At 39.8% G+C, this 268,332-nt stretch overlaps 8 protein-coding genes, 1 long non-coding RNA gene and 2 pseudogenes across 13 annotated transcripts; 3 read left to right on the forward strand and 8 right to left on the reverse strand.

The window, feature by feature from the left end:
- Nucleotides 1-4,590: 4,590 nt before the first annotated feature.
- LOC124267074 lies at nt 4,591-6,681 on the reverse strand. Its single transcript, XR_006895946.1, has 2 exons — nt 6,298-6,681; nt 4,591-6,185 (listed from the first exon to the last, which is right to left on the reverse strand). It is a non-coding gene; the product is annotated as an uncharacterized LOC124267074 (long non-coding RNA).
- Nucleotides 6,682-8,186: 1,505 nt separating this feature from the next.
- Nucleotides 8,187-26,176, reverse strand: LOC124267212 (retinol dehydrogenase 12-like). The gene is given in 9 exon segments (XM_046702128.1): nt 8,187-9,035; nt 16,899-17,121; nt 18,481-18,599; nt 19,001-19,094; nt 19,097-19,163; nt 22,550-22,737; nt 23,724-23,864; nt 24,635-24,735; nt 25,776-26,176. Coding segments are annotated over 8 exon segments (1,023 nt in total). The 5' UTR covers nt 24,720-24,735; nt 25,776-26,176; the 3' UTR covers nt 8,187-8,929.
- A 4,601-nt stretch (nt 26,177-30,777) lies between these two features.
- LOC124267075 (retinol dehydrogenase 14-like) lies at nt 30,778-40,336 on the reverse strand. Its single transcript, XM_046701905.1, has 7 exons — nt 40,060-40,336; nt 35,540-35,680; nt 34,388-34,576; nt 33,620-33,778; nt 32,736-32,855; nt 32,258-32,477; nt 30,778-31,251 (listed from the first exon to the last, which is right to left on the reverse strand). The coding sequence occupies exons 1-7, from the start codon at nt 40,151-40,153 to the stop codon at nt 30,921-30,923; spliced, it is 1,254 nt and encodes a 417-aa protein (XP_046557861.1). The 5' UTR covers nt 40,154-40,336; the 3' UTR covers nt 30,778-30,920.
- Nucleotides 40,337-44,972: 4,636 nt separating this feature from the next.
- LOC124267076 lies at nt 44,973-68,711 on the reverse strand (annotated as a pseudogene).
- A 6,385-nt stretch (nt 68,712-75,096) lies between these two features.
- Nucleotides 75,097-92,436, forward strand: LOC124267078 (N-acetylated-alpha-linked acidic dipeptidase 2-like). 2 transcript variants are annotated; one of them, XM_046701906.1, is made up of 19 exons: nt 75,097-75,343; nt 78,734-79,043; nt 79,585-79,870; nt 80,574-80,699; nt 80,972-81,155; nt 81,394-81,490; nt 81,949-82,038; nt 82,764-82,849; nt 83,573-83,692; nt 84,071-84,156; nt 85,353-85,416; nt 85,598-85,665; nt 87,298-87,407; nt 88,027-88,117; nt 88,621-88,710; nt 90,132-90,297; nt 90,799-90,880; nt 91,450-91,542; nt 91,680-92,436. In XM_046701906.1, exons 2-19 carry the CDS (start codon nt 78,745-78,747, stop codon nt 91,885-91,887), a joined length of 2,346 nt encoding a protein of 781 aa, XP_046557862.1. In that variant the 5' UTR covers nt 75,097-75,343; nt 78,734-78,744; the 3' UTR covers nt 91,888-92,436. The 2 variants fall into 2 exon arrangements, with proteins under 2 accessions (XP_046557862.1, XP_046557863.1); XM_046701907.1 differs by lacking the exon at nt 75,097-75,343 and adding an exon at nt 78,256-78,507.
- Nucleotides 92,437-96,281: 3,845 nt separating this feature from the next.
- LOC124267079 (putative N-acetylated-alpha-linked acidic dipeptidase) lies at nt 96,282-112,678 on the reverse strand. The gene is made up of 19 exons (XM_046701908.1): nt 112,629-112,678; nt 111,558-111,844; nt 110,814-111,099; nt 108,751-108,876; nt 108,318-108,498; nt 106,410-106,506; nt 105,778-105,867; nt 104,824-104,909; nt 104,025-104,144; nt 102,985-103,070; nt 102,581-102,644; nt 102,066-102,133; nt 101,497-101,603; nt 100,358-100,448; nt 99,924-100,013; nt 98,502-98,667; nt 98,116-98,197; nt 97,768-97,860; nt 96,282-97,216 (listed from the first exon to the last, which is right to left on the reverse strand). The coding sequence occupies exons 2-19, from the start codon at nt 111,839-111,841 to the stop codon at nt 97,006-97,008; spliced, it is 2,328 nt and encodes a 775-aa protein (XP_046557864.1). The 5' UTR covers nt 111,842-111,844; nt 112,629-112,678; the 3' UTR covers nt 96,282-97,005.
- A 5,782-nt stretch (nt 112,679-118,460) lies between these two features.
- On the reverse strand, nt 118,461-145,184 carry LOC124267235 (annotated as a pseudogene).
- A 12,454-nt stretch (nt 145,185-157,638) lies between these two features.
- LOC124267213 lies at nt 157,639-158,443 on the reverse strand. Its single transcript, XM_046702129.1, is given in 2 exon segments — nt 157,639-158,235; nt 158,237-158,443. Coding segments are annotated over 2 exon segments (804 nt in total).
- A 15,923-nt stretch (nt 158,444-174,366) lies between these two features.
- LOC124267236 lies at nt 174,367-176,963 on the forward strand. Its single transcript, XM_046702150.1, has 3 exons — nt 174,367-174,540; nt 175,125-175,445; nt 176,181-176,963. The coding sequence occupies exons 2-3, from the start codon at nt 175,125-175,127 to the stop codon at nt 176,448-176,450; spliced, it is 591 nt and encodes a 196-aa protein (XP_046558106.1). The 5' UTR covers nt 174,367-174,540; the 3' UTR covers nt 176,451-176,963.
- Nucleotides 176,964-192,218: 15,255 nt separating this feature from the next.
- Nucleotides 192,219-199,712, forward strand: LOC124267237. The gene is made up of 3 exons (XM_046702152.1): nt 192,219-192,311; nt 196,713-197,036; nt 198,889-199,712. Exons 2-3 carry the CDS (start codon nt 196,713-196,715, stop codon nt 199,282-199,284), a joined length of 720 nt encoding a protein of 239 aa, XP_046558108.1. The 5' UTR covers nt 192,219-192,311; the 3' UTR covers nt 199,285-199,712.
- Nucleotides 199,713-229,147: 29,435 nt separating this feature from the next.
- LOC124267080 lies at nt 229,148-260,946 on the reverse strand. 4 transcript variants are annotated; one of them, XM_046701910.1, is made up of 9 exons: nt 260,858-260,946; nt 252,092-252,305; nt 237,295-237,412; nt 236,596-236,730; nt 236,156-236,343; nt 235,519-235,592; nt 234,463-234,537; nt 233,866-234,027; nt 229,148-229,927 (listed from the first exon to the last, which is right to left on the reverse strand). In XM_046701910.1, exons 2-9 carry the CDS (start codon nt 252,225-252,227, stop codon nt 229,754-229,756), a joined length of 1,062 nt encoding a protein of 353 aa, XP_046557866.1. In that variant the 5' UTR covers nt 252,228-252,305; nt 260,858-260,946; the 3' UTR covers nt 229,148-229,753. The 4 variants fall into 4 exon arrangements, with proteins under 4 accessions (XP_046557866.1, XP_046557865.1, XP_046557868.1 ...); XM_046701909.1 differs by lacking the exon at nt 260,858-260,946 and adding an exon at nt 260,506-260,602; XM_046701912.1 differs by lacking the exon at nt 260,858-260,946 and adding an exon at nt 250,754-250,760 and having other exon boundaries at nt 252,092-252,175.
- Between the last annotated feature and the right edge of the window lie 7,386 nt (nt 260,947-268,332).

Here is a 268,332-nt window from a genome sequence, read left to right on the forward strand (position 1 = left end):
AAACGACAAAATAATCCGCAGCTGGGTTTGTACCACCGGACTGTATACTGCGTGTGGACTTTGCACTGATGGAGGCCATTATCACATCTCTGATCTGGAGGAAATGTTTTATTGGGCATGGGCAACTGGCGGTTTGGGATCATGCTGTCCTCTCACTAATCTGTCTCACAGTCCCTTAACCAACATATTTTCCATTCCGAACAGCCCTTTCTGCAATGTAAAAGCCCTAAATGAAGTCAGCCTATAGATTATTTGAACGGCATTTAGATACGTGAATTTATGGATGCCAACTTCTTTATTTTAAGGAAGACGCTTTTTCAGCCTATAGATTTTCCCGTGAATCGCTCACTCGGTCTCGATTTAAATCAAAATGAAGCACTTTGTCTTTATCAAAATTATATACTTTCAGAGACAAGCGTTAGTCAACCCAGTCACAGATTTCTCAGTAGTCAATGAACCGTGCTTATACATTGACAGACACCGCATGAAACTGATTAAAATTGCTGGGCTATCAGAGTTCACTGGGGTTGTAAATGTACATATTCAAGCCTCATAGAGTAATGGAAACGGATCTAATTGTTCCATTATACAAATAGTGTATATAGCTAATGCAGTATTATATTTTTCGTTACCTTCCGAATGGGACATACCGGAAATTAAAAAAGTTTGCACCGGTAACGAGAAGTGACCTACATGTTCAGCATATGCAAGACTTAATGGTGCATAGTGTATGTACGCATCGATACTGAAAACGTACCTATTATAACTACAACTATGTATTCAAGCGGTACAGTACTAATTACTACATATAACAGATGTGTGACCTCTTCCGTGGTGTAGTGGTTAGAGCGTCCGCCCGGAGTGCGGAAGGTCGCGGGTTCGATCCCCGACCGCGTCATACCAAAAGACGTTAAAATATGGTACTTGTTGGTCCCTGCCTGGCGCTCGGCATTAATGGGTACAACAAGGACTGGTCGGCTCGGAGTCAGTGTAATGTGTCTGAGTGGGGTATTCATGCTTCACTGCGGCATGGTATCTCAGTGGGCTAGCACTATAAAACCAGCTTCAGTCTGGGCTAGTACAAGCAGCCGCACATACACATACACACGCATGCACGTCGTCATATGAGCGAAATATTCTCAAGCACGACGTTAAACCCACAGATGTGCGCAAGATCACACAATACAGTTATGTAAAGTGTTGGAGTTATAACAAACAATATCAGAAATATATAACATTTCGTTTCGTGAAAAATCTAGTTTGATATGTGAGGAGAGTGACTGAGTGAGTGAGAAAGACATGCTAAAAGTAAGCTGTGAATAACCGAATTAGTAGCCTATAGCCTCCTTATTTAACTACTGACAGAAATATTAGAACGGAGGGTTCGTTTATTTGACTTATATAGTATTCCAAGAAATTATTGAGAAAGTTGTTTCGGCAAATATCTAATACATGTATATAAACTATAGAAGTATTACTTAGGGACCGTTCATAATTTATGGCTTGGTGTGTGTGGGTGTGTGTGTGTGTGTGTGTGTGTGTGTTAAGATGATTTTAATGGGGGTCACCCATTTTGTTCTGGTATGAGGTGGGGGTCATCAATTTTGTACACATGGTACTAGGGGGTCATCAATTTTGTACACAACATTATTAAAAAATTATGCTTAAAAAATATGGGAAAGGGAGGGGGGATTTTGTACATGACATGCAGGGGGTCACTTAATTTGTACATAGATTTTAGGGGGGGTCACTCACATTGTTCATGCTTCTCCATAAAAATCATCATCACCCCCCCTAGCAATAAATTATGAACGGTCCCTTATAGTCTGTTTGCAGTGAAAACGTACCGATGAATTTCACTTTAAACAAAAATGTAAATCAAATAAAGCGAAATTAAGATTGCGAATCCTCTTAATTTTTCTTTTCAATAGGACTTCCTCTATTAATCATCTCATTTTTGATATTCTCAACGCTTTTCAGATTTCCCCTACTCACAATCTGACCAACTCGCCGGCGATTACTTACTGAACATCCTTGGCCTCCCACTCAATATGGAAAGCAACTCTTACAGGCTTAAGAATGAACCTTAATATCAAGAGTTATCTCCCCTGGTATAGCAGACGGCTTCCTTTGTTGACACGGCAGATTTGACAGCAGAAGAGAAAAGGAAGCTGGTAAAAATGTTAAAGTACCGCTAACTGTATATTTTCGTACTTAACAGTGAAAAGGTAAAAATCTGACAGGAAATTTGAGAAATTGATATCCTGTATATTATATAACTTGTAACCATGACTGCCGTTTTGAACTGTTTTCTTTGCATCATAGCGGCGGTGGGGGTAGCCTAGTGGTTAAAACGTTCGCTCGTCACGTCGAAGACTCGGGATCGAATCCCCCCCGCATGGGCACAATGTGTGAAGCCCATTTCCGGTGTCCCCAGTCGTGATATTGCTGGAATATTGTTAAAAGCGGCGTAAAGCAAAAGTCACTCACTCTTTGCATTATATGACGCAGTACTGTAGAAACATTCTCTGTAAGTATTGAGAGTGCCTGGGATAGCTCCTGAGATAACTATCAAAATAGAAAACGCAATGTGTAGGTAGGGCCTTTATATAAAAGATGGATAAAAGTCTGGAAATGTGAAAATGAAGAAGGGATGGTGTACGTTACAATACAGGTACAATGTGTTGAAACAGACATAACGTATTCACATGCCCACATTAATAGTTCGATCACGTTTCTGACGCTTTGAAGTGTTGGACACCCAAGTCAACCCAGTCACGCGGACCGGTGATACCGTTGTTGTTGTTGTTGGCGTTGCTATCTGGACCAGATGTAATCACTCCGAGGTGAATACCCCTTATATGGAGACATGTGCTCAAAGGTGTGTGTGATTCCTGTCCCCAGTCGTGCTCCATGCGACATGGTAATGTGTCGATCTTAACTTCTTTCAGGACAGGTATATTTTCCAGCCTGTCTCGCAGTCCCAAAATCACACTATTTTCCCTTCCACCCTCCCTGCAGTGTAAGAAGCACTGAATTCAGCAAGTCTAGATTTTCCTAGGTTCTGGAAAGTTCTAAAGGGAGACTGGAGACATGTTACACAAAGCTATTGTGGTGCTAAGTTGATCATAACCCTGATACTTAATTACGACAGCCTACAATCAATGACTCTGTAGAACTGGTAGGGACAACTGGAGCTCTCTGTCTAAACCTGTTTTGGAATATTTATACTATTACCCAAAAACTAATTCAAAGTACATTTTGAAAGTCATATGGTGGTGTGAGGAACGTTACTTAACTTCACCTGATTTGTGACACAACGTTCCTCACAGAGAGTCCTTGGATTGGTGACCTGCTTGGCATCTTGACTCCTGTGTGTTTCTGGGACTTCTGTCCTGCCCCACAACAAGCAAATTATGTGACACATTTGGTTTCACATTGGGCAAGTGAGTTTGTTCAAAGTTGCCTCTGTTCAGTCAGCAGTGAATTGGTACCAGGTAGCACTGGCTAAAATTTGCAGGCTATCCATGTAACTGTACATTTACTTGTGTTAAAAGGGCTAAATTTGAGGTATCAATTGAAAATTTGATATTTCATTCTGACCATTTAGAATCAAGAATTATTCAGTATCACTGCAAATACAACATTGGCCTGTATAATTGAATCTGCATCAACCACTAGCTGAATCATGAGCAATGTTTCAAGAATGCTGACATCAGTAAGCCAGGGTTTACTTGCAGAAAGTGATCATGGTGCACCTCCTTTCTTGAGTTTATGCTAAGTGTAGGATTTACTTGGAAGCAAGAGCTACGTTTTTGTGCAAGAGGGTCTATGGTCATACAGCCTGATGCCTTGATCCATAATTTCTTTTGTGAGTGAGTTGAGTTTTGCGCCACTTTTAGAAATATTCCAGCAATATCACAGCATGGGACACCAGAAGTGGGCTTCACCCATTGTACCCATGTGTGGAATCGAACCCAGCTCTTCTGCATGACAAGCAAACACTTTAACCACTAGGCTACTCCACTGCCCCTTAATTTCTATAGTTTCACATGGTCAGTCATATAACTGTAACATAAGCAGTTACATTCATTGACATGAAAGGAACCTAGCAGGAACCTAGCAGGAACTTAGCCTTCAGAGTGAGTTAGTTTAACACTTTGAAGGGTATTCACATCATATCACTGCCTGGAACCTGGGTTAGAATTGTTCTTGAGAAACCCATGCTTGTTCAAAGAAGAGACCACAGGATTGGTTGGTCATGCTCTCTGATTTGGTTGATGTCATGGTATCCCAATTGTGTAGATCATTGTTCATGTCAATTACTATGTTGTCTGATTAAGATGCGAGTACTTACAGATGACATTCATACAGCTGGAACATGGATGATCGTGGCGTTAAACAACAAACAAAATGTATGTAACATGGGAGAATAGCCCACAACAATCCATGTTGGACTCCATCAGCTCGACAGCAATTCTCCAGGAACATGGAAACATCATAGTTGATGTCATTTGTCCGATGCATTTCCTGATTTTAGTACAAAATAAGTCAATGAGACTTCTAATTATCAATGAAAACAAAAAGGACAATATTTCTGCATGTTTAATACAAAATTATTAGAAGCAAAATAAATTCACACAGAGCATTAAATTTAAATAGAAATGTTAAAACTGAAACTAATGACCTGGATGAGAAAACACAATCAGCCTGAGACGCCATTATGGTCACCACAACCTGAATGAAACTGACATGTCACGCCTATCACTAGCACTGCAGGCAATCTGATTATAAATGGTAATTTTTTCCATGTCAATAACCTTTAATGCACACTTAATAAATAAAGCATAGTTAAATGTTCTTGTGTAAAGAAAGCATGTCATTTGATCACATCAAAATTCTATATCTTGATAAACATACAAAAGGTTTTCAAATGCATTCAAATGCAAATTATGTAAAAGTGACATAAATATATACATGAGTGGTACAAACAAATGAAATACGAAGTATTGCTCAGCTTTGAAATTGGTTTGCAGCAGTACACATTCCTTATCTGTTAAACAACAAATGTTCAAAATCAACATATGTACATGAAATATATCCATGTGTCAACATCATTATTGATATAGGGTTGGTAGGTGAGACCAGGTTTCAGAATATATTGATTGATATAGTTATTTTTCCCTTACTCTTCTTCCTTGCAAAGTAACCAAGCACACAGCTATATTCCTTATTTAAAGATAATTCGTACCCAAAATGTAGCAAAACTAGAAGCAAATAAAGAATGATTTGAGCTTTTTTTGTTTGAAATATTTATGAACTGAGCCTCAAATCAAAGAGGACATTTTCAAAAAATTTTAGATTGAGGCCAAATAAAAAAATGTTGTGGTTCCGATTACACCTCTTTAAAATTACGGGTAGGCAGGTAATTTTTAGAAGTACAAACTAATAACACTTTTATCAATGTGTATGTGTTTATTCAATCGAGCTTGAGGCCATCATGTTGACTTTCTCTGACAGAATGACCAATGTCCGTCAGTGCTGGGAAAAAATAATGGAAACTGGACGCTTCTTTTATTCATACCCCTTAAAAAAATAATAGGGTCAGTCGGGTAATCGGAACCACAACCTTTTTTTTTAGGCCTGAACTCCTACCATTTGACATTTGACCAATTAGCAATGATCAGTACATGACCAGTACACTGGTCTGGGCATATAGTTTTTTTGACAGCAGACTGTAAATATTCGACTATGGAACTTTTATCTTTTGAAATACTTGATTGGACTGAAGATGTTTCTTGTAAATAATGCAAAAGTTGCAATTTAAATGTCATGTTAAAAGTTTATCTGTAGCTTTGTTCTGTGGATAATGTCCACAGTATTTATGGCTGTGAAGATAGTCCTGCAAATATTAAGCGTAAGTATCTCTGCCATCAGTGCTGGAAGACAGATCTGTGTACAGTATAGAGTAACAAGGTAGTGTTGATTAAGTCTACATAAACTTATACACTGTTACCACCCGGATGACACTGTATATCGCTAACTCTGCACAACCTTCATGCATGATATACACCTGGCTGACAAACTGTATATCTGTAACTCTGCACAACCTACATGCATGATATACACCTGGCTGACAAACTGTATATCTTTAATTCTGCACAACCTACATGCATGATATACACCTGGCTGACAAACTGTATATCGTTAATTCTGCACAACCTACATACATGATATACACCTGGCTGACAAACTGTATATCGTTAATTCTGCACAACCTTCATACATGATATACACCTGGCTGACAAACTGTATATCTGTAACTCTGCACAACCTTCATGCATGATATACACATGGAAAACACACTGTATATCTGTAACCCTAACACAACCTACAAGCATGATATACACATGGATAACACACTGTATATTGGTACCCCCGACACAACTTACAAGCATGATATACACATGGATAACACACTGTATATTGGTACCCCCGACACAACTTACAAGCATGATATACACATGGATAACACACTGTATATCGGTACCCCTGACACAACCTACAAACAGGAGCTAAAATTTCACAACACATCAACATTGTTTCAACAACCCAACATGGACTTAATAGACCAGGGCTGATACTGGATGAAGCAACACGACTGTACACAGCTCAAGTGCGCAGAAGTAAAATTTCTAAAATATCCTGTGTAAACATATCTGAAAAATATGACGTTTGCTAGAAGATACACACGAACCCAAACACAATCATTATTTCTCAAAAAGCTTCTGCATTACAGGATGATATCCAGGGTTCTATCTCAATTGTCCTGGATGTGAATAGACATGGCCATTTATCGTCCTTAGCTTGAAGAAAACGTAGGTTGCCTGCACGGACCATGTTTTGTAACTAACAGAAATCTGTCAACATTTAAAACAGTTGGCACCCTTTTTGTGTTCCGAAACATTCTAGCCACAATCAATATATGATTTTAGTAAAATATATTTTATAAGACTATACTATAAAAGCAATATGCAAGACCTTTGTTCAAAATTTTGATGACCCAAAATTACTAATGTCAATTGAAAAAGTGAAAAAATACATTAAGAAAATCATCTTTTTCCAGAATTATCATGGTATCACCTGCACATATATCGATGTCAGCATCTACATTTTCAAAAAGAAAACTAAATCATGTACATCATATTGTATTCAATTGAAGAGGCACAGATTACATTATATGGCTGAAAAATGGGTATTATTGTAAAATAAAACAATGTTAAAAACCACATTTCGAGGTAGTTATACTGTAAATAGAAGATCCTGTAGTTGGTGTATCACATGATCAAAATCATGATCAGACAATATTTACGATATATGTACAAATATGGACAACTGATTCTATGACAGTGTTCAGTTGATAAATGTCATTGGTTATTTAAATAATTTAACAAATCAATTTCAAAATGCTTGTGGAGGCTGCTTGCCCTATTCACATACAGATTTGGTCTGCTGATTTACCCTCTCAATAGACAGACAGTGCTTAAAAATGTACAGAAAAACACCACAGCTGTAGCGACATTTAGCATTAAAAAAGGGAGATTACTCAAGATTATCAGTGTGTGTAAAAATGGCTGCCTTTACTTCAAGCTGAACCTAAAGATGCAATGGACCTGAGTCATATTGTAAGAGAATCTTGGAACTGATCGGGAGTGGACAGCAACAGAATACCCTGAAGAAATAGAGGATGCTCCCAATTATAGTTTTCCAAACTTGTAAATGACCAATAATGACAGTCCATTGTAATTTCAAATAAAGTACGAATCGATGCAGATTCCTAGCTAGTTCTTCCAATTTGGAAGTACATGTACATTCAAAATCAGCATAGTATATAAATATAGCTGCAAAGAAAAAGTAATTGACTAAACATATTTTGCAGCCATCATCAAACACTGTAAAGACGTATAAAATCATTAGTGAACACTGGAGGTGAAGATAGTAAAGGGGTCAGTATATTCATTGCTGAGATTGTGGAGGACAGAGGTCTAGCACATCCACTAAACCTCATAAAGTGGAGAAAAGAAAGAATGGGAATGGCTACAATTGTCTCTGAATATGTGCTGAAATAATTCTACATACACTTACTTAAACCTTCATTTCACTGTAAGTTTTAGAATTGTTATTCTAAAAGGTGCAATATTAACTTTGCAAATTGATAAATTTCTTGTTAAGTTCTATTTGGTATTAGGAAAGAAACAAATATATGTGAAATATTACTCCCACTTCAAAGGGAGAAAGCAAAATTAAAACATCCTTGTTCTTTTAATATGGACTTGACAGAATGGATGAGTCCCAGAGTCTAAACATCAAGCTACAATTCAAAACCAGCCAATAAATATATACTCTATCCAAAACTCCAATGCCTGACATATTGTCACAAAACATTATGAAGCTAGGATAGCACGCTTTGGTATCTGACATCAAACACACAGCACTAAACGAGAAACCAACTTAACCATATTAATAAATCTTTAAAAATTCTGTCTGTAGACAACTACTTATTACTAAATATACAAAAACACATATACTGTAGAAAAATATTTGCAAATTCAATCTAGTACCTTTAGGCAAAAATATGTGAATGCACCATGTAGACTGTGGGCTACAGAATGACAATACAATTACTGGAAGTCACCTATCCCACTTAGATATTTAAAGATATTTTTCCAATCAAAACTATTGCCACCTGACTTAAGTCATGTACAGTAAATAACATTGTTATCATCTGTGAAATGAAGTTCATCCAGCTCAATATGAAGCATAGATCACCCACTTGGAAGGAAGACCCTGAAAGAGACACATATACAATCTGACTGTCCAGAATTGTAGTTGTGGTCTACGTAGAAAACTGCTGCAGTTTCCATGACGATTATTCCTGTTTCTTGAGTTTGACCATCTCCTCACTGATGTGCCACAGTCTCTCAGCATCATCAGCATCCATAGCATGGGGCAGCAGGTCACAGATCCGACTGTCACTGCAACATGTGGATAAAAGTGAGTGAATGGGTTGAGTTTTACACTGCTTTAAGCAATATTATGGCAATATCATGACGGGGACACCAGAAACGGGCTTCACAAATGTGGGGAATCAAACCTATTTCGAAAGCAAATGCCTTAATCACTAGGCTACCCCACTGCCCCAATGGGATATGGACCTTTCAGTGATAATCAGGCCCTGCTTGTTTGGTATTTAGTGATAATTTTACTTAAATCAGGCCCTGCTTGTACCAGACCTACATTGTTTAAAGGTCACATGCAACGTAAAACACAACTTTGCAGATTCTGATACCTTTCAGTATGGACTTACCGAAACAAATCATCAAAAATGCAAATTCAACTTATAAAGTTGAAAAATAATGAGATGAAAAAAAATGTGCGAAACTGGTTTCAACAGCTGGGCTGCGCTCATAGCACGTGCGCAGTGAAATAGGTTCGCGCAACTTGGAAGTGGGCTGTCCTGTGAATACTCGGTGAAGGCTTTGGTGTGAGCTATTTTCCTAATGTTTTGTTGATATCTCACAGGCGCGAGCTTTTTATATGTTATGACAGTAAATAAACTGTTTATATAATTTCATTTGTCTATTTCACCACACGTTCTTCTTACCGAGTCACTTTCTCAGTTCGATACTTAAAAGCAATGTCATTATTTAGCGTTGACAGAATTTCTAACTGTGATATAGATATGTCGTTGTCACAGACAAAACTCAATGTCTTGTTTTATTGACACCTGTGTGTCTGCCTGCCTGTCTGCTAATGACAATATTCAATACACAACTTCGATCACTGACCACATGCAATTTGAACTTAACACCAATCAGGCTATACACCATAAACAAAACGCATTGATTTATGGCCGAGTTCGGTCTCTGTCACATTATGTAATTACACAGACAGGCAGGTGTGATACTTGAACACATGACATGTTATGATGTCTGTTGATTTCAAAATGTTATACACAAAAAATGAGCATGTATTTACAAAACCCAACATCTCTATATATACACACACAATGAGCCGTGAGGGCATCTGCAAATGAACCAGCCGTTACACTTGAGTGCACACCAACCCGCTCTGACTGGGTTCGGTATCCCGGCTGCTTCGTTTCTTGGGAAGTAAACCCAAAGTACACAATATTGCACTTTTGATTTGTGATTATGCGGCTTATAATTTTGTTTATATGTTTTTTCATAACCAGCAATGTATATTATATGTCATGAATAAGTGATAATTGTGTTTTAATTATGTTTGATATTTTGGTTGCATGTGACCTTTAACGACTCTATATATTACTTATGTTTCTTTAGTCAATGGCAGCAATAACATAGGTTGTTGAAACCTATCATTAACTAAAGATGCTTTATGAGTAAGAATCTCAATAGTGTGTACATAAATTAGGGGATTCCCCATCATTTTTCATAAATTTCTGTTTGAGGAAAATGTAATTTTGTGACTAAAATTGATATTTTATACTTATCCTGACTCATGCTAATTATGCTTGTCTCCTTCCTCTTGCGAATGATAGTGGAACACTTGAAATCCCTTGAAGTTCCCTTTAAAAAAGCGGACGTAAAATCACTCACCCAAGAGTAGCGTCCCTTTCCTCCCTTTGGCGCCCAAATGGTCACATGATCGGCAATATTTGTCACTCTCTCCGTATGTAAGCCCGACACCCGGATTTACAGGGAAATCCAGAGTGCCATAAGAGGGGAGGTTGGGAGGGCTAACCTCATGAGTCAGGATAAGTATAAAATATCAATTTTAGTCACAAAATTACATTGTCCTTATCCTGACTCATGCTAATTATGCTTGCAGAATCCGTTGGAAACGGTGGTGGGTCAAGCCACGTTCTGGATTCCCTGGTTGTAGATTTACGTCTTGTATTACCCCCCTTGGGAACTTATGACGGCACTGTTGAAGATTCTTTCAACTTCTCTCTGATGAGTCTGGGGGGACCACAACTTGTCAGATTTCTGTTATAGGGACTAATTCAGGACAGCCATCGTCCAAATATTTATAAAGTAAAAAAACTACGTAGTCAAGACATGTGAGACTTTATGGTAATTATTTATATGACGCTAATCTGTATTCTATGTAATCCTTATCACTTCCGCATTGTACATTGACTTGTGAAGCAATTAATTACTGTATATGACATTTATAACCTTTATTGGTCATCCCCCTTGGCCGTACGAGTGTCTGCCATCATATCAACTAGTCAAGGAAGTGCTATTGTCTTTCTATCTGTCAATTGTTGAGTCATCGCCTGTCCATTGTTGTCAAAAACTGTATATATACTTAGTATGCTCACATCTAGACTGGGAAGGAGTACAAGTCTTAATTCCAACTCTCTGTGTAGGGATGTCCACGAGCGGGATAATGCTGCTCGTCGAGGAAGCTTCCCTGGGGTTGAGCAGGTACTCCGCTCACCTCGTTTTATGTCTTGTGTATTTGTTTGTCATGTAACTAAAGAAGCTTGAACTCAACTATGCCTTCATCTTTGTCAACGTATTGTACATACACTTCATCTTAAACATGAGCTAATTCCCCAGTCGACGCATATAACCATAGCGTTGACATTTCTTCGAAACTTCTCCTGACATTTTAGGTGGGGATTTAGATATACTAATATTCCATTAGTTATCTATTGTAACTCCATCTCTTGATGCAGCATCAAGTGGAGATCACGACCCTTCTTCATGTATGATGCGTCCTATACAAATTACAGGGTCTATCACTCATGCTAGTCTGTCCTAGGCGTGTGCATGGACTTTAACCATTGCTCTCCAGGCGTTGGTTTTCACAGAGTCGCGTGATAAAAGGGTGAGATTTTCTCAAGCCTTTGTGGAACCGTTAGTTGTTGTGCTACAACAAGTGGTCCAAACTGGTGAATGCCTGAGACCTCTTCAGTGGTAATGTCTCTGAGATAGTGGTTAAGCAAACACCGTGTTCGATCTCAAAAAGCAGCCCTCCATTATAGTTGTAATCGAGCAGTTTCCATGCAGAGCAAGTGTTGACGCCAGGGCTCTGACTTCATGTGGATTGTGAGATTAGAGTGGAGGCTCAAGTCCTGCTGCTTTATAGGCCCTTAGTATAGCGGCTCTCATCCAGATCGATATTGTTGTCCTAGAGACTTCCGTGGGCATCTCAGTGGAGAAAGGGGATGAACAGAGGCTTGAATTTACCCGTCTCCTTGTTTTAGTTCTTTGTAAGTAGACTTTAAGTGCTCTGACTGGGCATAAGGATAGATCCTGCGTATCCTGTGGCCCAAGGACTGTAGATAGTGCTGGGATGTGGAACTGTCTGTCAGGCTGACCAGGCAGTTGGGTTTTGATGATAAAATCCATCTCAGTCCCAGATGTGCGATGTCACAATGTCACCGATTCAAATCGTGTTCGTTTAAAGTCCAGAGCATGTATTCTGACATCCTTACAGCTGTTGCTAGGGCGATCAGGAACAGCGTTTTCTGAGTTAGTAGTTCAAAGGATGTCCGTTCTAGAGGCTCGTAGGCATCACTGGTGAGATGTTGTAAAACCATGTTGAGATCCCAGGCAGGAGCCTTAAATTTCTTTTGTTGGTCTTCCAACTTGAGAGCGTAGTAGTGCCAGAATCTCTGGTACTTTGGTAAGCTTGATACCCGTTTTCATGGTGATAACTGCACTGAGGGCAGGTAAAGAATGCGTTGAGTGTTGAACCTTTTAAGTGTCTGCGTCTGTCGTAGATGACATAAGTATTCCACCACTTGAGGGATGTGTTGCTTTGATGCAGCTATAAAGCCTTTCCTCTCTGCATATTGTTCAAACCTCTGCCACTTGTGGAGTGAGTACAGGTTGCGAGTTGATCTCGCGTGAGAGCTAGTGTTACTGCTTTAAGCTGCTCTGGCGAGTACCCTCTAGACTTCAGGCAAGCTTTAATCACGGCTCCACAGCGTGTAGCTGGAAAAAGTGTCGGGTTTCCGTGAGCTTGCTGGGTGTGGGGATGGGCCAGTAGGTTCGACCACTCTGGTAGTTTCAGGTTGGACGTCCGAGTTCTTGTATGAGGGGACGGAAACCATACCCTCGCTTCAGCCAGTCGTCTACTTGATTTTCTGTAGTACTTGTGGTAGTAGTGCAGGGGCGGAAGCAGCGTTTAGTCCTTCCCATGAGATGCTTAGAGCATCTGTTGCTTATGACTGAGGATCTGGAATCGGTGAGGCGAATGTTGGTAGCTGTTTGTTGAACTTTGTTGCAAACAGGTCTATTAGTAAAGGGATCCTAAAAGTCTGTCTGAGGAACTGGAATGCTTCTGGATGCAACATTCATTCCGTTGCGGATGGTTGTAGTGAACTGACATGGAAGCGTCTGCTATGACATTCTTTGCTCCTGGAATGTGGCATGCCTTCATGTAGATGTTCAGCTGCGTCGACTATGCTGAACAGGAGAAAGCTGAGTTGTAGCAGACTTCTTGATCTTGACCCTTGTTTGTTGATGGAAAGCGCCACTGTGGAGTTGTCCGTGTGTACCATGAGTCGATGCGTTCTTTGAATGCAGCTGGACCAATGTTGTAAAAGCGTTGATTACTGCTTTCATCTCCAACAGATTGATGTGTGACTTCTGATCCTGACTTCGACCACTTCCCTGCTGCCACTTTTGTTGTTGAAGTGCGCACCCCATCCTGTAGGGAGGCATCCATGTAGAGATGAGTGTTGCAAACCGGCTCTGACAAAAAGTCCCACATAAGCGTTAGACTTCGAGTCCACCATAGGAGATATGGTTTCAGGCTGTCGGTAGTATTAGCGGATCAAGGCTGTCTAGGTGAAGCGTTCACAAATACTTGTAGTAGAGCAACTGTAATCTCCATCTGCGAGTCATGTCTTGAGCTGAGGGTGAGTAGACCGAGCATGCTTTGCCAAACACATAGTGTCAATGGAGAGAGCAATGCTTGAGATATCATCTGTTGTATTTTGACCAGCGATCCTCTGGAGCGACTATCACGATTCACTGGTGTGATGAGCGAATTCCCTAGGAATTGCAGATCTTGTTTGGCTCCAGTTCCGACTTGAGGAGATTCACTAGCCATCCTAGTTGGTGAGCAGCCTGATGGTGAAGTCTAGATGCAGTCTGAGTAGACTGGGATCTTGATGAGCTTGAATCACGTCGTCCAGGTAGAAAGCACTCGTGAGACCTCAATGATGTAGATGTGTGGCGATGGGCTTGGTCACTTTCGAGTAAACAACCAGGGGGCGGCGATATTCTAAGCGGTAGAACCTTGTAGATCTATGCTGGCGAGTTAGTCTGCAGGACAAGCGAGATGTCGGAACTGAGGAAGATGTATCATCTTGAATTTTGCTGGTCTGCATAGATACTCGGTTGAACTTCCTCATGTTGTAGATGAGCGAAATTTCTCCTTGGAATTCTTCTAACCGGTACCAGGAAAATTAGGGAGTAGAACCCAGGCGTGATGAGATCTTGATCTATCTCTTCTACTGCCTCTTTGTCAGTAGGGTCTTGATAGCATCGTCCAGTTTCTCTATCTGGTGGAAACTGCGTAGTTGAAGGCCATCGGGTTGCTTGTGGCGGAGTGGCTTCCAATTGTATCTTGTACCCGCTGCGCAGTATCTGGGATACATAGTCGTCCTGCAGTATCCCCAATTCTCCCAGTACCGTTGAAGGCGTCCACCCACTGTCGAAGGTTGTACAGGAAAGGCTGGGGTGGAAGACTCCAGTCGTTCGAACCTGGCCTTCAATGCTTGCTTCCTCTTGCACCCCTGGGTGCTTCGGATTCTTCGGGGTTACCTCTAGGAACTCGGTTAGGCGTGAAAGGAGCCTCTTCCTCCTTTCATACTAGAAACTTCTTTTCTCTGGCTCTCTCGACTCCTGCAAACTTAGATTTATTGGAGTAGCGTTGGGGCGTCTGACGAATCACATTAGCCAAGGTGTGGATGGATTTAATCATCATAACTTCCCTAGAGTCATGAGAGACTTCTCTGCGACTTCTTCAATTCCTCCTCGAAGATGTATGATGACCATGGGGCTCTGTATAGAGACTTGGTGAAGCGTTCACTCAAGTGCATGCTGACAATAACCCTTGTCTTCTCAGGAGAGTCAAGCAAGCCAGCTTTGAAGTGGATGCTAGGTGCTCCGACATAAATTGATGGTCTCTCTTCTGCATAAGTGGGCCGGAGTATATCATCCGGTCTTCTTAGGCCGAGAAATCTTGAACCGAGATGAGTGTTACCGTTGATAGCCCTCGATCTGGCTAATCGAAGAAATGCGTCTGGTGGTTGTATCCAGCAGTGCTAACTTCTTATCCTCAATCTTGTAAGTTCTTTGGCGGGAGTTGGTGATAATCTTATAGCCATCATCAACCTCTGGAGCCTTCAGGAAGGGTTCCATCCTATGTAGAGAATTTCCTGGCATTGAATGTTGGGATGTGCTGACTCTGGGACTTGGTGGCTTTATCAAAAGCTGCATTGAGGTTGTCTGGTACTTGAGAGATTGGGTTGTTGGTGGAAAGGTGAGTGTGTCGAGAAATCATCTTTGGACATCTTCTGTGTCCTTAGAAAGGTGATGATAAGTCCAAGCCATTGGCGATCAGGAGTTAATTTCGTGTCGGAGAAGACCCCTTCACCTTCATCCTCTGATTTAGAGCATCTCTAAAGCTCTAAGGATGCCACGGCGACTTGAGTCTCAATACGATCTATAAGATGAGCTTAAGCTCTGGCGATCAATTCGATGTGATCTTGAATCCTTCCTGGAGGTTTGAGATTTTTTCTCTAGACCTAGCGTGAAGGTGGATTCCTGGACATCACTTTTGAATACCTACGTACCCAGTCCTTATTGCGTCTATGGATAGAAAAAAAAGGTAATTATTTAATTCAACGCATTTAATTTTACACAATACCTGGCGAGGGCTAAAAGAACATGAAACAGTGCAATTAGGACATAATAAATAGGGTCGGCCCATGACGCACTCGCTTCTGGTTCAGCGAATACAAGTTTTCATCAATTGTATGGCCTCGGCGTTCCTAGTACATCGAAACATGAAAAAACCACATGTCAAACAACGGAAAATTTAGAACAAGTTTCAAACCGTAATGTAGAATATAATCCTAAAAACCAGGTATCACGGCAATAATTTTGATGTAAAGGTCTGAAAATATATAAGGATATGTGCCATTATAGGGACAGAGTGCTCTCACAACTGTCCTCAAGAGCTGAAGAAGGAGAGTGACAAATATGGCCGATCATGTATGACCATTTGGTAAGCCAAAGGGAGGAAAGGGATGCTACTCTTGGGTGAGTGATTTTACGTCCAGCTTTTTAAAGGGAACTTCAAAGGGAATTCAAAGTTTTCCACTATCATTAGCAAAGAGGAAGGAGACAAGCATAATTAGCATGAGTCAGGATAAGGAAAAATAACTCACTTTCCTCTTCTTGTCATGCACCAAATGAAACTACATGCTCATGCATCACTCAACTCGTATGGAAAGTCTCAATTGCTAGTTGCCATCTCCTGACTCTCTCTGTATATATACTAACAAAATACACTTACCCGGTATGCAGTATTACCCACCTGGAAACAATGTGTGAATCCTATATCTAGTCACCTCTTCCAGGATATTGCTGGACTATTGCTAAAAACAGCATAAAACTATCTTCACCCACTATTCATTATTCACAGGGGTGAAGTTGCCAGTCAGTTAAAGCATTTGCTTGTCACTCCGGAAGTTTCAATTCCCTACCTGAGTACAATGTAGTGTCTTCTGCCATAACATGATACATAAAACCATACTTACTCACTCATTGAATTAATATTCAGCAATAAATAGGCGTTATCATTAAAATGTTTTATCTTCTTACGAGAGAAACTTTCCCGAGACATTCTCCATCTCTGGGGCCACAGCACAGTACACAGTTGTGCGAGCTCCTTGTAGGGGTGTGTTGGCAAAGAGGTAGTACAGAGCTTGACCAACGGTGCCTAAGAGGAACTTGACAAGCCAGTTGAAGTCAATCTGGGTGACGTTGCGTCCGATCTCTGTGTACACCACCCCTGGATGCAGACAGTTGACTGTCACGCCACTACCTGAAAGGAAACACGGGACAAGGGTAACTTGACAAATATGCTGCAAATTTCACAGCAGCATGTTTGATTTCCTTTTAAATTGAAAAGGAGCACCAGCGAGATGAGAGATTCAGAACCTGAGGAAAATCTAGATTTGCTTCATTTAGGGTTTAAGCACTGCAGAAAGGGCTAGGCAGAAAGGAAATAATAATGCGGTTCAGGGACCGTGAGAGAACTACATGTTTGGAGTTTTCTTCTCTTAGTACTTGAATGAAAACTACTTCACTGCGTGGTAAGAAATATTTGACAACCATTATTCCATACAATATAAGGATAAAATATACTTTCTAAACAAACAAGTACCAGTATTTGTCTATAACACTCTAAATCTGATGTACAGTCAGCAGGATTCACATGTGAAATAGGAAACAGTCTAATTTTAGGGACTTAAATATATTTCTAAAAAAGAAATTTTATTTAAAACAACATACTGATAAACAATGATGGAAGGGTATTTAATGCATTTAATGTATTAAAATCTTATGAATACAAATCACTACAGCTGTACAGAATAGGAATGCTTTATTACTTGAACTGAAATCAGAGCAGCCACCAGCTTAGACTAACAGCTAGTCTCTCTGAAATGAACACATTTTACTGAAAAAAGTTCATAGTAAAAATAATAATAATAATAATGAAAGGAGCCCTGAGGACTTTCTTCATTGTCAGAAGCTGAAATCTAGACTTGCCACATTTTTCTAGACTTTGCGTGGGCTTTCTTGGATATATTTACTTCAGACTACTACCAGCTGATTACTAGCTTGTATAGAAGGATAATTACAGATCAGAAAGTGGTCAGAGAGTGTCCAGGAACAATCCCACATGGCAGACAAATAGTGCTTTGTGTGAAGGGGTTTCTTGGTGGCTTGATGGCAGACCTGCCTAGTGGATCGCAAGCCTTGAACTCACACCAGTGACTAAATCAAGTACTCTCAGGTTACAGGTTACAGACTACAAACCCAGCTCTAACAGTTTGATATCTCCATTATAATTGGTCTTCAGCAACCAATGCTTGTCATAAGAGGTGACTAAAGGGGATCACACACATGGTTGAGGCATATCATTGTTCGATGTTCATGATGTCAATCACTGGGCTATCTGGTCCAAACTCGATTATTGACAGGTTGCTGTCATAAAGCCGGAAAATCGCTGAGTGTGGCATATATAAAAGAAAAAAAATCACCTCATACAACTGGCATTGGTTGCTGTGGACCAATAATCACTTTAACATGAAATCCCTACAGGCTTGGTAGACTTATAAGTATGAAGTACATATATATGATCACAAGCACCCTACCATGATCAGCTGGGACAGCTTACCTCGAAGTCTGTTGCTCAGTTCCCTGGTAAACAACACATTGGCCAGCTTGGTTTTGGCATACACATCAAATGCTTTGTATTCCTTCTTACTGTTGATGTCATCAAAATTTATTCTTCCACTGTAAATACAAATGAGTGTTGTTGTTTTATGTTCCATATTTTAAGATAGCATGTGTCATGAGGCTACAATGACCTAGTAATGCCATGACTCACTATCTCATTTATGTAGATTGATGCTCATGATGTTGATCACTGGATTGTCTGGTCCAGACACGATTATTGACAGTTGGAATATTGCTGAGTGCAACCAGCCCAACCATGACTCATTATCTGGATACATAGTCAAGGGGAGATAATCTGAAATACTAAGTGACAATGAAAGGTAGGGTTTAACAGTACAATCTGTAGTACATCACATGCAGTTATGCCAATTTAATAACATTAAGATGACGATGTGCCAGATACAAATAGTGATCAAACTTTGTCTCTTTTCTAGAAATTTTCTCCCCGCCCTACTGACTTACTTTCATAGCCTTTAGATGATACATTGATGATCCTACTGGGTGCTGACTTCTTCATCACATCCAACAGCAGGTTTGTGAGGAGGAAGTGGCGAGATAGTTCACTGCAAACTGCATCTCATAGCCATCCCTGGACTCCAGTCTTGGGCCTATTGCCACCCGCTAGACAACAGGAAAACAGATATGTTCATATCGCAACAAATATCTGTTTCAAAGAATTTTCTTGATCAAAGATGAGTTCAACCTTCTCTAGAGGCAGTGGGGGTAAAAGAGGACCCTGGTTCCAATCCCCACATTTCTGGTATCCCCCGGCCCGCTCCGCCTTGATATTGCTGGAATATTACTAAAAGCGGCATAAAATTAAATTCACTCACTCACTCAACCTTCTTTACAAATTAATGGTATAATCATGATGATTATATTAAAGATCACATATACTCTCAGGGGGTACAAATACATAAATCACTAACTGGCATCGCTATAAATGAAACCCCGTCATTAAAACTACTCACTTCGATCTTTAATTAACTTAAATCGACCTTTTTGACAACAGTGCACAATTCTCACCCATGAGCGAAATTTCAACCAATCAGGCATCTCTGTGGCGTCATATGAGGAATAGATATGAGGGCCGATGCAGAATTCATCTACATTTCAGTGGGTAAATTATCTTGTTTACAGGTTTGTATAAACCTGAAATCGTGACAATTGTTGTGGAAAATGAAAGCTATATGTTTTCACAATCTACTGTCATATAATTTTGTCTCCTGCTTTGCCTAGTTTCCGAGTTACAACTTGTTTTCATGGACGATTCTGTCAAAATCGCTTGGTGTCGTTAGGCCTTATTTGTATAATGACTGATCCAAACTGATCCCATTTCTTTTACCTCGATATTTAATCATGTCATGTAAAAAATATGGCGTCTATGCATTATGATATTAAAAATTGACATTTGATTTATTTGAATCGGCAAACTAAACAACCCTACTTTGCCATTGCTAGAAGAATCTGAAAATTTACTTAGGTAAATAGGTACATACAATTTTAGCACACAGCAAATGCTTATATGTATTTCTTATGCAACAATGAAGTTCTGTTTGTATTCTCAAAACAGTGTCGGCCCATACGGTTTCACATGCAATACAGCAATTAATATTCCCTTGTTGTAACCCGTGTTAGGTGGTATAAACCTACATGTTATTTGTCATCATTCACTTGATGGTCAGTTAATGAATTTATAACAGGTATAATTAGTGGTAACACACTTAGATTACCGACAAAGGTTCCCATTTGGCATTTCTTGTGTCTGGAGTAAATATTCAACATTATAAACATCGATCAAAGGATTAACCGATAACACACTGATTGATTAATTACTTTTATCTTACACAGCGGATTTGTCAGAAGGTAGTGTTTATGTATGTAGATTTACTAATCTATACTGAATACACTCTGTCGTGTCGGTGTCTGCACAAAAACAACGTCCTTCTTTCAAAGGATTAACCCGCAATACATTGATTAATTGCCCATTATTGGCTTACTAAATTACTGTTTTTTAAAGAAAGGCGGACATTATGCAATTAGTTGCCAGGTGTGCTATCTTGGGTGACCAATGAGACTATACACCAATGTGAAATACCTGAAAAGATTTATCACTTTTTCGTATATTAAACTGTTAAAAGACACATCGCTGGGAACAGCTGCAGATGAATGACATATCACTCGTTTTTGTGGATATTGATGGATACATTCCTCGAACAAGGTAATACCCTGACATTGTTCCTATAACTTTAATCTGTTTTAATTTTAATATTTGCATTTTGTTTTTATTCATTTTGTCGCGTCGTAGCATTGTTTTCGCCGTGAAGTGTAATGAGACAGACAACATACACTAGGGTGTGTGTGCGAGTTATGATTCACATTGGCAAACTATAAAATGTCTAGATATTACAGTTCTGTTATAAATTCACTATAAGTATCAGCAGATCGTCTGCTTTTTATTTAGTTTCAAAATGCATACAAGTATGATAATAAACTAATTAGGATTATAAGACCAAATATAAAGACGCACATTGACTAGTATCTACATACTGGTGAGTGGACGTTAACCATGTGAATGTAGTAAGAAATTTATCGCACAGTATTGTCACTTCAACTCCACCTTGCTTCCGTGGAAGAAATCGTTATGTTATAAGTTGTGTCATGCAAAATCCTTTTGGTTATGATTCCAATACATATTTAACTTCTGAGTAGAAAGTAGTTTTGATTTTTCTAACTTGATGAAAACAAACCATAATCTCATTAATTCTAACAGACTTTAGCCCGTCCTTTACGATTATAAAAAATGGCGGCGCCCTGTCGCGAACATCCGCCAGTCTGAGGATAAATGCTACTTAGGTTTGTTTTCACCGAGTTAAAAAATCAAAACTACTTTCTACTGGTAGTAAAATATGTATTTGATTGATGGCCAATAGGATTTTGCATGACATAGCTTATAACAAACAATTTCTCTCGTGGAAGCGAGGTTGGTGTCAATATAATACTACTTACAATATTATTGTCACTTCGACCACAACCTCGCTTCCGAGGAAGAAATCGTTATGTTACAAGTTGTGTCATGGAAAATCTTTATGGTCATCAATCATATACATATTTCACTACAACTAGTAAAATTCCGTGAAGCGATCTGAAAACAAATAAGATATCGTTTCAGGTTTCCACAACGCTAGATTCGCACTCACAAACATAACCCATTTAGCACGAACTGCGGAGTCCTGTGGAAATCTGTGCATGGTGACACCATCGCCCGACCCCAGGAGCAATTGACGACAAAGCAACGATTCGGCATGTCAAGAAATCATCAAAATGATGAGCGTGCTACACACTTTCTATACAACTAACTGAAAATCGTTCCTCATATGACGTCACTGCAGTGTTCTGGTGACAGAGTTACGTAACCTGTCTGTGGTTTCGTTGGCGGGCGAGAGTGAAGCAGGTGACTTTTGGCAACTTTTAATGCTTTCGGTATTAGTTAACCACAAGTTTTTAAGAATGAATTTGGTGTTTCGCATAAGTCTAACCACAAATCTTTCATATGTAATAGTTAAAGAGTACAAAAAAAACAAAGTTTATTTGTTCTTTAAGTACACTATTCAGGGGTACACAAAGTATGTGATCTTTATTACCAGTACTCAGATTTCCACTTTGTAAAAGCCATGGTGGGTATGCTTTCGTTGACTTTGTGTGCTGGCAAATAGTGGTGTGGATTCGAATCCTGGATATAAAAGTATCTAACAGTGTCTGAAAATGTCTGAAAACAGTGTCTGCAGTCTAATAGTTACTGAATGGGTTTGGGAAACACAGTGTCTAAAGAGGTCCAGAGTGTCTATGTTTAAAGGGTTTGTCGGCCAAAACAACGATTGGTTTGTATGGTGGAAGTAAGATGCAAGATGGAACTTCTTATTGAGCCAGTTATAGCAGAGTTAACTGAAATGAATGTCAAGTTGTTAGGACACAAGATGTGAGACAGAGTTTTGGGTTGAACCTGCATTGTTTATGAGGACATCCAACTTCTTCTCCTCCTGCAGGAAGCTGTCAACAAATGACCGAATAGACTTGAAGGAAGAGAGGTCCAGCAGTTTACAGGTGCCATTGTTCTGCCGACTCGCCACATGGATGTCCTTCAGAGCTGCAGCTCCCTTGACCACATCACGACATGCAATGATCACTCGGGCCCCTAGACAAGACAGATATTATCAGTAACTGCTTCCTGTATGCTCCCAACAGTGTTCTAAACACAGACAGAATCAAACTTCGATTATGAAAAACATAGACAGAGATATATTGCCATAGTATTTATAGCATTGTTGTTATGACACAAGGTTGGTGGATTACTATTGGGTGTTATGACACAAGGTTGGTGGACTACTATGGGGCATTATGACACAAGGTTGGTGGATTACTATGGAGTGTTATGACACAAGGTTGGTGGATTACTATGGGGCATTATGATACAAGGTTGGTGGATTACTATGGGGATGACACAAGGTTGGTGTTATGACACAAGGTTGGTGGATTACTATGGGGCATTATGACACAAGGTTGGTGGATTACTATGGAGTGTTATGACACAAGGTTGGTGGATTACTATGGGGCATTATGACACAAGGTTGGTGGATTACTATGGAGTGTTATGACACAAGGTTGGTGGATTACTATTGGTGATTACACAAGGTTGGTGTTCTTTTATGACACAAGGTTGGTGGATTACTATGACACAAGGTTGTGGATTTAGGGTGTTATTATATATACAAGGTTGGTGGATTACTATGGGGCATTATGACACAAGGTTGGTGGATTACTATGGGGCATTATGACACAAGGTTGGTGGATTACTATGGGGTGTTATGACACAAGGTTGGTGGATTACTATGGGGTGTTATTACACAAGGTTGGTGGAGTACTATCGGGCATTATGACACAAGGTTGGTGGATTACTATGGGGTGTTATGACACAAGGGATGATGGGACTACTATGGGGCATTGTAACACAATTATGGTTTGATTACTATGGGGTGTTCTGACACAAGGCTGGAAGAATAACAATTGGGTGTTCTGAGACAAGAGGTGGGGGATTAATATGGAGTGTTCTGCCAAGAGCTGGGAGATTACAGTTGGATGTTCTGAGACCAGGCTGACTGGAGTATCATTGTGCTCATCTACCTCTCTTCATCAGCTCCTGGGCTGTAGCTTTCCCAATGCCTGTGTTACCCCCAGTGATCAGCACCGTCTTGCCATCCATTCGTGCTCGGCTCCGCACTGGGCTCCCTGCTAGCCACTGACGCAGCAAGATGTACCCAAACCCTGCAGACAAGAAAACATTGTTTGTATCTCTAAGACTACAGATATAGCACAAACAGAATCTTCATAAACATTGACTTGTGGCTCATATGTGGCAAATATTACCACACATGGAAGTAAAAATGACTTAATCTTAAACAGCACAGCAGCACTTGGTGGCAAAGACATCAGTTGCTGTTATTACTGACTTGTGTGTTGAAAATGCCACAGGAACAGTACAAATTACATATGTAGAAGTTAAAAAAATATATCAACAAATATGTATATGTTTGTCTGTACACATGCCATCACTCTGCTATGCGACATTACTTACAGATAATTGATAAATAACAAAACTCAAGTAAATGGTATGTACTTTTCCAGTATGAATGGCATGACTATCTTTATCACTGGTGGTGGTGGTGTGTGGTCCTGTGTGTAGACCTCAGGTCACAAATCAGTTGAAGTTAAGCAATGTTGGGCACGGAAAGAGTGACCATGTTTGGCAGCTTGAGGGTTTCTAGGACTTCAGTCTTGCCCCACAATGAAGCACATGTGCATCATGTGGTCTCACCTTAGGCAAGTCAGTTTCTTCAAACTTGCCTCTGTTCACTCAACTAGAATATGGATACCCGGTGTGATAAGACATGTGACTATTAACCTTCTAGAGCCTCACAGGCAGCTTGGGTTATCCGCGGTAAGAATAATCAGATTATAGTGCTTTGAGTGTGACCCTCCATGGTGCAGGATTCAGCTCATTACAAAAGCCCTCATTATTATATGGCAGCACTCACCGACTCCAAGCACAGAGGACATCAGGATGTGATGACTGTGTGCCATGTCCAGGAAGGCTCTCCACATCTCCTCCAAAGACTGCATCTTTTTGGATCCTCACCTGTAAATAGCAGTGTCCATCACTTGTAATGAAGAAACATTACAGAATTTGGGCTCAAAGTCATGATTCCTCATGATTGTGTTTTTGTTTTGTTTATTTATTATTCAACTCCACACTCAGCAATATTCCAGCTATATGACGGTGGTCTGTAAATATTTGAGTCTGGATCAGACAATCCAGTGATTGACATCATGAACATCAATCCACACAACTGGGATACAATGACATGTGTCAACAAAGTCAGCAAGCAGGACCACCTGATCCTGTTAGTCGCCTCTTACGACAAACATGGGTTGCTGAAGACCAATTGTAACCCAGACCTCACGATTAGGAACTCTGATTATTAACTTTGCCCTCTGGATTAGATAACAGTATAAAATGTCTAAGTAGAGGCTGAAACAGTTGCCTGCCTGGCCTGTGGCTACTAACGATTGTCCAGGTATACTTGATATTTATTCCTACCTCCCCAGTAGAAATGTGCATTGCTACGATGGCAGTTACACATTTGAATCATTGATTTGTGACTCACTTACCTGTGACCAAGAGGTAGCTTTCTGTTTATGAAGCTGTATGTGTCAAAGGCACAGAGTAAAGTAAATCTTGGAAAAGTGGATAGCCACTTCTGTATGTTGATGTATTCACTAATATGAGTCTGCAAAGGTCAAGATGACCAGCTGTATTATGAGTCACCAAACCGCTTGGCTTGTTACAGTAACAGTTTCTACAGAACCTGCATCAAGGTCTATCATTTTTCAGGCTTTTCTCGCCCAATGCGATTTAACTCCTGACACCTTGTGAAGTGTATGAAACATTGTTAAATGTTTTCTGACCAGCTGTTGGGGATTTTTTCTATTGTTTAATACGACAAAAGTAGTTGTCAGATATGTAATTTGTACACTGCATTAATGCTGGTATACAGTGAATAAAACTGGTACTTGGTGGTGACTTAATAGTCAATAGTAATAATATGTGTGAATAAGTGTTTACTTCAAGGGGAAGTAATTCTTGTAATCATCGCCAACAGGTCCAACGCAACTCACCGTCTGCCGATGCAACAATGTTCAACGTTCTTGATGACTCCAAAGATTACACAGAGAAATAACCAAGTACTCTTCAAACTACGTTTCAAATCGCTGCTGTCGATATTATCCACACTGTGTGTGCTTAACTGTTCAGTGTTTTTATCATCGTGAAATGCAATCGTACCTGGTTGAGCTATCTAATGAATGGCTGGCTGACACAAATGTTCGCGGCTGATCTAACCATGTCCTGACAAACCTAACTTCATCCTATCAATAGTAGGTCTGGGTCAAAGTCCATGAAAAGCAAATGTAGATCAATTTGTTTGAAGGGCCGGTGCCCGTACCTCTATTTATCGCGTTTAAAAGGGAGGTAACTCTTCACTAATGATGACGATTTGGAGATTTTACGTGCGCTTTCTTCATTTATGGGATTTTTTTCTCTCCATACACACTTCAATTATTACCATTATTCGATTTCGACGTGTGAAGATCCGGTTGAGAATTAGTCTTCAGGAACCCATATGCATGCTTGCCGTAAGAGGCAACTGGGTGGATCAGGTGGTCAGGCTCGCTGACTAAGTTCTTGTCAACTAACAATTCCTTTTAATATGAAAAGGAGCCACGGTGATATGGGAGATTCATTACTTGAACCTGAGGAAATCTAGACTTGATTCATTTAGGGCTTAACACTACAGAAAGGGCTGGGCGGAAGGGGAAAATAATGCAGTTCAGGGACCGTGTGACCGTGTTCGACAAACTCGAACATGTAATGACATCGATACTACCCTGAACTTCTTATCAGATTGCAAAAACACTCAGCAATAGTCCAGCTATATGGCGGCGGTCTGTAAATAATCTAGCTCAGATGCATGAACGCTATGTATCTTAGCTATAAATAATCGAGTCGGGACCAGACAATCCAGTCATCAACAGCATGAGCATCGATCTGCGCAGTTGGGAACCGATGACATGTGTCAACCAAGTCAGCGAGCCTGACCACCCGATCCCGTTAATGGCCTCTTACGACAAGCATGGGTTATTTAAGTTCAATATTCTAACCCGGGCCTTCATGGGTATTTTTCCAACCAAGTGTAAACGTGGAGAAAAAACCTAGAGCAAAATATTAGGGTAGTGAGCACCTTGGTTTCAGGTGCAAGTGCGTGTGAACGCTGGGTATCAGGCATAATATAATAATAATAAATGCATATTTATAGTGCGCCTATTCCACATCCTTGGGCATGCTCAAAGCCCTATGTACAGATAATTTACACGAGAGTATTTACAGCCGAGATTATAAGTAATATACTGAGAACAGGTTTTAAGTCTGGACTTCAAAATGTCAATTGTGTCAGAGCTTTTAATATGTGCCTGAACCTTGTCAATCAGAATAAACAAGGCGTGACGAGGCACCCTCTATAACTTATGTAGAATCTGTCAGTGGTTTTGAATAACACGCGGCCTGCCTTTAGAATCCCCCACCAAATAAGCGCACGTGAAATCAAACATATTTGCATCTTTTTGTTTCAGAACATTGTTCACTTCATGGCCCGTCCCTATTCTTAACCATGACGTTGCAATATTGTTGTACAAATGTGTTACACCGACTCGCTCGGTTGTGTTCCCATGACGACAGTGGTCAGACTGGACTGACATTTGTAGGGCTTCAGTGCAGTGTTTGTTTACATCACAGAAATATACAAATTCATTTCATGGGGGATTTTAGGGGACGCTCACGGTGAAATTGCTCGCTCTTATTTTTCACATAGAATAGGAAAGCCACCATTTTGGTTTCTCTACGATTGATTTTAGCTATCCTAAGTTGGTCATGAGCAACTTAGACTTTGAATCTTAACTTTACGATTGACTTAGGTGTGATTGGTTAGTGGAACGGTATGCCGATCGTAACGTCACGCTAAGATTGGGATTTTAGGGGGATTTTACCGATTGGCATAGGAACAGGCTAAGATCGGTTAGTGGACAACAACATCGTCGACAGGGCCTAGATTTTTCAGCTCTCTTAGCGCAGTCGGGCCCTCTAGGTTTCACAAAGCTCTCGTAAGCCTAAGATCTCGTAACTTTTCTCGTAGCACTCGTACGTCCTATACTGTGACAAACCAGGGTGCGGTGGGGTAGCCTAGTGATTAAAGCGTTCACTCGTCATGCCGACGGCCCAGGTTCGATTCCCCTCATGGGGACAGTGTGTGAAGCCCATTTCTTTAGTCCCTGGTGATATTGCTGGAATATTGAAAAGCGGCGTAAAACCCTATTCACTCACTCAGTTACACAAACCTTCCTTTGCCAAGTGCACTATCAGCCAATAGGATGTTACGGGTGCCATTGTGCGGGGCTAATGGCGAAGATACGGTCACGTTAGGCTAACGAGGCTTTGTACACGTAGACCATCGGGGACGACAATCCAACCTGGGAACAGGACAATTCGTACCCATACTTGTTTGCTGGACTCGTACCCAAATATTGGACAGCCCGAGCCCAGTCGTACCTAAACACATGGATGACACAGAAATAGAATCCCTGAAGTTGAAAATATTTGTGTCGTTGTGAATAAGACTTCTTCTGTAGCTTAATACTGGGTATGTGCATTCCGATTTCTGCCATGGGGTTCATGGGTACGGGTCATCTAATTTGGGTTCGAATCATACTAAATCTGGGTACGTGTCGTCCAAATTTGGATAGGGTCATCCAAATTTTGTGACGGGCCCACCAAAGAAGGTCGTCTAAAATGGGCACGACGCTGACGAGAATGTTAGATACGAGTTAGCCATTTCCGTCGGGTACGAATATCCGAGTATCCCCGTAAGTCCAATACTTTAACATAGGCGTATGGTCGTCGTAGTGCTAATATCGCTTTCAGCAAGAAGATCCAGAGATATTTGGTACTTTACCAACAGGTCCCGGACATCGAGGTATTTTTTCGGACAGTTATTCTCCACGAACCATTTTCATTTTGCTTAAAAAAAATGTACAGATCCGAAGTTGCCTCAATATTATACTCGATAGTAATTAATTATTATTATTATTGTCATATTACAGTCGGTCGGGTAATATACATTTATCACTCAAAAATACATAACGGCCATCTTATTCTTCCACCCGTGAAGATCCGGGTTTGAGTAACTGTTGCTTGTCGTAAGAGGCGACTGAGGAGATCGGATGGTCAGGCGCGCTGACTTGGTTGACACATGTCATGTTTCCAAATTGCGTAGATCGATGCCCATGCTGTTGATCACCGAAGCTATTTTGTGTGTTGGTTTCTTTGTTGTTTTACGCCGCACTCAGCAATATTCCTGCTATGTGGCGTAATAATCGAGTCTGGACCAGACAATCAAATGCTCAACAGCATGAGCATCGATATACGCAAATGGGATACGATGATATGTGTCAACCAAGTCGCCTCTTACGACAAGCATTGGTTGCTGAAGACCAATTCCAACCCGTCTCTTCACAGGTGGACTGTTGTAAAGGTGGGTATTGAGCAGAAAAAAGACGGCCATTGAAAATGTGACAAAACATCCAAGAATAAAACTTTTATTTCATAAAAAATACTTTGTTCAAAACATGAATGTTTACACACGTGTCATAGACATCAACAGACAGTGGTCCTTATTATGGTCATGCAATATAAATAACAGCTGCAGGTATATGTTTCTGTGTTGTGGTTGGTGTAGCAGTTGGATGTACCCAGGAACCTACAGTTACACAGGTCGTGGAGAATATCAATAGTGTGTTTCAAGCGCTCCTCTTTAATGCCATGGCCGTTAATATGTAAGCGTGTTTCATACAGTATAATATATAGAGCGTGTGCTTTTTACCGATATTTAATAATAATGAGAATATTTATAACGCGCTCTTTTCAAGGCTGGATATCCTGCTAAAAGAGCACAATCTGATCATTATTACACCGGATAACCCAAGCTGCAACGCTAGAAGGTTAATAGTCTCACGACTTATTTCACCGGGTACCCATTTTCTGCTGGGTGAATAGAGGCAATTTTGAACAAACTCACGTGCCTAAGGTGAAACTACATGTATCACATGTGCTTCGGTGTGGGGCAGGACTAAAGTCCTAGAAACTCTCAGGAGTCAAGCTGTCACACACGGTCACCCATCCAAGGACTCAGCGCTCCCAACTTGCTTAACTTCAACTGATTCGGACCTGAGCTCTATGCACAGGACCACACATCACCACGTAGAACAGTACTTCAGTTACATCACGGGAAGCAGCTTAAAGTAGCATGATATCCACAACTGATGCCAACAAACGTGCAATATTGTACATACTTGCCCGATCAAAATAAAGTTTAATTTCCTCCATATCCGCAGCTATAGGGAGTGAGTATGTATGGGTATAAGCCCTGGGCCTCCTTTCACAAAGCATTAAGGTGATCGTAAGTCACTAAGGTAACCTTAGTGCAATGTTAAAGAATGGGAGTTAATAAGGTTAACCTTAGTAATGGTTGCTTCGTGAAAGGAGGCCCTGTTTAGTAACATTCAAGCAATATTACAGCGGGTGACACCGTACCAGAAATGGGTTTGACACATTTTGCGAACGCTTTAACCACCTGGCTACCCCACCGCCCCTGGACATTGAGCGAGTGCATGGGTGAAATCGGTTTGATCCGTGGTGAGTGTCAGAAGGACGTTGAGGAATGACCACCAGGAAGCAGATACTGAACACTTGTTGAAATCCCCACTCAGCAATATTCCAGCTATATGAAGGTTTTCAGTAAGTCTTAGAGTCTGGACCAGACATACCAAGACTCACGTCAGTTTGGACATGATGACATGCACTAATCACTTCTGACCACCGCTAGTCGCCTCTAACGACAGTCATGGGTCGCTATATAGAACAACTGAAGGCGTTTAGTGAGATCTACCCAGTAGCTATGTGTAAGGTGCTGACAGATCAAGGTTCACAGTCTGGAACTTGAACCAAGACAAACGGACCTTGCTACACAAGGACACAGCTCTACACCACCAGGTCCCATAGACCTTAACATTATGCGTTTCATCAGGTCATATTATTTTCTTCCTTAACCGAGGTATATCATTTAGTAAATAGTCTTCATATCTAACCATATGTTTGATACGTTAATCTCATGCATCCATAATAATATAATAATTGACCGAAAGTCGTTGAAATCATCAAAGTGAGCGAATTGTTTCTGCAATAGAATCCTGATGCATCCACATTTTCACTAAAACATCTCCAGCAGCCGAACATGAACTATTATCAACACACTCAAACAGTCGTCTGTTCGAGCCAGATTTGGTCTCAGTTCCCTGGCTTTCAGTTTCAGTTTCAGTTTTCTTGTCCTCACAACTCGGTTCTGCACAGTTGAACGTTGTTTTGCTACCTTTTTCGGAGTTATCTCCCCCTGTTCCGAGGCCGGTCATTTCCTCACTCAGCCTCCACAATCTCCTGGCAGCATCCTCGTCGGTGGCGTGAGGCAGCAACTTCGTCTCTGTACAGTCGCTGTTAAGGGGAAAATGATACAATAATACAATAATGAATCCGTTTACTGTGAAGTGACGTCTTGTATCATTATGACAGTGTATAGGGCCCGTAAGTAGGTCACGGCACTTCACGAGACCTTACGTTGTTTAGTACTTCCGGTAACTTCCGGTATCAACGTTTCATACGTCAGTTGACAGTAGGGAACGGATAATCCTTGAAGAAATAACAATTTCCAACCTAACATCCCCAAATTAGCCAACTATTACGACTCTCAACAAACGTGACAGCCAAGCATGGTTGTACTCTTGGTCCGTCAAGAAAGTCATATTTGGCGGTCGCGCAATTTGGAACCAGAACTGGTTCTTGAATATACGCTTGTCATCGGAAATCTGGTATCAGAAGTAAGCTGGTCCCCTTCTCGCAAATCGCAAGTTGGCGCGCGCAAAGGGAGCCGTGAACCAGCTTAGTTCTGGAAGTAGGGCGTCGCGAGACTTACAGCCCGAGAGACGACAGCTCATCACTTTCATGATCAGCATAGCGCTAGGCAAGGTAACCACAAGCAACATCTTTTAACCTGCTGTGGCACTGAATCCCTGACAGGCCCAATCTCCTCGACAAAACCATGACTGGGCACTGTTTTGTTTGTTAGTTGTTTAGCGCCAAACTCAGCAGTATACCCAGCTACATGGCGACTGTCTGTAAATAATTGAGTCTAGACCAAAATCCAGCGATCAACAGCATGAGCATCGATCTACGCAAATGGGATACGATGACATGTCAACCAAGTAAGCGAGCCTGACCACACGATCCCGTTAATCGCCTATTACGACAAGCATAGGTTACTGAAGATCAATTTAAAACCGGATCTCAGAACCTGTTGGGTCATTGTTGTACCAGTACCATTTACTAACGCCAGTTCAGTCAGTGAGTCTGGTGTCACGAATGTTCACAGACTCTACCATGCAGCTACGTGTCAATGAGTTCAAACAGTGAACACACATTTCACTGGACTATACGTCCTTACCTGAAGTACTTCCCAGTCACTCCCTCCAGTTCCTGAGCCACAGCGCAGCAGATGGATGTCTGGGCGCCCTGCTGGACTGTCTTGAAGGTGAGTGCCTGCACCAGGAGGTACAGGGGCTTGATGAAGAATTGCAGGATCCTGGGAATCCTGTCTTCGATGTGCCTGGCCAGGTCACTCGCGATCACGCCAGGGTGGAGGGAATTCACCGTTACACCTGTCCCTGGAACACAACAACCCTTAATTATCAGAAAAATGACGTCTTACATAATTAATTTGTCCAAAGATGGGGGTTGTCGTGTTGTGTGTAAATGTAACGCCAACAGTTCAGCTATTCCAGAGGGACCATACAAAGTGTACCTTACATTTCATTTCACCTGAAATGTCAGAACTGGTCTGCTAATGAAATATTTTCGTGTAAGGTAAGATGATGTACAAGGTAGTAACAAAACTGCTTCCGGCAGTAACAAAATAGCGTTACCTTTCAGTTTCTTGGCAAGCTCATTTGCAAAGAGAATATTTGCAACTTTACTTTGAGCGTAGGCACCGTATGGGCTATACTCCTGCTCACTGTTGATGTCGTCAAAGTTGATGTTTCCCTCTGGAAACATATTTGAAGGGTTGTCCAATCATTATACATAATGTCACTAAAATGCATAAATAAAGTTTATCAGATACAAAATCATTGGCGGATCAAAGTCCTTTCTTTTCAGGGGAGGTAGGGTAGCCTAGTGGTCGATTACCACGATACATTATTACTGTACAATGTGTGAAGCCCATTTCTGGTGTCCTCCCGCCGTGTCATTGCTGTTCATCCACTTTTTGTCTCTTTTTTGTAACCCTAAATAAATTTGGAAATTTGATATTTTTGTTTTGGACCTAACTACCAGAATTTAAAGGCCCAAAATCTTCAAACCAAAAGAACATCTCGCCTTTTATTTTATTCACCTCAGCAATCTTCTAAAGAAGAAATATTCACATTTGCAACTTAATATCGTATTCACCATTCTAAAGTATCTCAATGTCGAGACGATCAGACAATCGCTTCTAAATGCCATTCAAATCTATTCTTTCTGGGCATGACAACCATCCCACTGACCGCATCGTCAAGTTCACAGTGAGGCGGTGGGGTAGCTTAGTGGGTAAAGCGTTCGCTCGTAACGCCGAAGACCCGGGTTCGATTCCCAACATGGGCACAATGTGTGAAGGCCATTTCTGGTGTCCCTCGCCGTGATATTGCTGGAATATCGCTAAAAGTGGCGTAAATCCATACTCACCCACTCAAGTTCTCAGGAGACGACTAGTGGCAATACAGAAGTCATGATCAAGAAAGGACTGTAACTTAGGGAAGAGCAAGGTACTCACTTTTATATATACCCGAGGAAACCACGACGATACGACTGGGTGCGGACCTCTGGATGAGCCCCAGGAGGAGGTTTGTGAGAAGGAAGTGACCCAGGTGGTTGGTAGCAAACTGGAGCTCATAGCCCTGCTTGGATAGCATCTTGGGACACATCATCACACCTGTAGGGAGGACAGTATCAAGATCTATACAATGTGTACACGAATACAGGAATGTTCAAGGGGTAGGAGATCCGCCAATGTCTATACACGAAGTGTTGAGATGTGTTAAGTGTCGAGGCCTGTTACTATTCTGTTTTCAGCCATTTAAACGTTGAAAACGCATGCTTAGATGGAACGAAGAGCATCATTGCATACATCATTACATCTTCAGGAGACATTTTACGACCATGGGGGTTGCTCCCAGGAAGGAACAGATACTTTTTAAGATTTGGAATTAAGAAAATAAGTACATGTAGTGCAACTGAAGGATATTTCCTTCGAAAAGACAGAGTGAAAAACCAGTTCTGGAGACCAGCGTATGGTGTCTACCTCGGTAAGTATATAGCGAACATCAGTAAGAAACACTCACTGGTGATGACTAAATTCGTGACAAAGCGAATTAATCTTAGAGCGACTTTGACCAGTATTTAGGTTTTCACAATAATGTAACTTATAACTATTAGTTGGAACCAAAATAGTAGTCGATCATATATGTTAGGATTTGCTTCGCATAACCGTAACCGACATCTCTTTATACGCATCTTGAGTATCGTGTGGGTGTGACGCTACCTGCATTGTTGACGAGTATATCCAGCTGCGGCTCCTCATCGTTGATATCCTTCGCGAACTGTCTGACCGAGTCCAGATCCGAGAGATCCAATGTCTTCACCATCAGCTTCTGTCCTGACGTCTTGAATATATCGTCTGCGGCAGCCATGCCTTTCAATGGATCCCGACACGCCAGCAGCACACGGGCACCTGTCAACAGCCGCTGATGTCGGTAACATGGGCTTGACCCAGACTGGGTTATTATGGATTATGGATTTTCGGATGCTTAAGAATAATTCTTTACTCGGTAATCACTCAGAAAGCTGTAAAACATCACACTAACTTACAAACTTTTATTAAAAGACAACTTTATCTTACAATGTGTTTGTGGCGCAACAAATCTCGCTATAGCGCGAGGAAACACTTGTCTCAAAACGTATATTGTGTGTATCACTTGGCTTAACACAGACAAAGCAAATTTGAATATGAACTTGCGGAGGAAATTGGATCTAACACCGCTTTTGAACATGAATTTAGCTGTATCACTGCGCGTCCCTTCATGTTGACAGAAATCCCTAAGTGACACAGGTCCTGTATGTTTACTACTTAATGAATCGAGTTTTAGTGAGTTTAGTTTTACGCCGCACTCAGCAATATTCCAGCCATATGGCGCTTAATGAATCGAGGCGGTAGGGTGGCCAAGTGGTTAAAGCGTTCGCTTGTCACGCCGAAGATCCGGGTTCGATTCCCCACATGGGTACAATGTGTTAAGCCTATTTCTGGTGTTCCCCGCCGTGACATTGCTGGAATATTGCTAAAATCGGAGTTAAACTAAACCCGTTCACCCCTTAATGAACCCATCAAACACGGCTATTTGGTTGACAAACCAAGAATCATTATCAGGAACAAATACCTATATCCGTGAATCCTGGGATTCTAAGCTGCTTTCTACACGACTATGACCCTCGCGACCACTTTGTCAAACGGAATACCGACACAGATTTTGGACCGTCTAAAAGATCATGTACTGAGCTGTAAGGTTCTTTGTTCAAGGGATTATTAACTTTCTGAGACACCAAAGTGACAACCATCATGATTGCTAACAATCGGCTTCAACCTGCTGAATGAGGTTGAACATATATACGAAACTTGGACTGCCAAAGGGATTCCTACCTCGCAGAGCCAGGTCCATCGCCGTCTCCTTCCCAATGCCGGTGTTGGCGCCGGTGACGATGGCGAACTTCCCGTTGAGGCGGGCCTTGCTGCGACATACTCCCCCACTGACCAGTTGTCGTAGCAACGCAATTCCAATGCCTGAGAGACATGACAGACAAATTGATAGTTGCACGGCAGTGTATCAGCAGCAGTGATTTGTTTTGAAGTTTTAAAGCTTTATTACCGATGTCTGTCTACCATAGGGCACAGGTCAAAATATCACAGGTCATGTGCCTCTACTGTATTCGGTCACTAAATGTGTCCAAGCTGTATTCGGACAAAATATGTGCCCCCCGCTGTGTTCTGTCAAAACGTGTGTCTCTGCTGTATTCGGTCACAAAATACGTCCCAGCTGTATTCGGAAAAAATATGTGCCCCTAATTTATTCGCTCAAAATATATTGCCCTGATGTATTCGGTCAAAAATATGTGCCCCTGATGATGTATTCGGTCAAAATATGTGCAAACCCCTGATGTATTCGGACGTAAACAAAATATGTGCCCCTGGTGTATTCGGTCAAAAAATATGTGCCCCTGATGTATTCGGACAAAATATGTGCCCCCTGATGTATTCAAACAAAATATGTGCCCATGATGTATTCAAACAACAAAATATATGCCCCTGATGTATTCAAACAAAATATATCCCTTGTTTTCGGTTCAAGTTTGTGTCCCCGCTTTACTCGTTAACATTATGCCCACGCTTTTTTCGGCCAAAATATGTGTAATTCCTGTACTCACCCAAAACATCATAGTCGATAATCTCCGGGGTATACGTTCCGATAAATCTCATGTATACCCTGGATGCATCTACGGCTCGAGTCGATGATTTTATTACCTCCCTTTGCTGGCTCCGCATTCTCACAGTAGCCAGTCAGATAAGCCGCCGTTACAACCGAGCTTGACAGTGTCAACAAAGATAGCGGTCGCAGCCGCGAAAGTTTGTTCGCAGTGTGACTCAGATTTGGGGGAAAACATACAGACAAATTGACAGGTCTGAAATCTTAAAAAAATATATGCAAGAACTCCTTTTACCTCTTCCAGAGTACCTCTGCAACAATATATTATTGTGTTGCCAAGTTTAATCGGTTAGATAATTTAAAAAGCGAAAGTGAGTTGTGATTGGTACACTCAACTTCCCATCGTAGACACCTGATTGGATAAAGAGCCAACCAAGGGAGGTAATAAAATCACCGGCTCGAGCCGTAGATGCATCTAGGGTACAGTGGAGATTTATCGGAACCCTCGGGATTATCGAGGATGCCAAAACAGGTGTCCATGCTGTATTCGGTCAAACTTGATGCCCCTGAATTTTATGTGGTTGTAAAAGCCGACCAATATGTCCGGGACAAACAAGTAATGATTATTTCGATAGCTCGTGAATCGACCATTGCTGCCACATACACCACACACTAACAGTCTGGTAACAGTTTGGTTTGGTTGGGATGTAGTTTAACGCCGCACTCAGCAATCTCGTAACAGCCGGGCTATACATACCCAGGAGGCCATTTTAACCACGTGTGCGTGCGTGCGTGCGTGTGAAGACACACGGTTTCGTCATCACTCTTGCCCAGCCGTACAGATTAATCTTATCACTCAAAGATAACTGATGTAAGCACACTTAAAACCAAAGGTGACATATGCAGTGACATGTGCGTGCATGCGTATCTGCGTACGAACTAATGCATTCCCGTTCATGGCTAACCCACTGAGAGATAGTCTACAGACTCCACATCCAACCATTCATATTTTATCCTCTTTAAATGCTGCTCACAAGACGGGGTAACAAGAAGTAACATTACGTAATTTTGTATGATGTCACTCGGGATTGAACCACCGACATAATGCTCTTCGGGCAGACAACCAGGAAATCAGAAGTCTGTAACGAAGGACACGATAATATCCAAACAAAGCACGTGAAATTGCAAACCGAGCTCATGGTCTCATGCAACATCTGGCCATTATGGTAGGCCTATATAACGATTATGAAAGCTGTAGTCTGTGCACCTATACGTTAGTATTGACCGACCTACTGCTGGTGTCAATAAGTGGGACGAGATTTACTAACACCCAGTCTTACTGACTATTGAAGGGGGACTAGGCCACGACCAGTATCAGTCCTTCAAAATAACTGTCCAGTCGCCCAGAGCCCAAGCTGTAAGCAGACTTACTGTGACATGTACATATTATGTAGATCAAGCCAGCGGTTAACAATCAATTAATCCAATTACACACATAGTGTATCAGCTTGACACTGGTGTACTGGCCCGTCCAAAAATTGAAACAATATTTTGAAGATGACTATGACTATGAAAACCTACAAATAATTGAAATATAGAATACAGAAAGGTACAGAGACAATACCTATATAGTACATAGTCATTTGACTTCCATTTTCTGCACAGTTGATACATAACTTATGATATTACTCAGTGTGATCATTTGGAGAAACAGGTAGTGCCCTTGCGTAGGGGTTATCAGTGGTCGCTTAGACATTTGTCAAATTGAGATCAATGTTATCTTTCGAAAGGTACGTGGACGTTCAGGATAGAGACATCTCAACATTTAATAGGGATAATCATTTATATACATATATATACAATCCATGAGGCTGGAAATAATGTAGACTAATGTTTAGTCTCTAAATATATATATATATATATATATATATATATATGTTTGATAGTAACAAACAAGCCCATTTAAATTGAAAAGGAGCCCCAGGGAGACCAGAGATTCAGAGCCTGAATCTAGACTTGCTTTATTTAGGGCTTTCGCACTGCAGAGAGGGCTAGGCAGTAGGGAAAATAATGTGGCTCAGGGACTATGAGACAGACTAGAAATAATGTTCCGATATTTATCATTTATTAGCACATATGCAGTTAAACCAAGTTTAGTGCTTGCTGAGAAAGGGTACAATGTGTGAAGCCCATTTCTGGTTTTCCCCGCCGTGATATTGCTGGAACAATGCTAAAAGCGGCGTAAAACAAAATATTAAGATTATTAACCGAATGTATTTCCGTATCATTAATATCATATTTTAAGAATAAAAATTGTTATTATGCGAGCCTGTGTCATCTATAGTTCATGACGTATAGAATCTATTTAATTGCGTCACATAAACAATAGGTTGCCCTCAGTGAAGTGTATACATTTATATGGCTGACATGTCACACCCGTGGTCCACTTCTCTCTCCAAATACCAATGAACAATATACAGAATAACGTACTCAGAGTTACGGACTATCCGCCTCTGTTGTGTGGCCCTCGTGAAAAGGCTCAGCATAATCCATTTGCTCGTGACAGATAATCCATAATTACTAGTATCTCGATCGTTATGTTCTATATCGTGCGATACAAATATACGCTTGACATATTATGGAAATCAGCTGTGTACATCATGGCGAGACAAAAACGTATACTAACAAACGAGGAGCAGTATATGAAAATAAAGAATAGGCGGCAAAACTTAACCATTTACCGGGTGAATACTAGTCTGTCGTACAGACCCTGAAGCAAATATATCCAAGAAAGCCGACGCAAGTCTAGAAAATGTGGCAAGTCTAGATTTCCTCAGCTTCAGGTTCTGAATATGAAGAAAGTCTCAGGGCTCCTTTTCATTATATTTTTTTATTTTTACTATGAACTTTTTTCAGTAAAATATGTTCATTTCAGAGACTAGTTGTTAGTCTAGGTGAATACATACAGTGCCCCGTTACCTTGGTTTCCATTGTAAATTCATATATTCCATTACTGTTTGGCTTTTCATCATACAGTATTAATGTATTGTGCAGCTCACAGGCTGGTGATGTGAGATTATTAATGTGTCCTGCATACCGCGTGACTGGTAAATTTATACATCAATTCCGACCTGCTTTCCTGAATACGGATTCAAGCTTGGCTGGTCGTTTTGAACGCCACACAACAGACAAGGGTAAAATGTAATTACGTTGCTAGGGATAGAACTGGCTGTATGATAAAATGACACAGGTATGTTTGTGTTTAACAATATATATTAATTTGAAGATTATAGGGACTGGACTTTTCAAATAAAAAATAAAATGTCTCGTCACTATTTTTATAAATCAACAGGTAGAAGAGTATAAGACAAAATATTATGGATGTCAATGTGTTTTCTAGTGACTCAACAACAGGGAAATAAAGCGATACATAGCTGTAACCCAGCCTAATTTTAACTACATCGTCTCTGCTCTTCTTATTTAACACCCACCAAAATAGAATAAACAGACAATTTGCAATGCATACCTATTCCCTTCAGAGCGAAACTTGCCTAACGACAAACCGCAGGTGTTTCACAACGAGTGTATGCGTATATAATGCATACATGGGAAACTTCATTTCGCATGCATTCGTGCAGAGACCATATATCCGATTCGTGTGATGATTTCCCTTCGTATATATGCATACAGATTATGTACTTTCCCCACTCAGTCTCTATCTCGCCTCTCCCACACTCACCCACGCTGACGACCCCGGCTATGGCGATGTAGTTCCCACGGGCGGTGTCCAACACCCTTGTGACGAGGCTCGCACCCCCGTCAGTCGCGGCCATGGCGAGGTCTTCTCACTGATCAATGTCCACAACGCCTGTCGGGTGACAACTCAAGCTACTGCTTGAACACGGGTCACGCGTCACTGACCTCAAGTCGACTGACCCAGTACGAGGAAGAAACTGTGACTGCATATATAAACTCGCCTTGTGTGTTTCCGGAAATAGACAACGAGGAGGTTCACGACGGGTAGTAGTTGTAATGCATTAATGATAGTGGCTGTGGCTAGCCTACACTGATACACACGTGGTTACCACGTGGGTGTGTCTGTCCATAGTTGTACGATACAACGGTTACAAGTGGCGGTATGCGTGTCATATATAGTGAGCGACCTTGCAGGAAGCAGATACGTTTCTTGAGAAATGCTCACGTTTTGCGGTAGACTAACATCTAGTCTCTGAAATGAACATATTTTACAGAAAAAACTGTTCCTAAATTATAATTAAAAAATAATATGTAAAGTAGGCCAGGGACTTTCTTCATTCCTCAACCTGTGAAAATCTAGACTTGCCACACATTTTATACTTGCATGGGGGTTCTTGGAAATATTTGTTAGTTTTGCGGTAAGAGTTAGACTAACGTTTAGTCTGTAAAATGCATATATACACTAATATAAATATATTTGATAGAAACAAGCTAAAGATTTACTGAATTGAAAAGTGGCAGGAGAGAGGTACACTAAACGCTTAGTCTCTGAATACGTGTATATGTAATTTCGATATCAACAAATAAACCCATTTAAATTGAAAAGGAGCCCCAGTGAGATGGGAGATTCCTGAACCTGAGGGAATCTAGACTTGCTTCATTTAGGGCTTTAGCCTTGCAGGGGCTAGGCAGGAGGAAACTAATGTGGTTCAGGGACTGTGAGACAGAGTAGGAGTGAGATGGAAGACAAGAACCTGAACAAAATCTAGACTTGCATTAATACAGTAAAGACTGGGTGGACGGGAAAACGATATGGTTCAGGGATTGTAGTCGACTAACGCTTGGACGCTTGATATAATAATTTGATTAAGTCCATTTAAATTGAAATGGAGCCCCAGTGAGATGGGAGATTCAGATCTGAACCTGAGGAAAATCTAGACTTACTCCAATCAGAGGTGTCGCATTGCAGAAAGGGCTGGGCGGAAGGGAAAATAATGTTAAGGGACTGTGAGATTGACTAATGACAGATCAGCATGATCCCACAACCTCTTTTGCACGATAAAACATTTCCTACAGATCATATATTTTATGATGCCCTTCATTATTGCAAAGTCCACATGCAGTATTCTAGTCTGTCTCACGGCCCCTGATCCACATTACTTTCCCTACTGACCAGCCCTCCCTCCAACGCTTAAGCCCTAAATGAAGAAAGTTTAGATTCTCCCTGAATCTCCCAACTCATTGGGGCTCATTTTCAATTTAAATGGGTTTATTTGTTACTATCACAATTATATATATTTAGGGACTAAGAGTTAGTCTAGCAGTATTCTTTCGTAGGGGAGTTTCACTGTATATAACCATGGTCAAATCACGGGGGTTTGTGAGAGGCGGCTAACTGGCTCAGGTGGTCAGGATGGGTTGATTGTATACCATTGTATCCCAAATGTGTGGATCGATACCCATTTCAGAGAATGATGTGTCTGGTCCATGTTCTGTAACTGTGCTAAACTAGACTTGCCACATTTTCTAGACTCGCATTGTTTGTATTGGCAGAGAGTGCGAGCTCGAGACCCTACACCGATAGGGTCTTTGCCGTATACGATCTCTGGTATTAGGTATGTTTGGTTCGGGTGGTGGGGTACCCTAGTGGTTAAAGCGTTCGCTCGTCACGCCGAAGACCCTGGTTCGAATCCCCATATGAGTACAATGTGTGAAGCTCATTTCTGGTGTGATATTTCTGGAATATTGCACTCACCCACACGGTATTTGTTTCAGGGTCTGCATGTCAAGACTAAGGGTTATGACACAGCTCAAAGGCCAGTCTTATCACACAGTGTCGTAAATGAGAGAAGCGCCCCTTGGACCAGGTGAACAGTTGTTAGAAATGTCCTCCCGTCAATTAACCGATTTTATCTCCATCTAACCGATCTAATCTCTTGTCGTGATTCTTCCGTGCTCCCGAACTAACCAGACAGCTTACAATCACGGTAATTGCCCCCAGTTTCATAACAGATAAGCCATTTGCTGACGCATCTGAAATCACATTGACTTGCCAATGAGGTATAAACAATGATTCTGGCTTTTGTCGATCGTCTCGTGGACTCCCCGGACGTACCTACAGTACGTACATTGCCTGTATACTATTCCAACTTCGAATCTAGATTTTCATCTTGATGTTTGTGCATATACAAGATATTCTGAAAATTATTGAAGAATCGGTCCATCTATCGACTTCAGAGAAAGCTGCATATGTTATTACCAGCTTACACCGTGGAAAGACTGGCTGCCATCCACCTCTATGTGCGCGTTGTTTTTGGGAGTATATTTGTAGGATGTTTAGGACCCACTTTAACCGGGACCCAAATAAATCGTATTTTGTACACATAATTGATAATAAAGAAATCGTAATGGCGTCTGTAAAATATCCTTTATATAGTATATTTATTCGTCATTGCACAGTTATATGACTTCAAATAAGACGCTTTATCTGTGGTTTCCAGATCACATTGACAGGTATTCGGGTTGCAGAGGTTACTAATCTGACTGTGTGAAAAAACTGCATCCAGGACTGAGGGGAAGGGGGCGGAGTGTGGGGCATCGCGTCTATGATGGAATTATCAAAGCGTTAAATTTTGATTGTGTGCATTGTTAGCGTGAGTAGTAAATGGATTAGTGCACTCTTCTCCTATAAATACCACCATGGTGTGAACCTATTGTCGCAAATATGTGCATGACGCTATCTATTGGTCACGTGCTCAATATAAGTGACGTTCATTTATCAATGCGCACTAAGCTGATGTCGCTGATGTTCCAGTTTAAGTGCTGATGTTAAATGGATTGAATTATGGCCAATGCATGATAAAAAGTAAACACCATGAAGGGAAAATAATTGTTTGGGACTGTGAGATTGACTAATGACAGACCAGCTTTATCCCACACACTCTTTTGCTCGATAAAACATTCCTCCTTAAAACAGAGCTTAACACGTGCTTAAATCGCCCCCATGTATTAAGTTTACAGAATTCAAGATATATAGTTGGCTGATAAAAACCCCTGTAGGAAGGTAAGCCTTTTCCCGTTACATGTGATGGTCAGAGTACTAAAAACTAACTGAATCGGACATAAAATATTCCCAAAGCCAATCTTTGAACCACAGTTGGTATACAATGTCTCCATTCTTTCACTCACAGTCTGGTGGCGATGTCAACCCCAGTAAGTTATTTTCAGGAAGGTCAGCTCTGATGTAGGTGAGGTGAAATTGGGTTTAACGTCATGCTTGAGAATATTTCGCTCATATGACGACGTGCATGCGTGTGTATGTGGGTGTGCGGCTGCTTGTACTAGCCCGGACTGAAGCTGGTTTTATAGTGCTAGCCCACTGAGATACCATGCCGCAGTGAAGCATGAATACCCCACTCAGACACATTATACTGTCTCCGAGCCGACCAGTCCTTGTTGTACCCATTAATGCCGAGCGCCAGGCAGGGACCAACAAGTACCATATTTTAACGTATTTTGGTATGACGCGGTCGGGGATGGAACCCTCGACCTTCCGCTCTCCGGGCGGACGCTCTAACCACTACACCACGGAGGCGGTCCTGATGTAGGTAATCGTCCAAAAGGTATACAGACCTTAAAATATCGTGTTTAGACCTACTTCGCCAGTGATTAATAATACGAACACTCACATTACTGACTGAATTCAGTAGATATCTTGCTTCCTAGTTATTCAGTGTACTTCTTCGTGAAAACATTTCAACTATATTTAAGTTTATCACGCGGCACTGATGTCGAGGTCGACTATTATTGTACTCGAATAGTGCTAAAATAGTAATAACACTGAAAATAATATAATTTGAAAATTATTATTCATTTTCTGGAATGAATTTATATTCCTGTATATATGCCATTGTCTATCCTTCCCATTGTGCCAGGACTCATCCTCGATGATACAGTGTAATTTGTTTCAGTTCCAATACACAACATACCCTGGGGGGCGTGGGGTAGCCTAGTGGTTATAGTGCCCTCTCGTCACACTGAAGATCCGGGTGCGATTCCCCACATGGGTACAATGTGTGAAGCCCATTTCTGGAATATTGCTAAAAGCGTCATAAAAATCACTCACTCATTCTCTAGAATACACTGGACTCATTCGCCTACACTGTTTTTGTCTCGGCGAGTTTCTTTGCTAATATTTCCTTGTTTGCTATGAGCAAAGGACTGAAGGCGTTACAATTACTGATGTAAGTTTCTGTTTGAAATGGCGTTGTAAAATTAGGAAACATGCGTCCATCCACCTGAATGGCTGTGCAAATATATACACCTCAGCAACCATGACCTGGGGTATGGCGGCACGACAATGTACACGTGCAGAAAAGTACATGTAAACTGATAAATTCAAACTTTAACACTTGTTTTGAGGTATCTTAAACTGTAAAGTAGGAGAGCTATGAGAATTAGTGCAAACGGAAACTCACATACTGTTTTAGTACAGTATCCACACATCCAACTTTACAACAGGAGATCTTAATCTTACAATACATGCATAATGCAAGGTTTCATACAGCCGTGTATTGTATTGATCGGTGGAACGTTTTCAGACTTTTCTGTCGGGGATTAATGGGAATGTAGAGCATTGAAGAATGATGTATTTGTTTTTCTATAAAAAAAGGAATGAATGTAACAAGAGCCTTTTTATTGGTAACATAACATACCTCAAAATCATATTTCTGCTTTTCAAAGGAATATGCGCACAATTTCTAACAGTTTTGTCTTATGGCAATATAGCCGAGATCGAAATAGTATTTCGAAACGATGAATACAACTGAAAGCTTAATACTTAGAAGATAATTATTAATTTTCTGGAATGAATCGGATGACATCCCGTAGTGTTGATGCAGCAGAGTCGATGGTGAACAGAATCACCGAGAAATGTCTCTTCACACGTTCCCAACGTGCCTCAACATCCGGGGCCTTCTCTATCTCAAACAGAAGGTCAACGAGGCCAGGGAAACTACTTCCGGCGTAGGAATCTGTGCTGCTTTCAGCCAAGAGGAGGTGCCTGAAACACATATATTGTTGAGGATAATAGAATTAGCTCAGAATTTGTAAGGTTTACGAAATAAAAACGAACATTATATTAACCAATTCATGTAATGCTGAGAATGCATTTCAAAGCAACTACAGAGCTACATAAATATGGCGGACTATGGCATTTTCTTACTTTTTCGTTGATCTATCTGGCAGACCCTCATTGTCTAGGAACGCCTTCTCGAGTAGCGTCAGCTGGTCATTCACAGCGCGGATAGCCATAGGGCTGTAACACAAGTAGATTCAGTTTACAGTTGAACTCAGTGTCTTTCGCAGGTGCGAAATGTTCAGCAACGTTGTGTCTGTTCATCTGTTGTCCAGCACTGGACGTACATGTGTCTGCATGCCTGAGATTTAACATATTGGTATCGTTTTAAAGCCCTTCCTAAACATTAATTCTGAAAAAGCACCACTTAAAGATGTTCTTGGTCAAAATCAGATCTAATGCAATAGTCATGGCGTCATGTATTTGAACATTTTTTGTGACCGTGAAATTGGAATATTCCTTGAGCGTTTACGACTTTGATGTTATTGGTTTTCCGTGTTCAATGTAAATTGTGCGCTGGTGCAAATTGATGTACCTTCAGTCACATGTCAGCTTGGGCGTGACTGGAACGGAAAGGTGAGGGCCGTGTTCACAGTTCAAGCCATGTCTATTGCTGAGTGCGGAGTAAAACTCAACTCACTCACTCACTCAAGCCATGTCTGGCTGTTTAGGGCTCAATGATAATGGACGGTAGGGTAAAATTGTTCATTGTGGATGTATGTATTCATTGTTATGTCATTTCAAGTATACACAAAAAACTTAATTAAGCACCCCTTGTATTTTTGCAATGATAGGTTTTCAACACATACCTAGAACTTCTCGTGGCGACCACGATGAAAACGAGTTTTTCTGACCCGTACGATCCTTTGACTCATGAAAGACAACAAAATATTTGAAATCCATATTGATTTTATGATTACAATTGCTCAGTTTTTAAAAAAACAAACACTGATGTTCATACAAAACCGTGTGTGTACAAGTATGGTCCTGGTATGTTTAATGTTGATTTTATTGGTGAATGTCATTTTGTGTGTCTTACACGTTTCAAGGTCAGTACCGAGTGTAAACTCCATGTGACTGTCTGACAGCCAGCACTCTCCTCCCCCCTGTCAGCCTCCAGATCCCCTGAAGGGGCAGTCTACGCCATTCCTCGTGCAAATCAGCTTCCAACTGGGCCAGGTTCTATACAGGAGGATCCCTTTGTTGCATATGATGACCAATCATATCCCAGATATGCTCCAAAGGGTTAAGTTCGGGCTTCATTCAATCGTGAGATATGTTAGGGGGTGCTTAACTAAGTTCTTTGTGTATAGATCCCACTTCCAGATTAAGAATTTTCTAAGATCATGTTTTGATCAAATGTGTAAGTTGGTTTTACCTCCCTGTTTACTCACTCATTCCTGTTCATCTTGGTCACTCTGTCGTTAAAGGCTTCCACCTCCATACTGAAGTTCGCAATAACCAACTGAAGGTCATCTGGAGATAAATAACAAAGGGTTTATTGACATACTTAGCTTAAAAGTAAATCAACGAAACACTTTGAATGCACGTGATTCCGAGAAAATAGTATTTCTCAGTACACAAAACCCCAACACGATTAAACCTGATAGATTTTCCTCATGCTGGTGTAATGGGTAATACATCCAAGGCAGAACAGGACAAGAGAATGTATGTCATAGGTCACAGGTCAAACACGATATATACAAAACAGTATTGACCACAGCACGTACTATTCGTTAGCGCCACACGTGTTTCATCTTGAGTGAGTGAGTTTAGTTTTACGCCTTACTCAGCAATATTCCAGCTATATGGCGGCGGTCTGTAAATAATCGAGTCTGGACCAGACAATCCAGTGATCAACAGCATGAGCATCGATCTGCTGTTTCGTCTTGAACGTGTTATGATGATGATATACATCTACATTTTAGTCTTATGCATTAATGAATGATAATGATTTAATTCTATTACTCATTGAAATATTTGGGTAGAATTAACATCTGTAGACCAGGCATACGTACACTAGGTACAATTCATGCTACCTACCATAATTAGAAATTTGGGGCCTCAGTTTGTCGCCGTAGTTCTTGTCAAGGGATTTCCTGTAGGTGTCGAGGGCCCAGCTGTAGTCGCTGACGTTGAAGGGGATGATGAGAGAGTCAGACAGAGAACGTGCCAACTCTGTAGCCATCCGGGATATAGCGCGATGGTACTGATGATAGTGGACAAAGGCTGACATCAGTCTCAACGCCTCATTTGTTAGTTTTAACGTATACTCGGCGTCATTAATGAAGAGTCGAGCTATAGGTAACACCATTTCTTAAAATTTGTAAAATCTTCGTTTTGGTTTGAAATATATACAACTGAATGTTTTACAAAATTTCTTAACAGTATGGAAAAACACAAGGTCGTTGAAATGTCATTATTACGTTCTTTAACGCCCGATACATTCTGTTACAAATGGCACATTTTGTTTTCAAATTGTCAATATGGAAATCCACCTGCCACTTAAAATGTCAATGATTTGCAGGTGCAAGTCGCTCTATCCATGGACAGTGGAGGACGATTCACATGCATTGATGCTTTTTCACTGTCGTGCATTGTTCAGGTACCTGTTTGAAACTTAAAATGAGACGTTTTTTGACACTTGCTGAAAGGGGTCAGGCTATAGGCCTTTTGGAATCAGGTTAACCTCAGCGGCAGGTTGCTGTCCGCTTTAATGTCAGTGCTATTGGTAGACTGGCAAAGATTTCACGCCAATGGGTCCGTGGAATGTGCACGTCCACCAGGTTCAGATCATGCGATTTGGAAGGCCAGGGAAGGACATTGACGTTTGCAGTGGCGAGATAGGCAATTGTTACACGAGCTGTTGTCGTGTTGAAACAGCTCCCATTGGCGGTTAAAACGTTGGAAGAGGTAAGGTCGCAGGATTTGTTCGATGTAGCAATTTGGTCGCTGTAGATTGCCTTGAACCACCACTAGCTCTGATCTACCAGTGTAGGACATGGCTCCCAACACCATGACGCTTACTCCACCAAATCTGTCCACTTGTCAAACGCAGTTCGGCACAAAACGATAATGTCGACGTCGGTAGACACGTTTTCCCCCAATCCATCGTTGCAGGAGGAAACGTGACTCATCGCTGAACCAAACTGGTCGCCAGTTCCCCAGGTTCCATGCCTGTACCCAGTTGCATGATGGTGACGTAGGTGAAATTAAACATCCTGACCATGATTGGTGACTCTTGGTCTTCCACTTATGGGACGATCTTGAATTGAAGAGGGTTTATCGATGTCATAATCGAGATATGGTGCTGTGGTGGACGCCGAAGTGTCTGCAACGGCAGACTGGGACTCCCCCGCTTCTAAACGTCCAATGGCGATATTTTGGTTAGTAGTATTCAATCTTGCCACTTGCGTCGTAAATTTCGTAATAAAATGATGAATTTGATTTGGCCTTTTATAGTCGATGACTCTACTCTGATACATTGCACGTGCATACGTGGAAAACTTGTCCTGCATGCACTTTTCATGTATCGTTTTAATTTTTTATGACAAACGTTGACAAACACACACTACATGATAAACGGGATTCAAACATAGAAAATGTCTTAATGACGATTGCTGTTAAAATATATCGAAATGAACTGCTGAAAACGCCTATGCGTTTCTTTTTTTCGAAGAGTGTATTTGAAGAACGGACAGTGAAATCAATTCCAAACTGTCTTACATCTCGGAACAACGGTCAACCATACTGAGATACCAGACAATATTTCCAGGTAGGGATCGGTGTAGATAAACAGGAGGATAATGTCGGTGGTTTGTTGACATGTGATTGCAATCAGAAATATTTCTATCCTATAGATAGACATGTCTATCACTTATGAATTTAGGTTGGGTTTTCGACAGGTACATGTTTCCATGGGAACATGTATATTTTCATGGCTTACCTCAAATTCCTTGTCAATAATGTATTTGACTGCATAGAACGTCTCGTACACGGAATGGTAGAGTGGATAGGACGCTACTTTGTATTTGTGCTGGCAGAAAGAATCAAAATGATTTAATTAGACACGAGCTAAGTTAGAACATAAACTAAACTATCGGTTGCAACGATCTCCCGAAGGGACCACTAATCTTAGTTCAGTTATTACCGTTATACGAATATCGACTAAAGTACACAAGTGACTGGGACAAGCCCAGTTCGTTATATCCATAGTTCATAATAAGCGAGGTCGTTATAATGCAGTTAACTGTATATGTTTTCAAATGAATTTGTATACATTGATATGTTACAATTTTTAATTCGAATTTTCAATTTCGAATAAACTGTTTCTCGAAAGCGGCGGATATAAGTGACAATGTGGTAGAGTATATCACTGTTGTCATGTATAAGTATTTTGAGAAAGTATTATACAACATATGTTACGATCTATTTCCTGACCCGAACACGCATAATTTGTCGTAATTACAGTGTCGTAATTTACAAGCAGTGTCGTAATTTACATACAGTGTCGTAGGTGTATCTGAAGTCTACAGCCGTCACGCCAGTTATTTGTAGCAGTGGGGCGTAGTCGCTGCCGGAGCCGAGAGAGCCAATCCTGTAGGTGACATAAGGCTACCAATTAGCTTTGTAGGCATTCTTCTTATACAGAGGGGCGGTGGGGTAGCCTAATGGTTAAAGCGTTGGCTCGTCACGGCGAAGGCCCGGGTTCGAATCCCCACATGGGTACAATGTGTGAAGCCCATTTCTGGTGTCCCCCGCCGTGATGTTGCTGGAATATTGTTAAAAGCGGCGTAAAACCAAACTCAGTCAGTCAGTCAGTCAGTCAGTCTTATACAGAAGCCTAAATATGAAAAAGACATACAGGTATGTGGGTTTCACTTTCATTCTTGAGAAGAATGGTGATATTGTGTGAACAAGATATATATTATATATTTTGATGAAACATGCAATTCTATAAAGCATTGATGGCCAATTATGAGAATGAATATTTATTGATTATTCAAGTCTAAATGGAATGTGCGTAGAATGACATAGCGAACTCTTCTGAAGTATCCTAGCTGGAGTTGTGAGATACGTAACACAGTAATCTAGCCATGTCATTGTTCCATAGTCCTAACGTCACATGGTATGTAACTGATTGGAAGGTTAAAGATCATCTTAACGTTACGAACACGTTGTTAAATGACCCAGAGCCGTTTTAAGCAACTATACGTGTAGTACAAATTTTTCTTCCATCAAGCAAATTATGTTCACACATACCATTTCTGATTTACCATCAAAATGTAAATTTCAATGACCACTGTATATAGAGAAAATGTACCTTAAGCCAAACTACTGGAAGTGTCCAACTTTCAAGTATCAGGAAAGTTAAGAAGCTTTGTAACCCGGTAAATATCTTTTCCTTATGAATGTTGTACCAAAATATATTACTAAGCCAGTACCAACAACTTGACTGCAGTGGATAACGCCAGTCGGGCTGACATTACGCACGCACGCACGCACGCACGCACGCACGCACGCACGCACGCACGCACCAAACAATTCTGAAGCAATCTAGACTCACCCAATCATACTAGACTTTCAGCTGTTATCACGAGAGTCAGAATTACCACCGATAAAGGTAACTAAAGAGTGGAATTGGAATGCATGTGAAATCCACAGCTACAGTTAGCATATCTTACTCAGGTATGTTCATGGAGTTGCCGTCATCATCCTTCCAGGGAAAGCTGTGCAGCCAGGTGTCGTAGGCCGTCGCCCTCCCAGCTGCCCTCTCGGCGGCGTTCGGGTTTGGAACCTGCATTGACAGTCTGAATTAGACTCAGTGCTATAGTGAATGAGGTTGGTCTGGAGCCACTTTTGATGTATGTAAGTCTTCAGCCTATGGTGAGAGGAAAGCTTCAGTGATACAGGTGGAAGACGTTTTACTATGATGGTGAAACTCCGAACGCTGCTGACAAACTAAAGATGTGTATTTGGACCCGCGATTGGCGGATCCTGACATATGCCATGAGAAACGCACCGAGAAACGCGCTGCCTCAGACCACTGGGTATTGCAATGTGGTTCGTGTCAGTATATATCTGCACCCTGGTAGAAATGTCCCTTTACACAGACCCATTTTTCCTTAAAATGTATATCACTCAATCAAATTCTCCTTGGAAATATCAAACGAATATCGCTCAATCAAAGTCAAATTCAAATTTAACTGCCCAGTGACCAGTATTCCGAGTCGGTGGGGATAACCTAGTGGTTAATGCATTTACTCGTCACACCGAAGACCCGTGTTCGATTCCCCACATGGTCGAAGCCTATTTCTAATGTCCTACGCCGTGGCATTGCCGGAATATTGCTTAGAGGGGCGTAAAACCAAACTCACTGGTCAGTATTTCAAATATACCACCAACGTTGTTCCGAGAAGGGAAAACAAGTCCACGGAAGATCTTAGACGTTTCCCCCTTTGGTGGAACCCACGAGTACGTGTATTATGACAAACCTGGAAAACTGTGGAATCTGCTATTCGAACCTACAATCCTTAATTTCCAGAACCCAACGCATTGCATTGATAAGGTGACCCATCAGCAACAAAATGCGCTGTACTACATTAGGTGAGCACCTGGCTACCAGACTGACATAACGCGGAAAGGTCATCTGATGCTCATATTATCAATAGTGTTGGGAATCGGAAACCAAATCCACTATCGATTATCGAAGGATTGTGGTGAACGATTATCGATTATAATCGAAATTATACATTTTTTAATGTAATCTCCAATTTTAAGGGTTTTCCCAAGTTTTTTTCTAATTAATATTCTTTTTATAACTATTGCTGTCATGCAATGAAATGTACGATTGCAAGAAAGACACTGGAATTGTAATTAAACAATAAACGTGGTTCAAATTTTACAATGTGCATAGCTTTACGCTGTTGAGCGCATGTTTGTTCGTGAATATTCATCAAATTTGACGGTTAGTTTACTTCATTCAAGGGTGTTATACAAAAAACAGCAAAATTCCGATTAATCGAAAATATGTTTTTTACAATCGATAATCATTTTTAATCCTTCTTTCGATCGATTTTTGATTATTTTCGATCATCGGAACATCACTAATTATCAACCATACTGTTTCTTTGTTTACCTTCTTTGCTGCGTCATAAGTTGCACGATACAGGAGCGGCGTTCCTAGTGCACGGATCGAGTAGTTTCCTAGAAACGACATGCATTGAGACAGGACATTATGCATGTATATACACAGGTACAACTCGGTAATATAAATATGGTTTGGACAATGTTTAATGCAGCACTCAGCAATATTCCAGCTATGTGGCGGCGGTCTGTAATAATCCAGTCTGGACAAGACAATCCAGTGATCAACTCTATGAGCTTCGCTTCACGCAAGTGGGATACGATGACATAATATAAACATAGTTTGGACAATGTTTAACGCCGCACTTAGCAATATTCCAGCTATATGGCCGCGGTCTGTAAATAATCCAGTCTGGACAAGACAATCCTGTGATCAACACCATGAGCATCGCTCTACGCAAGTGGGATACGATGACATATATAATATACATATTTATTTAATTAAATGTTCCTGTTTTACACATTAACAAAGTGATATATGAAATTAGCATTCGTGTTCAATGTTTACCGTGCATTGAAATGTCAATGTTGAGATAAGCGACAGCTCTTTCCCTCAGGTTTTTCCGGTATTGCTGAAAATGAAACATTCTAATGTTACAATGTCAATGAAGAGTAGTAATGATACTGGTACGGTTACCAGGGTTACCAGGGTTACTATCATATTAGTTGACAATGTACTTGAGTCAGTGATTTTAATTGATTCTGATTGGACAGATGTTTGCTTTGTTTTTTCAGCACAACCTGATGCAGGAGTAACCCGTTCAAGTAGCCTCACTTTGATCATAGAATTCTGCAAGTTTTTCTCTACCTCTGACCGACTATATCACTGTATCATTCATTCATCACTCATTCATCCTCGATAATGTCCAGGGTATACATTCCGATAAATCTCCTAGGAGATTTTTCGGAACGTATACCCTGGAGATTATCGAGGATGCCACGCATTCGACCCTAGAGGTTCCACTACACTAAATCAGAATCACATGCTCCCTGAGCGAGTATACCGTATGTAAACAACTGAAGAGATAGAGACATGTGACAGCTGTGATTGGATGAAATAGTGCAAGATTTTTATGTTTTTCAAAAGCACACCCATCCAGTAAATAAAACTTACCACAATTTTTTAGTGCTGTCGTTTTTATCACCATGACTTATGCTTAATGTGTGTACATATATTTTGCAGTAGGTGTCATTTGGTGCGGACTAGGGTTGATGTGTTCAGCTTCCTGTGCTCGGAAAATTTGCTGGATAAGTTGCCGGATTTTGTGTTTTTATTGTAGTTTAAAGGCCACACTGTACCCATGTGTACATGGAATGGCTGTTGACAGCCTGGATGATTAAAAATATATATATAAAGTTAGTATCTAGAGGTCTACAGGAAAACAGTGGGTTTTGTGTAAGCTTGAAGCATGTACCCCTCTGTGTCTTATGTTACTCACCTCCACCCACTCATTGGACCCCAGCAGACCGTATTCCTCTGCTCCCCAGCTGCAGAACATGATGGACCGACGGGGACGCCAGTTGCCTGGGACACAGTCATAATGATATGTAAACCTACTTTTAGTATTTACAGTATTTATCATGTGTTTCCGGTTTAGATAAGATTGTAATGATCGGAGACAGTCGACATGCACGTTAACTAGCAAATGTTATGAATTCCAAATCATTTGATCAAATATAGATGTCCCTATAGCGTTATCATTTTATAAAGTATGCGTCGGGTTATTCAATCAAAGTGGAATATTATATCAAATTATCTGTGAAAGGAACAAAGAATTCTTTTATAATTTATAAACTTCAGTCAGTGACTAAAGACAAAATCCATTAGACGTCACGAGTAATTAAAATCTAAGAGTTGTAATAAATCATGGCATGCAGTGGGATTGTAATAGTGTCTATTCCTCAGGTAACTGACCACTCTTGACCAGCTGCCCCATGACCCTTGCTGCCTCCATCATGACTGCTGTTCCGCTAGACGGGTCAATGGCCCCGTACACCCAGGCGTCTCTGTGGTTCCCCATCAGTACATAACGATCTGTGGACATAATAATGTATGTATAAACAAAACCATCGTGATGACCACAAGTGAGTGAGTTTAGTTTTACGCCGCATTCTGCAATATTCCAGCTATATGTTGGCAGTCTGTAAATAATCGAGTCTGGACCAGACAATCCAGTGATCAAAAACATGAATTTCGATCTACGCAACTGGGATACGTTGACATGTGTCAACCAAATCAGCGAGCCTGACCACCCGATCCCGTTAGTCGCCTCTTACGACATGTATGGGTTACTGAAGATTTTAACCCGGATCTTCACTGGTCGAATACCACACGAGGTTTGTACACAGTTCCTATTTCAACCCTCCTCTTAATGTACGCGCACTCTTTAATGTACAGACACAAACAAACACACACACACGCACATTTATATATTAATGTGTGTGAATGTGTAAGTATAGAAATGCGTGTGTGTGCGCCCGAGCCCGCATGTGTGTGTTTAAGTGCTTCCGGAAGACGCTGGTTAAAGAAGGCTGTCAGTAGCAATCTCACCGCAGGGGTGGAAATAACTTTAAAATTGCTAGTGTACTCCGGTACAGTGGCACATGTAAAATCACTTGCCCTGATCATTTTTCCACTACACCGGCTGTTTTCTTGTTGCTTTTTTAAATAAACAACATTATTAACATTGGAAAGTCAACTGGACACCGGTACAGCGTGATATACAAATTTGCTTGCCCGACAGAAAAAAACACTGGACTCGGACGTCGGGGAATGGGTTATTTCCATCCCTGCACCGTACGTTCAGATACAATATCTTACCAGGTTCGATCTGTCCTTGAATAATGCCGATCACGTTGTATGCGGTCTTTATTTGGTTCCCTGTTGATATGTTCATTTGGATTTTCCTGTAAAATACCATATGTAATATATATCCAAAACGTTTTGAAACACAAAAAAATGTTGAAATACATCAAATAGTTCAGAAAAATACATATTACTACGTGTAACAGATAAGTACCATGATTAACTGGCGGTTATTGCCTGTCATGTCAAGTCGTTGGTGTTCTGATATTCCCAGTCCGCCACGTGGTGGTTGAAGGGCACTCACTAGTCATGAGTTTCTGATGGTTTTACTAACAACCAGTTAGCGTAAGGGACGTAGGGGGATAATCAATTTTGTACATTTGTTTCTAGGGGTGTGTGTGTGTGTGTGTGTGTGTCCAGCAATTTTGTACATCAGAATTTTTTAAAATTATTCTTTAAAAATATGGAAAGGGGGAGGAGGGGTCACTTACTTTGTACATGACATGCAGGGGGTCACTTACTTTGTACATAAATTTTAGGGGGGTCATTCACATTGTACATGCTTCTCCATAAAAATCACCATCATCTCCCCCAGCCATAAATTAGGAACGGTCCCTAAGTGACCTGACGTGCAATGTACCCCTACGGTGTGGGTTGATGCTCTTACTATCAACCACACGTTTGCTGGTTTCAGTGTCGTATATGACGCCGTGATACTTATCGGCTTATAAAAAATACAGTTCATTCACTCGTTGCACACCTACACGTAAACACCAACCCACCATTCATCTACTCATCCAACAACACACTCACTCAATCAACCATCCTTTTACCACTAACCACTCACTCACACACCAACCCACTTGGCAACAGCTGAATGTTTTTACCCTGTAGTTGCACTTAATATATTCCGTTTATATGACAAAGTGAAACACTATAGTCAGATTATACATCATCGAATCCCAGACTCGCCCTGGTTATATTTGTTTGACACTTTTCTCCCACATCGATCTGGCACACCGTCATATACTCTCCAAATAAAGTAGGGGAACCTGAGCTTTCAATTTGGATAGTAAGAAGTATAAGCGTTAACAAACCTTCAAAGACAGACATCTCCTGAACGCACCACCATTTCTCTTTTTCTCGACCCCTAAACACAACGCATGGGATCCATGTGCACAACGCAGTAGCCCCATACATGTGCATGGGGTGTCATTCCTGATTTTGACGGTTTCCAAGAAGGTCGATAAATCACCATTAGACAATCATCTTGCATCTGTTGATCACACAGTTGTTAGTGTTTGTTTCTAGCCTTTTTTTTTTTTTTTGCTTGAATTTTTATTGCGGCGTTTGCTTCGTGATGAACGTTTACGTGCTAATTGGCATGTTGCCAACAGGCACTACCCAGCGTGGAGTTGCAAACAGGCACTACCCAGCATGGAGTTGCAAACAGGCACTACCCAGCGTGGAGTTGCAAATACCTTCAATGTTTTTAAGTCAATCATTAGCAGACTTTGGAACACATATCGGCAAACCTAAAATGTTGCAATCGACCCAGTTCAGGTCGTCCAAGGTCAACAACAAGAGTACAGGATCGTTTCATTCGGAACCAGGCTGTAAGAAATCGACCTGTAACAGCCAATCAAATTGCAGCAAATCTGTATCAGACAGCCGGTGTTCGCGTTACGAACCCCGGGTGTGCCACCCCTTGACTGATCGTCACATGGCTGGAAGAAGAAATTGGTGTAGGTCACGTCGTGGGTCACGTGTCATGTTTTCGGATGAATCCAGATTCATGCGTAGTCGGTGACGAAGAAATGAACGCCACGCCAACATCAACCGATCGAAGTTCCACTACTTTTTTCAAGAGTATATAACTGGAATACTGACCAAAGCGGCTTCAAACCCAACCCACTCACTCACCAACAATGCACAGAACAATAATATCATTCCAAACAGAGTTACACCTGTAAAGACGCACATTAAACTACTCGCAAAGACCAATAACACTTTTACTGATATGAAACCAATATGGATCTAGGTTTACATTTATATAACGACCAGTTTATTTCTGATATATTTCTGTTTACGACAGAGATATTTGCTCTGAACAGACTCAGCTCAGCTGTGTACATACGCCAGGCTTGAGGTCAGACCGCCTGTTTACGTCCGGCATCCACCCGACTCCTTCAAACATAGAGCCAAGTAGTTATCAATGTCCATGTTTTTATGCGGTAGCGTGTCTTGCCGGCCCGTCTCAGATCCTGCTGGGGGGAGTATTTACAACAGGAAACCCGATGTAGTAGAGGCATGTACACACACCCTTATCAATTGTGATAGTATTTCGTTCACCCCGACATCTCCTACCTACCCATTTCTGCAGTGAAACCCATCAACAACAATTCAACTATGGTCCAATATCTACTCTATGGCCCAATATCAACTCTGTGGTCCAATGTCGACACTGTGGTCCAATATTGACACTATGGACCAATATCGACACTATGGTCTAATATCGACACTGTGCTCCAGTATTGACACTATGGTTCAATATCGACACTATTGTCCGGTATTGACGCTATGATCCAGTATCGACTCTGTGGTTCAATATCGACACTCTACTATTGACGCTCTGCATTTACAACCTAATGTGGTTGTTAAAAATGAAACAAACAAAAAACGATTTTTCCATGGTTGATGTATTTTATACAGTTTTATTGTTGTGTTTTTTTACCTGAAATTTACATTATTTCGGCAACTGTTAATATAGTAACGTTCTGATAACGTATTTAATCGTTTTGCCATCAAATAAGAGTTTCCACACTATAGCTTCTTTGCCCAGTCATTTTAGTAAACAACATTCGCATTGTTACACATATGCTACTTAGGAAATGCTACATTTCTGCATTTCTTACATAGATGACAGAAAAACAACAGTTTCGACAGTTTTGGTGTCGTCATTTGTAAGAACACAGATGTAAGCTGTACAAAAGAAAGTATACTCCTGCAGCTTTGGGATTGGAAAAAAACGTACTATTTATTTATTTTCATATATTTTATTATTCGTTCATTCATTCATTCATTCATTCATTCATTCATTCATTCATTATTTATCTATTTATTTATTTATTTATCTACTTATTTATTTGATAATGGATTCATTTATTTACTTATATATTATTTATTCATAATTTTTGTTTTGTTTGGGGTTTTTTTTGGCTTTTTTTTTCACTGGGGGGTTCTTTTGTACATTAGTTTATATTTTCAAATACATGATGTCAAGAAACCACTAGCGAGTTTACCACTCGTGACTACTAGTGGTGGTCCGATTAATTGGAATAATCGAAGATTGGTCGCAGTGACTAAACGACCAAGCAATCGATCATGTTTTCTCATAATCGAACACAAACAATTCTGGAACACTTGTTTTCATAAACAATATTTTTCACAAGGTTGGTTTTGTCTGTTACATTTCATAATCACTACAAGCTCGTTTTCAAGTCATGATTGAATTTTTCTTAAAGACTCCAAGAAATTTATGTTCCTGACATACTAGTCATCCTTTAAAGAACCCAAAAGAACTACATGTTTTTTTCTTATTTTTATGTGCATGAACACATTTCATTTATGACGCTAACCAATCTTTTTGATGATTGATCGGTTGTAATAAACCAATCATCAGTTATGAGATTTTAACCAATTCCCAACACTAGTGACTACCCCGGAGCAGTATGCATCCATGGTGTAGAATCATGTGAGAATTCTACTCACCACCCTTCCTGATCCAGGCCTGGCCCCAGTCTGTAGGTGATGTTGAGACGCCCTCTCCAGGCAGCCGGAGCCTCATCTCCACCCATCTCTCTGAGGGTGGCACAATATGAAGAGATGTAAATATGTATGCACCCCAGCAAACTTCTATTTTCTTCCTTATGTAATTAAAATTGATGTTTCGAGATATCGAAAATAACCTAGAACATTTCTGACATGTTTTACCTGAGTATTTTTTCGGCAATGTCATATCCAATTGGATGCGCTGGTATTTTTGGAAGTATGACTTCAGAAGAATTCTCAGCATACCGATATGCAGATTCTAGGAGAAAGTTTATACAAGTTAATACAAGTCAATCCGAAGCATATACGCAATGATGTCACGCCCGCTACTAAAGCGCATAGTGATATAGTAGAAAAAAACATCATTTAACGTGCTTTATCTTACCTCCATGTAAAATACTTTAATTTCATTGGTCAATGACGGTTTAACAAGTTTCCGTGTGACCCTCCAAGGAGGGTGACAACTGGAAAAAATATTACCCGCTGCCAAAGTAACCGTCAAACTCTCCGCCGAGAAGCTGAAGCGCTAACAATAGTATGACGTCATAATATGACGCATGCAGTGCCCGGAGTTCGAAAACCGTTCGAGCAGCTGTTTTTGTGTTCACTTTGTACAGATTTATTTTACCGACTTTCACTGCTTTATTTAAGCTATTTTATACATTGAGTGATTTGCACACACAGCCTAAACACAATTAACTTTTTATAGCAGTTTTATGGTTGTCAGAATATGTTTCACTAATGTTAAAAATCCAGTCGAGAGGCAGACGCCGTTTTGTTTGCATGTCATATAGTCGGTAGCGATCTTTAACGTAAAATAAAATGATAGTTTGTACATTTAACATGACGGTAAGATAAATACGTTGTATGCTTCTCCCTCGGGCAATACGGTCTGATGTAGGCGTACATCAGACCGTATTACCCTCGAGAGAAGCATACAACTTATAATGTAATTCATGATCAAAATGTTCATGCTGTCAGAGCCTAATATTGTTGATATTGACTCGATTTACACATTTCTCTTAAAATAATACTAAAGCCTTGCAACTGAAGAAATAATTACATTGTAAGGATGTGAATCATATGGATTCCAAGGACTCGTTTAAGAATTTAGTTATCGTCGGTGCGCAGGCGCGATGTCAAACCTACTGGTTGCTGGATATCCTGGTGTTAGCGGGTCGCCACCACCAGTGAAGATTGACCCCTTTGTGCCCCTGACCCTGGCAGCCACCACGTTTCCGGGTAGACACGTGGGTCGCCCTCCCACGTGTAGTCAGCTGGGTCTGAGAAGATGATGACAGCAATCGCGCCGTGGTCCGCAGCTATCTGAACCTACATCATCAGAAGTACAACTACATATGGTGATACGTCTGGGCCTCCTTTCACAAAGCACTGAGGTGATCGTAAGTCACTAAGGTAACCTTAGCGCAGCGTTAAAAGAATGGGAGTTAAGGTTAACCTTAGTAAAGGTTGCTTCGTGAAAGGGGCCTCTGGAATGGACATCTTCATAAAGATGCTCTCTCTGATACTTGTCCTTCATTTCTAGTGCTAAGTCATTCTGACGTGGGATAAAATTGTCCCGCATTGGTTCGCAGCGATCATCGCAAGTACACCTACATATAGTGATAAGTCTGATGTGGACATCTTCATGAAGATGCTCTCTGTGATATTGTAATCCTTGTCCATTCTTTAGTGCTAATTCATTTGACGTGGGATAAAATTGTCCCGCATTGGTTGACAGCTATCAGAACCTACATCATCGCCAGTACACCTACATATAGTGATAAGTCTGAAGTGGACATCTTCATAAAGATGCTCTCTGTGATATTGTGATATTTGTCCATTCTTTAGTGCTAATTCATTTGACGTGGGATAAAATTGTCCCGCATTGGTTGACAGCTATCAGAACCTACATCATCGAAGGGATCTGGAGTTGACACCCAGATTAAGGTGTTCTGTGATGCCGTGATCCTTTTCCATTCCCTAAATTAAGGTCTTGGCATTGTCATGTCATTGTTTGTAAAGACGCCTGTTGCTGACTAAACCATATTGTAGTTATGTACTTTGAGGTATTGCGTTTTTAACTGTGTGAGCATCACATGTGTGGAAGTAGTCGCTGCTAAATCCTGCTGCAGGGTTTAAAATGATGTAAACAGTTTCATAAGAATGGAGTGTTAGGCGGTAGCGACCACTGAAGATCCGGGTTAAAATTATTTAATTTCTTCGTAAGAGGCAACAACTGGACCAGGGGCTCCTTTCACGAAGCAACCTTTACTGAGGTTGTTAAGGAGTTAAGGTTAACCTTAACTCCCATTCTTTAATATTGCACTGAGGCTACCTTAGTGACTTACGATCGCCTTAGTGCTTTGTGAAAGGAGGCCCAGGTGGTTAGGCTCGCTGACTTCGTATCTCAGTTGCGTTGATCAGTGCTAATGGTGTCGGTCATTGGATTGTCGGGGTCAGACTCGATGCATTTTCAGCTTGAAAATTACTTATTGAGTGCGACATTATATAATATACAACAAACCAAATAACAAGAGTCATTAGCTTACAGTATAATGGTTATGTCAGGAATGGCGTTTCCAACATATTTCATAATGTAAAATGGATAAGAGTCTAATACCTGATAGCACTTCGGTTAGACCTGCTTACTAACTCTATCAAAACACTTTCTGGGAACATGGTTTTAGCAGGAAGTCGGAACATTAAAAATTTTTGACTGTGAACAAAAAGCACTTGTGTCTGTCGTAAGCGATCTGAAGTCTCATAAATCGGCAATGTGATTTCTGCGCAGATGCAAAGTGTCATGAAGTACAAAAAGGTAGATTTACGTTGTAAATTTGTCAAGTATTGAACTCGGCCGTGGGAGCGGCTGTACACAATGTCGAGTATTTAAAGACATGATTCAATATAAGCGTGTTGTTTCTGTAGTGCATGTAGTCATACAAAAGTGATGCATTACAATGTGGTGACATATGTTTTTTAAAGCAATCGTGTATTCAAATTACTTGTTGCGTTCATGTCGTAAAGTCAGCGTGACATACCCACTCTCTATCTTCTCTATCCCGCTGTAGGGAGGTAGAGTCCAGCATCAATACTAACCTTACTCCCCCTGAAGATCTTCCCGTATCTGACGATAACGATCTTCCCCGTGACGTTCATGCTGGCGTTCTTCTCCAGCCAATCATAGTCCTCGACTCGGCCATAATTTACATACACCATGTCGCCCTGGCAACAGAAATATCAATTGTTTCCTGATCTACTGCACTTTCCGTCGTCTGAACTCCTAATGTACGGAGGACATAAAAACAATGAGTGAATGAGTTGTCATCTTTTCAGGATTTCAATACTATGATTGGGGAAATTTATAAAACCCAGAAACATAGTCATGGCAAATCTAGGATTCGAACGAATTCTCTGGGGTCAGCACTGCATAGCAGGTTGGCAAGAGATTTCGACAGGGAGAGAAGATTACCCATTGACTGAATAAACAACAGATCATTTTTGTGGTCAGGGGTACGTAACATGCACTAGGCTCACCTCCACCAAGCCTGCCGGGGAATAGGCGTTGAAAGGCGGCAGCGCATCAGGGTCATCTTCACCAGTCAGATTAGCTTCCTTCAGGGGAGACTCGTACACCACTCCGCCCGTGTCGTTCAGGACGCGCACCACGTTGGGGTTGTCTGCGTCGGGGAAGGACAGAAGGACGTCATACGGCGTTAGTTTGACGTCATCAAAACCCCACTCCATCCATTTATCCTTGATCCAGTAAGCAAGGTCAAGGTTATTTTGAGACCCTGCCACGTGTGGCTTCAGGGAGAGAAGTCTGGAACACATATGTCATTAACAGCTCCAGGACGTGCAGTTTGTAAAAATCATTCAACGTTTTAAAGGCATGGCATATTTGTCTTTGAAGGGTAAAGTTTCAGAATGAATACAATCCGAATTATTGCTCTGATCGCAACTTGGCCTGACGCCATTTGCACACACTCATACCGATACTGAACGGAAAATGGCAAAATCATTTTTATGTGGTTCCAGTATATAGTCATTCGTAATATGTGAGTAAAAATATATATACCCTCATTTGAAATTACATAGCCAAGTAACAGTGCATGAAATAAGGCCCGTCCGACCGCCCGAGACGGGCTAGAGTTCTGACAGACGGTCTAAATTCACAGCTAGCCGGCCCGATGGTCTGGTAAATTTTTTAGATCACATGTTCCATACATCTGAATAAATTCACCATATCTTAAAATCTATTTTTCAAATTGAGCTTTGCTTTTAGACTTAACAATACTGTTTGAACATTGAACTATCGTATCGCAAGCTCAAAGCTCTGCATTGACATATATTATCACTAAAACAGCGTCTAAACAATAACTAAATATTGACATATTTTCTTTGTATTGTCTGGTCTGGTCAAAATCCATTTTGGGCTGGTAACATTTTGAAGTTACCAGCCCTGATGTCTGGCTGGGATTTTGGCTTATTTCATACACTGCAAGTAATCACATTGATCATGGTCTGCTGTTATACTCTTCACAAAAAGTAGAGGAACTTCATGTTGAATTTACTATTGAAAAAATCAATCTATGTTGATATAATGATAATGAATGGTTTGAGAGTGCATCACCACTTGCACTTCCTTATGACAATAGTTGTTTGAACATTAATCGTGTATGACGTGAAATTTGCATGTGTACGATTTTCACAACCGGCTAGAAACAAACACTAATGTGTGATGTAAGTTGATTTTCAAAATTAATGGTCTAGAGTGAATTATCGACCTTCTTGGAAACCGTCAAAATCAAGAATGACACCCCATGCACGTGTATGGGGCTACTGCCTTGTGCGGGGTGGTGATAAAAAGAAATGGTGGTGCGTTCATAAGATGTTTGTCTTTGAAACGTTTGTTAACGTTTATAATTCCTATCTAAAGTTCAGGTGACCTACTTTTTTTAAGAGTATATGTGATATTGGGGGTTTAAGCATATGTTTATTTCAAATTCTGAAGCTATGTCGTGTAGGGGTTTATCTATTTGCAGTTACGAGATAACAGATCGAGAGGAAATAACATGAGGAATCACAAAGGGTTTTTAACCGGAAGGTACTGACACTTTTATGACTAACGCCCTCTTGTATGACGCCCTGTGCACGGTCAAAACGTTAATAGACTCAAGAATTTCCAAGAGCGCTTGAAACCTTCAAGGACATGCTGCTAAAAAACCTTCAGTCGTGTGGTATCCAAACAAACCATCCTACCTGTTATCGAGATTTTTAAATGTTTATATGTTGACATGTTGAGCTATGCCATGGCCTCGTTCCTGGTTTATGTGAGTCGACTCACGTCCGAGTAGATCATAAGATCATAAAAAAGCAATGCAGTAACGGGGTGCCTTTTATACTGTGAAAAACTGCCACAGTCACTCACAAGTAATACGAAAAATTGCTTAAAAAGAGTTTTGAAAACGAACGAGACAGTAAGGGCCAACTATACTTGAACCTGCACGCACGCACAAGGACACACCCATATATGCGCACACAAAAAGACATGCACATGCGCAAACTTACTTGAAACCTAAAGATGGCTAGATGATTCATTTATTTTTAAAATCCAGTCTTTAAACAAGACGGGTTTTTTCATGTTTGCTTGTTAAAACAATACCAGTAAGTGCATCTCCTTGGTGACCCCCAGCAGATGTCAGTGAAGTTGACTGGCAGCTCCACGATGACGTATACATCTAGTGACAAGCATGTTGCATATTTGCGTCATTAAACAGCAAAAATAGTTGAGCCACCAATTAGACCATCGACTGTCGTATTCATAGCAAAAACACATTGTCAGGTAAATCAGCCAAAACAAAATAGACATGCCCAAGAATATACTTCACTGACATACACAGACATAAGTTTCTTTGCTATTTACCTCAGGTATTCCTCAATTTTCGTATTATCCACCGCATCTATAAGCTGTTTGCCTATTTCCGGGTCGCCATCTTTGATGATTGCTTCTGGGATACCTGGCAGGAAGACTCCATCTTTCTCCGGTGTAGGTTCAATGTCTGATTGGTCAGGACATATTCCGTAACGCCCAATGAGAATACCAATGCACAATCCGACCAAAAGAACAAATATTCCACCGAGGATGAGGTTGCGTTTTCGGTTGGAATGGTATTTGCCAGTACCGTCCATCATGTCAAACTGGGGCATGTTGGTGTGTTTACTGAAGCGATGAATACAATGACTCCTTTCTCTGAAGAATGACTGACCAACAGGACTCCGTCCTCTCAAGAATGGTTGACCAATTGAACTTGTAGATCATGTATACGGATGAGTAGATATAGAACGTGTTCTCGAGCTACAATGAAAGAAACGACACAGATAACGAAACAATCTCATTACTATTCCATCAGCTCCATAATCTCTATAAACTATCCTGGCAAGCGAGTATACTCTGAACATATCCCAGTTGTGATGTTACGTAACGCACATCGTGTAAATATTTTGGGAGATGGCTACTAAAGCTGTGAATACTTGTGCACAAACCTTTTCCTTGTGAATAAGGTATGCTTAAATCAAGCGAGTCATCAGAATTCCGCTTACGACAGATAATAATATTTTCAGGCGGTGTCCATAACTGCTGACGTAATCCACACATTATTGTAGACGTAATACATATATTGCTGTTGACTAATATATATCAGTCCATTATTGAAGTGACAATGGTGAACTGTTGAGGTAATGCATGCAACATTGATGAGATAATGCGTACGTTATCCTTGATGTAGTTCGTTCATCATTTTTGACGTAGTATATAGTTACAAACTTTTGATGTAACGCAAACACATTAATGCCTTAAATAAATGCATTACTCATTGCCGATTTGATGCATCATTGCCGTAGACCTAATCCGTGTTCACTGGATGCGGCGTAATGCAATATTTATTCATCCACTATAATAAGGACAGCAGTGTTAACGTGATGTATGCATTATTGTTGTTGAGATTATCCATGCACCATTGTTGACTTAATGCATACATCATTGTTGACGTAATGCATACATCATTTTTGACGTAACCACGGTATCAGTGACAACGTAATGTACACCATATTTGACGTCATGCAAACATTACTGTAAACGTGAACTATGCATTACTGTTGACGTCATGAAGAATTCACTGTTGAATAAGGGCACATTTCGATGTAATACATACATCATTATTGACTAAGACATATGCCATTGTTGACGCAATGCAGACATCGCTGTCAGCGTAAAACATACATCACTGTTGACGTTGTGTCAACGTCGCTGTTGTATACATGTACATCATTGTCGACATAATGCAGACATTACTGTTCTTGTAATGCATGCATCCGTAACTGTAATGTATAAATTTCTGGAGGCGTAATGATACGTTTTTGTTTACTTAAAGCAGCCGTTTCTTTTGACGAATAATGTCCAGCATACCTCAGGCATAAAACAACAACTTAGATCAATTTTCAGCTGTGTGAACAATTTACATTTCCACCAAGATTATGTGTCTTGAAAATGATATGTCTCTACTTAACTATCGCGTGGTCTGTTTGTTCAAGGTTATGTATGTTCGGACAATTGAGACCAGTGGCAGTGAATTTCATCCATACGTCAATGAAACCCTAATACTAATCTAATTATTCTGTATATTTGATAAGTAATATGAACTAATTCATGAATGCGACAAAATCCTTCCCAAACAAACCAGTAAGTCAGATATAACACGGTACAACACGAAAGTGATGTATAGTCATGCTGACACCTCATCCTTACCACGCCGAAATAGCAGAACGTTGCTTCGTCACGAGAAATCTGTTTGTTCTCATGTATCTCCGTGTCTATGTATGTATGTGCTAGCACGTCTACATGGAAATCTGATCGAGGTCCTAGAAGACGTGTACACTGTTGTCTACATAGCCGCCTGACGTACATCACTCAAGGAAAGTGTCTTTTTTTTGTTTTAGTCACGTTTATTATTACTTTTTTGCAAAACGTATTTTAGAGGGCACCTTTGGTGACTTGACAGTCTCTCATACAGACCCTGAAACAAATATATATAGAAAGCCCATGCAAGTCTAGATTTCAACAGTTTCATTTTCTGAAAATGAAAAAGTCTCTGGGCTACTTTATATTATATTTTCTGGGCTACTTTATATTATATTTTATGGCCATAATTTAGGAACTGTTTTTTTCTGTAAAATATGTTCATTTCAAAGACTAGATGTTAGTCTAGTGACTTGAGTGAACTGTTTCAGACTCGCTCTCTATCCTTCCATTTGGCATTACGATTTGCACATTTCTCTGTTGTCACGAATTTTTATCATCAAAAGGTTGAATGAATTATTTTCATAATAGAAGTAACATGCTCCATGAGACCCTATTTGACCAAACAAGGGTCATAACAATGTCAATTCTTATCAGATCATTCTAATATCTATCCCACCTGAATGTGTCATTCAACTTATTAGGCAAAATACCCTCATTACTAAATACTGTCTCCTACATTGCAATATTCTGCAGAATTACATAACCAATGTACATTTTGATTTGGCAATAGCACTTAAGGCGTTCCAAATGCAACCAGCCTTTCTCCTGTAGAGAAGCTATACTAACTCAACCGGCAGACTGTGCTTCTTGGTTGTTGGACCGCTTTAGTGGTATGATTCAGGTACCTGCGTGTGTCATTGCTTATAGTTATTGTTTGCATCAGCATAGATGATCTTGAATGCATCAGACATCCGAAATTCCCATGTGAGCATTTATTTGTTTGTTGTTTAACGCCGAAAGCAGCAATTGTCCAGGTAAATGACGGCGGTCTGTAAATATACGAGTCTGGACCAGGCCAGCGTCAGACATCATGAGCATCGATCTACACAACTAGGATACAGTGATATGCAGCAACCAAGTCAGCCCGTCTGCAGACTGCACACTGCACAAATTTGGGTTGCTGGATTGGATACCATTCTAACACTGATCTGCACTGGTCCCATGAGTACAACAGTCTGACGGTGTTAATAAGTTTCAGTTTGTATTCCTGTGTACAACTTTATCGAGCTTAGCGCACATCAACTACATAACCTAATAACCCTCACGTGCACATGGCGCATAAGCTCTAATTTGCATCCACACCTTTCTTATAGACCTAACGGTCCCGTCAACCCATCTACGCGTCAGTACCGATTAATGTGCTTGTGTCTGTATAAAGTATATTCTTTCACAAAATGTCAAAACAATTATTAAATTAAGTATGCATATGCACAGTTGCTGAGGTGAAGTCAAGATGTAAATAGACCAGATATATGTGTGTGTGCCTACCTTGCACTGTCAGGTCCGGAGCTCACTGAGACTTGACTAGCATAACCTCATCTCCCAGTGACAACACCTGCCTGTCTTAACACTTCATCCGCTTGGTGGCCCACTTGACAGTAGGGGGAGTCATGTCGTAACATGCAGGCTCTAACACAAGCTGTCGACTGTCTTGACCTTGTCGTATTGTTTGTCTCAAACCACCTTGATGCACATGGCACATTGCATTGTTGTTTTCCTCGAATGTTTTCGTTTTTACATTCGAAATGAAGGCTTAACCCGTGTCTCATGGTGTTTACGAAGGATGGGTTAAATCACAGTCTGCACCGTTAAAGCTAATTGTATAACTAATTGCGTGTTTCTTCGGTAGATCCGGGGTTTTAGCACGATTCAGGCTAGTTTTCAGGCCACACAATCGGCTTAGCTACACCAACACGACTTGTTAACGACGTATAAAGCTGATGGTAAAAGACACAGGGCCGTACAGATAGAGAAACGTATTCACTTTTCAACAATAACCATAAATATGATTACAGGTTGGGACTACCATCTGATCTCTGCGGTTAATGTCTTTGAGTGTCATTTTATAAGTTGGGGAGTACAATATAAACAAACTTTATGGATAACAGCTTCTCTATTTCGTGTGTGCGACGTTTCGATTTAGATTCCTATACCATTGTCTAGCATAAATTCCTACAACGGTACAAGAATCTGTATCGAAATGTCGCACTCATGAAATAAAGAAGTTGTTATCCTTAAAGTTTGTCAATATTGTTACCGTGCTTAATGAAACCTTCGAGGAGTGAGTGAGTAAAGTTTTACGCCGCGTTTAGCAATATTCCAGCAATATAATGACGGGGGACACCAGAAATAGGCTTCACACATTGTACTCATGGGAATCGAACCCAGGTCTTCGGCCAACGCTTTAACTACTCGGCTACCCTAAATACTCCCATCGAGGAAATTTGGTGGTAAATAGTTGCATTCATTTCGACGTATTGATAAGCAATTGAACCATCCTGATGGGAACACATGCAGCATAGTTTCAGAATATACCTTACTGATTTCGGTGAACTCTTTAGATTCAATTCCACATTATGACGTAAAATCATTTATCATGATTGCCAAATCTAACATTTGGCATTATGCATAGATCTAGGAATACGTTTGGCAGACCTTTGGCATTATTTGAAATCTCTTACTGTCTGAGAGCACAGAGCCACGTTCTTAAGGTGATAATAATATCGGCACATATATCACCCACTACAATGTATGAGTAAACTGGTCACAAAACTCGTGTGTTTGTCCAATATGTTTGTGGCTCGGCTTAGCACTACAGTCTTTCTTGTTTCGTCGCACGCAAGGGTCTAGCCTTGCTTTGACGGGGTACTGTCTTCACCTGGCGTGCACATTTAGCCTGAACACTAATTCACGCGTAATGTTAGCAGGACAGAATCTATTAACGTCTGTAGGTTTTATCGCCTTGTGAGATTCGATGATTTTAACGTTTATGGTTAATAACATTGGGTGGAACACAGTTACAACCTGACATATAACTACTTTATCGGAATAATGTACATAGGTACACAATGCTATAAATACATATGGACGGTCTGTGCGTCTTCTCTAAACGACTCCTTTATTTATTTTCTTCACTTACCAAATCCAACTTCTATGTTATTCGACACGTTTGTAAACAGGTTTTATGTAAGTGGTTTACAATCATTTCACTGTAATATAGACATCAAGCCCGCATTCACTGACACCACAGCATCACAATGTCACCCAAATATATTAAATCAATTGAAGCAAACGTATATGTTAATTAAATATATCAGGTTATAAAGTTCCATGATTTCTAAAATCTTTACTGTATTCACTGCTTTACGTTTGTTATGACAACTATGATCTTTGTTAAGGTGTCACTGCCTGTGATACGTGTGTAGGGTGTCACTGTCTGATGCGTGTGTGTAAGGTGTCACTGCCTGTGATACGCGCGTAAGGTGTCACTGCCTGTGATAAATGTGTAAGGTGTCACTGCTCATGATACGTGTGTAAGGTGTCACTGCCTGTGATACGTGTGTAATGTGTCACTGTCTGTGATACGTGTGTAATGTGTCACTGTCCGTGATACGTGTGTAAGGTGTCACTGCCTGTGATACGTGTGTAAAGTGTCACTGCCTGTGATACGTGTGTAATGTGTCACTGTCTGATACATGTGCAAGGTGTCACTGCCTGTGATACGTGTGTAATGTGTCACTGTCTGATACGTGTGTAATTTTTCACTGTCTGATACGTGTGTAATGTGTCACTGTCTGATACGTGTGTAATGTGTCACTGCCTGTGATACGTGTGTAATGTGTCACCGTCTGATACGTGTGTAATGTGTCACTGTCTGATACGTGTGTAATGTGTCACTGCCTGTGATACGTATGTAATGTGTCACTGTCTGATACGTGTGTAATGTGTCACTGTCTGATACGTGTGTAAGGCGTCACTGTCTGATTCGTGTGTAAGGTGTCACTGTCTGATACGTGTGTAAGGTGTCACTGATACATGATACACTGCCTGTGATACGGTGTCACTGCCTGATACGTGTGTAAGGCGTCACTGTCTGATTCGTGTGTAAGGTGTCACTGTCTGATACGTGTGTAAGGCGTCACTGTCTGATACGTGTGTAAGGTGTCACTGTCTGATACGTGTGTACGGTGTCACTGCCTGATACGTGTGTAAGGCGTCACTGTCTGATACGTGTGTGTAAGGTGTCACTGTCTGATACGTGTGTAAGGTGTCACTGCTCATGATACGTGTGTACGGTGTCACTGCCTGATACGTGTGTAAGGCGTCACTGTCTGATTCGTGTGTAAGGTGTCACTGCTGTATGATACGTGTGTACGGTGTCACTGTCTGTGATACGTGTGTAAGGCGTCACTGTCTGATACGTGTGTAAGATGTCACTGCCTGTGATACGTTTGTAAGGCGTCACTGCCTGTGATACGTGTGTAATGTGTCACTGCCTATGAAACGTGTGTAAGGTGTCACTGTCTGATGCGTGTGTAAGGTGTCACTGTCTGATACGTGTGTAAGGTGTCACTGCTCATGATACGTGTGTAAGGTGTCACTGCCTGTGATACGTGTGTAATGTGCCACTGTCTGTGATACGTGTGTAAGGTGTCACTGTCTGTGATACGTGTGTAAGGTGTCACTGCCTGTGATACGTGTGTAATGTGTCACTGCCTGTGATACGTGTGTAAGGTGTCACTGTCTGATACATGTGTAAGGTGTCACTGCCTGTGATACGTGTGTAATGTGTCACTGTCTGATACGTGTGTAAGGTCGTCACTGTCTGATACGTGTGTAAGGTGTCACTGCCTGATACGTGTGTAATGTGTCACTGCCTGTGATACGTGTGTAATGTGTCACCGTCTGATACGTGTGTAATGTGTCACTGTCTGATACGTGTGTAATGTGTCACTGCCTGTGATACGTGTGTAAGGCGTCACTGTCTGATACGTGTGTAATGTGTCACTGTCTGATACGTGTGTAAGGCGTCACTGTCTGATTCGTGTGTAAGGTGTCACTGTCTGATACGTGTGTAAGGTGTCACTGCTCATGATACGTGTGTACGGTGTCACTGCCTGATACGTGTGTAAGGCGTCACTGTCTGATTCGTGTGTAAGGTGTCACTGTCTGATACGTGTGTAAGGCGTCACTGTCTGATTCGTGTGTAAGGTGTCACTGTCTGATACGTGTGTACGGTGTCACTGCCTGATACGTGTGTAAGGCGTCACTGTCTGATACGTGTGTAAGGTGTCACTGTCTGATACGTGTGTAAGGTGTCACTGCTCATGATACGTGTGTACGGTGTCACTGCCTGATACGTGTGTAAGGCGTCACTGTCTGATTCGTGTGTAAGGTGTCACTGTCTGATACGTGTGTACGGTGTCACTGTCTGTGATACGTGTGTAAGGCGTCACTGTCTGATACGTGTGTAAGATGTCACTGCCTGTGATACGTTTGTAAGGCGTCACTGCCTGTGATACGTGTGTAATGTGTCACTGCCTATGAAACGTGTGTAAGGTGTCACTGTCTGATGCGTGTGTGTAAGGTGTCACTGTCTGATACGTGTGTAAGGTGTCACTGCTCATGATACGTGTGTAATGTGTCACTGCCTGTGATACGCGTGTAAGGTTCACTGCCTGTGATACGTGTGTAAGGCGTCACTGTCTGTGATACGTGTGTAAGGTGTCACTGCCTGTGATACGTGTGTAATGTGTCAATGTCTGTGATACGTGGTATGTTTGTGGCACCTTATACATAACTCCAGTAACTATTGGGACAATAAACATAAAACAGTGACACACACACCCTAACCTGTCTTTGTCATAGAAGCTTACCCTTGTGGTGTTGATCCTTGCAAGCGATATACATTTTGTTAATGTAAACTAGGTCAGCTGTGTATCTTAACCATCTCAGCTATATTTCGAGATATATAAGAACATGATATATTTGTGAAAGTAGTTGATACATAACACAACAGCGTTATTGCCTATAAAACGTAAACACAAAGGGCGGCCTTGAAATGAATGATCCGAAGGGTGTCCCGTAAAGGTCAGGCTTCACGGTTAGACAGATGCTGAGGATGAGAGAAAGGTTTTGTGCAGACACATCAGAAGTGCATGGACCAATATGTTTCACCTTCGCTTATAATTAGTAAAATGAACAAAGCCCCTAATAATATATGCAGGGAACTTTCCCCAATGCTTACTATGCTCTGCTCTCCAGTAAAACCAGTAAAACAATACGTAAACCAGTAAAACCAGATTGCACACTACAGTATGAGCTGACTACTTGAAGATACGTTGACCTAGAAAACTTCTCATTATGTATGTGATCCACTCGTGCAACTGCATTTACAAAGAGGCTCTTTCAGAGGAGGCACGGATGTTCACAAAGTGATTCAGATTTGCACAGTTACACGCATAGCCATATTGAATTGTTTGTTATGATCGGATGCTCATCTTCAAAACACGGTGAGTAGCCAGGGTAAAGAAATACCCAGCCCCCTCTACACTCCCTTAACATATAGTCTATGTCGACATAGGGCGGTGGGGGTAGCCTAGTGGTTAAAGAGTTCGCTCGTCACGCCGAAGACCCGGGTTCGATTCCCCACATGGGTACAAAGTGTGAAACCCATTTCTGGTGTCCCCCCGTAGTGATATTGCTAAAAGCGGCGTAAAACTAAACTCACTATGTCGACGTAATTTCATAAAGAGGGCATTTTGTATATGCATCATGATACAATATCCATGGTTCCTAGGTATGGTGGGTTTCCTTCCGCCCATATTGTGTTTGTTTGTTTGTTTGTAGTTTAACGCCGCACACAGCAATATTCCAGCTGAATGGCGGTGGTCTGTAAATAATCGGGTCTGAACCAGTGATCAGCATCATGACCATCGATCTACGCAATGGGGATAGGATGACATGTGTCAACTATGACAGAGAGCCTACCCTTGTGGGGTACGACAAACGTGTGGCTGAAGACAACAAGGCCTATTGTAACCCGGATCTTCACGGGTTCCGGATCGTGAGTGTAACGGGGTGAATCAGTTTAGGAGGTGCAATCAAATCCCATGTACACTAACGGAAAGAAATACTTGTGCTTCATACAGTACTGAAATTTACAAAAACGAATAAATTTGATGAACACTTTTTAAGACAATTCCAAGGCTGCAAGTCTTGCACCTGCATGTTCATGACCTCAAGGTCTGTAAAAGTTCTATATGGGAAACTGTACCATTCCCCCGTGCATATCTTATCACATCATATCATATCATATCATATCATATCATATCATATCATATCTCTCCAACAATACAGACTATATTATTTGCATTTAATGTTAGCCCGAGATACACTTTCAACAGCCGATTAGTGTTTGCATTTACAACATTATACCAGTGCTTTTGAAGAGCCTTTGCGGAGATAGAAGTCAACATTATACATCACAGGACACTAGAAATTGGCTTCACACATTGTATCCCTGTTGAGCGACGAACCCAGGTTTTCGGCGTGACTAGCGAACACTGTAACCCCTACCACCCCTCCTCCCTCCACCTGCCTTGGGGTAGACTAACGCTTAGCCCCTGAATATATATAATTTTGATTGTAATAAATATACCCATTTCAATTGAAAAGGAGCCCCAGGGAGACCACATATCCTTAACCTGGGGAAATCTAGATTTACTTCATTTAGGGCTTTAGTACTGCAGGGAGGGCTAGGCAGTAGGTAAAGTAATATGGTTCAGGGACTGTGAGACACACTAGACTTGAGGCTGCACAGCTGAAAAGAGGGTGACCTATGTATTGTGGACAGTTGCTTACAGTAACCGGATACGTTTCGGGTCTGAGTGGTAGAGAGATGGATGATACTGACCACAACAAGCTGGCTGATTTATAGTTGGAATGCATGACTACACACCGCTGAGAAAGTGTAGTCTCAAATATACCATATGTTAAATAGCCGACATAGATATCGTGCCCCTTCAACATCGTTGCGAGATCTACAAGATCTGAATCAACCTCCATAGCCCTTCCATTGACATATTTCAACACTAGGGTGCTACAGTCCTTTAGCTATTTAAGATCCAGTGAAGCATGACGGAAACATGTAAACACACAAAAGCTTAATCTTGGTCCTTGTTGAAGAGCTACAGGCTAACAGAAGGCTCTACACATCGACCTCAGATCACCGGCACAAACACAGGCTCGTCGGCAGCTTTGAGGTAAGCACAGTGTTCATTATGATGGTAAAGTGTGTAGTTATTTGTTTCAACAGCTGTGTCTATGTAATACTAATGCGGTCTTTAATGCTGAGCATTAACAATGAATCTGAGCTAAGAATTACTCGTTTGTATAGGAGTCGCCGTTTGGGCATATTTCCTCCTTCACCACTGTGAAGACATTGCCGACCTAAGATTTGGGACCTTCTTTATTCTCATTCATTAAACCTCACAATACTGTTGTAGAACTATGTATGGTTACTAAGTGCATTAGCTATAGTTGGGAATCGCTGTATATTTTCAGAAACAAATTTAATATTCAATATACAGCAATATACTTTAATGTATACGTTAGTATTGCGTAAGGTCTGCTCTAAAAATAAACTCTACAACATCGTCCCCTTGAAGACAATGAAGACTCAAATACAAGTTGGTTTCAGTGATGCATGGCGTTGATTCTCTACCTATTGCATATGGCTTTCTGCTGTCGGATGTGAGTCTATACGTTTTAACAAACAAAAGTTGATGAGTCAGTGCATCACCAGAGCGATGAAGAACAGTATACACGGCGTGCCTCATTACCAATTCTGAACTCTGGTACGCCTGACGTTTTGAGTATTCGTACACGAGTCTCAACATACAGCAGTGCCGCGGCAAGTGTTTATTTTACGACATGTCTTAATGACGGCGGCCCATGTCTTAGGTTGTCGCAATAAAGTCAGGTTTTAGTATGAAAGAGATCAAGGAAAGAGCCCTTGTTATATTGTCACACATTCGCGAGATTGGCGGTGGGGTGGCCCAGTGGTTAAAGCGTTCAGTCGTTATGCCAAAGACCCAGGTTCGATTCCCCACACGGGAACAATATTGCAAGCTCATGTCTGGTGTTCCCCACCTGGAATAATACGTTTACGGCGTTTTGCGTATTACCGAACATGCGGCTATTACCGAACAAATTACTCAAATTTCAGTTACGTAACTCAATGTTAGCCGATACTTAAAGTGCCACAAAAGGCCAAATGTTAGTTAGTCTTAAATAATTGTGTTTGCTTGGTCCTATAAACCGTGAATATGATATTTTTAAACAACAGTTCAGTTATTTTCACTATTGTCAATGTTGAAATAAGTAATTTCATGAGAAATTACACCTTCAACCCAAAGAAGAACATACATACAAGTCAGTTATACGATCGATCAAGTAAGAAGTACCGCAGATCTGCAATTTGTGCAGAACATTGGCGATGTTAGGAAAGAGTTGCAATTTAGTTATCTTTTAAACAAAATAAGCGAATCGTGAAATATAGTTATCCTACATCTATATGCTAGAAACACATTTGTTTCTTCTATGCAATCGTTATATTTCACAAGATACTGAGGAAATACAAATCATAGTATTATTATTTAATTATCACTTTTATCCTGAAAAGAGTGTTTAAGTGACTAGTCAAATATTTGTGTCAGTTACATCCTTGTTAGAATTTCAGTATTTTGACGTCTTTATTCTTTCTTTACAAATACTATCGATCAAGGGACTCTTTCCTCGTTCCTTGTTACTGAACTTTTGAAATACACGTTAGATTAGTGTGTCTTTAGTTACCCACTGCCACATATATACACGTGTATTAAACATATGACAAACCTAACCCTTGTCATACGAGATTTCAAAGGTATTTAAATCCATGTCCTACATTCACAGCATTTACGTTTGTACACAACACACGAAAACAATGACCAGATGTACACACCTGTGAAATACATGTAAATGCAGAGTTGAATGTTCGTTTACTTTAACCCCTTTAAACGTGTGTAGATCTGACAGCCAGATGATACGTAGATTTCAAACGTTGTTCATACGGCCGCCGGATGAAAGGTTCATTTGTAAATTCGGGAAATACTGTAACTTCGTGTGACGTTAATCGTTAAAGACATTTCCAATTCGATATCGTTACTTACTGATAATGAATAAATTTCCAGGGATTTCATTACTTTTATTGGCCAGACACGTTTCTACAGACTGCAAGACTAGCGACAAACATTCGTAGCCGCATTTTGTTATTGTACCGAACCATATTACTCATTGTATTATCCTTGTATTACCTTATATGTTATGATGATGATTAGATAAGTTGTACATGAATATAAAGTTATTATTGATGAACTATACATTTATAACTATATCATATATATTGATCGCGGTTGGGTAGCCATTGGTTAAAGAACTAGGTTCGATTCCCCACATGGGAACAATATGGGAAGCTCATTTCTGGTGTCCCCAACCTGGAATAATATATCGGCCTGAAACTATACTCAATCAAAATGAATTCAGTTTGTAATTAAGTGTATAAGGACTAGCAAAAATAGCGGTTATTAAGGAATGTTGTATTCAGTGAGTGAATTTAGTTTCACGCCGCACTCAGCAATATTCCAACTGTACGGCCGTCTGTAAATAATCGATTCTGGACCAGACAACCCAGTGATCAACAGCATGAGCATCGATCTACGCTATTGGGATACGATAACATGTGTCAACCAAGTCAGCGAGCCTGACCACCCGATCCCGTTAATCGCCTCTTACGACAGGCATGGGTTACTGAAGATCAATTCTAACCCGGATCTTCACGGGTGGAATGTTGTATTAAATATATGTAACACGCCGAAAGTTTGTTCGTGTACGTGTCAGCTGTCGCGTCTAACGCATTAGAAAGGTTCCGGTTTATGCTGTAAAACATATCTATGCATGCACTCCAAGTACGTGATATTTTGTATGCCTGGAGCCAGCTATATATATCAACATATTGTCAACAACTTGTAAACACCACAGGCTGCACTTTATACCTATGTGGGTGGGTCATTGAAGCGTGTATGACCTTCAAAGAATATTTATCATACCTTTTCAAGCGAATTCACACTCCCCGTGTATTTGTCATGTCGTTTGTCGACTGTTTGCGGGCATATTACGCAACACGGATTAGGACTGGAGATGAGAACAAGCTGACACTTGTTGTGATACACAGTGATCCCATTAATCTGGAAGTCATTTTTGGACAGTAACTGATTAGGACCTTTCCAATATTGTATATGCAAAGAGATTCGTACATACAGACATCGGTCATTCCATGGTTTTTGCTATAAACGTTTGCGCCTGGGTAAAAGGGATTCGCTATATCCAGGTAATTACCAAGCTACGTGCATTCCATATTCAGCAGATAACACAGACTCTTGAATGTCTTATAATGTATCTGATAACACAGACTCTTTAATGTCTTATAATGTATCTGAATTAACAACACTAAATGTCATCATAATTTGCTTCAGTTGTCAAGGAATTGTTCAGTTGTTCAACCAAAAGCGGGCTTGTCACTAAAATGTATGTAATCTTTGCCTCTCTTTTGACAGAAACTGCAGTCATGGGCGAGTTTCAGTTAATGGACGATAGCAAAAGCAGTAAACCCGGCACTACATCCAAACGAAATGTCTACATCACCGGAGTATTTGCCGTACTTGCCGGACTGGGCATCGGGATCATCATTGGTCGCTACGCAATATGTCCCGGCCAGCCGACAGCGGAGAAACCGGAAGTAGTACCCGACAAACAAGGTGTCTTCTTGCCAGGTGTCCCCGAGACTATAATTAAAGAGGGTGATCCGGAAATAGGAAAGCAACTATTGGATGCAGTGGATAACAAACGAATTGAAAACTACCTCAAGTAAGACCTTATTGTTGATAGTTTTAAAGAAACAGTTTAAAATGTCATTCTTTAGTCGTTAGAAGGAACCGTACGTTATTGAAACACGCCTCATTGCCTCGATAGAATGACACTACTGGTAGCAAGAAAACGTTTATGATGACTCTGTCCCAATAAAATGTTAATATTATAGTGTTATTTTTAATGCTAAATGTTTCAATCATGTTTTGTATTACGTTCACTGAGCAACCTGATTCAACGAGAGTACAAAATGTCTACATCCCCATGTGCACATGTAATGCAATAATGCATCGTTATACCAACCCTCTGATTGTCGTCATCAAAACATATCTAATTATGTTTGCAACATCAAGGCCTCAAGAAACTTTTAAGTTTTATGGAAGACATGTGGAGGACATTTGCAAATTTGGCGCATGACGCATGTTGTCCAATGAAATTACCCCAAACGCACATGCACATGCACACGCACGCACGCACACGCGCAACTACACACATGTGGATGTTCGGTAATGCAGATAACATATGCGTATCTGCTTTTCAGATTTCTGTCAAGCAAACCACACGTTGCAGGGTCTCAAAATAACCTTGACCTTGCTTACTGGATCAAGGATAAATGGATGGAGTGGGGTTTTGATGACGTCAAACTAACGCCGTATGACGTCCTTCTGTCCTTCCCCGACGCAGACAACCCCAACGTGGTGCGCGTCCTGAACGACACCGGCGGAGTGGTTTACGAGTCTCCATTGAAGGAAGCTAATCTGACTGGTGAAGATGACCCTGATGCGCTGCCGCCTTACAACGCCTACTCACCGGCAGGCTTGGTGGAGGTGAGCTATACAGACGTCAAATAACCATTTTCTTGGATATAGTGTATTCTATTAATGTTACGTTGCTCCAATTTGTTGTGTTTAGAAATAGCGTTGAAGTATGTCCAAAGTAATGTACCTATGGTGTCAAGAGTCAAAGGTGATTTTCTTCTTATTCTGATTCCTGAACAAACTGACAGTGTCCCAGGTGTACACGTCATTTCAGTCACTCTCTAATCTCTTACTACGTACGGTAAAACATAGCTTACTGGCTACAAAACATGTTACAAACAGAGTGTATCTGTCTCTGGGTATATTTCGAATGAACAGCCATAGGCAGCGTATCCTGCCCCATCGGTTGCATCGGTCATAGACACATGTAAAACCAAGGTATTTCTTTATGTGATAATCACGAGAACAGGTCAAAATAGGGACTTGTGTCGGAGACAATGTTTGTCACTGATGCTTCAAATTTGGGACTGTCCCCAACGTGTCTTCCATACAACATTTCGAAGCCTTTTTAAAATACTGAATGTTTTAACCCTCATAACTCAACTTTTAAGCAAGACCCATTGATATCACTCTTTGAAAGCTTCGTTGAAAGAGCATACTCCCTAAAAAATGTGAAATGTAACATATGGAAACACACCAGTCGGATCTTACCTATTCTGCTCTGGAAGTGCCTCGTGTCTGTGCTCTGTTCATGTTAACCTTTGGTTGCCAGGGCGATATGGTGTATGTAAATTATGGCCGAGTGGAGGACTATGATTGGCTGGAGAAGAACGCCAGCATGAACGTCACGGGGAAGATCGTAATCGTCAGATACGGGAGGATCTTCAGAGGGAGTAAGGTAAAGCGAATCACACCATCAAGCTGTTACACCACTGCAAGGCACAAGAAGGCGATTTTAATTGTTAGTTTAGACACAAGTTACACATACTTGTGTTACACAAAAGGTCCGTCACTGCTTCAGTAACTAACAACTCCCTGACATTTTGTCAATATACTGATTAATCGTATCCAACGTCAACATAATGGCTGGACAAGGATCACAGCATCTCAGAAAACATCTAACTGTCCATCCAGATATATCATTGTTTAGTTGTTCTTCCGATGATGTAGGTTCAGATAGCTGCGGACCACGGCGCGATTGCTGTAATCATCTTCTCAGACCCAGCTGACTACACGTGGGAGGGCGACCCACGTGTCTACCCGGAAACGTGGTGGCTGCCAGGGTCAGGGGCACAAAGGGGGACAATCTACACTGGTGGTGGCGACCCGCTAACACCAGGATATCCAGCAATTAGTAGGTTTGACGTCGAGCGCACATAATGCAAACAAACAGATTCTTAAACGAGTCTTCTATTTTGAAAAGCTGTCTATGAGTTTACAGAGAAAATCTACGATGTTAGGTTATGACATCATGAATATTGTCAGCAACGGTGATCACATTACGGCGTTTACATTGCAATGAGGATTAAAACATAAGTAAACAGTTGATACTTCCAGATTAACTCACGTGTTAATTCTCTTGACCCTTCTAGAAACTGCATATCGGTATCCTGAAAATTCTTCTGCCGTTAAACTTCCCAAAATACCAGCACATCCCATAGGATATGACATCGCTGAGCAAATCCTCAGGTAAATATTACGCTTTCAGTTTAACATAATAAATCCTCTATCGAGTCACAGGGTGTTCTGATTCATCACTTGTTTCGCTTATTTACAGGTTACCGTTAGGGGAACTGGGTCCCGGTGCCATGCAATAAATAAGTTGTGCTGGTGGTGAATACAACCAGCATTACAGGACACGCTTACCATTTCCACAATTAACTGGTGCCATCACTGATTTTAGTGATCAATTCATGTAAAGTTCACTACTATTGGTCCCAAGGAATCTGTTCCTGCAGAAGATCGAGACTGGGTACTATTTAGCGTTGACGTCTACCAGCCAGAAATCATGGCAATTATTTTCTATTATTCCTTTACATATATTCTTGTAGTACATCGGTAGATTAGGCTAGATTGTCCGGTACGTAGGAAATATTTTGAACAGTAGTCATACATTCTGTTTTTTGTTCGTGTTGTCCCACCCACAGAGAGATGGGTGGAGATGAGGTTCCGGTTGCCTGGCGAGGGCGTCTCAACATCACCTACAGACTGGGGCCAGGTCTGCAGAAGACAGGGTGGTGAGTGGAATTTTCACCAAAACTGTCTGTACATCATGGATGTATATCTTTCTGGGGAGTCATTGGATTAAGACACCGAAGCCCGTGATGTGAATGTTTTCATTTTCCATTTTCACGAACACCAGGTGTCGTCCCTCATTTTCCACGCCCCTTCGTACTGTGTTCTTCACTATTTGGCTCCAAATAGCATCTGTTTTGGTAGATAATCAATGAGATTAATATTTGCATATTCCATAGAGACAATGTCTTCATATCTGGACATGTCTGAGAGTCAAATATTTTCATTTTCAAATATCATTTTATTTGATATGTTTTGTGTGTATCTCACTCTGAAATCTTATTTTGGGCATGATATGTTGTAGCTATTATGCGGCCACGAGTTTATTTGAGCAATTTTCGAATTATTCATTATTTATATAATTATTATCATATTGGCGTCTTATATATGTACATGCATTTATATTTTTATTTAAAGTTTTCTATAAACAAAATGTAGAAAGAAAGCATCGGTATATGGATTCAACGTTAATTGCACCAATAAGATAGCACACTCCGTGATGTTACAAGCCGTGTTGAGCTCAAGAGGCATAATGATGATAAAAGGCTGTCCATGTCGTGCACGCTGGCGCTTGGCCGCTAGATGATATTGTTAATGCATCATTGATTCATAAGAATGTTCAACCCTTATAGCTCCTGAGTTGGTTATTTTCATGTGTTTACTACAGGAAGATTCAAATGAACATATCAACAACGAATGAAATAAAAACTGCCTACAATGTCATCGGTATTATCAAAGGATTAACAGAGCCTGGTGAGTTATTACGCAGACACAGCCACACGGACACATATAGAGACACATACAGACACAGACATACAGACAGGTTCATGCACGATGGCGTTTTGTTCTGCTGAGCATGTATAATATTATATATATGTTTATTGTATTTCAAGCACACTGGAATTACCTCCCTTGACGTCGCGACACAACTCGCGAGGTGTCTCCTTTTCCCTGCTTGGTATCACCTCGGACACGGTTATTAGTTATTCTTTTCCTGTTGTAATTGTTATACTGATATGGTAATTAACCTAATAGTATGCTTTTATATTTGTTTGTTTATTACATCATAAGTACGAACCGTAAAGATCCGGGTTGGAATTGGTCTTCAGTTACCCATGCTTGTCGTAAGAGGCGACAAACAGGATCGGGTGGTCAGGCTCGATGACTTAGTTGACACATGTCATCGTATCCCAATTGCGTAGATCGATGCTCATAGTGTTTATCACTGGATTGTCTGGTCCAGACTCGATTATTTACAGACCGCTGTAATATTGCTGTGTGTGTGGTGTTGAACAACTAGCAAACAAAGCAAACATCAGTAATACAAGACACATGGCATAGTGTGCTATTATGTGACAGTGATGACGCAGGTTTGTGGATAAGTGTTACGTGCTCCAACCTAGCATATGAATATAAGTGTGTATGCGTTTTAGTTTTGCCTAAATTCTCAGCCAAGAAACCATTTTTCATCCATAGATCGTTACGTGATAGTTGGGAACCACAGAGATGCTTGGGTGTACGGGGCTATTGACCCGTCCAGTGGAACAGCAGCCATAATGGAGTCCGCACGAGCCTTGGGGCAGATGGTCCAGAGTGGTCAGTTTTCGCAGACATTGTCCAGCTGACGGACAGAATATAGCAATTACCTAGGAAGATTTGAAAAAATACTTTTCTTCAGGTTTTGCAAACAAAGAAAACGTTTCACTGAACATGTAGGATATCATGTTTGGAAAAACAGGTTCGATTCCAACTTTCTGAGAAAAATCTTGTCTGTCTTTAAGCAGTGGCCGACAATACATCCCTTCAAGAACAAAATCAATCAGACATCAAAAATATTAAAGTTGTGAAATAAGGAAGTGATATTCTAAAACAGGTTTACTGAAAAATGTTCTTAATTGGTAAATCCTTAAGATCATCATATCCATATTGTAAATACTAAATGTTGGTCTAAATATCAATGTGACTGTGTCCCAGGCAAGTGGCGTCCCCGTCGGTCCATCATGTTCTGCAGCTGGGGGGCAGAGGAATACGGTCTGCTGGGGTCCAATGAGTGGGTGGAGGTGAGTAACGTGGTGGGGGTGAGAGAGAGAGTGAGAGTGTCTGTGTATGTGTTGAAGCAAGTCTCAGTCCAGTGAGGGTGTGTTGAAGCAAGTCTCAGCCTAGTGAGTGTGTGTTGAAGCAAGTCTCAGCCCAGTGAGTGTGTGTTGAAGCAAGTATCAGTCCAGTGAGTGTGTGTTGAAGCAAGTCTCAGCCTAGTCAGAGTGTGTGTTGAAGCAAGTCTCAGCCTAGTGAGTGTGTGTTGAAGCAAGTATCAGTCCAGTGAGTGTGTGTTGAAGCAAGTCTCAGCCAAGTGAGTGTGTGTTGAAGCAAGTATCAGTCCAGTGAGTGTGTGTTGAAGCAAGTATCAGTCCAGTGAGTGTGTGTTGAAGCAAGTCTCAGTCCAGTGAGTGTGTGTTGAAGAAGCAGTGTGTGTGTGTTGAAGCAAGTCTCAGTCCAGTGAGTGAGTGTGTGTTGAAGCAAGTATCAGTCCAGTGAGTGTGTGTTGAAGTATACGTCCAGTGAGTGTGTGTTGAAGCAAGTCTCAGTCCAGTGAGTGTGTGTGTTGAAGCAAGTATATCAGTCCGTCCAGTCCAGTGAGTGTGTGTTGAAGCAAGTATCAGTCCAGTGAGTGTGTGTTGAAGCAAGTATCAGTCCAGTGAGTCAGTCCAGTGAGTGTGTGTTGAAGCAAGTATCAGTCCAGTGAGTGTGTGTTGAAGCAAGTATCAGTCCAGTGAGTGTGTGTTGAGTCCAGTGTGTTGAAGCAAGTATCAGTCCAGTGAGTGTGTGTTGAAGCAAGTATCAGTCCAGTGAGTGTGTGTTGAAGCAAGTCTTAGCTCTGTGAGTGTGTGTTGAAGGAAGTCTCAGTCCAGTGAGTGTGTGTTGAAGCAGGTATCAGTCCAGTGAGTGTGTGTTGAAGCAAGTATCATTGATACTAGAAGAGTACAATCTGCCTCCATCCAGTAAAAGTATGTGTACTTGATTATTACGGGGTGTGGGGTGTACAGTCTTCAGGGGTTGGTTCAGAAATGTTGTAAATAAATACAAAATGTTGTAACACGCATGTCTTTGGAAGCTGAATTCAATCCCAACACATAAATACTCTTTATTATGATTTCCTGTAATTATAACCCTGATGTATGTTAACGTTGGTGTTTGAAATTATATGTGAATGTGCAATTATGTAAATGACTGATTGTAATTATAATAATATTTCCAGCAATACCAGACAAACCTCAGGGAGAGGTCTGTGGCGTATATCAACGTGGACATATCCGTTTTTGGTAATAACATCCCAATATCTGTATAGACACGCAGAATGACAATGACGAACTATCAGTACAGGTTCAAATTAATAATAACCCATTCATTTAATTAATTTTATCTGCTTAATTCCATCCACCATACTCAAAAAAACAACGTGATGTAAATGATGTGTAGATCCTATCCCGTGTCTCCCCGCAGGAAACTACTCGTTGTCCGCTGCTAGCACGCCCCTGATGTACAGGGCCACGTACGAAGCCGCAAAGAAGGTGAGCCATTTGACCGAGAAACTACATGTAGTTCTACAGTTTCAATGAGTGGGAACAGAAGCTGATAGACATTCCTTGGGTGCAGGGAGGCCTCCCGCAGACTCAGAGTGTCTAGTAAATACAGTGGTTGAAGGGGAGGGTCTGTTTTCATTTGGGACATGAACCAGAGTTAGAACACATCCCAGCTAACAATTTCACGTTGTCTCAACGTTGTCACAACGTTATGCTTTCGTTGTTATTCTGTGGACTCATTTATGTCACAATGTTGTGGCCTGACGTTGTGGTGCATCATTTTTACGTCGCCACAAGGTAACGTTATTTGATGCTTACGTATTTTACGCTGTGTTTACGTTCAATTTAACATTAATAGTTGAATAGTTTTCCCAGTAGTGAACAATACATAGAAAACAAAGCAGAAATTCACATCATTGTTTATTCGGCAATTTGCACGTTGTTTTGATCGTGTGTTTTCTTAAACTGTAGCTGAAAAGTGACTAAAAAATTCTCAAAATGAAAACTTTTACGGAAAACTCTATCGTGACAAGTAATAACGTTGTAAGGAGCCCAAAGCATAACGTTTTCTCAAAGTAAATTTGCAATGTTGTTATTACGTGTGACATAACATTATAAAATGACATAATACTAACGCTGTGACAACGTTGTCTCATGACGTTACCAATCTACAACCTTCCCACAAAGTTTCTGGGATAACATATTCAGCTGATTATTAAAGCAGGACCTCGAATTAGACGCCACGTTATCGGATTCATACTTGTGAAATTAACAAAACGCCACTGACCGCTGATAATGTTTGATCACAGGCCTGACACAATGAGTCATTCATAACATGCGACTGAACATTGTACAAGGGATGAGATAGCGTAATGGTTAGAGCGTCCGCTCTTCACGTTGAAAATCTGGGTTCGATTCCCCACAAGGGCATACATAATATGTGAAGGTTATTTCTGGTGTCCCCCGCCGTGATATATTGGTGGCATAATGCTAAAAGCGGCTTAAACCATACCCACTCGTCACTCAGTCAACATACACTCGTCAGACTGTTCATCCTACAATTAGCTCCTATACTGATTCGTGGTCGACGTGATCGTACCAATGATTTGTTTGTTGTTTAACGACGCACTTGGCAATTTTCCTGTTTTATGATGGCGTTCTATGATTATCGAGTCTGGACCAGACAATCCAGTGTTTTATATCATGAGCATCGATCAGCGAATTGGAACATACGTCAACTAAGTGAGTATGTCTATCCGATCCCGTTAGTCGCCTCTTTTGACAAGCATGGGTTGCTGAAGACCAATTCTTACCCGGATCTTCACGAGTTGCTCTGATTAGGTATAGGCCGTGTACATGGCTACTTACTCAAACATGTTAGGTGATGATAGTCTTTCTTTGAACCTTTGAGACCAGATAATCCAGTGCTTGACGTCATGAGCTTCGATGATGCAGTCGGAATCGTACAATAGACGTTCAGCGGAATTATTTTTTTCATGAAGCCGTTGAATCAAATCGGTGCTTGGACCACTCAAGCTCACCCTGTAGTCGATAGTATTGCTTGTCTGAAGACGGCTCCCTCCGCAATAAAATCTTAGTGTTTCTGAACACGTGTTTCAGGTTCCTAACCCCAATCCGGCCGAGGTGGCCGCCGGACGAACAACCGTGTACGACACTTGGCTCCACAGCTACCCACTGAAAGAGAATAACGTTTCCATGAACATTCCAAAGTGAGATTAACGTTTGTTCATCATCTGAGTACGGTTAGCCAATAAAACATGTTATTTAGACATCAGTTGGCGACCATCGTCACCAACGTGTACCTATTGCAACGGGCATCAATGGGGCAACTTTAATATATAGTTTAACTGTAATTGACATCCCAACCGATCTCAACGTGTATTGTTCATGCAACCTCATGCAGTCAGGCCACGGCTGTTGGACTGAGTTGTTTGAAGTGATGTTCGTGTTCACTCTATCAAACACTTCTTCGAATCCTTCAGTCTCAAATACATTCAGGCTGTCATGGTGTAAAGAAATGACTGACTATTGTACCACCCGAATATGAATTGTACAATTGAAGAAATATTCAGCACTGTAAAAAAGACGGAAAATTAGACAATTACAAAGTGTCATTTCAACCATCGGTGTGTAAACAATACTTTGTTCATGCTAACATAAGGTTATTATTTAACAATGGGTACGTAAATGTTATGCAGTTCGAGTGGCGCGCGTTCAGCAGATCATTATAGATTCCTGACGGACTTCAGTGATTAATTAAAATGTCAATGTAATTGATAGATTTAAGATAGATTGGTACTTGTATTCCCTTTGTATTTTTCCCACCAGGATGAGGGACTTGGGTTCTGGGAGTGACTACGCCCCGTTACTTCAGAAGGCTGGAATCACAGCGGTGGACATGTCATATGTTTACAATACGGTACGCCATCTATAACGTCATGTAATTTAGAAAACACGTGTAATATGTTCTTACAATCCGTCGATTAACAGCTTTGTTTACCCTACCCTTATCATTCTTCATCTCTTATTTGACATACAACTGTTTGTGGTGTAGCTTAGTGGTTAAAACGTTCGCTCGAAACGATGAAGACCTGGGTTCGATTTCTACATGGATTCGATGTGTGAAGCTTATTTCTAGTGTGCCCGGTCGGGACATTGCTGGAATATTGCTAAACGCAATACCCTAATCCTTCCTCATCTCTTATTTGAGACACAACGGTTAGTGGTATAGCCTAGTGCGGGTTCGATCCCCCTCATGGGTGCAATATGTGAAACCCATTCTATATTGCTAAAATTTCACTCACTCACCTACTTGACATCCATGTACATGTACCTATCACATACAGTCAAATAGTCGTCTTGTATACTTATGTCAATTCAGTTTTTATGTCACACTGCGTACTGACATTATTTTGTTTTCAGTATAAGTATAAGGTGGACTTCTATCCCTTGTATCATTCTGTGTATGAGACGTTCTATGCAGTGAAAAACATCATGGACAAGCAGTTCGAGGTAAGGAACAAAGTGTGAACTCAAATATTGACTTCAATGTAACATAACTTCCACACCATCAAGGTTCGAACTATGAGGCAGTAACTATTTCGAAACCCCCTTCCTCAGAAATATATTGCCTGCTCTTTCCGATGCCATGCATGAACTGTTTCTGAATCCCTTTCCTCAGAAATATATTGCCTGCTCTTTCCGATGCCATGCATGAACTGTTTCTGAATCCCCTTCCTCAGAAATATATTGCCTGCTCTTTCCGATGCCATGCATGAACTGTTTCTGAATCCCTTCCTCAGAAATATATTGCCTGCTCTTTCCGATGCCATGCATGAACTGTTTCTGAATCCCTTCCTCAGAAATATATTGCCTGCTCTTTCCGATGCCATGCATGAACTGTTTCTGAATCCCTTTCCTCAGAAATATATTGCCTGCTCTTTCCGATGCCATGCATGAACTGTTTCTGAATCCCTTTCCTCAGAAATATATTGCCTGCTCTTTCCGATGCCATGCATGAACTGTTTCTGAATCCCCTTCCTCAGAAATATATTGCCTGCTCTTTCCGATGCCATTGCATATGTTTCTGAATTGCCTGCTCTTTCCGATGCCATGCATGAACTGTTTCTGAATCCCCTTCCTCAGAAATATATTGCCTGCTCTTTCCGATGCCATGCATGAACTGTTTCTGAATCCCCTTCCTCAGAAATATATTGCCTGCTCAGAAATATATTGCCTGCTCTTTCCGATGCCATGCATGAACTGTTTCTGAATCCCCTTCCTCAGAAATATATTGCCTGCTCTTTCCGATGCCCAGCCCACTTGGTGTATGAAGTGACATGGTTTCCAGAGTTCCTATTTCCTGCTTCTAGGTTGAATCTACCAAAATGGGATGGTTCTCACAAGATGGGTGGAATTGTTAACCGTCACAGAAAAGTAACAGAAGGAGACTGCGTCCAATTTTCGTTGTGTCGACTGATACCTTGGTTAATTAGGTATCCATCGGACCTGTCACTGACATTGGCACCACAATGTGCTGTACAGAGTAACGTCCCTTACGTGCGACATTGAGCTATGATCGCGGTTCGATTCCCATATATATGATTGTGTTTCCAAGTTTCCCAGCACCATACCTGCGCGAGCGACTTTCATTTAAATGGTAAATGGCTAAGACACGTCTCACTATGGATTCTACTCCGAAATGAAATACTAATCAATCTGGTCTAGGACGTATGGGGTCATGTGCCTGATGGAAGTAAACGACCATGTGCATTCCTACCTAATCCTAAACATTCTTACTGCTGAAGCTATGATGTACTCCAGCAATGGCCGCTGCGAGTATTATTCTTCCCGTACCAGTAATGTCATATTTCAGAGAAAGACTGTAAGCAAGAACATTTTAAACTATTGACACGAAAATTTCTGCCTCTCAGTTCCACCGCGCCGTGTCCAGGATGGCTACAGAGTTGGCACGTTCTCTGGCTGACTCCCTCATCATCCCCTTCAACGTCAGCGACTACAGCCAGGCCCTCGACAGATACCGGAAGGCCATTGATAAGACTCATGGGGAAAAACTTAGAGCACGCATAACCAACTTTGGTATGTGACACGGATTTATGCATTAGCTATGTGGAGCCGGTGGAGTCGTGTATCTAGTTACGCTGTGCTTTAGTAAAGACTTGCTAAGTTAGTTAACCGTACTGATTCCAGCTAAGTAATGTCATCTTGTCTAGAGTGAATGGGTTTATTTTTACGGCGCTTTTAGCAACATCACGGAGGGGACACCAGAAATGGGCTTCACACATGGTACCCATGCAAGTAATCAGGACTTCAGTCAGGGTGATTGGTTCATAGCGTGTCATTGTACCCGATGGACCGATGCTCATAATAACAGTCACTCGATTGTCTGGTCCACAGATGACTACGATAACCCGTCATGGTTTTGGAAAACGGAGGAGTGTGGAAATATAACATGGTTGTATGTTTAACTGGCAATAGTAAGATTCGTTTGAATAACTCCCGTAAGTCCTGCATCATTCCGTTAAGAATCTCTAGTCAATACAGTGTTTTAATATGACATTATGACATGTATATTTCTAGATGACCTTGGCTCTGTGATTGCAAACTTCAGCAAGGTGGCGGATGACTTCACTGAACGAGTGGCTAAGATGAACAGGAATGAGTAAGTAAAACAGACATATACTTGCGAACCAAGTGCTATGATTAAAGATGCTACGTGTTACTATACTGTGTATAGAAATTTACCAGTGCGAGCAAAGATACATGCATTTTGCTTCAAATGGTTCCAGTGCCATCTACACGGGAAGATCCGGGTTAGAATTGATCTTCAGTAACCAAATGTTTGTCGTAAGAGGCGACTAACGGGATCGGGTGGCCAGGCTCGCTGGCTTGGATGACACATGTCGTCTTATCCCAATTGCGTAGATCAATGCTCATGCTGTTCATCACTGGATTGTCTGGTCCAGACTCGATTATTTACAGAGCGCCGCCATATAGCTGGAATATTGCTGAGAGTGGTGTAAAACTAAACTCACTCACAGACTCCAGTGCCATCTCAATGTCGTGTAGACATGTTTAGTATTAGGACTGCACAGTATTATCAGTATGTCACTGTCAATGATCTCCTGAACTCAAACCAAGGCGTAAACACCGTGCCCATATGTACTTGGATACAGAGAATTCTAATTACTGTAATGTATGTTCTGACATAGGTTTGCACTTCTATTTCAGCCCTTTGGCTATCAGGGCTGTCAATGACCAGCTGACACTATTGGAAAAAGCGTTCCTGGACAGTGAAGGTTTACCAGGCAGGCCATTAAAAAAGTGAGAATGACAATATGTAGTGTTAGAATCACGTTGTACTGCATTATAACGTATAAGGTGTTGTTGTTATCAATGAAATAGCTGACTGGTTATTCTGAAAGCCCCGAACATTGACACTCACTCTCTCATAATTTCAGGCATCTTCTCCTGGCTGAAAGCAGCACAGATTCCTACGCCGGAAGTAGTTTCCCAGGCCTCGTTGACCTGATGTTTGAGATAGAGAAGGCCCCGGATGTTGAGGCACGTTGGGAACGTGTGAAGAGACATTTCTCAGTGATTCTGTTCACCATCGACTCTGCTGCATCAACACTACGGGATGTCATCCGATTCATTCCAGAAAATTAATTGCTTCTCATTTTATTGTATTTACTTCATGGTATGGAGTCGCGGTGGGGTAGTCTGGTGGTTAAAGCGTTCGCTCGTCACGCCGAACACCCGGGTTCGATTCCCCACTTGGGTACAATGCGTGAAGCCCATTTCTGGTGTCCCCGCCGTGATATTGGTGGAATACTGCTAAAAGAGGTGTAAAACTATACTCACTCACTCATTCACTAATGGTATTGAATGTTCATTCCAGATTAATAGATCAACACTGTATAGTCTTTGTCTCTACGCAGTGTTCTATTAAGTGTGTTTTGAGTTTTAGCCTATTACATTGTTACCCAGAAAATACTGTTCTTACATTTCTTCGATTCTACTTTGGCATCGCAGGTCAGCTTTTTCGGTGTGAAAGAAATATCTCATTCGATCAACTTTTCGCTACAAGATGAAAATAATGATGACAATTCCAATGAGGAAAATATTGTAAATGGAAATATCCTTTATCGGTTGTCAGACATATTTTACTTATGCTGAGATAGTAAGATGTAACCTCGAAGCAAATGTAATTATATATATATATATACCTGATATATATATTTATTTATCTATGTGATATGATATATATATATATACACATATATATGTATATATATGTATATCTATATATCTACAATCCATTATGAAATATAGGCAGGATCCTTTTTACATTTTGCAATGTTCTTTGTTTGGTATTGAATCCAGCTGTATATTTGACGTACCTATCAATGTTCAATGTTCACCGTTACCACATGTACAATCGGTAACGTGTAGGTGTGTGAGAAAGACTTTCATCTGACCTAACATTAGATTTATTCGTTTATTAAATACGCTACAATGTTACATCATTCCTATTGTTTCACAGAGCAAGAATCTCTTTAAAGTGGCGAAGAGCGTTGATATCATGTTCAATGCGTACTTCAGTACTATACATGATCTAACGCAAAGACAAGACGAATTGTGTAATCGACTCAACACTAATGTTGCAGTACGAAATGTCCAAGACAGGGTTGAAGCAGCCTCGATTACCCGCTGAAACAGATGCAAAGTGCAAAACCGTGACGAAAAATATATCAACTGACTATCAGGCGTTCGCGAAAAGATAACTTTGTCTTGTTCAACCCGTGGCACCCATCAGTCACACAAATTACACAAAGAAGCAAACATCTTTCCATTTACCTTTCGTAATACGAAATATCCCAGCACGTAGATCTCATCTCATCCAGAAAAATTCAAACATCTGAGGCGTTACATAAACAACATGAATGAAATTGTTGCAACAACAAGTCTTTCAACAAATAATTGTCCTTGACATTTGACACCTGGCTAATAAGAAACTGTTTATGTGTTAGCAACTATTGAACGATGTTTCGTATTAGCTTGAACTTAGCGCTCGTCGATGTTATCGAAAATCGTATTGACAATACTCTCCAGTCTAGGTATCATTAGTTATTATTTTGATACGGATGCTACACAGAGGATACAGTCTGGATAGTTTCAGGGCCCTTGCTTCACACAGACGGGACAGCAAATTGGAATTTTCACAGGAAGAACTTCCTAATCGAACCCGTTAAGAACCTTTGGGACAAATCAAAGACCCCTAACACTGCCACCTTCTACAAAACCAAATTGTCAGAAGGGATATGTTCATGTCAGAAAATCCGGGCATTCTCCCGATTCCAACACACATATTAGGGAGCATCAAACCTAAGACTCCATGAACAACTTGAAGCCTGATATTTCGTAAGCGATGTCCGCATATTTGCCGTGTTTTATCTGAATCTTGTCAATTACACTCGTGTCAGAAGGGACAGAGAATTCAATAATATAGACTACCCATCAAAAGTTTAGACTACCTAGTGTAAATGTAGCCACTTACCTAAGTCAATTGTTCTAAACTACATTTTTCAAAATATTCCATACTGTTTAAAGATGCTGTTTACACATGAAGTAGTGTATTGTAAAACAAATTCGTAATATTGAAAAGATTATTGTCCTGAGTTCAATAAATGATGAAACTCGTTAAAAATGGGCGAATTCTTAACCAAACTTTACACCAAAACGCAGCTGTTCACATGCGCATTTGCAAATGCTTTTCAGCAATTTGATGCATGATCCTCGTGCAGTTCATCTGCATAAGGTTTGCAGTTGGTCCCCCTAAGTTAGTGGAGAAATTCATCTTCGATGTATTCACATAGATATTAGGTACATAAAGAAACTGTGCATACAAAAATTTAAAATCTAAATTTATCAAACCTGTGTAGACACATAAGGATTTAAACTCAGAGATTAGTGACATGTATCCAACATGCATGCACGTGCCACGTTCCGTGACGTCAGTGGGTTCGTCCTTGAGACGTGCAATACGTTGTTGCACGTGCATTCCGGGAAAGAGAAACAGAGCAAATGAATGCCACACCATACTGTCACTTTGGAAAGCTCAACCCCTGCCTTTGCGATCGTTCAAAAAATTAAACGGCTATTGAAACGCATAGCATGCCAAGGCTCACGTCTGCACAACGTCATGAGGCCATTGGGATGGTCCGTGGGGGAATGTCTCAACGACAAGTGGCTGCACATTTCCACTGCCACCGGAACACCATTTCTGCACTGGTGAGACGCTACCAAAACACAAATGACGTCATCGATCGGCCACGTTCTGGACGTCCACGTGTAACAACGCCAAGACAGGACAGATGGATAAGGCAGGGTGACCCATCTTCGCCACAGGTTTCAGACTGCAGTGATGACTGCCCGAACCATCCCAGGACTTCGCCGTATCCACCCCAACACAGTTCGACAACGTTTACGTCATCACGGGATCAGACCACGACGTCCCGCCATACGGCCTATCCTGACACAACGTCATCGACAAGCTCGCCGAATGTGGTGCCGAAATCATGTCCGCAGACCCTTGTTTTGGTGGAGAAATGTTTTTTACAGATGAGTCCAGGTTTAACATTTCCCATAGTGATGGACGTCAACGTGCCTATAGACGCGTGGGAGAACGTTATGCACAGGCCTGTGTCTTGGAGAGGAATCGCTTTAGTGGTGGTTCCGTGATGATTTGGGGTGAAATAACAGCACGCCAAAGAACTCCTTTGGTGATTGTTCAGGGCAACTTAACTGATGTGGGCTACAGGGATCAGATTCTTCGACCTGTGGCAATTCCTTTTCTGCAACGTCATGGCCCTTGGTTAACCTTCCAACAGGACAATGCCCGCCCTCATACGGCAAGGGTTGCTATGGATTTCTTGCAACACCACAACGTTGACTTACTGCCTTGGCCTGTAAATTCACCGGATCTCTACCCGATAGCGCATGTTTGGGACGAGATGGATCGCCGTCTACGCCGTCTTCCTCATCCGCCAGATAACGTCCTTGACCTTGCAACAGAACTGGAGAGAATCTGGCGTGACATCCCACAAGCCTTCCTTGCACGTTGTCGTCGATGCACTGCTGTTCTCAATGCCGATGGTGGACATAACCGTTATTGAGCTTGTGACATGGTCGTTTGACCCCTGTCCCGCTTGTGGACGCGTGACGTCATTGTGATTGACTTTTCAATTGAAATTCTCCCGACTTGTTATGGCCTCATGATCCCTCCATTAAAGTTTATATGTACCTTTGACATTGTTATCGTACTTATCAACTGGGATAATATTTTGACAATGCACAGTCTCTTTATGTGGCTAGTATATATACATAACATATAGTGAGTGTTTTCAGTGAATCTAAACTTTTGATGGGTAGTATATCCATCACTGGATTTGTCAAAAACTACCACAACAGGTTTGTTTGCCTGAATACGTCTGATGCCGTATCCTAATGGTAAGCATTTTTTACTGTCATTTTCCATGGCGCCCTGTACATGAGCTGGGTCGTACCGTGGATTGACCATTGAGTCATAACTACACGCACGAGGACGACTGTAATAGAAACGGATCGAGTCAATGAGTCGCTGAAGACTGCACTGCTGGGTCCCGACCCTCAAACCGTTCGTAAAGTTACGACCTGTCGTAACTCTATGATTTACCAATAGCTTACGAATGTCCTTGCGCTACCAACGCTTTATGGATCGGAACCCATAGGTGGATCCAGAGGGGAAGGGGGTACACACTATGTATATTGTCGAGAACTCTTTACCCCAGGAGGAAATAGACCAGTGGCATCAACGACACCAGATTATCAGCTGAGATATTAAGCGTATCCACATCTACAAGGAATTCGCAATGTAGTTTTGTAGAAACAGATTGATTATATGATGGCTGCGCGTTACACTTGGGACAGAAAGTATGATGAGTCTGTCAGTTTTTGTTTTATATTTTACCCTTTACTCCAAACCGTTGGACGAATATCCAAATAAAAATGCTGACTCGAGATACTTCTTTATCTGTATATTTGTTTTCTTTAATTACTAAAATACATTACAATCTTACATGAAATATACATAGTCATAGAAAACTTCAGAATACATTCGTAGACAAAATATATCTCAACAGTGAAATAAGCCAATGTCGCTCATTTTTCCTGCAACGGCTGTGGGTTGATCCTGTGAGATGAGAAGTTTTTTCCCTGTCACGTTTAAAAATTTAATCAGCTACAGAAAGCTATTCACAATATTTTAATTCATGAATTACGTAAGGTTATAATTAACTTTATTAATCAGTTGCATTAAAACAATGTCATATGCGTAATATATGACAGTGTGTTCAAATATGAGGGATAGTATAATAAGGTCAGTTTCTGGATGCAAATCATAACCTTCAGATGTCATCAAATGTTGCATCCGAGTCGTACTCTGACACCCCAACCAACAGCCAAGATTGCCATTTCGGTCACTGCGTGGGTTACAAATATAATATGTTCATATTTCTTACATAAGCCATAAACAAAACTTGAGACAATAAACGAATGAAGTAATCATGATATCATGATGATATATAATTACCAACCTTTCTCTAATAACTGTTTAGAAAAATATACATCTCCTAAATAGATATTTCCTATCTGATCACTTATATATATATGCACACGTATGATTAAAAAAGAACATGCAGTTCTATCGTGACATGAGAAAGAGTTTTCAAGCTCCTGGGCTATGTTCTACTCTAAACCAGGCATAAAGCTGATTACGTCACTAAGCGTGGAGGCTGCTGATTGGATGGTAAAGAGGAGCACTGAGAAATGTTGCTTGACACGTTCCCATCGTGCATCAACATCCGGGGCAGCATCGATTTCAAAAAGAAGATCACTGAGGCCCGGGAAACTACTTCCTGCATAGGCGTTCTTGCTGCTCTCGGCCACAATCAGATGTCTGGTAGGACAGAAACACGATGTCAACATATCAGAATAATGTATGTCGGAAAATAAATATGAAATATGTAGAGCATACGTGTCTTTTAAAAATATTTTTGTGCTGAAGTGGTACAAGTTGTATGCATAGACAACAGCTTTAAATTTATTGTCAATACATATACCTTGTTCCTCTTCATGAAGCAACTTGAAAGAGGTTACTTTTTGTGCTGTTGTAAAATAATTGTGCAGGGGATGACCCAGTCATCTAAGTCGCGGCAATTCTCTCTGAGTTGCGTCTGTTAGGAATGTCAGAAAGCTCTAATCATTGATTTGAACACCAGATTCGCCTAGATTGTGTTTTGTGGTTTGTAACTCAGTTTCACAGAAATAGTAATGTTTGAAAATCATTTCAGGGTTTTGTCCCACTTTTTAACTGACGAACCATGGGAATTGAAATGACGGGTGTTGAACTTACTAATGCATTTGCAGCACATGAGGTACATTAAGAATGATAATCAGGAATGTGAATTATGAAATACATCTGTTCATGTGACAAGTATTTTAACATACTTCCTCGTTGGTCGGTCCGGCAATCCCTCGTCGTCAAGAAACGCCTTCTCCAGCAGAAGCAACTGGTCATTCACAGCACGAGTGGCCAGTGGACTGCAAGTGAAATCACCAGTATTTCACAATTACCGTTGACCTCCATACAGAAACATTTGGACACTTGACTTATGTCTTGAAATGTTCAGGGCGAGTTTTCACTAACATGGACCTATCACTGGGTACCACATTCTCATACACTATGAAGTATTGATTCCCCAAATGCCGTTGGTTTCCTTTGTAAGGATGTGTCGCCTCTATGTCGTATATATAGCATGTTCTGATACGATACAGCCCGTATACATGAATACTTACTCAAACCTGTTGAGTGTTGATAGTCTTTCTTTGAACTTTTGAGATTCCCTCGTGAAGTTTGATATTGCATCCTTAAGTTCATCTAAAATAGACATCGCCGACACATGATGAGTAGAGGGAGAGAAACGGGAAAAGCTTCATCAGTCAAATTATAATTCAAACTGAGTTTCAAATTCTGTTTACCGAAACGTAAAACATAGAATTCCATAAAGACAATAGATTAAATAGGTACACATCTAAATGTTTCATTACGTCTTTTTCATCTAGGAGGGCCAATCATTTATTAAGGCGTATACATACAGACTTGCAGACGCTTTGATAAAAGAAACATTAGTTTAGACAAAAGTACTGTAAGGTACCGCAAGTCTGAATTATTACGATCTTACCATAGTTATCTAAATTGTCCCTGAGTTTGGCTCCATGCTCTCTGTTTAGTGTTTGCCAGTATGTGTTGAGGGCCCAGCTGTAGTCGCTGACGTTGAAGGGGATGATGAGGGAGTCGGCCAGTGAACGTGCCAACTCTGCTGCCATCTGGGATACAGCGCGGTGATACTGGGGAGGGATGGAGTTATAATGCCTCTTGATGCAGTGAACACAAACTATATCACATCCTGACTCAAACTAGTATTCGATAGTTACCCACGTATTATTACACCTTCTGTCATTGGAAGCAATGCACCATCGACTGAGAATCATGCTCGAAAAATAGCTCGAATGAATGGGATCTAGTCAAATGGGCCGACTGACAAAGAAGCCGAGAAGTGCCAAGTCAAATGGGCCGATGGAAAAAGTCAAAAGGGCCGAGGTGAAAGTCAAATGGGCCGTGAAAAAATGTCAAAAGGGCCTTATTCTTAGTCATATGGGCCAAACAAATAAAAAGTTTACAAATGTTTTTCAATTTTTTAGTGACATATATAGCATTAAAACATAATATCATAACAATAATAAGATGACAATTGCCAAGCATGTCTTTGCATTTAATGGCAGTATATATAGATTCATAGTTCATAATTTAAAGCACTTAAGTATCAGTTTATTGGTATATCCGGTTCAGGTACTACACTAATTTCAGTTTCTCACAAGTTCATTCAAACACACTTGTAATTTATTATTTTTTAAATTTTTCGGCCCTTTTTTCGGTCTTTTTTACTTTTGATTTCGACCCATTCGATTTTTGGCCTCGGCCCATTTGACTACAACCCGAATGAATTAGGAATCTGGGGACTGTTCGTAATGGCTAGGGGGATTGATGATGATTTTCTTGGAGAAGCGTGCACAAGGTGAATGACACAGTGTCCCTTCCCGAGTAATTTCAAAATATTTGTTCAGACATCCATCAGCGATTCCACAGATTTCAAAGGTAGCCTGATCATATTGATAATTTTGAGGAATGAACAATATCTGAGTAATATTTTAATCGTGTGCTTTTGGTTTTTCTAAGACACACAACATGATCACAGTCAAAGCTCAGTGCCCACAGATGCCATCTTTCACGATTCCTAAGCAGAAAAACATACTTATTCGTATATCCAGTTAACCTAGATGACACGGAGAACATGCAAACACATCAACCCAATCCCTACACGAGGTGACACCTTTAATAGACATGACCGATCATCAAGGATGGTGAAGCTGGTCTCCATATGTTTGTGACAGATCTGATCTTACACTATTTTGTGCGCAATCGATTAAAATATCAATTATTTGGGGGTATTCACATCACTACCTATCCAAACAATAGAAGAAGATAATCACATTAGTTGACAAGGATATAACAACTGAATTATATTAATAATTGTGTTTCTCACCTCAAAGTCCGGATCGACGAAACGCTTTACTGAATAGAATGTTTCGTATATGGTGTGGTACAATGGGAAAAACACAACCGGGCTGGCCGACTGGAAGAGTAAAAATATACATGAATGTAAATGCAGAACGTCAATGCAAAAGAATACTCAGTCATCTGTATACCCAGAAACATATTATGTTTGATGTAAAGGTCAGATAGTTGTAAAATTATATGAATGGATCACTGAAAATCAGTTATGACACCATAGAAAGCGTGTCCCTTGCTTCCGGTAGCACCCGCTATTCACAAAATTTGCCTAAAAGTGGAAGCAAATGTAAACGTTGGCATATCCATTTCTGGAATGACTACTTTCCTTGCAGATTATTGGTCAGATAAATTAACATCTGAAGAAATATAATCACCATGCTTATGACATAATTTTGATAAGCATACATAGTCTGGCCCGATGCCCAAGTCCACAGATGCAATCCCAGTGAGTTGAACCAAGGTGGCATAATCACTTCCCGATCCCAGGGAACCAATACTGAAAATAGGTGTTTAAATACATGTAATTAAGCCAATACAATGAATATTCATTGCCTACGTTGTTTTCCAGAATAACCATTTGACATATTCTTATAAGTGAGTAGACCATTGGTTATTAAACAACTAAAATCAACTTAAACATTTTGCATCTATTTGCAGCGCCAATCGCTATGAAGGTACACTCTGCAGTAGGAGGCATGTTTAAGAAAGGTGGGAAAGTATTTGTAAAACATTACGTGTACAAAGAATACGTATGTCCTACTGTTACTGATGACTGAGCGCATGTAACTGTTGGAAGGAAATGGCCCTGAAGCATTAATGACAAAGTGAGCAATCATCGTCAGGGTATAGTCATTGGATGTCCAAGTCAGACCAAGAAGGTTAATTATATTTATTGTTTTGTTGTTGTTTTGGGGTTGGTTTTTTGGTTTTGTTTTTTGTGTATTTTTTGTTGTTGTTTTTTTGGGGTTGATGACATCATATTGCCATGGCAACATCAACACGAGAGAAGCATACCATCACCTGCCGCAATCGCCTATTGATGTTCGTGATAAACTCATACAATCGATACAGGTTTAAGAAAATAACTTCTTATCAATATAGAAACTTTAAAGGTATCGTCAGTATAATTTCCATAGTCAGCTATTCAGGTACCATGCCATTTGTCGTGGCGAACAGTAGTGCTCAGGAAACTCATCACCATCTACATCAGAGATTCATTCCTCTTCACGGTGTAACTTCTCTGCTTCAGACCACATGTTGTAGGAATACACAGACACGTGTAGTATTCACATACAGTAAACTGGGGTTATAATATAACGAACTCAAAGATACTTCTAATTGTAGTTCGATATAACCGTAGCTCGAATAAAATGTACAGCAAGTGGCCGAGATACATAAAGTAGTTCCCAATATCCGTCATATCGTTATAAACGTAGTACTGCACTACATAATGAACCCCACCAATCATAGAGAAGCGATCTGTCGCTCGCGACTTTACTACATCGGCTCGTGAATGGACTTATTGTGTATAAACAACGTTACACCTGGGTATATTCAGATGGTTCCCATCCTCATCCTTCCACTCCTTCTTCAGCAGCCAGTTGTCATACAGCGTTGGGTGTTCAGTGTCTGTACGATTCGGATTGGGTACCTTGGAAACATCTCATTTAAATAATATTACATGAGACAAATACATCTTTAGATTTGTGGCGAATATTGATGTAACTGTGAAGCATCTGCATCATTAAAGAGACCCATGAAGATCCGGATTAGAATTGATCTTCAATAAACCATGCTTGTCGTAAGAGGCGACTAACGGAACGTCTGGTCCAGACTCAAATATTTACAGACAGCCGTCATGTAGCTGGAAAATTGCTGAGTGCGTCGTTTAACAACAAACAAACGATACAAAACAAATTGAATCATTCAGTGATTGCCTTGGAGAAACATTTCGATTACTTCTTCATGAGGTGATGGTCGAGGACGCATATACTCAGAAACATTGTGTTTCTTACAATAAAGAATTTCACATTCATATACTTTTCCCCCGTAGGAATATCACTTCTAAATGTCATTCAAAGACTCGGTTCAATGACTGTAGACGTCGTCATACCTTCTTAGCAGCTTCATACACAGCGTGATACATCAGCGGAGTCGCCCTCGCACTCAGAGAATAGTTTCCTGAAATGTGTAGATTGTACAGACACCACGTGTAAAACAGGTTTATAGATGGGTAAACATACATACTAACGTAGAATATCTTATGATCAGGTAGAAACCTCTTAATACCAGGGCCGGTTGGGTAGCTTAGTGGTTAAAGCTTTCGCTCGTCACACTGAAGACCCGGGTTCGATTCCCCACATGGGTACAATGTGTTGAACCCATTTCCGGTGTCCCCCGCCGTGATATTGCTGGAAGATTGCTAAAAGCGGTGTAAAATTAAACTCACTCACTCACTCTGAATACCGTTCTTCTATCCGTACAAACACTGTTTACGTAGGTACATGAGGATGATATAATATCCGCTTTAAAAGGAATGTTTATAATGTTTTGTTTGGTGTTAATTCCACCTTCTGTGACAAGCATACTTATTGAATAATACTTCACATAAATGAATACAGTATCTACCTGTCACAACCGTGTCTAGGTTGATATACGCCACAGCTCTTTCCCTCAAAGCCTTGCGATATTCCTGTAATTATTAACAAATGTTTCTCGAAAAGGGTTTACTTGTTTGTTAAAAATATAAGCGATACAATCTAAAACATGCAGTGCTTCGAAATAAGTAGTAACCTGAGTCATCCTGAAAGAAGGTTTGCAAATAATGCTAATTGGGCATATACATAGCAACGATACCGAGGCCTCGTCTAGACCAGAGGTTATTTCACGATTTCTTGAGCAGGTATTTAGGAATCACCATCATTAAGTGATGATACCCGGTGTGATCATCCTGCCAAGTACGGTGAAAATCAAGACACGTCAATGGTCATAATGAATCTTGGAACAACCTACAGATAGTTTTAATAACTCACCTCCGCCCATTCATTGGAACCGATGAGAGCGTACTCCTCCGCCGCCCAGCTACAGAACATAACAGATCTCCTGGGCCTCCATATACCTGTTGTCATTGATAGCTTTATGGATTGATACAGCTGGTCTTACTCTCAGTAGAAGGAAAGAACTTAAACCGTAACCTTTAAAGAATTAACATATTGAGTTTTAACTTTTAATGTACGTAGGAAATTGAATCTATTTATGTCTGGCATATCATATTGCTAAAATTGAATACTATATCAACGGCCCGACATATACTGTGTACCCAAAGGGGGTTGGCAGCTTCTGTCAAGGCTATCGATGCTTTACATATAGCTGTGTTCTAAATGTATACAATTAGCATTATTTAGGATTGATTCATATAATGGAGACAGAGGAAGCAGTTGACGTGGTAGACAAGTAAATTGCCATGGGTGTGACAGAATATGACATTACATTTCCATTTTGGTTTCTGATCTATTCGATATGAGCATGTCAGAAAATACACAAAGTTTGTTCAGCTTGACCTGAGCTACTCTACATGTACAATGCATGACCCGGGAGGACAAATGGCACAAATGACAGACCGAGTTAACTTCATTAAATAGGGGAGCAGAGAATGTTATTAATGTTGCGTGCATACATGGATTCGTTACAGAACCTGTCCCGGAAGACAACACTTCTGAAAAAATAATCATTTCATGTTCTCGACACACTGGGATGTCAAACGACGACCTTGTCTCGGCTTTTCGGACATGCTGACAATCAACTGACAAAGGTGCATCCCTTCACAATAATAGTCCCAACCAGTTGTGACACGGTCACGCAATGCATTAGTATTCACCTGATCAGGTCAAGCTGAACAAGCTCTACATGGTACGATTTTGGAAAATGGCTATTTCATATAGTTTCACAGAAGAACTGTAATTTGTACTTAACTGAAGTTTAATCCCAAATAACCCCGTCATGTTGCATTTGACCGTTTAATAATGGGCATCGTATGTTCATAAAAGACGAATGAGTACACAAGATTACTGACCAGCCTTCGCCATATTTCCCATAACTCGAGCGACCTCCATCATCACGGCCGTGCCACTGCCTGGATCTGTCGCCCCGTACACCCAGGCGTCTCGGTGATTGCCAATTAGAACGTAGCGATCTGAATAAAACAGACATCACCATTTCCACAATAATGAAATAACGCTAAACACTGAGTCTGTTGTTCGACTATGTCCTAAGCCTGTGTGCAGATTCACTTTGTTAGTGATGATACCTGTTGAGAGTATCCTGCCCATCAAATGTTTAGACTCACTGGTGTAAATATAGCCATTTACTTCAGTCAACTGTTCTAAACTAAATTTTGCAAAATATTCCATACTGTTCAAAGGTACTGTTTACACACGAACTGATGTATTGTAAAACAAATTCGTAACGTTGAAAAGATTATTGTCATGAGTTTAATAAATGATAAAAATTAGTGAAAATTGGCGAATTCTTTTCAAAACTTTACTACAAAACGCAGCTGTTCACATACGTGATATTTGCACATGCTTTTCAGCAATTTGATGCATGATCCTCGTGCAATTCATCTGCATAAAGTTTGCAGTTGGTTCCCCCAAGGTAGTGGAGAAATCATTCTTCGATGTAACCACATATATATATACATAACATATAGTGAGTGTTTTAAGTGAGTCTAAACTTTTGATGGGAAGTATACATTCTCTAATTATACAAATCGGTCATGGTTCCCCTTTTTCATGTTAATACTATGTTAGCATTATTTTCACCGCTACTGACCACCGGAATTGTATGTTTGAATGCTGTAAAGCTAATGTTACCTGGTTCAATAGCACCTTTAATAGTACCGACCACGTTGTGAACTGTTTTTATCACATTCGTTGTGGATATGTTGATTTGAACCTTCCTGAAATTAGATTATACATTGTACATGGATACAGAAATAACAATTCCCAAGTTTTGCTAAAGCCATGATAAGGTATGTACATACAAACATTGCTTAAGTTTGTATTGCTTTAGTGAACACCTTGTACCAGCACTATATCATAGTGGCAAACGCTCTGTCTTCGTATCGCATGGTGACAGTCACTGGATTGTCTGGTCCAGACTCGATTTGTTTACAGACAGATGTAATACTGCTGAAACAAATACAACTCATGATATAGTCACAGGTGTACAATCGACTTTTACCAGAAATTCCTTACAGATATGGAAAGAAGTTGGTTGGTCCTCGGACACGATGACGTCATAGAGTTCATTTGGTCCCGACTGACCCACATACCAGTTACCAAATCAGATATGGCCAGTTGGCCACCGAACTATGGCATTGACTACATCGCTCTGGATACTGCAGGTTGACTACTCATATAACGCGAGGCTCTAAAATTCAGCCTGACAGTGATTCACTAAAGGATTACATACAGTTTTCTTTCTGTTTGGACTTAACCTTATCACAGCGGCGACGCAGGTTATCCCTTACTGAATAGCCGTGGAAATGTGGGTTGACTACGGGCTGAACGTTCATATGAAAGGCCACACAGCTCGATAAATCCCGCCATGGCACATTGTATGCAATAAATATATAAATAAAGAATATGAATAAATATAAAAAATACTCAGTCTTGGCTTCTTCAGAAACAGATTCCATTTGGTGTCAAGGATAAAATAGCTGTGAAACACTTAAGAGTGGATCACTGAAATCATTGATGAAAAAAAAGAAAGCATAGTCACACAATTTGTCTAAAACAAGTAATTACATAACTCATACAACATACCATCCCGGTGATTTCAGCTCCGGTCCAAGCCTGTATGTGATGTTGATCCCTCCTCGCCAGTCAAGGGGGACCTCTGGGCCACCCATCTCCCTGATGTACAACGATACACGACTAGTGGTGGACTAACCTAACATCATAGGATGAATACGCGATAGTACTTTACAATAATAATCATTATTTAATACAAGTGTTAATGGTCTAGTACAAGGTAAAGCTAGCATTTCCTCTCAGAAAGTGAAGTCTTTCATGTGATAAGGCTATAAAATTACATTGTTGATAGTCTGAATATTTTAAAGAGTTTGGGCTGATTTCTCACTCTGTGGCGCACTGACCTAAGAGTGAGTGAGTGTGGTTACAAAATGTTTCAATCATAATGTCATATTAGAGCTTGTCATCTTGACAGGAAAGTGAACAATACCCACGTTTGCCCCTCTGGAGAAGCCAAGAACTCGGTAAAGAGCTCCCCTTTAGATTGGGATTCGATGAATAATGTGTCGGTCTGTAGGCTAACAGAGATATACTAAACAGTTAAAGATAGGGAAACGTATATTAAATTACATGATTGTAGATTTGAAAGACTATATGTGAAAAACTGATTTGAGGAACTTGGATACAGAATGTATATTACGTACGCGAGGATTGTCTCCGCAATGCCGTATCCTATAGGATGTACTGGAATTTGGGGAAGTTTCACCTTAGGAGAGTCTTCAGTATATCTGTAGGCCGATTCTAGAACACACATGTGGTCATGATATAACTGTGGCTATAACAACAGTAATGCACGTTTTACTATAGAACTTGATAATGTGAATATATCAGTAGTTGTTAAAACAGTAATACATGTTTTATTATAGGGGTTGGTAATGTGAATATAGCAGTAGCTGTTAAAACAGTAATGCATGTTTTATTATAGGGGTTGGTAATGTGAATATACCAGTAGGTGTTAACGACAAAAACAGATGTTTTATTGTAGGGGTTGGCCATGTGATTATAACAGTAGTTGTTAACGACAATAACAGATGTTTTATTATAGGGGTTGGTAATGTGAATATAACAGTAGGTGTTAACGATAATAACAGATGAATATAACAGTAGGTGTTAACTACAATAACACATGTTTTATTATAGGGGTTGGTAATGTGAATATAACAATAGTTGTTAACGACAATAAAAGATGTTATTGGGGTTGGTCATGTGAATATAACAGTAGTTGTTAACGACAATAACACATGTTTTATTATAGAGGTTGGTAATGTGAATATAACAGTAGTTGTTAACGACAATAACAGATGTTTTATTATATATAGAGGTGTTGGTAATGTGAATATACCAGTAGGTGTTAACGACAATAACACATGTTTTATTATAGGGGTTGGTCATGTGAATATAACAGTAGGTGTTAACGACAATAACACATGTTTTATTATAGGGGTTGGTCATGTGGATATAACAGTAGTTGTTAACGACAATTACACGTTTTATTACAGGGGTTGGTAATGTGAATATAACAGTAGTTGTATACGACAATAACACATGTTTTATTATAGGGGTTGGTCATGTGAATATAACAGTAGTTGTTAACGACAGTAACAGATGTTTTATTATAGGGGTTGGTAATGTGAATATAACAGTAGGTGTTAACGATAATAACAGATGAATATAACAGTAGGTGTTAACTACAATAACACATGTTTTATTATAGGGGTTGGTAATGTGAATATAACAATAGTTGTTAACGACAATAAAAGATGTTATTGGGGTTGGTCATGTGAATATAACAGTAGTTGTTAACGACAATAACACATGTTTTATTATAGAGGTTGGTAATGTGAATATAACAGTAGTTGTTAACGACAATAACAGATGTTTTATTATATATAGAGGTGTTGGTAATGTGAATATACCAGTAGGTGTTAACGACAATAACACATGTTTTATTATAGGGGCCGGTAATGTGAATATAACAGTAGATGTTAACGACAATAACACATGTTTTATTATAGGGGTTGGTCATGTGGATATAACAGTAGTTGTTAACGACAATTACACGTTTTATTACAGGGGTTGGTAATGTGAATATAACAGTAGTTGTAAACGACAATAACACATGTTTTATTATAGGGGTTGGTCATGTGAATATAACAGTAGTTGTTAACGACAGTAACAGATGTTTTATTATAGGGGTTGGTAATGTGAATATATCAGTAGGTGTTAACGACAGTCATGCATGTTTTACTACAGAGGTTGGTTACAGTTATGCGGTTTTTTCATAGAAGTTGATAATGTGAACATAAATGTAGATGTTTATTACAGTAATGCATGTTTTATAATACAGGTTGGTAATGTGAAGCGCGCCACAATAATTTGGTTTATATGTGACCAGATTCTCATCACTTTCTTGAAATACATATCAAAATCAGTGTGAGAAGAACGTGTTATATGTACATTAGTTCGTGTAAATGAAACATTGTCATTTACAATTGAGTAAGTACCTACCAGAGTAATGGGTTTGGCATTCCTTTGGAATATTTGACACTTACTTGTAGCGGGGTATCCTGGAGTTAGGGGGTCCCCATTGTCTTCATAGACTGTACCCCTCTGTGCACCGGATGGGGGAAGGTAAGAGCTGTCGGGGTATACCGCCGCCCCACTCAGTGTATAGTCCTTGGGGTCTGAGTAGATGATGACACCACTCGCCCCGTGGTCGGCAGCGATCTGGACCTACAGTGATTTATTGAGAGAGTGAGTGAGTGATTGAGAGAGTGAGTGAGTGAGTGAGTGAGATAGTGAGTGAGATAGTGAGTGAGTGAGTGAGTTATATACACATAACGCTAACCCGATAAATCTCCCTGAGTGACGTAACATGGGTCCCTTATGGTGACTTACCCCAGCAGTGATGAAAACTTTCCGGCAAGACAAGGCGTAGTAATTATTATATACTCAGTGATTTAAAGCACTGAAAAGTTTACTTGCCAAGCTTCCTCTGAAGATCATGCCATACTTGGCAATGACGATCTTGCCCGTGACATCAATACTTGTGTTATTCTTCAGCCAGTTGTAATCCTCAATCCGTCCATAGTTCACATACACCATGTCCCCCTACAGAGAGGAAATAGAATTATGATAATATGAAAATAAACAACAGAACAGTTCAGTTTTCTTGTGACTATTGAATAGTGTTGCATTTTCATTGATAGACCGGTCTGAGGAAAGCGGACAAAGTCAGGTTTGTCGAAAAACAAGCAAAGTATTTCTATATTGCTTTACGTGTAAGGGGCGGTTTGGAAGCCAAATATAAAGCGTTCGCTCGTCACGCTGAAGACCCGGGTTCGACTCCCCACATGGGTACAATGTATGAAGCCCATTTCGTGGTGTCGTGATATTGCTGGAATATTGCTAAAAGCTTCATAAAACAATACTCACTCACTATACGTTTAAACTTCAACGAAATAAACATATATGACAATTTTAAAATGAACATAGTTAAAAGTTATGAGCATGGGGCTCATACATTGAAAAGCGATTCATTTTGTACTCCACAGAAAGCACTTGCAGCAAATCACTGGAAAGTAGGTCACAATAACAATGCATGTTATAACTGTCAACTCCACACTGTGTCAGCAACGTTGTAAATTTTACGTACTGTACTGACCTGAATCAGGGCTGACATATGAATGGCTCGTATTGTCAAAATGTGGGACAAATGAATATGACTCCAACCCCATTGACGTGGGCGTTACCTCACTAGTATATCAAAGTGCTTCCAGTGAACAATGTATGCTTCATAACCATCTGTAATAACCATGTGTTATACCAAAGACTTTTACCTGCAATGAAAATTTATAAAACACAATTCTATTTATTTTAGTGGCGATTCTGTGAGTCACGAATGCATGTGTTCAATCTGGGACATTTTCACAAACCGCGTTTTAAACCATCATGAAGTCAAATTTTCATGATTTCTTTCAAGCCAGGTTACATTCTCAAAAACGTACCATTCTTAGTAACATGAGAGCGCAAAATGCATTGTACAAATTCTATTTTTAAACTGCTATATTAAAGACAAACGTTGAATAATTAAGACATTTGTCATAACAGATGTTTTCAGAAGAAACAACTGATTTTGGTGTTAGAAATGATACACGGATGTGTCATCTATCTCTATATAAACCGCCATATCAAAAGTAAAATGGAAAAAACGTGTATTAAACGAGTTCTAACTGGATTGCTAACGAACGGTTTACCTATTAGGTAGGGATAGGCCAGTAGGTGGTATGGGTACATATACTTAGATAATTATGCATTATGCGATTTTATTACTCTGAAAATTAGGCGGTATGGGTATCCTCCACGTACACTCGTTTAATTCGTCTATAAAGAACTAATCGTATGCAATAAATTGCTAGACGGCAGTAAACGGGAAACATTGGCAATTAAATTGAAAAATACACTTCTATAGTAAGGATTTTGCTATTTCTGGTTAAATAAAGAAGATAGTAGGTAATATCTATATTAATTGTTTATTTATTTAAATTGTCTGATACCTTGCAAATTTCACGGCAGTAGTCTAAAGATAATTCAACTTATAACAAAAAATAAAACATTGCTATGATCAATTTGACATTTAAAAGTAATTCTATGGCGATTTAGATTAAGTAAATTTGAAGGAGAAGCTGGTCCTTGTGACACTGTGGAAAATTTAATGCGGGCAGAACAAAGCATATTTCCAGGTACAACAAAGATACATACATTATTGATGCCCTAACAAATATTTTACAGAAACTTGAATGTTACATGTAACACTGTCTTGTAGTCGCTGTTGTGTAGCTCTTTGATGTGTCGAACGTACGATTGTCTCGTAAGGTCCCTACGTATTCTATATTTAGTAATATCGCGGTTGTATCGAACCCCGGATTACATGAAGTATTTATGAAGGTCCCTCCAATTTCAACAGTACTTGTATGAAGTAAAGGAGGGCAATGATTTTATCAGATCTACCTGTCTATGTTATGCCAAAATAAATACATTGATGTCACCTGAATAAGTCCTGCTGGGGAGTAGGCATTGTATGGCGGAAGCGCATCAGGGTGATCTTCTCCAGTCAAGTTGGCTTCCTTAAGAGGAGACTCGTAAACAACACTTCCGGCGTCGTCGAGGACACGAACCACATTCGGCGCGTTTGCGTCGGGGAAGGAAAGAAGAACGTCATAGGGCGTTAGCTTGACGTCGTCAAAACCCCACTCCTGCCAATTAGCCTTCATCCATTTCGCAAGGTCAAGGCTGTTTTCTGACCCCGCCACGTGAGGTTTTAAGGTTATGTGTCTGTGGAAAACATGATCAATGGTTTTATCAGGGTCTCATTTGCTGTTTAATGACGATCGTTATCCTGATCGTTTTGTATGAGAGTTTCACTCGTATAATTGAAATACGAAACCTTCACTCCAGACGTTTATGAAGAAAGCAAGAAACGTAGTTGCACGATATTTGCACATGCTTTTCAGAAAACTGATGCATGATCCTCGTGCAATTCATCTGCATAAGGTTTGCAGTTGTTCCCCTTAGTTAGTGGAGAAATTCATCTTCGATGTAACCGTATATATATACATAACATATAGTGAGTGCTTTAAGTGAGTCTAAACTTTTGATGGGTAGTATACATTAAGAATGTTTCATTCAGAAAGGTTATGACAGGCATATTTCTGCTTTCATCCACGTGTACCTCAATATATTAACTAGGCATTTTTACACCAAAATGAATATACAAATAATCATATACTTACCTGAGAAATTCTTCGATGTTTTTTTTACTGATTTCATTCACAAGTCGTTCCGTTACCTCAGGATCGCCATCTTTGATTATGGAGTCGGGTATGCCAGGAAGGAAGGTTCCGTTCTTTGCGACATTTGTGGAAGGGTTCTCCTCGGGACAGATGGCGTACCTCCCAAGAAGAATCCCCACACAGAGGCTCACCACGCTGGTAACGAGGCCATAGAACAACAGAGGCTTTCTGAGGTCCCTTCTGACCATGTGGTCTCGATCAGGTGCAATGAACTGCATCGACATCGTCTAGTTCATAGGCAGAGCATCCTCACTGTTGATGTTACAATGGATATTTCTACATGCATATCCATTACGACACGCATGTCACAGTGACATGACCTCTTCCCATTGTACTGACATGGGCATAGGTTATATGTAGGCTACATGTAAAATAGATTATATATACATAAGCATACGCGATATCAATGTCAAGGATTCAATTAGATTATAACCTGATATTTCCAGTTTGTTTTTAATCAAATAGAGGTACAGCATCTTGAATATGATGCTAATTTGGAAAGGAGTAAATATTGCTCAACAGTTTACATACATGAGTTAATATTAACTTTGATTCAAAGAACTTTACTTTTAAAGAGAGGCAATGCTCCGCTGTCTGGTTCCCATTCCGCAGGCATTGTAATTATTAACTATCTTGAATTGGCATTAAGAAGCTGTAGTATCAATGAATCACGATTTGACGTGATTTAAATGCCGTTTGTATGGAATCCTAGAAGGGACATTGTCCCGTTGCTGCTTTCTTGCGCTTTGGTTAGATTTGACACGTTTAGCTTGTTTTGTAAGGTAAAGTGGATAAAAAAAACTTCATGAGTGTCATGTATGGAACCAACCACAGGGTACTCTGAATCTTCCAGATATGACTGTTAGTTTTTATACATTGTCAAAACAAAATATCTAACAAAATATAGATTGAACAGCTTTCTAGGTCTACCAAATGTCCCGATCACTTTACCTTTTACTACGTTTTGTTAAAATGGAAACGTCAAAATATTTTAAAATGATTGTAACCTACCTTCGGATTAACCAACAGGTATGTTCCTCGGCCTCTGTTGGAGTGACCTTCTTTGTAAACGTATTGTTCATTGTAAATTATTTATGATGATTCATGGGCTATGTGAAACAACCCGCGTGAGTGACAGGACACGGATTTGTGCTTATTCACACCGTGGTTCGTGTCTGGATGACCTGGAGGACACGTGAGAATGGGAACTATATTTCTTATAGCCTTTGACAAACGTAAGTTACATGCTTCTCAGAAAAATCGGAGTATTTTGTTTTCATGTGGATCTAAACGAACATAAACCAATATTTGGAAATGTAAGTAAGTGATTTATGCGACAAGAACATTTCTGAAGAAGTCTTCCTCCCAAACACAACATTGTTACCTCGGACAGCGCGTGCAAGGAGCGATTTGCCCATGGGAGTCCGTTTTCTTGAACAGTTTCAGTTCTGTCATCTTGATCATTCTATCATACATTTTTATTGAGAATTAGAGTGTCTGCCTATGAATTTAGCTTCGAATCCATATGGATAGAAGGGACAAAACCGTTTCCACACTCATAAGAAATGCTCGATCCCCAAAAGTCGATTGTACTATTTTGTGACGAAATCATGAGTGTATTTTTGTCTTAGCAGTACTACAGCTGTACGATGTTGTTTGTAAACAAATCGAGTCTGGACCAGACAACCCAGTGATTATCATGCGATACGAAGACAGAGCATGTGTTTATGAATCACTATGAAATAGTGATGATACCAGGTGTTCGCAAAAAGGTGAGCGTATCCTGCCCCACCGGTGGCACCCGTCATAAACTTATGCAAAGTCTAGTCAGTTGTTCAACTGAAATAGAAAATAAACGTATGGTACAAGTCAAAATAGGGAATTGCATCGGACATCATTTTTGTCACTGATGCATCAAATTTCGAAATGCCATCCACATTTAAAAATATCTTTTTTAAAGCTTTACTGAGGCCTTGAAAGTTGTAACCTTGATCAAACAACTTTTGAGCAAGAGTGGCATGACGCTCTTCGAAATCTTGGTTAAAAGAGCATGCTCGACTGAATCTAAAAATTTGTGAAATGTAAACACCAAAGGCTGGAGCTGTTGGAAATTTGCTTGACATGAAAGGAAATCATCCCTTTTGTCATACAGTCTTGTGGACAGTTTTTTGTCACTCTGAATCTTTATGCATAGGTCTAAATATGAAAATGTTGAGGCAGTCTCACATGTCTCTTTAATTTCCAGTTCAGGTGGGTAAATCAGTGGAGGTGAAGGTGAGGTGAAATTAGGTTTAACGTCATACTTGGAGAATATTTCGCTCATATGACGAGTAAATCAGTGGAAGGCAATTGGCTATTTGATGGTTATTGAACGATATCAGATCATCGATATACCTGATGCTTAAGTTAAACTTCTTGGCCAAAATACCCTGTTTTGATTTTGCCAACCCAAAGCAGAAATTCTGATTCATGCATAAAGAAACAGATCCGCAAGGATTTGAGCACAAGAGCGAGGTTGAGGTGTCGGGATCGAGCCCACCTGAGACTGGGTGTAAAAAACCTTGGAGTCAACTTTGTGTACAGACTCTTTCCGTGTTGTCACAGCCCCTAGTGTACAGTACACAACCCTGTGCACTTAAAAGAACCCCAAAATCCGTTGGTATATGACCAGATGGTGCAAACACCTAGTTGTGGTCACAGCAACGTGCAGTGAAACTTGGACAAAGTACTGTGACTGTTTGTCCCAGTCCACCCAGCTGTGAATGGGTACCTCGTTAGGATGAGAAAGCCACAATAACTCGGTGTGCCTAGTGGCTGCAAGAGTTGTATACTCCCCAGGGAGTTGAGATTGATAATACGATATGCCGTTGAGATTGGGATCCAATGATCGAGGGAGAAAAAATACTAGCGCCTTTAGCATGCACTAGTTGCGTGGATATGTGCGCTATATAAATATCCTATAATAATTATAACTGGTGTCCACGGGTATGCCTACTGTTTTAAATGTTTTACCCAAAATTGACAAACATGTTATAAATGAGAAAGTCCAGCATTTCACATATTGCCTTTCGGACATTTGCTAAAGTTTCATTTTTTACAAATTGTTCTGAACCTCCGAAGATAGATGTGTATGTATATCTGTCTTCACCACGTTTGTTTACAAATGCTCTATGGATCAAGGAATGAAGTTTTTTTCCTTAGGTTTATCATGTGTGATAGTGGTATCCTAAGTTGAAAAATATAATTTTTGACAGAACGAACTCTTTGAAACAGTGATTTGGTGGTACATTTACTGAACACAGCAATATATCTCTCTTTCTACGGATTTATATGTAGCTTTGGAATCCAATACAAAAGCGGTAAAGACATGCCTTCATGGTTTCAAAGTCAATCCATATCATGAAGAAGAGATTATTCTTCTGTCTTTTCTATATCCCCATCAAGATTTCCAATGTATACGTGTGCCCAAATGAATACTATAGTTTGGCATGAAATGCATGTGGACCCGTTTTTTTTGTAAATATCTCTACATCCAATGATCCAATCGATCTCAAGCTGTGCAAGTGGACGTTTTGTCAGACAACCTAATCACATTGTAAATCACCGATTTTATGCATTTGTATTAAAGAATCTCTCTATGTAACTGTCAACAAAATAAACAGCAGAACGCAGACTGCTTGCAGAGGGAGGGAGCCAATGACCTGTAACAGCGGCAGTGTTGGGTCATAAAGGTCAACGTTCGTCAATGTAGGTCAGCTATGCACGTGACAGGTATGAAGAGGTGTCACAGGTCGTGAATAGGGTAAGGTGGGTGCCAACTGTTCACCATCATATGGAGTTTGTTTCTCTGAGTTGTTCAACATTAACCACAAAACCCATTAGTGAGAATTATTCTGCAGGTTAAAATCTTTAAATTTGCAGTGTTAATGTCACATTTTGTTTATGCAGTACCTAAGTGGAAATGCATTTAAAGAACACAGAAAGTATATTTACACTAAATCATTAATCGGACCACCTATGGTTAGAACTCAACAACTGATAAAGCCCCGTTCCCTCGGACACAAGCACACACAATCATGCACACTCATTGAGGAAAAGATAGAATGAAGACAAAAGTGTTATGTTTTGATGTCGTTCACATTCCAAATTTAGCAATGCATTTCTAATAGCTTTAAGCATATAGACAGTTAATATTTATATTTTCATGATAATTTTATGTGAAATGAGTGTTTCATGTAACACTATAAGTCGTTGGAATTAGTCAGTGCTGTCATTGTTAAAAAAAGTGATATGTCTTTGAGCATATCTGGCTGGATACTATTATTATTTGTAAATATAATAACAGAATTAAATTTCATCAAGTTCACTCCATTCTTTCACAGAGGAGTCATCAGTGTCCAGACGAATGACACCTGGATTAACTGTTTGCTCCTTCAAGCCATCTTTGAGCCAGTACTCTTTCTCCACCTTCTTGACATGTTCAACACATGCATGCCAGCGTGCAATGTCAATGTCACATATAGCAGTGTTGACAATGTGCTTGACATCATTCAACTTGAATGATTGATTTTTCCGGGCCACTGTACTTTTAAGGTCTCCCCAGATAAGTTCGATTGGGTTGAGACCACAGTAGTACGGTGGTAATCTCAAGACCTTATGGCCGTGTTGGCGTAGCATGTTGTCAATGTTATATGTGGGTGGAGGTTTGTTAGGTTTAATCAATGAGTACAACTGTGGTTTAGTGGCCTTAACTGAAAATTGTGTATTGTTATTTGTTAGCCATTGCTGCATATCTGACTTCTTTGTATTGGAAGTTGGGCACCTATTGTTTGAATCTCGAACACTGTGATAGGGAGCAGTGTCCATGACAACACGACCTTTGTAAGGCAGAGCTGGCAACAATTGTTCCTCAACATACTGTGTGAAAACCGTTGAGTTCATTTCTGTATGATAGTCCCTACCATCTGTGCTCTTTGACCGAAATACCAGATCACACTCAGGTAGGAATCCACGGTGGGAACCAGCATGAAGAACGATTAAACGATCTCCTTTGCCTGTTGGTATTTTCCTACCATCACTGGGATCAGTGGGTAGCCACTGTCTGGCAGCAGTATGGTTTGCATTGACCCAGGTCTCATCCAGATATATAGGTTCGAACCCATCCTCTCTTGCCTGCTTAACTTCTCTCAGATAGTTACATCTTATTTTCACAATATCAGATCTCTCACACATTACAAGTTTCTGGTTTGCTACCTTCTTGTACTTGTATCCAAATTTGAGCAGTAGTTTGCTTAGCATAAACCTAGAAACATTAATGTCGTGATCCTCTGCAAGGATGTGTTTTAACTTTATTGTGGCCAGGTGTCCATTTCTAGCAAATAGCCGGCGAATGACATCTCTGATGACCCTGATGTCACAAGAATCTAACTAATGATGCCTACCTTTTTGTACAAGGTTTTCTTTATTGGTTGTTGGTATATTTTTCACAATTTTTAGCACGATGTTATTTTTCATGCCAAGAGAAAAAGTTGTACGTTTCATGTAATCCGACACCTTTTAAATCGGTTTGCTACGTTTGCTCTCTTTTTTTTAAAAATTCAACACATTTCTAATTAAACGTTTAACTTTTAGCATCATCTGAATAAGCTTTCATGATGACAGCTAGAAGTAGTCAATGTGAATGAACCAAACGGTCTATCACTGTGCAGTGCACAGGTAACTATCATGAACTGCACGTGCATTGACCTTTATGACCCAACACTGCCGCTGTTACAGGTCATTGGCTCCCTCCCTCTGCAAGCAGTCTGCGTTCTGCTGTTTATTTTGTTGACAGTTACATAGAGAGATTCTTTAATACAAATGCATAAAATCGGTGATTTACAATGTGATTAGGTTGTCTGACAAAACGTCCACTTGCACAGTTTGAGATCGATTGAATCATTGGATGTAGAGATATTTACAAAAAAACGGGTCCACATGCATTTCATGCTAAACTATAATTGTGCTGACGTCTCCTTTATGGTATCTAGACAATACCATTTTTTGAGACAGAACATTATGTGATTCTTATTACGTTATGTTTATATGCTGGTCAAATGGGCATTTTGTTGGCCCACGTCTCCCTTAAACTATAACACCATCACAAGAGACGCTTGCATGCCTGCCACGCAGATGCGGTACCGACCGAAACAGGCACTTGGTGTAAGAGCACATACCCAGAAGTTGTTAAACCGTCTTCAAAGATGTCATTCAACTTATTGTTGAATCCCAAAACTCCTTTAAATCGTTCGTGGTGTAAGGAAGAGCAGCAATGACGTGATCAACATTATGTTAATTTCATGTTTCCTGGGACCCGTGAAGATCCGGGTTAGAATATATATCTTCAGTAACCCATGATTGCCGTAAGAGGCGACTAACGGGATTAGGTGGTCAGGCTCGCTGACTTGGTTGACACATGTCATCGGTTCTTAATTGCGCAGATCGATCCTCATGTTGTTGATCACTAGATCGTGAGGTCCAGACTCGATTATTCAGAGACCGCCTCCATATAGCTGGAATATTGCTGAATGCGGCGTAAAACTAAACTCACTCACTCATGTTTCCTGACATCACGATTCCTCTCAACTTCCATGAATCGAGTTGGCTGACGTCCTAGTGGACGTTGAAGGGACGTTAATGGCGTAGAGCATGATCGTTATTGTGGTGGGTCAATAATGGTAACAGCCACCCGAAGCATGTCTCGAAGAATCCGTGCATGTCTGGCCAGAGGCACAGACCCTCAGTCAAAGTGTTAATTCGTTAAAGTTTAAAATAAACGATGATACACAAATATGAAGACATTAATCCAATATATGCAGTTTATATTTGACTAAATAATTATCATATATTCAACTGTGAAAATCTACAATAACAGTCACACACAAATACACAACCATCACTACATTACAGCCTCTATATACAGCGGCCTCTACACAGGAGCGAAAACAGCACACATTGCTATACGTCTGTACAGTACACAGAACAAGTCAAGCTCAACATCGGGGAACCACTGTGATGAAACAAAGTATGTAAACAGAAGGTATGTTACGTATAAATACAAATGACAAAAATCTTTCCAAATGACAAGAAATCCCTGCAAAAGCAGTGCCCTTTCTACGATTCCGATCATATCTTAACATATGTTCATGAATCACAAACTATCCAAATATATTGGAATTAATCAGAGTGTTATACAATCCAAAACATCCTTACGATATTAGCGACATGATTTTATTCCAGTGACAACTTCAAGAATCAAGTTAACATCTTGTTGGTATATGTACAGGGTACAAAAATGTTCAGCTTCCTGTTTCACATTCCTATACACACCTTGAGAAAGGGCATGTTGAATATATCACATTTCTTACTACACCTGCTTTGGTCGTTAGGGGAATATATCGTCTGCCATATATATCTGTCTGCCATGAATGAGTACATTGGGTATTGTGTAGCTCAGCACACAGGATTTCAGTGTTTAGCTGGACATCCTCGGGAGACAAGGCTGTTTTTTTGCCAAATTATGATGACGTTAATGGTACTGGCAAACCAATGGTCATAATCAAGTCCACTTTGGGATTTAAACCCGCGGTTAGCGGATCCTGACCTCTCCAAGGGAACTGAGACATAGAGACAAGGAAATAGAAAATTATTTAATATATTACTGTACGTATCTTTCAGGATGGACGAATTATGTGAAAAGACAAAATAATAACATCTCCCGAATATTATCAAATTTATACCTTAGCATTAAACATTTCTTAGTTTCCAAAAGTTCATATATTTTTAACACTTAAATATATAGAATACAATGCAGTATACTAGGGGAACCTTGCTATTCCGGACGGTGGTGCTACCAAGTCAATATGGGAATGTGCTTTTAATTATGATGGATGGTAAATATATTGATCAAATATTTCAAACTCTTATCAGAGCTTCCTTGTCCGGACTAACGGGGTTTCACTATATAAGACTGTTGTACATTCCACTCGCCACCATTTCCTTATAGACTAGTATATATCAAAGTTATGTAAAATGTTTCGGTATAAAAGAGGTGACGTCACGTAACGTGGATGCAGCTGATTGGATGGTAAAAAGTATCACTGAATAATGGCGTTTGACTCTCTCCAAGGTCTCGCGAGAATTGGGTTGTGTTTTAAGCTTAAAAAGAAGATCAACAAGTCCAGGGAAGCTGCTTCCGTGGTAGGAATTGGTACTGCTCTCGGCGAATATGATGTGTCTGCAAAACAGAAGGAACATACTGAGTGGGTATGGTTTAACGCTGTTAGTAATTCAGTTATCACTGCCTGTCAGCTTTATAAACGAAGAATCATGGAAATATAGAAACCATCGCCAGGGTATAAGCAGTGTCCATTATCTCCTGAAACAGATTCAATGGGTCGGAAAAGGCAAAATGGTGATAAAAATTGTGTACCACTGTAAGTCAGTGATGGCACAAGGTGTTGAAGAAAAGCTTAATCATAGCACCCACCATTCACTCAATTTGCATCAAAAATGTGCAAACAAATGTGTTTGTTGCCTGACGCCACCTGACGGTGATGACGTGAAGCAGCCTGTTGACTAGAGGTGACTATTGAGGGGGAACCAACTACTGAGATAGTGATAGTCTGCAACATACTATTGCGATATCGATAGTCTATTGCGACCAGCTATTGCAATACTATTGCAACAGTTTTTTTCTCCTTGAATTGTCTCATTTGAAGTCATTTCTCAAATGAATGTATGGTTTATATGAAATAAAAACAAGTTGAAATAGTTTCGGACTCTTTTGATAATGGACAAGAAACTTGAAACCCAGATCAAGTGAACAGTTAAAACAAACTCAATGAAGATGCTAATCTGCACCCAAACATTCAAAAAATACAAAACAACATAAATACTTCTAAGTGAACAAATCTGGTACTTCCTGTATTTTGCGACGCGTCAATTACTAAACTATCGATAGTCACACATACTTTCGATGCATCGATATTTTGTTTGTTTCTTCCATTGATTAATTGCTATCGGAGACTCAACAATTGCAATCCATCGATAGTTCGATGCATCGTTACAGACATACTGTTGACGGTTAAGGAACATGTTACCTTGCCATCATTAAGGTCATATAGTTACTTGGAACCGTTTAAGAGGTTTTCCATGCGATCATTTTCAATACTCATCAACAACGTCTCCCAATAAATCGCTATTCACCATGTTTATTTACGCCTGAAGTACTGAAGTGGCGATGACTTTGAATCAGACAAATACCCTCAACCAATCTTCTGATAGTACTAAATGAGAGCAATATGACCTAACAAAGAGTTACATACATCCATATGCGTCATGTGACTATTTGAAGCGCCTGTACAATCTTCATTTCAAGATACAATCATTTAGCAAAAACATTGAAGCATCATACTTCCTGCAATGTTTATGTATTTCCATATAGCATTAAAGTTATCGTGGATAAATGTTAATTTAACTATCACACAACAGGTACATTTTCGAGTACCAGCGTCACGCAATTACAGTACATGTATAATCTTGTGCTAGACTTACTTCTTCAGTGGTCTGTCTGGTAGTCCTTCTGAATCAAGGAATGCTCTCTCCAGCATCATCAACTGGTCATTTACAGCCCGCACTGCCAAGGGGCTGTGTAACAGGGAAAGTTATGCTTTACGCAAATGTTGATACATCTCTGCCATATGAATCCACGTTGTTAACAATTGGTTGGTTGGTTGTTTAACGCCGCGCTCAGCAGTATTCCAGCTGTATGGCGATAGTTAACAACCCAGGGAGGAAACACGTACATGTATATTATGCTCATGATGTACAAAACCATGGGATAGAGACCCGTGAAGGTCCGGGTTGGAATTGATCTTCAGTAACCCATGCTTGTCGTAAGAGGCGACTAACGGGATCGGTCAGGCTCGCTGACTGGGTTAACACATGTCATCGTATCCCAATTGCGTAGATCGATGTTCACGCTGTTGATCACTGGATTGTCTGGTCCAGACTCGATTATTTACAGACCGGCGCCATATAGCTGGAATATTGCTGAGTGCGGCGTAAAACTAAACTCACTCATGGGATAGAGTGACTTGGTATGTTTCCACTTAGTCAGCAACACGTAACATAGCTACTGTGACCAACGCAATGTGTCCTAAACAAAGTGCATGTGCTGTAGTGGTTGATATTATGACCATCGAAATCCGAACATCCATTATGAATAACCTCATGTTTTGTTGACAAAGTGAACCACACTTTACACTTTAGGTGGCCTTCTGATCCCCATTTTGATCAACCAATCCTCATGTATTAGCTGTTTATGAGAACATGCTTGTATCCGATGTCCCGTGGAAGTACTATGGATCTTGCCCATTGTCAGGAAAATGAAGTACAAAAGATTGTCTAGAAACGTGGTCCAACTGCAAGACTTACTCGTTTCTGTTCAGAGTTTGCACACGTTGCTCAAATGCCTTTGCTTCCATGGTAAAGTTTAAAATGACCTCAGTCAGTTGATCTGAAAAGACAGTAGCAGGTTAGTAGCTAGTATTGCATAAAGCAGTGGCCAATAACACACAAAGCAATACTGTAGTGATGCAACAGCTGCCATATGTTTTAACACTGTATTGTAGGATATTACAGCATACGTTCTATTTCACAGAACCTTCTCAAGGTAAAATGTCAAATGACAATACCATTTTTTTTATTATTTTCTATCTTTTATTTATTTGTGTGTGTGTGTGCGTGCGTGCGTGCGTGCGTGCGTGCGTGCGTGTGTACAGCAATATACAGGTGGCTGGGTACGAAATGAGTCTGTCAGTATCGACAAGTTGAAGCAGCTTAAAGTTTGATATCAGGCATATGTTATGAACTATTGGGGCCATGTCCGTTATAGGGGAGAACATATCATGAACTAATGACACAGATAAACAAGAGGGAGAGGAGAGAGACATGGGGGTCGTCAAAATGATTAACTATATGAGGGGGTGGAGGTGGATGTAAAAAAACTACATACAATAGGATGATCATCAAAATATGGGGCACTCCAAATATTAAGCTCACCACCCTTCACTTGAACACAAGCTACATACATAAACATTAATATTCTACCCACTTCAGGAGATAAGCAGAATCAGTAACAACACAACATCTTTATCTTATTAAAACATCATGGATGACAGTTTTGACAGAATGTCAGCTTTAAGGGAATAACAACATTGGCACTGTAGAGATGAGGTCAGACTAAACGAATTCTTTGCAATAAGTTCCAAGAAAACTGATGGAAATCAGGTGTTCATGAACAGAAAACTTAATTTTCCAACTGTTCAAACATTCTCACCGATATCAAGCACCCCGTCCATAACAGAGGAATAGTCCAAATGCAACGTCGCCTTATATCTTCCAAGAGCCATGGCGTAGTCCATTACTCCGAGAGGGAGTATGAGAGATTCTGCCAATGATCTCGCTAGTTCCAAAGCTACCCGTGCAACTGACCTGTGCGCCTGCGTGTGTAAAACAACAAACCAGTTAGCCATGTATGACGAGGTTCGGTACATGTTCAGATTATCAACTAACAATATGTGAAGTAGACGAATTACAATAGATATTACGTTGTACAATAATTAATATTTCCTCACTGTCAGTATAAGGTTAAAAATGCCTTCACTCTTCCTAAAATTACAAGCGTTTTCAAATCAATATAAGGCTGAAAACTTAAGGTCCTAAACGCATCCAATACATCACCACTGAATAACAATCTTGTTTGTTTCAAACTAAACCATCATAAAAGATGGCTATATACCTTCTTTTGCCGGACAGTTTGACAAGCAACAGCAGATAAATCAAAATCAAAAATAAAAGTTCATTAGTATATTTGAATCATGAAATAAAACGACCACGTGAATATAGAATTTGGCTGTCGGTTCCGGAACGTTGCCCTTTCTTACCTCAAAATTAGGGTCCACTATTTTCTTGACGATATAAAAAGTCTCGTAGATTGAATGATATAGGGGATACAATGGAATGGAGTATTTTGTCTGAAAATAAATAATTAAAAAAGAATGAATACATATACTCATGCCAATAATGGTTGTCACCCCCCTCCCCACCCCAACTCCACACACACCTCACACCCACACCCCACACCCCCTCTCTAAAAAATTGAAGGGGGTGACAACCATTATTGTATATATATATTTTTTTCAAATTGTCAAATCAATCAATTCTTATCAACAATCATTGCAGGAGCTACATTTACAAATACATATATATGGACACAAATCTCACCAATAGGAAGTCCCATGTGATATGTTGAACAAAAATACAATGTATGCTTCAGGCTGTTGAAACAAAGAAACTTCAACGAAAATACATTTTTGCATGGTGTTCTCAATTTAAAAAACTGAGGTATTGCAACTGTGGCTTAAAAAAAGATGTAGTCTTTTGCACCAACCTCCATCAAAATCCCCACCACATACCCATGATAATTCTTTCCCCAGAATATCAACTAGTCGATCCAAAAACTGGTCCCTGTAAACGTATTGTAGAAATCTAGAGCTCATTCTAGCTTGACATTATAATGTATTTAACAGCCGCGAGAATTTATGATGGGTAACTGAAAATGATACATCCAGCTATCCCAAATGTTGCTTTGTTTGGAGTTTCGCCATTTTTTTTCCAACAACTGTAAACGTCGTTGTCCAATGTTAGCGATGATATATGTACATGCTAGTTCTAGCGGTAAACGCTTTCACATTTGAACTTCCGTGTGGGATGGTACTTACCTTATTAAACGTGTGACTCAGATCGACAGATGTTACCCCAGTTTGTTGGAGGAGAGAAGCGTAGTCACTGCCTGATCCCAGCCCCATGATCCTGTATTGTCACAAAACGTCAGTCAATTAGAGTGAGTGAGGGGGGTGAGGTTTAACTCCGCTTTGAACATTCAGTTATATCACGGTGTCTGCTCGTTGTTGGAGGAAGCCCAAACTAATGAAGGTGTCAGACGTTTACCACTTTAATGAAGAGCGATAGTGCTGACAGACACACTCATAATTTGGGCACACACACACACACACACACACATATATATATACATACATACATATAAATATACATATATATATATAATAGTGTATGTAAAAGCATATGGCTTTATGGACTATAATATGTTCTGTTATACCATGCTTGTTAGCGTCTAGTGGTCAACGAACTGACCAGGGCCTCCATAGCTTAAAACAAGTTCAGGTCCAAGTCTCCAGATTTTTTTCACCAAAGTTTGTAAAGAAATAGAGTAAATATATGCTGCCAAAAACGAAACAAACAAGATAAGGTTCTCTATGGATGATGTATCTGGTACTGGTACCATAGTAGTGTTTTGGGGACCTTTAAAGCCATGAAAAATGATAAAGGTAGCATTTATGGTCCAATTCAAGTTTCTCATGTAAATTTTCTGTTGCCCGACTCTTTACATATGATGCTATTCATAACATTCTATTTCGGTAGCATTACATGTTTCGCAATTGTGATAGGAGTTTGCTTGTTTCCTCAATCCAAAACAAAGAAAATAAAAGCAACGCTCACTTGCGATAATAAACAGCAAACCGATGAAATGAAAATGCACCAAAAACGGTAACATGACAACGCCAGTCATTAGTTGTCAAACTTTAATCACGTCACGTTTACCTTTTAAAACGTGTAATAGACTGGACAGATTAATTTTTAAAGTTTCTATATTTGTGGACTACTCAATAATTGTGAACTGGTTCAGCAGTAATTACAAGGGATTGGGGTCTCCGTAGTCATCCTTCCATGGCGTGTTGAGCAGCCATTTGTCATACACAGTCAAGATCCCGCGCTTCCTCTCGTCTACGTCAGGGTTAGGAACCTGGAATGTGTTCATATACACGAATTGGTTATTGTAGACTTTCGAGTCATTTATCATGGTAAAGCATGATACCTGTTTGGACACACTGATCTGAAACATACCGGGGAAAATCAACCACATTGACAAAACGTTACGTTACGTACAATTAAATTAACGATAACACAATGATTGCCACGTTAAATGATTATTAATGACGTTAATTACTGTAAGGAGCTGATTCCGAAATCAACCATCCCACTGTGCCTCACCTTCTTTGCTGCATCATATAATACTTTATACATCAGCGGAGCTCCAGAGGTAGACAGGGAGAAGTTGGCTGCAAAGCAAGAGCTTCAAATATACACGCTACATTGTAGTGTCCACAGTGTATTTTGTCTTCAGATTAACCTCCTTTCTATCTCCATTCCATTTTGTTTCGTTAGTTAACTCCGCACTTTGTGGTGTTCCATCCGTATGACGTCGGTCGGTAAATAATCGAGTCTGGACAAGACAATCCAATGACTGACTCCATGAACATCGTTCTACCCAACTGGGAGATGTTTATTCTATCAACCAACAATGTGTGAAGGCCATTTCTGGTGTCCCCAGCCGTGATATTGCTGGAATATTGCTAAAAGCGGCGTAAAACCATACTCACTCACTCGCTCGTGATTGCATCAACCAGGTCATTGAGCCTGACCACCTGAACCACTTTGTTGGATCTTACGACAAACATGGGCTGCGGAGGGAAATAATAACCCGGATAGTTATGGGGTTCTAACATTATCAATACCCTCGATCCATTCGCTGCCGTGGCACTGAATCACGCACAGAAGACAAGACGCTAGCACAGCGGTCCATTCGAATAACTTTCACGAGCTTAGAAAACGATCTGTGTAATGTCAGTGAAAGACTGATCTGACGATGTCAATTTCTAAAACGAATCTTTAAATAATGTATCAGAATGGAATGGAAATTAATACACTATCCGTCAACTACTTTGGGAGATAACCGTTTCTCAGAAAAGCAGAATTCCGATGCAAGATATCGTCAATGATTCTGCCATTGCCATTAAGTTACATCGTCTTAAGTGATCAATGAAGACGGTGGACTTCTGCTTAAACAGGTTTAAAAGCATTTTATTATTCGTGTGTCTGAAAACACGTTTTCTTGATAATGCAGTTGTTTTTAGGTTCCTAAAAGTTTAAATCCCAGTGTCTTACCTTGAACAGCTACGTCGATATTGATGTAAGCAACTGCCCGTTCATGAAGTGTCTTTCTGAATTCCTTTAACAGGAAGGAACTTGGACTTAGGCATACATTAGTGTCATAATGTAGTTCTTGCTTAGCTATTCGTTTGTGGAATAAATCAAAAGCATTGGTGTTAAAGCACGAGGGAGCCGGTGTACACAACAACCTTAGCTCTAAGTCTATCGTAAGTCTATTTTGAGGTTTTGGACTTAACGCTATGGTTGTTTTGTACAATGGCTCCCTGGTCATTAACCACTGACGGTGATGCCATTTGTTGTTCTGTGTCTTTTATTCTGAGAACTAATACCTGAAATATCTACCTCAACAAATTCTGTAGAGCCAATGAGTGAGTATTCCTCTGCTCCCCAGCTGCAGAACATCAGGGAACGCCGTGGACGCCACACACCTGTAATCACAGGTAATAAGGTATAATAGTTAAACATAAATTGTGATCTGTAGTCTGCATGGTTTACCAGTCCCATAGCGGCCTTTCAGCTTCATATGTGAGAAGAGTGATGACAGTATCACACGTTTACTAACATGGTGAAATCCTCCAGCACCGGTCTGGTGCGGACAAAGCCAGGAATATTATCAGGGCGAACAGGAATTCGAAGGCTCGGTCATAGGTTTCTGGCGTGCCCAATGGACGCAACTCTCCACAGCGAAACACGACGCCTTGGACTAATGGGCGCTACTTAGATAGTAAGCTGAATACATATTGTTAAAGGAAATACCTTACGTTATATTTTCAGAAAATTATTATAAAATCATATAATCTCAAATTATATTAATTTCGCTCACCTGACTTCACCAGGTTTGCCACCACCCTGGACATTTCCATCATGACTGCTGTTCCACTGGACGGGTCAATAGCCCCAAACACCCAGGCGTCTCTATGGTTCCCAACCATCACGTAACGATCTGAAATGGTAGAAACAGTCAAGCTGTTTTCATTCAAGCTTTTCGCGGCCTTTGGTTTACATGTATAAAACAGAAACAGACTTAAATGTGAAGTGTATAACATACAAAACGGTCAGAGCGTAAAGGGTTAACTGATGTCCAGGTTTATAGACATACATGTATACTTGATATACACTTACAACGGTACAGAGTAAACTGTATTTCTGGACTAACGAAATATGGAGTCAAAAGGGAACTCATTCCTTCATTTGTATTTCATTTGTAAGCTTTTCCCTTATAAGGTTCGTTCAAACGAGAGTCCTCCGTTCCTCCGTTCTCACTATTGGTTCTTGTTTGGCGTGTGATAAAAGGAAAATGCTCGACCTTATGCCTATTGTAACCAGTGTAGTGGTTGTAAGATATTGATTAATAGCGTAACCATTGAACAATAATCTCCAACAGGGGACCGTTGCAGTAAACGATCGTAGAGCTACGACTTCCGTAAGCCTATGTTAACATAATCGACTCAGCGCTAAGATCACGTTAAGGAACGGGGCCCAAGGATTTATCTAGCCTCCAAACTAAGGGCACTTGACAGACAATACGTTAAACACGCTGGTTCAAAACTGAGTCATGATCAGGGGTATTTTAATCATTCAATATTTCAAGTTACTGTCTCAATTAAAGCAAAAATGAAAACATTAAAGGCAGAATGTCACACCACACTTTTCTAAAAAATATAATGTATTTCTCTCAATAAAACTAACTATCAGCCCTCAGGGAAGCTATCATATAATTTGTTTCAAAAACAATTACGTATTTCGATTGCAATATTAAATTAAAAGTTTGAATGAATTAATGCAACGTTGGGTTAAATCGACTCACGTGCCCTCTACCGGCTGAACATTATTTCAAGGGAACCTCATAGAGTTATGTCTCTTGGAGCGCTCTTTACGTATATCCTACGCAGAACTTGTGATTGAAACCAGTTCGGCAAACACCGACAACACCGCGTGCGACAGTTTTCGATGTACGGAGCAATTGTTTACATTCTGTATATGGCAAGTGTTCTCTGTTTGTAAGCTGTCCGCTTCGAAGTTTCAATTATTGATTTCAGGCAAGTCGTAAGCGATAATAAGTCTTTGATTGCATCAATAGGAAACTAAAGTGAGTGCATATGCCCCTATATATATAATATAGGCCAAAATATTGTCGAAAATGTGTGATGTTGTGCCTTTAAAGACTTTCTTCTTATTGGTCCTGTTATCAATAAAAGCAAATAACTTCAACAAACCAATGACATCAGTTTTTACAATAATAACAAGACTTAACAAACTTTATATTTCTATTTTGGAACTTTTACTGACATTTACTTCAGACTTGGGGCCAAATATCGGCCCCTGGACAGGTCTAGATATATCTAGATATATGTTCATGGATATTTCACTCTGTGAGTGCCATTCAGCCCTGCTTTCTCTGTGCATCGTGAACGCTGTTAAATATATAGATATATAACTGATATGTTCTAATCCGCAGCACGTACAAACATGTGACTGACGTACCCGGCTCTACGGCGCCCTTGATGATGCCAATGACGTTGTAGGTCGTCCTCATGACGTTCCGGGTGGATATACGCATCTCCATCTTCCTTGAAGTACACAATGTAGGACAGTGGAGGGACACACCGGTATCAGATGTATCAAAGAAGCAGGAGCTAGTATACTGATAGCGAACGGGATGTGCTGGTGGTGGAATTGGGTTTAACGTCGTGCTTGAGAATATTTCGCTCATTTGACGACGTGCATGCGTGTGTATGTGTATGTGCGGCTGCTTGTACTAGCCCAGACTTCAGCTGGTTTTATAGTGCTAGCCCACTGAGATACCATGCCGCAGTGAAGCATGAATACCCCACTCAGACACATTATACTGACTCCGAGCCGACCAGTCCTTGTTGTACCCATTAATGCCGAGCGCCAGGCAGGGACCAACAAGAACCATATTTTACGTCTTTTGGTACGACGCGGTCGGGGATCGAACCCGCGACCTTCCGCTCTCCGGGCGGACGCTCTAACCACTACACCACGGAGGCGGTCGCGAACGGGGATGTGTTCACCAAGGTATCACTTTTGAAAGATCTTTTTACCAGAATTCTTTGGACTGAGAAAACAGTTCAAAATAAAAAGGAAAATACGTGTAGTCATGTTTATTATGCTTCCGGGTTAGTCACACGACTTTCAGAAAATTTCAGATCAGGGTTCAATCCTGTAATGAACGACCGAAGAACCTGTACTTTAGTTCATGAAGCCAGTTGAGTTTTGTCCTTTGCTCATAATATCAGTCGTGTATTGTCTGGATGTACGGGCCGTCTTCATAAAGCTGGAATAATGGTGAGTACCTCAAACAACAAACAACACCTACTTCACTGAAGGCTACTCACCAGCCTCTCTTCTCAAACCTTGGTCCCAGCCTGTAAGTGAGGTTCATGCGTCCCTGCCATGCTGGTGGAGCCTCCTCACCCCCAGCTCGCTGCATGGGTGGTAGTGAGATTTTAGTGAGAAACATTTAATGGCAAAAAGGCAAAGAATAATTATCATGTTAAAATCAAAATTTAAACGACAACGTCAATGAATAACAAGTCTCGATTATTCACCGAAACAGATTCCATTGGGAAAAGTCAAAATAGCAGAGCTCTATATATGAATAGGTCACTGAAAATTAGAGATGACATCAGATGAACCTCGTATATACAAGTGGTAGATAGATATCGGTTTCCAGTGGTTGTTAAACAGACCCAGAAATGTATTATTACCGTAATAATTTCCCAGCAATTCCGTATCCAATCGGGTGGGCAGGTATTGCTGGCATCGGTATTGTTGTTTCGTTTACTTTGTATCTATACGCTGTGTCTGGAGAATAAACACAATTGTGAATTTATACATTAAAACTGTTAAATATATATGGCACAGTTACTGTAGCTAACATTTCCAATGTGAACATATTTGCAGATAATGCAGACAAATATTGGAATTAAAGTAAAGAATACCAGCACTTAAGTAACGCAATGTACAAGGTATAGTTCAGTATCTTAAGGTGTCAGTTTAGAAACTGTATTACCAATGCAGACAGATTTTATAGATTTCATTCTATATTTCGTCACATTATAGAAATGCCAATACCTTTTATACTCTCTTTTCGGTTATTATATCTGTTTATATACTATAGAACAACATTGAAAAGAACACCCAATCTTGACTATCGTCAGAAACAAAATCTCTTTGGTGTACAAGAAAACAAACAGCCATGAAAATTGTATGAAAATCAATGATGACACCATGTGTTCGCGAAAAAGGTAAGCACAGGTGAGAACCATCTTCTCTCCAGTTGTTTATCACAAGCTTGATGTCATGTTTGTCAGTGCTGCTTACCGATTGCTGGGTAGCCAGGAGTGAGCGGGTCACCAACACCGCTGTAGATTGTCCCCCTTTGTGCTCCAGACGGAGGCAGCCACCAGGAGTCAGGGTAGACATCACGGTCGTCACTTCCGGAAGCGTAATCAGCTGGGTCTGAAAATATGATGACTCCAACTGCTCCTCTGTCCTGGGCATTCTTTACCTGTGAAAAATGTAGGGGATGGTTCATAATGTATAGCTAGGGGAAGGGGGTGGAGGGAAGATGATGATGATGATTATTATTATTATGGAGAAGCATGTACAATGTTAATGACCCCCCACCCCCTTCCCATAATATTTAGCCTAATGTTTTACTATATTTATGTTCAAAATCACTGACACACACCCCCTCCCCGGAGTACATGTGTACAAAATTGATGACCCCCCTACCTCCCCCAGAACAAAATGGGTGGCCTCCCATTGAAATCAGCATCACACACACCCATCCACCCCCAACCCCACACCCAGCCATTAATTATGAACTGTCCCTAGGTACAACATAACCATCAATGTTTTCAAGCCAGTTCGGTGGAACTCTTCGACTGACTTCTTCACCCGATATTGTATTACCATTGCCCAATATTATTGTTGCAATGTAAAAATTGAAAACGAAACCTGTTTTTTTTCATAGCTAATGTTAATCCTTAAAGCTATATATAGTTTGGAGATCATAAAGAGCGTTCAGTTGTAAGATGAGCAGGATGTAGCGGCGCTCTTAGCAATATCCAGAGAGGACAACAAGAATTGGTAACATACACGATGTTAATGTGAAAACAGAACCATGATTGTGAGTGCGACGAGTGAGTGACTACCCCACCGCCTAGGTTTGGTTTGGTTTGTTTAACGCCGCACTCAGCTATATTCCAGCTATATGGCGGCGGTCTGTAAATAATCGAGTCTGAACCAGACAATCCAGTGCCATGAGCATCGATCTACCCATTTGGGATACGATGGCATGTGTCCATCAAGTCAGCGAGCCTGACCACCCGATCCCTTTAGTCGCCTCTCACGACAAGCATGGGTTACTGAAGACCAATGTTAACCCGGATCTTCACGGGTTAGGCGTGGATCCTAACAGTATACATGCTTGGTACACATTACACCCACGGTTCATGCCAGATGTGTTCTTTGGCCGCTACAGCAAGATTTGAGCAGTGCTATCTTAAAGCAGGATTTCCAGTATGCCATTAAGATATAAAAGATGACCTTTGTCAGACCGTCTTATTTGCTGATTTACGGAGTACGTGTGAAAGTAGATAAGGTCCACAGTTATCAAGGAACATACGTGAACGTACCAGACTTCCTCTGTATATTTTCCCATATCTTGCTATGACAATCTTTCCCTTCACGTTGATACCGGTGTTAGACTGCAGCCACTCGTAATCTTCCACGCGGCCATAGTTCAGGTACACGAGGTCCGCCTATAGTGTTAAATCACAGTGAGTGGAAACATGTAAACATACATGTCTGTCTTGCTGGAAAAACAACAACATTAGGCTACCTCTCATTGCAGGAAGAAATGAGCCCTTAACTTGCATACGAGTCAAAAATACAGTTTGTTGTTTGTGTGTTCAATACAATGGAGCACATGTGATTGTTTTAGAAAGTATAACTGAGCTCCGAAACTTCAGATCTGAAACCCGATCCGTAAAGCAAAGAGAGGCTCCCGCGTCTTAATCCAGTCTGAGAAAGTACTAAGTTAAAGAGTGTTCACTTACCTAAATTCCATCCAATATCTTTGCATGTACTAGCTATTTATGGTACTTCTACAAGCCCCCTTCAATATTTCAGATCTGATGTTTTTGTTACGCTGTAAATGTGACCCCTTCCACATATGGGCTGAACTGTAATGCACACTAATGTTTTATTGCGAGTACATGAAAGCGATCCTTGCAGAATGACACTAACAGGTACTATGCATGTCCTTGGGCAGCTAATGTCATATAAATGCTGTTATAATGTCATATAAATGTTGTTATGATGTCATATAAATGATTTCATAGCTGACATTAAATACATCATCAACTACTGCTAAACACGTTAGTTTCACGGTATACTTGTAAATTGACAGATTCAATCCCACGTTATGTTAAGTAAGGAGATTATTCATAATTCTTCACGTATTTTTGAGTTTACTCTACCTTGACATTTCCAGGAGGGGAGTAAGCGTTATATGGGGGTAGGGCGTCGGGATCACTCTCCCCAGCCAGATCTGCTTCCTTCAGAGGGGACTCGTACACAACCCCCCCTCTCTCGTCCAACAGGCGCACAACGTTAGGCACCTTGGGATCAGGGTAGGACAGTAGAACTTTATAAGGCGTCAACTTGACGTCGTCGAAGCCGGCGTTTTCCCAGAATTCCTTTAACATCAGCGACTGTTCCAAGTCCGCGGGGGTTCCTGCCACGTGTGGCCGTTTTGATAAAAGTCTGGAATATGAACAAATTAAATGTTCAGGAACATTTCTTGTCAGAGTCTAAATGAAGGTCGTGATACTTTGATTTCATTAATCAATTCAATTCATTCCGAATGCAGTTCCAATGTAGCAGCTCGTGCACAATGGGCAATAATGTCACTTACATGTACTATCTTTACCCTATTTTCAAAACGGTGGCCTCTCTCACCGTTATACATGTAGGACCCCTCCTAAGTTAGAACTGACAGATGTTGATCAGACGATATGTTCTCATTCAGGTTGCAAACGTTGTCTGAAATCGGGTCTTCCCGATTGAGCTTTCCTAACGACTCATTCTGACACAAGGTTGTAGTCTTCACACCACCAACGGTTATACATTAGTATATGCATATACCATTTATGCACAATGTATATCTAGATGGCAAGTAGATGCATGGTATTCTATTCGATTTTGTCAAAAAAGATCTTTCAGTTTTTGTACAATTTGTTCCATAACGTAACTTGAGTAATTTACACATTATCAACTTTATAGGATGAGTTCAATATCATCGTCCACTAAAGATGTAACTCTTTGTTCATCCTATCAACCACAGGGTTTGCTGATGACATACAGGGAGTAATAGTCTGTCATGCACACCCTGAAACAAATAAACCCAGTGCAGCCCATTCAAGTGTAGAATGTACGGCAAGTCTAGATTACCGGTTTCAGATTTCTGAAAATATAGAAAATCTTTGGGCTCCTTTTTATTATATCTTACGATCATAATTTACAAACCGTTTTTTTTTAAAAATCGGTTTGGTTTGGTTATTGTTTAACGCTGCACTCAGCAATATTCCAGCTATATGGCGGCGGTCTGTAAATAATCGAGTCTCGCCCAGACAATCCAGTGATCAAAACCATGAACATCGATCTACGCAATTGGGATACGATGTCACGTGTCAACAGAGTCAGCGAGCATGACCACCCGATCCCGTTGGTTACCTCTTATGACAAGCATGGGTTACTGCAGACCAATTCTAACCCCGGATCTACATGGGTCGTAAAATATGTTCATTTCAGAGCCTAGATGCTAGTCTAAGGGAGTAATAGAGTCGCTGAAACAGTTATCCTTTATTCACACACTATTTGATACACAAACATAACGCTTCCTATAATTGCATAATGCGGGATTGAGCGTTCTCCCCCGTGTGTCCCATCTCTCCCATTGCCTCACTATCTCCGGGGTCTTCACCCACGTCTCTCCCCGCTCTATCTGTGACATGTTTTACATCTATCACTTAACTCTGTCACTCACCCTGTCCCACAGAGCTCGAGGTAATTGCACTTTCAAAAGTCATCCATCGTCCCTACTATCACTGTAGACATCCACTTTGTCAAAATAGCACCAATTGACAAATTCCACATGTCAAATTATACCTTTAATGATAACACTTCATAATAACTACATACGTGGCCTAATGGAATGGTTGTGATTTACCTACACCGACTTAAACGGCGACACACGATCTCTTATCTAGCATCGCTGAGTGCTCAAAGGGCAACAGTACAAGGTACCGGTAAAAACAAAATATGTTATAACTGAAGTTCAGTAATTACCAAATTTCTTTTTTCTTTACAACTGACATTGGATTGACACTGTATGTGAACATCATGGGCACATGCAAAAAAACCAAAAAACTTTTACTCCCTTTATCCGGATCACACACATACCCGGAAACTTCACCTACGGATCTTTAGGTGAAACGAAATACATGGTCCATAAAATGTTTCAGTGTTTTCTCCGGAAATCCGGCGAGTGAACTCAATTACCAGTGCAAAATGCACATTATTGTGTCCCACTTTCCGGACACGATCGCTTCATTTTTTCATATTTACACATGATCAATGCTACAATAGAAGGTTCAATTGGTGTAAAGTATATACATGTACAAGGCTACAGAGTTGTTTTAATTGTATATTAAACATGCAACAATAATAACCTGATTTTATGGTATCCCGGTAGTGTATGATATGTTAAGGGAATAATCTACTTTACAATGTTTTTAGCATTTTTGATACATCATGGCAATACCAATGCCTTGACAAAACAAAAATTCTGATATTACAGATTGAGATAGGAGGCGAAAGAGATCGAGTCAGAGAAAGAGAAAGAGAGAGAGAGAGAGAAGGAGAGAGCGCATTACAATGAATTATTTTTTCTTATAGTTACAGCTGATCTATACGTGATACACTTGATTGATAAAGTAACTGGCAACTGTACGAAAACGTCCCGTTGTCAGTAATATATGACGTCAAGTCTTCTATGATACTTTAACGTCCTAAATATACAGACCTACATCTTGTTCAGTCTTTACAGCTACTTGTCTTACTGCTGCCTTCTTAGTTAGGTTATCGAGCAGTAGATCAGACAGATCACAAGGTTGTAGCTAGGTCATAGAGCAGTAGATCAGACAGATTACACGGTTGTAGTTAGGTCATAGAGCAGTAGATCAGACGGATCACACGGTTGTACTTAGGTCATCGAGCAGTAGATCAGACAGATCACAAGGTCGTAGTTAGGTCATAGAGCAGTAGATCAGACAGATTACACGGTTGTAGTTAGGTCATCGAGCAGTAGATCAGACAGATCACACGGTTGTAGTTAGGTCATCGAGCAGTAGATCAGACAGATCACACGGTTGTAGTTAGGTCATCGAGCAGTAGATCAGACAGATCACGCGGTTGTAGTTAGTTCATCGAGCAGTAGATCAGACAGATCACACGGTTGTAGTTAGGTCATCGAGCAGTAGATCAGACAGATCACACGGTTGTAGTTAGGTCATCGAGCAGTAGATCAGACAGATCACACGGTTGTAGTTAGGTCATCGAGCAGTAGATCAGACAGAACACACGGTTGTAGTTAGGTCATCGAGCAGTAAATCAGACAGATCACACGATTGTAGTTAGGTCATCGAGCAGTAGATCAGACAGATCACACGGTTGTAGTTAGGTCATCGAGCAGTAGATCAGACAGATCACACGGTTGTACTTAGGTCATCGAGCAGTAGATCAGACAGATCACACGGTTGTAGTTAGGTCATCGAGCAGTAAATCAGACAGAACACACGGTTGTAGTTAGGTCATCGAGCAGTAAATCAGACAGATTACACGATTGTAGTTAGGTCATCGAGCAGTAGATCAGACGGAACACACGGTTGTAGTTAGGTCATCGAGCAGTAAATCAGACAGATCACACGATTGTAGTTAGGTCATCGAGCAGTAGATCAGACAGATCACACGGTTGTAGTTAGGTCATCGAGCAGTAGATCAGACAGATCACACGGTTGTACTTAGGTCATCGAGCAGTAGATCAGACAGATCACACGGTTGTAGTTAGGTCATCGAGCAGTAAATCAGACAGAACACACGGTTGTAGTTAGGTCATCGAGCAGTAAATCAGACAGATTACACGATTGTAGTTAGGTCATCGAGCAGTAGATCAGACGGAACACACGGTTGTACTTAGGTCATCGAGCAGTAGATCAGACAGATCACACGGTTGTAGTTAGGTCATCGAGCAGTAAATCAGATAGATTACACGATTGTAGTTAGGTCATCGAACAGTAGATCAGACGGAACACACGGTTGTACTTAGGTCATCGAGCAGTAGATCAGTCAGATCACACGGTTGTAGTTAGGTCATCGAGCAGTAGATCAGACAGATCACACGGTTGTAGTTAGGTCATCGAGCAGTAGATCAGACGGATCACACGGTTGTAGTTAGGTCATCGAGCAGTAGATCAGACAGATCACACGGTTGTAGTTAGGTCATCGAGCAGTAGATCAGACGGATCACACGGTTGTAGTTAGGTCATCGAGCAGTAGATCAGACGGATCACACGGTTGTAGTTAGGTCATCGAGCAGTAGATCAGACAGATCACACGGTTGTAGTTAGGTCATCGAGCAGTAAATCAGATAGATCACACGGTTGTAGTTAGGTCATCGAGCAGTAAATCAGATAGATTACACGATTGTAGTTAGGTCATCGAACAGTAGATAAGACGGAACACACGGTTGTACTTAGGTCATCGAGCAGTAGATCAGTCAGATCACACGGTTGTAGTTAGGTCATCGAGCAGTAGATCAGACAGATCACACGGTTGTAGTTAGGTCATCGAGCAGTAGATCAGACAGATCACACGGTTGTACTTAGGTCATCGAGCAGTAGATCAGACAGATCACACGGTTGTAGTTAGGTCATCGAGCAGTAGATCAGACAGATCACGCGGTTGTAGTTAGTTCATCGAGCAGTAGATCAGACAGATCACACGGTTGTAGTTAGGTCATCGAGCAGTAGATCAGACAGATCACACGGTTGTAGTTAGGTCATCGAGCAGTAGATCAGACAGATCACACGGTTGTAGTTAGGTCATCGAGCAGTAGATCAGACAGAACACACGGTTGTAGTTAGGTCATCGAGCAGTAAATCAGACAGATCACACGGTTGTAGTTAGGTCATCGAGCAGTAGATCAGACAGATCACACGGTTGTAGTTAGGTCATCGAGCAGTAGATCAGACAGATCACACGGTTGTACTTAGGTCATCGAGCAGTAGATCAGACAGATCACACGGTTGTAGTTAGGTCATCGAGCAGTAGATCAGACAGATCACACGGTTGTAGTTAGGTCATCGAGCAGTAAATCAGACAGAACACACGGTTGTAGTTAGGTCATCGAGCAGTAAATCAGACAGATTACACGATTGTAGTTAGGTCATCGAGCAGTAGATCAGACGGAACACACGGTTGTACTTAGGTCATCGAGCAGTAGATCAGACAGATCACACGGTTGTAGTTAGGTCATCGAGCAGTAAATCAGATAGATTACACGATTGTAGTTAGGTCATCGAACAGTAGATCAGACGGAACACACGGTTGTAGTTAGGTCATCGAGCAGTAGATCAGACAGATCACACGGTTGTAGTTAGGTCATCGAGCAGTAGATCAGACGGATCACACGGTAGTAGTTAGGTCATCGAGCAGTAGATCAGACAGAACACACGGTTGTACTTAGGTCATCGAGCAGTAGATCAGACGGATCACACGGTTGTAGTTAGGTCATCGAGCAGTAGATCAGACGGATCACACGGTTGTAGTTAGGTCATCGAGCAGTAGATCAGACAGATCACACGGTTGTAGTTAGGTCATCGAGCAGTAGATCAGACAGATCACACGGTTGTACTTAGGTCATCGAGCAGTAGATCAGACAGATCACACGGTTGTAGTTAGGTCATCGAGCAGTAGATCAGACAGATCACACGGTTGTACTTAGGTCATCCTGCAGTAGATCAGACAGATCACACGGTTGTAGTTAGGTCATCGAGCAGTAGATCAGACAGATTACACGATTGTAGTTAGGTGAGCGAGCAGTAGATCAGACAGATCACACGGTTGTAGTTAGGTCATCGAGCAGTAGATCAGACAGATCACACGGTTGTACTTAGGTCATCCTGCAGTAGATCAGACAGATCACACGGTTGTAGTTAGGTCATCGAGCAGTAGATCAGACAGATCACACGGTTGTAGTTAGGTCATCGAGCAGTAGATCAGACAGATCACACGGTTGTACTTAGGTCATCGAGCAGTAGATCAGACAGATCACACGGTTGTAGTTAGGTCATCGAGCAGTAGATCAGACGGATCACACGGTTGTACTTAGGTCATCGAGCAGTAGATCAGACAGATCACACGGTTGTAGTTAGGTCATCGAGCAGTAGATCAGACGGATCACACGGTTGTAGTTAGGTCATCGAGCAGTAGATCAGACGGATCACACGGTTGTAGTTAGGTCATCGAGCAGTAGATCAGACAGATCACACGGTTGTAGTTAGGTCATCGAGCAGTAGATCAGACGGATCACACGGTTGTAGTTAGGTCATCGAGCAATAGATCAGACAGATCACACGGTTGCAGTTAGGTCATCGAGCTGTAGATCAGACGGATCACACGGTTGTAGTTAGGCCATCGAGCTGTAGATCAGACAGATCACACGCTGGTAGTTAGGTCATCGAGCTGTAGATCAGACGGATCACACGGTTGTAGTTAGGTCATCGAGCAGTAGATCAGACGGATCACACGGTTGTAGTTAGGCCATCGAGCAGTAGATCAGACAGATCACACGGTTGTAGTTAGGTCATCGAGCAGTAGATCAGACGGATCACACGGTTGTAGTTAGGTCATCGAGCTGTAGATCAGACGGATCACACGGTTGTAGTTAGGCCATCGAGCAGTAGATCAGACAGATCACACGGTTGTAGTTAGGTCATCGAGCAGTAGATCAGACGGATCACAAGGTTGTACAAACAACAGATCGGACGGACGGGATAAAGTCAACTATGTCATTTCTTTACGCAAGTGCTACTTATTCCTTCTTAGTTAAGAAATCGTAATTGGCAATGGATCGGACAAATCACGATCGTGCAAACAACAGTTCAGACTGTCGGTATAGGGTGAGCCATATCCTCTCTGGTGTTCTGATGTCAATCATTTTATTAACTAGAGCGCCACACTATCATTCTTGGTCGCAGTTAACACATGGGAGGAGTATTATGTGCGTGTATATACAGAACAAACGAGTGAGTAAGTATGGTTTAAGGCCGCAATATTCCATGAATATTACGGCGGGGGACACCATAAATGGGCTTCACATATTGTACCAATGAGGAGAATCGAACCCAGGTCTTCGGCGTGCAGAACAAATGTGCGACAATACTTTAGTGTTGGGAATTGGTTAAATTATTATAATTGATGATTGGTTCATTACAACCGATCAATCATCGAAAATAATTGGTGAGCGTCATTTATGAAATTTTCCTGGTTATTTTTGTAAATAAAGAAAAAACATGTAGTTCTTTGGTGTTTTTGTTGCAAATTGCACAAGATGCATTTGTAAATTTCACATCTTTAAAGGATGACTAGTATGTTAGGAACATAAATTTCTTGAAGTCTTTAAGATAAATTCAATCATGACATGGAACGAGCTTGTAGTGATTATGAAATGTAAATTTAATGACAGACAAAACCAGCCTTGTGAAAAATATTATTAATGCAAACAAATGTTCCAGAATTGTTTGTGTTCGATTATGAGAAAACATGATCGATTGCTTGGTCGTGTAATCACTGCGACCAATCTTCGATTATTTCAATTAATCGGACCACCACTACAATACTTGTGAGACACTCTCGCAGTTAGTGTATACACTGTAGATCACCTATTGGAGTCAAGTCATCGGAGGTCTTGCTGAAGAGGGTAGTATGCATGCGCTCAAACTTAAAGTATTTAAACGTATAAAAGGGAAAAGAGGGGAAAGATATGAATGGATAACAGAAAAATCAGTGTTAACAAATTCAAAAGTTTCAATATTATATTTGTTACATACATGTATATGTTTGTATCGCTTCCTGATAAACCAACTACAGCAAAGGTTTCAATTCTTTGATACCTCAAAATATGGTTAATCGTTAACCAGCTCACGCTTATCCGAAAATAATATATTTATATTAAAAGCAAAAATAATTAACTTAACAAGTAAGCTGAAGGTGTTGACCTATTTTGTCAGTTTAGGTCGAGTTCACACCAAATACCCAACTGAAGGCACATCTGTTAACATTTATGACCGACCTATCAGGGATTATGGGAAGGCATTTATTTTCAAACGGTCATGTTTTGGTTGCCGTAAATGCCAGTATGTCGACCGTCAAGCTCCTCGATTGAACTGTAGAGCGCTGCATGTATATTGTAATGCATTAACGAGCATGTAGGAAGTCGGGCTTATATGTATTAGTGTAATTAGGGCAGTAGACTTCTAAAGGTCAAACCAGACTCTCGTAGATACACACGATAAAAGATGGATATTTATAACATAGAGTAAAAGAATGAGCACGGCCAGTTGTCTAACATGTAAAGTATACTTCTAAGCTAAATAGCTCATATAAATAATTAACATGTATTTTTAGAAACATTAAAACAGAATCTTTTATATCTACTTTGAACAAACATCTTATTTATGTTATTCAATAATTTTCTGGAACACATGCTATTCATTAGTGATTCGTAAACACATGCTCATCATAAAGAGTCGGGCTTTAAGCAGAAACTGCTTATAAATACGGGAATAGTATATTAACGTATGTCTATATACTTCAAACAGTATGTACAACATTATACACTTGTGCTTTTATACCACCAGTTTAAGTCCCAGACTTCCTAAATTCATAAATGTAGCTGTCTATAAAGAATGGAGATGACCCCTATTCAAAACGTACCGGCATTACGTATAAGACACAGCAAACTACGATAATAACGAACTATACAATACGTGTCCGGGACTAACAGAGTAGTTCGTTATAACCGTAGTTCGTTATACTCATTTCGTCTAAAATACTAGTATACCACGCCTGGCCGGGAAGAAAAGAGTAGTTCGTTATATCTGTCAGTTCGTTATAACCGTTGTTCGTTATATGCATTTCGTCTAAAATATACCACGCCTGGCCGGGAAGAAAAGAGTAGTTCGTTATATCTGTCAGTTCGTTATAACCGTTGTTCGTTATATGCATTTCGTCTAAAATATACCACGCCTGGTCGGGAAGAAAAGAGTAGTTCGTTATATCTGTCAGTTCGTTATAACCGTTGTTCGTTATATGCATTTCGTCTAAAATATACAACGCCTGGCCGGGAAGAAAAGAGTAGTTCGTTATATCTGTCAGTTCGTTATAACCGTTGTTCGTTATATGCATTTCGTCTAAAATATACAACGCCTGGCCGGGACCAAAAGAAGAGTTCGTTATATCTGTCTGTTCGTTAAAACCGTAGTTCGTTATTATGCATTTCGTCTAAAATATACAACGCCTGGCCGGGAAGAAAAGAGTAGTTCGTTATATGCATTTCGTCTAAAATATACAACGCCTGGCCGGGACCAAAAGAATAGTTCGTTATATCTGTCTGTTCGTTAAAACCGTAGTTCGTTATTATGCATTTCGTCTAAAATATACAACGCCTCGCCTGGCCGGGACCAAAAGAATAGTTCGTTATCTCTGTCTGTTCGTTATAAACGAAGCTTACTGTATTTTGTTCAGCGGCAATCCCAATATCGGCTAGTGATTGGAGGCAGGAAGATGAGTTAAGGATGCCCAAGAGGTGGAGAGGTCCACAAATGTCAGGTTCAGGAAATACAGATGTGTCTAGATTGGTATTCCTGTCAACTAAGCCTGTTTTCTTGTTCAATTTCACATTCAATCATCGGAAAATTTCCCACAAGAGGCCCGCTTATTAGATGAAGCTTTGAAATGCGTGTAGAATGTTGGCAACATTTCAGTGTCAGAAAGGGTCGTTCTCTGCAATCATCTCAGCTAAACGTGTTTTTTTATTCGTTTTACATTCAAATCATTTCCAGAAACATTTTCATTTCATGAACAAAATTAAGTTAAAATTCCGCGGATGTTTTTTTTATGAAACGTTAGGATTGCACAACGGTTTAGTTCATAAAGGATCGTCGAGATGAATGCAAACCCTGTGCTTGAAGATAACGTTGTGGGCTACTCTATTACATGTAAAAGCATACATGTATATGACAACGATCTTAAACAAGACTCATTTGTATACAATGTAATCGTTGTGCTCAAACAAACACAAGAAATTCTGTTCACACTTGCTAAGTATCATTTCGTATTATGTAACTACAGAGAGGTGATATGTAATTTACATATAGTATGACCAGAAATTATTGAGAATTTTAGGAATATGTTTAATTGCATTTCAAGTATAAACAACCTTGACCAGCTATCAAGTGCTTGGTTTCATTCAAGAAAAGCAACTCCGTTAATCCTTTTTCATTAGTTTGTGAAGAGTTATCCCCCTTTGTTTACTGGCTAGCAGACGACATTTTCAGTGATCCTCAGTATGGATGATTTAGAGAAGAGGAAGTTGATTTTACAGTATTATAACAAGGACATCAGATCAGATAAAGTGTTTTCAAGTAGAACAAGCATCCCTTTGTCCACTGTTTATCGTGTTTTGAAAAATATTGCAAATGGATATGGCATTGAGCACCAGGAAGGCGCAGGTAGGCCCAGATAATTGACTGTCGGTGACAGGAAGCGGCTTGGTATTCTTGTTTCTAAAAACAAACGAAGGAGTTTAGAAAACTTAAGGCTGGGTATGATTGATAGAGGAACTGTGGCTGTCTGTAAGGAGACAATTAGAACTGAGCTGCATGCAATGGGTTGGCAGAAAGTCGAGGAATTCCATCACCGATCATGAAACCTGAAGAAAAGGAGCGACGGTTGAACTGGTGCTTACAGCATAGAAATTTTAACTGGGACAATGTGATTTTCTCAGATGAAAGTTCTGTGTGGCTGTTTCCTAATACACTGAAATTCTGGACCAAACAAACTGAAAAACTTTTGTATCAACGCCCAAAGTACAGTCCGAAATTTAACATTTGGGGTGGCATATCTGTGTTAGGGGCAACGCCCCTCTGTGTATTTGAAGGGAATATGAACAGTGAGCGGTACACAGATATTACAATCTTTAAATTCTCAATAAATTCTGGTTGTACTGTGTGATTGCAAAATATTGTGTCACATTATTGTTTTTGTGTTGTGGTTGATATGAACTAAACTTAAACCATATGTTTATATGAATTTGGAATGATAATTAACTGAGTTTCGAGTAGTTACTTGTATATCGCAACAGAAATTATTCAATATTAAATTAAACACTTTACCACAAATACAAGGTGTTGAAATATAAAGATTATCCATATACTGGCATAACATTACATCGACGAAATAGGTACAACATACATGTATCTGGAATATAACCAATTTGTATAGTTAAACCAGATTTGAAAATTCATAAACTTCATATGTTAATATATGTTTATTTTATTTTTGAATTCTCGAAAGAAATATCTAAGAAAATTATTCGACAGAAAGAGTTTGGTCATTCATGTTGCATTCTTCTATCAAAGACGAACTGTAACTGAATTACCAATCACTTGTCTCAGAAAAAAAGACGGACGGGAATTAACATAGTTTATAGAGTAAGATACACATAGGCGCATAACTCGCGGTGTAAGAATACTGGGATTACGACAATGAGAGAGAAATACCGGTGGGAACGTTTTCATTCAAACAGGTATACCTTTCGAAACATTAGCAACAGAGGAAAATTGCAACCTGGCGGAGAAACGATTGTGCAACATAACTACTCGTTTATGTATCTGTACTATAGGTCAGATTGCCGAGATCACAAGATATGTGAATGATGTGCACTATTCACCTGATGATCAAACAGTTCTAGGCATCATCGCCGAATATATTCACATACCTCAAATTGTCCTCAATCTCTGTGTTACTTATGGAATCCATCAACCGTTGTCCAATATCTGCATCTCCATCCTTATTAATAGTCTCGGGCACTCCAGGTAGAAACACCCCGTCCGGGGTGGCACACAGTCCATATCTCCCCACGACGATACCGACTATCAAAAACGTCAATGCGACCAACACACACACAATATACTTTGCCTTTCCGCCCCCTTTCACGACCTTAGTGCCGTCAATGAGCGACATGTTGTTCCTCATGCTTGCAGCCGAGTCAGTCGGCGAGCCCATCACCGAGGAAGATGCGCTCCGCCAGGAAGGGGGTGGAGGCAGGGGATAGTCAGCGAATGATGTCTGGTGGTGCTCCAATAATGTTGATGGATGGCCGTTCTTGGAAGACTGTTGTTATGAGTGGTGCTTGGTTACATATGTCACACTTTGAGGAATTAGATCGTTGTGCATCACCATGTAATGCATGTAGAATCAGACGCTGTTGTAATGAGTTTGTCGGCTCGGGTCTGGGACAGTGCGGTGACAGTGTGGAGGTGCGTAATGATGTAATAACCTGGGGTCTGTCGGACGTGCAGGTCTTGTTCAGGTTCTCGTACCTTTACATACATACCCATACATACATAACAGTATGGCACCTTCCAATCAATGCTTTAATGAAACAAGAACAAGAAACGACAATATGTTGGTGGAACATTAATAAAGAAGATGTAACATGTTATATTTTGGATTACACTTTCTCAGTAAAGTACAGATTCTAGTACTTTTGGGGGGATTGAGTCCCATCCGGGATTTGAACCCACACCCTCAGAGTCAGGTACCTTATTGCCAACACACAATAAAGAAGATGTTTAAAAATTCGTCATTTTCTGCAAGAACATTAATATTTTCAGTTGTATAAAATAGGTTCCATAAGGGTCATACTCGGCAAGTTCTAAAGGCCAAGGGATACTCTTATGACAAATATGGGTTGCTGAAGTCCAATTCTAACCTGGATCTTCACCGGTTTGTTTTCGTGTTTATGTGTGTAAGCATTTCACAATGATGAAATATACTGGATTTCTTACCAGTACAATTTGTGTTTTGTTCATTGACCCTGTTTGTCTGGTCGTGGGACAGCGTGGGTTCTCGGTTGAAGAAGAAAAGTTTTCATTATATTGAAACATTTTATCACTGAAAAGAGCCATGCATTTTGAAAGGGAGGCTCAGGTCATCAGCAGTCAATGATTGTTAAAGAATTTCTTCTCGAGACACCACATGACCCATGATCATATGTGATATTTATGAATCTCGATATACGTGACCTTGTAGGTAATAAGCGCATGTACTACACCACCTTCACACATATGCCCCTGGGTCACAATACAGTCAGCTCTCGTTAATCCGACACTCATTAATCCGACAATCACGTTAATCCGACAAAAACTGTGATAATGACTCTCGTTAATCCGACACATTCTCGCATTCCGACTCCGACATACCAATCTAGCAAGTGATCATTGTAAATACATTGTAAAAACATTCGTTTATCCTACAGTTCAACAAATACATGCCGACCCATGAACGAACAAATCACCCGCCTATGCCCGAACCTGGGATTGTAGCCACATGTTTACGCAGCACAAGACAAGAATAGACAGGGATAAATACATGAGTTACCTTTATTGACAGGGTGGTAGTTCACACATCTAACCCTCGACTTACACACACCTTTGTTGGAGGTCGACTGGAGTGTATACGAGGACTATGACAGGGATACATAGTATCTGGCTTACAGAGTTCAGTTTGAGGTAACTATTTTCTTTCATTAAAATATTACATATATTGAAGTTAATTATTGAGAAAGGCCCTTTGTTTCATTGATAAGTAACTGATGCATTTGCACGGGTGCAAATATTATGTTCTGAGTCGTGTTGTAACATGTCAGCTCAAATGAAGATCGTAGATCGGCAATTCGTCATTTTCTGCAAGAACATTAATATTTTCAGTTGTATAAAATAGGTTCCATAAGGGTCATACTCGGCAAGTTCTAAAGGCCAAGGGATGCTTGTAACATTGTTAAGAAATCTGAGATTGAAATTAATATTTGCACATTACAGGGTTTTTTAATGAGAGTAAAACGCATGGAAGTGATGCTGAAAGAAATGAGGTATCGATCACCTGACCTTCATTAGAAAATCGAAGTATAACCAAAGCCTGTAACGTCTGATGATTTTTGCCCACATGACCTTCACCCATACTCTGATGAAAAAGCTTTCGACAAAATCTTACTCGGTTTCTCGTGAAAGAGAAACGTTTTGCTCAGTTGTTGAGTAATACATATCTGTATTATAACGGTTCTGCATTCTATGCGTCCGGGTCAAGTTAAATAAACAACAGGCCTTTGTTCTCCATGCAACCCCCAGGTAACTCCCGCTCGACCTTGGTATGTACGAGTTTGGATTTCGACGTGACACACAGAAATTGCATAATGGTTAAATCTTTGGCTGTGGACATTGCAAGATGCCATACAGGTACATACACTATCCAAATTGTTTCACTGCGACAAAAGCGGGGGACTGTGACCTTTGGAAAATAGACAGACTTGAAGCGATCAATTACCGTCCGGTGACAGCTGGACTAATTAATTTTAAGATTAATTTCCAAACATACTGCACTGACATACTAAATGAAAACCTTAATGTCTCAGTGTTAATTGTTACTCGTATATCTGAGTCAATTCTCTTCGTGTATATAGGAATTACGGTCATTTGACATTAAGCCAATCGGGCGACAGCTGCCGTCGCTATTCATTAGAATGTAGATCAACAATGTTATTGCTAAAATCTAATCAGCTTTGGAATATTAGGAACATTGCAAGATTTCCCCAAAGGCTAAGCGTCTGCAGCGCAATCTACGACAGTTTAAGCCTTCTTCCCGTATTAACCTGGTACGTTGTGAAATAAATTCAATTATGTTCGAAACCTAATTATTTCCGACTCTTTAACTCAAATCAATATTAATATAATAGTCTTTCTGATTTCAATCAGTGTGGATAATTTGTATGCCAATCGATAAGCCTGAACCAAAATAAGATGTGCATGGAATGGCTTCAACAAAGTACAATCTCCTTGTGATCAGAAACGTAGGCTGCCTTGATTAGAGTAGGGACTAAATCATGAATTCGACAAAACCCTTTCCGTAATCATAAGAAATATCTGCTGAAAGCACAGTCCATTGTAGGATTCTGCCAATATGTTATGAGCATATGTTTACGAGCCACGATAACATGATATCGGTTGTTCACAGAAACTCAGTGCATCGTGCCCTATCGGTAACACCCGCCACAAACACATGCAAAGGCGAGTCAATTATCGACCTGTACAAACACGGAAGCATGTGAGAATTGTCTTCCAGGATTTTGAAAGCTTTTTTAAGTTCTTGAGATGTATTAATTGTCACGTGAAGATCCGGGTGGTAATTTGTCTTCACCAATCCATGCATGTCGTATAAAGCGAAACGCTGACTTGATTGATATTGTGAAATCCACATTTTTAGAACGAAGCTCTTGATATCCGTCACTGCATCGTCTGATATTGAATCGAATATTTACACACTGTTATGTTAAAGTTGGAATATTGTGAATGGGCATCCTTAGTTATTCGTAGAAAAAATTAGACAGAGTTGTCTCGCTAAACGATTCTCCACTTCCAGGGCCCGCATTCGAAACGAACCGAATCCATCGTCAACATTCGCTCCTTTCCGTATCCCACAAGAAGCCCTGTCCCGGATTATTACGAGTTGGCCACGAATGGAAACGATCTATGTGTGTCTCTCCGAATCAAATATTTACACTCTTTTCTTAATGCTTCTCCGCTCAGTGCATGTATATGTAATTCAAGTAAACATTTACAGAAAGTTTGCTTAACAATTCTATTTAACCGTCGACTTAAAATAAGCAAATTCGGGTCTCGTTTCAAGGTCACGGTACTAAACACAAACGATATTTTACGCATCGACTCCAAAGAAGTGTAGTCAGTTACAAGCATTTTCTGGCTGTTCAAGACACGCTTTGCCACTTAAGCATATGTTGGCCTCTGAAATTTGCTGTGCGGCTTTGTTATGTCGGAAAATTTAGACTGGTTATTCTCAGGCTTTGACGTGTCACATTCAAACCAGAACATTGTGTGATTTTAATGGTGCTTCCACCAGCTAATATATTTTTTAATAAACAACTAGAATTAACATGGATCTTACTGGTCAGAGGTAGCGAGTATGTGTGGTTTACGCCGCTTTACGCAGTAGTTCAGACGGAGGACACCAGAAATGGGTTCAAACCTGAACCTTCGGTGTGAAGAATGAACACTTCAAACAATAGAGGCCCCACTATCCGTGTAAGCAAAGTTGCTTTGAAATGCATGGTAACTAAGGATTATAACTCGAATATAACGTTCATCTTGTGAAGATAATAAGTACATCACCACGTAGTTCATCTTGGAATGATACCATATGTATAATGTTCATCTTGGGAGGATACCATATAGATATTGTTCGTCTTTGAAAGATACCATACAACTATCGTTCCTCTTGGGAAGCTATCATTTAGATATTGTTCATCTTGGAATGATACATATAAATAACGTTCACCTTGGAATGATACCATATAGATAATATTCATATTGGAATGATACATATAAATAATGTTCACCTTGAAATGATACAATATGGAAAATGTCATCTTGAAATGATACCATATAGATAATGTTCACCTTGAAACGATACCATTTATATAATTTTTTCATCTTCGAATGATAATATATATATAACATTCATCTTGGAACGATACCATTTACATAATGTTCATCTTGGAATGATACCAAACAGATTCCTTTTGGGATGATCCTCTAGATATTGGAATGATGCCATGTAGATGCTGTTCATCTTGGAATGATGCCATGTAGATGCTGTTATATAGAATGATATGTAGATGCTGTTCTCTTGGAACGATACCATGTAGATAATGTTCATCCAGGAATTATACTATTTACATAACGTTCGTCTTGGAGTAATGCCACTTGCGATATTATTCTTTATGCGTTGAACAATAACAAGGGATTCGAGCCTCCATTTCACAACTGATCAACTTATCGGTGCTTTCTTCATCATGGTGAGGGAGTTTATCCTTCCCTATCCTCTTCTGGTATTTCTGTTTTTTACACGACGTGTTTGAGAAAATCTACTAACAGAGACGAACCTTGAGTCCGCTTTCACAAAAATCGGACATTGCTTGGAAACATTCCCCGGGGGGAGTCAGTAATCGTTCCCATTACCCGTATCTCCTGGAATATTGTCACTAACTAGATAGCAATCGTCTTCAGGGGAAAGGCAGTTGACTATTCAAGGAGCACTTGCTTAAAATGACGTTGTACCTGTCTCCCAGACACATTAGTCGGACCACTGTATACACTGAATGTCCCGAGAGGCTCCTATGGATGATGAGAAGGTCACCCGTTCTGACAGCCGAGAGATTTTGATTGAACAGGCATATTGTTGACCTAATATTTGGACATTAACTTTGTGTTTGAAGTACTTTAAATGTTTGTCTTTGTTTGTTTGTTGTCTAACGGCACACTGAAGAATATTCCAGCTATATGACGGCAGTCTGTGGATATTCAAGTCTGGACCAGACAATCCAGTGATCAACAGCATCAGCATCTATCTACGCGCTTGGGATACAATGACATGTGTCAACCAACTCAGCGAACAGGACCAATCGATTTCGTTAGTTGCCTCTTATTACAAATATGGGTTGCTGAAGTCCAATTCTAACCTGGATCTTCACCGGTTTGTTTTCGTGTTTATGTGTGTAAGCATTTCACAATGATGAAATATACTGGATTTCTTACCAGTACAATTTGTGTTTTGTTCATTGACCCTGTTTGTCTGGTCGTGGGACAGCGTGGGTTCTCGGTTGAAGAAGAAAAGTTTTCATTATATTGAAACATTTTATCACTGAAAAGAGCCATGCATTTTGAAAGGGAGGCTCAGGTCATCAGCAGTCAATGATTGTTAAAGAATTTCTTCTCGAGACACCACATGACCCATGATCATATGTGATATTTATGAATCTCGATATACGTGACCTTGTAGGTAATAAGCGCATGTACTACACCACCTTCACACATATGCCGCTGGGTCACAATACAGTCAGCTCTCGTTAATCCGACACTCATTCTCAATCACGACGTAAAACCCATAATGACTCTCGTTAATCCTCACATTCTCGCATTCCGACACCGACATACCAATCTAGCAAGTGATCATTGTAAATACATTGTAAAAACATTCGTTTATCCTACAGTTCAACAAATACATGCCGACCCATGAACGAACAAATCACCCGCCTATGCCCGAACCTGGGATTGTAGCCACATGTTTACGCAGCACAAGACAAGAATAGACAGGGATAAATACATGAGTTACCTTTATTGACAGGGTGGTAGTTCACACATCTAACCCTCGACTTACACACACCTTTGTTGGAGGTCGACTGGAGTGTATACGAGGACTATGACAGGGATACATAGTATCTGGCTTCCAGAGTTCAGTTTGAGGTAACTATTTTCTTTCATTAAAATATTACATATATTGAAGTGTGTGAGAAAGGCCCTTTGTTTCATTGATAAGTAACTGATGCATTTGCACAGGTGCAAATATTATGTTCTGAGTCGTGTTGTAACACATGTCAACTCAAATGAAGATCGTAGATCGGCGTGTTTCTTTGTTAGTATCGCGTCAGGCAACAGACGTTTACTATTTATGCAACCTGTGTGAATAGCTGTCCTTCTTGATTTCCATTCAACCATTGGGGTATGAATCGATAAACCGATGCGCAAACTTAGGTAAGAATTCTCAACGCTACTTCACTGAATATATAATATACACAGTCAAGGGGTGCACCCAGAGGAGGGGAGCGGTGGTACGGACCCCACCCAAATCCCCTAGAGGAGCAATTCCCGTAACTTTTGGACTTCATGATTTATGTGGACACACTACTACATCCCCCCCACCCCCAATCTCCAGATTCCGGGATCTGCTCCAGCAGTCAATACTTATAATTCGCACTACAATAATGTGTTATCTTAAATAGTGTCATGATAAAAATCGATAGTATAAATCACGGCAAACGTTTGCCAAAGATATATTTCTTACAATTATTTCTTTACCTACCTGATGCAGTATAACAGCCCATAGCATCAGTACTATTGACTTTCGGCTTCACTCTAAAGCCTCAGAACATGTCAATTCCTCTTTTACTCTTCCAAACGGCCATGACATTCCACAGACTAAATCCAAATATTAACCATAATGCTTACAGAATTCAAGGAAGGGCTTAATTTTGTAATGCATATACGCTATTTGAAAGAGTAATATTTGATAACATGTGGGCTCCACAAAACGCAACATTAGTTGGAAAGTTTGTAATCACAGAAAAGAACCAAGTTCTTCAAATAGTCAGGTCAGCTTGTAAAAAAATAAAGCCATGAAAAGGGTTTTAAATCATATTTTTACAATAAAATGTAAATTAACATAGAAGGTGTTTTAGAAGCACTAGTCAAAGTAACTGTTTATAACTATATTACAATCACCACTAAGTCATATATAATGTTTCTTGTGTCTTTTTTTAAGAAGGGTTTGAAGGAAATGATGAAGCACTGCAAGTCAGTCGACTACCAACTCGGCCTGCTGCGGTGAATAAGGCCCTGAGACCCCGTTTTACAAATTCCATGGACAAAAGAATGTCGTAAACAACCGGCTAGAGCAACAGAAATAGTTGGTTTAAAGTCCCACTTGTTTAAAGCAACTTTTCATCTACATGGCGACCTGTAAATGATCTAATCCAGATCAAACAAGCCAGTGACTGACATACTGAGGATTATCTTGGTTACAACCTTCCATTCGAGGTGGTTGGTAGCCTACTGGTTAAAGCGTCCACCCGGGTTCGATTCCTCACATGGGTTAAACGTGTGAAGCCCATTTTTGGTGTCCCCTTCCGTGATATTGCTGGAATAATGCAAAAAGCGGCATTAAGGTGAACCCACACACTCGATTCTAACGACAAGGTTGCTTGTAACCTGGACAGTTCAAATACATTGTACCAAATACGTGAAACAAAATTGTTAGACATGGCATATGGTGTCGATATAGCCGACGTGTATGCTAACTTGATATGTGACCATGAAGACAGCATCATTCAACGACTTGGAGCTACTACCGACACCATTCTTCGTAACTTTCCGCACAGAGATGAAATCAACGATGACGAGTTTACATCTATCTCAGTAGAGACTGATAATGAAAGGAAGAGTGGACTCTTCATCCGTATCCTGTTAAGGAAGAGGAGGGAGCATCTGTTGGAGGCATTCCTACACTCGGTGACTGGTGGAGACTACAGCGACATCTTGTGGATATGCTTCAAGGAGAGGCTGAACAAGTACCAGGAACTGCAAGGCAAGGTACCTAGTTTGACGCATGCTTAGCTCATGATTTAGCATTATTCTGTGAGTGCATGTGATGGATACCCACGAAGCACAAGAACCTAAAACATTTACCAAGTATAACATACTCGTAATACAGGGTGCTGTCTACCGCGCCTCGAGTGCGAGCAGGTTTATTTCTGAAGTTTACATAGCAAGAACTCATCGACACGGATCACAGATATAAATGCGATAAACGCGCAAGTCCATACACTGCCCAATCGGATATCCTTCCATAGTTCGCACGAACACAATGCCGGATCTCCACGTAATCATGCATCCTTGAGTCTTGTATACATCTGAGACGACTCAGCCCTGAGCTGAACTGCCTCTGAAACAAGGTCCATAAAAGCCATCGATACAATTGCAAACTTCTATAATAAGTAACTCTAACGTTGACTTAAATGGAAATATAATCCCTTGCTTTACTTAATATTCGGGAACATAACCCATCGTTACTTTAAACATTTGCAAGTAACTACAGAAAAACAAACCATTTAAGACCCACACAAGAATTGCCAGCCTAAACATAAAGCATACTTAACTTAGAATATTGACCGTTCCACTCCATAAGATTCGTCTCTGTTGAGTTGTTGGCTGTGTCCCTGTCACCAATCCCAGGATGCGTGCAATTCTTTCTATTTACTTCTGCTGATCCTCAATCAAGTAACTTTGTATATCACCATAACATCACATCCGTGGCCTGTGTACAGTACAGTGGCACGTGTGGCCTAGCACGACCCAGTGGCCTACATTCGTAACACACGGCCCAGTGGCCAAACACACGGCCCAGTGGCCCTGTCCCCAATGAAAACAAAAACCAAGGCAAAGCTACTCGCCTGAGTAACGCGTAGACCTCGAGTGACGAAACAATATCTTCAACCCACCTTGTAACCTTCTACCACGTGACTAAACAAGCACAACTTCTCGTGCAGCACATGCCTCCACGGTAGTCCGTCTAGACTACCGTATTTACCCTAGATAAATTTATTTATGTTCTAATTCGCTTCGCTCAAACGAACATAAAACATTTACCAAGTATAACATACTCGTAATACAGGGTGCTGTCTACCGCGCCTCGATATAAAAGAACGGGCCTGTTGATGCAAACCAACTTTACTTCCAACAAATGCCATACAAAAAACAACCTTCAAATTCCCAAATTTGCAGACACTAATAGTAATGAATTAACATCGTCTTTCACGTAACCGTCTTTTGCCGTCTCTGAAGCCCAGCGGCCATGTCTTTTGAACAATCTGTCCGGGACACCGGCGTTAGCAGCAGCACTGGCTCCCCCTGAGCGAAGACTGTGCAAACCAATTTTAGTGGCATCTTCACCAATGAACGTAATTTTCTCTAGGAATATTTCCCTAGCTCTAGTATAGGACAGCGGAAATTTCCCTTTCAACTTGTATTTGGATTTACTTTTACAATAACACATCTGTCTAAATATGTAATCTTCGGAAGAATCAACTATATCTGCTGCCTCAAGATACCTCTTTAACATAGTAACTGGACATGTAGGAGAACTAGTGACGGAGATCAAAACACTTCTCCCGTCTCTGTAAACGTCAGTTTTACTTTTACCGAGAAATATACTTATATAGCCTTTTTCAAAAGTAATATCATTTCTTTTTATGTTCACTACTTCAGAAAATCTAAAAAATCCTGCGTATGAGAGCAAAGACATTGATAAAAACCTTAAATCTGGCAAAGTAGCGTTGTTCCCACCAAACATCTGTACCAGCTTTAACAACATATCTGGGGTGACTGGATCTTTCTTAACCACAGGTTTAACACACGTTCTCATTGCTGATTCTTTAACATTAATAACCAGGTTATCTGCACAAGGATCAGGTAAACCTGCGATCCTATGAGCCCATGAAATACCGTAAATTGCTTCTATTATGCTACAACTATTTTTACCGCTTTGAATCAACGAGACTAAATACAGCGAAACATGAAATGGTGATGCTGGGAAAAAACTAATATCTTCAAAACTAGAGGCCCATTTTCTCCAGTTCTTATAAGCTCTCTTATACTTGCTTGTAGTAGTTGGCGCCCTTGATTTCAACACTACATCGGGTAACTTGTCAGCTAGAATCTGTAATCTCTCATCCTGAAGAGTTTTTCTCTCACGCCACACTCCAGCGGTAAACAGCTCTGAAAATGTCCAATGACATAAGTACCATTCTATATCCTTATGGCTAATGCATAACCCTGGAAATTGTCAAAAACAGATTTTCTACTGCCTCCCTGAAAGGAAGTACTACCGCTTAACTGAATAAAATCCTTTACAAAGGGGCGAACTGTCCCATTATCAAACAAAATTGACCAATACGATGCCGATGGCCAGTAGGGAATGACCAGTGTTGCTGGAGCCCTATTGTTCAGAGCATATTTAATAGCTTTTGTCACTAAAGATATAGGGGGAACTACCCAGTTGTTATCTCTAGACCAATCTTGAGTGAACGTATCGACCGCCTCCGAACCTGGATTCCAAAATCTGGAGTTAAACCTATTCAGCTTAGTATTGATATGACTGGCAAACCTGTCTACGGAGTGAGGACCCCACCTGTTGTTTAACAGCTGAAAAACACGATCCGATATGGTCCAATCATCATAATCGTGGAATTTACTCAAACTGTCCGCTTTATCATTCTCTGACCTAGGGATCCAACAGAACTGAAGATTTATGTTGTTTGACCTTACACATCTGAAGATGGACAGAGCTATCGCCTGCAGTGCGGGGAAAAACTACCGCAAGTAGCAATGTGACAACATGCTTTATTATCTGAAAACCACTTGACTGACTTATGTCTAAGAAGGTGTCGAAAAGACAACAATGCCAATTCAACAGCTTTTAATTCCCTCCAAGTTGAACTGAATGTTTTCTCCGAACTATTCCATGTACAGTGAAAAGTGTGGGTGGTATCCTGAATGAATGCTGCACAACCAATCGAACTAGCGTCTGAAAATACGCTTACGAGGGGGAGAGAACTCTTGCTGGAGACTTCTGCTATTAAAATTCAGAACATTATCTCTCCAAAATACTAGCTCTGACACAAACCCAGGATTATCATAAGAGGTAACGACTTTATCCCAGTGAGTGTAACCTTGTATCTGCAAATACATTTGCCTGGTTAATAACCTACATACGTCTCCAAATACTGGCATAAGGGAAATGACTTTACCGGTTAGTCTGGCAACGTCTCTTGGAGTAAACTTGGGTAGCAGTGACATAAACTTCGAAAAAACTTAGGTTTATATCGTCGAGTTTCCTGTAAGGAATGGAAATGACGCCGTTGTCAAGGTCCCAGTTAAAACCAAGCCATTCTAGCTGTCTTGAAGGTGCCCACACTGATTTCTGATCGTTGCAGACAAAACCTGCCTTAGCTAACGTAGATCTAACGAAAGATGAATGCTTGCTGCATAAAGCTAGAGTCTGAGCGAGGCCGAACCCATCATCCAGATACACGACGATATCAACGGAATTCTGTCTCCAATACTTCACGAGTGGTCTGAGACACTTGGTGAAAATATATGGTGCAGAAGTCAAACCGAAAGGGAGAACAGTAAAACAATAATACTTGATATAACCGTTATTATCTGTCCACGAAAAACCTAAAAAACTTGTGCTGATCTTTGTGAATATCAATGTGATGATAACCTGACTTTAAATCAAATTTAAACATGTATCCGCCAATATGAACAAGGTTCAATGCTACATTATGACCTTCAAGAACAATCTTCTCCTTCCAAACGTAACGATTTACTAACCTCAGGTCTAAAATTAACCTTTTCTTGCCTGATTTTTGAACGGACACTGACAGTGGGCTTATAATATGAGGTTTTTGTGTAACTTGCACTATACAATTATTTGCCAAGAGTTGTTGAATTGCGTCAGTCACAAACTCGCCATATTTAAATGCAGAGCAGTTGTTACGACTACACGAAGGAGGAGGGTTTCGACAAATGGAATAACATAACCGTGTTCTATGACTTGCAAAATGTAATCAGAAGCAGAAATTTGTCTCCAGAAGGCGACATGATTCTTAAGATTCCCTTTTACTATAACATGAGAACTATACTCAAACTCGAAATTTTCAGATAGATGCAAGGCACTTGTCTCAAGTTCGATACCTTCTAACCCTGCAGATGAAGTCGAATCTGAATAACTGTAAGTCACGGTTTCCGACGAACTCCACGCCTTAGTTTTCTCCAAGACTTTGTCTCTCACTGTATTTCTTGCGTCCTGTTGGGGAGCTACCCTCCCTGGAGTTCTGCTGGGCTGACCGGCGCAAAGCTGCTGCTGCAGGACACGTGGCTCGCCAGTGTCCGACCTCTCCGCAGAAGAAACATGGCCTGGAGACGGGGTGATGACGCCCGGAGTACTGACGAAAGGGCTGATTGGGAGGCTGAGATGTTGGTTGTAAAGTTGGTTGAGGATAAGGACTTGAGTTAACGGATCCTTGAGGTCCTCTGCCTCGGGGCCTGACGAACTCACGACGTTGTCTCTTACGAAGTGCCTTGGTCTCTGCCCTTTCAAACCGTCTCTCCTCCTCCGAATTAGAAGCAATTTCGTCACCTTCCAACTCCGATATCAATCCCCATCCCGACGGAGATCTGTCCGCCAGTCTGATGAACTTATTCCTCTTCTTAATAGAACATTGAATAGTGTCTATAAGTTCTAAACATTCTGGAAAATCTCTCCTGTTACAGTGTCTTCTAGCCGAATCTAGTCTGTCAGAAATATCAGAATTGAACTTGAATTGAATTTCGTTCCCTTTGTATTTAAAGTTTGGCGTATCAATTTTCCTCACCTTTTTTGAAAACACTGAGAGACCTTTCCTCGGACTCGTCGACAATGTCTCTCTTCAATAACTTCAGTTTGTTGTCCATGTAGTCCTTAAACAGTTGAAAGGACTCAAAAGGTTCCGAACTGGTCTCCTGTCTCGGCTCCTGAGAAACGTCCGGAGTAGAAGTCGTAGACTCTTGATGATCCATGAGGGACATAAGGGCAGAAACCAAGGCAAAGCTACTCGCCTGAGTAACGCGTAGACCTCGAGTGACGAAACAATATCTTCAACCCACCTTGTAACCTTCTACCACGTGACTAAACAAGCACAACTTCTCGTGCAGCACATGCCTCCACGGTAGTCCGTCTAGACTACCGTATTTACCCTAGATAAATTTATGATGTGTAAACTCCCTTAGTCGTTGAAGAATATGAGAAGCTTGATTGTTCCATAAGTTTCGGAATGGGACAGTTTCTAGACGGACGACTGTGATTACATATTCGATTCGAGGGTTTGCACGATCTGACTTTCGTCTTGTATAGTTGTAAAGAGAGCATGAGAAACCATTCAATGTCCTACTATCTTCGACCAGTCTTCATAAACCAGGGGCAGATCTAGTTCATGAGTCCGACAGTGAAAACTTGGGGACATGCTCTGACCACATATTTCAGGGCTTGTTACATATCGCTGATGACACCCATGCTACCTGTTGTATTGCCTTGTTTTGATTTTAAACCTTAGCTGAATATAATTTGTTGGTTTTTCGTTGACCTTGTATACTACTTTCACACTTTGGTTGCAGTATGTGCCGATTTCCATGTTAACATTCCGTTTCAATCTGGAAATCACCTCCTGACATTATGATATATTTGATGCACTAAATCTAAACATACCACATGAAATTATGCTTTGGAATATTTCAGTATCCGATGAAATAACTATAAACTACCGGGCAAAATAAAGTTATCAGTTTTAAAGTAATTGTATAAAAAAACGCTGGTACTCGTTATGCAATTTTTGAATGAACACTGTTATGTGTAAAAACAATTACCCCTTGGCTCTTTCTTAATGAATTGCGAAAAATGCTAGACTAGCATTTACAATAAATTTTCAGTCAAATTATTGGAAAATTATTTCTGTTTGTAAAATTATTATCATAAATCTCACATACGACTTTGTTTCAATTTTGGTCAAGTGAAGTCGGCGATAACTTTCTTTTGCCTGGTAGTTTATGTGCCGCATGTTGAAGATTTTCCCAAACTGCATTTCCTTCTCGAAAAATCAAATAAGTCAACTGAAGTAGGATTTAACTGTTCAGGTCTGTCTCTGCACTGAAGACACTTCATTAATAACTGTTTACAGACGGATTAGGCCTTGCGAGGGGAAGCCACACATGATTGTTCTTTGACTACCGCTGCCGACTTTATCAACACTGACGATGGCACAGCGACAGACTGGCTTGGAGACGAACACCGGCGTGGCAGAGACTCCGCGGCAACATGATCTGTATCTGGATGGGAAACAGACAGACTTCGGTCTGATAGCAATATAATGCATCTCAAACTTCACGAAGCGGAAGGTAGATTACGCTGTCATGAAAAGAAGATGGAACGAAATACGTGGTTGGGTTGCATGAAAACGTGCAGCAAGAAGCTGGACAACACCATTTTGGAGTTCTTGTTATATTTGTTGTGTAAGCAAATTATTATCTTACACCATTGATTTTTGTATTACCACAAAATGTGTAATATATTCTGAGATTTGTATGTCTTAATAAATTTGACATAAAAGGCGAGGTCTTTGAATTGCATTTAGAAGTGGTACACATAAAAGGGAAGGTTGCTGGATGTCGACTTTGTAATATTTCGGAGTATATCCTAACTCCTTCACCAGGTAAATTATGAAGTATGAATATACCTCGAAACCTCATGTTCGTCATATTACAGAAGCTGATATCCGTAAATATTCCCCTTTACAAGGGGCGAAGAATCTAACTTTCCTGTTTGTTCTTGATAATTTTTCGATTCTTGTGCGTTTGGTTTGATCGTTCATTGATTATTGTTGGATATTTTTACTATTTTGTGGATAATTATCAAATCTGTGCAAGGCTCACTCACATGGTTTAAAGACCGGCAAACCATTCGGTGTACAATGGTACGTATTCGGTCATGTCACCAAGTCGTGATCCGATTAAATTTTGTTGCCTTTTACGACAGGCATTAGAGAACGGGCACTTAAATGTACCCAGTAGTTCTGATGGTAATGATCATTAACCCGAAGCTCAAACCTATAGAGACCGCCTCCGTGGTGTAGTGGTTAGAGCGTCCGCCCGGAGTGCGGAAGGTCGAGGGTTCGATCCCCGACCGCGTCATACCAAAAGACGTTAAAATATGGTACTTGTTGGTCCCTGCCTGGCACTCGGCATTAATGGGTACAACAAGGACTGGTCGGCTCGGAGTCAGTATAATGTGTCTGAAGTGGGGTATTCATGATTCACTGCGGCATGGTATCTCAATGGGCTAGCACTATAAAACCAGCTTAAGTCTGGGCTAGTACAAGCAGCCGCACATACACATACACACGCATGCACGTCGTCATATGAGCGAAATATTCTCAAGCACGACGTTAAACCCAATTTCACCTCACCTCTCCTCAAACCTATAGAAGCTGCGACTTTACACATGCAGGACAGTACAGGACGTTGGCAGGATGTAGCTAGTCTTGTTATGTATTCATGAATGGAGTATCAAAGTGTTCGTCCTTCTATTTGGTTAGACAGAGGCGTCAGAGGTACGCAACCGTTTGGAAAAAATGTAAACTGGCGCACAAAAGAAAGTATACACCTGGTACTTTGGAATGCGTAAATATTTTGAAATATGTTTTAAGTGTGTATCTTACATTTCAGGGGCGGTGGGGTAGCCTAGTGGTTAAAGCGTTGGCTCGTCACGCCGAAAACCCGGGTTCGAATCCCCACATGGGTACAATGTGTGAAGCCCATTTCTGGTGTCCCCCGCCGTGATGTTGCTGGAATATTGCTAAAAGCGGCGTAAAACCAAAACTCAGTCAGTCAGTCAGTCTTACATTTCATAACATTGTCAATTAAGTACAATACATACAGTGTTTGTGACATGTAAATCACATATTTTTAAATATTTACATTGTTGTGTAGGGTTTTTTGGTTGTAGTTTTTTATAGTAATCCCAAAGCACAAGGTGTTAACTTTCTTTTGCACGTCAGTGTATGAAGCAGGCATGTGAATACAGACTAGCGGCTGTTTTTCAGTCAGAACAACTTCCAGTCGCCAGACAGGAACAGCTGACTGAGGGCCTGAGCAGGATAAGGCCCCCGTGCATAGTGTGTCAACAGACAGTATCAGTACTCACGAACATACTCCATTTGGGACATAATGAAACACCACACCAGAGCAGCCAAATGTCTATGAAATGTGTACTCAGTTTATGTTGGCCTTCGAAATGTTCCATTACAAATATCAGAAGTCGGATCTCTTCCTGCGTTGTCTGAGTAGGTACATCAACTGACATAATTTGAGATGGATTACCATTGTATGAATACGCTGCTGACGTACAGATATCAAGAAACGCTGGTGAGATGCTGGAGAACAGGTAAAGAAGAATGTGCTTGTAATCTCTAACGGCCGACCGACTCTGTGGAGGGTAATCTCATTACTGTCTCAGTTCGGTCATTGGTCTGTTGCATTTTTCATTGAATTGAAGGAGATATGGCGAAGTCGTATTTTCATCACGTTTCCACCATGACAGAAAATCCATCAGGTTCAACAACCCTTGGTGCTGATCAAGAAGTCGGCAAAGAGGCTGTCGGACGTTTGCCGTATAATATAATTATGGATTTTATATATGCTATGATTTATAGTTGCATGAGGGCCAAGATGCGTCCAAGCGAATGGAATGGTAGATATGACCGAGATTTTGTTTGGCTAAACACCATTAAATATGACCACCGTGAACAACTGTACATTTTTAATGTGCGGTTGGTATTGTGAAGGTATATATTGAATCTGAAGATAGTAATTATCGTAACAGATTGGAAGAGTAAATAAAACAAAACAAACACAACAGGAATATATCAATTGAATTCAAACCAGGAGTGAGTGTATGAGTATGGTTTTACGCCGCTTTTAGCAATATTCCAAATATCACAGCGGGGGACACCAGAAATTGGGCTTCACACATTGTACCCATGTGGGGAATCGAACCCGGGTCTTCAGCGTGACGTGCGGACGCTTTAACTATTAGGCTGTTAACTATTAATGTGCGGTTGGTATTGTGAAGGTATATACTAGTATTCAATCTGAAGATAGTAATTACCGTAACATATTGGAAGAATTGATGAAAACAACAGGAATGAATCAACTGAATTAAAACCAGGAAGCTATAGCAATAACACAACACAACAGTAGCTAATACAAATAATCTACCAGTGCGCATGTTCACAATGGCATGTGATGACATAGTGGAGACATCATAACTACTTACTGGCCACCTGGTTTCCAGTCCTGTCCTGTCCTGGTCTGGTAGTCAGTGTTCGAATCCCACACAGCCACACACACTTTATGCCTAGTTAAAGAAACGCTGAGCCTTAGTTAGTGAGTGAGTTTTACGGCGCACTCATCAATATTCCAGCTAGATGGTTGCGGTCTGTAAATAATCGAGCCTGGACCAGACAATCCAGTGATCAATATCATGAACATCGATGTACGCAATTGGGAACCGATGACATGTGTCAACCAAGTCCGCCAAACCTGACCCCTGATCCCGTTAGTCGTCTTTTACGGCAAGCATGGGTAACTGAAAACCAATTCTAACCCGGATCTTCAAGAATCCGCTCAGCCTTAACTTTGAATACACATCTTTTCAGCAATCAAAGAATAGTGATGAAACTACTATATATGTTTGTAAATTTTGAAAAGTTAAATATTCAAACCTGTGAGACAGCCAAATGGGTTTCATATTTCGATCTATGTATAAGATTCCCAGTGACAAAATCTCACCACAAGGCTGTGCGACAAGAGGGATGATTTCAACTTTCCCCCAATAGTCAACTTTTCCTTCATGTCCAGCAATATTCCAACAGCTCCTGCCTTTGGTGTTTGCATTGCACAACTTTCTACGCACAATCGAGCATTCTTTTTTACCAAGCTTTCAAAGAGCGTCATGCCACTCTTGCTTAGAAAGGCTTACAACATTCAAGGCCTCACTAAAGCCTTCGTAATGTTTTATGTTGGACATGTTAAGGAAATATTAAAATTTGATGCATCAGTGAAAATGATACCCAATGCAATTCCCTGTTTTGACTTGTACCATACGTTCCCGATTTTCTTCAGGTGAACAGTTGATTAGCCTTTGTATATGTTTATGACGGGTGGACCCGGTGGCAGGATACGCTCATCTTTATAGTGAACACCTGGTATTATCACCATTGGATCAGGATTCATTAACGCATGCTCTGACACCGAATATGATGTCAATCACTGGATTGTCTGACTGACTGTATACAGACTGCCATCATACAGCAGTAATATGCGGTGGTAAACATACAAAGAGACACATGCTCATATCATAGTCGGGATCTCTTAGCAGAGATATCTAAGGGATGTGGAAAGGGTTTTGTCGCCTCTATTTATTAGGACAGTGAACGTCCAGTTCGTTAATATATCACCCGTGGAGATCCGGGTTAGAATTGATCTTCAGTAACCCCTGCTTGTCGTAAGAGGCGACTAACGGGATCGCGTGGTCAGGCTCGCTGACATAGTTGATACATGTCATCCCAGTTGCGTAGATCGATGCTCATGTTGTTGATCACTGGATTATAGTCCAGACTCGATTATTTACAGACCGCCGCCATATGGCTGGAATAGTGTTGGGTGCATTCACCCACTCACTCGTTAATATGTAGGGCCTCTTTGTCAGTGTGAGCGTTTAGCTGCACGCCGCTTTGACCGGTAATTTCAGTTGTATCACGGCGTGGGAGTAAAGCCTAGAAGGGCATTGGTAATTTGCAGACAAACAAAGCCTATAATCACTGACACTCTAGTCTCGAACCCACGTTTAAGGGATCATGACACAAAGGAAGATAATGCAAAATGCAATCACAAGGCGAGTTATCCGACCTTATCTTCTATAGTGATAGCCGATTTACGGAGTAACATGTTTCTTGATTGGTGGGTACCCATTGTAATACTTTATTGCCATATATATCCTATTATTTGTCTACACTCAACCACAAACGTCGAAATCTGTTAAAGAAAACACAACCCGTAAACTGATCGCCCAGTCTGGCTACGATAGGTGGGAGGTGAATGGCTCACATTCATACAAAGATCTATAACGGTTCCAGTGCAGGGTCTTTGTGTGGCTTATGTTGTGACGTTTTGTAAAGCCATAAAGATAACGGTAAGGGCAGCACAATGAATAAAATTAGAAGTGTCTCGTCGTACTGAATAGCGTGTTTAATGTAGCGTTTACGTGGTTGGCAGTTACCGGGGCTGCGTTCAATAATGTGGAAGCCGGTTTTTTCATGACGGTGTTGGGAAAATTAACAGCGATATAGGTGAACTGAAAGCCATGCTTCGAGACAAGACTCAGCTCCTGTGGATATAATGATATAAAGGCCAAGGCATCATTCCAGTTGACGACACTCATGGTACGTAATAACGAGTTCCAGTGTGCGCAATACCGGGGTGTGAGCGTCTGTACATTTTAAGAGGTATGTGTCATAATGCCCATGTTACCTTAGTACAGGGAGATGAAGATGATATTTGGCCATATTTCAGTTATTGAATGCTTGTGTATGCTGTAGGTCTACCCTATATATACCACTCGGATTGTACACAAGGATGACACTACCTTTAAAGCGAGATAAAACGTTTTTTACTCTGAACTCCAATTTGACGTGCAGAGTTATGTCCCTTGTGCCAGTAGTCAGCGATCGTGAATTCAAATCCATCGTCAGTCTTGAACATGACTTTTGGTTTGTCGGTGCCACGGAAGGATACCGTATTTATAGTTTGTTTGTTCTTTCTGGGGTTTTTTGTGTGTGTTTGTGTGTGTGTGTGTGCGTGCGTGCGTGTGTGTGCGTGCGTGCGTGCGTGTGTGTGGATCTGATACTGTGTTTTGGTGTTGACAGAATATTATATCTCTTTCTGCTATGTTTAGTGAATGCTTATCTCCTGTGTTTTCTAGGCACCCACATATAACTGACCCAACGTTTAACATTAGATGATGGCCTATGGCGGGGACAGAGCTGATGTGTATGCTGACCTGATACGTGATCACGAGGAAGCCATTATCAGACAAATGGACATAGACACAATCTTGGACCAGTTTCCTTATAAAGAATATATCAGTGGGTCAGAATTCAGATCCCTTACGGCACAGACAAACAATTTCAAGAAAAGCAAGCTTTTTGTGAACATCCTCCTGAACAAGAAGAAAGAGCGTGTTCTGGAAGCCTTCTTGCAGTTGGTGAAACAGAGCAACCCTGAGGACGTTCTGTGGTTGTACTTGAGAGACCGTTTTGCACGATTTGAAGGAAACAAAGAAGAGGTATGTGTTATACACTGAATACCCATACCCATAGTGTTGCTCTATACCTGAATACATCTTTGAGTAATTCACCTTCTTTATCCCATCCTTATTCCATTGAAAAATATTCAGATCAGACTAGGTGCTTTGTGGGAAAAATAAAATGTACATGCTACGCTGGTGTATGCTACTGCAGTATATACGTCTTACGAAGATGATGAGGACACTGGTAGTTTACGTTTGTAAGGATGATATGAGGACCGAATCAACCCCTGGGTTTGTAAGCATATCAACTGTATGTGTGAGTGAGTTTAGTTCTACGCCGCCTTTAGCAATATTCCAGCAATATGACGGCGGGGAATACCAAAAATGGGCCTCGCACATTGTACCCATATAGGGAATCGAACCTAGGTCTTCGGCGTGACGAGCAAACCCCTAACTGTATACTTAGGTTAATGAGTGGTATGTACAATGTACTACTCACGCTATTGATGTAAATTAATATAACATTCATTCTTCATTAAAGGCGACCTGAGGGTGAAGGTGTGATTCAATAGTATATTAACCACCCCACTCACACAGTCTGACTGACTGTGCGGTTTTACGCCGCTTTTAGCAATATTCCAGCAACATCACGGCGGGGGACACCAGAAATGGGCTTCACACATTGAACCCATGTGGGGATTCGAACCCGGGTCTTCGGCGTGACGAGCCAACGCTTTAACCACTAGGCTACCCCACCCCCCAACTCACACGGTCTGAAGACAGTTTGCTAGACACAGTATGGTTTCTGGGATACTTTTGGATTATACGTTATCTATATATTTTCAGTATTGATGGATCGGGAGGTTAGGCGCGCTGACTTGGCTGACACATGACATCGTGTCCCAGTTGCGTAGATTGATGCTCATGATGTTGATCATTGGATTGTCCGGTCCAGACTTGATTATTTACTCGCGATATATTGCTGAGTGCGGCGTTAAACAATAAACCAACCAGTATGGCTGAAGTTTCAAAATATTCCTTATTTTGCAGAGCAACCAAGATGCTACCAGTGAACAATCAATCGCCAAGTGCCTCAATCTACAATGGATCCGAGGTGTCGTCAGACAGTTGTCCAGTTAGAACAATAGACGAACTGGAAGATGAAATACAAACAGCACGAACAGTTATTAACCATTGGATCATGATTCATTAACGCATGCTCTGACACCGAATATGATGTCAATCCACTGGATTGTCTGACCCACTGTATTCAGACTGCCATCATACAGCAGTAATATGCAGATGGTAAACATACAAAGAGACACATGCTCATATCATAGTCAGGATCTTTAAGCAGAGATATCTTATGGATGTGGAAAGGGTTTTGTCGCCTCTATTTATTAGGACAGTGAACGTCCAGTTCGTTAATATATCACCCGTGGAGATCCAGGGTTAGAATTGATCTTCAGTAACCCATGCTTGTCGTAAGAGGCGACTAACGGGATCGGGTGGTCAGGCTCGCTGACATAGTTGATACATGTCATCCCAGTTGCGTAGATCGATGCCCATGTTGTTGATCACTGGATTATAGTCCAGACTCGATTATTTACAGACCGCCACCATATGGCTGAATAGTGTTAGGTGCATTCACCCACTCACTCTCGTTAATATGTAGGGCCTCTTTGTCAGTGTGAGCGTTTAGCTGCACGCCGCTTTGACCGGTAATTTCAGTTGTATCACGGCGTGGAGTAAAGCCTAGAAGGGCATTGGTAATTTGCAGACAAACAAAGCCTATAATCACTGACACTCTAGTCTCGAACCCACGTTTAAGGGATCATGACACAAAGGAAGATAATGCAAAATGCAATCACAAGGCGAGTTATCCGACCTTATCTTCTATAGTGATAGCCGATTTACGGAGTAACATGTTTCTTGATTGGTGGGTACCCATTGTAATACTTTATTGCCATATATCCTATTATTTGTCTACACTCAACCACAAACGTCGAAATCTGTTAAAGAAAACACAACCCGTAAACTGATCGCTCAGTCTGGCTACGATAGGTGGGAGGTGAATGGCTCACATTCATACAAAGATCTATAACGGTTCCAGTGCAGGGTCTTTGTGTGGCTTATGTTGTGACGTTTTGTAAAGCCATAAAGATAACGGTAAGGGCAGCACAATGAATAAAATTAGAAGTGTCTCGTCGTACTGAATAGCGTGTTTAATGTAGCGTTTACGTGGTTGGCAGTTACCGGGGCTGCGTTCAATAATGTGGAAGCCGGTTTTTTCATGACGGTGTTGGGAAAATTAACAGCGATATAGGTGAACTGAAAGCCATGCTTCGAGACAAGACTCAGCTCCTGTGGATATAATGATATAAAGGCCAAGGCATCATTCCAGTTGACGACACTCATGGTACGTAATAACGAGTTCCAGTGTGCGCAATACCGGGGTGTGAGCGTCTGTACATTTTAAGAGGTATGTCATAATGCCCATGTTACCTTAGTACAGGGAGATGAAGATGATATTTGGCCATATTTCAGTTATTGAATGCTTGTGTATGCTGTAGGTCTACCCTATATATACCACTCGGATTGTACACAAGGATGACACTACCTTTAAAGCGAGATAAAACGTTCTTTACTCTGAATTGCGTCGACCGAAGAACTCCAATTTGACGTGCAGAGTTATGTCCCTTTGTGCCAGTAGTCAGCGATCGTGAATTCAAATCCATCGTCAGTCTTGAACATGACCTTTGGTTTGTCGGTGCCACGGAAAGATACCGTATTTATAGTTTGTTTGTTTTTTCTGGGTTTTTGTGTGTGTGTGTGTGTGTGTGTGTGTGCGTGCGTGCGTGTGTGTGCGTGCGTGCGTGTGTGTGGATCTGATACTGTGTTTTGGTGTTGACAGAATATTATATCTCTTTCTGCTATGTTTAGTGAGTGCTTATCTCCTGTGTGTTTCTAGGCACCTACACACAACTGACCCAACATTTAACATTAGATGATGGCCTATGGCGGGGACAGAGCTGATGTGTATGCTGACCTGATACGTGATCACGAGGAAGCCATTATCAGACAAATGGACATAGACACAATCTTGGACCAGTTTCCTTATAAAGAATATATCAGTAGGTCAGAATTCAGATCCCTTACGGCACAGACAAACAATTTCAAGAAAAGCAAGCTTTTGTGAACATCCTCCTGAACAAGAAGAAAGAGCGTGTTCTGGAAGCCTTCTTGCAGTTGGTGAAACAGAGCAACCCTGAGGACGTTCTGTGGTTGTACTTGAGAAACCGTTTTGCACGATTTGAAGGAAACAAAGAAGAGGTATGCGTAATACACTGAATACTCATACCCATAGTGTTGCTCTATACCTGAATACATCTTTGAGTAATTCACCTTCTTTATCCCATCCTTATTCCATTGAAAAATATTCAGATCAGACTAGGTGCTTTGTGGGAAAAATAAAATGTACATGCTACGCTGGTGTATGCTACTGCAATATATACGTCTTACGAAGATGATGTGGACACTGGTAGTTTACGTTTGTAAGGATGATATGAGGACCGAATCAACCCCTGGGTTTGTAAGCACATCAACTGTATGTGTGAGTGAGTTTAGTTCTACGCCGCCTTTAGCAATATCCAGCAATATCACGGCGGGGAACACCAGAAATGGGCCTCGCACATTGTACCCATATAGGGAATCGAACCTAGGTCTTTGGCGTGACGAGCAAACCCTAACTGTATACTTAGCTTAATGAGTGGTATGTACAATGTACTACTCACGCTATTGATGTAAATTAATATAACATTCATTCTTCATTAAAGGCGACCTGAGGGTGAAGGTGTGATTCAATAGTATATTAACCACCCCACTCACACAGTCTGACTGACTGTGTGGTTTTACGCCGCTTTTAGCAATATTCCAGCAACATTACGGCGGGGGACACCAGAAATGGGCTTCACACATTGTACCCATGTGGGGATTCGAACCCGGGTCTTCGGCGTGACGAGCCAACGCTTTAACCACTAGGCTACCCCACCCCCCAACTCACACGGTCTGAAGACAGTTTGCTAGACACAGTATGGTTTCTGGGATACTTTTGGATTATACGTTATCTATATATTTTCAGTATTGATGGATCGGGAGGTTAGGCGCGCTGACTTGGCTGACACATGACATCGTGTCCCAGTTGCGTAGATTGATGCTCATGATGTTGATCATTGGATTGTCCGGTCCAGACTTGATTATTTACTCGCGATATATTGCTGAGTGCGGCGTTAAACAATAAACCAACCAGTATGGCTGAAGTTTCAAAAATATTCCTTATTTTTGCAGAGCAACCAAGATGCTACCAGTGAACAATCAATCGCAAGTGCCTCAATCTACAATGGATCCGAGGTGTCGTCAGACAGTTGTCCAGTTAGAACAATAGACGAACTGGAAGATGAAATACAAACAGCACGAACAGTTATTAACCATCAGATCGAAGAGATTGAACACCTGGAAGGTGTTAACAGTCGACTACAGGGGGAAGTCAGTGAGCTCAAAACTGAACGAGATGAACTTCAAAGTGAGAATGCAGGACTGAGAAAAGATATGGACACACTGCAGAGACAAAACACCGACCTTGATTGTCAAAACAGTGAATTTAAGAATCTTAATTCGGAACTCAAAGCTCAGCTTGAAAACGCAAAGGTGAAAATTGACGAATTTGAAGGTGCCTTACATTCTAATACCGAGCAAATTCAAGATTTAAATATTAAGTTCAACACAGTTTATGAAGAGCTAAAGCGACTGGAGCCTCTTAAGACACTGATGCCGGTACGGGAAACTAAAAGCAAAAGATCTCCATCTAAAACTAATTCCAAGATATGTTCACTTATGTAGTTCTGGAAACAAATACACAAACTCTTATAAGAAGAATCCCAAGATGGGTAAGGTTATCTAAATATTTATCACATTATTTAAAAATACATTTAACATATTGACAAGATCTTAGGAGCGAGACAACCAAACGTTGAATGTTTAAGACAACAGCTGTCTAAACCAACAGTCACCTTATATGTGATTACCATGTATAGTATTATGCTATTATTTTGGCTGTTCCCTTACACACAGCCCTACGTGAGCGTGAGTGAGTTTAGTTTTACGCCGCACTAAGCAATATTCCAGCTATATGGCGGCGGTCTGTAAATAATTGAGACTGGATGGACCAGACAATCCAGTCATCAACAGTATGAGCATCGATCTGCGCAATTGGGAACCGATGACATGTGTCAACCAAGTCAGCGAGGCTGACCACCCGATCCCGTTAGTCACCTCTTACGACAGGCATGGGTTACTGAAGATCAATTCTAACCCGGATCTTCCCCGGGTCAGCTGTACGTTATTATACTCAAATGCTAGTCACTCTAACAATTACACTCTGTTTATCTTGGATGGATTAAAGCACAATGAAAACTACATCGTTACGCGTGTTATTTAGAGAGGGTGGATTATTCTCACAAATTAAGCAAAATGTTGTTTTTCTTTCAGAGTAGTTTATGGCGTGATGTCATTAGATTATATTTATTATTAGTTGATTTTTCAACTTTGCACACACTATTCGATTGGATAAATTTAAGGAAAACTTAAATATTCCAACAGCTCTCAGCGTGTGGTGGTACAATGGAGCGTGACGGTTTAACAGAGATTTCCAAAGCGACAAACGACTCTTGCTCAGAAGTTGTTGGATCAAGGCTAAAACACCCAAGGCCCAAGAAAAACTTTCCAAAAGTTTCATGGGAAACATGTAGAGGACATTGCCAAAGTTGATGCATCGGTCTAAAATATAGTGTCCAATGGAATTTCATACTCTGACTCAAACCATACCATCTTACAATAGGCGTACCCAGAGGGGGTGGGTCGTGGTGGGCAGGTTGTCCTAAAAAAAATGTAAAAAATTACCACTGAAACTCGGGTGAAAATGAAGTGTGCACCCCTCTTTTCTCAATGGTGTGTTCACACACACACACACACATACACACACACACTTCTCAAAAAGCTGTATCCGATCCTGCTTACGTTCCTGTATTTTAGGTGAACAGTTGCATGTGTTCATGAAGGGTGCCACCGATGCGGCAGGATATGCTCAACTCTTTGCGAACACCTGATTCCCACACTGTTTGATAGGGATTCATAAACACACGGTCATGACGTATTCGTAAGCAGGATGATAGAGTTGGAAGATGTTTCTCGTGGATGTGGAAAAGGTTTTGTCGCTTTGATTAATTATGATTCATCAAGTTCGAGCCACAGTATACGCAAGAAGAGCGACTGGATAGCCTCGTCGTTAAGGCGTTTGGTCGTAAAACCGGATACACGGGTTCGATTTCCATAACGGGTTCAATGTATGAACTAGTTCTGGTTACCTGAAAATTGAAACAAATGTGGCCTAATACCCGCTTACCTATTAGGTACTACTTTTTAATACATTACACTGGTGTTCCCGCAATTTGTTACAATGTCAACTCAATTCATGACAATTGTGTTTCACAGTATGGTAACGTATAGTTACCGTCAGTTTCAGCCTACCTCCCGCTAAATGAACGTCTCGCACACTATAAATCACTATATCTATGCATAATTATCGTATGTCAAAGGCACAAGCTGCCTATAATTTATGGTTCTCTAGGTCAAATTGTTACTTTTCTTTGCACAGTCCATATCATTCAAATTCATGAGCAGGCACTTTATAGGACAGAGTGATTTCAGAGCACAAAGTTTCATTGTGTGCACAGAACCCTAACGAATTCCCACATAGACGTTCCTGTTGATGCCACCAAGTCAGAGCTGTAAACCACAGTAGATTGGACGCATACTCGTTTGCAGCTACCGTAAAAGCCACCAGTACCGGTTAAGTACTGAAACATCATTGATCATCATCATGAATGAGTGAGTTTAGTTTTACGCCGCACTCAGCAATATTCCAGCTATATGGCGGCGGTCTGTAAATAATCAAGCCTTGACCAGACAATCCGATGATCAACAGCATGAGCATCGATCTGCGCCATTAGGAACCGATGACATGTGTCAACCAAGTCACCACCCGATCCCGTTAGTCGCCTCTTACGACAAGCATGGGTTACTGAAGACCAATTCTAACCCGGATCTTGCCGGGTCTGATCATCATCATGAACAGCTCAGAATATACCTTCTATCAACATTTCACGGACGCGATGCTCACTGTCTAGGACGAACCATGTTTACAAATAAATAGAACTTTCTGTTGTACAACACCATTATAGTTCAAAACTAATTATTTAAAACCAATTCATCAACATAGCACACCAGGTGTTTGGAAGACTTCATATTCTGTTAGTGCTATGTCACAGGAATGTTTGTTTGGTGTTGTACAACAGAGGTTTTAATGCATCAATAATGACATGTTGTGTTCCAATGGATTGGGATGCTTTGTGACCATGTGAGGTTTTGCATTATCGATACTTTTTTATGGAAATTACCTATATTGTTACTCTTCTACCAGGATAACTGACTTTCTGTAAACCTTTGTTAGGTTAACACCTTGATATGAATATTTAAGAAAGTGTAACAAATAACAAATACATAACACATGTATATATGAAATATTGCTTATGGGTCTGCGGTCATTTAAAGACGATTATCAAAGGAACTTTCAAAACGTCAACACGAAAGTACACATCTCAACCACTGACCTACAACCAGCCACTATTTGACAGTACAACACCCATACAAGATGTCGTTAGAAATTATCCAAGCATTGCCAAATCTTCGTATTCAAACAGTACAAGTGCCCTTCCATGGAGGAAACTCAATGTATTCTTGTAAACAAATCGCCCCAAGGACTTTAGACACGTGAATCTCTGTATTGGGTAACAGCATACAAGAGACGTGATCCGAGGCGCGGTTCACACATGGAATGCACATTCCGAATGATTTGTCAGACATCAGTGGTCGATTTAATCAAAGTAACTAATGTTGACACTAGATAACGTAGTTAGATTTGGACTTGATTTTCACTGTTCCTACTGTTCTGATAGGTTGCTCCAGAACATCAGATACTTCGCGTTAAGTCGATTATTAATTACGATGACTCTACACGTATACCCGCTTCGCTGTTATTAGCCTGTGGAAATGTGATTTAATGTAAACTCTACGTTTGTTCGTAAAGAGATATGTTACGTGTTCGTAAACATAGTATAAGTAAAATGATGTAGGTATTTGATACATATAAAGTTTATAACACCCACGCACATTCTCTCTCTCTCTCTCTCTCTCTCTCTCTCTCTCTCTCTCTCTCTCTCTCTCTCTCTCTCTCTCTCTCTCTCTCTCTCTCTCTCTCTCTCTCGCTTTCTTTACAAAATGTTCATGTGCATATTTCAAAAAACATCACGAATGGGCACACATTTGTCAAATCCATACGGTAGGTTTTTACTATTCAAATTGGGCCACAATGCTGAGATATAGCCTTGTTCTATCAACTGTTTTTGTGGTGTAGAATATTAACCATGCCAACACAGCGCTATCCACCTCACTCTACACCCATAGAGACATAGGAAGATCGAATAACACAGTGTGACCTGAGTAGATTATACTGCACACACAATACGCTCCAGTCAGAGCCGAGTTTACCACAGCGGTTGAATGTGACAGTGTTGTGAGGCTACCTGTCGGAAACACTGTGTTGTTGACGGACGTTGAGACTTTTAGGGAGTACGTTGAAAGTTTCTTAGAGGTAAGCTAATTTTACATATCCACACGAGAAGTATGTCACTTTGTGTCTACCAATTTCATCTTAGATCTCTTAATATCTTAATTGTGACAAAATCCTGGGACTAGATTTTCGAAGCTCTCTTAGCGCTTAGATGGTAATATAATGTTAATGTATGGCACTTACGACTATCTTAGCGATATGAGAGCTTCGAAAATCTAAGCCCTGTACATGAAGAAATAAGAAATCTGGGCCTAAAGCAGAATTATTTGTACGAATCCGACTTTACCACAAGCCTGCGTGCGGTGATGAGTTGCACGTACAATGTGAATGACCCCCAACCCCCTAAGTTTTAGGTACAAAGTAAGTTACCCCTCCCATAATTTTTAAGCATAAAATTTTAATATATATATGTACAAAATTGCTGACCACCCTGCCTCCCCAAAACAAAATGAATAACCCCCGTAACATCATCACTCTCTCTCACACACACACACACACATCCCCCTATCCCTTAAATTATGAACGGTTTCATAGTCCTAAAAGAATTGCAACATGTAATGTCGTAAGATCAATTTGTTCTGACCCATAATTTCTGTTATTTTCAGATGGCTAGAGCAAGAAAACCCAACCCTATGGAAAAGGCACACATACACAGACTAGAAGAAAACTGGCATTTGATTGAGGAATTTCTGGATAAAGACGATATCCTGACCATTTTATGTGACGAAAGACTTTTAGACAGAGACGACGTCGTGTTGATTGAGGGGTACAGTACAAAGCAAGGTTTCAAATATTTGTTTGGAGCTCTAACTGAATATGGAGGAGCAAATGGGCTTTCTATTTTTGTTGAGGCTCTTAAATCAAAGGGCAAAAAGTATGCGACAATCATAGCAGAGCTGTCGGAGGAGTTCGATGGAGAAACCAAAGTAAGTAGATATCTCAAACAACCCTAACTGTGTGTACCTCAGGTCGAGGAGATTAAACAAGTGCCCCGAGACGACATGCAATGGCTAGTAGTTAGTCCTGACCTTTCCTATATTTAGTAAGTATGGGACATGATAGGCAGATGTCAATGTGAAAGACTATGACTTTAACCGAACTTTGTTAGGCGCTTCAAGAGGAGTGGGCAAGACTGTCAATGGGAACTTGATTCGGCATCGTCGGATAAACAAATGTTTGAATAATCATGGAGTTACTGCTATTTATTGATTAGGTCATCTCAAACGTTCATTTGTTTGGCTACACGCCCCTCGTCTATCTTATTTGTTTGGCTACACGCCCCTCGTCTATCTTATTTGTTTGCATCTGATATGTCCTCTCATAGATCTGCCTGGACTGTAACCTGTCTGGTTCCCATGAATTAAACCTTTTGTTTTCAGTTGTATTCTTAAACAACTCCTTCGTATTTTAAGAAGAGGATAGAATTTTCGTCTTAGGAAAGTTCTTCAATGTGTTTTTGTAATTATTTGACAAAGGGGAAAGATTGACATGTGCTAATGGTGGTGGTGATTAATTCTTTTTTGTCAAATGTTGTGAAAACAATATTCTTAGTTCTCCATAAATATATTTCCAAATCTTAAACATTTTGTACTGATACCGACATGTTATTATACATGTGTTGTTATTTTGTCTAACGCAAGCTTTATCTTTTCATTTCACAGGAAGAGCTTGAATTGAAAAGCTTAAAGATATTCCAACTAGAAGGTGAACTCGGAGAAGAGATGAGGAAAAACAAGGTGCTTGAAAAGAAACTAGAGAAATTAAAACAAGAATCAGCTTCCAAGGACAAAGAAATTAACCGTTTGAAGACTGAACTGAGTAATGTCACAAATGCGAGTGAAGGACACAAATACCTCCACACATCTAGAAATAGAAGACAAACCACGGGCACGGTCAAACTTCTGCACAAAAGAAAGCAGAGCTTGATCTGAATTGGTAATAAGTGAAAGGAATAAGTACTCACAATATGCATAATCCAAAAAAACTAAAATTCATATCAGAATATTACGACACTGCAAACATACGTTTTCTGAGTCAGATTTGAACGAACTGACTGAAAACTGAAACTGAGTTGAATATCCGAAAATCATCTCCTTATAGCAGAGTTACTGGACGATACCCCCATCTATAACTGTAGCTCGAGCAAAGAGGTACTCCAACACATCACCAATACTCAGACAGCTCCACTGGCTACCTGTCAAACAGCGGATTGAGTTTAAAGAACTGGTATTGACCCATCAGTGTGTGTACGGTAAAGCTCCACAGAACCTGCAAGACCTTGTCTGTTTGTATACCCCTTCAAAGTTGTTGCGGTCCAGCACCCTGTTTCAGCCGCAAGTGCCCTAATATAAACTGAACACTTTTGGCTACAGATCATTTCACTTTGCAGCAGCACAACTTTGGAACTCTCTCCCTACAGAACTATTTCTTCATGTGAACTCAAAAGCCACCTTTTCCTTGTTACCTGTTAGCACTTTGAGCATGCAAAGCATGTGATTTAAGCGCAATACAAGCAGACAATATTATTATTGTTATTACTATCCATTCAAAATGATGCACACACTGAGCAACTTCTATATCCCACCTATTCATACGAAAAGGCATATTCTATGTATAGAAATAATGAAGGTATTTGTTTGTATATGACATACTTATTGTCTTATATATCATTGTCCATCGTGGAATATCAAGGTGGTGAAAGGTATTATTTTATAGAGGTTATGGAGCTATTTGATATTCTTCAACACATGAAAAGGTTTGCGTTATACCATTGCTAGTCATGAAATATCAAGGCAGTTAAGTGTAGTATTCATTTAAAGTCTATGGAGCTCTTAACAGTATTCGTCTATATATGAAAGACTTTTAGGGAGTACGTTGAAAGTTTCTTAGAGGTAAGCACACATTGTATCACTAATTTTACATATCCACACGAGAAATATGTTACTTTGTGTCTGCCAATTTCATCTTAGAAGACGTAGTAGTAACGATATGTCTAATAGCTTTGGGTGCCGAGTATCATCGTATCCGGGGAGTAGCAACTACTCACAATGTCGATCACTGGTTCAGATTCGATTATTTACAGGTGCTGACAAACGAACCACACTGATCACAAATATTCATTGAGTCAGCCCAGCTTATGAATGTTCATTTGTATATCTATTTCATTAAAACTTGTTACAAAGGAGCAATATGCAATTTTCTTGTAACTTGTATTGTTCCTTGTCCTGTGGTCATTAAAGATTCTACCGTACGTTATTGTGTGCCTGTTGGTTTGGTCTTATCCACATTCGTCTAAAATTTAATACATTTATAGAGGAACATAGCCGTTCCCGGTGCCTTCGAAACATTCCTCTGTATCATCAGCGTATGTTGCATGTTGGTTTTCGACATCGCGTTGATGAATCCAGTTAATGTTGTTATTTTCTTATTCATTCACCAAAGTAGTAGAATGAAAAGGTGTTCGATAAGGAATGTTATTTGATCTCCAAGGAAAAGTACAACTTGGTTTAACTGCTTCTGTGCCTGAAGGTAGAACTTTTAAATCAATAGACTATTTATTATGTAGCCATTTAAGGTGTACATCACTAAATTGCCATTAGTTATGTGACCCTTAACCTCATTGTTAATCCTCACCATCGCTGCATTACAAGTTGTTCACTGGCTTCGAGGGGGACATGGGCTGATGTACCCTCGATGTTTGCTTATGTTCCCTGAGCCCGAAGGGCGAGGGGAACATAAATAAAACATCGAGGGTACATCAACCCATGGGCCCCGAGGGACCAGTGAACAACGTATTTATCTTACCGACCACCTCAATGGTAATTCGGAACTGTTTGAAGCACGGGTATCGGATCAAAGTATCGAGGACAAGACAAGAAAAACAAATTTAGAGTTAACCCCCTTCCATCGAATTGCATTCGCAAAACATCGGTAATTTCCGTACATCATATGTGATTCAATGTTATTAGAGATAAAGAATTACTACTTAGAAGTACCAAATGATTCGTCATTCCCAGCGGGGTACACAGAAAATGTTACTGGCTTGTAAGCGGGGTACATATTGAAAATGATAGAAGAGCGCTCAGCCAATCAGAAAACGACATTTATGTGTGAGGCAGGATACTGTATATTGACTGACCACCAACCTTTCCAACAAAGTCTCTTCTCATTATTCCCGTAAAGATCCGGGTTAGTATTGGTCTTCAGCAACCCATGCTTGTCGTAACAGGCGACTAAAGGAATCAGGTGGTCAGGCTCGCTGACCTGGTTGACACATGTCATCGTATCCCAATTGCGTAGGTCGATCCTCATGGTGTTGATCGTTTGGTCAAGAATGGATTATTTACAGACAACCTTCATAGCTGAAATACTGCTGAGTGAGATTGGTGGTCAGTCAGTATACAATGCAATGATGCCGAGGATTAATGTGAAAAAAACAACTTCTCATAACTCCTGCTGTTTGTTTGCTCGTGGGAAATGGCCTCAGGTTGATCTAGAACTCCGCTCACCTAATATGTGACTATCTATGCCCTCGTTATTCCTGAGCAGGTATTCCTCTATATGTATCTGTTGTTTATTGTTTATATGTTTAGTACTAAACGTTCCGAGATAGTGTCGATATTACCTTCTTTCCCTTAAGAGCAAATTCCCCGTCGACATGCGCGTAGACACTTTAACCTTTTATTGTAGATAAATGCAGATTTCTGATCAAGTGTATGCTACCGATCAACCTTACGAAAACAGGCATTTTCTCAATTATTGTATCTAACTTTAAGTATGCTACTTGAATGGGTTTTTGTCATGTCTAGACAGATTGGTATAACAGTCGTATGCTGTCAGGAAGAAAATACTAAAGCGATACAAAACATTTTCACAACTGAATATATAACGTCAACGCCAGAGAAACAGATTCCTATGGGCATAGAAGACAAATGACACAATTAAGTTATGACACAAGGTTTTCCCGGAAATGTGGTCACGTCCAGCACCTACCGGTAGCACCCGAGTCAGGTAAAATGTGTACCCTGGCACTGCACAGCAGTATACGTAATTCTACAATGTACAACTCCTGCCATGTACTATTGGTAAATAAAACTGAGTCTACGATGAAACTCGGGGCATTATTCCATTAGAAGAAACATCAAGTAAATTTTAGATTTTAGTACGCCACAAATTGTAAAATTCAATTATCTCAGACCTTAGGCATAGAAATTATATATGCCCACAGAAGGCACTTGAAGCCAGGGGCGAATACCGATTTTTCAGTCTTTGAAGCACCTCTATTTGATGACACTAGTTGTTCGCGGAGAGTTTATGCATGTCCTGGTCTTTGACAACAACAAAAAGTGTTTGTCTGTTGCCTAACGACACACCCAACAATACTCTTGACAAGCAACGACGGTTTGTGAATGAGGGTCTCAGGAACAGACACTAGTCTCAACGTTAACCAAGTGAAATACTACTGTAGAATTTCAATATTAGGGTATCTGTAATGTGAGACACTTATGATTGACACAGTGTCAATCATAAGTGTCACCTGTTTTCGTTACATCACGCCCCATCTGCTAATGCCCGTCTTTAGAATAATACACTTATATTATCACAGGTAGTTACCTGGTTCTGAACTTCATCTATTTGAATAATCTTTTAGGGGACATATTCACTGTTGAATGATAATCTATGTTTACCAATCTCTGAATGTTCGCTGCAGCAGCACTTGTCAAACATGACCTAATTACCACCATCACCACGATGTTTACATCCATGAATGATCTAAGTACTGATGTCATTATGTACTATTTTTGTACAGGTTTATGTATTTCATGTCACAAAGTGATCATGATTGTTCACTGTCTGAATTCATTGAGCATTGTGAGTGATAATGTCAGGGACTATTTTTGTGTGTAGACGCCTGCTCTGCATCGGGACTATTTACAGAACCTGGAGCGCATTAACGTCTTTAGACCCAAACTTGATCTTAGTATATAGGACCGCCTCCGTGGTGTAGTGGCTAGAGCGTCCGCCCGGAGAACGGAAGGTCGAGGGTTCCATCCCCGACCGCGTCATACCAAAAGACGTTAAAATATGGTACTTGTTGGTCCCTGCCTGGCGCTCGGCATTAATGGGTACAACAAGGACTCGTCGTCTCGGAGTCAGTATAATACACATACACATGCATGCACGTCGTCATATGAGCGAAATATTCTCAAGCACGACCTAAAACCCAATTTCACCTCACCTCACCTCACCTCACCTCACCTTAGCATATAGGCGTCAAACTATACTCCCAGTCACTTAACATATGCTTGGCTTATCATTATTATTACATCAAACATTACCACAAATGTCATTTGTCAACCATATTCTTTCTATTCGAATACTTTGTACAACAAAAAGGCAAAACCAATTGATTAAGTTGCCTCAGTGACTTGATTCAGAGCGCTTTTCACCTGTAGACTACAAATGGTCTTAGCATGCGTTTGATGTCAGTCAAACTGTCTTCCCAGTTGCTTAGTCTGGACATATGCTTATCCTTATCATAATGACAACACTAATTGATAATTAAAAAATATTGTTTTGTAAATTTTACTTGTCATAGAGCTGATCGCCAACCAAGATGGCAGCCAATGGTAAGATATAGTGTCCAAGTTGTATTCGGACAAACAGGTGAAAACAAGGATGTTTAGTAAGCACTTACTTTTGTTAGAAATGCAATATTTGTCATAAGACAGACAATCCGTGTTCTGATTGGGTGAGAATTGTTATATGACCTGTTTATGATGCCCATACACACCATCAGGACACTCTTGTTCTTACTTTACCTGATACTTGTATCATTAATATATATATAATATATATGTTTCAAATTTGGCCTAAATTTATGTACCTGGTGGTAATGAAAGAGGAATAGTTGTGATGGTATATAATCACAACTATTCCTCTTCATTACCACCAGGTAAATAAATTTTGGCCAATGACATGATGGTATATAATCACAACTATTCCTCTTTCATTACCACCAGGTAAATAAATTTTGGCCAATGACATGATGGTATATAATCACAACTATTCCTCTTTCATTACCACCAGGTAAATAAATTTTGGCCAATGACATGATGGTATATAATCACAACTATTCCTCTTTCATTACCACCAGGTATATAAATTTTGGCCAATGACATGGTGGTATATAATCACAACTATTCCTCTTTCATTACCACCAGGTAAATAAATTTTGGCCAATGACATGATGGTATATAATCACAACTATTCCTCTTTCATTACCACCAGGTAAATAAATTTTGGCCAATGACATGATGGTATATAATCACAACTATTCCTCTTTCATTACCACCAGGTATATAAATTTAGGCCAAATTTGATAATTTGCTGACCAAGGTTAACCTCTTTGGTCATGTGGACAAGGAGTCCGACTTCGGATCAGAAGGTCCGTGGTTCGAATCCCAGCACGGGACTCGGATTGTAGCACTCAACTTCAGCAGAGCAGAGTATGAGTGCTGCTAGGACAACAAAACGTTCACATCCGTTCGTCTGTGTTCCTCTGTTGGTACTTTGTGTTAATATATAATCCAACTTCAGTAAATATATGCAAAAAACATTGAGGTGAACATTGTAACCGACAACAATATTGCTATATATGTCACGTAAACTGCAAAATTTCCAGATCTCTATTTTTGAATCTTACATTTCTTCTCTGTGCAGTAAACGTCCATTTCGTTTGAACACGACGACGTTCTTCTCCAGCATGAATAGCTTCAATGACTATAGACACTTCATCACGTGGGGTAGAAAGATCGCTGAACACGTGGATACACATGGCATTACCTGTGACACCATTAACCACACTGCATACCATATGATTTGATTTTGCTGTTTACTATTCTCAAAGCTCACCAGTGAGTGAAGATTTTCAATCAATAGTCCCTTAGTTTTGTTAGTTCGATATATGACGTCTTAACATTCTTTCCAAGCTGGTAGAGATCTTTGTTAAATTGCACTCCAGCAATCCCATTCCAACAGGAATCAATTACTGTTTGTCTGGTCGAGACTCATTTACGTGTCCCCGTCAATCTGCGGGTATATTGCCGAGTGCCGCGTCAGCAAAAATAATACAGCTAAATCATGTTTAATATAGTCGAAAAAGTCTAAATTATTGAATTGGGTAAAAAACATAATTCTGTAATTACAATTATAGTATGTCATGAATAGCGACAAAATACACACATATATGGGTTGTAACACATGAAATCTAGTCTTGAAATCTAGTCTACTCTTGTTCTATTAACTGCCCATGTTGTGAGCAAGGTTCAGAACTACCATGCTGACACAAAGCTATTCACCCCAAACCTTACCTATAGAAACTGTAAATACGGCGATCCAATACCACAAGCGTCACGTCTGATGTGTAGCTTATTCTGCACATATAAAACGCTGTAGGGCCACGTTTAGTGTAGTGCTTGAACGTTACAGTGCAAGTTATGTGACTAGAAGACAGGGGCACATGTGTCGTCGAGCGACTTTGGGTGTTTTACGTAAATGCTTTGAAACTGTTCTTTGGAGGTAAGCACATTTTATCACATTTCATTACTAACCTCCAATATTTGTTTTCACACGAACAGGGTAGTTCCTTGTATATGTCGTGCGTAATTTACGGAATTGCCCAATCCGCAAATTACGCAAAACATTTGCGTAATCCCCGAGAATGGGCGGCGCTATGCCCAAACCCTGTCATTACGCAATTAGTAGTGCTCATTCCCATGGATTGAGCAATTAATTAATCTGTGTTAATCCCATAGATTGAGCAAACCGAGTTTGTATAGTTAGAAACCTAGTTGAGCTTGTGTTGACAATGAATAGTGTTTTATAGTTTGTCTCCCAGTAGTCTACTGACAGTCGCAATGAGATGGAGCGCAAAATTACATTTGAAAGTTTAATCAACAGTGGTACATTCTCTGTATTTGCAAGAAGTGAATATGAACAGGTTATAAAGGACGTCATCGTACCAGTGTCACAGTTTGACAGAGGTAGGGCAGATCACGCTAACATCATGGGTGTTGTTACGGACAAAACTGATGATAATTAGCGCAGTAGTGCCACAAAACATGGAAAATTGAATGGAACATTTTGTAGGAATCAGTTTGAGCCATGTAAACAGAATGTGTTGTCGTGTGACGAACTAAACACAGACACTATGATATCTGTGAGATCGGCTGCAAAGCTTTGATAGCACTGGTAGCGGGCAGGGTTACAGCAAATGTAACTGTTCTGGCATGTGTTCAAGCAGGCGGTGTCTATGTTACAAATCAGGTAGTATTTGTTCAAGCCATTGTCATCCCAGGAATGGTAGGTGCTTGAATAAATATAGGTTCTAAATAGGGTCTTGTAAATGTTATAATGAATTGCTTACCATCGTGTTTTAATATCTCTCTTATTGCAATAAAGACATTATCTGATGATCACAGCATTTAAATTCTTGCTCATTCCAAGGGATTACGAAGTGAGGTGTGCCCAATCCGCAGATTAAGCAAGTCAGGTCGCGGTTGACGGGAATGGGGCAATACCTTTGTGTAATTCGCGGATTGGGCAATTCCGTATATTACGCACGACATATACATTACTGTGATTTTATCTTAACATCGATGTCCGAAACTATTCATATGTTATAAGAAAAAGTGGCAAATCCTGTTCAAAAACTTATTAGAAATATCTGTTCAAATCCAGTCCATGGTCAGCGTATTGTGCTATCGTCAACACATGCAATGGCGAGTGAGAATAAAAAATACGAGAAACAGTTACTTCAAGACCCTGTATTTCGAAACAACGCATATCATATAAACGTGTATGCACAGTGCATTATGAGCAAAATCCATTTCCATTTCCACAAGACACCTCTGCTGGAAGCACCGATTCCGACTGTATAATACCCATGCATTTAGGGACAAACAATGCCACATATAAGGTCAGTATATTTACTGAGAATGAAATCTAAAAATCATTAGTCAGAACTATGAACTTTTGTCTTGACCCTAAAACCTGAAGACATGATCCATGGGGCATTTGTCAACAAATGGTTAATTCCCTTTCACTGATTTGCCTACCTGTGAGACAGCCTAATGTGTTTCATATCTAGATATATGCATAAAGATGCAGAGAGACAAGAAACTCTCCTCAAGGCTGTACGACAAAAGGGATGACTCCAACAGCTCCAGGCGATGCTGTCTTCATTTCACAAATGTTGAGATACAACTGAGCATGCTCTTAGCTTTTTTCCAAGATTTTAAAGAGCGCCATATGACTCAGATGTCTGATCAACCTTACAGCATTCATGGCCGCCTCAGTAAAACCTTCTGCAAGTTTTATAGAACAAAATTGACATCCGATGCAATTCCCTATTTATCCCGATTTGAACAATTGATGTCATCGGATCTCATGGCGTCAATCACTGGACTGTCCGTTCCAGACTCTAGCGTTGGCTAACCGCCATCATACAGCTGTAATAATGCTGAGTGGAGTGTTAAACATACAAACACATGTTCATAATATAGTCGGAATTGTACAAATCCACTGTTTTCAGCAGAGATTTCTTATGGATGAGGAGAGGATTTTACAACTTCTACTTGCCGAGGCCTTGAATGTTATAACCATGAGAAGAAGAGTGTGATGCTCTGTGAACTCTTCATAGAAAGAGCATGCTAGATCGCAGTCGCCAAAGGTTTGAACTGCTGGAATATTGCTTGACACAAAGTAAAGTTAATTATTGGTAAGCTGAAGTCACCCCTGGACACTTGTTAAATCAAGTCAAATATTTTATTCGTAAGGTCACTGACGCATGTACAGGAGAAGTCCACATGTACATATTAAAGTAGCACTTTGTTCATAAATTACATTAAATTGTTCTAGTATTTATACGATTTTGTCTAATTTCATAAATTTGAGACAGATATGTACGTAGTTTTCTAAGTAACCTCACATCGTCCGAAGACAAAAGCATTCTAAAATTTCTACATATTTGGGTAATAATAATATATGTTAGGCAGATTTAAGTGTCTTATGTTCTTATAGGAATTACATATTCAGATAAAATTATATTCATCTTCAGTTCCCAAATTAACCCCTTTCCCATTTCTCATTTAACTTTGAACCTCAATAACCGTCCTCAGTCTTATCATCATAATGCACTATTTTCTATTAGAAAAAAGTGAGAATATACTGGGGTGTGATCAGGCTTTAAAACTATATATGACTGTACCTAGCTATGTTAGAGTACTGTCCAAGATTGATGATACATATCGGTTGCAACTTGTTTAACAATTTAAGAAAAGCAAAGTTAGTCATAATTAGATCAAAATGTGAAACAGATGGCGTTGTCTCACAGTTATCTTTTACTTCTTGTTCAGTGGAAGCGAATTGGTTATTTGACCGTTTTTAATGATGTCACATGACCGAGATAACTGAAGCCTACATTCCATTTTTTTGGCTTTTTGGGCTGAAACTCCGATTTAGTTTCATATAGAACAGATGAGCAAGATAGGGGAACGCAGTGTCGATGTGGACGCCTACGTCTTGCTCTGTCAAGACATCATACAACTCACAAAAACTGCGTTTAAAAACACATTCAGGATGGTCGTGGAATTAACCTGAACACAAGAGCCTAATTATGGTACACTTCAAAATAGGAATTGCATATTTTGGTCAAATTCGGAAATAATATCCACAGCGAACGTTTGTAAAGTTCGGTTAAGATCTTGAATTCACAGTTATTCAGATATAATTTACTGCGGGATTGAGAAAAAAGGATTGATGATTTTATCCAGAACTTTCGGGATTATGGAAAGGGGTGTGGGCCATACGGTAGACGGATAAAAACAGTCTATCAGCCTGTAAGTCTAATGCCATATTTTCTTGATTTTTCAGATGGCCAGCAAAAGAAATCCCAACCCCATGAAACAGGTACACATAGACAGACTACAAGAAAACTGGAAGTTGGTTGCGAAATTTCTGGATTTCAAAGATATTATATATATTCTAGAAGACAACGGAGTTTTAGACAATAGAGACATCGAGTTGATTGAGGGGTACAGTACAAAACAAGCTTTCAAATACTTGTTTGCAGCTCTCACTGAATATGGAGGAACAAATGGACTTTATGCTTTTGTTGAGGCTCTAAAAAACAAAAGGCAAAAAGTATGCGACAATCATAGCAGAGTTGACGGAGGGGTTCAGCACAGGAGAAATGAAAGTAAGTAGATACCTCAAACAACCCTAAATGTGTGTACCTCAGGTGCAGACACATTGAGGAGATTAAGCAAGTGCCCCGAGATGACACTTTGGCAATAACATTCCTGCCGACAACGATGGTGTTCACCGTACACGTATCAGATCTGACTGCCTCAAAACACCAACAGAATGCAATGGCTAGTAGTTAGTCCTGGCCTTTCCCATATTTAGTAAGTATGGGACATGATCGGGAGATGTCAATTGAAAGGCCACGATAACTTGGTTAGGCGCTGCAAGAGGAGTAGGCAAGATTGCCATTTCAAAACCCTATGTGTATGTATATGGTGTAATTCACCAATGGCAAATACAGTTAAAAAGCATATATATTGAAGTGCAAAAGGCTTACTGTACTTAGCTATCGCCCATTCCTGAAACAGTTCGTAAAGTGTTATGTGTGGCTGGGTAGTTTTGTGTAAAAATAGGTTAGTGCAGTGACGAGGAAGTATGAAATGAATTCGCAACCACGTGGTTCTTTAGCTCTTCATATTTGTATTACAAGAAAACCTTCGTTTTCTTTTTAAAAATGTTTCATGATTTGGTCATATTGTCTCATATATCCTTCATTTAGGACGAGAAAATTTAATTACTTCTTTGATGTCTATCATTGTAAGTGATCATTCTTCGTGTTCCTTTTCATTATAATACAATTACATTTTGTAAATGTGCCTGTTCAATGTGTACAATGTGTGAAACCCGTTTCTGGTATCTCCCGCCGTGTTATCGCAGCATAAAACCATACTCACTACTCACTCACTTAAATCATACGAACGGAAATTGAGATGCTTACGCTCACTACCAACCCCATGAACCCTTGAAGATCCGGGTTAGAATTGGTCTTCAGCAACCGTAAGAAGCGATTAAAAGGGATCAGACTGGCTGACTTGGCTGCTCCCGTTTTGTTGTAACTAACATGTATACTTTGGATAAATCGGCTACGATTTACTATTTTGCAACATGTTTCTACTTTTTTGCCTTAAATCACTTAGTCAACACTTACACAAGTTTTGCGGGATTAGTATTGGTTAATATAAGGATAGTCACCATAATGTAGCATTTATAGCACTTAGACCACGCTTTTAAACCGTGATATATATATATATATCACAGTTTAAAAACATGGTCATATATATACTTCGTGCTGAAGATATTATTCCTCAGTCATTGGGGGCGGAGGAGTAGCCAAGTGGTTAAAGCGTTCGCTCGTCACGCCGAAGACCTTGGTTCGATTCCCCACATGAGCACAATGTGTGAAGCCCATTTCTGGTGTCCCCCGCCGTGATATTGCTGGGATATTGCTAAAAGCGGCATTAAATTCGAACTCACTCACTCCTCAGTCATTGGATTGGAACATGTTTGCTTACTTAGATATACAAAGAGATAAATATGTAAATATTATTCGCGCAAAACACATTAGTCTAAAAAATATATAGTATTCTAACTGTATGATATATGCATTGTAATTGTTAACGTATTTATCCCCGGCGTGGCCTTACATTTCACAGGTTGATCCTGATGATAAAGATGTACAGATATCTTCACTAGAAAGGCAGCTAAAAGAAGAGAGAAAAAAGAGAAAAACACTTGAAAAGAAACTAAAGACAATGAAAACGGAATCAGCTTCTAAGGACAAAGAAATACACCGTTTGACAACTGAACTGAATGACGTCTCACAACGGGTCAAGAGTTTAGAGAATACCATCGATGAAATGCGTACGTGGAAAGACGAGACGCAGGAACTTTTGAGACAGAGTGGAATACATTCACAAAAAAACACCGAGAGAAACACAACACCCAGGTCTACTAGGCCATTATCGGGAACTGAGCAGGTGCAAAAGCTAAGGAAAACCAGTGCTCCGAAAGCTAAGTTCTTGCCTCATCTGCAGACTCCAAGAAAATGAAAATCATTCAAACAGTTTTTCCATATTACTTTGTAGGTATATATGTACCTCGAACTTGGACAAAAAACGATGAACGTGAACAACTGATGATAGATGTACGTCATTGTTTTCATATATCAATATAATGCAAAGAAATCCTACAACCTCAATTAGAATTATGGCATATTGCAATATACCCGAGGCGACAGACAAGCGTACACGTCGACCAAGTGGGGCGGAGATGCACGATTCGACAAAACTGTATCTTTAGTTCAGCATGATAATGACGTAATACTTTGACATGGGAGGAATTCCCGAAGTAAAGAATATCAAGAACATAGTTATACTTGATTAGAAACTTAAACATATCACCATCAAAAACATTTCTAATACGCTCCTAAAACAGGCGAGTTGTGTCCCTTAGTCGTGTTAGGATGCGCTGGTCGTTTGCCAAACTCGTACTCGGCTGTAGACGTTAAATTACATTATAAACAAATGTTTAAAGGGCATTAAGAATAACACGACGTGATGAAGGAGCAAGCATACACTCCGGCACGCCGTGTTATTCACCATAAAGAAGTTGACATCCATAAATATTGTTGTCTTATACATTATAAACAGAATTTTAGACTGAACACTCACATGGTTTGACTGTATTCCGATGACAAAACATGACATGAAATACCAGTTATGTGTCAGTTGTATAAAGAATAAAAAGAAGTTGTTATCCAAAAACGTGTCATGTATTCGTTTCAATTGATGTTCAAAGAGATATCAGATCTTTTTATTGTTATGTCTCTGTTCTTATTGTTAATCATCAACACTCTCCATTTGACTGTCGTCAGTATCAACACTGGTCGGTGTCGTAATCACTGCTATATATAGACTTGGCAATGGATCAGCAAAATCTACTTGTGGCCACACGAGCTGGTAACGAAAACTTTAAATCCTTTCAGTGAAATGTGACCAGGAAGTCATCTATCTGACGTGGCCAGCTAACATTTCAATAAAGATTAACGCCTCGCCAATAGTAATGGACGTAGTGTCTTGTCCAAATTCGGTCGTTTATTGGCCGCCGACATACAGCAGGAGTAGGGTCGAGTGCGGCGTAACGCAACAAACACACGAACACCAGGTGTCATCACTGATTTTCAGTGATTTAGCACCATCATATAATATTTATCTGTCTTTTTATGCTCTTTACAGGCCATAGAATACCGGAAATATTTGAGATAATCAACTATATATGTGTGATGGAGACTATGTTTACTATATCAGTAGCATAAAGCGATGGTTACATTTATTCATTTATGGTTCACAATGACACATTCTAATGATAACTTGTACCCAAAAAGTGACACATGTTCGATAATGATTAAATCTTCAAAGTCGAATATTTACCCATGTCACAATAGGACTGTATGGTTTGCTTTGCGGTTAAAGCTTTTGCTCGTCATTCTGAAGGCCCGGGTTAGATTTCCACATGGGTACAATGTGTGAGGCCCATTTCCGGTGTCCACCGCTGTGATATTGCAGGAAAATTGCTAAAAGCAGCGTAAAACTAAACTCACTCATAATAAAACCATAAGTTAAATTGTTTTCGGTTTAAGTGTTCACAGAGAAACAGAAATCAGGTGTGCCAGGCTGAATGCTTCGGTCACTCGTACCAGTAATTCGAAGCCTCCACGCTTATTTGCTGATTAAAACTGCATCATACTCAACTCCTTGGTTGTTGTCGGACGCACAGAGGTTTCTACTGGAGATAAAGACAGTCAAACACCGTTGAACTGAAGTTGAAGTGGCCACATGCATAGTTCGAGTTATCCGAGGTAGTCAAAAAACGATGACAAATACGATACATGCAGGGACCAAGCTTTTACTTCGAGGCAACTATAAGTTCGACATAATGATGTTTGCCTGCATGTTGTTTATAGTCTCTTGGATTTCTGGACATGTAATGAGGGAGAGAAAATGTTTGACCCACGCTGGTTAATATACCTGTAATACGTGTATCATATATTGCATGGAGATATAAACAAAACTCGGAGTGCAAATACAATCACTTTTTCAAAATTCCAGTCAGTTGATACCTACTGTAATCCTTTCAAAATAATGTTATCGTGCGGTAGGTTATATCTTAACCTCAGAGTTACCAGATAAAGCAGACAGGTCTAATGTGACGCTATAGAGACTTGACACGAACAGTAAGTGCAGCCAGAAATGGGCTTCACACATTGAACCCATGTGGGGAATCGACCCGGGTCTTCGGCGTGACGAGCAGACGCTTTAACCACCTGACTACGCCCCGACACTAGCAGTGTTATTATGTCAGATATTGTAACCTTATATGTAACATTTCATAGAACTTTGTGTGACAAACAATATGAGTGAGTGAGTGAGTATGGTTTTACACCGCATTTAGCAATATTCGAGCAATATCACTGAGGGGACACAACACATTGTACCCATGTGGGGAATCGAACCCGGGTCTTCGGCGTGACAAACGAACGCATTAACCACTAGGCTACCCCACCGACCCTACAGACAATATTAAAAACTCTCTTCTCAAACAGAAAAAATTAACTGGATATTGAAGGAAAGACATGTTAACCATACGTGCATGTTTTTACGATTTTGGGATGCATTTAAATGAACTACAGTAGCAATGAAATGTATAAGACATGTATAAGTATTCCCAGAAATTATTGAGAAAGTTGTTTCAGCAAATATCTAATACATGCATATAAACTATAGAAGTTTTACTTCAATGAATATGTTGAGATCTGATTCTGTTACAGTCTAAGTGCCTGTTCAGTACTTTGTGAGACCTCCTTGCCCTGCAATACACGACTGAATGCGCCTAGGTAAACTACCGATCAAAGTGTGTAGGAAATCGTGTGACAGCATGTCCAAATATTCGACTACTTCTTTCTTCATATCCTCAATATTTCTAAGTCCGTTTTGGTTTATTCTGTCCTTCATTAGTCCCCACACATTCCCAATAGGGTTAAGATCGGGTCTGCAGCTGGGTCAGTCTAAAACTTGAACATATTCGTCCGACAACCACATCTCAACATATTCATTTAAGTAAGACTTCTATAGTTTATACATGTATTAGATATTTGCCGAAACAACTTTCTCAGTAATTTCTGGGAATACTATGTACCTCATACCGTGGTTTCACTTATATTGTTGGGCAATAATTTACATACACTGAAATCGTAGCATGAAATTGTAACAAATTTACAAGTAATGGTTCTTTAGCTTGATCACCGTCGCTTTAGAACAACCCAGATGCCAACACCGATGATTCATTTGCAAGTGCCGCAATCTAGCGCTTCTAACCTCCAATACGAGTTTCAGCGTGACAAAATAGTTATCTGGTCATATGCTTTGAACTTTAAATCAGCACTAGTCCCATTTCACCGGCATGTATGTTTGCAGAAGATAACCCCAGGTCTCTGTAACTATAAACACTATAGGTTTGTGTTTCTATCTCATCGATAATCAATCAGGCCTCTAACACGTAACAATAAACTACAATAACCACATACAAGAGGCAACCTGCTTCCTGGACAAGACGTTCACATTCGTTCTCTTTGTTTTCCTTCATTCCTGGTAAGTGTGGAGTTTGTGTTAGTACATAACTTTATTCCCGTACGCTAAACTGAAGAACTAAATCGTTAGGTCGTAGCATGATATTTATACATGTTGGTCTATCATTGAACCTCTGGTATCATATAGTTATTACGCTATTCATAATTTTTTCATATTTCATTATGGCTGTGTGTGCGTCATTCATCTGATCTTTTATACTGTGAAATTTGGCTGCAACTGATCCACATCTTCTCACTTTAAAATTAGCAGATTAAATTCGTGAAAACACACCTTTTATGTATGTATGTATGTATGTATGTATGTATGTATGTATGTATGTATGTATGTATGTATGTATGTATGTATGTATGTATGTATGTATGTATGTATGTATGTATGTATGTATGTATGTATGTATGTATGTATGTGTATGTATGTATGTATGTATGTATGTATGTATGTATGTATGTATGTATGTATGTATGTATGTATGTATGTATGTATGTATGTATGTATGTATGTATGTATGTATGTATGTATGTATGTATGTATGTATGTATGTATGTATGTGTGTATGTATGTATGTATGTATGTGTATGTATGTATGTATGTATGTACGTGTGTGTGTGTATGTATGTATGTATGTATGTATGTATGTATGTATGTATGTATATGTATGTATGTATGTATGTATGTATGTATGTATGTATGTATGTATGTATGTATGTATGTATGTATGTATGTATGTATGTATGTATGTATGTATGTATGTATGTATGTATGTATGTATGTATGTATGTATGTATGTATGTATGTATGTATGTATGTATGTATGTATGTATGTATGTATGTATGTATGTATGTGTGTATGTATGTATGTATGTATGTATGTATGTATGTGTGTGTGTGTGTGTATGTGTGTATGTGTGTGTATGTATGTATGTATGTATGTATGTATGTAGGTGTGTATGTATGCATGTATGTATGTAAAGTATGTACGTGCACGTGACACTGTATGTACCCGTACATGCAATGCAATGTACATGTATGTATGTATGTATGTATGTATGTATGTATGTATGTATGTATGTGTATGTGTGTGTGTGGAATACGTATTGCGTAAAAGCGTATGTAAAACTATGTATGTATGTGTATGTATGTATGTATGTATGTGTGTATGTATGTATGTATGTATGTATGTATGTATGTATGTATGTATGTATGTATGTATGTATGTATGTATGTGTGTATGTATGTATGTATGTATGTATGTATGTATGTATCTATGTATGTGTGTATCTGTGCATGTATGTATGTATGCATCAGCCTGTACACTCAACTGTTTCAAGGCGTGGTATGGTAGACATGTGGAAGTCATTTTCAAACATGACACATCACTGACCAAACTTATTGCCGATGCAATCCCTATTTTGGACATGTACCATATGTTCACGAGCACTATTTCATAGTGATTCGAAGGCACTTCCTCGTGACAGAACCGAACTTATTCAATCGACTCTGCTCTTAGCAGAGATTTCTTGTGGATGCGAAAAGAAATTTGTCGTTTTTACGCTTGCATATACCCCTCCAAATGTCATTGCAAGTATATGACTGTTGCATGTGCTTGTATGCATGCCCCGTGCGCATGCGTGTGCGTGCGTGCGTGCGTGTGCGTGTGCGTGCTCTTAAAAAAGAAATGCATATGGGATTTTGAGAATATTTGACATATTGGACTCGTAACTGCGCTAAAAACATTGCAAATATACTATTTCTTTCCAAAACGTCATCTTTGTAAACAGCTACAGCGCCCAAAAAGCGGTAGTTGTAACGTCTTTCCTTGTTTTAGGGGCGTTTGAAGAAATATTTGCCCAAGAAAACATGCAAAGTAAAATGCACTTGCAAGTAAGCGATAAAACATGCAGTATCGATCACTATAAAAGGCAAACGTTGTGTTTAATTGCCTTTGTTTAATCGTTTTTGCCTGGAAAACATTTCAACGTTCAAATCATCATCGCCAGACCAATTCTGCCCAAGACTGAGTGTGATTACCGGAGAAGTGAACGTTTTGCAATCGACAGGTCACAGAGAGTGCCATGCACGGTGTGGGGTGTGATATCCAGCACACAAGATCTGATTTAGTGGTTCTTCAGGGGAATTTGACAGCCTACATCAACGAAGTCCTTGCACGTCATGCTTCCGATTATTGACCGACAGAGGAGTTGTTCAAGCATGACAACGCTACTTCACATACAGCACGCAGTTGCTCGACATTTCAACGTTCAGCAGAGCACCATATCTTGCCTTTGGGATCGTTTCCTGCAGACCAATTCTGCCCAAGATCGGTGGTGAAGCGGCCGTGATTACCGTCGGAGAAGTGAACGTTTTGCACCTAATTGCATTCGACAGGTCAACAGATTCGGTGAAGAGAGTGCCATGCATGGTGTGGGGTGTGATATCCAGCACACAAGATCTGATTTAGTGGTTCTTCAGGGGAATTTGACAGCAAATCGGTACATCAACGAAGTCCTTGCACGTCATATGCTTCCGATTATTGACCGACAGAAGGAGTTGTTCAAGCATGACAACGCTACTTCACATACAGCACGCGTCACGGTCCGCTACCTTGCCAATTCTAACGTCAATGTCTTGCCATGGCCTTCCCGATCACCAGATCTAAACCCGATTGAGCACCTACGGGATGAACTCGATCGACGTGTACCTCAACGTCAAAACGCGCCTCAGACACTTCAACAACTGGCCATCACATTGCAGGAAGAGTGAGTGAGTGAGTTTAGATGTACGCCGCACTCAGCAATATTCTAGCTATATGGCGGTGGTCTGTAAATAATCGAGTCTGGACCAGACAATCCAGTGATCAACAGCATGAGCATCGATCTGCGCAATTGGGAACCGATGACATGTGTCAACCAAGTCAGCGAGCCTGACCACCCGATCCCGTTAGTCGCCTCTTACGAAAAGCATAGTCGCCTTTTGTGGCAAGCATGGGTTGCTGAAGACCTATTCTACCCCGGAATTTCACGGGTCCATAGCAGGAAGGGTTGGGAAGAATTCCGTAACAGCCACTTCGTCGACTTATCCAGTCTGTGCCGAGACGGTGCAGTAATTGCTGCCAATGGTGGTCATACAAAGTATATATTGACTTTGACGACATCTTGTGGGCTCAAGTGGGCTGTTGGGTTGTGTTACCATTGAAATTACATGAAATATTTTTTTTAATTTTTGGTAGCAAAATCATGACATCAAATCACAACCAAATATTATAAACCATGCGTTTGTATACAGAGTTTGGCGGGATCTCACATTGACAAGCATATCATAACAAATGACATTGTAGGAAAAAGGGTCAGTTGTACGTTAGTGTCAATCATACAATTGATGGCAATCAGACCAGAATCCAAGAAATTTGGTAAAGTTACAAGAAGAGATGGCATGTGTTCTCTCATTATTATGAATTTTACTTATTTCCTTTCTGATCGTATCGAAACTTGGTGTACAAGTATATATTCGTATTTTAAAAAGAGAAAATTTGACAGCTGTTATCAGGAGATTAAGGACATTGTTCCTTTTATCAGAGAATCCAAATATGATTTTCATCTTGTCGATATTCAATGTGACATCTGTTTTTGTTCTTATCCAATTTGAAAATTGCTTCCGTATGTTTCTAGATTTTGGACAGTCGTAAAAGAGATGAATTCCGCTTTCTGGTGCATTTTTACAATATGAGCATGACTTACTTTCTACATATCCCAATTTAAACAAAAGTAGGTTTGTTGGTAAGATTCTATGCACTAAAGAATATTGGAACCATTTAGAGTATCTATGAGCTCGAAATATAATCTTTTGATTGGATTTCCATTCTTTTTTCACTTATATCTGTTTCAAGTTCATCTTCCCATTTCTTTTTATAGTTATATATAGCAGAGTCTAAAATAGGAATAAGTATATCGTAATATATCTTACAACCTTTCTTATTTCTAAAGATGTCTTGAATGTGATAAGGAATGAATGGTAATTCAAGTTTTCTCCAAATGGTATGTTGTATGTTTCAAAATATTGTTTAACTGCTCTTACTAGGCTTGCATATTCTAAGGGGTTTGTGAAGTGAAATATTATAATAATTACTCTTAAACTAAATTCTTCTAAAAATGGCTGATGCATATCTTTTTTTCTTCTTTTTTTAATGAAGAGTGTTATATCCACATAGAATGTTTCGAATGTTTAGTTAAGGTCTTGAATTCACAGTTATTCACATATAATTTACTGCAGAATTGACCAAGCAGGATTGATGATTTTATGTAGAACTTTTGGAAATTTTGGAAAGGGGTGAGAGTGTGACAAGGAGGACAGACAAAAACAGTCTAACAGCCTTTAAGTCTTACGCCATGTTTTCTTGATTTTCAGATGGCCAGCAATAGAAATCCCAACCCCATGAAAGACGTACACATAAAAAGACTACAAGAAAACTGGAAGTTGGTTGCGCAATTTCTGGATTTCAAAGATATTATATATATTCTAGAAGACAACAGAGTTTTAGACAAAAGAGACGTTGAGATGATTGAGGAGAAAAGCACAAAGCAAGCTTTCAAATACTTGTTTGTAGCTCTCACTGAATATGGAGGAGAAAATGGACTTAATACTTTTGTTGAGGCTCTTAAAACAAAAGGCAAAAAGTATGCGACAATCATAGCCGAGTTGTCGGAGGGGTTCAGCACAGGAGAAACGAAAGTAAGTAGATATCTCAAACAACCCTAACTGTGTGTACCTCAGGTGCGGACACATTGAGGAGATTAAACAAGTGTCCCGAGACGTCACTTTAGGCAATAATATTCCTGCCGACAATGATTGTGTTCACCGTACACGTAATAGAACTGACTACCTCAGAACACCAACAGAATGCAATGGCTAGAAGGTAGTCCTGGCCTTTCCCATATTTAGTAATTTATAAGTATGGGACATGATCGGGAGATGTCAATGTCAAAGGCCACGATAACTTGGTTAGGCGCTGCAAGAGGAGTGGGCAAGACTGTCATTTCAAAACCCTAATTGTATGTATATGGTTTAATTTATAAATGGCAAATACAATTAAACAGCATATATACCGAGGTGCAAAAACCAGACTGTACTTAGCTATCACCCATCCTGAAACAGTTTGCAAATTATTATGTGTGGCTGGGTAGTTTTGTGTAAAAATAGGCTAGTGCAATTACCACGGAAGTATGAAATGAATTCGCAGCCACGTGCTTCTATAGCCCTTCATATTTGTATCATAAGAAAACCTGCGTTCTCTTTTTAGAAATGTTTTATGATATATTGTCTCATATATGCTTCATTTCTACCCAATGATTAGGGCGAGTCTCAAATCCAATAATTTTGAAATTTTAATTACTTCTTTGAAGTGATCATTCTTCCCTTTCATTATTTTACAATTACATTTTGTAAATTTGCCCGTTCAGTCGTTTTGCACTTACGTGATTCAAAATCCTCTGAATGAAAGTCGAAAAGCAAGTGCTGGCACCCATGCCTCATTTTGTTTTATCTTTTGAAAACTCATCGAAAGTATGCAGAGTAACAATTGATGGTGTTAGAGTTTTGTATCTTTCGAGGACAAATTGTGTTGCGTTAGTTTATATTGGTCATTATTTCGCTCTTTGTCTTTAGTGTGAACTGATTGGCCAAAACAAACTTGACCTTTTTTTCCAAAAATTACAAACACACGTTTAAACGAACAACTGCCAGAAAACAACGTCCAAACACAACACGCATAAAGTACCCCTGCAATCGGGGAACTTAAATAATACGGGGGCGGTGGGGTAGCCTAATGGTTAAAGCGTCAGCTCGTAACGTTTAAAACCCGGGTTTGATTCCCACATGGGTACAATGTGTGAAGCCCATTTCTGGTGTCCCCCGCCGTGATATCGCGGCATAAAACCATACTCACTACTCACTCACTTAAATGATACGGACGGCAGTTGAGACACATACACTCACTACCAACCCGTGAAGATCCGGGTAAGAATTGGTCTTCAGCAACCCATGCTTGTCATAAGAAGCGATTGAAGGAATCGGCTCGCTGACTTGGCTGTTCTCGTTTTGTTGTAACTAACCTGTTTGGTTTACTCTGTATGCAACATGTTTCTGCTTTTTTGCCTAAACGAAAAAATCACTTAAGTCAACACATACGTTTTGCGGGATTAGTAAATGAAACCCTGAAGTATTGGTTAATATAAGGATAGTCACCATAATATAGCTGGGTAATACGTTACCCATAATGCTTTCAAACTGTGTGAAATATATTAGTTTCTTTAATCGATAACTGACATAGTTGGTTTCTTGTGTTTCGGATTTCAATGTACTTCATGCCGAAGATATTATTCTCCAGTCATTGAATTGGAACATGTTTTCTTACTTAGAGATAAAATTGATGATGTATTGTCACTAAAAGGATAAATATGTAAATATTATTCACGCCAAACACATTAGGGAAGAATAAAACATTACTATATTCTTACTTTAATGTATGATATATGCACTGTAATTGTTAACTTGTTTATCCCCGGCGTTGCCTTACATTTGACAGGTTGATCCTAAAGATAAAGATGCACAGATATCTACACTAGAAAGGCAGCTAAAAGAAGAGAGAAAAAAGAGAAAAACACTTGAAAAGAAACTAAAGACAATGAAAACGGAATCAGCTTCTAAGGACAAAGAAATACACCGTTTGACAACTGAACTGAATAAGGTCTCAGAACGGGTCGAGAGTTTAGAGAATACCATCGATGAAATGCGTACGTGGAAAGACGAGATGCAGGAACTTTTGACACGAAGAGGAATACATTCACAAAAAAACACCGAGAGAAATACAACGCCCAAGTCTACAAGGCCATTATCGGGAACTGAGCAGGTGCAAACGCCAAGGAAAACCAGTGCTCCGAAAGACAAGTTCTTGCCCCATCTGCAGACTCCAAGAAAATGAAAATCATTCAAACAGTTTTTCCATATTACTTTGTAGGTATATATGTACCTCGAACTTGGACAAAAAACGACGAGTTTAGAGAATTCCATCGATGAAATGCGTACGTGGAAAGACGAGATGCAGCAACTTTGGCAGGGAATGAAACGAAGTGGATTAAATTCACAAACTAACACCGAGAGAAACACAACACCCAGGTCTACAAGGCCATTATCGCGAATTGAGCAGGTGCAAAGGCTAAAGAAAACCAGTGATCAGAAAGCTACGTTCTTGCCTCACCTGCAGAGTCCAAGAAAATGAAAATCATCCAAACAGATTATTTTTTGTACGTCTCATACAGCAAACTATCGCAAAATGCGACGTGCGTGAAGAACTAATGACAGATGTACGTAATTGTTTTCATACATTAAAATAGCACATTTAATGACAAACACGCAATCTGAATTAGAATTTTTGCCAATAGTCCTATACGTGGACGGAGGTGGGGTGGGGTGTGTGTGTGTGGGTTTCAAGATTCATCATAACTGCATCTTTAGTTTAGTAACGTGTTACTTTGACGTGGTGTAATATAGAATATCAAGAACATACTTATACGTGATTAGAAAAGACGAAACCCAACGAAAACATTATGGTGCGCTCCTAAACCAGGGAATTCAGCCTCAAAACCATAGACAAATTATACTTATGTAAGTAAATTTACTTTTGGAGTATATATATTCGCGTGAACAATGCATATTTATATACTGTTCACATGATATTCTTGTCAAGCCGAAGCAACTTCATTATCAGGAACTGAGCAAATCATGCATAAGCTAATGTAACTAGTGCTCAAAAAGCTAGGTTCTTTGCCAAATTCGGCAAAACTGGATCTTTAGTTCAGCATGACGTATCACTTTGACGTGGTAGGAAATCCCGAAGTAAAAATATCAACAACACAGTTACAAACAAAAACATTCTGATACGCTCCAAAAGCAGACGAGTTGTGTCCTTTAGTCGTGTTAGGGTGCGCTGATCGTTTATATGACTGTATTCCTATTCCGATGGCAAAACGATGATATGAAATACCAGTGACGTGTCGATTGATGGTCCAAAATTTCAGATGTTTATGTCTATGTCTGTATATTCTGATGTTAATACAATACTCATGTTAGGAAGAAAACTAAATTGTACGTCAGAATTTGCATTCTGGTAGCAAAATTGATTAGAGTGAGTGAGTTTAGTTTTACGCCGCACTCAGAAATATTCCAGCTATATGGTGGCGGTCTGTAAATAATCGAATCTGGACCAGACAATCCAGTGATCAACTACAATGGATTAGACATTATCAATGTTCTCTTTGTTAATCATCAACACTCTCCATTTGACCGTCGTGTTTCGGTGGTCGGTGTTGAAATCACTGCTATATATAGACTTGCCAATGGATCAGCAAAATCTACTTGTCGCTACAAGAGGTGCTTATATCCTTCGTGTGAAATGTGACCGGGAAGTCATCTATCTGACGTGGCCAGCTAACATTTCAATAAAGATTAACGCCTCGCCAATAATACTGGACGTGGAGTTATCTATAGCTGAAGTGTCTTGTCCAAATTCGGTCGTTTATTGGCCGCCGACATACAGCAGGAGTAGGGTCGAGTGCGGCGTAACGCAACAAACACGCGAACACCAGGTGTCATCGCTGATTTTCAGTGATTTAGCACCATCATATAATATTTATGTCTTTTTATGCTCTTTACAGGCCCTAGAATACCGGAAGTATTTGAGATAATCATCTATATATGTGTGATGGAGACTATGTTTACTATATCTGTAGCATGAAGCAATGGTTACATTTATTCATTTATGGTTCAAAATGACACATTCTAATGATAACTTGTACCCCAAAGTGACACATGTTCCATAATGATTAAATCTTCAAAGTCGAATATTTGCCCATGTCACAATAGGACTGTATGGTTTGCTTTGTGGTTAAAGCGTTCGCTCGTCATTCTGAAGGCCTGGGTTCGATTCCCAAAATGGGTACAATGTGTGAGGCTCATTTCCGGTGTCCACCGCTGTGATATTGCAGGAAAATTGCTAAAAGCAGCGTAAAAGTAAACTCACTCACTCATAATAAAATCATAAGTTTAATTGTTTTCAGTTTAAGTGTTCACAGAGAAACAGAAATCAGGTGTGCCAGACTGAATGCTTTGATCACTCGTACCAGTAATTCAGAAGCCTCCACGCTTATTTGCTGATTAAAACTGCATCATACTCAACTCCTTGGTTGTTGTCGGACGCACAGAGGTTTCTACTGGAGATAAAGACACCGTTGAATTGAAGTTGAAGTGGCCACATACATAGTTCGAGTTATCCGAGGTAGTCAAAAAACGATGACAAAATACGGTACATGCAGGGACCAAGCTTTTACTTCGAGACAACTATAAGTTCGACATAATGATGTTTGCCTGCATGTTGTTTATAGTCTCTTGGATTTCTGGACATGTAATGAGGGAGAGAAAATGTTTGACCCACGCTGGTTAATATACCTGTAATACGTGTCTCATATATTGCATGGGCATACTAACAGAACTCAGTAACCTTGGAGTGCAAATACAATCACTTTTAATATTCCATTCAGTTGTTACCTACTGTAATCCGTTCAATAATGTTAAAGTGCATTAGGTTATATCTCCCGCAGAGTTAACAGATAAAGTATACACGTGTGACACTATAAAAACTTGACACAAACAATGAGTGCAATCAGAAAAGGACTTCACGCATTGTTCCCATTTGGGAATCGAATCCGGGTCTTGGGAGTGCCGAGCGATAGCTTTAACCACCAGACTACATTGGCGGATCCAATGGGGGATTCAGAGGGTTCGAAACCCCTGAACTCCCCCCTTTCAAAATTCCTGGATCCGCCCATGGACTAAACATACTAACAGGAACTCTCAGATATTGTAACCACATTATGTAACATTTCATAGAACTTTGTGCTACAGGCAATATTTTAAAAGGTCTATTCTCAAACAAAAGAAATTAACTGACATTGAATGAAAGACAGGCTAACCATACGTGCATGCTTTACGATTTTGAGGTGTAACTGAAATGAAGTACTGTAGCAGTGAAATATATTTTATAAGATACTTAGTATTTACAATTCCTATATTGATTCTTTTTAAATTTAGGAATATATTTAATTGTAGAAAATAAGTTAAAAGTGTTAAAAAAATAGGTATTCATAAAACGAATGGTCAGAAATTGTTGTAGTGTTATATTAAAACATTGTTTAAACATTCTCTTTTGCCTATCATGTTTCAATAAGAACATAGGAGTGGGGTCTTATAATGCCAAACATTCATAATAGTGGCATGTACTCAATATAGCAATGGGTGTATCAACAGCAGAATCCAAACCTGTTGACCTGAGCCTGGCAGGCATGTTTTACCATTCTGCCAAGTATCTGTGCCAGCTATGGAATTTCTCTGACGACTGGTACCCTCTGACCCTCAATACCATTATCAGTTCAAATCTGAGAAATAATACAGGGCATCCTGATTAGGAGTTGATTCATTGCCAAGTCGTGTAACAGCTATCGACCAGCACAAATTATCTCTGCGTTCTGAGAATACATTATGCAATAGCAAAGTCCCCTATTCATCCCAAACAAATCCTGTAAAAGCGGCACACATGAATATCGTATATAAGCACAGTTCACCTTCTGTACATACACTTGTCACATATATATACTTTTAACGTAACTGTTTAACACGACAATGTGTCTACCCGTCCTTTATGTAAAGACAGTTTGCATGTTCCACGCGGCGTTTCCAGATTCACTCATAGCGTGCTTTGACTGATATTGTTGGGCCGTAATGTTTGCATACGTTGAAATCGTAACATGAAATTGTAACAAATTTACAAGTAATGGTTCTTTAGCTTGATCACCGTCGATGATCCATTTGCAAGTGCCGCAATCTACACATACAATCTAGCGTTTCTAACCTCCAATACGTGCTTCAGCGTGACAAGATAGTCATCTGGTCATATGTTTTCAGCACAAGTCTCAATTTACCGGCAGGTGTATTTGCAGAAGTTAATCCCAGGCCCCTGTAACTATAAACACTTTATGTTTGTGTTTCTATCTCATCGATAATCAGTCAGGCCTCTAACACGTAACAATAAACTACAATAACCACATACAAGAGGCAACCTGCTTCCAGGACAAGACGTTCACATTCGTTCTCTGTGATTTCCTTCATTCCTGGTAAGTGTGGAGTTTGTGTTAGTACATAACTTTATTCTCGTACGCTAAACTGAAGAACTAAATCGATAGGTCGTAGCATGATATTTATACTTGTAGGTCTTTTATTGAACCGAGTAATGTCATATGACCTCTGGTATCATAACGTTATTACACTATATCACCATTTTTTCGTATTTCATTATGGCTGTCTGTCTGTCTGTGTATTTGTCTGTCTGTGCATTTGTGTGTGAATGTATGTATGTATGTATGTATGTATGTATGTATGTATGTATGTATGTATGTATGTATGTATGTATGTATGTACGTACGTACGCATGTGTGTGTATATGTGTGTAGCTATGCATGTATGTGTGAGAATGCATTTTTGAAATGGAGGATGTTGATGCTTTGTGTGTGCAGCTTCTTCTTTCTTGGTTGAGACAATGGCGAGCGGAGATTGCCCTAACTGTTATTCTTGTGTCGACTAAGAGGTAACAGTCCGAGAGCTGGATCATTTGTTCACAACAGCCTCACACACCAGTCGTGGAACTTTCACAAAGCGTGTTATGGTAGAAATGTGGAGTGAGTGAGTGAGTTTAGTTTTACGCCACACTCAGCAATATTCCAGCTATATGGCGGCGGTCTGTAAATAATCGAGTCTGGACCAGACAATCCAGTGATCAACAGCATGAGCATCAATCTACGCAATTTGGAACCAATGACGTGTGTCAACCAAGTCAGCGAGGCCTGACCACCCGATCCTGTTAGTCGCCTCTTACGACAAGCATGGGTTACTGAAGATCAATATTCTAACCAGGACATTCACGGGTGGTTGACATGTGGAATTATTGCCGATGCAATTCCCTATTTTGACATGTATCATATGTTTCCCTGTTTCACAGCATCACCTAGCATCATCACTATTTGATACTAGGGCTGGCTAAATAAATCGATAATCGGAAATATCATTGATATAAAAATTATTAATGATTAACGATGTGAAAATAGTGTCATCGATAACTTTTGTGATTAAATAAAGTTTTAATCTACTCAAACAAGACACAAAGATAGGTTTTAATCATCTGACGCTCCTAAATTATGTTCAGGACGCTGTTTTGTTAGGAACCCATGCATACACATGTCACCACTCACCATCGTGGGAAATATAATTATTCATAACCCACAGACATTTTTAGGTATTTTTGCTCAAAGTGACTTCTCCGATATTTATCGATAATCGAGCGATATTTAGTTTACGATTATCAATCTCTATGAGTTATATAGATAGCCAGCTCTATTTGATACTGATTCATAAACACATGCTCGTGACACTGCTGGAAAACGTGGAATTGACTAAGTTTATTCTGGTGAGTGATTACATCAATCAATCTTTATTCAGTACACAAAAAGGCAACATGCCTGTAGTATATTTAAAGTTGACATGAGTAGTTAGTCATTTACAAATTCTTTTCTATAACAATCACTTTTCTGAAACTCATAGATGTTTATTGCCAGATTCTATAATACTAATCGGTGAGCGATTGATACACTTTTGCATGTGTTGTGAGGGGTTGCGCAAACATCTGGTATCACCACCATTTCACAATCCTCATGACAGAGCCTTCAATCGACACTGCCCTTAGAGATTTGAAATCTTCTTTGTCCTCCTTACCAGTGAAGAGCCGGGCTCGAAACGATCTTCAGCAACCTACCACAGTTGTAAGAGATGCTAAATGTCGTCGTATTCCAACTGCATACAGCCAGTATTTTTCGTGTAAGCCCGATAGGTTGCAAAGCTTTCTGAGCATTATCTAGAGCCTCACGATTACATTGACTGGCCTTTCTTGTGTTGCTACCCTTCGGTTAACAAACTAAGTTAAACGGACCTAGTTCTTGTTTAAAAATACGTTAACAATTAATTGCCGATTTCACGTTTTCAATTTAGCGATTTTGGCGTGCCATAAAAATAAATCTACCAGCGTGGTCACATGACTAGTAGCGTGATCTTGTAAGGTAGGATGTAAGCGAAGGCAGACGAAACATTAATAGCATCTTTGAAGTAAAGATTTAGTATTTTTATGCATTTGATTATGAGGTAGATGTTGCATTAACGATTAAAGATCCCCGAGTTAAAATTAATATTTATGTTTTTATATTTTATTTTTTTAAATTTTTACTGTTGCTTACCCATGATAACTTTATTCATAGCATATTGATGTCATACCGATCATGGGGACATTTGGGCTGCTTCTCGTGGATTTTCTCGCATTCGCGCTCTACAAACGGGAATCGTAATAGCGGATCGAAAACAGATGACGATCGGAAACGTATGACGATATATCTAGAAAGTACTGAGTGCTTGCCCAGCGTTCATGGTGATCTTTAGCAAAATTCTCATCTGTAAGCCCAGGCTTTGTTTTGTATAATAGTAGCTACGTCCCTGGCTTAGATCGATGACCATGATGTTCATCACAGGATTGTCTGGTCCATACTTTATTATTTACATGTCGTTTCTATATAGCTGAAATATTGCTGAGTTAGACGTAAAAGAACAAATAACCAAAGAAATTTGTGTTCCCGTCTATTGCATGACATGTTTTGTGTTTATTTCAGGCATACCCAACTGTTTCACGTATTTTCTTTTGTATCTAGGAGTATGGAAGGAGATTCCAATTTGAAAGAGCCGGTTCTCCTTGTCGAGTCCTTTTCTAATGATATTGGCATGACATTTGGACTCGACAAATGTAATACTCTTCATTTGAAACGTGGCAAGGTAACTAATGATGGATCGGTCAAGTTACAAGGGGGGAGGAGTTATTGAGCATCTTGTGGAAGATAAGGCCTACACCAGTCTTGGAAGGCAAGTTCGAGACAAGCTCCAGAATGCCCAGATTCAAGACAAACTTCGGGCCGAGTACAAATCTCGTTTAAAGAAAATCTGGAGCTCAGAGCTAAATGCTCGAAACAAGGTCAAAGCCACCAATACTTTTGCTGTGCCAGTCCTTTCCTATTCCTTTGGAGTAGTTGATTGCACAAAACAAGACATCCAGAGTCTTGACCGTCTGACCAGAAGGATCATATCTGATAACAGAGCCCACCACCCTCGTTCCTCTCTTAACCGTTTATACATGCCAATCAATTCTGGAGGTCGGGGTTTGATTAATGTGGAGGCTCTTCATGATAGAATTTTATTGTGTACTTTTGCACATATTTATTTATCGGATGATCCTCTAGTGATGCATGTGAAGACTCATGATGAAAGCAAGGAATTCCACAGCTATTTTAAGCGTGCCAAGGTTGTTGGACAGAATCTGAGATTTGAGGTTGATTTTGTTGATGGCGATGTACTGCTGGACGGTACAGTGATGGGAGTAAACCAGGTGAAGTCCTTCACCAAGTCTGCCAAGAGTCGGTCTTTTGTGGAGAAGCTTTCTGAGAAGCCATTGCATCGTGTGTACATGCAGTGTGTGGAACAGAATAGCAATCCCACCGACTTCTTCGCCTGGATGAAGTCGGCTGGTCTTAAATGTGTAACTGAGGGCTTCCTTTTTGCTGCTCAGGCCCAGTCACTTCCCACTCGCAATCGCCTAAATGTGATTCTTAAAGAAAATATCAATATGAAATGTCGACTTTGCAATGAATTCACGGAGACTGTCCAAGTATGGACCATGTCGAGAGCGAAGCAGATGTGTATGTTCAGCTGATACGTGATAATGAGAAATCAATTATTGAAAAAACTGACATTAACGAAATCTTGGACAAGTTTTCGGAATCTGGTGGGGAAAGTATCAGTGTTTCCGATTTCACCTCTATTAATGCAGAAGATGATGATCACAAAAAATACAAAAAACTACAAGACATTTCTGGACATCCTCATAAAAAAGAAGCAAAAACCTGCGCTACATGAGTTCTTAAGAGTGGTAGGACAAATCAACCGAGAGGTCAGGTTGTACCCACAATTGTACAAACGTTTAGAAGAATTCAATGAAAAGGTATGTGTACATTCCTAGTTTAATGAGAAATATTAGGCTACTTATAGTGTGTAATAACTGAATTATGTATAACAACTCTGAGATGTTTGAAGATCATTACCACATAGGAACCCTAGTTTGTCCAGAGAGCTGTCTGAAGTGAGGATGGGGTATATTAATCAACACATTGCAAATACGCGAGCTAATGACTTATGTGGATGATGTTATTTCCAGACTGTCGTGAAATACAGTGAAACAATAGTATTGATATCAATTACAATAACATTCACTCATATATTGCTATCAAAGTCGACTATTAGGGTGACTGATGACTGAATAATGTACGGATACACTCACACACATATTTGATTTAAACATATTTTATTCACAAATGTGAAAGTTATCCAAGTTAAAATACCCGCTCCATAATATTTACATGCATGCATCTTCAATATCATAAATCTTAGGAAGCAATAGAAAGAAAGTACAGGAGAGTTAAAGAAAGAAAGAGGGAAAGGGACACAAGTTATGTGATCACTCAAAAATGTTTTGATTGATAAATAAAGGTTGTACACATTTGAAAACATGTGGTGTCAAAAGTCATTACCGTGTGTGTCCACCATTGGCGTTGATGCAGGCTTCACAATCACGAACGAAGCATAGACGACACTAAGCTATTGAAGAAAGCTTGGTGAATGTTGTTCCATGTCTGAACCAACGCTTGTCCCAATTCAGCTAACGTCAATGGCTGATTCTGGACGTGACGTAAAAGTTTCATCCCAATCATAGTAACAGCTGGCCAGAGTCCCGTTTCACAAAGCTCTCGTAAGCCTACGATCTCGTAACTTTTCTCGTAGCATTTGTACCTCCTATACTGTAACATAGAAAGTATGGATGCTTCGAGAAATTGTACGAGATCGTAGGCTTATGAGAGCTTGGTGAAACGGGGCCCAGGGGAGTACGGGAATGTTCTGCTGCCTCACGAGGACGGTATTTTCTTGCTGAAGTTTGAAGTTACGTCTCTGTCCTTGAATGAATGGCTGCACATGATACATGTAAGATTGCCTTTGACAATGACAAGTTGTATCCGACCATGACATGTGATGTTTCCCCATACCTTAACGCATCGACCATCAAACGTTGAACAACGCACGCGTCAGCATACCGTTCATCTCGCCGTCTGTACCTGCCATCTGAGCTGTTCAGATGAAATCTAAAACATTCCCAGTTTTGTCTCCTGTACCGTAGATGCTCTCTGCACCAGGCAAGACGTGCCTGTTGGTGACGTTCGAGCAAAGTTTGACGCATAGCAGGTCGTGTCGAGGCCGAATGGTCTACTCCCTCAGTCGATTCCGAGAGGTCTTGCAACTGATCGGACGTAAGCCAGGAATGATCCGAGCTGTCAAATTGGCAGTCTGGAATAGATTCCTTAGATGGGTCAGCCGAATGTGGTTGTCTTGCTGATGTGACATCACTGTGGACGGTCGGTCCGAGGCAAATCTCTCGTGTTCCCATTATGTTGAAAACGTCTCCATAGAGATCAGTTGACGCCAAAATGCCTGGCCACTTCATTTTGGGCCATTCCAAGTTCCCTTTATATCAATGATTTCCCATGCCGTGGGATGACGTACGCGCAGTTTAGGTTGAAATAAATGTTCAGAGGCAAGAGAATAATCAACCGTTCTTCAATTTTCAATATCAGGTGTGTGAACTTCAGGTGTCAAAAAGCATGCAAAAATTTAGTAAGTTCATTGTGCACAAAGTACACGTGCCACGCGCGATACGTGACATCAAAATTTCATGCAAAGTGTTTGTTACGTGTTTATTTTGGGTTATTTTTATAACTTTTCAAATAACTTTTATTTCATGCAATGTGATGTTATGCGCAGTTACTTTTTTCGTTAGTATATCTTATAAATACCGAGATGTTTATGCTTGTTTGCCAAATTGATTTGCTTTCCGTCAAAAAATCATTACAAATTAGTGTCATCAATCATTGAAAACAAAGCTGCTTCTGTTGTTTTTTCAGGATTACATGAGACCAACCAGTCTTTGCTCCAGTTATATGAAATGTCTAAATTGGCATTTAGAGAGTTTAGATTTCTGTAGTTCATTTCGATGATTTTCCAAGCGAAGTGTCATCAGCAAAAAGTCTTGTCACACAATCTAATTTATCAGCAATACCGCACTTATGTACCACTGGTCGTTTGTCCTTGCATTGTCAGCGCCGTAATCTGCTTTCATTCAAATATAAATTTGAAGCTGAATTTACCAATTCTCTTATTCTACAGAACAGGCTAGGCGTCGGCAGTGAAGGTTCACTTGCAAGTGCCTCAATCTACAATGAATCAGAAGACTCCCTTGACAATATTCCATTCAGAACACAAGACCAACTGAAGGACGATTTGCAAAAAGTAAGATCACTTTTTAAAGATAAGATTAAAGAGATCGAACGTCTTGAAGGCGTTAACAGTGGACTGCAGGGGGAAGTCAGTGAGCTCAAAACTGAACGAGATAACCTACAAAGTGAGAATGCAAGACTGAGAAAGGGCATGGACACACTGCACACACATCCCACCGACCTTGATCGTCAAAACACTGAAATTAAGAATACAAATTCGGAACTCAAAGCACAGCTTGAGAGCGCAATGGGGAAAATTGAAGAACTTGAGCGTGAAATAAATTCTAAAACCAAGGACATTAAAGATTTAAATAGTCAGTTCAACACAGTGTAGGAAGAACTAAAGAAGCTGGAGCATCTTAAAGCACCTGTACAAATGACTACTAGCATAACATCTAAATCTAAGATATGTGCAGTTCTGTAGTTTCATTATATATTTAAGTGTGTATAACCGGATCACAACTTGGTGAACGTTATCGGAAATAGAACTGAACAAGATGCACTTCAAAGAGCGATTCTACAAATGAGGGGAGCCAATAACAGGATATTGCGGCACTCAAAACAAAACCTGAAAGTGCAGAGAAGAAATTGAAACTTCAGAACGCCTCAGATTCTAATACTGCTCAAGTGAAAGATGTACACAGTAATTTCAACTCAGTCTTTGAAAGCTAAAGAAGCTGGAGGCTGTCAGTTCGGAGACTAAATCGAAGATATGACCACTCATGTAGTTTTCCGTAGATACAAATACTTGAACTGGGGTAGTTGAACTAGCCCGATCTTACAAACCATTACATTAACGAACATTGGCAAAATCTTAGGATACGACACGAGTCTATGATGTGAAAATGTTAGCAAACACAACCAGGGACGAGTCACGGTAAATCATTGTATAATGTTATATTCTGAAAATGTTAGAGTGTTTTAGTAGTGTTTTATTTGCGTCAATCATAAACTTGGATATCATCGACATTTAAATAGTTGAAATATCCCTGTGGCCGACCAGGTTCTATCAGTACAAGATAGTGATGTCAAACATCATTATGCGAGGTTTATTTCATGGTATTGTGTAATTGTGATCAATTGAAAGACCAACTGACTTGAATATCGACACACTGCACTTTTTTTACTTTGACTGAATAAACAACTTAACAGTTAGAACTCAATGGTTAACTCAGTGTCAGCTAGGCCTTCTAATCACCACCAATACCTTGATCCGGATTAGCAGACCATGTCTCGTGTCAAAATACGTGGGACTCTCGCGTTTCCCTTCACACGGTTAGCGGTGGATCAAAGCTTCGTGCGGATAGGTGAGACAATTTTGTGTTGATTTAGCCGGTTTGTTTGTAAAATGTACCGTCCGGAAACGGAAACCGAATATCCGTTATAGACAGTCACTTTTATAACGTAAGAGATTGTTTTTTTCTAAAAATTGACCGGAAGGTGAGGTTTCCGGAAATCTGGGGTCCATATCCGAGGTCTCACTGTATATGTATAACACAGCCTATGTTTTTCTATTATGTCTCCGTGACGTGGTTCCAACAACAGAATGTATGATATTGTGTTCCCGGAGTAGCTGATAAATGAACCTGTAACGTTACTGGTGTAAATGGTGCCCTCGAAGGATGTAATTGAGTGTTTGTTTACGGTAATGTGATCTGCAAATGATGCTGATTATGATGTATTTGATCAATAAAATGTTATGAAAAAAAATCTAGCGAATGCTTTCAATCTTGATCATATGCAAACATATGGATAGTAGATGATAAAGTACTCACTGAAACAGATATTAAAAGGAAAAGGATTTTGGTTTTCATTTTGGCAATTTAAAACCAAGTAACATTCAATAATAACCCTTTCCCCAATTTTCACTCTTTGGCGTTATTGGTTAATACTTCTGAGAAGATTAGTTTACAGGGCAGAAAATCGTGCAAAAATACACGTTGAAATTTGATTAGAGTCCAATTTGACTTTTCCGATGCTAGCTATAGTATGCAAATTAGGCCTACTCTCCATATGTTTGCTAATATTATATTTCCTGTACTAATAACATATTTACTATATGTTCATTAATATATACAAATGATATGGGTAAAATGGGAATTATCTGGGTTTTTAAAGTATATTTCACTTTTAAATTCTTGTCACAAGATTATCATATTCACAGCGTTGATTGTCACGTGCACAGTCACAACGAGTCCGGACATTGAAACTTTGATTGACAATGTGTTCAACTTCTTTAGTTTAGAGAAAGATCATCAGGGAAAACCTCTTGTTAGTCCCGACAGAGCATTGGGAGTTCCATATCACGAAGTTTCTTCAATTGTAAACAAAGCAAGTAGTCGTCTCAAAAGTTAAATCAGGAAGAAAACAGAAGCTCGAAGCTTTGACAAGGAAGTCATTCGTCGAACGGTTTTCAGGCTCTATGACCAGAAAGTACCACCAACATGTCATAGAATCCGGGCAGAAATAGGCAACTCCATTAACATTTCTTAAACAACACTTGTCATTCCTCTTCATGAAATAAAGGGTTCAGATACAAAGGTCGGGGGATTACAGAAAGTATTCAGGGGAAAATATTCTATTCTCTACGAGAACTAGTTATCTCCGCAGTATTGAGGAGTGTCGTACTCTGGGGTTCCAGGTCGTCTACCTGGCTGAGGCGTGGGTAAATAAAATCCATTCCACTGACTACATATAGTTGCCCACGGGCGTCTTCAGCAGAGCGCCCACAGTCCCATCCGGTAAGGGGAGAAGACTCAGTATACTCTATGCCGGTACGCGTGAATTGGGGTTCATTGGTGATTGTGCTCTTGTGTTTGAAGCCACGACTGGTGATTATCACCAAGAAATGAATGGTGAGTTTTTCTTGACTGGATGGAACATCATCCCCAACCTTGTCTGGATAAACCGAGTCTCATTGTAATGGACAACGTCAGCTATCACAACCTGCGCGAACTCGACAGTGTCACACCCTCAATGAGGACCCTGAAAGCGGACATGCAGGAGTACTTGAGGTCATGTGGAGAGCCCTTTAGTGGATGGAAATGATACGAGTCAACAGAAAACCAGTTGTTTACATGACGGACAGCTTCAAGGTCAAAGTCATGTTGTCTTGAGAACGCCGGTCCGCCATTGTGAACTCAACCCCATCGAGTTGATGTGGGCGAATTACAAGAGGTTTGTGGCTAGGCATAACACGTCTTTTAAACTCTCTGATGTGAAGGAATTGGTCAATGCTTCGTTTAAGTTTTCAAAATCCAAAACTTTTACCGTAAATACAAATACAAACAACAGAAGGACCTATTTTTAGATGGTACCCCCCATCAAGGTAGTAGAAGAGGCCAAATTCCTGGGACTCATATTTGACCGTCATTTGACATTCTTACCACACATGAAATATTTGAAAACAAGTGCTTGAAGGCTCTTGACGTGCTTAAAGTCGTTTCAAATACTGAGTGATCTTTGGTTCGCTCTTAACTAGATTATGGCTTCATTGTCTATGGCGGAGCCTGCAAAAGCAATTTAGAAAAATTAGATTCTCTCCACCATCAAGGCCTTAGGCGCTGTCTTGAAGCTTTTAGGACCTATCCGGAAGACTATATGCGGAGGCTAACGAACCTCCCTTTGAACATCGACGCATTAAAGTTTCAATGCAGTATATCACTAAATTACGTTCAAATCAGTCCAATCCAGCATATAATTGTATTTGCAACCCTCTCTATGAAAATCTGTTTCCAAATCTGCCAAGCCTGGTTCCACCACTTGTAATCAGAATTCAACCACACATATCTGCAACTAACATTTATCTCAATACCATAGCACCTTACCGGTTTCTGTCTTCGCCACCCTGGCAGTTGGTGAAACTACAGGCCAACCCTCACCAAAGTCCAAACAAATTCTTTGGTGTTCCATTAGGAATACAACCAGTTACGTTCCAAGTATACTAGGCACATAAAGAACTGTGCATACAAAAAATTTAAATCTAAATTTATCAAACCTGTGTAGACACATAAGGATTTAAACTCAGAGATTAGTGACATTTATCCAACATGCATGCACGTGCCACGTTCCGCGACGTCAGTGGGTTCGTCCTTGAGACGTGCAGTACGTTGTTGCACGTGCATTCCGGGAAAGAGAAACAGAGGAAATGAATGCCACACAATACTGTCACTTTGGAAAGATCAACCCCTGCCCTTGCGATCGTTCATAAAATTAAACGGCTATTGAAACGCATAGCATGCCAAGGCTCACGTCTGCACAACGTCATGAGGCCATTGGGATGGTCCGTGGGGGAATTTCTCAACGACAAGTGGCTGCACATTTCCACTGCCACCGGAACACCATTTCTGCACTGGTGAGACGCTACCAGAACACAAATGACGTCATCGATCGGCCACGTTCTGGACGTCCACGTGTAACAACGCCAAGACAGGACAGATGGATACGGGTGACCCATCTTCGCGACAGGTTTCAGACTGCAGTGATGACTGCCCGAACCATCCCAGGACTTCGCCGTATCCTGACACAACGTCATCGACAAGCTCGCCGAATGTGGTGCCGAAATCATGTCCGCAGACCCTTGGTTTGGTGTAGAAATGTTGTTTTTACAGATGAGTCCAGGTTTAACATTTCCCATAGTGATGGACGTCAACGTGCCTATAGACGCGTGGGAGAACGTTATGCACAGGCCTGTGTCTTGGAGAGGAACCGCTTTGGTGGTGGTTCCGTGATGATTTGGGGTGGAATAACAGCACGCCAAAGAACTCCTTTGGTGATTGTTCAGGGCAACTTAACTGGTGTAGGATACAGGGATCAGATTCTTCGACCTGTGGCAATTCCTTTTCTGCAACGTCATGGCCCTGGGTTAACATTCCAACAGGACAATGCCCGCCCTCATACGGCAAGGGTTGCTATGGATTTCTTGCAACACCCCAACGTTGACTTACTTCCTTGGCTTGCAAATTCACCGGATCTCTCCCCGATAGTGCATGTTTGGGACGAGATGGATCGACGTCTACGTCGTCTTCCTCATCCGCCAGATAACGTCCTTGACCTTGCAACAGAACTTGAGAGAATCTGGCGTGACATCCCACAAGCCTTCCTTGCACGTTTGATAGGCTCTATGCGTCGTCGATGCACTGCTATGCCGATGGTGGACATACCCGTTATTGAGCTTGTGACATGGTCGTTTGACCCCTGTCCCGCTTGTGGACTCGTGACGTCATTGTGATTGACTTTTCAATTGAAATTCTCCCGACTTGTTATGGTCTCATGATCCCTCCATTAAAGTTTATATGTACCTTTGACATTGTTATCGTACTTATCAACTGGCATAATGTTTTGACAATGCACAGTTTCTTTATGTGGCTAGTATATAACACCCATAGATCCATTTTCACAGACGGATCCAAGGATGATGGCCGGGATGCCAGTGCTACAGTCATTGGATCCAATACTGTCTCCTCTAGAATTCACGACAATAGTTCCATTTTCACTGCTGAGGCCAAAGCTATCTTCACGGCTTTTACCTGTATTAAACAGCAGCATCAGTCAAAAATCTTTTTACAGATTCACTATCTTGCCTTCCCGCACTTCAAAATGTTACTTCAAGTCACCCTATCATCCTGGGCATTCTAGAACTTTACAACGATCTTTCTTCTGGCCAATGTGACATCGTCCTCTGCTGGTTGCCGGGTCACGTCGGCATAGCAGGTAACACAAATTAAGACCGTTGCTGCTAAAGCAGCTCTTGACAAACCCTCATCTTCAATGCTGATCCCGTACAGTGACGTCAACCCCACTATCAAAAAGCTATAATCGCGACCTCATGTAAAAAAAAGGTGGGACACCCAAGTAGGAAGAAATAAACTTCATGAATTGAAACCAACAATCGGTTACGTACTTGGGTTGTCAGTCAAGACGTCATGGGGTAGTTTAACGACGATGTCGTATTGGCCACAGTCGGTTTACTCATGACTATATGCTGAAAAGGGATGAAGATGGACCTCTTGCGATGAAGTGTTCCCTATTGGGCATATTCAGCTTGACTGTGCGGACGTTTCAACAGACACCATATAATAGATCTATTATATGGTCTCTGGTTTCAAATGCAAGGGATTCAGATTACGAAACGACAAATCTGAAAGATCTATTTTCCCGCGTGAGTGGGCATCTCATTGTTAACTACCTGAGGGAAGTGGACCTGTATCATGAATTGTAACTATGTAATGTGACTTACGAATTGCTTGCTTTTGAATTTGGTGCTATGTCACTTGCCTGTCCTAAATAATAATGTAATGAATATAAGTGTTTTTAAAATAAAACTCATTTGGACTTTGGACTTAAAATGTTCATGAATTCAGACTTGATCTCGTCACTGTATGGCTGGAATAATGCCGTTGTGACGTAAAAAACCAACTCAACTCAACTAAATTCAGTTATGAATGAAAGGTTAATAGAGATTTAAAGAATAACCATTCTCTATTGTCCACCGAACAGAATCCTTCACTGATTATCCGTGCTGACACGGGGTGTTCGGTGAGCAGGGTAAATAGGTCGAGTCCTACCGATAATCTCCATCACTCACACTTTGCATGAAAGGTCAACATTTATTACCTGACGCCGTACAGCTGCAGTCTTACCAAGGTGGTTTGTAAACAAACCAAGCAATCAAGCGATCGATGAACCCAAAACGGGTGAAAATGAACTGAGCACCCCACTTTCTCAAAAAAAGCTGTATCCGCCCACTTGATGAACAAGTGCAAAGATTTTACTGCATCCATATAGGGAAGAGCGTTTAAGAAATATGTTTCTTTTTAATAACTTGGGGAGAGTTTTATATATCTCCCAAAACAATTACTTTTAGTTGGCGCGGCCTGTTATTTCATATATATATAATACTGATGTTATGATTTAAAATAGGTTTACATTCCTATACCGTAGCAAAATAAACACATTGTGATAAGGTAAAGCTCTTTTCTCGTTCCAGATACGTAATTGTCTTGATGATCGGCCCACCCTGACGTTTCATACAAGGAAGTATTCAATTCTAGGAAACATTATAGGTCTTCCGATTACAGAGTTGATTCGTTGCCAAAGATTGTAACAGCCAATGAACCATCCACGGGTAACAGGAAGTTTCGCCTTCTAGGAATACCTAGCAATCTGGCAACCAACAAAACAGTGGGGTGTCGCAGTTTATAAAAATAGGCAGTCAAACAGAATTAAGTCAAAATTAAGCAGACGCAGGTAACAGCATGAAGTTAATCTGTGCACCGGACCATAACATGTGTTGTTTTAAGCTGTATATAGTTCTTATGGGAGGACACCGTCTGAAGAACCATAAGCGAACTTTGACAGTCAAATCCAAATTATTGGGTCCTGAAGCTACTCAAATGTTAACTCTCTCTCGACTGCATTTGCCTTCCACCTTGATTCGGAAATAACGATCTTAGCATTAAACAACAACGACACAACACAAATATATTCTCCGTAATAACCCTTGATTGTGTGCATGAATAAACAATATGTAGCAGATGTCTTCGAATATATTCAATGTACTGAAAATACTTCTCATATCTATCTAGCTGGACAATGCAGAGATTTAGGTCAGTCTGCACATTACATAGATGGTTGGGGCATTCTCTACCAGACAATTTGCCTAATTTACATTCCATCCATACAGTCAAACGTCGATAACACAAAATTGCTTTGAAACATAACTATATTATTCATTGGCGGACCCAGAGGGGGGGTTCAGGGGGTTCGGACCCACCCCCACCCCACCCTTTTTGAAAATGATTTACAACCACATTGAAGATTTTTTCAGGGGGTTCACAGCTGGGTGGACTGGGGCACAAAGTCACAGTACTTTGTCCAAGATTTACTGCACGTTGCTGTACCCACAACTAGGTGTGGCCACCACCTGGTCATATACCAACGGATACCGACTAGAGTCGGGTTAAAATAACAAACATGTATGCGACTCTCGTCTAAGGCTAAACTGTGCAGAGTTGCGTCCCTTGGACATGCTATAACGATATAATCGTACCTGTACGATTGCGATTGTTGGTTTTGTCAACACCATACTTGTTACGTTTTGGTGAAAACTGTAAACATGTTTCATGTACATGTACATCACTTAAATATCTCTCCTGCTTCGAGCCATCCGTCATTTCATAAATGGACTGTTAAAACGCATCGAACAAATGACATGGCTGAATCACTCACTCAACCACTTCTGTATTTTACTGTTGGTCATAAATCCACACTTCAAATCATGGTCTTGGTGTGAGAGATGTGTAAAATAGACGTTGTGCGAATTCCATTTCTTAAGTGCGTTTCTGGACAATACAGATATTCAGGTCAGTCTGCACATTATACAGATGGTTGAGGTATTTTCTCCCAGACAGTTTGCCTAATTTACATTCTATCCATAAGGTAAGCCGTTCTATTTGGCTTGGTGAGTCTTACCTGTACTGACTGACTGACTGAGTTTGGTTTTACGCCGCTTTTAGCAATATTCCAGCAACATCACGGCAGGGGACACCAGAAATGGGCTTCACACATTGTACCCATCTGGGGATTCGAACCCGGGTCTTCGGCGTGACGAGCCAACGCTTTAACCACTAGGCTACCCCACCGCCCGAGTCTTACCTGTACAGCAGGGTGTGAAACTCCCCAAAACTTCAGGCAGACCACAGGGCTGGTTAGACGTAAAACTTGCCAACCCTGACCAAAACTTACCTGCCCGCAAATAATTGACAAGCGACGCAGTTTATCTTCCAATTGGAATTCATCATTTATTTTTACGAGTGAAATAATAATAATTTATTATCCTGAAATATGATGAAAATCTTCATCTAAATTTTAACCTGACCGTCAGGCAGGTGAATTTGAGAATCTTGCAGTCCGTGTTGAAAATAACCCGTCCCGGCGGGCGGGCGGGTATTTCGAATGCTGCACTGTACAGGAACTCCTACCTATGAGTGAGTGAGTGAGTATGGTTTTACGCCGCTTTTAGCAATATTCCAGCAATATCACGGCGGGGACACCAGAAATGGGCTTCACATATTGTACCCATGTGGGGATCCTAACTATGAGGCAAACACATATGAATCTGCCAAGGAGAGGATCAGTTGAGCACTGTTTGCCAGCACTTTCAGACCCACATATCTAGACACTGCTGTATAACACATATTTAGTGAGTGAGTATGGTTTTACGCCGCTTTAATTTACCAATATTCCAGCAATATCACGACGGGGGACACCAAAAATCGGCTTCACACATTGTACCTATGTGGGGCATCGAACCCGGCCTTCGGCGTGACGAGCCAACGCTTTAACCACTAGGCTACTCAACCGCCCCTAACAGATATTTAAATACCCAATGGATTCTGTTTAGTTGGATAATACACACTGAGCTATTATTCACTGTGAACCATAGGTCCACGCGTTTATCCAGGTGAATATACTTATCTTGTCTTTGTAGGAGGGCTGATTAGTATGTTTGTCTACTAACGAAGATTCAATAGCGTAAGAGTGAAACATTTTGTTGTGGCCATTGCTGTGGTATTGTGATATACAAACAAACACTGGAGTCAGTTGAGCAAATATTCCACTGAAACACGGAGTGCGTGAGTTTAGTTTTACGCCGCCTCAGCAACATTTCAGCAATATGGCGGCGGTCTGTAAATAAACGAGTATGGACCAGACAATCCAGTGATCAACAGCATGAGCATCGATCTACGCAATTGGGATGCGATGACGTGTCAACCAAGTCTGTGAGCGAGCCTGACCCTATCCTGTTAGTCGCCTCTTACAAGCATGGGTTACTAGGATCAGTTCTAACCCGGATCTTCACGGGTTCCACTGAAACAAGTCAGTATACAATAAGCAGGGGTCTGATGTGTTTTTAACAAAATGCACAGACGCGGAGTACCTGCAGTGTTCAAATACTTGAGTAAATTGGCTTTAACGATACAATGATGCATTTAAGGGGGTGGTTACAAGTGGCGAGCAGAGCCTTGAAAATACTACCTCGTCCAGGAAGGACTGTGACGTCAGCAACACCAGAAATCATCGAGAATCCACGAAATGCCGGCGAATGACAGCGTCATATTCTTGGTTCACCAGGGAATACATTCAATTATCACAGATCGTTGGGTTCCACGCATCTGAAATCTGATTTTCAAAAAGCACAAACAGGCAGTCTGATAATCAAGCTTTGTTTGGTGATGGCCAAGAAATGTCCTTGCATTGGTTTGCGACTGTGGATGAAACGTGATTCCAAACAATAAATACAGTCAGTGGAAATACTACCAAACAGGGCTTTGAACACCTTCAGGATCAAGTTCATTCCCCTGATTTCATTTTCCCAGATGTGAATAAAACACTAGTCAGAACCTACATGTACTTGGACTCGAAAGGTAAGTGATAGCAGAGAAGTCTCGGAAGATGCGAGCTTAGTTTTACGCCGCTCTTAGCAATATTCCAGCAATATCAAGGCGGGGGGACACCAGACATAGGCTTCCCACACTGTACTACCCTTATGGGAAATCGAACCTGGGTCTTCGGCGGCGTGGCGAGCGACTCGCTGTAACCACTGGGCTAACCCAACGCCTCACGTCTTGGACAGCTCCTGCGAAATTGGAATATAATCCCTCCAACAAGGTTGGTAAATGAATATCAGTGTGGAAAGGGACTATGTTTTTTAATGTCTTTAGGTCAGTCTTCCTATGTGTCCATCAGTCCTTATAAACCCATCAGCCCTTATCAACCGTTAGTGTTTGTGGTGGGTGCCACCAGTGAGTCAGGATATCTTTATGTTTTTGAAAACACCTGGCAGCACCACTCATTGAATACAAATGCTTAAATATATACACAACAGGCTAAGAGATTACTTACTATATAAAGGGTAATGTCTGCTTCACAATGATACCTCTCCTGTTGATGTATACTTTAGTGAGTGAGTATTGTTTTTTACGCTGCTTTTAGCAATATTCCACCAATATCACCCAGGGGACACCAGAAATGGGCTTCACACATTGTATGTTTTCTTTAAAAACATATTTTTAAAGTAGGGGGTAATGAAATATAGATGTCAATACCGATTATGTGAATAAAGATCAATGCTTATGTCTGTAAAACATAACATCAAAACACCACCATACTCACCAAACACAAGGTGTCTTTCAAGGAAGGTCGATCAATTTCTGTACATCAATGTTTTCTAAAATTTTATAGATTTTTAAAACTTATGTTTTTTGGGGATTACATTTTCTTTGTGAAGTACAAATTCTAGCACTTGTGGGGGTTTGTTCCCAACCAGGATTTGAACCCACACTTTGAGAGCCAGGACCAAATCACCAGCACATAGTCAGCGATCTCACCCTCTCAGTCATGGAGGCTTCCAAATAAATGTGGGGCCAGGAAATGGAAGTCTAGATAGCATGCTTTGTGCACCCCTCTGTGCTACACATCATGTGTGTCTCTCTGTGATGATTACGTCACAATACAAGAACTGATTACCACATTGGTTCGTACCATGTATCTATATACTCATAAAAGGACTGCATGTGTCACTGACATGAATCCTCTGTGAACCCACCTGGGTCTAGACTACAGTACATGTAATGATGTCCTGTGAACATGTGTGAGTGAGTGGGGATTTTTTCATGCTGCTTTTAGCAATATTCCAGCAATATCACAGTAGGGGGTCACCAGAAATGGGCTTCACACAATGTACCCGTGTGGGGAATCGAACCTGACTTTTCTGCGTAATCACGTTCTCTGTCAGGTCTTAATCTCCACTTATAGTAAACATTTACTGTATCACTTGTTTAGGTCAGAACAATGACAGGTTTTTTGTTGTTGTTGCTAAACAGTCCTTACCATGCATGGCAGTATAAATAAGCTCAAAAAAGGTATCCTTTATTCCAGCCTCAGAATCTAAAAACATGTTTTCAGGGTACTAATACATTACCTAAATGTTGATGTTGAATTAGTGAGAAAACCTGTGACTCTGTGAGCCCAATAAAAAACAAACTAAACATTTTTCTTGCATATTTTATAATCAAAATGTGACAAAATATCATAATCTCACATGGCATGTGAAAACAAAACACCAAATGCTTCATAAGCCAAAACACATCTATCTTCATTTTTGCACAAATCTTTTGCTTTCAAGATGAGGGTTCCCGGTAATTCATTTTCAAGAGGACAACTTGCATATTTGATTACATGCATTTGATAATAATGAAACTTTGTAAACTTCTGACATCTTTCATACATACGATCAAATCACTTTATCCATGAAAAATATCCAAAATTGTTAATGCACAACCTAGCATAAAATGTCAGCATACTAATTATGATTACCAGTATTTTTTTATTATCTTGTGACCAATTATTATCTGAACAACACAAAAGTAAAACAATAAAGCACCCCTCTCCGTAATTACACATGGGGAGAGACTTCATCAGAGAATATTTACACAATACTTGCAACTACAATGTTATGACACATCAACATGACATCACAATCCTAAACATCAACTGCCTTGACCACCTGGTTTTATAGCAAAATGACATACAATTTCATTGACATAAAATTAATCAGAACTTGAGATTCCTCTGGCTTAACCTATCCACTGATGTAGATATCGATACATTAAATAATTTGAATACACTCTGGCTTCAATCCAGTAGATTAGTTTCAGTCTACAATATTTTCTCAAATATCATAACAATTTTATCACAAAAAATGATAAGGGAAGACCAACAGCTAATTTTAGACAACTAGTTCCAGATTTCCACTAGTCTTTGACTAAAGGACATGTAGCTCAGTGAATCCCTAACACATACACCCACAAGCATGCAAAACAGTAATAAACGTCTAATGACAGTGTACAAGATCATGGCACATCTCACCCTGTAGCCTCCCTTCTTTCAACACAATGAAATGCCCCATTTATGACTTGTAATGTTGGTAATTCAATGTCTTACATAAACACATGGTGATTATGGATTAATGCAAGCTGCATATGGAATGTATTAACACTATAGTGTTCATGCCACTTCCTTTGGGTAACTTGGCACCATATGTGTACAATGACAGCATAATATCCAGTCAAAGAATTTTTAGTGTACATGGACACAGTTAAATGGCATAATCTGTCAATGCCATCATGTCTTGTTATATTCTGAATAAGTAATTAATCCCAAAAATCTAATGCTTCTAAATATTTACCAGAAAGTTTCTGAAAATATAACCAAGACGAGACATAGCAACCAGCTATATAACCTCTCATATCGTCTCTTTCTTCATGATGTACACCACACTAGGTCAATGGTCAGGAGAAAACACTTGAAAATGAAATCCATTAAATACCTGATTATTTAGACCATCTTTGCATGTTACAGTAGGACCTATGTCATGAAGCCCTCATACCCCTACAGCTGCTAAGGGTCTTAGTATTAAGATCACTTAGTGAAACAGGTCTCTGTCCTTTGCGATGAATACTGTTTGGAGAGTATGAAAATGATGGTGCCAACAAACACTAGATTTAGTATGGTTCTCTAATTGTCATGCGAGCCACTCACGTATTAGCATACACAAACAGGCAATATAAGTGTCTGTAGCATGAAATATACATCTATATATACATACATAGTTTGCATAAGAGGTGACTTATAAAATGAAATTAACATTCATAAATCAAAAGAATGCATTAACATCTGATGAATGCATAATCATAAAAACTATACTTGTTCCTTGCTACAGCTCATCACAATCAATAAAAGTATATTTAAAATTAATATCTGCCAAATAAACTCGTTGTAGTGGAGAATGACAAACAATTATAAATGAAAGACAAATAGTATGAACATGTAAATAACTGTAAGTAAGCAAATGACATACTTATGCACCCTTTGCCATTTCCAACATCGCTGGGAATTTAACATGAAAACAAATTAAAACAATGTCGGTCACAATGTCTGCCAAGTAACATTCTTTACAAAAATTCCTTCTCTCAAAACCAAACAGAACTAACCCAAGTAAAGATAATTCCTAAACAAAACATTCAGTAACAATGAAAGGAAGAATAAATTATTCTGATCAAAAAAACAATATCGTTTCAAAGACAGTTTATCGTTGTCTAAGCATGTCATACAGCTGGCATTGGTAACAGAGGTACTGTTTGTGTCCTTCGTTCCTGTAATCAGTACTCTTGAGTAAATAATCATGTCCCAGACAGAACACAAGATTACTGGTACTCCATTAAATTCCATTCAGTACTCTAAATGTACTCTAAGGTTTTCCAGTACTCCTGTATTGAAAAAATAAGGAGTACGTACTCCTGATGTTGAAAAATTATCTGGTGCCCTGACAGAATTATTGAAGCAATGTTAGGTGGCTAATACCAAAGCTAATGCACAACGTGTACTCATGTCAGGAATTGAACCCAGGTCTTTTGTGTTACAAACACCTTTACCTTTAGGCTACCCATTTTCCATTTTATCCAGACCATAAGTCCAGTTCTTAGCCTTACTACTAACTAGAATATAGTGGATATTAATTAAAATCATTGTGCCACCAATGTGTTTGTTCCTCTTAATGACCAATCAGATTCCACTCTTTGCTTCAAACAAAATGGCAGGACCCAGTCAAGATCACTGCATGGCATGTTGTTTACAAACCTAATATTGATTCTGTGACATTTTGATTGGGCTATGCATGGACACTTTAGTCCAGTAAAATGGAACACAAAAAGTCCAGCCTAGTTTAGCAAGGGTGAAGCTGGACTTTCACAGTCAGTTAACTTCCTGGCAACAGCAAGACATAGGGTACTAACCTCATCAGCATTCATAGAACAAAAGTTAAACTACTATAAAACATGAACATATACAATAACTTCCATGAACGAGCTCATAAAAATCAACCATAACATGCTTTCCATAATTAAAACCTATTGCCTATTCAGGTCCTTCAAATGATGAATGTAACCAAAATGATTACCATATGTCAAACAAGTCTGAGTTATGACCAGGTTAGGTCCCATACTGCCTACAGTATGGGAATACACCTATGACCAACATGTCCCCACCTGTGACAAGAATATTCATACAAGCGAGTCCGGTAATTCCGTGCGTCCGGTAATTCTGCGCAGCTGCATTAGTGTACTTCCGTATCGAAGGTATACATCATCTGCTACCACATTTACACTTGAAATCGGGACATTTCTACAAGGGACTGGCTTTTAATCACTAAAGGTAAGTAAATAACAGTAATTCACAGATAAATGGACAGTTTTATGAAAAAAAATTTCTTCAGACTTTTAAACCTTTTTCTTCATTATTCATAATTGGATTTAATATGAAACACTCTTCCTTACATTGATGAAGTGATGTTTGAAAATAATCTGTCCCTAATACACTTCCATACTTCGGATCTCCAGCTGGATGTTATGCGCATCAGTTGTGCGCAGAATTACCGGACAGTAAGCGATGTCGTCAGAACGCCGGTAAGGTCAACCATATGGCATAATGCAACCTTAGAATCTTATAGTAGTCAATAAAACTTATATTTCTAGGTAAATATGATGCATACCAGCATGTTTAGTCACGTAAACCACAAAAATAAAAGACGTTAGTTGCGATCGATGTGCTTAGATGTGCAGCATTACCAGCAGCATTGTACATAAAATGCCATTAAGGGTTTGAGTGATGTTTTGATTAATAAAACATGATGCTTACAGACTCAGTTCAATAACAGATTGCTGCTCTTGTCCATTGAGGGATTGCCATTTGATCAAGTGGAATGAATTTACTTCCTGATATACATGCTGCAGAAAACGTATTAAACATGAGGTGAGACTACATATGTAACGTATGCTCACTGTTCTTGTGTATATTCTCAGCTGGATGTACAGCTTGTGAAATTACAGTAGCTGATCATAACACACTGACTCATATATGCAAAAATTTCACAGAAATACCATAGTAACAGTATTTGCTTCAACAGGTACCACTCTTGGTACACTATGAAAGTTTACTAACAAGACATATTAAATTAAAAATTTCATTTTACTTTTTCTGATATAAAGGATTAAAAGTCTTAAGATAACTGATGACCTTGGACAAAAGAGATCCTGGAAACTACACATACACACATATTATGGTCAGCTTTGAGACTATTTAGTAAATTATGAAAATAACTATCAGAGATCATAGCTTTGGTTGTTTACAAAAATAGAGATTCCCAACGATTGATGTTAGTTATGGACATATTGTCCACACAGGCAACACTGGAGAGGCAGACAAAAAGGTTGAGATGAAAATAACACAACCTCCTTACTCTGTACCTTTCTGAACAAATTGTAATTAGGTCAAAAGATATTCTGCCATTTAAGAGAGGATTAATTAACAAAATATAAGTATGTTGCCAAATGTGTAATTCATGTACATTATACAAACAAAAACACATTAAAAGATGGTGTATTGATTTCCATTATTAAACTGCAAATATCAAAGTGTCAAGGTCATAAAAAATATATAGTCTCTGTATAAGATAAATTGTACAAAATCATTAAATTGACGATTAGAAGTAAGAAAAATAAAAGAAGTCTTGTTTTGATTACAAGGAGTTACATCATGTAAAACAATCACAGACTGTTGACATCAACAGAGCATTAAGATAAATTCTTTTTTTGAAAAGGTTGCCGAAAACAGTTACGTTATCGCTACCTCACGGTGTGTGACTTGCATACTACAAACAACAATCACAGCAACAAATGTCTTATTTGTGATTACACTTTGTTAACAAAGCACTTATTCAAGAATTGTGGGTGGAATCCCAACCAGGATTCAAACCCTTATCTTCCACATCAAGCTCCTAATCGCCAGCAAACAAAGTCATCAATATAACCAACTGAGTCACAGAATTTCAACTAAAATTAAGACCTGACAACAGGTTATCTTATTCTAGAAGATATGAGCATGGGTTGAAATCCTGGAGGGGACTCAACTAAAAAATACTAAAATTTTTACTTTACAAAGAAAATGTTATCCCAGATATAACCTTGTTATATTGACCACTTTGTATAAAGGCATTGTGTATTAAGAGGTCTCAATAGATACACCTCGCACAATCTGTTCAAATAAAGTCATTTGTACACACTCTGTCAGGCATGCTAAGGTTTTAAGAAGTGACAGATAAAATCACATGGTATTTCATGAGCTTCTCTACATACATCAAAGACAGATGAGTGAATTTACACTCAATTAACATTTCACATAAAACAATGCTATTTCATTGTTGTAGCAGAATCTTTATCAGCTTGTAATCGAACACTCAAAGTACAGAAATATTTTCAAAATCACACTGATTTTATGTTTACAGGGTATCACTGTCATTAAGTCACCTAACCAGTTGCTTTGAGAGTAAGATAATAAAGCTTACAACCAACCAAAATCTCCTAAAGCTTACAATTGCCAGTAATCTTTCTACTGTCACTATTTCAAAATATTTGACAAGGAATAGAATCAATATGTGTTAACCCATGGCAGTGGAAGTAAAACCAAATAAATGGTACAAGTGACATACACAAACAGATGAACCAATAAACACACATATGATAGTGTTTACATACATCTCTGAAATTCACAGCATGGTAACAGTTCAACTGAAATTACCTAAACCATGAAGCCGATATTTACGAAAATGTATTTGTTGTGTTCTTCATAATAAAGAAGTTGACATCCATAAAACTCTCTCCCCAAATATGTATTTGTGTTCAACACAAGCATATATTGCACTAATTACAATTTTTATCTCTCCATTGACTACTTAGGAACTATATACATAATCTTTCATATGAGAAACATGACTTCTATAGTGCATAGAATATTGAATATTATTTTCCTTGTTAAACACCCGTTTTCTGCAAGTATTAACATAAAAAGAGTTGATCATGGCAGAATGTTAAGGCACTACTGACCAAGGTTGTATTTGCTTATCCAGTCATGTAAAACTTGCATGATCAAGACAATCAGGCTAAATTTGGTTTGAGGTAATATGCAAAGCAGGTGCACTGGTATTTCTCAATAAAGATCTGAGATCTTTGGACCAAGAATAGCCTTCTGTTTTTTATAAAGCACCAATACTTAAGTACAATGTACTAGTAAGGCAGTTGCACTAACTCAGGCAGTAGCATGTGATGGTGTAGATGTATATCAAAAGTAAACACTGTCCACAGCCCAGAGTAAACTAAGCATATATTTTCATCCCCTTCTCACTAACAAACACCCCAATTCATATCATTTTATTGTCCCAATATACCAAATATTGAAAAATATGTTTTTCATATCTTTTCTCCACATTTAATGTTCACAGATGCTTTGAAGAGAAGCAAATACCTCCCATCTCAAATATTCATAACTTTTGGATGAAAGTGTAATAATTAATTCATTTAGTATAAATTCAAGCTTACTTGTACTATCAACTCGCTTAACTTCCACATGATACACACATTAAAATCTCAGTATATGAGTACATGGCTGAATAAACAAACATTTATAATGACTTTAAGCATATTCAAAGCTCACAACCAGATAGCACTTTGAAAATCAGTAACCACCATCAACGAACATTTCATAGTAACTACCCTACAGCAACCTTGTTCAGCCCTGTATAGACCCTATGTTACTACATAAGCACCCGGTAAGCTGGAGTATGCAGGAAGGGTATAGAACCCAATACATTCATTGGTGCTCTGTCCCTACCCTTCAAGCTACACCGACACTCGTTGCTTGGACGGTCATAAAACAACACACATCAGCATTCACCTAGTCATAAAGACAATACAGGTTATTTTGGGGTATGTAACGTCAGAATCTGTACTGAACCAGAGTTTCAGATTCATTCTTGATGCAACAGCAGAACACAGCAGCCCCACTTTTGCATACATTGGTTGACTTCTACAAGGCATAAGACAGGAGGTGCTATAGTCTTATATCCCATGTCAGTGTGTTATACATAGTCATAGTATTAATTGCTGTAAGAAAACAGGGGCCTGGAGTTTATGACCTGACAGCCTCTCCAATTTATCAGTTATCAATTAGCACTGAGCTGTGGGTGCTAGTATAATTGGTTAACAGACTGACCATTTAAAATTAAGGGATGGAGGTTGGGGCTTGTATTTTCACAAGGGATATTTTGTTCAGGCAGTTGCAAGATTTCACTGCTTGAGGTATACCATTTGTTTTCAATTATTTACATATTGTTCAAATGAGGCACACAACCTATTTACAGTGAAGTTATTTCAGAAAATAATCCGAAAATAATTTCAGGAAATAATCCCAGAATAGCAAATGGTCAGTGCCTTGTAGGTTGGCTGACTTCATCAAGACACCAGGAACATCAAGTACAAGGTGATTTCTCTGGCATAACTTTCATGTACTCCATGCACACTAGTGGTTCTGTCCACCTATGACCAGGCATAAATCAAGGCACTGTCTCTCTATAGTATTCCTCATCTCATGCAACTCTCATCTCATTCATCTTTCTGAGTCAGTATCATCCATGGCACTATACACTGCTTCAACATAAGGAAGGCATACACACAGGCCCAATGGAATTGTTAAATGAATCCCTTTTGGAAATAAGGCTTCACTGCTTCAGTCTTTTCTGACAGTGCAAAAGTGAGGCAATCAAATAAACAAAAACAATCCAAAGCAGTAACCAGGGATCCTTGTCATGTGATGTAAGTCTTGCTCAGGATCCAAAATAACATGCTTCCTGTAAGTCCTACCTACAGCAACAGATGGCAGAGTTCTGGAATTTCCCATCATCATGACAATGGAAGGACACAGACACTATGATTCTCTTGGACACAACAGCAGATGGATGGAGCAGATTCTGTCTCGGCTGGCGGTCTGTCCGGAACAAATACACCTGTACTGTACCTTGTGGGGGGTGATGACATTAGGTTCCAGGTGAGAAGCCGTGCCACCCTCGACACCACACGAAGCAAACATCACAATCTTACTCTGAAAAGGTTATAACAACAGATGTAAGCCACTTTCCTAATGAGCTTGTAACCAGTACAAAGGCTTATCTCCAGCATACACATAACATAACAGCATGAAGAATGATGACATATTGTGTTACCACAGAAAAATGCCTACCATTAATCCGCATCATTCCTCTAGCCCCAATCCCCCTACTCCCCTGTTGTTACAAGCCACTAATTAGCACCTGTAGCCCCTCGCCTGGGGACAATGTGTCAAGATCTGAATTAATATATTTGTGACTGTTAATAAATATAGAATCTTCATATTTATTTTGTCAATTATTAGCAACAGTGATCTACTGATCAATAATGATCACTGAGCCGTGATTCTCTGTTAACTATACCAAGTACCGGTAGTCGGTGTCGGCCCGGGAAAGCGAAATTTCAATATTCCCTATTCCCGGTAAAGCAAAAACCAAAGTTGCGCTAGAAGTGCCGCGAGAGCGAATTGCTATGAAAACATCGGATTATTGTGCTTTAGATTAGCGGAGAGATTGGATGAATTCCTATCTCTGTATATATTAAAAAGTTAATAATTTCAGTTTGGTTTAAACTTGCTACTAATGCACATCAAAATGAAATGTCAGCTATAATTCACAATGTTTTATCACAAATGCTAGAAAATAATATGTATGCTTCACCATGGCTTGCTAATGTTAAATGTATATATTTATTTATTTATCTAATTTCTAACATGACTATGGTATCAGACAACGACTCACATTTCTTTGTTTTTCTTGTGTATTGAGAGTCCCGGGAATGCTAAATTCAGTGTTCACTGTAGCTTGACCGTTCCCGCGAAAGCGACACCTAAATTAAGGAGATTTCGCTTTCCCGGGCCATAACCCCGGTTGTCACCTACTACAACCAACACCTGACCTAATGACTTACTGTAAACGTACTTATTTTCGCGTGGTGCAATTTTCGCGGAATTGACAGTTTAGACTACATCGCGCGGTCAATTATTCTTCAATCAGTAATTGCCGGAACTGCCAGCTGTCTCTTTGGCCGCCACTAATAGCAGTGAAAACAAACAGAGTGGCTTAACCTGTCAGGCGGCGTTTATTGCTTACTCACAGGAAATCCCTATCTGTGCGATATACTAGTACACAGTAATCCGTTTACTCACGGAAGAGATGAAAAACACATCAGTCTTATGTTCGAATTCTGGCGATCTGATGAATTAACTTCTACTGTATATGAAGCTCTTTGTGATTTCAAACAAGCGGGTTGTTGTGAATGAGATGATTGAGTGTTAAGTGACTATTAAGCTTCATGATGTACTGGTAAATAAAATCTTAATGAATAAATAAAATACTGCTGTATTATTTCTTTCGAGTCGTTTCATGGTAATCTGTTTTGTATCAAACCATCTGTCATGTGACCAATTTCCATGGCGGCCACAACACACATTGCTGTTTTAAGCTAATTCGTGATGGGATTTGGCTCATTATTTAATTATGTTTTGGGAAATCCATTACAGCGACAGTTAAGTATGATTCTTTATGCTACTATCAGTCGTCATTTTAAGATTCCGTAGATTTCTGTCTTCAAACTTGATGTGTTATGGTAACAACTCAGAGGCGGCGTGGCTAGACTGAATGAATGACAGGTTTATTAGCGGTGTATAAATTTTTTTGTTGAAAAAAATAAAACCTGCTAAAATTTTTTCTTGGGAAAAAAAACCTCTAGAGGTACTAAATAGTTGTAAAAATATATCGTTTACAGTATTAGAGCAGAAGAGACCACAGAGATATTCCACTGACATACCAGTACATAATCAGTGGTCAGGAATGAAACTACCAACTGAAAATTCTATTACCACACAGTAAAACAACAAGTGCAGCAACTTTCATAAACACTGTCTGATCATTTTTACAAAAGATCAATTTGCAATTTTCTCCGTTATCAATTTGGCCTTTTGAGATGTAAAGTTTCCAAACATCATAGGAAGCACTGGGTTTATATTTTGGTGATAACACTCAGTGCGAGAAATATTCCCTGATTTTGCTATTTTCAATGGGCAACAAATTCAACAAGTGACATTTTCAGTCTGCAGTACCGGTACATATGATTCACTTAATGATTCCACAACTTGCAGATGATATTTTTCTCCAATCTATGATCTATCCATGTCTCCCTCAGCTTTTGAATTTTTGATGATTTTAAAGTCACTCGTCATTTTGAAGTCTACCGATAACAGTTATTGATCTCCTGGTTTTATATTTCTGTCTTGAGTATTAGTGACACATGTGCAGAAACAATATAACATATCAAAGGTATATATCACTTGAGTATGAGTGAGTGAGTTTAGTTTTACATCGCACTCAGCAATATTCCAGCTATATGGCGGTCACTTGAGTATGAATCAGAGGAATATGTTCGTGTTTCGTTTTAAATGCTTAATTTATTTATTCTTTCCAACAGTAGGTAAAGGGGGTTATGGCCCCGGGAAAGCGAAATCTGGACCAAACCTCCTTAATTTAGCTGATGCTTTACCGGGAACGGTCAAGCTACAGTGAACACTGAATTTAGCATTCCCGGGACTCTCAATAGATTAGAAAAACAAGGAAATGTGAGTCGTTCGTCTGATACCGTAGTCATGGTAGAAATTTAATAAATAAGTAACAATAAATGTTTGAGTCACAGACTGTTCACTGATAGGTCACAAGAAGCTTACACCAATCATGCTATATTGCCTTTTAAATACGAGCGGGTAATGACCTAACTCAGCATAAACCATGGAATTACATGTTGATTTCTTAACTCCTAATAACCTTTTACAAAAATCCAAATGCAACCTTTCAATACTTAAGCCTTTATTATATCCCCATATCTCAGACGCATAAGATAGTATACTGCAACATAACAATCAAAGACAAATTAAAGCGATTCCAGGTTGAGAGAGAGCGACCTGATATTATTGTAAATGAAAAAAAGGCACCCTGGTCAGGCAACTGCAGCTGTGCCTTTGAGAATCGGTTATTATAATCTTTGAACAAAGATGAGTTTTTACACTCAATTAGTGCTGATGATGCTGACAATCAAACAGAGAGTGTCATCATGAGCTGGAGTCAACAATTACAGAACAAGCGATACTGAATGGTTTAAAGTTATTAAAGGGTGGGAAATCATCGGGTTTAGATATGTTATTACCGGAAATGTTCAAATCATCGTGTGACCTAACTATGCCTTACGTGCAGGTTTTATCTAATAGAATATATTTCACAGGCGAATTTCCCTCCTCCTGGAGCAAAGGTATCATAGTACCTATATACAAAAATGGCCCTCGAGATGATCCTAATAACTACAGGGGTATAACTTTAAATAGTATATTCGGAAAGATATTTGCAACTATAATTAACCGCAGATTAAAAACATCACCGTTAAGAGGCTCAGAGATCGAGTATTGGGGTCGCACACTAATCTGAAGTACAGTAATCCATTGTTTTCATAGCAATTCGCTTGCGCGGCACTTCTAGCACAACTTTGGTTTTCGCTTTACCAGGAATAGGGAATATTGAAATTTCGCTTTCCAGGGCCGACACCGGTAAAGGTATACACTTTATGACAAACACTGAGTGCTGATAAGTCATGAGATATAATGGTTCACTTCATAATACTCCGGAATGTACCGTGTGACGTTTAAATCCTAGGTACATTGGTATACCAGTTTACCATCACACCGGTAGATTTTATTACACATTTTTAAGCCTTTGATAATATAACTGACTCAGATTTACTAAGCTTGTTTGTATTGGGTGTCCAGTCCTTGAGTTTGAGATTGGAAGATGACTTCTTAATGAGCAAATTGTCAAACTTTAATATATCATATTGTTCATCACAATTACAATGTAATACATAGTGTACAGCAATAAATTAAGCTATTACAAACTCTATATGTTCTCATCTCACCTGCGGTCCTGGCATCTTCTGGGTCTTCGCAATGCTTTCATTGAAGTAGGCCGACCAGTAGTCCAACGTCTGTGAAACATTCTGCTGGGTGAAGGTCATCTGTTGATCCAGACTGTTCAGTTGTTCCTCAAATGTTAGCACTGTCTGACTGGCATTAGTCAGCTGGAAAGATGATGACTTGATCAGTGAAGGAGTCAGATTTCATACTAATTTGATTCATAATTCCAACAATAGGACAGTGAAGTTGATCCATCAATATCACTGAGAGTATTAATCACTGATATTACATTGCTTCAATCAATTTCCTTGTCAAAAAAAATAATTTGAAAATCTTCAGTCAAGTTTCCAGCTACTTCAAAACCTAATAAACAGAACAAACATTTTTCTCTCACTTAGGTGTTTCTATGTTTCTGTAAAGACAACAGTGACAGAATATCCAACTTTCAACACATCACCAAGCACTGATAAATTGTATGCTTCCATTAAATTGTGCAGAAAGTTGGAGAACTATTCAGCTTCATTGACCATAACAGGACTCATGACCTAGAGACACTATTCTGATAGCAACTAGTATGTGAGAACAATAACATGACTTACAGTTTTAATAAGTGGTGATGATGTCAAAGAAGTGTTGAAGCCAGCTGCTGTCACAATCACCATGAGTGCTTCATTCTGGACACAAAACATGAGCAACATGAAGGTGTCCTTCTACATGTAGGAAACATTGGGAACGTGATCTTCTACAGTTAGATCTTATTATATATATAATGTGTAAATTTGTGTTTCGATACAACCAATGTTCAACTTTATGTATACTGTAACAAGACACATGGAAACTAAACAATCAAGTGGCAGACTGACACCTGTGTGTATCCTGGTGTGATGTAACAAAGTGAGTGAGTGAGAGAGTTTAGTTTAACGCCACACTCAGCAATATTCCAGCTATATTGTGGCGATCTGTCAGCAAGTCAGTGAGCCTGACCACCGATTCTGTTAGTCGCCTCAGACCTTCACGGATCTGATGTAACAAAGTCAGATAAAGAATAGATTTATGATGGGGCTCAAAAGAAAATATTGTTCCCAAAACAAAATTCCCATCCATCCCAGATACAAATTAATTGGATGCTCACTTATCACCAAAGTAATCAGTACTTTGAAAAAAGACAACAAACCTAAATAGTCCCTCAGCTTCTCTAAGTTGAACATGGAATGAATGAATGAATAAATGAACGAATGAATGAACGGATGGATGATGAAATGGATGGATGGGTTTGTGTGGATGGATGGAGTGAGTGAGTTTAGTTTTACGTCGCACTCAGCAATATTCCAGCTAAATAATCGAGTCTGGACCAGACAATCCAGTGACAGGATGGATGGATGATATTTGATACTGTTATACTATACTACTCACACTTTGCTAAGGATCACAAAAAATACACCTGTCAATAGCAGGTATGGGATCCACCAGATGAAATGGCATACTGAAAACTTGGCCCCATGCTTACAATAGGCTTGAATATTAAAACCAAATTTGACCCCACATCATAGTTTTCTGTTGAATCAATGATCTGATCCTTAGCAAAGTGTAAATAGTATATGGTGATAAATGTATCCAGTATCCTGTTTCAAGATCTGACAAAGTATGACACTTACTTCTTGTAGTAGTTTCTTATTAGTCTCTTCAAGGCTGCCGAGTCTGCGAAGTACATATTTGTTGTGGTCCGTAACTAGAAAAAAGAAGTCAGAAAGTTGAAAGCAGCTTTTCAGAAATCCTCTCTCCAAGCATCAAAGAAATCACAAATAATGTTATGATGAGACATGAGAATTTATTTCTGCAAAGGTACCAAACATAATGCACTGAAATCATTTAGGCGTGTACTTAAAAAAAAACAACCAGGGCAACTAATCCCTAGAATAGAAAAATATATACAGATAATATCAATTACTTCTAATTTTATTTCAGTTTGTGTCCATGCTATCAACTACACAAACCAACCCACATGCCATGCCAAAGAAAAGAATATATTCGGATACTATCAATTATTCCCAGTGTGTGAGTAAAATAGGTCTTACACTCATTGTTACAATATTCTACCAAAACAACAGTCAAAGACACCTGAAATGGGCTTCAAACTTTGTACCAATGTGTACCAAAATTCACAAGTGAATGCTTTAAGAAGTGTAGGCCACCCTGTCACCCCCCACAACAGGGCAGGCAAGAAGAACAAATTCCTAAAATACAAGTGCAGCATTATCACAGACAATACACCAACAACGATGGAGCTCTGACCTTGGAAGACAAGGAGGTAGAGGCTGAGAGCCAGGGCTGCCAGGGCGATGATGCTGAGGAGAAGGAGGAAGGCACACTGGACTCGCACATGGCGCTCCAGGTTGGCCTGCTGCTGCTGTTTCTTCTTGCGGGCGTACGATGATGACGCTGACTCACCCCCAGGCTGATACAGAGGGTTGTATCGCTTCCTGAACACACAGGCAATAACTAATGACATTTGCCATCATAGAAAGTCTTGATATACAAGGTTTAAAATTTTAGACATCATGTATTTATTTGTATTTTGTGGTTGATAGTTTCTTCTTCATTCAGCAAAAGACACTGCCCACCCACATCAGGTAAGCTGTTCTCTTCAATAACATACAGCATATATTAAAGACAAAAACAAAACTAATGGAGAGAGCCTCAGAGGAGAGTAAAACCGTTACTGGCTTACTCACTTTTTATCAGCAGCTGACCGGAAGATGGCTGCAGTGTCGTCTGTATCCATCGTTACATCAGTCAAAGCAGACCGCGACTCTGACACGACTGACTGTCTCATGTCATGGCCTCCATTAGGCATCTGTGACACACTCCTGAAATCAGACACCATCACCATGAATTTCAATTATATCACTATTTGGAATCTGAGCCTCATAGGCTTTCCTTAGACAACTGAGCAACCTGTGCCCTATCATCACCATGACACACACCACCATACTAACTCATCATATTTGACATCAGCTGCATCAAATACATCCATGTAGCAAACAATAAACAATCAAATCGAAGAAAAGTGCAGACTGAAAAGTTTTGGAGGTTCAAGAAGGGAGCTAACTCTGGCAAGGGCTACATGTAGGCACAATGAGATAAGTGAACTGATGGAATACAGTTTGTGTGATCAGGTAACATGTGACCTAAAGGACCAACAGAAGGCCACCATAATGGCAACAGCCACCAGACAAGTCAATCTGACTTAACGGTTAAGCATGGTTGAAATGTTACATCAGTCAAATCAGTTAAATTCAGGAAGGACTAATGATATTTTCTTTCACTTTAGCCATTTAGAAAATGGTAACTCAGATGATCCTTTTCATAGATCCTTTTTTATAAATAAAAACTAGTGTTTAACCCTGTTGAATGTACACAGTTGTGCTTACCTTGCCAGGGTCCCTCGAACATCCTCGTAGTGTGAGTCCGTATCGATGTACTCATACATGGCCGATGACTTAGGCCTCGGGGAGTTTGACAGACGATGCATCTCGAGGTCAGCTACACCTGTGAGAAAGTGAATGTTGTGTAACTCAAACAGCAAGCAATATTTCCTTATATATATATATATATATATATATATATATATATATATATATATATTTATATTTTTTTTTTATATAAAATTTATAATATATATAGTATATATAAAATTTATCGGTTGACCTGTACACAATCAAGTCTGGATGAGACAATCTTGATGCAATAAAGTGTCGTGTCACACTTTTTCTACTGTTCATAGGTTGACATGTTTACCAAGGAGTGAAGCCCATTTCTGGTGTACCCAGCCGTGATATTGCTGGAATATTGCTAAAAGCGGCGTAAAACTAAACTCTGTCAGTCAGTTTACCAAGGAAGTGAAAATAATGACTCTGCTGGAAGCAGTCATAAAATATCAACCTCCCTAACTCTTAAATCACTTCACAATATCAACAGACAGGAAGATTTCCATATGATATTACATTTCTCATAAAAAATACATAAACCATTGAATTTTACCATTTGTAATGACGTACAAGAATTTGTGAAATAGATTTAAAATGACAGTGTTTATGTATACTTTACCAAATTTTCATACATTTTGTTAAAGTTTTTAATCAGGACCCGGTTGTATCAAACTTTATTGAAGCATTAACGTGCCATTAAACGTTCATTAAGTAATGTATCATTAAATTCTGTTGTACTAATGTTTTAATGATGCTCTGTTGTCATTAGTGCGTCATTAACTTAATGAAGGTCCTGGGGTATCATTAGAGCGTCATTAAACTTCCTGGAAAAGTGAACATTGCGCCAGAATTTCGTTTGCGCCGCACTGGATCTACCTACAGCTATAAAATTACACAGAAATGTAGAGTATTAAATGTCGTATCTCATGGCATAAACTCAGTTTGAAAAGTAGACACTGCTGAATGTTACTCCTAATTTTGTTATGCATTAAAAACAGTAAATTTCTCTGCTTTTTATCGTGCACTGATAAAAGTACTGTGCTACTATATATTCAATTTGGCATCTTTACGGAAAGTGTGAGCGAACAAAATTCTGCCTGATACCTGAATGACATAGGTATGTATTAAATTAGTTTGTGTGCTTATGTATAACGTTATACACTCAATCTTAAAAGTGACTCGCAATATGTGTTGAAAATGGATTTTCCCCTATGACGTCAAATGGCTAAATAAAGGTCACACGCTTATAAATATAAGGGGGCCTCACTCCGGTATGCTTCATACTAATTCATTGTAACTCAGATCACTTGGCGAGAATTCGCTGTGAATAAGGACACAATATTTTCGTGATGTTTTGTTCACGGAATTATCGAAAACAATGATACTCAAAACATTTGTGATAAACGTGCACCTGGCCAATGATTATACGCCATTGTTTTGTCTATAACACAACATGAACACATTCAATGAACAAGACATATCCTTTAAAAACGTGTGCATATATTCATGTCATGAAATAAATAAATAATTTTTATTTATTATGTCAGTTTTACTTAGGTTTAAAATACTAAATGTTGATAATGAAATTAGTTTCATGAAACCATATGTGAACGATACGCAAAGTATACATTAATGATACAAGTGTAATCCGCAGGAAAGTGTGATTGTGTTTACCCTTATTCAACCGACCTTCACCTCAAAGAAATTGCCACATATGTCCAACAATGTTGATGTATGACATCACTACCGATGACCGATTTCTCATGAAATGGCGGCTTCGTGGATATGGGTGCCCACGATTTTGCGCGGGAACCTTTGTCCATAAATGTATGATGTAAGTAATCGGAAACATTCTGACTATCTGCGTATGGTTGTTTGTTTTTATTGTTTTCATCGAAAAAGTCAGAAATGCCGATAATTGCCTGTGTCGTTCTCCATGATTTTGCATCTCGCATGGCGTCACGCTGCACAGAACTTTCGTATGAATATATCAAATATTAGTATTGTATCTGTTTTAAGTTTTCTAGTTCTTGCTACGATACTCTTTCCGTGGATATTCTAAAAATATTGAGCTCATGCATACAGCATATATTAAAGACAAAAACAAAACTAATGGAGAGAGCCTCAGAGGAGAGTAAAACCGTTACTGGCTTACTCACTTTTTATCAGCAGCTGACCGGAAGATGGCTGCAGTGTCGTCTGTATCCATCGTTACATCAGTAAATCGTTACATCAGTAATTTTTTAGATTGCAGACACGTGCTAGACATTATGATTTTTGGCGGGAAAATTAGATGAAAAGCAAGCAATATGCACAAAATATAGAATGCGATTTGTCAGAAACATCAACCAATGCGACACTACTGACCAGGAGTCTTGAAGTTGTTGAAAATTTGAAGAAAAATTAAAAAACACTTCCACTCTGTAAACACGTCTTCTGAGTGTGTTGTCCATACAGAAAAATTATGAGAGGTTTTCAACAACTACGTTGTGACGTCACAGCTAGCCTAAGGGAGATAACTGCGTAATTCTTTTAAGCATACCACTAGGGATAGCTATGACTTATTAAAATTTTCATTTCCATTCTGTATGTATCTGTGGAATTTACAGGAATAAGGCAACCATAATCCAGAGGTAATGTTTACGCCTATAATTTGCCAGTGTTTATGTATAGTTTACCAAATTTTCATGCATTTTGTTAAAGTTTTAATCAGGTCATCATATGTTTTATGAATAATAACTGTCTTTGTGTGTGAATGGGTATAAGTGAGTATAAACCATCATCATCCATGAGATATATTAACTGAATAACAGAATCAAAACCAGACAAACAAGTGATCAACAGTGTGAAAACCAAACAACAGAGAACAATGACAAACAATTAGATGGTTGTAAAGAGTGTTCTAGTCTGTTTCACACTCCCGGAAACAATATATTTCCTTCCCCTCCAGCCCTTATTGTAATGCTAAAGTCCTAAATAAATATACTTTCCCCTGGTTCAGGATCTCCATCTCACTGTAGCTCTTTTTCAATTTAAATGTGGTTGTTTCTATGAAAATTCTCATTGACGTAGCGCTAGTCTAAGAATTATCTTACATTAACTTATGTCATAGATTATCTATCCCGGGTGAATAGTTTTTGTGATTGAAATACCTCATTTACTGACAGTTTCCAGCATTGAGACAGCAGGGCTTCACACAATATGTACATATGTAAGTACCCAAGGTGATCGTCTTTTACATTTGACATATTAGAACTGAGCAACATATACAAGAATTACAGTGAGACCTCGGATACCCTGACCCCAGATATCCAGAAACCTTGCCTTCCGGTCCATTTTCATAAGAGACCAATCTCTTACGCTATAAAAGTCTCTATAAAAGACGCTATAACCGATATCCGGTTTCCATTTCCGTTTTCAGAAGCTAAATTTTGCAAACCAACTGGCTAAATGAACACAGCTGTCTGTACACACCTTCCACTGCCATTCAGGACAGAACAGGAGTGAATATATTTAAGTTTCGCACCCATCCCCAATATGAAACAAAGCTTTTTTGTACACATAGGTGCTGATAACTGCTGTATCTCCCTTCCCCTGATCAGTGTTCACCAATCAGATGAACTGTATGAACATGTCAAGTGACAAACACTACCTGAGCAGCGCTGGGTATTTAGGTAGACGTGCCACAATCCCTGGAATGACCAGCTACAGAGTTACATGCAGCCACACATTTCTGGGAAATGACACTTGTATTTGTCAGTGAGTGGGTGTTAGGTGAAGCCGCCAGTTGTTATCTGGTTATGATAAACCATATGCATGGGACTAATCATTTAGTCAGCTTGCTGGCAAGTCCTATCACTTTAATGACAAATCTATGTCCATGAGTCTATGAGTGCAACGTGTCCTTGTAGACAATGGTACAAGAATCTGTTACAAAATGTCACACTTATAAAATAAAAGAAGTTGTTATCCATAAATTTGTCATTTTTGTACTTCCCAATTTCTAAAATGCCTTACAAAGAAGTAGACCGATCACTTCCTTCAGTTATGCTTTGAGGAAAGAATAATGATGACAACAGCTCCATTGACTTTTATGAAGTAAACATTTGACCTGATCAAGTTATCTATATTTTACTGAATCCATTGGCGTGTTTTTTCAAATCGGCAACAAACAAAAACAACTTTCATTTTTGTATTTCTTAAGAGTAGGAGATTGAATGTTGTTGAAAGCCATAATTAAGTCACTAAATCTAGATCCAAATTTATTCATGTATTTTTTCAGTATTTCAGTATTTTCATAAAACATGGGTAGGTATTTCTGTGGTTGCAATATCACATTCTCAGTTCATAAATCAAGACAGTTAGAATGTAGAAAAATATATGCTATCGCCCACGTGTCGGTTCCTTCTAAGATTTCTCGGACTTTTTCTTGAAAATTATGCAAGGTGCGATTGAGGGAGGTATGTATTGTGTGCTGGGACCAGTATCACTTTTATTTGGCAGCATGTTATGCGACTTTGAGACAACTGTAGACGGAGTCGAGTTTAAGAAATTGCATACCACCACCGTTGAAGAGTTCGATCTTAACTAAGATCGCGATCTTAAATACACGCCTTACAATCGCTTCTAAGATCGGCTTTGTGCAAGTGGATTAGGGCAATTGTATGGTGATTGTAAAGTTGATTGTAGGGGCCTAAGATTGATTGTAACTTCGATTGCTCTGTGCAAGTGGGCCCAGGAGTCTTGAAGTTGTTGAAAATTTGAAGAAAAATTAAAAACACTTCCACTCTGTAAACACGTCTTCTGAGTGTGTTGTCCATACAGAAAAATTATGAGAGGTTTTCAACAACTACGTTGTGACGTCACAGCTAGCCTAAGGGAGATAACTGCGTAATTCTTTTAAGCATACCACTAGGGATAGCTATGACTTAGTTAAAATTTTCATTTCCATTCTGTATGTATCTGTGGAATTTACAGGAATAAGGCAACCATAATCCAGAGGTAATGTTTACGCCTATAATTTGCCAGTGTTTATGTATACTTTACCAAATTTTCATGCATTTTGTTAAAGTTTTAATCAGGTCATCATATGTTTTATGAATAATAACTGTCTTTGTGTGTGAATGGGTATAAGTGAGTATAAACCATCATCATCCATGAGATATATTAACTGAATAACAGAATCAAAACCAGACAAACAAGTGATCAACAGTGTGAAAACCAAACAACAGAGAACAATGACAAACAATTAGATGGTTGTAAAGAGTGTTCTAGTCTGTTTCACACTCCCGGAAACAATATATTTCCTTCCCCTCCAGCCCTTATTGTAATGCTAAAGTCCTAAATAAATATACTTTCCCCTGGTTCAGGATCTCCATCTCACTGTAGCTCTTTTTCAATTTAAATGTGGTTGTTTCTATGAAAATTCTCATTGACGTAGCGCTAGTCTAAGAATTATCTTACATTAACTTATGTCATAGATTATCTATCCCGGGTGAATAGTTTTTGTGATTGAAATACCTCATTTACTGACAGTTTCCAGCATTGAGACAGCAGGGCTTCACACAATATGTACATATGTAAGTACCCAAGGTGATCGTCTTTTACATTTGACATATTAGAACTGAGCAACATATACAAGAATTACAGTGAGACCTCGGATACCCTGACCCCAGATATCCAGAAACCTTGCCTTCCGGTCCATTTTCATAAGAGACCAATCTCTTACGCTATAAAAGTCTCTATAAAAGACGCTATAACCGATATACGGTTTCCATTTCCGCTTTCAGAAGCTAAATTTTGCAAACTGGCTAACGGCTGTACACACCTTCCACTGCCATTCAGGACAGAACAGGAGTGAATATATTTAAGTTCGCAACCATCCCCAATATGTACAAAGCTTTAGGTGCTGATAACTGCTGTATCTCCCTTCCCTGATCAGTGTTCACCAATCAGATGAACTGTATGAACATGTCAAGTGACAAACACTACCTGAGCAGCGCTGGGTATTTAGGTAGACGTGCCACAATCCCTGGAATGACCAGCTACAGAGTTACATGCAGCCACACATTTCTGGGAAATGACACTTGTATTTGTCAGTGAGTGGGTGTTAGGTGAAGCCGCCAGTTGTTATCTGGTTATGATAAACCATATGCATGGGACTAATCATTTAGTCAGCTTGCTGGCAAGTCCTATCACTTTAATGACAAATCTATGTCCATGAGTCTATGAGTGCAACGTGTCCTTGTAGACAATGGTACAAGAATCTGTTACAAAATGTCACACTTATAAAATAAAAGAAGTTGTTATCCATAAATTTGTCATTTTTGTACTTCCCAATTTCTAAAATGCCTTACAAAGAAGTAGACCGATCACTTCCTTCAGTTATGCTTTGAGGAAAGAATAATGATGACAACAGCTCCATTGACTTTTATGAAGTAAACATTTGACCTGATCAAGTTATCTATATTTTACTGAATCCATTGACGTGTTTTTTTCAAATCGGCAACAAACAAAAACAACTTTCATTTTTGTATTTCTTAAGAGTAGGAGATTGAATGTTGTTGAAAGCCATAGTTACAGATATTCAGCTATATCACTGCAGCATCAAACTGTTTTCTTATGTCTAATGACAGGAAGGTTTATTTGTTCATTGTTTGCTGTTTAACACCACACTCAGCAAGTTCCCAGTTATATGATGGCAATCTGTAAACAATCGAGTTTGGACCAGACAATCCAATGACTGAGATCATAAGAATTGATCTCAGCATTAACCAGCGAGCCTGACCACCTTTTGCAACAAGCATGGGGTGCTGAAGACCCATTGATACCCAGATCTTCATGGGTTCATAGGAAGGTACTCAAATGCCAGGGTTGGCAAAGCAAATCCGACACTCGAGCTATTTTCTTATGTCTAGTAGAAGAATCAAGATCACTTTACTATTTCTAATCAATAATTGTTTGCACATGTGTTATCAATTTACAGAGTACTCAGTAAGTGATTTAGCTCCATAAGCAACAAGGGAGGTGGGGCAGCCCAGTGGTTCAAGCATTCATTTGTCACGCTGAAAAATTAGATTATCACTATTCTTATTACTTCTGTATATATGTTTATTGTCATGAGAAACCATTTGATTGTGGTTAGAGATTGGATATTAGGGGCTTGATAAACTGACTTTTCATTTATTATTACAAATCATGTTCATTGTTTCACCGATACATGGAACAAAAGGTCTGTCCTAGTCTGTCGTACAGACCCTGAAGCAAATATATCCAAGAAAGCCCACGCAAGTCTAGAAAATGTGGCAAGTCTAGATTTCCTCAGCTTCTGAAAACGAAGAAAGTCTCATGGCTCCTTTTCATTATATTATATTTTTTTTACTATGAACTTTTTTCAGTAAAATATGTTCATTTCAGGGACTAGTTGTTAGTCTAGGTCCATCCCTGTGACAGAGGATATTTTTACTGTTTGTTTTACATTTTAACAGTTATTCATGTGAAATAAATCATTTACACCTTTATCCCTAAATGTAGTTGTTTCCAAAACAAACAAATGACAACAGTGTAATTAATTTTTTTTATTCATTAAACCTGACTAAGCATGTTCAAATGTTGCCAACATTGAAATGAAAGTCTGAAAAGATATAGAAGAAATATCATTTCTATCACCCCTCTTAAAACATTCATTTACAAATCTGTTTGTATGCAAATCAAAAAAGCCCTCTCTCTTGACATCCATCACAATTGCACTGATGTCGACTTCCTGTAATAACTCCGCTGGCCTTTCCATCAGCATTGGCATTGTAGCTGTAAAGGCCAGTTTCTGACATAGTGACCGATATTATCCTGCTCTCAGACACAAACAATGGCCCGCTCAGTCACTTCCCTTGACTCAGTATAACCATGACACCATCAAACAATTTCCATTTCTCGTCTGCTACATGAAAAAATAGAAATTCATAGAAATTCAGAAAACCCCAACTTAAACGTATCAAGGCTTTCTGTGACAAGATGATGCAGATTTCCTAAATCATGTACGTCATTATCAACTTGGAAAATCCAAAACATTCAGGAAAGTAATTTAAGGGGCAAAGTATTATGACTAAATTGGTGGAATTCCACACTGCTATATATGACAGCATTCTGAGTAATCACAACATGTTGGCTTCAAATGGGCAGAAAGCTGAAGCATGTACTCGATGGTTACCACTGTGGGGAAACAACTAACCCAAAAAGAATTTCCGTAAAACTAGGGGACCGTTAATAATTTATGGCTTGGGGGGATGATGATTTTATGGAAAAGCATGTACAATGTGACTGACCCCCTAAAATTTATGTACAAAGTATGCTTAACCCCCTGCATGTTTGATATACAAAATCAATGACCCCCTCTGCTGCAGATATTTTTCACGATAATTTTCAAATATTTTAATGTACAAAATTGATGAACCCCAATAGTACATGTGTACAAAATTGATGACCCCCTACCTCCCCAGAACAAAATGGGTGACACCCCTTAAAATCATCATTCCCCAAAAAAAATTATTAAAAAAATAAAAAATAAAAATAAATTATGAACGGTCCCAAAGTAAGAATCAGTCAGGATATCTTGGATTCAAAACTATCTAATTCAGAAGAATATTCTGCTTACATATTACTTACCCAAAACATGCTTTTCAAATATCAATACTAAATTTGATGTACTTCAAACAGACTACCCTGCAGCATGAAATTATCCTGGCAATTCCTTCGAACCATGAAATATCCATGTGTATCCAGCAAGAAAACCACTGATCTTCCTTGTCTAAAGCTGTGCCAAATGTAAGTATGGTCAATGTTTTCACTGATTTGTTCAAGCGAAAACCTTTCACCCAATCACCATTTGTTTGTGGTCTGAAACCTGGTCCTTTCACAACAGATTACTTAGTAACCTTTGTAACCAGTTACATTCCACATTTACAAGATAATTGGGGCTGAGGGCATCAATGTAACATAGTCACTGTAGCTGGTGTGTAATGTTACATCTACAGCCAAGCTGGACCAGATTCTGTTCAGTCAGAAACCTAGTTGTTCAGAGATTCAGTACTAGAGATTTCAACATATATTACTCAAAGAAAACTAAAGAACAACCAAGTTTATGTTTGATATGCAAGAACAGAGTTTACTCTGATTTCATTAGAGTAGTACATATACTAAAAACAAATGACAAGTATAAATGATTTGATAACCTGGACATTCATTTCATTGTACAATTTAAAAAAGAACCACATGTTGTAGAATGTTTTGAAGCTTCACAAAGAAGACTTCAACTTCTAAATGACATTCTGAAACTTGTTCAAAATACTTTGTAGTCTACAGGATCAGGATGTTTTGCAGGGTTAAGTATTGAAGTTGGGTCACAAAGGTCTGGAATGTATGGGCCTGCATACCTTGATATGCATATACAAATTTGAACACTTATGATTTCTTGAAGATTTTTGTGATAAACTGTCGGAACCATTTCAATACCTTTAGAGTCTGAAAAATCAAACACGTTGGTCAGCAACATTTTCTGTAGAGTTTGTTAATGATACATGTACGCCTTTGAGCAGCTGAGCTGAGCTGGATATCAGCGCTATACAAATGTTAGTATGTAATGTAGTATGTAATGTATCTGAACTACACCAGACGAAATATTATCAGGCTTACTCAAGACTGCTCTAGACTATTATAAGATATAAGCTTTTATCAGCTCACGAAACACAAATACTGTTTACTGGAACGTTTTAGTGATTTAATTTGTTATTTGGACTTACTAACAGTAAAACATTTTACTGTATCTGATTCAGACGAGTGTCTACAGCAACAATTTATTGATTTATTTATTATTGGATATTTATATAGCGCACATATCCACGCACTAGTGCTTGCTCAAGGCGCTGGTATTTTTTCCCTCGATCATTAGATGTCAATCTCAACGGCACATCTTATTATCAATCTCAGCTCCCTGGGGATCATACAACTCTTGCTGCCAAAGGCGCGCCAAGTTATTGCGGCTTTCCCATCCTTACGAGGTACCCATTCACAGCTGGGTTGACTGGAACACATAGTCACAGTACTTTGTCCGAGTTTACTGCACGTTGCTGTACCCGCAACTAGGTGTTTGCACTTATTCATGTGGCCACAATCTGGTCTATACCAACGGATTCATGGGTTCTTTTAATTGCACAGGGTTGTGTACTGTACACTAGGGGTTGTGACAACACTGAAAGAGCCTTCATCACACAAAGTTGACTCCATGGTTTTTACACCCAGTCACAGGTGGGCTCGATCCTGGCACCTCATGCTCGCTGGATCACTAGCTTGGCTCCTTAGCCAGCTTGCCCACCACACCCCATAACAAGTAGACAAAGACCAGTCTAAATTCCTCTGCTTGGACAACATGACATGCAGGTGCGATATGGTGAGGTCAACTTCAGTATATACAGTAACTAAGTGACAGTATAATGCAGTTACAGTTTTGAATCATAATACTGTCACTTGCATGATAAAGTAGCATACAAAGGACTTTGGCTCTGACTGACAGCAACAACCTCATACTTTCATTTCTCACAAAATATTTCATAACCATTTTCACAGAAACCCATGAAATAGTGATTACGCTTACATGTGTTCACTGATTCCAATACAAAACACAACTTTATACATGTACATGCAAGGACAATCACAGTGGCAACCTGAAAATATTCTCAGTGTTCAAAATATGTTAGTCGACTCTATGTTTCTTACATTTTGCATCAACAGTATATCACTGGAAGCACATGTGATACATATGGTCTCACCATCGGCAAGTGAATTTGTTCACAACTGCCTCTGTTCACCCAGCAAAAAATGGGTACCCGGTGAAATAAGTCATGTGACTATTAACCTTCTAGCACCTCCTAGGCATCTTGGGTTATCCCAGGGTAATAATGATCAGATTGTATTTTAGTGCTTTGAGCATGCCCCTCCGTGGTGCGGAATTCAGTGCATTACAAATGTCATTATTATTATTATTATTATTAATCATCACCATTTCAGCATGTTTTAACACTCATCATTTCCCAGATAAACAATAGTTCAGCTATATTTTCCTTTCCCCATAAACCCCATGAAATACTGAAACAGTAATTCCAACACCCCCTCTCAACATAAAGTAATGAACTACACAAGCAGCTTCTCATCAGGCACATATTATAGATGGACAGTCTTGTCAAACGTGTATATTCCTCCTATTCAGAAAATTCAGATAAAATAAACATTCAAATATTTAAGCGTTGAATGCATGACTAACCCGCTGGCTGCACAGCCAGACTTGCAGTAATGTGATAACATGCAAGGCCATACCTGTGTTACTATGAGTGTTATTGGGGCTAGAGCACTGAATGAACCTGACAAACACCTCAACAAAACCAGGCGTCAAAGTAAGTAATGACAACAGCTATAAAACACAACTCTACTTTCACAGAATGATTTCTAATTATAACACTATAGAAACAACATAATCTTAAGCCACATGAAACAACCAGCCAAAATATAATTAAAATTTTGGGTAAGAATTGAAATGCACAAAAGTGAAATCAGTTCACAGTCAGTGAAGGAGCTATAGTGTTGTTGGTTCAGCATACACTGCAACCAATATTATTTACATCTAATAACTAACATGTCCTGCCCGCCATATAGCTGGAAGATGGCTGAAAGCAGCGTTAAACAACAAACCAACCAACCAACTAATATGTCCTGAGATGTACATAAGTATTCAGCAAGTTTTACCCATGAAATCATGTCTGCCACAATTTCATGTTTAAATCACTGTCTAATATCTAATTGAAGGCAGAATATGTGATACTTACTGAACAGCTACACAGTGCAAGTCCACAAGTCCTCTAACTGACATCACATCACTACAAGAAAATCTCCACTTGACACAACTGGCTCATTTCCCCTCCTCAACAAGCCTGGTCTTCCTCTCATATGCCAGCACAACCATCACATGAGTCGAAGTCCTCCCTCACTTGATGACCAAACCATCTACTTCCAGAATCAGGAAATATATCTTCCGACAAGACGCCAAGGACATTCCCCAAATGTTTATTGTTTCCAAAGACATCAACTTAAACCCTCTAGTCTTCCGAGATCTCCATGTTTACTTTTGCCCTCTCTTATAAAGTCAGGAAATGTATTTTCCAATAATTTGTCAAGAACATATTCTCAAATGCTGATATCCCTCAAACACATCAACCTAAATTAATCTAGTTTCAGCCACCTCCTTGTTTGCGTTTGCCTCAACCGGAAGAGCACACACAGCCGATGCGAAGTACCTGCCTAGAATGCACATCGAGTCACGCGACTGGGGGTGTCTAATAAGGCGTGTTTACACATAGCCTGTCCCAACTTATCTGTGTAACCCTGCATGTTATCTCAGGTCAAATGTTCACCTCACACAGTAGTACAGCATTACCCACGTGGTTGTGGAGTAATTACAAATCTCTTGATCTCTAATCCTTTTAGCTTCTTCAGAAGCATGCCAGAAACATCTCTTATAGATCATTACATCATTTGTAGAAGAATAACTTCATTTTTTTATCAAAAGATTAAATAATCCTATACAGACTGTCCATCTTTTACATGGATACAGATCAAGCTGTAGGGTAAGAGTGAGTGAGTGAGTGAGTAGGTTGACAATATTCCAGCATTATCCATTCAAGCATAAATTACCATAAATTGGTTTTACTCATCCTACCAAAGTGGAGAATCAAAACTGGAATATCAACATGAAAAGCAAACACTTTTACCACAAGGCTACCTCACTATCCATACAAAATAACTGAGAAGGATTTTACAAACCTTTCGAAGTATTTACCAGCCTGATATTTCGAGAAAAGCCAAAAGTTCTGTCAGTCATAAATGTTTACCAAAGAAGGAAATCTAACAGTTCAAATGAGGAGAATCTGAGACGGATTTGTAAGGAAACTCTTCACAGCAACTTCCATCACACTCAGTACATATACAAAGTCAATAGAGCCATACAGATCACATTTGTTTAAAGAATTGTAATCAAAAGGCACAAGGTCACCACTAGGCCTTTCTTTATGCTATATTTAGTGATGAAATATTGAACTGTTCTCCTCCAGATCTGCTCTGGAAACAAGAACTACTGCCATAAGTAATATATCCCCCTGACTGAACCTTGCATTCTCGGAAAGAATAAGTCAAATGTAAATGCTTCATGTATTAGTGAATACATTATTATTTCCATACAGATTGTTTCTTTGTTGGGGTTAAACCATTTCATTAGAGATTAGCTGTGCGCTCAACAGTGAATGTTTTTACAAGCTGAAGGGGTTATGGGGATGCAAGGGTTTTGGTAAGATACCATACTTACCCTTAAGCTACAGAAACAAAGAGGTAATTTCCAAACAAATAAACTTATTCACAGAAGACCTTATGCAAGGGCTCTGGATTTAAGTACAGATGTCAAATCAACATGATTCCTCCACTACAAATATTGTTCTTCAAATCTATTGACTAATTTCTTCTGTACTGTTCACCATAAAATGCATATATTTGAGTGGTGACCCAGAAGTAGAGATTGTAATATAAAAAATACAATAAAGTCATAATTACAAGTGTCACATAAACTTTCATCAAAATACAGCAGTGACCCTCAAGTTTTGAATACACAATGCCATTCAGAAAGTTGTCAGATGTAACATATGTTATATTTGGGATTACACTTTCTCAGTAAAGTACAGATTCTAGTACTTTTGTGGAAGCGACGGTGGCTGAGTGGGTGAGACGGCTGACTTTGTGGACTGGCAATTAGGTGCCAGACTCTGAGGGTGTGGGTTCGAATCCCAGATGGGACTCAACCCAACAAAAGTACTAAAATCTGTAGTTTACTGAGAAAGTGTAAAATAACATATGTTACACTCAAGTTGGGCAAGATATAAATATATGGCTATGGCATGCTCCAGACAAGACTTTACAAGAAGCAAAGACTTTGACTGAGCAATAACATTGACATGAGCACTTGTAGCAAGAGTACTTCACTACTGATCACATATATCTCAACTGAATAGAACACAACTGATGTCAGTCACCGGTATGTTTGGTCTAGAATACTGTCATACAGCTGGAATATTGCTGAGTATGTCATCAAACAACAAATAATTAGCTTCATGCTACTTTCAAATGAACATCACTTGTAAAGCAATGTACACAAGATACCATTCTTTTCAAACTGAAGCCTAAAATTGTTTATGGTACAAAGATGCATAGTACTTCAACATAACATGGTACACCAACAGTGTGTAACTGATGCTGGAGGAGACATTCTGCACAGTACTTCTATTGTGTTTCCTCGTCATGATACAGTCCACTTAACATGCAAAGTCATTTACCCATATCATATTTCCTTGTACAAGTTCGGGAAAATCGGTAACATACAGGTAAATCAGTAACAAGAGTACTTCACTACTGACTTGCTGATATGCTGTATGTGGTGCAAAATATTGGTGCTATAGTTTACTCTTTTACGAAAACTGAAAACTCCTTGCATGATACACACTTCCATCTACACAGCTGTATGTTTGTCAAAATGTGAGCATTATACACAAGAAAATATGATATACTCTATCACCAACTGAGTATCCCTTTTTTCACAATATTCCCAATTATAACTGGAACTACATTTACTTCTGACAACAAACACAAGAATTACCAGAATCAAATCTTGGTTTGGGTTCCTGGCGACCGTCTTGACGTAAATCAGGTTGTGACTGATCAGGCTGATGTTTCAGTCTAGGGTCAAGGTCATAGTCTGCAGGCCTGGGCTGGAGGTACCCATCTTCAGACATTTTGTTTTTTCGCCTGGTTCAGAACGAGGCTCTGACTTTGCACATCTACTACAGACCCATCAGTTGTTAAACGTACATCTGGAAAAAGAAAGAAAAATTTACATATTGAAGTAATTAATATTCAATGAAAGGTCTTATTCTGTAATCTAATTAAACTTAATAAAAATGTCAGAGAGATGTAATTCAGGGAGTCTAGTGAAGATCTGACGCTTGTCGCAAGAGTGAGTGAGTTTTACACCACTTTTAGCAATATTCCAGCAATATCACTGTGGGGAACACCAGAAATGGGCTTCACACATTGTACCCATGTGGGTAACCGAACCTGGGTCTTCAGGCATGATGGCTTGTCACAAGAGGTGACAGATTCTGCAGATCCAGACATGGACAAAAGGGACACAACTCTGCAGAGCAATAGTCATCACCATAAACGTAATCCACATTTGCTGTCCTTGACGATGCTTAAGGATATTATCATAATCAAGGAATGTCCAAGATCTGTCGTATCTAAGGGTTTAGAAGTCACTTCCATAAATATTTTCAAATCTTCTGTTAGACCACTAGACCACCTATGCACAGACTGCCGTCTAATCAGTGACTACCTTGGAATAAAAACACATACAGTTTGGTCTCTTATCTAGCATATATACAAACAGTATGTATGATAGAACCAATCCCATATTTGAACAAATTCACTGATAGAAATCTATACATGTAAGTAAATATACATTGATTGTTAACAGGGGTGGAAATAACCCATTGCCCAACGCCCGAGTCCAGTGTTTTTTTTCTGTCGGGCAAGCAAATTTGTATATCACACTGTACTGGTGTCCAGTTGACTTTCCAATATTAATTATGTTTTTTGTTTTTTTAAATTAACAGGAAAACGTCCGGTATAGTGGAAAAATTATAAGGGCAAGTGATTTTACATGTGCCACTGTACCAGAGTACACTAGCAATTTTAAAGTTATTTCCACCCCTGGTTAACTGCTTTGACTTCCATCTACATTAGTTTGTTCTATACAATTAGAACTTTGAAATATGTAAACATCAAAACGCTAAAAAACTTCAAACTTATTTTCAGTATACATGGAGGATATAGTGATATTGTATGGCTAGTTCTTCTATGACCTCTAGTCAGGTATAAATGTTCCACCCACTGTATTAAAAAAAGGAGCAAATATAAATAGAAATATTTAAAAATGTATCCTATACCCATCCTCATTTATATTAGCAAGTAAATGAACACATGCACAAAAACTTCATACCTATTTCAGATCTGGTTAAACTTGTGACAGTTTTCTGAGCCTAAACACTGGTAGTTTATGCAAACTGGTGACCACCAATTTGAGTAAATGACAGATTTTGTGATTTTAACCTACCTTTCAACACATTGTTAGTAAGTCTTCCTTGTAAAAAGGAACAGGAGATGCTAACAGGAGATGCTAACATGCGATATTACATGCGAAATAATCAGCTGAACCCAAGCAGGATCTTCTATTATGTTAAGTGATGGACAGATTAAACCTCTGTAAACAGGATCTCAAACTAACGAGTCACTGGATGTATTACATATTTCTTCAGCTAGTCAAGTTTAGTCTGCAAATTTTGATTTACATACTATTGACCGACTAATTTAGATTTCTACCACAGGGGTGGAAATAACTTTAAAATTGCTAGTGTACTCCGGTACAGTGGCAAATGTGAAATCACTTGCCCTGAAATTTTTTCCACTATACCGGCCGTTTTCTTGTTGAATTTTTTAAATAAACAACATAATTAACATTGGAAAGTCAACTGGACGCCAGTACAGTGTGATATACAAATTTGCTTGCCCAACAGAAAAAAACACTGGACTCGGACGTCGGGCAATGGGTTATTTCCACCCCTGCTACCAAGACCGGACTCACATTTACGGTCCCTGATTTACAATGATGAACATTTCTTTCAACCCTATGTTTATGTCCTTTTCCTTAATTCCTGTTATAATCCCACCAATCTAGACCTACGTCTAAACCAGACTACATTCCAGAGCCAGAAATCTGGTGTATGCCAAATGTCTGCTATTTTTGTGTAACAAAATACAACTTAGTAATGATGTATGGACTGCAACATAAAATTTCACTACATTTATGGCAATACTGCTAGCTGTGATTCAGTGATCCAAACATACAATTTTCACCATTATTTTGCCTTATATATCTTATGGAATCAGTTTCTGAGAATAGTGGTTACTCCTTGGCACTGATTCTATTTATTTAATTAAAGTGAGATCTGCAAACATCAAACACTATTCACATGTCAGTGACGTTTACAGCGAATTAATGAGTGCTCTTTTAGCATATTAGTGTCTTTAGGCACTACCAACAGAGTTTATGCTAGTTATATATTTGATATTTTATCCTCGTACCTGCAAACATCGAACACTATTCACATGTCAGTGACGTTTACAGCGAATTAATGAGTGCTCTTTTAGCATATTAGTTTCTGTAGGCACTACCAACAGAGTTTACACTAGTTATATATTTGATATTTTATCCTCGTACCTTTCAACTTAATTCATTATTGCTCAGCAATGCCACACAATGTCCCAATATCAATTTTATAAGTAATTGTGACAGACTTTTTAAGTACCTGTAACAGCACACACTAATGATGAAACTTCACCTGATAAAGGAACAAGAAACAGCTCTGAAATGTTTCTACAATGTTTTCATGCCATTCCAACTCCTAACTGCCTAACAAAGATGCAATACTCTGTTTTTCTCTTTTAACTTGTATATTGCAGAGATATAAAACAAGTATTCTTCACATACAAATCAACAATTCAATCTAAAAATAATATTCCAATGTCAAAAGTTTTTATTACTCACCCAAAGCCCTATATTTACAAAACACAACCTGTATGAGATCTAGACTTAAAATCTAAGCCACTATACCAACGTGATTAATACTCAGAAATTTGCATAAGATGTGCCATCGTAATTAGCTATCAAACACTTTTCAACAAACATGAAAGCAGTTGCTCAAACTAAAAATAAACTTCTAAAGAAGATATAACAAAATCAGCCAAAGGGTAAACAGGAAAACAAAAGGCTCTTGTCCCACTTCCCACAATCAACACCGCTGTAGACAGACCTGTGAGCCATGTGATGACCTGAACAGCTTCCGATGTTAACAGTGGCAAGGATAATGCCAGTTAGTCAATGGGGAAAAGGTGTGGAGAGACACTATGGAATACAATACAGGGGTCAATGTACTGACCTTTACCTCTGACAGAAACATTTACCCCATGTCAGCAGGGTACACAGACCAGTCATATTGTCCTGCCACACTGTTATTCAATACTCACTCACTGATAGCCCATTTTCAGCCACACTGGACACTCTATATTCAAATGCAGTAATAAATTGCACAATGATGATTTCTGTGTCTTAGTCACAGTTTGAAACACCTATAATCAGCTATACCCATATCTGGGGATTGCCCTACGCTCCACAATAAGGAAGTCATCTTGACTCCCTCAGTCTTCAATGAAGTCATGCATATTATAAGGAGTCATTCCCTAAAATTCATGACAGTCGGGTGACTTGCCATTGTGTTAAATCTTCCCAACAGCAAAGTATTTTCAACACAGACTATGCATAAAATACATGGGATATCTGTGTGTATTATCTGCATATTTTGTTATGTTATTTTGATGTCAAGAGATCATATTTTGTGCATTTACATTAGAGTTGTTATGGTAACTTTAAGTCATATAAGCTCATGAAGGTCATGAGATAGGGGACAGATGAAATAGACTTGTACAACAGAGTGCTGTTCTCAGAAAGAAATGTATCAAATTACATCAATTTATATTCTTAATATCATATGTCTAACATTTTATTACAAAACTTACATTAATACCATCATAACAGGTTCTTGAAATATTGGGAATCCAAACAGTTAAAGTACCAAGTTAGAGTACCTAAACAAGGACTGGTTGGCTCGGAGTCAGTATAATGTATCTGAGTGGGGTATTCATGCTTAACTGCGGCATGGATGGTATCTTAGTGAGCTAGCACTATAAAACCGGCATAAGTCAGGTTGCTTTGATGATTCTGTTATTCTTGGTGATGTTAAACCCCATTTCACCTCACTGTCAGTGTTCCACTATCTTAGAGCTGAAACAGCTTTGTGTAAGTGAACAGTAGCTGATTATGTGCCATAATATTCAGAGTACATGTGTTGTTTATTAGGGCTGCGCAATATAACCGGTTTACCGGTATATACCGGTTCAGACATGAAAACAATACGTATTGCAATACGCTGATTGAAAACCGGTATTTTGACATGCATTCGAAAAGACTTTGTAACACTTGGAAATCTTCGGATATTTCCGTTTCATAAATTGTTCCTTTCCTTTATTTATTTGTGCCAAATATTATTTACATTTTTATTTTGTCATGATTAAAGGTTTTTATTAAAGATTAATCAAGCATGGTGACATGTTGTGTTTCTGCTTTATACATCAAGAATTAACTCGATTATAAGTAGTTTTTTGTTATAAAAGAACTTCTTGCAATATATTGCAATACATATCGCAATATATGCTTTCGCATCGCAATATATTGCAATATGAAAATTCTCTGCAATACCCAGCCCTATTGTTTATGCTATTAGCTACTATGTTAAAGGTCCCTGACGTAGGCTTTATTATCAACAGTCAACAGTGATAGACCTGGAATGTCACTGACACAGGCTAATGACAACATGTACTCACTCTTAAAAATAGCAAAAATATACAGCTGAGATCATGTCCACTGATCGTCTTTTCTTTGCCAGTCCTTGTACCCATTAATGCCGGCAGCCAGGCAAGGACCAACAAGTACCATATTTTAACGCTCTTTTGGTATGACATTAGTTGGGGATCAAACCTGCAACCTTCCACTCTCTGGGCGGACGCTCTAACCACTACACCACGGAGGCGGTCCTGTTTGCGGTAATGACCTTGAGGATACTTCCATAACAGGTCACATCAGGTGAACTTTAATCAGCAATCAGGGCTCATTAAAATTCCAGACTGTCAAAATATAAAGTCAAGCCAATACACTGTTTGGCTATGTTATAACTTCTCTTGACACTGAGTGGCATAGTATCTACACCCTAATGGGAGTATGATCAAAGGATTATTTGTGTTCCATGTTGGTTTTCAGAACAAATCAAACTTTCTGAATTGAGGTGTAAATAAATGCTGCTGAATTATCTTAGAAAGCTGACATCTGATTAGTTCAACATCTCCACTTAAACTAGGCAGTCAAAGAGTATTCAAGGTTCCCCTGACACTTGTCAGTCTTACATACCCTGAATCAAATATACCCAATGCAGCCCATGCAAGTCTAGAATATGTGGCAATTTTAGGTTACTACATTTTGAAAATGAAAAACATCTCAAGGTTCCTTTTTATTATATTTTATGAACATAATTAGAAACTATTTTAAACTCTGTATATATGTCCATTTCAAAGACTAGGTGATCGTCCATAAGTGAGTGAGTGAGAGTTTAGTTTTACACCACACACAGCAATATTCCAGCTATATGGTGGCAGTCTGTAAATAATCGAGTCTGGACCAGAAATCCACTGATCAACAGCATGAGCATCGATCTGCGCAACTGGGATCTGATGACATGTGTCAACCAAGCCAGCGAGCGTTAGTCGCCTCTTACGACAAGCATGGGTTACTGAAGGTTCATTCTAACCAGGACGTTCACAGGGTTTGATCGTCCATGAAGGTGTCCTCCGATTTTAAAACAAGGGAAGTATTATACTGTTATATATTGGCACATTGTCATCGTCCTTTTGAGTGTGATATTAGCAGTATTCTAGCAATGCAGTGCCATGTGACACCAGGAATGGGTTTGACATATATATTCTGGCCACATGGAAAACTGTAACCTGGTCTTTGACACAACTATAACTTAACTACTTGACCACACAACAGCTAATATCCTGAAGTTATGTGGCTAAGTGATAGTACAAAGGTTACATGAGATTCCAACTCATGACTTCATTTGAAAATTAACTTTTAAATAGTAAGGGTCAAACATTCAATATAAACTTTTCTAAAATAGTTATCTGTGATACATATTAACCTGAAACTAGCCAAATTAGTGATAACACATAAGACCCTGAAAAGCATGAAATTCTACTAAGCCTGAAACATCAGACAAAGTTACTTGTACCAATATGCATGACAGAGTTTCTGACACTAACACTGAGTCACTGATTCATTAAAACATAAGTACCATAACGCATAAATCCTTATTCAGAAAAAATCATCCACAGCTATAAATTTAATTGGGATCTGTCATATCATTTGGATCTAGCATGTCTAGAGATTCTCTGAATGTTTAGACCTGTGAACATCCGGATTAGAATTGATCTTCCGTAACCCTTGCTTGTCGTAAGAGTTGACTAACGGGATCGGGTGGTCAGGTTCGCTGACTTGATTGACACATATCATCGATATATCGTATCCCAATTACTTAAATCGATGCTCATGATGTAGATCACTGAGTTGTCTGGTCCAGACTCAATTATTTACAGACCACCGCAATATAGCTGGAATATTGCTGAGTGAGGCGTTTAAGGACACCATGACTTTAATTCTTTATACCAATCCTTGAAATATAAAATATTAAAAGTCTTAGCATAAAATAGTTCAGATGATACAATATAGTCTGCTGTTTTCATGTAAGTTAGAACAACACATTATATATAAAGACAAGTGAGCACTGAAGTAAAAATCTTCAGTTACGTAAAGAATGAGGAAACAATCTATATGAACATGTAGGACCTGGAAGTACAGAGAATATACACCAGCCTACAAATGGGGATACAGAAAAAACAGTGCTTCCCAACAGGCTCACAAAGCATGACCAGCGCTGCAAGTATGTATGTATATAACATAAACCTGTCTATTAACAGAAAGTATGACGAGACACGTGGTTAATGTGTAACAATATATGACATAAACAATAAGTGATTCTGTGGTATTTCACTGACCAACAAAACAATGTTTTTTTGCATAAACCAGTTGTAAGCTATGCCTACTAATGCACAACTGTTTCCTGATCAGCTGATAAAAGAGCTTTTGTTGGATTAGAGCTCTGAACATTCTTGTGTTTGTGATGACACAAATAGTCTGAGAAGTTATTTACTTTGACATTTCTTATAAAAACTGACTTCAATATCTGATTGATACATAAATGTAAACTAAAGCGTGCACACCAATTTAGAACTACATCAAAACAAACATTATCAGCTTCAGAAACTGGCATTAGTTCCATATTTGTAATAGTTGAGACATTCGTCAAACTTGTAGAGACTACTAACATTAAGAAGTATAATATATCATTACCCGGGTTCGAATCCCCACATGGGTACAATGTGTGAAGCCCATTTTCTGGTGTCCGCCGCCGTGATGTTGCTGGAATATTGCTAAAAACGGCGTAAAACCAAACTCAGTCAGTCAGTCAGCCTAATATAAGTATGTCAGGATTAGATGAGGTTGGGTTTACTTTGTATGAGATCAGAGGAATATCTACACAACACGACCCGTGAAGGTCCAGATTAGAATTGATCTTCAATGTCTTAGAGGCGAAGTCCTAATGGGATCAGGTAGTCTGGCTCGCTGACTTGTCATCGTATCCCAATTGTGTAGAACAATGCTCATGATGTTGATCACTGGATTGTCTGGTCCAGACTCGATTATTTCCAGACTGCCACCATATAGCTGGAATATTGCTGAGTGCGGCATTAAACTAAACTCATTCACTCTAAAACATTGTCTTACAATCAGATAGAACAACATTGAGTGAAAGCACATAATTATATTCTCACAACATTAGAAATTCTTTTTCAACATAGCAACACATAATTATTAATTTGTAATTTCTAAGACACTTATTCAAAAATATCAGTTAATTATGTTATTTTCTTTATATTTCCAGATCAAACTAACATCAAAGAAAAACCTGCACATGACCAAAAAATTCAAATTTTACAGTAATGTTCATAATTAAATAAAAATTGTGTTGTAGGATATGAACTTCACTGCTCTATATGTCTCAAGAACTGACTTAATTAGATTTTCCTGGACCTGTACAATCAATTAAATACATTTTTGAGTAATATTATAAATTATGTTATTTCGAAACTTAACAGAAAACTTAGTAGCTACAACAACCCATGTGGTCCCATTTCTAGTTCTACTTTTCAAAACGAGATTCTTCTTACCTACTTCCTGAATACAACCATGTCTACCTGCTCCGAACACTATTCATCACTCACTGGCGATACACTTGGACAACTCGGGCGTGACAGTCAAGACGAGTTGATACTGATGACGCAATTACACTAATCCCTGCACTGGTTACTTCCCTTGCGTACATTTGATTGCACATTCGTTTCCCAAACAAATGAGATAACATAACACAGGCTAACAGGATTTAGTGGAACTGTCACCCTTCTGTGTAAATATGATATGGGTCACGATGCTGTCAAAACATATTCTGGTTATGAATTTGCTCAGATGTTTACTGACACAGGTCACCGAGATATATTATAAACTGTCTGTGCATATATTTACCTCTGGTCAATGTTAGATGACAGTGGTCATCTTCGACACGCGTTGACAAGCAAAACGTGAAGTACACGCGGTAAGAACACTGCTTCGAGATTATATTACTCCAGGGAGACCTTATTATGTTCAAATTCTTTTGGGGAATTTTATTTCACAATTTCATGTTCTAGGCCCTAAGTATCGTGTTGTAGGTCTGAAGTATTGACAATGATGACAAACAATCATATATTTCTTAGCCAGATTAATCAAATATTGTACTCTGTGAAACCATGTGAACTGAAGGTATGTCAACAACCTCTTATCCCCTGGGGACAGTTTACATCTCAGTACGCACGACTTAAAACCTCCTAACAACAAACAGAGATTATGTTAAGAGCCAATATGTGACACTGATCTAACAAAAAGAGTATAAGAATTCTATTATTTCGAGAGTAATACATTGATTCTCACACGCTTTTCCATAGATCAGTATTTCACATGTGTGAGTGTAATCATTTCTTTTTTATCCATTCAATGAGAATTGTATGACGTCAATAATGCCGTCGGAATGACGTAAACAAGGACATCGGTGCGCGAGATGTACTATTTACCTCAGGATACTATTTTTATTAACTTTGTTATATCTACACAGGTGCGCGCACCCTCCCCTCTCCCCCGAAAAATCTTTCCCTGAGAAGCATTTCTTCCTATCCTTTCGGACTTTATGATTTATGTGCAGCCCCACTTCTCCAAACTCCAAAATCCTGGATCCATCCCTGCTACCCAGTGTGTAATAAAACCAAAACTCGATTTGATTCCGGTGTAACGTTTTGGTATCACAATTTATTGTTAACGTCACAGTTCATAGGATATTATGACGAAATACGAGACGGTTTAACTTTGTGACGTCACAATGGTTACCGTCATGATTACCCAAGTAAACTTAGGATAGTAATACAGGGGTGCGCATGCAATACGGATGACGTCATCAAATTCCATATTGCACCCCAGATTCCGTATTGAACCCTGCCGGTTCTGCATTGCTACGCTATGATTTGTTTTATTAAAGGGCAAGTTTACACGAAAATTAACCTGTTTGTCTTGCACTTTTTCATCATAAAAAGTGTTTGTCAAGTAGTTTTATGGCCAAACAGTACAGATATCAGAAGTAACTAATTTATTTTTGCGTTATATTGATTCAAATTTTCCACATTAACCGAGAGTTCTATGTCTACAATAAACACACCATGGCTTATGTCTCTTGGAAATGACGTCATTGGTGCCAAACCGACAAACGAATGACGTTGTTAGACTCATTTCACGTGGTGCAGGTATAGGTGTGGTTCTTTTGTCTCGATGCGCAGGCTACTGTTTTAATCCAGCTGTTGCTTGGCCGTCAGCTGGCTATGTGGTCAGTTCCGCACTGTGATGACGTTGCAGTTTGAAAAAACGTATACATTGTACAAACAGTAGAAACCGCGTAACCAAATTGTACAACATTCAACCTGAGTCGGTCGTCTTTCAACTGTATCGTTTTTCACAAAAACTAACGTTTATGCGCTACATCTTACTTGTCATTGGTGAATGTTTCGGCATTCTACGTTTGTTACTTAATTCCTACATAAATCGTACAATATATGTCCCACCTCTTCCACTCTTCCCACCTGTCGATATCACATCCAAATACATCACGAAGATAAACGCAGTTGGCAGTTTTTAATTCGGTTTGAAATTCGTTTTTCTATGACATCATCTGCTCATTGTAAGGCAAATTACATACACCGTAAATCTGGCCAGTTTTTGACACATTACGAAATTCCCATTCCCATTCACTGTGTTTTGCGTAATTTATAGTATGTCTTAATTCAAATGTCAAATTTAGCTGGGAGAATTGAATTTAAAAGACAAAAACAACAAACACCCAAAACGTATTATTGTGATCAGCGGTATTTTTGTTGTTGCTGTTTGATCGAATCACCAATGCTCGTTCTGAAACATTGTCGATGAACCGAGAATCGCTGAGAATGTTTTGGAAAATACGCACTGTAAGTTTCACGTCAAAGTGAATTTCAGCCATATTGCAGAGTGTTTATAAAATCACGTCACACGCACACTTAAACGAATCCCTGAATTTCTCATACAATTCAAAATAAAATGACAAATGGTCTTTGTCATCAATACCAAGCGTTTCAGTGAAATCTAACGAAATATATCAGATGCCGCGCTGGGAAAGGACCACTTGTTTGAAATGTAAATAAAGTCAATTTCAGGTTTCACTCTGTGTATCTGTTCGCCTCCTTTTTGTTGCATACACTTGCTCATTGGTTTTAGACCATGCATCGGAAAGGTATTGTAGCAAGCGATAGTTAAATAAAATAGGTGTATTCCAATGATTTCCGAGATTCATCACAACATGTTATATACTGACTTTCGAATATTCCACATAGGCAATTAAAAAAATGGATTAAAATGCGTTTGATTTCATTGCGCTTCACTGCGCACGTATAGAACACTGCCGCACTACTTCAGCTTGACCACCAACATGACTAATATCAACACAACAGACGTGTGATGGAAATGCTGATAAAACATTTATTTAAACTCGAAAAAATACAATTATATGAATTCCCCACACACACACACACACAATTATGAGGGAACCTCACTATCATATTACCTTCTATTATAAAAATATTCAAACTCATCCCTATCTATACAAAATATGCAGCAAAACATTAGTAAACATTTACCTACCTGGTAAATGGTATATTTAATTCCGTTTAGAATGGGAAATTTGCAAGATAGATCTAACGGTCTGGCGAAACACCACATTTATGCCACTCATAGTCATACTCCATCATATCCCGTTGCATCGTTCACAAAATAATTCTGCTCTCTGCCAGCTTCCCGGCAAGGTTGTCACTGTTATGTTCATCTACTTTGAAAAACGCTTGGACACAGTCCAGTCCCAAACGATGAAAACAAAGTTCCAAGGAATCACAAGTTAGTCGCATGTACACTAAGCAGCAGCACTGTCACCCTTTTGTCGCATGCCGGGGTGGAGGTAGACTAACAACTAGTCTCTGAAATGAACATATTTTACTGAAAACAGTTCATAGTGAAAAAAAAATATATAATGAAAAGGAGCCCTGAGACTTTCTTCATCCTGAAGCTGAGGAAATCTAGACTTGCCACATTTTCTAGACTTGTGTGGGCTTTCTTGGATATATTTGCTTCAGGGTCTGTACGAGAGACTAGGGTGGAGGCAGTACGTGAAATCACGATCGGCCGGTCATAAAAATCAACAGTCTTTGATGAGTTACAGGTCGTAGGTTGATCAGGAAAGGATCTATTCTTCGATTCTGCAGGGTTCAGATTCGACAGTCAGTCAAGCATTGCCCACTGTCACTTCAAATTTCAACCTTTTGGCACCAATTACGTCATAATCAAGGGCGGTAACTCTGGCCTGTTTAGCTCGGCAAACAAGGGCCGCATAATGGCATAGCATTTCAGCCCTTATTATGAGGGTTATATTTTTATTGTAAGAAAAATTAGTGTATAATTTCAAACATTAATCTAAATAATTAAATTATTTCACTTTGTTACACATAAGAATAAATGTGATTATATAGTGTACACTTCCCCTTTAAGTAACAGATTAATGCAAGATAAGAGGGTATATAATAAGTATAGAACTTTTCTTCGAATTCGTTGTTTCTCTGCTCCCATGACATATTTTCGTTCAATACAAAACATCCAAAATGCACTGGTATGACGTTCAATATATATATTTATTATTACAACTGTTCTATTTGGGACCTATTTCCGACACAAAGTGTTTGTTTCATTTGAATAAGATCATGTTAATTTTCTGGAGCGAGTGAGTGAATTTACTTTTACACCACACTCCGCAATATTCCAGCTATATGGCGGCGGTCTGTAAATAATCGAGTCTGGACCAGACAACCCAGTGATCAACATCATGAGCATCGATCTACACATTTGGGATACGATGATATGTATCAACCATGTCAGCGAGCCTGACCACCCGACCCCGTTAGTCGCCTCTTACGACAAGCATGGGTTGAAGATCAATTGATGTTATAAAACAGGGATATTGCGAACTGACGGAAATAAACCCAAGAGAACTGGAAGCGAGCCGTCCACTTGGCTAATGAGTTCAAATTAACGCAAACATTCCAATGGCTCTCAGGCGTTCATCACGTTAAAGACGCACCCCTAACCCTACCCTACCAAGTCTGTTTCCAGCCGCTCTTACAGTAAATGGTCATATCCCATGCTTCTATTAGCCACCAACCAATAAGTTGGACGTTGATACTGCGTTCAACCATGGGTTTACCGGGTCCAGACTCGATTATGTACAGGCCGTGGCGAGATTAGTGGAAAATGTGTTGATTGTGTACGCGTCACTAATGAATTTCAAATTGTCTCACTTGAAAACGACATAAGAATCTCTACCCAAACGTCTTTTCATGATAGAAAAAAGAAGTTATCGTCCCGCAAAATATCTTGCCTATACTGTTACCAACCAACTTCTAAATGATTGTCAGACAATTCGGGCGACATTAATGGCATTTAGGTCGTTTGTCGTTTAACGCCGCACTCAGCAATAAAATAATTATAGAATGGTTTCTGTCAGTTATAATGTCATCAGTCAACAATTGTAATTGAATATTTTACTAGCCGGAGAACGCTTACAGTGATTGACTTTACCTGTATATAACCGATATCTATAAGAATTTTAGGTAGTTATTCTTAATAATTTTATAATCCTTCACCAAATCTTGCCATCGTGGTGTCAAGTCTGAATGGGTTGTGATATATTTTTCGCATACATGAATAAATTATAGACAAGGATAAACTAGTTTTATATTAACGCGATGATCTGTCAAATTACCAATTGGTGCTTAGAAACTTGGAGAGTCAGATGGGGTATATCTGTTTATTTCAATCGAGCCCGCAACATATGTTGTCGGGTGGCGCTTACAACGTATACAATACAAGAGGTGACAATTGTATTGTACATGCATGTTTCCTCATAAATGATTCCAAGGCTGAAGCCACATATTATTATCGGACTTCTGGCTTATATCATGCGCCGTCTTCGAGCTCGGACGTTCAAAGTGCCGGGGTTATCTTATCAGTCAACACACGGACAAGCTATATATCAATCCAGACTGTCATCGAAATGACGGTCAGTATATACAGTCAGCACGGCAAACACGGTCACAGGACGCTGAACATGTCAACTTCATCTTCGCTCCGCCATCCAAAGCATAAACTGACAGTCTCTGAACATTTTCCTTCTGCACAGGCCTTATAGCAATGCGTATAAAACCTTAATGATGCAAGTCTAAAATTCTTCAGGTTCTGAATATCCCATTTCACTGTGGCTCCTTTTCAGTTTAAATGGCGTTATTTGTTACTATTAAAAATGATACAGGAAAAATACTACCTCTGTATAAAATAAACAATGGAGGCGAATGGAGGTGCCTTATAGCGGCCATATACTATGACATTTGATTATCAGTATTATTTAATTTCATGTCACGTTTACTTTATCTTAAAAATATATCTTCAAATTCTTTGTGAGTGAGTATGGTATTAGGCCGTTTTTAGCAATATTCTAGCAATAACACGACGGGCACACCAGGGGTTTCTCACAATGTACCCATGTGTGGAATCGATCCTTCGGCGTGACGGGCGAACACTTTAACCACTAGGCTACGCCTCGAATTCTTTGTGATTATTAATATGAAGTGGCATGGGGATGTTTTCCTCTTTCTTCGACACGTACATGTGTACTATTAACATACATGTATTTGCATAATTGCCTTTGCCTAACGGATTTGCTGAAATGTTTGAAGTTAGGCAGAACATCGTACAATGGATACGCGATCCTGTTTCATTTCGAGTTTTTAAAAAAAATTATTACAATTACGATTACATCCAGAGAGTATTGTGTTCCGAGCTGTTGCCAGCGTTTGTGCACAAGTGGAGGATGTTGTAAGGTAAAAATGCATCCCTCAAATATTAGAAATTGTATTCAAATCATGGATTCAAACTGACGGCTGTCGTCTCGATAGCTCGATGCTGTGTGGGGTTTTGGGTAAAGTGATGCCAGATTTAGAAACAAAGGTGTCCGAAAGCATCGGAGTTAAAGGCAAATCGATACAGAAAATCGAAAATCGATGGAAGGTGATTCGACTGATTCCCCTATGGGGAAATTTACCGATAACGACAAAAACACGAGATTATATAGTCTTATATGTGATCAAAATTATCCTTCGTGATAATTCGAACACGTTCAAAAGAGCTTCTCAAGATCCGCTTGCTTTGCGGTCTTCAGATGGATTGAATCGGATCGCTCCTGTCTCCCATTCTATGATGAATACATCCTGTGCAGTTGTTTGGTTTATTGAGATTGTGATTGTTTGGTTTGTTGTTTAACGCCGCACTCAGCAATATGGCGGCAGTCTGTAAATAATCGAGTCTGGACCAGACAATCCAGTGAACAGCATCAGGAGCATCGATCTATGCAATTATGATACGGTGACGGTTTATTTAGAGATGGGCCGAGGTTAAACCACTTGTAACGTTTAGGTGTGTGTATCAAACTTGGTGCTACTTTAACTCTTGCATATGTGTGCGACGACACACGACTTGTATGTAAGTATATAATTGGGAAGTACAGTCCTCGGACCCAATTTTCCTACTCTTAGAGAAACTGTCACGCATTCCTGGGACCCAATTTTCCTGGACATAGAGAAACTGTCACGCATTCCTCGGACCCAATATATTCCTGGACTAAGAGAACCTGTCACGCAATTCCTCGGACCCATTGTTCCTGGACATAGAGAAACTGTCACGCATTCCTCGGACCCAATGTTCCTGGACATAGAGAAACTGTCACGCATTCCTCGGACCCAATATATTCCTGGACTAAGAGAACCTGTCAGCAATTCCTCGGACCCATTGTTCCTGGACATAGAGAAACTGTCACGCATTCCTCGGACCCAATATGTTCATGGACTTAGAGAACTTGTCACGGCCATACCTGTTGCCTTCAACTCAACAGGGCGACATTGAGCGACCAATACCTATAATTAAGGTTCTCCGGAAGAGGCTCTAGTTAAAACATGGGGTCCGAGTTTGACTTTGCTAGGAGCATCCATGGTTGTCAGTCTTTCTTATTATATGCCAGTTTCTGTTTGACCGGCATTTTAGAAGTTGGCGAGTAACAAGAAAGGTATAAACATCTATATCGAAACGTCACATCATACTAGAATAAATTAAAAAGGACACAGATCATTACAGGAGCGTAGGAACTGTTTTCAGAGGGGAGGAGGGGAGGGCTAATTTATGAAAAGTATTGAAAATCAAAATGAAATTGTAGTTATGGGAAGGTAGATATAGTTTCGTCTTGAAAAAAGCCCCCCGTTCCTACGCCCCTGCATTATACCAATACCATTTAAAATAAC

This window comes from Haliotis rubra, unplaced genomic scaffold, assembly GCF_003918875.1.
Source record: "Haliotis rubra isolate DU_JTF1 unplaced genomic scaffold, ASM391887v1 Scf13, whole genome shotgun sequence".
In the NCBI taxonomy this organism is placed as follows: Eukaryota; Metazoa; Mollusca; class Gastropoda; order Lepetellida; family Haliotidae; genus Haliotis; species Haliotis rubra.

Excerpts from the sequence above, each read along its gene's own strand:
- LOC124267075 (XM_046701905.1), bottom strand. The coding sequence starts at position 40,153 with ATGGCCGCGACTGACGGGGGTGCGAGCCTCGTCACAAGGGTGTTGGAC. Across the intron at positions 34,577-35,539 it reads GATGGACCTGGCTCTGCGAG|GTGCCCGTGTGCTGCTGGCG; the intron begins GTAGGAATCCCT and ends GGCTGTTGACAG. Across the intron at positions 32,856-33,619 it reads TTCCTCGGGTATATATAAAA|AGGGAAACATCAACTTTGAC; the intron begins GTGAGTACCTTG and ends ATATGTTTCCAG.
- LOC124267078 (XM_046701906.1), top strand. The coding sequence starts at position 78,745 with ATGGGCGAGTTTCAGTTAATGGACGATAGCAAAAGCAGTAAACCCGGC. Across the intron at positions 81,491-81,948 it reads ATCGCTGAGCAAATCCTCAG|AGAGATGGGTGGAGATGAGG; the intron begins GTAAATATTACG and ends TCCCACCCACAG. Across the intron at positions 90,881-91,449 it reads GCTAAGATGAACAGGAATGA|CCCTTTGGCTATCAGGGCTG; the intron begins GTAAGTAAAACA and ends CTTCTATTTCAG.
- LOC124267079 (XM_046701908.1), bottom strand. The coding sequence starts at position 111,841 with ATGTCGATGCAGTTCATTGCACCTGATCGAGACCACATGGTCAGAAGG. Across the intron at positions 102,134-102,580 it reads CCTAGACACGGTTGTGACAG|GAAACTATTCTCTGAGTGCG; the intron begins GTAGATACTGTA and ends TACACATTTCAG. Across the intron at positions 97,217-97,767 it reads CCGGACCGACCAACGAGGAA|ACATCTGATTGTGGCCGAGA; the intron begins GTATGTTAAAAT and ends CTGTCCTACCAG.
- LOC124267236 (XM_046702150.1), top strand. The coding sequence starts at position 175,125 with ATGGCTAGAGCAAGAAAACCCAACCCTATGGAAAAGGCACACATACAC. Across the intron at positions 175,446-176,180 it reads AGTTCGATGGAGAAACCAAA|GAAGAGCTTGAATTGAAAAG; the intron begins GTAAGTAGATAT and ends TTCATTTCACAG.
- LOC124267237 (XM_046702152.1), top strand. The coding sequence starts at position 196,713 with ATGGCCAGCAATAGAAATCCCAACCCCATGAAAGACGTACACATAAAA. Across the intron at positions 197,037-198,888 it reads TCAGCACAGGAGAAACGAAA|GTTGATCCTAAAGATAAAGA; the intron begins GTAAGTAGATAT and ends TACATTTGACAG.
- LOC124267080 (XM_046701910.1), bottom strand. The coding sequence starts at position 252,227 with ATGTCTGAAGATGGGTACCTCCAGCCCAGGCCTGCAGACTATGACCTT. Across the intron at positions 236,731-237,294 it reads GTTCGAGGGACCCTGGCAAG|GAGTGTGTCACAGATGCCTA; the intron begins GTAAGCACAACT and ends GTCTGATTTCAG. Across the intron at positions 234,538-235,518 it reads ATAAGAAACTACTACAAGAA|AATGAAGCACTCATGGTGAT; the intron begins GTAAGTGTCATA and ends TTTTGTGTCCAG.